Source organism: Giraffa tippelskirchi, chromosome 13 (genome assembly GCF_054371585.1).
Source record: "Giraffa tippelskirchi isolate mGirTip1 chromosome 13, T2T-mGirTip1v1.2.pri, whole genome shotgun sequence".
In the NCBI taxonomy this organism is placed as follows: domain Eukaryota; kingdom Metazoa; phylum Chordata; class Mammalia; order Artiodactyla; family Giraffidae; genus Giraffa; species Giraffa tippelskirchi.
Genome location: NC_137287.1, coordinates 113,602,609 through 113,846,401, shown reverse-complemented (window position 1 = coordinate 113,846,401; position 243,793 = coordinate 113,602,609). Strand labels below are relative to the sequence as shown.

The 243,793-nt window shown below is 46.6% G+C and overlaps 5 protein-coding genes, 5 long non-coding RNA genes and 1 other non-coding gene across 36 annotated transcripts; 5 read left to right on the top strand and 6 right to left on the bottom strand.

Annotated features, from left to right (window-relative positions):
• Nucleotides 1–7,619: 7,619 nt before the first annotated feature.
• On the bottom strand, nt 7,620–34,022 carry MYBL2 (MYB proto-oncogene like 2). 2 transcript variants are annotated; one of them, XM_081557001.1, is made up of 14 exons: nt 33,787–34,022; nt 30,127–30,220; nt 25,905–25,976; nt 24,992–25,084; nt 24,622–24,842; nt 22,224–22,386; nt 17,973–18,260; nt 14,718–15,122; nt 14,188–14,327; nt 12,812–12,911; nt 11,356–11,469; nt 10,074–10,166; nt 8,751–8,900; nt 7,620–8,152 (listed from the first exon to the last, which is right to left on the bottom strand). In XM_081557001.1, the coding sequence occupies exons 1-14, from the start codon at nt 33,804–33,806 to the stop codon at nt 8,024–8,026; spliced, it is 2,082 nt and encodes a 693-aa protein (XP_081413127.1). In that variant the 5' UTR covers nt 33,807–34,022; the 3' UTR covers nt 7,620–8,023. The 2 variants fall into 2 exon arrangements, with proteins under 2 accessions (XP_081413127.1, XP_081413128.1); XM_081557002.1 differs by lacking the exon at nt 25,905–25,976.
• Nucleotides 34,023–41,853: 7,831 nt separating this feature from the next.
• Nucleotides 41,854–52,008, top strand: LOC145532297 (uncharacterized). The gene is made up of 2 exons (XR_014073136.1): nt 41,854–42,846; nt 51,397–52,008. It is a non-coding gene; the product is annotated as an uncharacterized LOC145532297 (long non-coding RNA).
• On the bottom strand, nt 46,360–79,486 carry IFT52 (intraflagellar transport 52). Of its 7 annotated transcripts, none has more exons than XM_081556988.1 (14): nt 79,033–79,486; nt 77,312–77,439; nt 76,568–76,655; nt 75,465–75,594; nt 75,096–75,171; nt 73,952–74,023; nt 70,233–70,359; nt 66,475–66,564; nt 65,256–65,324; nt 57,585–57,739; nt 52,543–52,630; nt 50,450–50,558; nt 48,368–48,513; nt 46,360–46,612 (listed from the first exon to the last, which is right to left on the bottom strand). In XM_081556988.1, the coding sequence occupies exons 2-14, from the start codon at nt 77,434–77,436 to the stop codon at nt 46,559–46,561; spliced, it is 1,329 nt and encodes a 442-aa protein (XP_081413114.1). In that variant the 5' UTR covers nt 77,437–77,439; nt 79,033–79,486; the 3' UTR covers nt 46,360–46,558. The 7 variants fall into 7 exon arrangements, with proteins under 7 accessions (XP_081413114.1, XP_081413116.1, XP_081413115.1 ...); XM_081556990.1 differs by having other exon boundaries at nt 66,475–66,561; XM_081556989.1 differs by having other exon boundaries at nt 79,458–79,486.
• On the top strand, nt 57,521–63,737 carry LOC145532299 (uncharacterized). The gene is made up of 2 exons (XR_014073138.1): nt 57,521–59,559; nt 60,807–63,737. It is a non-coding gene; the product is annotated as an uncharacterized LOC145532299 (long non-coding RNA).
• A 1,111-nt stretch (nt 79,487–80,597) lies between the features above and the next one.
• Nucleotides 80,598–85,344, top strand: LOC145532293 (uncharacterized). Its single transcript, XR_014073132.1, has 3 exons — nt 80,598–80,744; nt 83,006–83,071; nt 84,619–85,344. It is a non-coding gene; the product is annotated as an uncharacterized LOC145532293 (long non-coding RNA).
• Nucleotides 81,848–101,229, bottom strand: SGK2 (serum/glucocorticoid regulated kinase 2). Its single transcript, XM_081556996.1, has 14 exons — nt 100,992–101,229; nt 99,587–99,646; nt 98,984–99,033; nt 98,437–98,494; nt 98,145–98,228; nt 96,921–97,052; nt 95,769–95,881; nt 95,562–95,598; nt 94,470–94,556; nt 90,838–90,933; nt 89,909–90,064; nt 87,019–87,108; nt 84,617–84,823; nt 81,848–82,472 (listed from the first exon to the last, which is right to left on the bottom strand). Exons 2-13 carry the CDS (start codon nt 99,620–99,622, stop codon nt 84,659–84,661), a joined length of 1,104 nt encoding a protein of 367 aa, XP_081413122.1. The 5' UTR covers nt 99,623–99,646; nt 100,992–101,229; the 3' UTR covers nt 81,848–82,472; nt 84,617–84,658.
• On the bottom strand, nt 99,608–147,772 carry L3MBTL1 (L3MBTL histone methyl-lysine binding protein 1). Of its 17 annotated transcripts, none has more exons than XR_014073131.1 (22): nt 147,443–147,772; nt 140,777–140,922; nt 140,378–140,604; nt 139,934–140,075; nt 139,486–139,636; nt 139,196–139,325; nt 138,512–138,596; nt 135,031–135,119; nt 134,439–134,543; nt 133,460–133,595; nt 133,030–133,121; nt 131,493–131,644; nt 130,799–130,875; nt 129,862–129,947; nt 129,567–129,677; nt 128,751–128,865; nt 127,871–127,970; nt 127,360–127,697; nt 123,578–123,735; nt 123,087–123,149; nt 100,992–101,235; nt 99,608–99,646 (listed from the first exon to the last, which is right to left on the bottom strand). XR_014073131.1 is itself a non-coding variant. In XM_081556976.1 (22 exons), exons 2-22 carry the CDS (start codon nt 140,910–140,912, stop codon nt 101,188–101,190), a joined length of 2,451 nt encoding a protein of 816 aa, XP_081413102.1. In that variant the 5' UTR covers nt 140,913–140,922; nt 147,443–147,772; the 3' UTR covers nt 100,992–101,187. The 17 variants fall into 17 exon arrangements, 16 of the variants coding, with proteins under 16 accessions (XP_081413102.1, XP_081413107.1, XP_081413098.1 ...); XM_081556976.1 differs by lacking the exon at nt 99,608–99,646 and having other exon boundaries at nt 127,360–127,409; nt 127,500–127,697; XM_081556981.1 differs by lacking the exon at nt 99,608–99,646 and having other exon boundaries at nt 101,170–101,235; nt 127,360–127,409; nt 127,555–127,697.
• LOC145533659 (U6 spliceosomal RNA) lies at nt 111,195–111,301 on the bottom strand. The gene has a single exon (XR_014074239.1). It is a non-coding gene; the product is annotated as a U6 spliceosomal RNA (small nuclear RNA).
• A 1,636-nt stretch (nt 147,773–149,408) lies between the features above and the next one.
• Nucleotides 149,409–151,368, top strand: LOC145532298 (uncharacterized). The gene is made up of 2 exons (XR_014073137.1): nt 149,409–150,282; nt 150,999–151,368. It is a non-coding gene; the product is annotated as an uncharacterized LOC145532298 (long non-coding RNA).
• Nucleotides 151,369–154,280: 2,912 nt separating this feature from the next.
• SRSF6 (serine and arginine rich splicing factor 6) lies at nt 154,281–159,942 on the bottom strand. Of its 3 annotated transcripts, none has more exons than XM_081556997.1 (6): nt 159,694–159,942; nt 159,318–159,466; nt 157,903–158,027; nt 157,551–157,759; nt 157,194–157,277; nt 154,281–157,089 (listed from the first exon to the last, which is right to left on the bottom strand). In XM_081556997.1, the coding sequence occupies exons 1-6, from the start codon at nt 159,798–159,800 to the stop codon at nt 156,726–156,728; spliced, it is 1,038 nt and encodes a 345-aa protein (XP_081413123.1). In that variant the 5' UTR covers nt 159,801–159,942; the 3' UTR covers nt 154,281–156,725. The 3 variants fall into 3 exon arrangements, with proteins under 3 accessions (XP_081413123.1, XP_081413124.1, XP_081413125.1); XM_081556998.1 differs by having other exon boundaries at nt 157,903–158,018; XM_081556999.1 differs by having other exon boundaries at nt 157,575–157,759; nt 157,903–158,018.
• Nucleotides 159,943–159,972: 30 nt separating this feature from the next.
• Nucleotides 159,973–234,654, top strand: LOC145532294 (uncharacterized). The gene is made up of 7 exons (XR_014073133.1): nt 159,973–160,938; nt 162,910–162,988; nt 204,964–205,061; nt 227,116–227,691; nt 228,221–228,274; nt 228,377–228,486; nt 233,741–234,654. It is a non-coding gene; the product is annotated as an uncharacterized LOC145532294 (long non-coding RNA).
• Nucleotides 234,655–243,793: the final 9,139 nt, after the last annotated feature.

Genomic DNA, 243,793 nt, shown 5'->3' with positions numbered 1-243,793 from the left:
TACATATAAATGTATATTATATATTACATTTTTAATTAAAAAGTTTACATATATAAATATATTTATATGCACTATTTTAAGTATATATTGTGAATATTTCAAATTTGTGTAAAAATAGATAATAAGATCAAGAGATATATATACACACACATTAAATGCAATATAGTATTTTGGGTTGGCTTCTGGAACAGAAAAAGATATTAGTGGAAACATGGTGAAATACAAATCAAGTCTGTAGTTTAGTTAACAGCATTCTGCTGACATGAATTTTCGTTTTATTGGGTGCACCATGGTCTTTCAAGATGTTAACATTAGGGAAAGCTGATTGGAGGGTATAGGGGAACTCTTTGCACCATCCATGCAAACTTTCTGTAAATCTAAAATGATTTCAAAATGATAAAATTTAAACACAGGGCAAAGAGCAGCATAATGAGCACAGCACTGGACTCTCCTCTACCCCGTTGACCTTGGGCCTTGCAAGGGTTGCCTTGTTGTGGCCGTGTTAGTCGCTCAGTCATGTCCAGCTTTTGCCTACCTCTGTGATTGTTTGCTCATCCGCAGAGCAGAGATGATATGCTCACAGGATGTTGTGGGGGACTATAGGACTTAACACATGAAGGATTACTGGACAGTGCCTGGTACAAAGGAAGCCCTGGATTAACGTTAACTGCTAGTACTGGTAATGGTGGAGGTATTCAGCAAAAAGAAAATGTCATGTGGTAAGGGAAAAAATGATGACCAAGTAAATTTATAAAATATATAAACAAATTTAATCAACTTAGAAAAATCATCAGTGTTGCATTTAACATGATAAAAATAAGCTAGGAAGCGGCATTGTTCAGAAGGAAAGACACTGAATAGCAAATATGTATATTAAAAGTGTTTATGTAGCCCCCAAAATAATTTTTTCTATGGTACAAACCAGCCAAGAGGAGAAGAGAGACCAGGATATTACAGAAACTTCACAAATTCAATGAAGAAAAGAAAAGGAAAAAAGGTATACATAGTAAAGAGAAAACACAAATTTAAATGGTAGAAATCAACCCAAATATATCAATATTCATATAAATGTAAAAGGATTTAACTTACCTATTTAAAAATCCTATTTACAGTTCTAAATCAAATATATGTCCATTTTTGATCAATACTAACAGAGATTATAAGAAATACATGCCGCCACCACCTCCCATCCCCTGGAGAAGGAAATGGCAACCCACTCCCGTATCCTTGCCTAGAGAAGCCCATGGACAGAGGAGCCTGGCAGGCTACAGTCCACGGGCTCTCAAAGAGTCGGACATGACTTAGTGACAGAACCACCACCCCTCCATTACCTCCCGTACATGTAACAGACATAACCAATCGATCATAGCCTTCTTTCCTGAGCCTGGACAGTACCTTCGGAATCCTTCTCAACATAAGGCTCCAGGCTGCTATCACGCAGTGGTCAGCTCTTCTTGACAGCGTCTACCCCTAGGCAGGTTCCCCACTTGATCCTCTCTGACCCTCATGTCCCAACTCGTGTTCCAGGAAGAATAAAGAAATACAGGAACCTAAAAAAACATCCTACCTGGAAATCTAGAGGGAAGACCAGGCAAGAGAGGAATGCCTGTTCTAAACTCCAGAGCTACATCTCAGCCAACTTTTCCGTCTTCTCCTCATCCCTTACCTCTGCTGGGCATATCTCCAGGGGAGACATCCAGGCAGGTCAGCGTCTAGCAGAAACCATCATTAAAACTCATGTTAGCAGTGACAGTGACCTCAGCAAGCCAGTGCTGGGCTGGGTGCCAGCAACTGGATCACAGAGCGGAATGGGCTCGGTGTAAAGGCAGCCCCAGGACCCCTGGGCAGCAGGTTAACTTTTGAAGTTCCTGGTGAGGATTCCTGGCAAAGGAGGAGCCTGGCATGTAAAGCCACGTTTGCTCAGGCAGAGGGGGCTCTGGCACAGCAGAGGAAGGAAAAAAGAAAGGGGAGCTAGAGATTTCCCTCGTGGTCCAGTGGTTAACAATCCACCTCCCACTATAGGGAATGTGGGTTCGATCCCTGGTCAGGGAACTAAGATCTCACATGCAGTGAGGCAGCCGAGTTCACACACCACAACTAGAGAAGCCTGTGCGAGGCAACAAGGACCCAGCATAGTTGGAAAAAAAAGTTGGGGGGAGCTACCCTGGGGCCAGTTGTCTTGCAGATATTAAGCCCCAGCCACAATCCTAAGGGGAAAGTATTTTTGTTTCCAATATACAGATATGAAAAGTGAGTCTTAGAGAAGCTAAATAATTTGCCTTGGTTAATAAAGTTAGTAAGTGATGAGTAGCCTAATGAACCCATCCCCAGCAATTCCACTCCTAAATATATAGAAACCAGAAATATGTACCTGAGTTTGCCAAAAGATGAGGACAGCTGTCCTCACCAGCACTGTTTGTAATGTTGTTGTTGTTCAGTCACCAAGTTGTGTCTACTCTTTGTGATCCCATGGTCTACTGCACGCCAGGCTTCCTTGTCCTCCGCTATCTCCTGGATCTCTCTTTGCTCAAGTTCATGTCCATTGATTCAGTGATGCTATCCAACCATCTCATCCTCCGCTGCCCTCTTCTGCTTTGGCCTTTGATCTTTCCCAGCACCAGGGTCTTTTCCAATGAGTCAGCTCTTCTCATCAGGTGGCCAGCATATTGGAGCTTCAGCTTCAGCATCAGTCCTTCCAATGAATATTCAATGAATGTTACTATTAATAAACCTTATTAATTACTATTAATATTCAATGAATATTACTATTTGTAATGCCAGTCCCCAAATACTCCACCTGTCCTTCAGGAGAAACAGGTATAGTACAGAAAAGATCCACGATGGAACATGATACAGTCCTGAGAATGAACTGACTGTAACTACCTGGTCAACAATGGTAAATCTTACGTAAAGTTAAGTTCAGTTTATACAAACTTTTTTAAAAAGCAAGATAAATGGACGGTGTGTGAATTCAGGATGGTGGTTACCTTTGGCGGGGTGGAGGAGAGGTTTCTGAGGTGCTGGTCATGGTCTATTTCTTGACCTGGGTTACCCTAGTGTGTTTACTTTGGGAAAATTCATCCAGCTATTCACTTGGGATCTGTGTATTGTCCTGTAAGTTGGACTTCCATGGAAAGTCCTGAAAAAACTGAACTTATACCTATTGCAGATGCTTTCTCTACTGTTTCTCTCTGATTCCCCAGCTACGAAACAGGCGGGTTACATGGAACAGGGCACTGAAGTACTGGCCTTGACTGGGCTCAAGTCCTGACTTGACTACTTTCTAGTAACTTCCACTCAGAACAGTCAACTGAAACTTGGACACTAACTTCTCCTTTGCAGGGTTCTTGTGCACAAGAAAGAAATGAACAAGCCTGTTGTAATAACATCACAAGCGCCTGTGTCTTCTGAGCCCCCAAGTGTGTGCCAGTGTTCTATTCAACTCCTTCAACAACTCTGGAAGGTTAAAACTTCTCCCATTTTATAGCCAAGGACTCCAAGGCTCAGAACAGGAAAGACCCAGGCTGGGATTCACATCTCGGTCTATCTGATCCAAAGTCAGAGCTTTATTCATGGCTTCCAGGAGAGCCCTGGAAGGTTTGCCAGATGTCCTGGATGACAATCAAGACTCAAGCATCCTCACAATAGCTCTGGACTCCAGAATCCTTCCTCCCACTCATTTCCACAAAGTTCCGAGTCTCCTAAGTTCCTCTTCCACCTTGTCGAGCCCACCATGAATTGCTCATTTTCCTCGGGGTTCTTTAGCAGACCTTCTTATGAGCTAGTTATTGCCACATTAATGCTGTGTAACAAAACATCCCAACATCCAGTGGCTTCAAACAACATTCTTTTTTAAAAATTTTATTTATTTATTTGGCTGCAGTGGGTTTTAGTTGCAGTACTTGGGATTTTTAGTTGTGGCATTCAGGCTCTTATTTGCACATGTGGGATCCAGTTCTCTGACCGGGGATTGAACCTGGGCCCCCTGCATTAGGAGCATGGAGTCTTAGCCACTGGACCACCAGGTAAGACCCAACAACATTCTTATCACATGTCATTTGGGGGTTGGCTAATCTAGGCCCACAAAAAAAAGAACAGACAAAAATAAAATAAAATAAAAGGAACAGTGCTGCCCATGCCAGCAGACTTCACATTTTTTTCCCAATGCATAGGAAACACTGAAAGAATCAATTCCATGCTTGACCAAAAAGATCAATATCAACAAATTTCAAAGATTTGAAGCCACACCGACTATGTTCCCTGACAACAGGAGGATAAAGCTAAGAATTAACACTAAAAAATGATAAAGCCTTCCCTACCCTTCTAGTTCTAGCTACCCTAGGCTTCTCTCTCTGCCACATCACGTCATGGCAGGATGAGATATTAGTTAGCAACTACTGAGTACCAGGCCTGCTACTCTCAGAAGGACATCCCCTAACCTTGCTTTTCTGCAGGGCATTTGAGACTTTCTGCACCTGTCCTTGTCAGACTGTCCCGTTCGTTATGGACTATAACCTAAATATCTATAGGTCAGCCCTAGTTAATATACAAGTAAAACACCTTTATCCTGCCCAGCTGAGACCATGGTCTATATCAGCGAAAAGTTCGATTTTCAACTCATATCAAAATTCAACTTACTTGCTTTCGAGCATATCCAGCCAACGGTGGAAACATAAAATCCATCTTAAAGGGAGTTAAATCACTGCCATCACTGTTCATCCGAGCCTTGGTGATCTCTGGAAATAGCTGTAATATAGAAATGATTCACACTGGCGTCTGCTGAGAAAGTGGCTCATTTAGACAATCTCAGTCCCAAGCTAATATGGCCTATCAATTACCTATTCTGAGAGCCTGATTTCCCCACCAATCACTTTTCTTTCTTTTTTAAAAGAATTAATTTATTTGACTGCATGTGGGATATTTATTATGGCATGCAAGCTCTTAGTTGTGGCCTGTGGGATTGTTTCTTGACCAAGGGTGGAGCCCTGGGCCCCCTGCATTGGGAGCATGGAGTCTTAGCCACTGGACCACCAGGGACGTTCCCCAATCAGCTTTCCTATTGCTTTGGTATTACAAGGGAGAAACTTTTTTCTCTGGATAAAGAATCATTTTCTTCACAACTGCTGTCCACCATGGAACTGGCTGTTGAGTAACAGAGTCACCTCTCCTCATCAGTGGAAGTGTTCAAGCAAAGGCCAGACAAATGCTTGATGTAGATGTTGAAGAAGGGATCTAAAAAATCAGAAAAATGCTTCAAGGACCTATCTAGAAACTCCTGTGGGCGCACTTTGCCTGCTGCCGCAAACACATCAATGGCCACCAGGTGGCGATACAGTCACATCATCGTTGCAAAAGTGTTACTAACCCAGAAGTTTTTTTACAAGTTCCAAAAACCTAATTGGAACAAAACATAATTCAAAATAGGAAAAAAATAGGAATACCATTCTTCCATCATTCCTGCTTCTGCGTATATAGATTAGCAGCTCGGCCCTCTGTTGGCTTGTTCCTTCCTGGCTTGTTACTCTGGCCTGGAAAACACCAGGCTCTGGAGTTGCCGGAATAGTCATGATCCCCAAAGCCGCAGTCCCCCCTGGAGCACTGCAGCCCAAATCTCATGGTCAAACTTCAAGCAGGGCCCTCAGCCTCCTTTCAGCGGCACCCAATACCCCCATTCCCGAGTGGGCTCTTTCCTCCCTGTCCACACGGTGGACAAATGTCTCAATCCTCCCCCTACCTCACAGCGGACAGCCCAGCCCCCACGCTATCACTCCCCTGCTATTCTTCTCCAAAGCCCCTATTGCCTCCAGCATGTTATGTATAGATTTGTCTGCCCTTGGTAGGATCTAAGACCCAGGAGAGTGAGGTTGTTTGAGGGTAGCGTGGGGTGGGGGTACTTTCTTTCTTGCTCAACAGCAGAACCATACCTCACCAGAGGGTGGTGGGAGGCATTGAAAAAACCCTGGATGTGTATTTCATGCAGAGCAAACAGCTCCTGGGCAAGCTATCAGGTCTGCAGTTACTGTGGCCACCTCCTTCAGGGGACAGGGAAGAACCTCAGGATAAGCCAGAGTGGGTGAGTAGGACTGCGGGGAGGAGGTGCTGGGCAGAAGCCCCTGGCAGGTTGCAGGCCAGGTCACTGTGAACCACCCCCCAGGAACTTACGATGAACCTGTGCGTGCGTGTTGTCACTTCAGTTGTGTCCCGACTCTGCGACCCAATGGACTGTAGCCCGCCAGCCTCTTCTGTCCGTAAGATTCTCCAGGAAAGAATACTAGAGTGGGTTGCCATGCCCTCCTCCAGGGGATCTTCCTGACTCGGGGGTCAAACCTGCATCTCTTCCATCCCCTGCACAGGCAGGCGGGTTCTTTACCACTGGCGCCACCTCCATTCCCCCTGTGATGCACCTGGAGTGGGGGATATGGGTGTGCAAATTGTCCCGAGGCACGCAGGGTCTGCTATGGGTGTTCCAGTCATAGTAGAGATAGACACCTCCACCCCCACCTCACTGCAGGGCAGGTTGCCCATCAAAGCCAGCAGCCTGGCGTGGAGCAGTCAGTGACAGTGCTTGGGTCCCGCAGGTCACCAGGGGAAAGAATTTGGAAGTGGGCAGAGGCAGGGTCCAAGTCAAAAATCAGCTAAGTCACAGTGTGGAGAGCAGGCATGGCCCAGCCACTGCACTGGCTGGTGTCCAGCTCGGCCACGTGAGACTGTGGGATGCAGGTGGGAAGTGAAGGCCAGTCCCAGGTCTCAAACAGGGACCAGGGACAGCAGGTCAGGGTTCAAGCCAGGCTCAACTATGTGTGACCACAAGGGGGCCACCTGGGGAAGAATGACAATACTGGGTGACGGTGAGCAGCCTCGACAGAGACGGCGTGTCAGTCAGACTTGAACCCCGGGAACTCCAGTCCCCTTTAGAGGACGGCGACCCCAGGCAAGACGACCTGCCCCCAAGTCTCCCTGGGGAACCAGAAGCACTGAAGCAGGTCATGGATACCAGCCTGCCCCAAACAGGCTGTCCTGTGGTGAACTGAGATCCCAGCCCCCAGGGATGGCCACAAGGCCCCATCCGAGGGATCCCGCTGCTGGAAACATCGCCCCTCCATTTAGACCTTCTCAGACCTGGGACCTGCTCCTTGTCTACCTCGTCTGCCCCACCCAGGACTCTTCCCAGCTTACAAGCCAAGGGCCACAGTCTGTGCACTGGGCCATGACGAGGGAGGGCCACAGCTCAGGCCGGAGCCACGGCCTTGGGAAAGTCAGGACCCCTGTGGCCAGGTTCCACCCAGCAGATGGTTACTCCTGCTTTACCAGCCTGACTTGGGGGTAGGGCTCATCACAGGCCAGTCCAGCCATCTATGGCAAAGGCCCACCACTGTCCCACCTTCCGCCGACCCCACACAACAGCCGAGACCTCGGAGCCTTGAGACACTTGGGTGCAGAGAAAACTGTCTCTTGGCACCTTGGGTTCCCGGGGGCAACTGGGTCCAGAGCCCAGGCCTGGGCTGTGCGCACAAGGTGGCAGTCTGAGGATGGGGGTCAGGTCCCCCCACCCCTCAGAGCCCTAAGGACAGTCACCAGGGAACCACAAGCGGGATCCAGGAGGAAGGTGGAGTCTAGAGCACGGGAGAAAGACAACTTTTATTCTTTCAAGAAAATGCACCAACAAGTTGAAGGAAGGAGCACGCTGGCTAGGTCCCCTGTTCTAACCAGGGGCTGAGATGAGGCCAGGCCTGACCAGGGCTCGGGAGAGGCCGAGGGGCTCCCTGTGGCACTCGGGGAGGGCCAGGCCAGCTCAGAGGTGGGACTTTGTTCTGTTAGCACCAGGAACTGCCCGCAGCTGCAGCCGGGCTTGGAGACAGGACAGTAGGTGGTCCTGCCTGTCCCCACCTGAGCAGTCTGGGAGGGGCTGGTGGCAGAAAGCTCCCTGCAGGCGGTCGTCTGAGTGTGATTCTCAAATTCACAGCCCAGAATCAGTCCCCCAGCCCCCTGTAAACATGAGAATGGGCTCGTGACTGCCAAGCCCCTAAGACAAGATGAGGGTCCGAGACGTGTGGCTGGGCTTCAGGCGACCCAGGAGCTGCCGGGCTTTCTCCTGCATGAACAGCTGGTCCCTGGTGCCCCCGCAGGCCACTGTCTTCCAGGCGGTGGTCATCTGGGAGAAGCAAAGGGGGTTACCATCCAGGCAGTGGCCGGGGCTCCTAGGGAAGCCTGGAGACCCTGGTTGGGGAGGGGTGGGGACATTTCTATCACACTCCCTCCCTCTAGAAGCCACAATCTGTGCTCACTGCACCTTCCTGGTGGACCTAGGGAGTTAGTGCCATCTCTGGGCATCCTCAGGGGTACAGCAAGGAGGCTGGACCAGGACACAAGCCCCCACCCTCCCCCGTGCCTGCCATGTGGCAACAACCCCCACGGGAGTTAAAAAGCTACAGCTCTGCAGGCTGGAGAGCAGCAGAGAAGTGTTGACACCTGTACATGGCTGGGGAAACAAGCAGGGGATCCCTGCCTTCAAGGACAAAGTCACGGAGATATGTCTTAACTGCGAGCAAGACCACATCGTGAAGGAGGGGCTTTGCGGAGGGGGATGTCTGGTACCCAGGTCCCCCGAGGGAGTGGCATCTGGACAGAGATGTGAAGCCCAGGTTCATCAGTCAGCAGAGCCACAGAAGGGCATCAGACAGAGGCAAGGCCGGTGCAAAGGCCCTGGGGTGTGGAGGGCACAGAGTGAGGCCCCGAGGGGAAACACTCACAGGGGCAGGGGTGGGAAAGTGGCCCCGGGACTTCAGGGCTGCCGGCTTCTCGGGCTTGGCCTGCAGGAAGCCCTCGTTGAGCAGGTTGCTGTCCTCTCTGCTGCCCGATGGGGTGAGGCCCAAGGAGCCCGCTGCAGGGATGCTGGTCGACTGAAAGCAAAACCAAGTCAGAGGCTCAGCGTTTTGCCACAAGCCTTCCATGGGAGGGAGAGCACAAAAGAGCAGCCACATCCCAGCGCCACCACCTCGGGGAGATCAGGGCAGGAGATGATAATTCTCTGAGCCTCAGCTTCCGCTTCATTTAAAGATGAAGTAGGGAAACAGCTGGCAAGTTCCTTTTACATGAAGCTGGTTCCTCTCCGTCCCAGGTGGAGACGAAGGTGTTCCGGCTTCTCCGGGGACCAGAAGCACCCACGGGGACACAGATGTCTGAGTCGACCAGCACTCACGGGGGAGCTAGTCAAGGCAGCCCCAGGCCTGGGCAGCCTCCTCAGTGTCCTCATTACAGGCAAGAACCCGAGGCACAGGCAGCTAACAGACGCCAGAGACCAGGCCCCCCACTCCACCTCCTCTGCGCTTAACCACCTGACTTGACTTTTTTTCTTTCCACTAGTTATTTCACTCGCCCAAGGGTCTGGCTGGAGGGTACCAAGTTCCCAGCCTGGTGTGGATGCCTCGTTAGACGGAGCTTTCTCTGCCAGGACTGTGAGAGTGGCAAGCGAACCTGTAAGAGCTGCCAGGCAATTATCTGTCTCATGGGCCTTTCCACAGCCCTCACTGTCTGCTACCGGCCACCAGCGAAAAACAAGCTCATCCCACTGCCTGCTGCAAGGGATCGATTGCCCGGCATGGTTCCTGGGGCCCAGGCTCTGTGGAAGCAGCAGCCCCCTCTGGAGGTTGGCCTGGAAATAGGGCAGCACCCATGCCAGGGCAGAGGTGTCCCGATCACCTGGCAGGGTCCCGAGGCACCTCACTGATCGTCTCCAGGGTCTTCCCTAGCAGTGTAATACAAGGGAAGGTGGTGAGGACTCAGAAAACACGCGTGTCCAACAAGTTCTAGTAATCAGCTCTTGCCAACCGAATCTTCTGTGAAGGACAAGAGCAGGGCTGCCTGGACTGACGCCAGTGGGGGAATGCCCAGTGCCACCTGTCCCCTTCCTCCCCGCTGAGCCTGGCACATGGAAGCCCCGCCGACTCCACCCCCAGGGTCCTCTCCAGGCTAAAGGGCTCCAGAGGCACAGGCCCCCAGGAAGACTCCATACTCTCAGCCTCCTGCAGCTGAGTGGGGAGTAGGATGGCTTCTCTCCCAGACCCCTCACCAACCTTGGGCAGCGTGGACATCATCAGTTTCACGTCCTCGTCCACAATGTCGAGAGCCAGGGACTTGCGGACTTTCTTGATGGGGCTTCGCCGCATCTAGGGGAAGGTGGAGGTTAGGGCACACACTTGGATTCCCGTCACCCCCACGCCTGATGACACTGGCCCTGGCTGCCCTGGTCCAGAACCAGGCCCTGGGGCAGGGAGCCCTGGATCAGGCCAGGCTGGAGAGCATCTTCTGGGGGAGCTGTGGGGGGGCCCGGGACACTTTGGCCCCGTCATAGACTCGGTCCACAGGGCAGACTGTCCTGCCTGATGCTCACCAGGTATGGAGGACACCAATGCCACCTCCACCCAACCTTATCCCCAAGGGGACCAAGCACAGCCCAAGTCTCTACCGCACTAAACACTTCCCCAAACAGCCAAGTTACAACTAAAACACCCACCTGCTGGGGAGCTAGAGACACAAGACCCCATGGGACACAGGCTGTTACAGGGATGCCCAGCCCCCGAGCCCCGTGCCTCCTATAAGCAGATCACAGGGCGGCTCCGACCCCAGGGAGGGCCTCTGAGACCGACACCTACCTCCCAACTCAGCCCTGTGCCCCCAGCAGCTGCTACCCAGGCTCGGAACCACCTTCAGACACAGAGAGGCCAGGGAGGGCCCCAGTCACACTCTGCCCACACACCCGGGGGCCAAGCTGGAGGGTCCCCTCCCAGCCTGGCCGCCCACCTTGGCCGCCCACCTTGCCCACCCACCACCACCCTGGCCCAATCCCGCCTTTCCTTCTCCCTAGAGGAGAGCACCTGGGAAGAAAGGGGCTTCAAAACAGGGGACACAGAGCCACCTGCGGTCAGGAAACCACGTGGGCTGCAGGCGGGACAGGCCTGTCCGGCGCGGCCCGGCCCTCCGCACCCGGGTGTCAGGAGCAGTGTCCCTGGCCACTCCCCACCTCCTCACGCTGCCCCGACAGCTCCGTCTGAAAGACGCCCCTTGAAATCCTCTGAGCCTTTTCTGTCCCTGAACACGTGTACTCACTGGGGGTGTTGGTCATTTCCGCCCACTGAACCCCAGGAGCAACCCACTCTGGGTCTTAATCACCGCTCTACCCACCCAGCCCGGCCCAGAGCCCACTTCAGGAGAGTCCAAACAACAGCGACCAAGTGAGGTACCAGTTCAAGGGGAGAACAAAGGGTCGCAGGCAGCTGCGCCGGCCGGTTTCGTGGACCCCCAGGCTGTAGGAATGGACGGCCAGGCCCCGGCCCCCCCGCCCCGCCAGCCGCTCACCCCGGCCTTCCTCTTCTGCTTCTCGGGCCTCACTTCATCCTCGATGATGAGCTCGATGCCGGCCTCGGAGCGCAGCACCTCCTTCAAGTCCTCCTCCAGGTGGGGGGTCTGGGGCTGCAGGCGGGGATGGCCAGGGTGAGGCTCTGCGCCCAGGCCGGAGGACATGGGCCGAGCCTGCTCATGGGGGCGGCGGGACAGACCGGCCGCACCTCCGCTGCCCTGGGCGATGCCAGAGGCGGCCTGGAGCCGGGACGCTGGCCTCACACACAGTGTCTGTGGCCATTAACCGTCCTGCCTGGGACACTGGCTTCAGCTCCCTGAGGGCCGCGAGCACCCCTACTTCATCAGAGCCACTCACCCAGCCCGAGGAGTCAGCTGGCATCCTCCACTGGGTACAAATGGAGGCTCAGAGAGCGCGAGAACCCGGCTCAGGGCCACACGGCTATCAGGTTAGACCTGGATGCACTCAGAGCCCAAACTCCTCCAGGCCTCCAACCCGTGACAACAGAGGTGTTGGTTCCACATCCCTTTCTTGGGCCTGCGAGGCCAGGGGGTGTAGGGTGAAACCAGAGAAATCACTCTAAAAGCCCCCGTGTACTTGAACTAGCGCTGCCAAGGTCAGACTTGCCCTCTTGGATGTGTCCTGAGAGCAACAGCACACAGACATTTCAGTATCTGGGAGCTGACTCAAAGTCAGGAAAGGGCCGAGCTAACTGCGCCTGGCCTGGGGCCTGTGCAACCCCGCCAGCTCCAAGCCAGGACGGGGAGACCACAACCCCCCACTTGGGCCCCACGTGGTGAGCTGGGAGAGGAGCTTGCTGCAGGGAGGGATTCTTCTCCACGACCTGCCTTTCTCCCACCTGTGGTGGGTTTCTCAGAAACAGCCTGCTTCAGAAAACCCCGGAGTGCCAGCCCTCTCTTTCGCCCTGGGGGAAAGCAAGACCGTTTCATGAACTGGGAGGAGTCGGGGGAGACGGCCATCCTCACACTGCAGGGAAAGCAACCCAAGGGTTGGAGACATGTGCACACTGCCCAGCTGTCTCCATCCCACGGACAGGCAGCCGGTCAACAGGCTTAGGTTTGAAGAGCAATTCGCCACTTTCCTCAACCAGCTTGCAGTGCCCATGCAAGTCCTTCTCCATCCCAACAGCTGCCCACGTTCTGCCTGGCACGGCCATGAGCTGAGTATTTGATAATTTTGGATGTCAGCCTCCACCACCCCCAGCCCCCCGCTCCACCAGGACGCCACCATGGCACCAGCGCCAGCCAGCACCGCCTGCAAGGAGGCTGCTCCAGAGACATTTGGCGAGATGGAACTCATTGTAACAGGGGGCCGTGTTTATCAAACTAGGGAATCATGACTTCTCAGGGCAGTCAGGAGACGCTAATAGGATCTCAGGAGAACAGGGCGAGTGACCATACACGGCTGGAAGACTGGCCCTGCCACACCACCTACCAGGGGCTTTAGTGGCCCGTACTTCTCGAGGGCGTTCTTGAACGGGGTCGGCGTGTGGGGAGTGTTGTCCATGGAGTACTTCTGATCTGGGGTTACGAACCTGCCAGGCACAGAGAAGGAGGCTGGGCGACGGCACTGGGGGGCTCTGCCGTGGGCTGTCCGACTCCCACACCCCGCAACTGACCTCTGGCCTCAGCGGCAGAAAGGCAGCCCCCAGACGTGGTCTCTTCCCATCCCATCTACCCACCCACTCACCTCCCCATCTGCGAGGGGGGTTCCGGGGGCAGACAGGAAGGGCTGTCCTCAAAAACAGCAAAGAAGAGGAAGAGCCTGAGGGAGTCCAGGAGACCCGAATGGATGGAAGAATGGCTGACGACGCCACTAGGGTTTTCCATAAAAGAAGGTGGCCTGTGGCCAGACTGCAGCACCAACGGGAGAAGGGGCGGACTAGGAGGGCAGGGTGGTCCAGGAAGACCACAGCCCTCCCCCACGTCTCTCCAGAGAAGCAGCAACTCCTTTTGTGGTGCCAGCTGTTTGTTTAAGAGCTTAGATTTGCAGACCAAGACTTTGACTTGACAGGAGAATCATTTCTCATGAAACCTATCTATGTTAAATTTTAGATCAGTTGTTGAAAGACTGATCTCTGATCAAGGGATCCATAAAGCTTATCTGAAACTACCTATCATTACAAGAACTAAAATTTCTGAGCGGATCCCTGAATTACAGCTTGACTCCTGAAATATAAATAGCAATGCTTCTCCCCCACCCAGCAAATGTAACAAGCCGAAGACCAGTTAAGCAACTCTACCTGGAATTCAAGGGTCATGATGAGACAAGGAAGAAAACTTATTGTGAAAGCACCTCCACAGAAGCAGGTAAGCAACCTGTACAGGCCTGAAGGTGAAACACAGCCGTCCCTCCTGAGCACCAGAAAGATGGAGAGAACTGGGGGGCCTTGTGTCCTTCCCGTAGAGCTGCTCAAGCACAGTGGATCTGCACTCGAAACTTACAGAAATGATGCAAACATTACATTTTTCGTGGCAAGGTGGACTCTCCACATTTCTAATCTCTGAATTTAGAAAACCATCAAATTAAAAAAATAAAAAAGAGGAATTCCCTGGTGGTCCAGTGGTTAGGACTCTTGCACTTTGCAGAGGGCACAGGTTCAATCCCTGGTCGGGGACTACATTCCCGCAAGCCATGTGGCCAAAAAAACAAAACAAGAAAGAAAAAAAAAGAATTAGAACAAAAGTGAGCACCAGACTACACTGATGAAGGAGGTGTGGTGACCAGGAGGAGGCTGCCGTCATGGTTTCCCAAGGTGTCCCTCGCCCGGAGCCGGTCTCTGCGGGGTGGGGAGCAGGCCCGGCACTCACGCAGCGTGTTTCTGGTGCAGGGGCGTCTTGTCCCGGTGCAGCGGCGTGGTGACCACCACCTTCTGGCTGCACACGGGGGTGGACGTCAGCGAGGGGCTCTCCAGCTCCAGTGTGTCCTGTTTATTCCAGAAGTTCAAAAACTGCCAGGAAGACAAAGGAAACCAGACGAGGCGATGAGCTCAGGGCCGGAGAGCAGAGGCCAGGACAGATAAGCAGGTCCATGCGGACCCTTGGCTTGGCGTCGCCCAATCCTCCCTTTGCCAGCCTGAAGGGAGGTCCGTCTTCCACCCCCATGTGCTGCTGGCCGTGAACTTAAGGCAAAGCAAGCTGGCTGTCTGAGAGCAGCTTCTTTTCAGAAGGAAAAAAAAAGCAGCTCTTAAATGATTTTCCTAAGCTTCACAAGGGCAGGGCCAGACCGGTTTGGGGTCCCACGTCCCCAGCAGACACCCAGAGAACAGCCTGTACTGGGTGGGGCGGAGCGGGGGGCCGTCACCCGCTCCCAGTGAGCAGTCGGGGTGGGGTCTGCGCACCTGGGAGGGCGAGAAGGGCAGGGTCTTGACGGGCGTGCTCTTCGGGGTGAGGCTGTTGCAGGAGTCCAGGAAGGACAGGCTGGCGCTGTTCTCCGTGACAGGGGACAGGGCGACGCGCCTCTTCTTCTGCCGCTTGAGCACAGAGGGCGGCGTGCCCACGCCCGAGCCCCCCACGTCAGTGCTGGGGGAGATGGGGATCAGCTCGCCCCGGCTGCCGCGGCTCAGGTCGGAGATGGTGTGGCCGTCCAGGCGGTACTCGGTCACACTGGGTGCGGGGGCCGCAGCCGGCCGGGGCTGCTGCTGCTGCCAGGCTTGCGGCTGCCCCGGGCTGCCCACAAGGCTGCCCTCGGCCGATGGCTCCTCAGGGAGGTCAAACTTACTCAGGTCACACCACGCGTCAGGGTCCTGCCCAGAGACGGGGGCGGGATTAGGAGTAACTAGCTTTCCCAGCAGCTGATAAACCACAGGGCTCATGTGCTATTGGAAAATACCAGAGCATCAATACCTCCCTGGCGGCCCCGTGGTTGAAACTCCACGCTTCCACCGCAGGGGGCACAGGTTTGATCGCTGGTCAGGGAACCAAGATCCCGCATGCTACGCGGCACAACCAACAACAAAAAGCACACCGAACATCTGCTGATGTTCAATGATCCACAGCCCAGGAACAATCACCTTTAACATTTCCTTGCCTTTCCTCAAAGATTCTTCTATGTCTGTGTATCTGTATTTGTAAACACAACTGAAATCCTATCATGCACACGGCTGCTTGCTGTTATTCAAAAAAAAATGTGCTATGCATTTTTAAGATACACAAAAAACACCGAGAAAAATACAAAGAAAATTCATATGCCCATCAAGAAGCTGAAGAAATAAAACCTTATCATTCATATGCCCATCAAGAAGCCGAAAAAATAAAGCTCCAGGTCTACCTGGCAAACCTCTGCCTGCATGCAGGAAACCACCGCCGAAATTAAGTACTGACCATCTTTATGCATTTATCAATTAACACTTACATGTGTCTCTAAATATTTAGTATTTTCAACGTTCCTAACTTTAGTACAAATCATTTCTATTTCGCTTCTTTTTCCATTTAAAATTTCTGTAGAGCTGAAATAATGCAGGTACCTCATTCTATTACCAAAGTTTAATGTTTACCATCAGTAAACTTTGGTTGCTGTTATAGTAAAAGCAACATTAACTTTTATAATAATTCTTACAGCTGGAAAACGTTCTATCATTTGAATATACGTTACTCAATCCCCTTCTGTTGGACATAGGGTTCTTCCTCCTAATTCTTAAAGACTAAAAATAGATGTTCTTTATGAACATCTTGGACATAAATCTTCTGTGTTTCTTGACAGAGACCTGGAAGTGAAGAGCTGGGCCCAAGGGCATGAGCAGGATGAAGGGTCTTCATTTGCCAGTCACGTTCCCAGACAGCAGGCGGCCCTGGGCTCCATGAGCCTGTACATCACGGCACCTCACTGGGTGCTTCAACTAAATTGTGTCCACCCCCCAGTCACCCTGCTGAGGGAGTATTACTCTCTTCCTCTCAACCTGAGGCAGCCAAGTCAGAGAGGGTGTGATCCTCCCAAGGTCACTAAGTTTCTAAGAGTAATTCTGAGAGGCATGCTCGGGTCCTTTCTGCCTTTGTTCAGTTAATTACAACCTAGCCCTTGGGCTTCTGGAGACAGAAGTCTCCACTTCGGTCTCTGGGCATCTGGCCCTGAATGGACAGGAACCCCAGTGGTGATTTCTGGTCCCTAGGGCTCGCAGGAGCCTGGCAAGTTCATTCCTGAAGGTGGAGGGCGGCTCAGGGCAGTGCTGACTCCAAGGCCACCTCCCAGCACAGAATGCCAACCTTGAGGGGGCCCCGGAATTCACGGCATCTCCCAGACCTGAGCACATGAGCCAAGGATTGGCCCAGGAGATGGATGGCAGTGTTTCTGCAGCTACTGTGACCCCCCCCACCAGTCGCTGGAGGTTATCGTGGAACGGCCCGAGCTCGGCACTCAGCAGCTGGATAAGCCTCCTAACCTCTCTGAGCCTGAACTGAGTCCACCACCCACTTCACAGGCTGTTACAGGACTGAGAGCATACCGGGAGGCAGCAGGTAGCGAGCCTGGCATGTGGCAGGCCCTCAGGGGTTAGAAACTCTCACCACAGAAGGAGCACCAGGACTGGGACATGGCAGGTGCCTAAGGCTGGACCGAGGCAACACGGTGAAGCACCAGCAGGGCGGGACAGCGCTCATCTCAATCCGCCCTCGGTGGCCCCCGGGCGGTTTGCTGAACAGACTGACACACACAGCTAACTCTGAAATCCCTGCTGGTGGAGGGGACACCCGAGTTCCTGCCACTGCGGGCAGGAGGGGAAACCCAGAGCCAGGGGGTCTGAGCAAGCAGCGCCAAGACCAACTTCACAGTCTAAGCCCTCACTGGGCAGGACACTGGGCACGACAGTTAAGACCTCAGCACCTCACTCGCTGTGTGACCTTGGGTACACTGTCTGATCTCTCTGACCCTCACCCTCATCTACAAAAACACAGAAAAGACACCTCCCCAAGATACCATGTGGACTACACGTTGAGCCCACAGCCTGACATTTAGCAGATGTTCAATGAACAGCATGATTATTTTCAGCTAATAAGAGGAAGCCTACGTGGAAAGCTTGTGTGGGTGCTGCCCACTGAACCCCTCTGCCTGCCTAGTCAGCCTCTTGCCCACCACCTCCTGAAATCCACTCCACACCTCAGGCCTGGCGGATACAGCTGTGAAGTCACACCAAGAAGTGCAGCCCCCACCGGAGACCCTCCCCAAGGGGCACAGTCCACAGCCAGTGAGGCCTCAGGGGCGGCTCTCCCTGAGTAACCAGGATGCACTCACCGCCACAGCCCCAAACCCTGGCCCATACAGGGGTCCTCTCCAGGAAACCCGACCGTCAGTGCTACCACGAACACCAGTGCTCTGTGGTGCTGCTATGGACTCCACACCCTCCCCCGAGAACTCTGTCACCCCACTTCCGCTGGGGAGCCTGCCCCACCACCCCGGGCTTTACGGGTCAGTCAGGAGCTCCCTGAAGACAGGGAGGGCACAGCCACTATCTTGGGGTTGCCAGGCCCTGGCCGGGCACTCAGCATCGACTTCGCCACGTCAGTGAGACGATGAGCAGTCGGAAGGATGTCCGTCTAGGGGTACGAGTGCTCCCTGTCAGGGGTGCTCAGGGCCCATTGGGAAGTCTTGTGACCAACATTACCGACTCGATCAAGTCCAGGGCTTCCGAGAGGCCGGACTCCACAGCCGGGATGAGGAGGTTGGCAGCCTCCACCACCCACTTGTAGGGCAGGCTGGTCTCTGGCGAGGAGCCTTCCTGGTCCTCACGCTTGGGGAAGTCCTCCAGGGGCTCTGGGGTCTGCACTCCGTCCAGCTCCGCGGGGACGGGCTCCTGCTCCTGGGTGGGGGCGGCTGCCGTGACCTCCTCCTCGCTGCTCTCCTCTTCCTTCAGGGCAGGGAATGTTGGGGGCCAGCTGGTCACGACACTTCCCTGGGGACACAGGGCATGCAGTTTGGATTTCTCATTGTGAGATACAAACTGTGCCGTGTTTCAGCAAAAATGTACCATCTGAACCTTATCAGAAGCCTGTCAACCTTATCACTTGATAAAGAAACTCAAGTGAACCCAAATTGAAAGACAGTCTATAACATAACTAAGCAGAGACATCACTTTTCTGACAGAGGTCTGTCTAGTCAAAACTATAGTTTTTCCAGTAGTCAGGTATGGATGTGAGAATTGGACCATAAAGAAGGCTGAGTGCTGAAGAATTGATGCTTTTGAACTGTGGAGTTAGAGAAGACTCCTGGGAGCCCTCTGGACAGCAAGGAGATCAAACTAGCCAATCCTAAAGGAAAGCAACCCTGAATTTTCACTGGAAGGACTGACTGATGGTGAAGCGGAAGCTCCAATACTTTCGCCACCTGGTGCGAAGAGACAATTCATTGATGCTGGGGAAGATTGAGGGCGAGAGAAGGGGGCAGCAGAGGATGAGATGGTTGGATGGCATCACCGACTCAACAGACATGAACTTGAGCAAATTCTGGGATAGTGAAGGGCAGGAAGCCTGGTGTGCTACAGTCCATGGGGTCGTAGATTCAGACATGACTTAGCAGCTCAACAACAACAAAGTCTAACCTTATGCTTCAAAAGTATCAGTACCATGAAAGGCTAAAGTGGATGAAAGAGACAGGACAACAAAACAGTGTCTAATCTTGGACTGGATCATGGGTAGGAAAAAAAAGGAATCTGGATGGAAGATTAGTTAAAATTCCTGAACCAATGTTAAATTCCAAGTGTGTACTGAAGGTACACTGATGAATGTCCTTATTCTTAGGAAATACAACTCAAGTATTAAGGGATAAAAGGCATAATGTATGGAACCAACTCTCAAATAGCTCAGGTTAAAAAATATATATATGCATATAGAGAAAGATAAAGCATATCTGACCAATGTTAAAAATTAATGAACCCAGTAAAGGGTATAGGAGAGCACTCTCCTTCCAACTTTTTTTGTATGTTTAGTATTATTTCAAAACGAAGGTTTGAAAAAGGAGTGGATACTAATTTTGTGACAGGAAAAGAAAAAAGAAATAGAGGAAGATCGTTTGTGGCAATAGTTCTCCTGGCAGAATCTGGAAACAAGCTTTGACATGTTAACCTGACTGCCCGAGGAGCCTTGAACACAGTACGTGTGAGATTCCCAGTGGCTGAGACTGCACTCCCAAGGCAGGGGCAAAAGTTCAATCCCTGGTTGGGGAACTAAGATCTTGCAGGCTGCACACTGTGGCTAAAATAGAATAAAATAAAATGTTGATTAAGACATTCTGTAAAACCTGAGCCAGTTGTGACCACAGTGTGGGAAAACAGGCAGCTCCACTTATTGCTACAGCAGAATGACATTGCCCTTTAAGTGGGAATTTGGCAATGCCTTATGAAAATTCGCTTCCCTTGTGGCTCAGCTGGTAAAGAATCTGCCTGCAATGCAGGAGACTTGAGTTTAATCTCTGGGTTGGGAAGATCCTCTGGAGAAGGGAAAGGCTACCCACTCCAGTATTCTGGCCTGGAGAATTCCATGGACTGTATAGTCCATGGGGTCGCGAAGAGTCGGACATGACAGAGTGACTTTCAGTTTTCACTTTATGAAAACTTCACATGTCTACACTGTTCGACTAAGCATTCCACACACATAAGGCGGCACACGTACAAGGAATCTGAACCATGATGTTCACGGAAGCAGACATGGTGACGAGATGTTCATCAACACAACATATGACAGATGACATGACAGATTCAGGAATGAGGTAAAGGTCTGTACACACGTAACGACAGGGGAAGATTTAAGGAGAGAAAGATGTTTGTAAAACTGGTGGTTTAGTCACTAAGTCTGACTCTTGTGACCCCATGGACTGGAGTCCACCAGGCTCCTCTGTTCACTGGATTTCCCAGGCAAGAAGTGGGTTGCCATTTTCTCCTCCAAGAATACTTCCTGGCCCAAGGATCAAACCCACATTTCCTATGTCTTGCAGGCAGATTCTTTATCCACTGAGCCATCAGGGAAGCCCATTTGTAAGACAGCAAGAAGATCAAACCAGTCCATCCTAAAGGAAATCAGTCCTGAATAGTCACTGGAAGGACTGATACTGAAGCTGAAACTCCAATACTTCGGCCACCTGATGCAAAGTACTGACTCATTTGAAAAGACCCTGATGCTGGCAAAGATTGAAGGCGGGAAGAGAAGGGGACAACAGAGGATGAGATGGTTGGATGGCATCACCGACTCAATGGACATGAGTTTGAATAAGCTCCGGGAGCTGGTGATGGACAGGGAAGCCTGGTGTGCTGCAGTCCATGGGGTCGCAAAGAGTTGGACACGACTGAGCAGCTGAACTGAACTGAAGGTCTAATCTTACACAAAACACCGCCTGATGTTTTGTGTCTGGGGGGCTGGCCCTGCTGGCCCAAGGGGGAGCCTAGACCTGGATCTGGACCTCACAGGTTCAGCCTCACCCATTCCTCTCCACTGTCATTTTAAAGATTCTATTGTGCTGGTAATTTATTTAACTAAGGTTAACACCCGATTTTCTGTTGTTAGAAACAGAACTTTAATGACTGTCCTTGTAGCTAAATCACTGCTCATTTGCTCATTTCTTTCTTAAGAAGTTCCTTGAGGTAGGTAGACACATTCTTTAAAAACTTGAATGCATTTTGCTAGATTGCCTGCCAGAAAACACTTGCCTTTTCTGTGTGTGTGGGATTACCTCACTGGTCAATGCTTGCAATTATAACATTTTTTCCGTGCTTCAAAAATAATACAATGATCACTGTAGGGTTAGAAACAAGCCTGTAAAGCTCAAGGCTGAGCCTATAAATCCCAGCTTCCAGAGAGAACGGATATACTGTTTAATGCATATGCCAACATTTACTACCAAGGCAGAAGGGGGCAACAGAGGATGAGATGGTTGGATGGCATCACCGACTCAATGGACATGAGTTTGAATAAGCTCCGGGAGCTGGTGATGGACAGGGAAGCCTGGTGTGCTGCAGTCCATGGGGTCGCAAAGAGTTGGACACGACTGAGCAGCTGAACTGAACTGAAACTTCAATATTTTTAAAAAAGTGTGCCCTAGGGTGTAGGATGTGAAAGTGCAAGTCGCTCAGTTGTGTCTAACTCTTTGCAACCCCATGGGGTTGCAGTCCATGGAATTCTCCAGGCCAGAATACTGGAGTGGGTAGTCTTTCTCCAGGGGATCTTCCAAACCCTGGGATCGAACCCAGTTCTCCTGCATTGCAGGCGGATTCTTTACCAGCTGAGCCACAAGGGATGTAAGATGTTAACAATTATAAATGTGACACCATATGATTTCATTTATATGACGTTTTAGAAAATTACAGAGATAAAAAAACCGATGAAGGGTGCCAGGGACTAAGGATGGGAGAGTCTGGGCTGAAAGGGCACAAGAGCCTGGGGGGTGATGGGGATATTCTGCATCTTGACTGCGGTGGTGGTGACATGACTGTTTTGGTCCTGACCTCCACAGGAAACGATGAATTTTACTGTGACTGCACCTTGACACATCTGATTTTAAAGTACACGTATGCTTTTACTATGAAAAGGCTGGAGAGAGTAATAGGTGGGAAGGAAGCCGTTGATGAGGACAGGAGGAGGCTGAAGACCTCCCGCCTGACCCTCCCTGATGCTGGCTTCTGCATCCTGCATCTGTGGGCAGGTGAGTGCCAAGTGTAGACATGGGTGTCACAGAGAAAGGCCCACATGAGAGACATGTGGCCACAGCGACCCTCCTGCAGAATTAAAGGACAGCCGTGGGAACAGATGAAAAGGGAGGAGCAGGTGCTGATGGGATGGCATCGGATACTAGTGAAAACAAGCCGACCCACCCAAGCGCCCCAAGCGCAGTGGCCAAGCCCTCTGGAGCTCCGCTCCCCGCTGCTCACCTGGCCTTCCGAGGAGGGGGCACTCTGGCGGCCGTCCTTGTCCTCCAGCTCCAGCAGCAAGTACATGGGGGGCTTGCTGTCTCTGGACTCACTCAGGAAGCCTCCTGTGTCCACCTTCCTCTTGATAGTGGAGTTCCAGTGATTCTTCACAGCATTGTCCGTCCTGCAGGGGCCAACCAGACCTTTGACCCCAGCCCTGTGGCCTGCGCCCCACCGGGTGCATCACTAGCCTCCCTGAGCTGAGCTCTGGCTTCTGTCAAGGAGGGTTCAACCTGAGGACCTCGAAGGGCTCTCAGCAATAAGATCGTGTCTGACATGCCCGCAGCCTAGCATGATTTATGGAATATTTCCATACACCTCTGCGAAGTAAGCAAACATCTTATTCAGCCGACAGGGTAAAAATCCTAACATTGAAGTGTTCCGGCAACTCTCAGTCCCTTCCCTGCTCAGTGGGCATCTGCAGAAACTGGAAGCAAGCTGCTGGCCCCTGTCCTGGGGCTCAGGGACCTCAAACGTGAGCCCTGATCACCTCCCATAGACAGAAAACGGCCAGAGAGGGCAGAGCAAGAGGACACAGGGTCCCCTGCTGACTACTCTGCGCCTTGGCTTTTTAATCTGGAGAATCAGATCACTTCCTCCTCCATCACTTGTTAAAGATTAAAGAGGAAACACATATAGTCATACAAATCAGAGTAGTGACATGAAGCAGCCCAGAGAGCAGCACAGAGGTACGGGAGAGAAGCTGACGGGGACGCAGTAGAGCAGGGCGCAGAGCAGAGAAGGAGTGGAGAGCAGCACAAGGCACAGAGACGCACGGATGTGGAAGCACACATCGGCATCGGCGTGAGCAGCCTCAGAGCACACGGGTCACAGCAGTGCAGAAACGTGGACGCCCAGAGACACTGCCTTCTTTGGGGCTCTGAGCTGAGTGCTCTTCCACCAGAGTAACAGCTTGACTGAGCCACCAGTCTCAGAGGAGGGTCTGGGCACTACGGGGAGGTGGCCAGGGCCTGACCACTGTTGGGAAGGACAGACAAGCCTTTCCCAAGGAAATAACGTTCCCCACCAAAAACCAAAGGATGAGAGCGAGCTGGCTACACAGTGGGCACAAGGCAGGGGGCGTCCAGGCTACCGGGAGCAGAACACAGAGGGCGTCCAGGCTCCGCGTCTGCGGGTGGGAGGAGGGCAGAATAGAGCAAAGCGTGACGGGTGAGCGAGGGTGACTGCGGATCAAGGTGAGGCTGGTGGCATCGACCAGGTCAGGCTGGCCACACAGAAGAGGCCCGAGTCTCCAACCCAAGGGTTAGAGGAAGCACCAAAAGGATTAACACACTTGGGTCTGAGTTTGGAAACAGATGATTTCAGACTCCAGGGAAAATAGGCCATCTGGTATTTGATCGCCTTTCCCTCCCAGCACCACAATGCCATGGTAAAGAAAGGATTAAAAATAAAGCAAAATAAAAATGCACATGGACAGGACGCATGTGATTAGGACGCAGCACTCCTAAGGCAGGGGGCATGAATTTAATCCCTGGTCAGGGAACTATGATGATCTCGCATGTTATACAGCGTGGTCAACAAACACACACACAAAAAGTACACAGACAAGGAGAGCAGGGTAGAAGGAAGTAGGGAGTAAGAGATTGTTACAGGTTTCCAGAAGATGGAAAGCAATTATGGGAAGCAACTCAGGAGACTGGAGTTGACCCTGGAGGAAGATCTGGCAAGATTGCAGCCAAGTGCCAAGTTGTTCCAGTTCTCCCTGCAGAACCCCAAGAGGCCCAGTGCTTGGAGAGACCAGGCTCAGTAAGGAATAGGATGAAAACAGAGCAGTGGTTTGGACATCCAGATCCTGGCCCTGATCTCACAGGCAGGAGGAAAGAGACTTATTCTCTTCAAAAAAAAAATGACCAGGCAACCTGGGCCGTGTGGCTTCTCAGTTGTCGCTAGTGGTAAAGAACTTGCCTGCCAATGCAGGAGATCCAAGAGACACGGGTTTGATCCCTGGGTCAGGAAGGTCCCCTGGAGGAGGGCATGGCAACTCACTCCAGTATTCTTGCCTGGAGAACCCCATGGACAGAGAAACCTGGTGGGCTACAGTCCATGGGGTCGCAAAGAGTCAGGACACAACTGAAGTGACTTAGCACGCATGCAACCATGGCCAGGGCAGAGGATAGGGATGGCACGAAACCAAAAGTGGGACCAGATGAGAACCTGCACAGCAAACAGAAGGCCCCCAGGCCCGCCCCACCCATCTCCAGTCCCCCTGTAGCCAGGTCCCTGCACTGCCCGACTCCTCTTCCGGGGAAAGTGAACAACCCCAGAGAGATCAGACTGGGCACTGAACATCCCCACAAAGGCCAGGGCGTGCCCTGACCGACCTCGGCAGGTGGCTCACCTCCCCGGCAGCATCTTGGCAATCTCAGCCCAGCGGTTGCCCAGCACCTTGTGGGCCTCGCAGATGATGCGGTCCTCCTCCTCCGTCCAGCAGGACTTCTTCACCTCAGGGTTGAGGTGGTTGTGCCAGCGCTCACGGCACTGCTTGCCCAGCCGGCCCTTCAGGTGCTTGGCAATCAGCGTCCACTGCTTCGTGCCGTACTTCTTGACCAGCTCGATGACCTTGGGGGAAAGCCACTGTGAAGCCAGTGGGACCCCCCTAATCCCCCATTTCCTCACCAAGCACCCACCACGGGGATGTCATCCTCAGTCCCCTGACCCTCCGGGGTGGGTGAAGGCCACGGTGTGGCAGGCCCAGGCCCAGGCATTACCTTCTGGTCCTCCTCTTTGGTCCATGGCCCTTTGACGAGGTCTGGATTCAAGACCCTCAGCCACCGGTACTGGCACTGCTGGTCAGTGCGGTTCTGGGGAGAGGACAGGCATCTTTGAGAACTCCTGGCCTGTGGCCCTGCCTCGTTCCCTGAACCACCACACGCTACACACCCACGGGCCAGGACATGCATGCTTCCCTTTGCTACAAGCGGGCCTGGATGGAAGCAGGCAAACTCAGAACCCTGTGCGAAGCCACTGCCCACGACCACCCTGTGCCAGCCTGTGGGCTACATCAGGGATTCTCGCTCGCTTCTGAGAGGGGCCATTGCCCTGAAGGTTTCAGACCCCGTAGAGGACAGGGAGTGAGGAACGGGGCTGAAGGGTCTGGTGACCTGGTTCCTGAGCTGCCCGATGAGCCAGGAAAGCTAACAGCAGCTCCTGCCACATCCCCTCCCTGTCGGCCACCTGCAGAGCTGGGGGTGGGGGACCCTAGGGGGACCCACATCACCAGGAGGCTCTAGATGCTGGACAAGGTGGCTCCAGTCAGCTCTGCGGGGGCCTCACCATGAAGCCTGCTCAAGCATTGTTTCCTCTCAGGTTCAGTTTCATGGTTGAGAAATTGAGCAGCAACTTGTCAGTGACTTGCAGGAAGAAATGCAAATATGCCACTGGTATGATGCATGATTGTAGAGCCTAAGGCCCCCAGGCACCCAGAGGCTGCCACGTGGGGACGCTTGCATCAGGGCGCCTCCGATTCCAGTTTGGGTAGAAAGGGCCTCGGGAAGCTGGAAGGTTGCTTTGTTGGGAGAGCTAGGGGGGTGCTTGGTAAGGAACACCCCTTTCTTCTCCCTGACACCAAGTCTCTCCCAGGCCCTCTGTCCGAGGGAGTGGGCGGCAGAGGGCTGCACTCACGGGAAAGTGGCTGGCCAGGAACTTCCAGTCTTGCTGTCCAAACTGCTTCACCAGGGCCCTCAACTGCTCATCCTGCCAAAGCCAGGAAGACAGAGGGCTCAGCTCACACACGTATAGAAAGCGGCTGCTCTGGACCGAGACCCACTCTCCCCCCAACAAAGGTAACAGCCTCATTCATCCATTCACGTCATGAAGTGATCATCTAACTACGCACCAGGCACGCAAGCATCAGAGCTGCTCAACTTTTGGGATTTAAAGTCTAGAGGGAAGCAGATGCTAATCAAAGGCTTCTGCAAACAAAAGGAGGGCCACCCTGTGCTTCGCGGATGGAGAGGCGGACGGTGAGGCCTATGGGGGATTCAAGGGACAGGCTCCAAGGAACTCTACTGGAGCTAGGCTGCAGGAAGCAGGCGAGAGGGAGGCAAGAGGATTTGGGGGGGAGGGGGGAAGGGGGGGTGGCTAGGACCAGACCACACGCAGGGTTGATTCAGGCCTCTGCGTCATGCAAAGCCACTGATGCACTGAAGCATCACCACTGACAGGTGGTCACGGTCCAGCGTGCTTGTTGTGAGCGTCACTTTGGCAGCTGCAGGAGGGCAGAATGGATGAGGGGAGGCCATTACAGGCATCCAGGCCAGAGGCGACAGTGACCCAGCCCTGGAGAAGGGGGAACATGGGCACTTGGAAGGGAAAACAGTACCTGTTAGAACGTTCTCCTGAATATAAACTATTGATTCACGCAACAACATTAAAATCACAGTATCATTAGGATGAGAGAAAGAAGTCAGACATAGGAAGAGTACACATTGCTTAATTCTGTGCAGAGGAACTTCTAGAAAAAGGTAAACTAAGCTATAGGGACAAAAAGATAGTCAGTGGTGTCTGTGATCAGGGTTGGTTGGTGGGTGGGTGGCTGGGAGAAATGAACAGCAGGGAGCAAGAGATGCCTGGGGTGATGGAAACACCCTACAAGGTGGTGTTGCTGTGAGTTTCATGGCAGCACATCCACTGAAACTCACTGGATTGTACTTCAACAGTTGTAGCTGATTGTGTATAAAATATTCCTCCAGCAAACTGACTGTTTTTACCCCCTGCAACTTGTAGGTTCTCAGTTCCCGGATCAGGGATTGAATCGAGGCCCTCACAGTGAAAGCTTGGAGTCCTAACCACTGGAAGGACAGGGAATCCTCCAAACTGGTTTTTTTAAACTTTATATATATAAAGAAAATGTAGTATTATCCATACAATGGAACATTACTCAGCCTTAAAACAAGGAAATTCTGTTACAAGCTACAACATGGATGAACCTTGAGGACATTATGCTAAGCAAAATAAGTCAGACACAAAAGGACAAAGACAGTTCAAGCCCACTCATATGAGAATCTAAAGCAGTCAAAAATAAAAACCAGGGACTTCTCTGGTGGTCCAGTGGCTAAGACTTTGTGCTCCCGATGCAGGGGGCCTGGGTTCAATCCCTGATTGGGAAACTAGAATCGATATACTGCAACTAATGATCCTGCATGTGGCACCTAAAAAATGATCCCATGTGTTACAACGAAGACCAGTGCAGCCAAATAAAAAAAGAAATCAAAATCAGAAAGAAGAAGCCAAGGGCTAGGGGGAGGGGATGGGGAAAATTAGTGTTTAATGATTCAGTTTTTTTTTGCAAGACGACAATTTCAAAGTCCTGCTGCACAGTGAGAATACACTTCATGTACCGAACGTACACTTAAAAACAGTTACAATGGTTTAATATTGGGTGTTTTTTCATACACTCTCTCTCCCGGGCAGGAAAACAAAAAGGCCACCACAGACATCCAGACCCTCAACTGCAGCTTGGCCACAGCCTAGCACCAGCTGGACAAAGTCCCCATAAACCCTGTTGCAGGGCCAGCCCACGTCTGCACAGTCAGCTCTGGATACCATGCCCTCCCTTGCTGCCCATCCCACCTGGTCAGGCCAACCCCTGCCTTCTGCCCATGTCTCCTGTGTCCATCTCCAGCACCACCACCCTCCTTGACAATTGGGGTGGACAATTTCCCCCCTCTCCCAATTCCTCCTGGACCCCATGGGCCCCTCCCACCTGTCAACTCCTACCTGCACTGCCCTAGTCCCTCCACAGCCATCCTCTGTCTGAACAACGCAGCGCCCGTCCCTGCTCGCTCAGCCTCAGGCTGCCCCAGATCTCTTATCCACCCCACATCCAGTAGACCAGCTCCCTGAAGCCGGGCTATGGTCGTATCATTCATCTGCTTTAAAAATCGTGACTGGCTCCTCCCTGTCAGCTGCACAAGCCTCCGTCTCTGAGCCCAACTTTCAAGGCCTTCCTCCTTGGATCTTGTTCAATCTTTCCGTCTAAATCGACCTTTTCAAAAACTCTTCAAGGGCCCTTCCCTCCAGCCACACCAGGGCTCCTCTACTTGCCTTTGCCCACCTACAACCCCTTTCCTGTTCTGACTTACCCACAATTTTGCATACCTCCCTGATCGCTGAATTTGCAAATCCTCACACATGAAGTGTTCCTTAACCTCTCAGACAACACTAAACTCAACTTCTAAAGGCATTTAAGACAATGACAGGCACCTCTTATGTCTAGGAGGCTTAGTGTAAGACAGGAGATACCACGGTGGGCATAAAGAACGTCGGTCCTGCCAGCACCGTGATGGCCACAGCACGTCCACAGGCCTTGTGTGTGGTCTTATTTCTCCATCCCAGGCAGAGAGAGATGCTCTGGGGTAGGGACCCCATCTTGTCTGGTCTCTTAAGACCACAAGAGCAGAATATAGTTCCTGGTCTACAACGGGATGAACAGAAAAGGCTGGCCGAGGACTCCGGTGAGGAAACATCTTTTATGATTTAAGAGTGTTTCACAACTCAAACAGTAAGTTAAGGGAGGGTGGGGGGAAGAGACTCACAACTAAACACATGAAGAGAGAGATAGAATAAAAAGATAAGGCCAATAGGAGTCTAACATGGTACAATCAAGTTACAAAAAGACCTGACAGTTTCTATAGAACTAAATATACCTACCCCATGAGCATCCCTAAATATCCTGTCTAGAGAAATGAAAACATAATCCTCAAAAATACTTAGGCAAGAATTTTCATAGCAGCTCTAGCCACAATAGACAAATACTGTAAATAACCAAAATGCCCATCAACAAGTGAAACATACCATGGTCTATCCATACAATGGAATACTATCCAGCAAGAAAAAATGAACAAGGTACTGAATCATGCAACATTATGCTGAACAAAAGAAGCCAGATAGAAAGAGTATAGCTGTATGAATTCATTTACAATACAGTTGAGAACAGGCAAAAAGATCAAACAGAGACACTGACTGGATGGGCCACTGCCCGGAGCTGGGAACGATGCACCACAAAGGGAACTCCCAGGGATCATCAAGATGGCGCTTATGTAAGTAATACACTCTTATTAAAAGTGCTGGAACTGTCCACTTTAAAAAAAGTGCATTTGACTATGTGTGTGTGTGTATATATATATATATTCCATAAACATGATTAAAAAGAAAATAAATTCAGAGCTCAGTATTGCTGCTGCTAAGTCACTTCAGTCGTGTCCGACTCTGTGCAACCCCATAGACGGCAGCCCACCAGGCTCCGCCGTCCCTGGGATTGTCCAGGCAAGAACACTGGAGTGGGTTGCCATTTCCTTCTCCAATGCGTGAAAGTGAAAAGTGAAAGTGAAGTCGCTCAGTCCTGTCCGACTCTTTGCGACCCCATGGACTGCAGCCTACTAGGCTCCTCCATCCATGGGATTTTCCAGGCAAGAGTACTGGAGTGGGTTGCCATTGCCTTCTCCGACTCAGTATTGCAGACACAATATAATTATTGTTTTTTTTTAATGATAAGAAAGTAGGGGTTTGCAGATTTGGCTAAACTTCCCAGCAGTTACAGGACAAGCAGCACACAATTAAAGTCCAGGATACAGAACACGTCAGCTTCCAAGAGACAGCAATTGTTGGTCCTCAGAGACACATCCCTCCCAGAGTTCTCAATACTGACGGGGTCCAGGAAGGCTCGGAGAAGCATCAGAGAGAAACAGAGGGCCCACTGGCTTCTTCCATCAGCTCCTCCCCTTCATCATACTGGTCAGGGCATCAGGTAGACACACCCCAGGTTCAGTTCTCAGTCTGGCCTCCCCACCCCCCCAGCTGCCATCACCTCCATCCCCTACAACTACCCCTCAGTGTCACTCACCTCCTCCTGGGTCCATTTGACCTTGCACTTGCTGTCTCGCTGCTCCGGCACATCTGAATCTGTATCCTGGTAGTGCAGCTCATCCAGCTCCTCACTGCAGGGAAAACAAGCCAAAGGTCAAGGACATGCATCTCTAAGGGCTGCCACCTGATGGACAGACAGTGTGGACAGAGGCCAGTGACCTCGAGGGAAAGGTTTCAGGGAGGTGGGCTTTTACTGTAGGTACAATGTAGGTACTTCCACCCTCCCTCTTTCTAAAAAGTTTTTGATGAAATGGGGTTATGGGGACATTTCCCTGGTGGTCCAGTGGCTAAGATTCTGAGCTCCCAATGCAGGGGGCCCAGGTTTGATCCCTTGTCAGGGAACTAAATCCCACATGTGGCAACCAAGATCAACCACAGCCAAATAAATAAATAAAAATAAATATTAAAAGAAGAAATAGGGTTATGGTCTTATTTTTTTCTTTATTCTTGTCCTTGCACTAACACTCTTATGACTTCAAAAGCTACAAGGAAAAAGATTTCAACAAGAATATTAGGATATTCAACACCAGACACCCATTTCATATTTCCTTTTCAGTAACGAAACTTTAACTTGCATGGGTATTTTAAGGATTAAAGCCAAAGATGTATATAATCATTAAGCACCAGGATTTTAAGAAATATTGGTTATCTGAGAAAACCACTTAAAATACATTATCTCAGGGACTTCCCAGGTGGTCCAGTGGCTAAGACTCTATGTTCCCAATGCAGCAGTACCCTGGTCAGGGAACTAGATCTCACATCCTGCAAGTGAGAGTTTCTAGAGATTCTGCGTGCCACAACTAAGACCCAGCACAGCCAAATATATATTAAAAAATAAAATATATTACCTCAGTAACTATGTCCATTTTTGCATACCCCTTTCCAATCCTTGCCTTCACACAGGCCTGATTCATGAGGCAAAAAATCAGAGTACAAGCAACTTTGAATTCTGGATGTTTTTATTTTCTAACAAGTAATTTTCCAAGTCACTCCAAAATCTTCCTGTTTACCTGGTTTAATGGTTACAAAAATGAAGATCACACTATCCACCCCCAGGGATGTCTGGGACTCACTGAGCACCCTCCCAACTCAGGTGGACCTGTCAGGGACACTCCTCAGTTATGCATTTTTAAGTAGGAAAAGTCTATGATTCTCCAAGCAGAGGTCAAGTGTCAAAAGAAGGAAGAGGATTTCCTTCTGCAGCCATGCTCCTTTCCCCTTCTCAGCCTCTCCCTAGTCACTCCCCCACTCCCCACGGCACCTCAGAAATCCTCCTGTCTCATAACATAGGCCCTTAGGTTGCAACTGCCTATCTCCTTGACAGCCGGGACAGAAGTCAGCTCCATCTGCCTTTGGAGGATGGCACCAAAATGCCTTAAGAAATGTTTGCTCTGGAAATGGCCAGATACAGGAATGAATGACTAAACATGCAAAGCTACCGCCTCTTAGTTGAAATGCTAACATAAGTCAACTTTTAGAATGAGGTAAGGAAGGGACAGACACTGTCTAAACCCAGCAACACCAGTCACAGGAGCTGGAATTCAACCTTGTCTCGTCATTCCCAACCCAATTGATGGAGTCCTCCACCATCGCAAAATAGGAGAAAAAAATTCTACAAGATACTAATAACAGAAAGAAGCTGGCTTTAACATCAATTGCCCCTGCCCTCTCTTCTAACAGAAACTATCTTTGGTTCTCTGACACCCAGCTTCTAACAGAAGCTCAGCAAATGTTCCTTCAAGGACGAAGTGATTTCTGTGTGAACACTCTCTGGAGCTCCAATACTCTATTTAATGGGGACAGCACTTCAGACGGCTGGGAGAATTTTGTGAGGTTTAATATATTTATATCACCATCACGGTAATGACTGTCTACTTCACATGCGTTCTCATTATCCCCATTTAACAGATGTGAAAACTGAGCTCCCAGGTGGCACTAGCGGTAAAGACACCGCCTGCAAATGCAGAAGACATAAAAGTCACAGGTTCAATTCCCAGGTTGGGCAGATCCCCTGGAGGGCATGGCAACCCACTCCAGTATTCTTGCCTGGAAAATCTCATGGACAGAGGAGTCTGGCAGGCTACTGTCCATAAGGTTGCAAAGAGTCAGACACGACTGAAGCGACTTAGCACGCACACATGAAGCTTGCAGGGGTTAACCTGCACCTGCAGGTCCTCATCTCATAATCCCAGCAGGAAAAGCAGAGGCTAAGTCAGTAGTGGCAACCACATGGAGGTCCCACACACCCTTTCTATGCCCTTCCATGTGCTGGGCTCTGCTCCAGTTGGGGTGAGTCAGAAGCTGAGCAGGAAGTAGGGCAGTGGTGCAGAAGAGAGTTAAACAAGTGGCCAAGAATCAAACTGAATGCTGTGGGGTTCCAGGGTGCAGAACCCATCCCTCACCTAGGAGCTGAGATTCCTCCACCGAGCCCCAGGGCATAGATGGTAGAAGACCTGGGGGTTGTCAGGGGCCTTGGGTTTGCTGCCTGGAGTGAACACTTCCCGAACCAGAAATTCCAGGCCTGACATGTGCCTGCCCAGAAAATTACTCTTGGGAATTGGAGCTGCCCTGAGAAACCAGGGCCCGAGGAAGACACACCCTGTGCCTGATGACTGCCCAGGGATCAGATGTTTCCTTGCTGAGGAAAATTCTAGGGAAAGCGGCCACCATTGCCTCTCAGATCTATCTGCTGAGCCTGTGAAGGCAAACACCATCTGAAATGGGATTTCAGGCTATCTGGGCTGCATTAATCCCGGGAGGAAACAGGTCAGAACCCCTTGTGGTTTAAAAGGTTGAAAAGCCTAGAACTCAGACACTGAAGGAACAGGTGTAAGACAGGGACGTGGAGCCCACAGACCTAATTCCCGGTTTGTCTCTGCCACTCAAACTCTGGGGGCGTAAGTAAAATGGAGACTGCAGTTCTTGCCTCCGCCCCAGGGGTTGCTGGCACAGATCAGTCTCTCTTCCCCTCGCCTTTAACCCCAAGGGCCCCAACCCCCGCATGTCGAACAGGAAGAAGGTCTCCGGAGCGAGACCGACCTACGGCCCGGAGCCCAGGTGTGGGGGACCAAAAAGTCCCTCCCGGCCCCAGCATCCCTCCTAGGTCAGGGGAGAGAGCCGGCAGTGTTCCGTGCTTCCCCGAATGCTAAGAAATGTCCACCGGCAAAACCCGACCCCGCAAAAGGCTCGAAAGACAAGCGTTTTCCAGGCTTTGGCCTCCCACCCGGCGCGACTTCGAAAATCATTTTTCTTTTCCAGGGGTCGCCACCCTCCTCGGTAAAGGCCCTTCCAGCTGACACCGCCGTCCCACCCCCACCCCGCAATTAGGCGGGAGACAAAATGACATCATACAAGGCTTGGCCTGGGTCCCAGGAGACCCGCCTGCCCCAGCTCCGAGGCCCAGCAGGCCTGGGGGTGCCGAGCGAGAGGCCCCCGAGAGCCCCCCGGCTTCGCGCGCACCCCCGGCGACTCCCTGCGTCGGGAGACGCGGGACACCTGAGTTTTCTGCCGACCCCAACCGCGCCCGGCCCGGCTCGCAAGGGCCCCGGCGAGGGTGGCGGTGGGGGCAAGGGTCGGGGCTGAGGAGGATGGCGCCTGGGGAGGGGGGAAGGGCCCTCCGCCGCCCGGCTCCGCTCACCCGCGCGTCCGCCGCGACATCCCCCCGGCCCGGGCCGCGCCGCGCTCGTCCGCCCGCCGGCCGAGCCCGGAGCGGGAGCCGGGCCGGGGTCAGGGTGCGGGCTGCTCTGGCGGCTCCGGGCCCCGGGGCCTTGTGGCGAGGCGTCAGGGTGACCGCAGGTCCGGCCGCTGCTCACGGGGACTGCGGCCGCCGCCGGCGCTCGCAGAAACACTTTTCTATCTCCCGCCAAGCGCGTCGGCGCCGCCCGGGCCTGGCGCGCGGGCGGGCTGGTGCGCGGGGGCGGGGCCAGCGAGCGGCGCGGGGCGGGGCCATCTGAAGGGCGTGTCCGGGGGGGCAGCGAGTTACGCGGGGGCGGGGCCTGAGGGCCCGAGGGCTTCGCACCGAAGCTCCCAGGGCTGGGAGCTTGTAGGCGCGGCTTTGACCCCGCAGCCCGGTGACTGAGGCGTGGCCCGGCCAAGAGCCGTGGGGCAGGCCTGGAGGGGAAGACTGAGAAAAGGGAATGAGCCGCAAGGATGGGAAAGTCAGGCCAGGGGAAACCACCTGTGCACAGAGCCCGGCGCTAGTCCAAGCCCCTCCTATGTCCCTACACACCCCCCACCCCAACCCCGAAGCGGCCTCCTCACCTAGACCTAGACCAGGGCTGAGGCTTGGAACTCACTCCCTTCTTCCTTTCCAGCCTTGAACTCAAGTGGCTCCAGCTCCTCAGCTGGACTCCTGGCAGCCCAGAGCAAGCCTCCTAAAAAGCAAACCTGATGTTGCCTCTCCAGAACTTAAAATCTCTGTCCTCTCCCTCAGGGTAAAATATTCTGCAATCAGGTTTACAGCACTCTGCCAGATCACCACCCTGCCCCTAGCGAGAGGAAACTCTTCAGCATCCCGGCGTTTGCTGGGGCGGATACACTTCCCACCTCTCCCACCGGAACTAGTTCCTGTTGATCCTTAAGAGCCCACACCCCAGTCTACTTGGTGACTTAGGCACGTCCTCATTTGAACTATCGGAGAAGGGAATGGCAACCCACTCCAGTACTCTTGCCTGGAAAATCCCATGGATGGAGGAGCCTGGTAGGCTGCTGTCCATGGGGTCGCGAAGAGTCGGACACGACTGAGCGACTTCACTTTCACTTGTCACTTTAATGCATTGGAGAAGGAAATGGCAACCCACTCCAGTGTTCTTGCCTGGAGAATCCCAGGGACGGCGGAGCCTGGTGGGCTACTGTCTATGGGGTCGCACAGAGTCGGACACCACTGAAGCGACTTAGCAGCAGCAGCAGCAGCATTTGAACTATGGGCTTGCTAAAGTCCAAGGGGCCCCTCCATTCACAGCAGTATCCCCAAGGCCCAGAATTCAGAGGTTGTATTAAATTCAGTTTACCACATGCTTAAACTCCTAGGGTCTTAGCAATGATTTTCCATTTTAAATTGCCATTTTACCATGAGTTTCATGCCACATCCTGGAAGTAAATGAATTATGAGATGGGAGCCCGGGGACACAGGGCTGAACCTCAGCCTCTTAGCCCCTGCTTATGCCTCAGATCACTCTCCAGAAACTTCTGGCCACCTGGGGACAGTCCAGCCAGCTGCTGCAAACTTCACTTACCACAACAGAGGAAACACTGACATATTTCATGCTGGAAGCTTCCCCAGCAATTATCTCAGGGCTTCCCCCACCTACTTCCCTCATAAAGTGATTCATAAGGACACCCCCTCTTTATTGCTAGAGCATAGTATTTAAGAGTCCAGGCTCTGAAGCCAGACTGCCCAGGATTTGATTCCCAACTCCGTGTTTACTAGTTGTGGGATCACAGGCAAGTAGCTTCTCTGTGCCTCTGTTTTCTCATCTACAAAAGTGATATTAAAAAAATTAAAAAAATAAAAATTTAAAAAATTTAAAAAGTGATATTTACCAAGAACTTAGACAGCTTTTACTATGTGCTAACCACTGGTTTGTGCTTCCCTCAGTTCAGTTGGTAAAGAATCCGCCTGCAATGCAGGAGACCCCGATTCAATTCCTGGGTTGGGAAGATCCCCTGGAGAAGGGATAGGCTACCCACTCCAGTATTCTCAGGTTTCCCTTGTGGCTCAGCTGGTAAAGAATCCGCCTGCAATGCAGGAGACCCCGATTCAATTCCTGGGTTGGGAAGATCCCCTGGAGAAGGGATAGGCTACCCACTCCAGTATTCTCAGGTTTCCCTTGTGGCTCAGCTGGTAAAGAATCCGCCTGCAATGCAGGAGACCTGGGTTCGATCCCTGGGTTGGGAAGATCCCCTGGAGAAGGGAAAGGCTACCCACTCCAGTATTCTGGCCTGAAGAATTCCATGGACAACCCACAGGGTCCCAAAGAGTTGGGCATGACTGACTGACTTTCACTTTCACCTTCAGCCACTGGGCTATTGCTTTGTAAGACTCTTTGGACTGCAAGGAGATCAAACCAGTCAATCCTAAAGGAAATCAACTCTGAATATTCAATTGGAAGGACTGATGCTGAAGCCGAAGCTCCAATACTTTTGGCCCACTCACTGGAAAAGACCCTGATGCTGGGAAAGATTGAGGGCAGGAGGAGAAGGGGGTGACAGAGAATGAGATGGTTGAATGGCATCACCAAATCAATGGACATGAGTTTGAATAAACTCTGGGAGATGGTGAAGGACAGGGAAGCCTAGTGTGCTTCAGTCCATGGGGTCGCAAAAGAGTCAGATACGACTTAGCGACTGAACAACAACGAATTTTAATTCATTTATTCCTATGAGCTAGTAATAGTAGTCTTTTCTTTTGGCAAATGGGGACACTGAGACACAGGCCTCCCCCAGGTCACACTGCTAGTAAATGGCAAAGCAGGGAGTCAAACCTGGGCTATCTAGTTCTAGAGTCTATCCTCTTGATCACTTCATTGGGGTTATCTACTTTGTGAGGTGGTTGTAGGATTAAATAAATTGATATATGTAAACCACTGAGAACAATCCCTGGCATGTGATAAGCTCTACATTACTTGTTGTTATTGTATCATTATTACTCTTCAGCTGCTCTCATGCTTGTCCTTTCAGGTCTAGGAAGCTGCACTGCCCACAGCACATACTCTCACATGGCTAATTAGTATCATTTTATGAAAAAGACAGAACCTGGTGTTCTCGGTTAAAGTTCTTTCCTTGTCTCAAAAGAATTTAGAAAGGAAGCAAGGAGATTAGGAAAATAAAGTGAGAATTTATTTAAGCAAGACAGACAGGTGAGGAGCTGCTGCCCTGGATTTCTCTGGCAAGCTGGCTCTGAGGGGGATACAAATTAAAGGGTGGAATATTATCTGGGGAAGGAGGAGTATGGGGGTCATATTCTCTGATTTTCATCACAGCTCCATCCTCCGAAGGGGAAGAGGGATTTTTGTCCTTATTTATCTTAGATCCGAAGAGTCATGGCGTTGGTGCGTGATGGGAACATTTTATCTGCTAACTTAATAAGGCTAATTTTATTGTAATGAGAGCTTAATGAGCAACAGGTTACATTCTGACCCAGGATTCCTGCCTTTAGTCACCTTTCTTTGTCTGCTTCCAGGACACACGTTGCTTAAAATGTGTGGTTTCCTGTCAGTCTGGAGGTTCCTGCTTTTCTTTGTCTGTCCATGGACCCCCGCTGTTTATAAGATGCGCGATTTCCTGCCACTTGGCCCCTGCCCTCATTTCTCTGCACTTACCTAGCTACCTGCCTGCTGTAACACTGGCACCTTGGGCAAGGTATATGCCCAAGGCCAGAGATAGGAAGCACCTATCTCCAGTTGCCAGTTGACCAATACATTTACTGAATGAAAAAAACATGTACAACCTAAAAGTCAAGAATCACATTTTATTCAGCGGGCTTACTGAGGACTTAAGACTGGCATACAGCCTCTCAGATAGCTCCGAGGGGACTGTCCTGAAGAAGTAAGGGAGGAGCCAAGAAATTGTTCGTTTGTGGAATCTTATTTCCCCACCGAGGATTGAACCAGGGCCATGGCAGTGAAGTGCCAAGTTCTAACCGCTGGACTGCCAGGGAATTTCCTATACTGGAGTTTTCATAAAACAAAAAATAAAAACAAGGGGTCAGAACATCAAATGATTATTGCTAATTAAAGAAAACAAGACATCTCAAGTTAATGAATTTAGCACTTTTCTACACATAGGAAGATCCCAGAGTCTAGGTGTATTGAAATTATTCATCTGATTTGCACCTTAACTATCTAGGGCCAGTATCCTATTTTTCTCCACCCTGAATCTTCTCAGGGTACACCATCAGGGGCGGCTGCAGTGGCTGATGGCCACAACATCCTTTGTTTACTGAAGTGACTCAGGTGACGTTCTTTGTCTACACCAGAGCCTAAGAAGCCTGGAGTCAGTGAGCAGGGAGGTCACTCTGGTACCAGATGGAATCTGGTTATCTGCACAAACGTGTCTGCTCCAGTTATCATCATGCCAACAGACACCCCTGGAGAGAGGACTCTGAGTGTCCTGGGTGCAGCCACAGCTGGGAGTGGTCCCTGGGCCCAGGACTGATAACATACAGATTACACTCTACCGGGAAACTTTTTCTGCACGTGCCTCTTTGGACAGGGAGGCTACAGTCATTTGGTCATTCCACAATCTGCCCCACCCCAGGCTCCACACCCAGAGCTTGCCCCTGCTTGGGAAGACAGCATCAAACCTACTTATTAAATGCTCTGGGTGCAGCATCAGGCTGGACACAAATCAAACAGATTGATAACATGTCAATGATAAGTGGGCTTCCCTGGTGGCTTAGATGGTAAAGAATCTGCCTGCAGTGCAGGAGACCCGGGTTCGATCTCTGAGTCAGAAAGACCCTCTGAAAACTCACTCCAGTATTCTTGCCTGGAAAATTCCACGATCAGAGGAACCTGGCGGGCTATAGTCCACAGGGTCACAAATGATAAGTAGGATCACAATCCCTTTGCCAGGCATCTCCCCTCCATCTACTATGTGTGTGCTAAATTGCCTCAGTCGTGTCTGACTCTTTGCGATCCTATGGACTATCCACTGAGCACCTCCTTATCATCCTTGTCCTCCCACCCATAATTCCCCTGCCCATGACTTTACTGCTCTCTGAAGATCAGGGACAACCCCATATTCACGTTCTTCTGGGCTGCACAGCAAAGCATGCCTGTGCGATCTTAGTTCCCAGACCAGGGATCAAATGTGCACCCTCCACAGTGGAAGCTCAGTCTTAACCACCGACCACTGAGGAAGTCTCCGCATTCACTTTCTTAGCTTTGGAGGTTGACCGTAATGTTTGGCTCTTGGCAGGTACTCACAGAAGGGCTTTTACACATTTTTAATTGAATGAATGAATGAAATATTAAAGCTAACATTTGGGCTACAGAGTTGTTAGGAAGGCACAGAACAGAATTGGGGGAACTTGGAATGTTCTTACAAGGATCATCAAAAGAGATTTTGAAACAAAGCTGTTTTTCAGATACTTCTGCTCATGGAATTCCCTAACCGTGTCCAGTGGTTAGGACTCTGCGCTCTCAAGGCCGAGGATCAGTGTTCAAACCCTGGTCAGGAAAGTAAGATCCCGAAAGCCTTGAGGTATGGCTAAAACAGAAAAAAATACTTCTGCCTCACCTCTGAGGGTATCATTGTAGATCATGGCAAAATGTGGCCAGAGGCCAGAGAGGTCCAGGACCAGCACTGGAAATGGGAAACTTTCCCATTTCAATGCAGGGAAGCAATTCAATGATCTGATTCAAGAAATCAAAGGTCAACAGCGAAATTTCCCTATCCATTTTTCAAATGAATGAGATTTTATGGATAACTATTTGCAAAGCATCTATATTTGAGTTCCAACAAAGGACTGGCAAAATATTCTGGTCGGAAAAGAATAGCTAGATTTTACTGGGGAAGACACCATGGGCCAGGCAACATAGTAAAGGTTTTCCATTCATTTTGCATGTAATACTCATCACTATGTGAAGCGGGTACCAATCAACAGGTTCCCATTTTAAAGATGAGGAAACTGAGGCACACAGATGTTAACCTGCCATCATCGCACAGCTAGTGGGCACATAGCTTGAAGCAAAGCACCCATACTTTGAAAGGCAAATTTGAAAAGTACAGTTTGTGAAAATATGCCAAAATGATTGGGCTAGGCTGCACCAGGGGCTAGTCATCTGGAGACAGTCCAGCCATCCATCTTCTCCAGAAGCTCACCAGCTGACAGGGGAGACAATGAGTAAACAGAAAATTAGATCTCTAAGGGTGAAAATAAAGGCAAGGGCTGTGGGTACCAAACAAACATGTCACCGATAGTTCTTCAAAGCTGGGTGATTTAGGAAATTGCAAGGTGGTCTGCAGGAACAGCCAGTGTAAGTTAGGGACAGAACTATTAGGAAGTACTCAGGGAGTGACCAGAGTTGAAGATATTTTTGACTCTTCTCTCACATCACTTATCTGATCTACCTGCAAATCCTATTGGCTTTCCCCTCCAATTCCACCTTCAAAATATATGAAGTGGCAAAGCACATGAAAAGATGCTCAATACTATTTCATTAGGGAAATGCAAATTAAAACTACAATGAGATTTACACACCTAATAGAATCGCTGACTAAAAAGACTAATCACGCCAAATGTTGATGGAGATAGGGAGTCATCAGATGTCTCAAATACTGTTGGTGGAATATGAAATTGTACAATCACTTTAGAAACAGCTCAGCAGTTTCTTAAAAACATACACACCTGTTAATGCCATATGGAGCCAAGAAAAGTTAATGCACATGTCCACACAGAGCCTTTTACATCGTTTTATTTGTAATAGCCCCAAACTGGAGACAACCTCAACGTCCACCAACAGGTAACTGGGTAAACAAAGTACAGATATAAAACAAATATATCCACTCTGACGATAAAAAGGGATTACTTATTCAATATCAATCTCAAAATAATTATGCTGAAAGGAGACAAAGAGTACACACTGTCTGATTCCATTGATGCACAACTCTAGAAATTGCAAACCAATCAGTAGTGACAGAACCAATCTAACGTGACAACGGTTGTAGAGAAGGGATAACAAAGGGACACAAGGAAGTTTGGGGGGAGTGATGGATAATGTTCCTTTGGCATGACTCTAGCGGTCCCTCTTCAATCACTGGGAGAAGTGTGGGGTCGCTACCACAGAACAGAGCAATCAATCCTGCCTAGGTTTGTCCAGGTTCATGCCAGCCCTAGCTGTGTCCTCATTTAAGCAATTGCAAAGGGTGAGAATTTGTTATTTTTTAAAAATTTTTTCTATTGGGGTATGGCTGATCAGCAAACAATGTTGGGGCAATTTCAGGTGAACAGTGGACTCAGCCATACATATGCAGACATCCATTCTCCCCCAAACTCCCCTCCCATCCAAACTGCTACATAACATTGAGCAGAGTTCCAAGTGCTATACAGTAGGTCCAAACGGTGAGAATCTGGTCTCTTAGAAACCATCTACTGCAAATCTCTTGCATGCCTGATGAGGAGGATGAGACTCTGAGACGAGTGCCAGGACCTGGGCTGCTTTTATACACACACCAAGTCCAGCCCACACCTCTGATCTCTTACCCTGCGCCTTCTGGGGCATCAGCTTTCGCAAACACTTAGTTCTTCCTTTTGTAACGTGGCCACTTGCAGTTCAGCAATCAAGCAGGAAGAAGTCACGGACTACGGAGCTAGGGCACACAGTCAGGGAGGGAGCGGACGACGAACACCAAGGCCTAGTCCAGAGGCGGGTGGAAACCACCCACACCGCCTAGCCGTGCCAGCATCCGGGGCCGCACTTGGAGGCAACATCGCTCTTCTCGGTGAAGACAGGGAAAATCAAGCCTTGGAGTCCACCCGGCGGTCTCTGGCCTCCCAGAGTGACAGGGAACCTGAAACGTAACCTGTGTAGAAGCGCCCCACCTAGTAAACAAAGGCGGAAGGCTCCAGGCAGCGGAAACCTCGCATCCGGCGCCTGAGTCGCAGCCCGCCCACTTTCAGGCGCGCGCTCCGGCTCCGGCGCCGCGCGAGGCATGGCGGGAGCGGCGCCGCCTGACGTCATTAAAGGGCGCGGGCGCTCAGGGTCGCAGTCCGGCTGCTGGATTATGGGTCGCCCGCCGATCCCTCCGGTCCTGGCCCTCTAGAGCCGTGCTCGCTGGGAGCTTGCTGTTTCAAATCGTGGGAGGACGATGACAGAAATGCTCAGGAGAGAGAGGGAGCAAGGCAGGTGCTTGTCCCCGACGCCGTGGCGGTCACGGCCGGGAGGCCGGTTGACCCCCTTCTGTGGCTCAGCAGCCCCGGACGAGCCCCTAACGCTGCAGGTTTCCTTCGTGCTGTTTGTCACCCTTTGCCACGTAAGAGATTAATTTCTTTCACCGTTTACATTGTGAGCTACAGAAGCACAGCCCTACGATGGAACGTTAGTAGGCTTCATGTTAAAATTTTGTATGAGCAAGATTTATTATTCTTTTTAAAGTATATACATTTCTTCCTGTATCTTGAAGGCAGCGGAAGAAATTAATAGCATTGGTTGCATAAAGAGGAACTGAACGGCTGAAGAGGGTGAAATTCTCTCCAACATCCTTCAGTTACATTGAGGCATAAGTAGTCTTCTAGGACTTTTTACGGAAGAGTTTGAAAACCTCTCTTACTTGATTTTATACTACTACTACTACTACTACTAAGTAAACAGTAACTTAGCAAAAGCCACATAGTAGATCTATGATCTATCATCTGCTGCTGCTAGGTCGCTTCAGTCGTATCCGACTCTGTGCGACCCCATAGACGTCAGCCCACCAGGCTCCGCCGTCCCCGGGATTCTCCAGGCAAGAACACTGGAGTGGGTTGCCATTTCTTTCTCCAGTGCATGAAAGGGAAAAGTGAAAGTGAAGTCGCTCAGTCGTGTCCGACTCTTAGCAACCCCATGGACTGAAGCCTACCAGGCTCCTCCATCCATGGGATTTTCCAGGCAAGAGTACTGGAGTGGGGTGCCATTGCCTTCTCCGGATCTATCATCAGATAGCACAAATTTTCCTCCTTGCTCTTCGGGAGGGAGAGACCTTTTGTCGCCCACAGGTAACTTTCTCACCATGTTAACGCCTTTTTGTTTTGACAGAAACGTTTCTCTTGTCAGAGATGTATTCGAGTTCATTAAATAAAATCTCGCAACAATTTTTTGCTGTTGCTATTACCTAATAGGCCAAGTTCTATCACTTTTTTTGTGGTTTCTTTGTTTAAGTGTGAAACAACACTTATTCAAGTTAACTTTTTCATCTCAAGTGCCTTATGTGCCAGAAAAAGTTTGTGTACATAGGTGAACAGCAACAGGGATAAAGGGCTCATGTTTGCTGGGTCATATGGTAATTTTATTCCTGTTTTTTAAATGTATCTCCATACTGTTCTCCACAGTGGCTGTAACAATTTGCATTCCCAACAGTGTAAGGGGGTTCCCTTTTCTCCACGTTCTCTCCCGCGTTTGTCGATTTTTTGATGACAGCCATTATAACTGCTGTGAGACTTTACCTCATTGTAGCTTTGGTTTGCATTTTCTCTAATGATGAGCATGTTGAGCCTCTTTGCAAATGTGTTTAAGGGCTCATGTTTGAATTTAAAAACACCCCTACTCACTCTCTTAACCAGTTGATTAAATTCAATTTCACCAATAGTGGACCTATTTTAGCATCACCTGTGAAGTATTCGCACCAAAAATGTTTTGTTCAAAGCTAGCCTCTATGCCTAACTTCCAGCTTGCAGGAAATAAAGGAGATAAAGGGACAATAGACACCATGATGAAAAGCCATCAGATTTCTACAATGTGTGACACCTAGTTTAATCTCTTCAAAAATTCAATGTGGGGGCAACCCTGATGGTCCAGTGCTTAAGACTCTGCACTTCCACTGGTGGGGGAAGTTCTGTATGCTGTGAGGCATGACCAAAAAAACCAATCAATGTCACTTTAAAAAAATAAAAAGGAAAGAAAAAGGAACACGAGGTAGGGAGAGATTTCAAGAGACTAGAGACAATGAAATCCAATATGTGACTGGATCCTAGCTTAAAAAGATACAAAACACATTTTGAGGACAAATGGGGAACATCTGAATAAGTATTAAATACTAGATATGATAATGGTATACTGTAGTTACACAGTGATGTATATTAAGGGGTCAAGTGTTGTAAAAGACTGAAATTTAATTTCAAATATTCAGTAAGAAAAATTAAACACACATGCATTTAGTATATATGGCAACATGTTAACTTTTGAAAAGTAGGTTTATTGTACTTCTCTTTCCACTTTTCTGTATCTCAGATTTTTCATACGAAGTTGGGGAAAAGCATACATCATTGCCACAAGTCATCCATAGATGAAGGGGAAAACCCAATTCATGGCAAGACAGGCCTTGCCCCTTCCAAAGAAACAAGAATTCTTGAGTCGGGAGTGTGATGGGAGAAGCTCCAGGTTAGCAGGTAGGCAGGTAGTCACTGCTTCTCTGCCCCTCAGTCTACAAGGCCCCTGTGTCTCCACTGGAAAGTGAACTTGGATTAGATCCAAAAAGTTCCTTCTAAAACGGTAGATATGAGCATATAGGTACAAAGAACAGAGTCATGGTTACCAGAGAGGAAGGGACTGGGGGCAGGGCGGGGAACACTGTAGGAAATATAGAAGTAGAAATGTACACATGAAACTTACAAACCAAGGTTACCTCAAAAAATAGTAAAATTGTAATAATCTATTGCTGCATAACAAATCACTCCAAATCAGTGGCTTAAACTGCTATTTTATTTCGTTTACAGATTATGTGGGTCAGGAATTCAGAAGGGTCAGAGCAGGGACAGTTTGCTCCATAGCGTCTGGGACCTCAGCTAGGACAACTGCAAGGCTTGAGGTGACTTCATGTCAGGGGCAGGAAGCATTTGGAGGCCTCTTCACTCACGAGTTTAGCAGGCGATGCTCCTACAGGTTGGCTGTTGGCCAGAATATCTATTCATGGCCTATCCACCTAGCCATCCAGGCAACCTCAGACTTCTTGCATGGAGGCTTGTGACTATTAACGGAGTGTCCCAAGAGAACCAGGCAGAAGCTGTATAGCCTTTTGTGACCTAGCCTCAGAAGTCACAATGTCACTTCCATAGTGCCAGATTCAGAGGCACGGATCACGGACCTCACTTCTCAATGGCAGGAGCACCAGACCCAGAGTGTACGAGAAGAGCACATGGGTTGGGAGGTAATTTTTGAGCACAGTTTTGGAATGTATTCCAAATATATTTCCACAACACTCTATGCTGTTCCATAGCTGCTTGTCCCCAGCAGGCCCCCAGATTCTGCCCTTTCATCAAAGTGGTCTCCCCCGTCCCCAACATTCAATGAAGAAACCCTGCACTCGGGCTTGAGTGTGTGAGAGAATGGAAGCCTACAAACACAGCTTTAACATGAATAAATAAGTCTTTGGGAATTCAGGATGTGACTTGAGTCTTTCTTCCCAAGGTTTTAAATTAAAAAAAAAAAAGTTCATTCCTTGACAGCATATTCTGGCTTCAGTGATCAACTCCATGTGAAAAACTAAGGTATTGAGACTGGACATCTTTTCTAAGCCTCATTTAGGGACTTCTAGCTATTGACTGGTTATTACCACTTCCATCAGTTGACACTGTCTCAGTTGGTTCTTACGCTCCAAATGAGCTCACCCTTTAGAATCCTTGTCTTCCATTAGCTTCACCACTGTTCCAGGCAATCAGGCTCAAGATGTTGCCAACCTGACCTTCAACACCCAGACCAAATCTATTTCAGAATGCCAGCTTTCTTACAACAGCATCTTAGGAAACATTTTTTTTTAAATTTTTTGGCCTTACACCACGGCATGTGGGATCTTAGCTTACTGACCAGGGATCAAACCTGCACCCCCTGCATTGGAAGTGCAGTCTTAATCCCTGGACCGCCAGGAAAGTCCCTACAACAGCATCTTAAATCCCTGCCCTGTTATTTCCTCTTGGAGTTACATGACGCCCCCTAAGGGCCTTCCTTCCATGCTTCCTACCTTTACAGAACCCACCAGCTAAGCTACTCCCATTGAACCACATCCCTTACATACATGGTGGTGGATCTGCAATCTTTTGTCTTTCAGGCTTTCCCTAAAGCTGGTTCCTAGTGTATCTAGTACATTGTGCATTTCCATATTGACTGTCATGCTCAAGCATGTACAATCTCTCCCATTGTCCTTGGGACAGATGATCACCTTTTGTTCTACATTCTAACCTAAAATGATAAAACTGAGTGGTTCAGGAGCTCAAAGGAGGGGGACAAACTGTGGGCTAAGACAACAGCCTCCAAATGGTTGAGCCTGTGGGTGGCAGGGAGGTGAAGGAGTGGTCTATGTAAGGAAGATACCTACCAACTATTTTACCTTCCACTAGTGCCACCTGGGAGGCCTATTCATAGGTATAGTGGGGCAGACTGTGGGTTGGTTGTTTTCTATCCTTTTGAACTAGTCCAAAAGCTGTACCGAACTCAAGTTTCAGAGTTATTTATGCTTTTGATAAGAGAATCACATCTAGAACTGGAAAGATTTCAATGAAAGACTGATGCATCAATTATCAAAGTAGAGATTCAAACATTTAATTTAAAAAACAGAACATATCTTACATAAGTTAGAAATGTTGTCTCTCTCTGGGCACTACAGAAGATGCACAAACCTTCCCACAGGTCACAGAGGAAAGACTTTATAGACAGTTTTCATAAAAAAATGAGGGATAATTCAAAAAGTTTACAAAGAATTGGGAGGCAGAAAATGCTTCAAGAGGCTTGGTCCTCAGAAGTTCTGGAATGCCGTGTGTCAATGTCATGTTCCTGGAGGAGGGAATAAGACAGAATGTTAGTATTTCAGTTCAAAACCTAAAATGTGAACTCCTTGTTTTGGACTTTGATGAGTGATTGTAACTAGGATACATAGGTAATCTCTGGCTTTAAGGCTACATCCAGCTCAAGGATCAAGTTTTCATGACCAGAATAGGGCTCTGACCACAGCCCACCACCCACCATGATGAGTGGGGAGCAAATACAGTTGAAGGTACTGATGCAAACAGTACCAGAATTCTTACCTTGGCCCTGGGGGCCTGACCCTGCCTTGCCACTAGCGTTAAGTACTGCTGGGAATTTACTTGGCCCCCCTCCCACATGTCAGTGCTGAGTAGGTTATCAACACCTTGCCTCTGAGATGCCTTCCTGGCACTTACCTGAAGAGCACCGTAAATGCCCATATATTCCTGCCTTGCCCAATGCATGGAGCTCAGACAGACAGCAAGGACTGTGTTAACTGCCATAACGCTGACATCTGGCACCATGCTAGCACACGAGGCCTACAGTATGAATACCCAGCAGTGCCAGTGCCCACCAGCAGTGGCTCGGATCCTAATTAGTCTTTCTATTCAGCATCTAGAATCTGTGTGTGTGTGTGTGTGTGTGTGTGTGAAAAATGGACTTTCTTCATACTGTTTTGTAGCCCTTACCCCCAACCCGACTGCTGTATCATGAATGTCTTCCCAAGTGCTTGAACATCCTTCTAAACATTCTTAATCTTATGCATGCACCCTAGGTACTTAACTAGTTCCCTACTGATGGTTTTCTTCTGTGAAAACAATGCTTCGCTGAGCATTCTGACTGGTAAATCTCACATATTCGGGATTATATTATTTTTTTATTTTTATTTTTTGGCTGTGCGGTGTGGTGCTTGGGATGTTAGTTTCCCGACCAGGGGTTGAACCTGTGCCCCCTGCAGTGGAAATGTGGAGTCTTAACCACTGAACTGCCAGAGAAGTCCCAGGATTATATTATTAAGGCAAATTCTGAGGATTAAAGTTGCTGGGTCAGAGGTATCCATGTAATTCAGGGCTTCTGAATATCCTAAAAAAATCTCCATAAAAATGGAACCAGCTTATTCTCCAATCAGTAGCATATAAATGAATATCTATTTACCAGTAGTGGTTGGACATTTAATTTTAGAAATCCTGTCCAGGGACAGATAAGATGAAGGCCCAGCATAATAAATTTTAAGTCCTCGGTCCTCAGTTCAGGGCAAGATGATTTCTGACCTCACATCCTGCTGCTCTGTCCTTGGCTAAGTTCTCTTCTGCCACAGAGGCATCACTGCTGTCCCTTAAGCCAAGCAGAGTCCAGCCTTAGGGACTCTGCACAGGTCGTCTCTCTGCCCGGGACACTCATCTCCCAGCTATCTCCGTGGTAGGCCCCTAAACGCCTTCAACTCCTGGCTCCCGTGCCAGCTCTGGAGTGTGTGTGTCCCACCCTGACCACCCCTGAATCTCGCCACATGCAGTACACCAATCCCTCTGACCCTGCTCTGTGTTGTTAGGCCACGTTTCATCTGGCATCCTGTGTGATGTAATTTAAGTTACTATGTTGATTGTTTACTGTCTGTCTCCTCCAGCTAGAATACACATTCCATAAGCTCAGGGATCGTCATCTGTCTGTCCACCTAGTAGACAGTGAAATACCGACAGAATGAATGAATGGCACAGAACATGAGAAGTCCAGTTTATGGATGACATCCCCACTTGACCACTTGAGTAGGCCTTCTGGGCTCTGTACCTGGTTCAACTTCTTGAACTCCACCACTTGGAAGAAGATGTGCTCAAGGATATGTTTGGCATCTTGCCGGTCCTTTGGGAGTTTATTGGTGACTCCAAGGATGTCGCCACACTTCCTGACATAGAATTCCAGGTCTTCTTCAGTACCTGAGCACAGTTGGGGTGGTTAGATTCATCCTTGATTCTGCCCTGCCCCAAGTACAGACTTACTGTGGTCTGGGTATCCCTGTCGGGTTCCTACATCTCTCAAGATCACTCACCTCTCCCTTGGGTAATGTGACCAAAGGACTCAAACAGTGACAAACTGTAGAGATCTCTGATGTGCTGTTTTTGTAAATCAGTAGGACAGACCTGTGACACTCCTAGATAGAATAAAGCTGCACTGGTTCTGGCTCACTATTCCCAGATCGGGCATTCCTACATGACAAAGAAGAGGAGCAGCCAGCAGGAAATGAAATGACCATTCTCTGAACGCCGCAGGGACCATTATGAGAAGGACATATGTGTATTTTAAAGAGCATTTATTATAGCAATGTTATAGAAAAGGAATGAAAGAAAAAGTCACCCCTAAGTCTCTGAAATGACTTCCGGCTCTATATCAAGAATGGACAGTCATTACTGCCCTTCTTACACTAGCCTGCAACTTCTTTCTTTTTCCCCTCTGACTTACATTTTTAAAGTTTTAGAAATGATCTCTCAGTCTAACTCCTACCAATACTACCTAGGATAAATACTGCTATGTATGCCTGCATATCTACATGTGTGAAAAAACATCCCTACATGTGTAGGGATCAGACTACAATAGTTCTGTAAGTTGTTGTGATCATTTAGTGGTGTAACATGGACACTCCACGTCAAAGCCTACACTCATCTTTCAACAGATGTATAATATTCTACTTTGTTTCATTTTTATTTTAAACCAGTCTTCCTACTGATAGGCTGTTAGACTGTTGTCAATTTTTTGAGTGATACAGTTAATAGCTCTATAGCTGTACCTTTTTCTACAAGAAATTCTGGAAGACAGACTGCTAGAATCAGAAATGCTGGGTCAAAGCATCTAATCCTTCACAGGTGTATTATTCCTACAGGGTAATTACTTGGTCTTCCTAACATCTGATTGCCCAGCACTTACCATAATATCTGGAACGGAACAGAAATGCAATGTCTGACGTTGAACTGTGTTCATTTTACATACACCTTTCTGGTCTCTGAGCATATAGAGATGCTTGCATAGTTGAGATCCTACTATAAGTATAGTTTTATATTTTGCTTTCTTCATTTAGGAATCGCCAATTCACTCAGTGTCACTGCCCAGGCTTTGTAAAGCTCTTTTATAATGACTACGTTTTATCCCACTGACTGAATATGGCACAGTTTACTACCATTCCCCTATGACGGAACACTAAGGCTATTCCCAACTGTCTTTTATTTTTTAAATAAATAATGTAGTAATCTCATCTGTATACCTTCATTTGTCTCCCTAGGTTAGACTCCCAGGAGTGGGGTTACTGCCTCAAAATGGACGGTTACTTTTCTGTCTCTGAGCACACGTGCAGGCCCACGTGTTGTGCTGGAGGCAGGGCACGTCAGGAGGAGCCCTGGGCTGAGAGTCGGGAGCACCACTCATTGAGCAGCTGTGCAGCCTGGGCCCTTTCCTCACCCATGGGTCAGGGTGGGTACACTGGACTCTCTCGGATCCCTTCCAATCTGAAGTCTCTGTAATTCTCTTGGCCCTAACTGAATCTTCTTATTCAAGTGGTCCTATGACCACTGGCCTAGATTCGCTATGTGGTTGCCAAGGTCAGGATTCATCCTGGGGTCACTGAGCAGGTCAGAGATAAAGACACACAGGAATTAAAGCTGAGATTCTGGCCTCCACTTGGCACCGCCCTCTAACTCACTGAACTAACTGGCTCTTACAGTCAACATCATTTACATGAAATAAACAAAACTGTCATTTTATATACTCCCATTCCTATTTTCTTATCCCTAAACAAACTATAAACTTTCTCTCATGGAAAATCTCAGAAATTCACAATTTAGTAAAACTCACAAAAGGAAACAAAAATTTGACCAAACTCACATTTATTGGTAATCTGAGCAAGCCGGGCCTTCTCAGAGGAGAACGTCTCATCTAAGTCAAATAGCTCCAGCGGAGGAGGTGGTAATTCCCTGAAACTAGGAGGGAAAACCTAAAAGGCAATAAGGTCTTTCATGAAAGAGTGTATCCAGAGCCGTAACTGACAGGAATGAGACATATGGAAAACAAGAGGATGAAACACCCAATGCCCGTCATCCCTGTGCCCTAACCCATGAGGCCATAGCAAGCAAGATGGCGGCCCACTGGAAGCAACCCAGCAGAACCAGCTCTAACCACATCACCGAACTGACCAAGCTGGGGTCCCAGTGCCCATTAACTTGTTCAAGGATACAAAGCTTGGGGCTTCTCAGGCTTTTATTTGTGTTGAACTTTTGACTGTTTCTCATCTAATCATGATAGAAATTGGGGGAACGGATGTAGATTAATATAGAAAGTGCTGAACTTACAGCCAGCGTTCACAGGTATGAACCAGCAGTGCGCTGCTGAATGCTGAGCTATCACTTACAACAACAGGCCTGATCTGTAGCATTTGTCATTTTCTGTTCTATAAACACCTCCACCATGGCCAATTTTCAAGCTACCAAGCTGTAGCCAGTTAACTGCCTTGTAACATTCCAGAATGTAGGAGGATAAGACAAATTTTTAAAATATTCATTCATTTATTTATTTAGCTGCACTGGGTCTTATTTGTGGGATCTTTATTTGCAGCATGTGGGATCTAGTTCCTTGACCACGGATCAAACCTGGGCCCCCTGCATTGGGAGCGTGGAGTCTTAGCCACTAGACCACCAGGGAAAAATCCAGCATAAGACAGTTCTGTGAATTTGGAATTGGCTAATGCCCCTACTAGTCCTTGTAACACCATATTGATGCTGCTTATGATTGTTCCATGAATTATCAATTGTCTAACCTGTTTTGTCTCTGCTCAGGTCAACAAGCTACAGCATGCAGTGCCAGTTCAACTAAGATATAAAACTACAGCCAACCGTGGAAAATATCACTCACCCTTAGATGGACACCACTATGAGGACTCTGAGGCCTGAGACTAGCAAGAGGGGGAGGCCCAATACCCCTTGCCATCCCAGTTCAGCAGGAAGTAGCCAGAAAGACCTCGATGCCCCTATTCCCAAAGAATTGGGCCTCTCATCTCAAGGGGGGAATGTTAGGTAGTTAGAATGGGAAACAGGAGTCCAAAATGGCAGTGGCTAAAAGACAAGGAAGGGAAAAGCCCGCAAAAATAGAACAAAGGAAGGTCAAAGGAAGGTCCGAGGACCTGAGTGAGAACTTCAGGTAGAACAGCACTCCTGGCTAAGCCCAATTTGCACAGGGCAGGCTCACGGGGAGGAAAAAACATATAAAAAGAGGAGCCAAAGCGCTCCCTCAACCAACACTCCCTCTCCGCGTGCATGCGCTCTTTCTCTCTCCCGCGGCTGGTGCGCTCTCCCACTCTCTTCTCTTTGTGTCTTTGGGTGGGCATGCCCTCATGCTTCGAGGATGGATTTTCCGGCTATCTTCTAAATAAAATAGAGCTGTAACACTGATTTGTCTAAGAGCTATAACATGGTCTGTCCAAGACCTGAGAGCTGTGACGTGCCAAGGGCTTTAATGTCCGTCACTCCAAATCTTTGTTGTGATGAGACAGAACCGAGGAGCATACACTCGCCTGACAGTTCCAAAGGCAAATGAAGCTCATGTTGAACTGGAATGTTGAAAAATAACCTATAGACACATGGCTGGCCCCTGGGCTATGAGAGCTGTGCTGTGAATCTCAGTGCCTGCTGCCCGGAAAGCTCAAAGCTTTCTAGCGCAAAGATCTTCCTCCTTTTCACCCAGGAATTCTCACATATGCCCTCCAACCCTACAGGATGGGGAATGTTTAATAGCCAGAGAGGTCCATGCCTTTGATTCCTCAGTTGAGAACCACATCAACTGGAAGTCCCTGTAGAATACTAACAGGCTTGGTCTCTGTGCACATTTAGAGCCAGAGAGGAGGCCTGCTCCACGCAAGGCCAGCTGGCAAGGGAAGGGCAGACAGTAAGGCTCTGTAGCCAGATGCTCCACGCACACCTACTCACTGCTGGCTGAAGGGCTGGCAGTGGCGTCTCAAACTGAGGCTGGATGAGCTGGAGAGGTTCATGTTTCACGTTGAGCTGTTCATAAGCCCTGTGCAAAGAAAAAGATAAAAACGTGGGAATCAGGACGAGACACCAAGGCAAAGCACGTCTAATTGATCACATGGTGCTCTTCTCCACTGAATCAGGCAGTGAATCGTAGCATCTTGGCAAAAAAAATTAAAATCACACAAAATGTGCTGTTACATGCAATGGAATGAGTCTTTCAGATATCTCCTCTATTGTAGTAGACAGCGTGACTTTATTGAGAATTGAAAGGAAAGTTCTATCAAGTTTCCTATCAGGCTTCTCCTGAATAGGCTTCTAATTTTTACCCACCAGACACTGTGAGTTCTGCAACTCATTGTGTTTCCTTTTTTGTTTTCACTGTCAAGAGACAGAAGTCAAACCTGAAGCCTGAACAGAGCCTCAGGATATGCACTTTTGTGCATCCATTCACTCCATAAACGTTTACTGAACACCTACTGTGTGCCAGGCAGTTTTATCTGCCAGGAGTCCAGCAGCAGGGGAAAAAAAAAGAGAGACCAAGGCAGGCCCTCGTGGGACTGACATTCTAGCAGAAGAGAGACACCCAGTAAACAAAACCTATGATGCGAGAGATAATAAGCATTAGGAAGAAAAGCAGATCAGGAGAGAGGGAAGAGACAAGGAAAGGGTGGGAGTGCAGCTGGTCCGAGCCACCCCGGGTGGAGGCAGGGCCAGGGCGTGAGGCCAACCTCAGAGGTGTGCTGGGCAGAGGTCAGTAAGGAGAAGGGGGAGGGGGGCGAGACAATTTTAGAGAACAGCAGGGCAGCCAGCGAGGCTGTGGTGGAAGGAGAGCAGGAGGAAGGGGTTTATGGAGTCACGTGCTGACCCTCCCCCGTGCTTGTTTTTTTCACTGTGCTTCCCCTTTGCCTCCCTTCTCTGGAACATTCAGTTGACCTTTTGCAGTGTGTACAGGTTGCCAACTGGCTGACTTCCTCTGGAAATGAGGCAAATTAAAATATACTCACCCAGCTGAAACTGTATGCTCCTGTGTGGCCTTTCAAAATTCATCTAAACAAGCAAACACCAATGAGTGGACAAAGTTCATGCCTGTTTCTCTGCCTGGGTGCTTGCAGAAAGGACACCACTGATCTGTGACTACAGAAAGGAGCTTAGCTGAGCTTACTGCTGTCACCTCCTCTACTAGTCCTGGGTGTTTGAGGAGCATCTTTCCTAGCAGTGAGCAGAAGAGCCCCATGGAGAGAAGAGAAATAAGGATTCTCGAGCATCTACCGCATACCATGCACTGTGCCTGACCCTGGGTGAGGCACTGATTTCATTGAATCCTCAAAACAATCCTGGGCAGTGGGTGTAATCTCTTATAGGAAGAGGAAACAGGGGTACAGAGAAGAAGTAGCTTCCCAAGGTCACATGATTAAGAAGCGAGATAAGAACTCAGATCTGGCCAATCTCTGCTAATCAGAAGCTCCATGACTCAGTCTACCCAGAAGGCAAAATGAAAGGTAGTTCTAAGATAAAAGTCCTACTAGCCACACACAAAGAACCCTGCTACCAGTCCTCGCCTTGGTCATCCTAGCCATGATATTCTGTTTTCTGTCCCCAGACAGAGCTGACTACTGAAGCCCTATATTACTAACAAAACAAGTTCCACTAAGTCTTCCCTCTCTCCACTAAGCTCACCACCTGCCCAAATCTTCCTCCTACAAGGAGCCAACATGTACCGGCTGGGGGTGTGTGATTGGTGGAGAAGCTCATCTTAAAACCAAGCAAAACCTAATTCAGACAGATGATCAGGGACTTCCCTGGTGGTCCAGTGTCTGAGACTCCAAGCTCCCAATGCAGGGGCCCAGGTTCCATCCTGGTGACTGAACTAGATCCCACAGGCTGCAACTAAAGATCTTGTGTGCCACAACTAAGACCTGGTACCGCCAAATACATTTTTTAAAAAAGAGAAAGATGATCAGTATGGGAAAAGGGGGAAGGGAAGTCGCTCAGTCGTGTCCGACTCTTTGTGACCCCGTGGACTGTAGCCTACCAGGCTCCTCCGTCCATGGGATTCTCCAGGCAAGAATACTGGAGTGGTTTGCCATTTCCTTCTCCAGGGGATCTTCCCGACCCAGGGATCGAACCCAGGTCTCCCGCATTAGAGGCAGATGCTTTAACCTCTGAGCCACCAGGGAAGTAGTATGGGAAAAGGGGAAGAATAAACGCCACCACTAGACACAAATCTGTGAAATGGGGCTGCTCCATATTCCAGAATACTCTGGCCTGACCTGTGGCATTACATTTTCACTGCCCTCATCTCACTCCCCACCCCACCATGAACAGTGAGGGCAGGCAGGCCACACCATCTTGTCTCTTACCTCACAGCCCACAGGCATCAATAAAGACCAGAAGGACATCGACAGATGAATGGATAAAGAAGCTGTGGTACATATATACAATGGAGTACTACTCAGCCACAAAAAGGAACACATTTGAATTCATTCTAATGAGGTGGACGAAACTAGAGCCTATTATACAGAGTGAAGTAAGTCACAAACAGAAATAGAAATATCATATACTGACGCATATATATGCAATCTAAAGAGATGGCACTGATGAATTTGTTTTCAGGGCAGCAACGGAGAAACAGACAGAGAACAGACCTATGGACATGGGAGGAGGAGAGGAGGGAGAAGGGGAGATATATGGACAGAGTAACAGACATTTACTTTACCATACGTAAAATAGATAGCCAATGGGAATCTGCCGTACGACTCAGGGAGCTCGCACAGGCTCTGTGACAGGCTGAAGGTGGGATGGGGAGGAGAGGGGAGGGAGGGGACACGGGGGCACCCATGGCTGATTCTTGTTGATCATGACAGAAAACCACAAAATTCTGTAAAGCAATCATCTTCAATTAAAAAAAAAATTTTTTTTAAGGAATAATCTAAAAAAACAGAGACCAGAAGGACAAATGAAGTCACTTCAGAGCAATACCCACAGTTGACATAAATATTTAACAACTAATGGAACTGTTACTCAAAAAGAGAAGCTGCATTCAAACGTTGTTACATGCAAATGAAAATACGTATGAGCTCCACTGAGAAACCGTAAACCAGGAACGCCTGCCTTCTGTGTGGTATAAAAGACAAATACAATGAAAAGAGCCGTCCCGGCCTCTGAAACATCCACCACCTGACCCTGCAGACACTAAAACTGCAGACAGTTCCAGTGAACCCCTCACTCAGCACTGAAGAGTGGCTGTGATGGCCCAGTCCTCTCCGCATAAGGAGAAAAGCAGGTCAAAACTGCAGAAGCCAGTTGGACTGGAAGCAGCTAGTGAAGCAGGGTGACAAACTTTTCTTCTAAGAGAAGCCCTGAGTGAGAAAGCAAACACTGGAGCTCAAAACCAAGCAAGTAAAGAGCCAGATGTGCAGCCAGAATTTATGGCCTGGCTGTCAGCTACAGGCGGCGGGGGATGCCAGAGATGCCCGGGCAGCTCTGGGAACGTTGGTGCTGGGTTTTGTAGTTGTTGCTGTTTGTTTTAGTTTTGGTCACACTGCATGGCATGTGAGACCTTAGTTCCCTGACCAGGGATTGAACCCGTGCCCTCTACAATGGAAGTGCAGTCTTAACCACTGGACAACCGTTTTGCTTTTTGAGAAACAATCTAATCTCCTAACAAATCCCCAGATAATTTCTTCCCGGGTTCAGTGTTAAGATTGGCTGGATTCAAATTCAGGCCCCACTGAAAACTAGCTGTATGACCTTAGGCGAGCCTCTTAACTTCTCTGTGCCTCAGTGTCCTCACATGTACAACAAGAAGAATGAACCACATTCTGATTTCACATTTAAGCAACATACATAGAAAACTTAACATGGTACTTGTTAGAAGTCAAGGCTAAATGCAGTTCAAACGGCAACTAGGGATAAACTTCCTTGCCTGGACACACCCTGCCTTTGCTCATAGTGACCTCCCTGCAGAAGGCTCTCTTCCAGCACCCCCAACCCTCTCCTGAAATCCTCTCACCCCGTAAAGTGCAGCATCCAGCAGAGGGCCAGGCAGACCCAGGTCACCAAGAAATGTTTTTGGAAATCATCAATGGCTGGCTCAAAGGGCCCCTCTTTCTTAAAGCCTTCCTGGCAACCCCAGTCAGAATGGAATTCTCTTTCCTCATTATGCCATGGCCTCTAGTTTTACATTTCATACTTTGCCTTAGATTGATAACCTTTCATCACAGCTTCTGTCCGTCTCCTCCATAAAACCCTACACTTAAGGTACAATACTCAGCACGGTCAGAGCTCTAGGAGTACTTGGTGACCTTGTACATAAGTACAGGGGACAGGACATTAAACAGTCATCTGTAGCTGTGCCTTCAGCCTTTGGTTTATTATTAGAGACGTATTAATAGATCCTGTGCCAGGCCCAAGATGCTCAAAAATGTTAGTCCCTGCCCCTTGTCCTTAGGGATGCAACAGAGCAGGCAAAACAACAAAGCAAGCAATGATACAGGGTCCAGCACTGGCCTGAAGGTCACTTGGGCCTGGCTTTGAAATCCCTGCTCCCAACGTGGGAGAATCCTTCCCCAAAAAACCTCAGACTCCTCGACCAAAAATGAGGCAGGTAACTCAGAGGACCACTGAAAGCATTAAAAGAAGGCAAAATGCAGCGTGCTTACAGGGTGACTAACCATCTTGATTTACTGAGCAGGTCCCTGGGACGTGGGGCTCTCTGTGCTGAGACCAGGAAAGTCTCAGGAAAACCAGGCCAAGCTGGTTCCTCTAAATGCCTGATACAGAGCCTGGAACACAGCAGAAGCTGATAACTGCTGGCAGTTTCCTCTGCATCAAGCCCCACCCCAATCCCCCGGCTGTCCCGGCCAACCTCTTCACAGGTCTGAGAACACGTTTTGTACACCACAATTATTGTGACCCTATCTCCTGTCCCCAGGCTTCTGTTTGCAGACTGAACACTTAGAATGGAGTGCAGAGCAACGGAGAGCCGCAGTACTGACTTGATGACCTTCGGGAGGGAGGTGGTATCCAGCTGGTAAAGAGATAGGTCGAAGAGGCTGGTGAAGTCCCGCGGGTTCTCATCGCCCTCCTGGAGACACACTCGCAGCCGCTCGGACAGGGCGGCTGTGTCGGGCAGCATCATGTAGTCAGAAATCTGAAAGTGACAAGATGGTTCCTTTCAGCAGAGCAAGGGCTAGGATTTACTGTCTGGTCTCCAACGCCTCAGGTCTGAATCTGCAATATTTCTCTTCTCTTGCTAAGACATCTCACTGATTACGCTCACTGACAACCAAACCTTAAATATGCCAATTTCTGTGGAAAGAAGGACCAAGGTCACCTGGCTAAACCCCAGCGCTGGTGAAATCCATGATGCAGGCTGGTACGCACACAGCTGGACATGGCTAGAGAAATGCATAACCCTGCTGATGGCTCTCCTTCTCCTTTTTGTGATCTTGAAGGCTCAGCCATCAACTCAATTCTCAAGTTCATTCCCTGTTCCCATTCTCCTAGGCTGTTCTGTCTGCCACTTCAACCGACTAAAATGATTTTCCCTTTCTTAATTTTAGTTGGTGACCTTATTTTCAAGTTCAGTGAGAAAACAGAAGCAACCATAAAAGAAAATCCACAAGCTCCCATTTCAAAGTCTATCCTGTCTCCAGCCACCAGCATCTGGGCTGTATACTCTGCTTTCTCTCCTGTCCTATATATGAACCACGTGTGACCCTGGCACAGACAACCCCTTCCTGGATAACAGACTCTAATTCTTCTCGCCTAGCCGAGGACATGCCTGCAGCCCTGCTGAGAACCTTGAATGATGACACCTTGGTTACAGTAAAAGACCAGGAAAACTTATGTCTGTCAATAGGTATACCACAGTCAGTACACCGCAGTACAAACAATGGACAATACAGCTTCCAAAAAACAATCAAAAGAAAGCTTTTTATGAACAATATGGAAAAATCTCCCAGACATAATATTTAAAAAGTGAGGTGCTAGGCACTATATATACACACATATAGCACCATCTGGGTAAAACAAGGGGAAAGCAGAGTATACACACACACACGTTTGTTTGCTTATCTCTGTATAAACTATCTCTGGAATAACACATGAGAAACTGCCAAGATTGTTGTCACTGGGGAGGAGAACCAGGTGGCTGGGCAAAGGCAGAAGGGAGAGCCTTCAGTGTGCCTGCTCTTGAATTCCAAATGATGGGAAGACATTACCTAGCCAGGCAATAAATTTAAGTTTAAATGAATGCATGCTGGCAACTGGAAGTTTGTGTGTTCCTAATTTCCCTCTGAACTGCATTTAACCTGGACTTCTAACAAGGCTAACTTGGTAACAGTTTGAAAAACTGGTCTCTGAATTCACTCACAATAAACGGCTACACATTCTCCACTGCCAGCGCTTGGAGAGCTGTGTCCGAGCTTGATGACAGTGAGACTCTGAGTCAAACAGGCGCACTTTTTTCTACACCCCAAGCATCATAAACTTCTCCAATCTTTAAACAACTTTTTAGACCAGAAACAAGGGAGAAGCATCAACAAATAAATACCCTTCCTAGCGTGATCTGGCTGATGCAGAGGCTTCAACCCTCTAACAGGGAAGAGATGACGGTGAGAGCAGGACGCATACGAGCACACGGCACGGGGATGAGTGCAGGCCGAGCCATCCCAAAGGTCGCTTCAGTCGTGTCCCACTCTTTGCAACCGCATGGACCGTAGCCCGCCAGGCTCCTCTGTCCATGGGATTTTCCAGGCAAGAATACTGGAGTGGGTTGCTGAGCCCTCCTCCAGGGGATCTTCCCAGGGATTGAACCCATGCTTCTTATGACAGGCGAGTTCTTTACCACTAGCGCCACCTGGAAGATTTTCAGTATTTCTCACTGTGCCACGTTACTGCATCCAGTGCCTTACTCTTCAAAGCCTTACAAGACAAAGGACATTTTCCACCAGGTCTCCCACCTGAAAGGTATGTGAAACTGCACTGTTTTAGAGCTAGGAAGGCCTTAACAACACTCCCCTCCTCTGGCTTTGTACTGAGGCTTTGCTTTGGAAGCAGCCCAGTGTCTCACATGGCAGAGAGAGAAGAACAGAGCAGCAGAAAAGGCACAGGCTCTGGAATCAGCCTGAAGTGGGCACTAACAATGGCGTAAGTAAGTGTTAGTCGCTCAGTCTTGTCTGACTCTTTGTGACCCCACGGACTGTAGCCCACCAGGATCCTCTGTCCATGGCATTCTCCAGGCAAGAATACTGGAGTGGGTAGCCATTCCCTTTTCCAGGGGATCTTCCCAACCCAGGAACAATGGCTTGGCCAGGGATTAATCTAAGTGGGAACCTTGAAGAATTTACATACTTCTGTTTCCTCAATTAGAAAACAGGAATGACAGAAACTTAGCAAGAGCAAGGTAGCCAGACAGAACTGGAGGAGACACAACACCTCTTAGCACTACTTCCCTGTTGGGAGCCGCGATAGGCATTACTGACAAAATGGAGGCACGGCCCCAACCCCCTCTCCTCATCCCACAGGCATGGTCCCGGGATGAAGGAGTTAGGTCTTGTGATTCTGACTTGTCCTTTCCTTCCTCCGGTTGAGTTGGCTGGAAAGAATGTTATAATCCATAAAGTTAACTATTGACATTTGTTCAAAGATCTTTACAAAGAATGCTCCAGGATGAGCACATAGGCTGCAGCCTGAGGCCATGGGAAACATTGTTATCTGAAACCTGCCTGTAAGGGGAATGTTTACAGCAAAAGAAGTTTGCTGAGTTTAGGGGTTAGGAATAATTAAGAATAGTTAGAAGCTAAAAGTTTAAGGTATGTTGTAGTGTTGGCATATTTTACTATAGCTTATGGAAACTAGGTATTTTAGAGATACTAATAGCTAAAAGCCTTTTTAGGAGACGATGAGCTTAAGTTACTAGGGGATAGCAGGATTTAAAGAGATAAGAAATAAACTGAGGAATGTAATATACAGCCCAGAGACAAGCTTGAGTTACAATGTTATCACAAGGACACTTCAGAGGGAACTCTGAAGGACAACAATGATTTATGGAGACAGTAAATATGGGTGAGGGGAAACTGAAGATGTCATACCTCTGACCTCATGCTTTTGTAAAAGTATAAAAGAAAACCTGATGCTTAAAATAAACATGCAGCCCAGTGCTTTGAGCAAGAGACTGCATCATTTTCGTTCGCCAACCCCGTTCATCCTTTCAGGGTGATTCCTTGGCTGCCGGAGTCCAGCTCCGGCAAGTGGCGCCCGAACAGAGAACACCTGAAGGACTGATTCGACATGTCCAGCCCCATGAGATCTCCAAGACCACAGAGACCGCTGAGGTCGCTGAGATCCCTGGAGTCCTGGAGTCTGGGACTGAAGGATAATGAGGAGATCAGAAGCTTGTCGAGTCCGGACCTGAGGGAACCAAGGATAAGCTGAAGGGCGGGTGACCCTTCACCTGAGGCTTCACTGCTAGTACATCGCTTCATGCACCTGGCACTTCAAAAGAGACATACTGATAGAGTCCAACCGTATTCTGCTCCACCTCGTCGCTGTCATCGTACTCAAGCAACTACCTCCAGCACGATGCCAACGTGGGGCCAGCTGAAACACCTCGCTCAACAGGCTGAAGAATTAATAGAAAGGGGGAGATATGAGGCCACTCCTATGGTAATGTTTGTGGCTATGCTTGCCATGTTGGCTTGTCAGCCGAGGCCCTCCAGCGCAGAAAAAGTTCATTGGGCCTATTTGCCTAATCCACCTTCTTTCCAGCCTGTAGATTGGATGAATGAGCCCATTCGTGTTTTTGTTAATGATACTCATCTTTTGGGCGGGGCTTCCATCTATCCTAATAATGTTAAAACAGTGGTCAGCGCTCCCTTCAATTTTTCAGGCGTGTCCGTTTATCCACCTATTTGCTTTGTCATACCTTCCTCCTTACTAGGATCAGCTCCGGTTTTGAATGGATGCGTTAGCACTTCCTTGAAAGGCATGCTTACTGATTCTCCGAGAAGCAATGGCAAGAGAGACTTTTGGTTCTTACAGCTGCTGATGCCGGGGGCGCAAGAAAGACAATATGATGCCATAAAACAGGCAACCCCTCATTCAAAGGACTTTCCGAGCTGTGCACTCCCCGCCCTGGATTCTGATGAACAAGGACTACAGGCCTGGGAAAGTATAAGCAAAATTTCCGGCTTTCCACGTTGGAACGAATGCATGTATACCCTAAAGTTATTTATTTCCATTGTTGTCACCAGACATTCTCTGATTAAATGGGGGTGCCTCTATCTTTCAGATCAACGGTTGAATTTAATTTTTGAAGAATCTTATAGATCCATATGGAATGATTCATTTATCCCTTATCCTTTAGCAATTACTAGGTGGCATGTTAATGGATGGGTTCCTCCTTTAGTGAGTTTCGATGAAACAGGTCCCAAACAACCTGAATTATGGAGAGCATTGGCTGCTATGGCACCTGTGATTTTACACAGACCTTTAAACGAACAAAGATATATTGTACGGGCCTGCATACATTCTCCCTATGCCTTTCTGTTAGCCAAAAATCGGAATGATTTGAGAGTTCTTAAAGGAGAAACTGTTTATAATGTTGAATGTGTGAATTGTTTTATATCAAATTGTGTTGATGGGAACGATTATAGTAATTATAAGGCTGTGATGATTGTAAAGCAACCACCATATTTGATGGTTCCTTTAAAATTAGAGGGACAATGGTTTGATGATTATGCATTGAAGTTTTATATGAATTTAATGGCTTAATTTCTCGACCTAAGAGATTCATTGCAGCTCTGATTGTGGGAATAACTGCCTTGATTGCCACAATTGCTTCAGTTACGGTTTCTGCTGTTGCCCTATCAAAACAAGTGCATACTGCCTCGTTTGTCGATCACCTGTCCAAAAAACGTCTCTGTAGCTCTTGCTACACAGGAAATTATAGATAGGAAGATAGAAAATAAGGTCATTGCTTTAGAAGAAGCAGTCCTGCTTGTAGGGCAAGAAATTACAAATTTAAAAATTAAATTGTCTTTAAGGTGCCATGCTGAATTTAAATGGATGTGCGTTACCCCTCTACAAGTGAATGATTCTGTGCATTCTTGGGAATGCATTAGAAATCATATTTTAGGTGTTTGGAATCACTCAGATTTTAGTATTGATATTTCTAAGTTACATCAAGATATCCAGAATATGAACCAGGCAGAGTCTGACTTTTCCTCTCAATGGCTTTCTAATCCCCTTTTTAAAAATCTAGAGGGATATCTTTCCCATGGATCCTTTTTTACAATAATGATTAATGCAGCCATGTGCTTATGCCTGTTGGTTCTGATTTGTCTATTAGCCCCTCGTCTTTTCAGAATACTCAACCGAAGTGTTTCTGCTTTATCTACTGAGTTTCACACTTATGCTCTAAAAAATAAAAAAGGGAGATGTCGGGAGCCGCGATAGGCATTACTGACAAAATGGAGGCACGGCCCCAACCCCCTCTCCTCATCCCGCAGGCACGGTCCTGGGATGAAGGAGTTAGGTCTTGTGATTCTGACTTGTCCTTTCCTTCCTCCGGTTGAGTTGGCTGGAAAGAATGTTATAATCCATAAAGTTAACTATTGACATTTGTTCAAAGATCTTTACAAAGAATGCTCCAGGATGAGCACATAGGCTGCAGCCTGAGGCCATGGGAAACATTGTTATCTGAAACCTGCCTGTAAGGGGAATGTTTATGGCAAAAGAAGTTTGCTGAGTTTAGGGGTTAGGAATAATTAAGAATAGTTAGAAGCTAAAAGTTTAAGGTATGTTGTAGTGTTGGCATATTTTACTATAGCTTATGGAAACTAGGTATTTTAGAGATACTAATAGCTAAAAGCCTTTTTAGGAGACGATGAGCTTAAGTTACTAGGGGATAGCAGGATTTAAAGAGATAAGAAATCAACTGAGGAATGTAATATACAGCCCAGAGACAAGCTTGAGTTACAATGTTATCACAAGGACACTTAAGAGGGAACTCTGAAGGACAACAATGATTTATGGAGATAGTAAATATGGGTGAGGGGAAACTGAAGATGTCATACCTCTGACCTAATGCTTTTGTAAAAGTATAAAAGAAAACCTGATGCTTAAAATAAACATGCAGCCCAGTGCTTTGAGCGAGAGACTGCATCATTTTCATTTTCCTTCGAAGACCCCGTTCATCCCTTCAGGGCGATTCCCTGGCTGCCGGAGCTGGACTCCGGCACTTCCCTCAACAAACAACACTCTAACTAGGGTTGGCGGCTGCCAAATACACCATCCACTCAGAGCTGGGTCCTCTGAAACCTGAAAAGCCAATTCCTGGTTGTACCCCAATTCTTTGGATTGAGGGCTTACATCACTTTTCAGGAGAAATTTAAGCACAGCAGCTCCACACTTCATGTTTCCATGTGAAGGAATATTTTAGACGTGAGGCTCTCATGTTTCCGAACCTGAGTCAGCCCGAGGTTTCCCAGCCCAGTCAGGAGGGCACAGGTCGTCGGTGATGGTCTCTGGCCACCTTGTGCTACCCATAGCCAAAAAATAATTTTCCTGACATGTCAGCAGTTAAGAAACACAGAGGTAAATGAAGAAGGAGTAGACTTTTGAGTCAGGAGCCCTGGGTTTGGTTCCCGGCTCTGTAACTGCTGGCTCTTTGGGCATATTGCAGTCTTGCAGAATTTCAGTTTCATTGATAAAAAGAGAATAAGACCATCTACTTCCCCGGGCTGTAGTGTGGTTTAAGCAGAATGATTTATGTGGAAGTATGTGATATACAGGGCCTGGTATTGATATATAACAAATACAAGAGGTTTTTTAAAAAAGTCTTGATAGATTTGTAGCCCTTTGATACACGTTAGTTTAACAAGTAAATTTATGTTGATTCACTTATTATTATGATTCTCATAATTACCCTGTGAGAAAGGTACTAGTTGCCCCAAAACTAATGAGAAAATGAAGATGAAAAAAGGTCAGAAATAACCTGCTTAAGGTTTCAAGGCTCATGGTGGAGCGGGACCAAGAATGTAGTTACTGGTTCCCAGTCCAGTGCTGGTCTTTTATTTTCTAAAAAAATATTTATTTATTTGGCACCACTGGGTCTTAATTGCCGCATGAGGAAACTTCATTTGCGGCATGTGCGATCTAGTTCCCCGGCCATGGACTGAACCCAGGTCCCCTGCATTAGGAGCAGAGTCTTAGCCGCCAGACTACTAAGCAGTCCCTCCAGTGCTGGTCTTTCCACTCTCCCATGTCTGATGAAGTATTATCATAATGTCTTTAGAATTATTCTTCCTAAGGCAACCAAATTAGAGTTTAAAACTTAAATTCTGATGATCTTTGTTTCTTTATGAAAAAAGTACTTTTATATCCTTCATAGTTGATACTGATTCTGAAAGTTTCAGCCAGAGAGCATATGTTAAGTTTCAGTTATTACATATACAGACAGAGGCTCCCACCCCACTGAATTCTATGACTAATAATTTACTGTTTACAGTATAGGCTTCATCTTGCCAAAAAGCATCATTTCTTGCTATCTGTCTTACAGATAAGGTAAGAGATAGATATGTTTTTGGAACTGTTAGAAGTGGTGCTGAGAAACTGGACCCATTTTTCATTTCAAAGTTTTTAAGTAATTCACAAGCTCCTACCTCTGGGTCCTCGGCATCAATCTGATTTAGGTGTATGTCTTCTGTTGTGAGCCACCGGAAAACAACATCCTAAATTAAAAAAAATCAACACAGAATCACACACTGTGTATTTGAGAAAGCTGTAGGCAGGACTAGAGAATTTAATCAATCAAGAAAAATGATGACAGGAAAGAGACTATACAGCAGTGATTTGAAAAAGGGCAGTTACCCCTGTCTTAGTGAAATCATATAAAAACTTAAAAGTTTCTCACTCTAGTGCCATTTTTATTCTTATTACCATTTATCTTAGGGCACTCAAGCCTTTAACCACAAGCCCAAATTTATTAAAATGTGTTCACAATTCTGAAACAATCCCTGTATAATGTGCTGATGACAGTCTGGACTTAAAAAGTAGAATACAGCAAGATGACCCCAGAATGTGACTAAAGACAATGGAACTTCATGTGGATTCTATAGAAACAAGATCTTCAATCAATCTCTCAATACAACAACAATCCTTAAGGCTGAAGGAACATCTTTCATTAACGAGAAAGCTCAGAGGGACCTTCTCCCTCTAGTGAGTGAGTTACCAGCATCACGCCAAAGTCCAGCTCTGGCCAGCACCCTGCCATCCTTCCCAGGACATGTTCCCTGCACACTTGCCATGCCTTTCCCACATTCCCCACATCAATCAGCAACCAGTCCCATCACAGTCTCCTTGTGCTGGCCAATCCCTCCCCCACTCACCCCTTCACTGCCTTCATTTAGGTCCTTGTCCCTCCTTGCCTAGCTGACCCAGCCAGCCTAATTGGCTATATGTTTCCCTCTCCCTTCCCTCTACCACACCCAAAGACCTGACTATGCTCAAAGCTGCTGGACACTCTACAATGGCTCGCCGTGGCTTTTCAAAGAGAGTTTGAGTTCCAAGGCTCTACACATGAGGCCCTGGCTGGGCTTGCTCCTCCCTGCTTTCCCCCGGAGGCTCCCAGCCTGGGTGGCAAGCTTAGAGACACTCACCACATCCCCCTGCACTGACCTTTCATCTTGCACACTCTCATGTCCTGTACACTCCTTCAGAGCAGAGACTGTGCCTGACTCACCTTTGCGTCCTTAATGCCTGGAATATAATGGGCTCGGAAGAGCTGGTTTTAAATGAACAGATGAACTCAGCAGGACTTTTTTTAAATGACATGAAAATCATATACAATATTCATTAGTAAGACAAAAGAAAAGAACTTACCATAATTTTGCTGTTTTCTTCTTTATCCAAATATTGGTCACTGAACATGTGACATGAGCCAAGCACTGCTAGTTTCCCACCTTGGTTCTGCTGATGACAAAGCAGGGTCAGTGATTCAGATCCCCAAATGGACCATGTGCATCCTAGTCCCCAAACACTTATCATCACAATCATGTGAGCAAATGTCTTCTACACTAACATGTGTCAATCTACATGTGTATTTTAATGGCCTAGAAATGTCAATTATGACAACAACTATATTCCAACCTGCCTCTCAATTTAGACACTTCTTTACCCTTCTGACTTTAACAGAAAGTAAGGTAAATTTGTTCGACAGTATTTTCCCACTGTTAGTGAAATTATAAATGAAAATCATAATCTTAAAGGGAAAAAAAAAAATTGAAAAACAATCTGTAAAGATTTACACATTTTATAAGTACCCAAAAAAGTGTTTAAGAGACAGAAAACTAAGCCACAAGCATGAAAAATGCACAAAATAAATGACTAGCTAATAATAGAATTTAAGATTAGTAATTTAAAAGAAAAAGTATTTTTCTTTATTTTTCCTTATAAGTATTTTCCTTATAAGTATTTTTCCTTATAAGATTAATAAGTAAGAAAACGCGACTATAAACTGTTGGTCAGGTTTCAGTGACCGTCTCTGACATAGTGCTGAAACTGCCAACAAAAGCAACAAAGCAGTATGAAATACACCAAACACTGCACACTTTTACAGTAATAATTACGAATGATTAGAAATAAATCCAAACAGTCACCCATATATACGGCTAAGAACAATGGAACCTCCCCCAGTTGTTAAATTATATATTAGGAAGCATTTTCAGTAACTTGGGAAAATGTTTCTGCCATAACATTAGGTTGAAAAAAAAAAAAGTATACCATCAGTTATAGAGAGTTTAAAGCCTGTGAGGCAAATAAACCAAGATGCAGCACCAGCAGAAGCAGGAGAAAATGACCACAGCGTCCGCCTGGCCCACCTCAGAGCAGTGCGAGAGGAAGCACGTTTTCCCTCCATCTCTGTGTGTATTGTGTGGCTGCGCTGGATCTTCTGGACGGAGCATGAGCTCTAGATCAGGCGGGCTTCATTGCCCCATAGCATGTGGGATCTTAGTTCCCTGACCAGGGATAAAACCCACATCCCTTGCACTGGAAGGCAGATTCTTAACCACTGAACCACCAGGGAAATTCTTCCATAGCTGTATTTTAAAATACTGAGTATATATTATTTTGTCATAAGAAAAAAGGAGTAGAGAATTAAAAATACAAAATGAAATCAGATTTTCTAGCAACGTCACATACAGGGAAGACACAATTGTAATGGTACTGAAAAAGAATGACACCTAAGCCATATATGTTGGGATACAAACACACAAATTCTGTAAATAAAGTAAAATTTGCAAAACAAACTTTAAAAGGTCCCCATGAAAAGCAAATGCTTCATAGGAAAAATAAAATGATTTCTACACCATAACCACTGCAAACAGATCGGTTACTGAGAATAGGAAATTAACTGGGTGGAATTCTACAGAAAGAATGGGGAAATGATTGGATGAACTGGGTTGTGATTTGAATCCCCACAGGCTAAGAAAATACATAAACCTCTATTCACAGATTTATCTTTTCCTTAATATACAGCTGACCTTTGAATGAACACTGGTTTCAACTGCATGGTTTCACTTACAAGTGAATTTTTTCAACAGTAAATACTATTGTACAACACAGTCCATGGTTGATTGAATTCACAGAAGCAGACTGCACAGAGGCCTGGCTGTATTACACACGATTTTCCACTGTATAGACGGTCAGCACCTCTAACCCCTACACTGTTCAATGGTCGACTGTATTTTCTTTTTCCTACTTCATTTATTTCAAATAGACTGTAGATCATCCTTTAATCCTTTTATTCTGTCCCGACAGATTAGCGACCTTTTCCAGCATCTGTCTATAACTTGTTCCAATTAAATAGGCATATGTTTATTCAAGGACCATTTGCTCCTTCAGTGTTAATGAGTCTGTCCCAGTAAACTGAAGACCTAGAAAGGCTCGTGATGAGCCCAGTGAAGGCAAAGGCCCTGGGCAAGGAGGCAGAACCCTCCAGTGCTGGCCTGATCCTGCTCATGGGTCCAGGTGGAGCATCTCTCTGGGATCACTGCCTCATCTCACCAACAAGAGTGACAGGCAGCAACCTCTCTGAAAGGCCATGTTTACAAGGCAGGAGTGAAAGCCTATTAGGAGGAGAAAATGGGCTTTAAATAGCTAGGCAATGAACAGATGATAAACTCATGAGTTCCAGAAGAAATGCCACACTTAGCACAGAATGGCATACCCACCAGACACTCCATACAAGTCCACTGATAAAGCCAGGTAACATCTCTGTGTGTGGTTAAAAAAATCAAAGCTCTGGTATTACATACAATACCAGAGGCCCCTTAAGATGGTGTCTCATTATTTTTGTGTCTCTGAATAGACATTTCATGTAAACTGGCCATTTTCGCATCTTGAATCATTTAATAACACTTTAATTCTAAAACAATATTTCTCTTTGCTTAGGAGAGACTAACTGCCATAATAGCTATACCAATTTTGTCTAAATATCATCTTTCAAGCACAGCATAGATATTTACTTCCTAATAAAATGATGTCAGAAATTTTAAGTATGAGAAAGAAAAGTAATACCTAGGTCCCATAAAGAAAAATAGGATTCTGCTGAACTACAGACATGTGGGTCTCTGGACAAAAACTGGGAGGTCACTGGTGAATTCCACATCTTGGTAGACAGATGAAGGTGGGTTCAACAGACATGAGTGAATTAAAAGGCAGTGGCTACATGGGGTGATGAGGATGATGATGATGCCCTCTCGAGCCACCTGAACCCGTATCTTGCAGGTACTCCAGGATGAGAACTGAACAACTAGTCTTCTGGAATGTTTTCCTGGGATGCACTAAAATACAAGCAGCACAATTCTGTAGTGTAGTTTGCTAAATCAACCTTCCTCTAAATGAATTCTCTTACACTGAGGGTGAGAGCTGGTAGTCAGAGACAGCTGTATTACAGGTAGTCTCATGCTACACTGAAAAGCTTTGGATTTAGAATAAGAGCTAGGTTTAGGTCTTGACTCCATCAATGACCACTGTTTACCCATAAGTAAAATGTAATTCAGTGAAATTCTACTTCAGAGGACTATTGTGAAGACCATGAGAAAATATAGGCATTTCCTGGTGGACCAGCAGTTAGGACTCCATGCTTCTACTGCAGGGGGCACGGGGTCAATCCCTGGTTGGGGAACTCAGATCCTGCATAGTGGTGCTGCTGCTGCTGCTGCTAAGTCACTTCAGTCGTGTCCGACTCTGTGTGACCCCAGAGACGACAGCCCACCAGGCTCCCCCGTCCCTGGGATTCTCCAGGCAAGAACACTGGAGTGGGTTGCCATTTCCTTCTCCAATGCATGAAAGTGAAAAGTGAAAGTGAAAAGTGAAAGTGAAGATGCTCAGTCGTGTCCGACTTTTAGCGACCCCATGGACCACAGCCTACCAGGCTCCTCCATCCATGGGATTTTCCAGGCAACAGTACTGGAGTGGGGTGCCATTGCCTTCTCTGCCAGGCTGCAGCACCCCCCCCCCAAAAAAAAGAGAGAGAGGGACAATATATGAAACCCCTATAATAGAAACAGTAAAGTGGTTCTCACAATTTCAGTAATAAAAATTACATACCCACCCATATCTAAGCAAGGCTGTACCTTCGAGCGATAGAAAGCCAGGATGGGTCTGTTGAGCGGGAAGCAGACAGAACCTGTGGACAGAGCAGCCACGGCGGGTTTCGTGACGCTCAATGTGGCACCAAAAGGGTAGACAAAGGTGAGAGCCCTGAAAGCAAGAAAAGAACCGTTCAAGGTGTTTAATGAGTAAAGAAGTTTTTGAAGATAATCTCAGTGTTTCTTGAGCAAGTTACGATCAAACAGAAAATCTTCTATACGCTTTAGTTTGTAAACTCAAAATCAGTATAACTCTAGCTCTAAGTTTAATGAAGCATTTTAAGAAATGTGAATATAAATGAAAAATGTACAATCGTATGTGTAAATGATTGTAACAGAAAGAAATGAAGTAGTCCCTATGGGAGAAGTGGAAAAAGAGGAGGCTTCATCTAAGAACTGAACCAGAACTACACACGAGCCTGCTCTGTGTAACCATGTCTCAGACATAGTTTTCTCCCCTCATAAACCTGACTGGTGTTATCACTAAGTACGAATGTCTGCCATTGGAAGGGTGTGTGAGCGGCTGAGGGCTTGTATGAATACAGGTGTATATTTATCCCACACTGGACACTTCTACACAGGCCAGCCTTGGAGTACCCCCTCTACTCTACACCGTTCTAGCAAAGACTTTGAGTACCCAGAGTGAATCAGTAGTTGGGCAATGTACTCCTGGAAAAGGTGTGGGACTGAGGGGCTAAGGGTGGGGTGCACACCTGGGTGAGGCCAGGCCCTGCAGGAGGAGCTAGGGTTTCAGTGAAAGAAAAATAGAGGGATTTTTCTGGTGGTCCAGTGGTTAAAATTCTGCATTTCCAATTCAGGGGGTGCGAGTTCCATCCCTGGTTGGGGAACTAGGATCTTACATGCTATGTGGCCAAAAAAACAAAAGGAGCTTAGCAGCCACACACAAAAAAGGAGCTCTCCAAAGTATTTGTTTGAAAGAAGTGTTCTCAGAATGGAGAGAAACAGGAATCTTAAAAGCAAAGCATATAATTAGAAACTGGGGCAGGAGGTGGGAGGAATGGGCAGAGGGAATACCCACGAAGAGCTGCCTGTGAAGATTTTAATTTTTCTTTTAGACCATTCTTTCTAGCTTCATTTTTTTTTTTTAGCTTAAGTTTTCAATTATTTCCTTCCTGTGTCAGTTCCCTGTCCCTTCAGTAAAGTCTCATCTACAGCTATGACTTCTATGTCTCATCGTGGTTGAGAAGAGGTACCTGCCCCACGTTGCCCATTCTCTTCCTTCTACCCCTACCCTAACAGTATCCAGTAAGGGGGCTGCAACCCAGGATTTCCAGAGCAGGAGCAGAAGGAAGTGAGTGGTTGCCAAGGAGGAAGAAAAGGGAGAAACAGGTATGTGTATGTCAGGGCCCTTTCCCACAGTTTCCCAAGTGCACTCAAGGGAGATAATTCTTAAGAAAGAAGAGAGAATGGTCGGTTATAAGATGAAAACTGTCAAGCTATTTATATGCCTCTATTTCTTTCATTATTACTAAGAAATCAAACAGATATTTTGATAAGACTTTAAGTGTTAAAGCTAACATCCACCCCTAAAACTAATACAGGACTTCTAACACGTGTGAATGAGTAAGATTAGCTGGGAAAGTGTATTCCTGGAAGAGGAAGCAGATATGTAAAGGTCCTAAGGTGAGAGAGAGGTTAGCATACTTAAGGAATTCAAACAAAGTCAGTGTGGCTACAACAGAGTAAGAGAAGGAAAAAGAGACGTGATAAAATACACGGGGCTGAAGGAGAGCCTGAGAGTCCAACAGCTAAGATTTCAAAGCACAAAGCAGGGCTGCTTATCCACACCTCAGAGCCTCTCTGCTTCTGAGATAACCCACGGAATGAACAACCTGCCATCTGCCCTTCACTACAACGACTGAGGAAGTGAGACTGTGACAGCAGGTAAGGTACAATGCCTCATACCTTACAAACACTCCCACAAGTACTGCCTCACTGGAGTTTCCCAATAGCTCTCTAAGATTCATATCGTCCCCATTACACAGATATAGCAACTAAAGCTAAGAGTTACTTTGCCCTGGGCCACCCTGTAAGTATGGCATGAAATTGGAAACTTCTAAATCCTTCTAAATCCAAGTCCACAGTTCTTTCACTTCTTTACTGTGGTTTCATACTAAGAGAAGGAAATGGCAACCCACTCCAGTGTTCTTGCCTGGAGAATCCCAGGGATGGGGGAGCCTGGTGGGCTATCGCCTATGGGGTCGCACAGAGTCGGACACGACTGAAGCGACTTAGCAGCAGCAGCAGCATACTAAGAAAGGTGTTTTTTCACTCTAAGATTATAAAACATTCACTTATAGTTTCTTTCAGTACTGTTGTGGTCTGATTTTTAATATTTAAAAATGTAACCCATCTGAAATACATTTTGAGATGTGGCATGAAAATAGAAATGTTCTTCCAAGTGAAAAACATTTTAGCCAAAATTATACCATTCATTCCCCAATAATCTGAAATGTCACTTTTACTATAAAATAACCCTTATCTTCCATATATTTCGGGTCTAATTTTTTATTTTTCACTCGTTTGGCATTAATAACACAGTATTTTAACTACTAGAGATTTGTAATATGCATTAGTAATATAAAAACATTCAACTTTTATGGGGCAAAATATCCCAAAGTAAAATGATAAACTGGGAAAAATACTTGCAACACATGGAGGTCTCGTAAATGAATAAGATACACCAGCAACAGAGAAACAGACCAAAAGCAGTGAACAGGAAACTCACAGAATAAACACAATCAGTTCATAAACTTTAAAAGCCATCCCATTCATAATAATCAAAGAACCGCAACTGAAAATAAAGTGGTATCATTTTTCAACAGAATATTCTGTGCTGGCAAGAGAGGAAAGGGGCGTATTCATAGTGACTGTAAACGTTACACGTGCCTGGAGGGTGACTTGGCAATGCACCACACTTGGCAATGCATCAGCTGGAAGATCTGTGACCCCGAAATTTAAATGCCAAGAATCTGGCCTACAACGATATTAGCATAAGTGCTCAAAAACTGTACCTACAAAGATGTTCACTTTGTGCTTTGTTATTTATGACAATTAATATAAAACTGTGGAGGACTGGGAAGCCTGGCAAGCTGCAGTCCATGGAGTCGCAGAGAGTCGGATACGGCCTGGCGGCTGAACAACACCACCAAACTATGTATAATAAAAATAAGGAAAAGAAGTTAAGAGTACAGGCCTCGGAGCAGACTGCCTAGCACCAAAACCCAGTTCTGACACTAGTCAAGTGAGCCTGGGCAACTACACCCTCTGTTAGCTCATCAATAACCTTAGAGGTTGCTGTGAAGATTAACTAAAGTAATAATACATGCCATGCCTACGACTTAGTAAGTGCTCATTAAAGGTTAGGTGGTATTATTAAAGCAAAATATTATAAAGTTACCTAAATGTTCAGTAAGACGAGACTGGTTACATTAGGATACATCCAACTTAATCCAGTCATTATTAAAAGGATAAAGTACCTACCCCTATTTTTATATATGAAAAAAAGATTTTTAAATCTAAATGTTGCTTAGAAGGATTATCTTGGGGTAGAAGGGCATGGATTTAGAGTGGAGGACTTCTATTTTCTTCCTTTTGAACTGATCAAACTGGTTTTTTGATGAGAACTACTTTTGTAATCATGAACAAAAACTTTTTCACTTTGAAAAAGGGAACACACTCACTGGGCATTGTTTCCACTGCTCTCCTCATCAAGAATCCCAGGCACCGCCTTCCCTGCAGCTCGGCTAATCTCCCTTGAAGAAAAACAAATTAAAATCTAGTAAACAACGACAACAAAATTTAGGGATTTCACACTCCATTCATTAATATAACTATGAATCAGATACAGGACTGCACAGACTTGTTCAAAATACAATTCTTAAAAAAAAATTAAAGGTACTCCTACATACTTCTATCTCTTCTGGGAAGTTTGCAAAAGTTAATATGAAAATGTAAGAGTAGTTGCTCTTTATTGAGTCCTGAGGAAAGGGCTCAAATATGTGTTAGACCCACATTCTCGTCTTGTATTCTAGACTGGATCTTCAGACCCAGTAGAGTACCTGGCAAGGTGAAGTGTAGAATGAATTGCTCTGGATACGAGGACCAGAGGGTCCCTGATGTTGCCCTTCATGCACTCAGTTCCTGCTTCCTCAAAGCTCTTACGGTTAGGATCCAATGGATGAGAAAAAATGAGTTTCATCTTCAGTTCCAGGGGTAAATATGACCCAGGGCCTTCAATGCCCTCTGCCACAGCGACCAGTTCATGATGAACACGTGGCCTAGGTCAGCTCAAAGAGACCACATCTCAGGTCTACTTTTGCTGAACAGGTTGGAACCAAGGCCTGCACTCCTGCCCTGACTCATGTAGCATGAAGATACCAATTTGGGAACTGTTAGAACGATTCAGTCCACACACAGAGGAGAGCAGAGCCACGAGAACTGCACAGAAATGGGGCTGGAGCCCTGATGACATCATGAATCTTTCCGTCAGTCCATATCCAAAGCCCGTCCAACTTCTCGGCTTTTCAATTAACATGAATCAATAAAATCTCCCTGTTGCTTAATCCCATTTGAACAGGGTTTTCTGTTACTTGAAATTGAATATATTCTGTCAAAAGGTGATGTGGAGTCAGATTTCAAAAGATAGGAGTAATATTATTTGATGGATGAGAAGTGATAGAATACAATAAACTATCATTTAATAAAACAAAAAGGCAAGAAAGGAAAAGGGCTGGAGAAAACAATATGTGAGAAGACAGAAGGGAAGAGTCACGGAGGAAAGAGGAGAGTCATTGGCAAAGTCATTTCCACTTCTGATATGCTTACCTATTCAAGACTCCATTGGAAACTAGAGCTTCTTTAGGATGGAAATACTTATAATACACATTTCTAACCACAGCATCTTTAGGGAGAAAAGAGAAGAAGGTGCATCTTAGATTAGAAGTAAGTTTGCTATTACAGACACATACAAATTTTGACCTGAAGGGAATCCTGGAACTGTATTCCAATCGCTCTGATTTTATACATGGAAGAAGCTAAGCACCAAAAAAGTGAGACTGCTGGTAAGGTCAGAATGCATTACCATGCACCCTCACAGCCCAGGGCTTTTTCCATTGTACTATTAGGCCCAGAGGACTATGATATAAATAATAAATAGGAAGTTACTGCCTCTAATAAAATAGTAATAATAATTACCATTATTAACCATGATTCCATATTCTTCTAGGAGAAAGTTAATGTTGGTATCAAATCTGGATTCCCCACCCTCTCCTAGCATCACAAGGATGTCTCCACCACCATCAAGGTATTTCTTTAGGACTTCAAACTACACAAAGAAAAAAAAAACAATCTATAAATTTATGCCAAAGACCTTTGTCAAAAATACTGTGAATAAGATCTTAACTAGCTGAAAAAGAAACACTTCCAAACTGTAAAGGCACTTATAAATTGTTTATATTAAGAAAACATAAAATTTACTCTCTTATGTATCAACAGGATTTCCATATTTATCATTAGCATAAAGCTCCAAAATACTCAAACTGAAATGACATTTTCCCAGTTGACTATCTGAATAGCAAAAGTGGAAAACTACCAGCTAAAGGAAGATCACCAGTCACTGTAATATAGATCCCATATTGTTTATCCATTCAACTGTTGGCGGACACCTGGGTTGCTTCTGCCTTTTGGCCGCTGGGAATGGTGCTCTCGATGAACATGGGTGTACAAACACCTCTTTGAGATCCTGCTTTCAATTCTCTGCATATATCCCAGAAGTGGGATTGCTGAATCAGGGAATTCTGTTTGTCATTTTTTTTAGGAACACCATCGTGTTTTCCATAGTGGCTGTACCACTTTACCTCTCCACCAATGGTACACAAAGGGTCCAATTTCTTCACATCTTCACAAACACTTGTCATTTATGTTTGGGTTTCACATTTCTCATTCTTTGTGTAGCCATGAAACAAGAGTTTTAAAATAGCTTTAAGAAATAGCTTTAATTTTTAAATGGAATTCCCTATTTTTAAAGCAAAAACATGGCAAAGAGGTATGGCCGGTACTGAACTTGCCTGCACTACGTGTCTGGCACTTTTCATGCAATAACTCAGCCACACCACAGCCATACCACACCATAGCTGCTGTGCTGCATGAATCACCCCAACAGCTCCATGATGAAGAGAGAGAGGAAGTGACCACCTTGAGGCCTCATGGTAAGTGGTGAAGAGGACTTTACGTTCAAGATTTCAGAGCCCATTCTCCTAGCTATCTCACTACATGTCTTCTTTATGAATATTTCTTACCTCAGCTGCGGTAAATTTTTCCCTCGGCCCAGCCGTAATCCATAGTTTCACCCCAATGAGCTTCTCAGGTGTGATTTCATCTTTTAAGCTAGAAATATGATTTTAAAAGCAAGTGTTAGATCCTTGATTTAAACCAATTTATGAGCTATTTTAGCATCTAGACTGTATGGAATCAGAGGCTACAGAGGCCCAGAGATGAAGGATTTAGAGGTACTTAGTCTAGCTTTTCTCAAAAGTGAGACTCCTCTCTAATAGGCCTTCCCCAGAGTCATCAGTCCCTGTTCAAATATACCTACCTATAAGCCAAGATGTCCCATTAGACCACACTAGAGCATAAAGAAGCCCCCAACTACTAATTCAATCAGTTCTACCATTAGCTCACATGACTACATATCCTTACCCATTAAGAAAAACCATACATACACACTCAAGAGATATTTTCGGTTTTTCCTTTCCCTAAACTGAAGTACTGACCTGAGTTAAAATATGGAGAAAGACTTTAACCTTTGAAAAACTCATATATGTATAATTAGAATAATTTTTTGACTTGTAATTTGGGGGGGGCAACTTAATAATATGCTAATTGACAATTTTCAAAAGAGATGGTTTAATAATTTACTTCTGAACAATGTTTAGTGGAACTCCTCCCACCTCAACAGCCATTCTTATATAAGATGGATACTTCCCAGTATTACCAGCAAGCTGTTTTTACTGCTTAGAAGCGAAAACAATACACTCGGTCACCTCTGAATTTTCCAATGACTCCGAAGTCTTTTCTGCATGGATTTATAGCTATTGCTGGTGGTAAAGACTTCCTTTTTGTAAGCATTGAAAAGAATGGTGCTCCGAAGCTCTTTTTCCATGGTCATCTCCTTATGGGAAAAAGAAGGGATCAGAAAACGAAACAATAAACAATATTCCAAAAGAAAGACCCTAAAAGGAATAAATAGTCTATTTCCTATAATTCACTAAGAAAAGAAGTACAGCTGCAAATTACCTACAATTCCCAAAGGCTGAAAGTGAAACAAACGTCATGGCTGCAGAAACCCAAGGCAAACCCTGGGTTTCCTACCAGCTCACTCTCATGGCCCTGCCCTGCCATCACCCTGCCACATGGGGAACCATGTTTCCAACCTGATTCCTCACCCTTAACTACTGTTAAATGTGGGGTAAAGTTTTCTAAATTCTTTTTACACATACAATTACTTACAGTTTTATTTACAAAATAGGACCATATGCACTATTCTGCAACACCCTTTCTTCATCTAACCTGTATCTTTCACATCTTTCCATGCCCCTATATACCACTTTTTTAAGTGCTGCACAGTATTCCATTTTATGGATGTACCAAAATGTATGTCATCAGTCATATACCAATGGACATCTGTTTTTCTCCCCAATTTTTTTCTAGTAAAACAGTACTACGAACATCATTGAACATGACATTTTGGTGCACTTTGTATATCTTCAGAATAAATCCCTGTTGAATGGCTAAGTAAATTATTTCTAAATTGCCCTACAAAAAACTGTACTAATTTTTACTTTCACTAACACTAATACATTTCTGTTTCCACACCACTCTTTTAAACTTTCTCATCTTTGCAAATAAGATAGGCAAAAAAAAAAACTTATTGTTTTAATCTGCACTCTGAAATTAGTAAGACGACCATCTTTCACTGTGTATATAACCACTTGTATTTCTTCTGATTTTCTTGTTCACTCGGATCATTTTTCTATTAGGTTTAATACTTTTTAGTTGATCATGAAACAAATATTTTCAGAAGTTTGTTTTTAGACTTAGTTACTGGTAGTTTTTTTGGTTTAGTTTGGATGAATTTTGCAGGCTATAGGGACAGTTTTAAATTTAATAGAATCAAAAGTATTAACGTTTTCCTTTTCGGCTTCTGAATTGCATGGTATATTTACAAGAGTTTTTGCCATGCTCAAGTTATAAATACATCTCATAATGCTTTCTTCTAGTACTTTTATGATGTTATAATTTTTAAGATTTAAACTTTAGTCCATTTGGAATTTATTTTGGTGTTTAAAATTACTTTTATTATTGTTTTAATTACTAGAAAGCTGCCTGACACTAATCTATCTTTTCAATGCTGATTTAAAATACCACCTTGCCTATACAATCCCTAAAAATTGAATTTTATTATATACTCTATATAATCTATCTGCCTGTAAGTTCCTGCTCAGTCTCATCTATTTTAATTACTATAGTTTTATAATAGGTATGTTATAATCTTTGGTGTTGCTGATAAAAGCTAGTCCCTCTATTAGAATTTTTAGAATTTTCCTGGCTAGTCCCACATCTTCATTCTTCAAGCTGAACTTTAAAATGACTTTGACAAGTTAAAAAAAAAAAATCCCCCCATGATCTTTTCACGTTCTATTTATCCACGCCCATGTTTATTTTCAGTATGTACAAACAACGTTATATCCTGCCTTCTGATTACCTTAGTGGTTGCATGGCTGCCATAATAAACTCAATATTCATAAGCATTTTTTCTATTTCTGGCCTACTGCAATTCACATATTTCTGCTTCTGTCACTATTTTTGTCCTAGAACAAATTCCTAAGAGCAGGATTCCTGGGAAAAGGGGATGGGACTCGGACGTTACGTTACGGTTTCATGTCAACGCTCCTTCCCACTTAGTGGGATGACCAAAAACCTTCCAGCAGGAGGCGAGTCAGATTCGAGCCCCGTCTGAGGTCTGGGATCCGGGCCTCTATATGCGCTGCTTGTTTACTTTACCCTAGTGGACCTCAATTTTCCCTAGGATATGCCTAGCATCCTCCAGGACACCTGGCTGAGGCCCTCGCCAACTCCCAGGCCGCCTAAGCGGCCTGGTCGGCCCACCGCAGCAGGAATCCGCCTTACCTGAGGCCGGGTGACCACCGTCTGCAACTGCCGCCGCCCAGCACCGCGCGGCCAGGTAACGGCCGCTTAGCAACGGCGGTTGGGAAACTGCCCGCTGGAAAGGCGTGGACCGGGGCGTGGCCCCACCTCCGGAGCGACGTGCCAACGACCTGGCGGAAGACGCCGCTACGACTAACTCTTCCAGGAGGCGGAGTCCGGGTGGGCAGGGGCGGGGCTTATGCGGGACTGTACCATTATTTTGGATAGGGGGTAAATCCAGACAGAAAGTGGATTAACTTTAGGCCAAAGACAAACTCGTTGGATTTTCTCCTTTCATACCTAGTTTCATTAAGGGCTGATAAAAACGACTAAGATCATGGCATCTGGTTCCATCACTTCATGGCAAATAGATGGGGAAACAGTGGAAACAGTGACAGGCTTTATTTTTGGGGCTCCAAAATCATTGCAGATGGTGACTGCGGCCATGAAATTAAAAGACGCTTGTTCCTTGGAAGAAAAGTTATGATCAACCTAAACAGCATATTAAAAAGCAGAGACATCACTTGGCCAAAAAAAGGTCCGTCTAGTCAAAGCTATGGTTTTTCCAGTAGTCATGTATGGATGTGAGAGTTGGGCCATAAAGGAAGCTGAGCGCCAAAGAATTGATGCTTTTGAACTGTGGTGCTGAAGAAGACTCTTGAGAGTCCCTTGGACTGCATGGAGATCTAAGCAGTCCATCTTAAAGGAGATCAGTCCTGAATGTTCATTGGAAGGACTGATGCTGAAGTTGAAACTCCAATACTTTGGCCACCTGATGCGCAGAACTGACTCATTTGAAAAGACCCTGATGTTGGGAAAGATTGAAGGTTGGGAGGACAAGGGGACGACAGAGGATGAGATGGTTGGATGGCATCACCGACTCAATGGACACGAGTTTGAGTAAACTCCGGGAGGTAGTGATGGACAGGGAGGCCTGGCGTGCTGCAATCCATAGGGGTTGCAAAGAGTTGGACACGACTGAGCAACTGAACTGAACTGAAAAATGAGAGACACCCTCTCCCCCCTCCCCAAAGGCCGAAACTTGGCTCCACCGGGAGGGACGAGTCTAGTGGAGGCTTCCGGCGGGGAGTGCTGAAAGCCTAGCCCGGATCCCGAGGGCGCAGGCGCAAAGCGGCGGCTCGCCGGAGGGCGGAGGTTTGCGCCCGCCAACTTCAGTAAGGGTCGCGGTACTGGGAACGCGGGACTGGAGGGTCGCCGCTGCGTTATAGGAGAGTTTCGGCCTCCTGGGAGACCAGAGAGGACATCCAGGTGCAGGGCGGGCAGGTTTAGTGGTGAGAACGGGAATACGACTTAGTTCTGTTTGATAAGCCCTGCATCTATGAGCGCCACAGTGCCAGGCTCAGGATGGGGCGGTGATCCTTTAGGGACGTTGGACCTTGTCAATCCAACCAAAAAATAAAAAATAGAGGACATCTTTAGTGATCCATTGGTTAAGAATCCTCCTTGCAGGGGAGGGGAGGCAGGTTTGATCCCTGGTAGGGGAGTTAAGCTCGCACATGCCAGGCAGCAACTGAGGCTGCAAGCCGCAGTCAAAGATCCCCACTGGCGGAAACTAAGACCCTCTGCAGCCAAAAAAAATTTAAAAATAAAAAATATAGACCGTTTTGAGGGAGCTGTGAGGGGCTGGAGCTGGGTAGACAGCCATCCTCGTTGAGCACAGAAGAGAAAAAAGAATAGATCGTTAAGGCCAGGGTTGGAGAAGGGCTTTTGAGCAGAAGGAATTGCGTTTGGAAAAAGCCGTCGCGAAAATGAGAAACTAGAGGGCAAACAGGCCACTCTTCTCCCCAGGGGAGCACTTAGTGGCTGCCCTGAGAGAGCATGGATGTGTGTGCAATGCACCTGTCTCGCTGGCTCAAACTGATGAATGCAGAGACTTAAAAAGATTTTTGTTACAGTCTTCAGTAGGTAGAGTTTTAGGGTCTTAAAACACACACACACACACACACAGATACACTTTTGTTGCCTTTTCACAGCTACTGTCCCTGCAAAGTTAAAGAGCAGGGAAGAGGGTGCTTGTGATTTCTCTTCCTAAGGATGCTGTCTTTTGATACAAAATTGCGTGAATTTTGCAGTCAGTGTTTGCTAGAAAACTAAACAAGTACCTGCCCAGAGAACTGCACCCACTTCTGGAGACTGTAGAGAGAGCAAGGGCCTGAGAATCAGCTGCTACCAAGTTCAATTCCTGGCTGTGCCTTGTACAGCTAGGTGACCTTGGGCAAGTCACTTACTATCTCTGAGTAAGTGTTTATCTGTAAAGTGAGATTAATAATTTCTAAATGCTGGCATAATGCATATGGTAGATAATGCATATGAAGCTCTGAATGTGCTCAATAAACAGGTGTGAACAAATCTGATATTAAACAGATATTCATTTTTAATGAATATTCATAATTTTTCATTTTTATTTTCTCTCCTGGTGAACATTTTGTGATTTTACAGTCTTAGATAGAACCTTTGTGTGTTTCACAACTCATAGCAAGTTGTGTACTTTGACAGTACTATTTCCATTTCTGATGATTACCGCTCTCGCTTTTTAGCTCAGTCGGTAAAGAATCTGCCTGCAATGCAGGAGACCTGGGTTCGATTCCTGGGTTGGGAAGATCCCCTGGAGAAGGAAATGGCAATCCACTCCAGTATTCTTGCCTGGAAAATCCCATGGACAGAGGAGCCTGGTGGGCTACAGTCCATGGGGTCACAAGAGTCGGACACGACTTAGTGACTAAACCACTGTTGTTTTTGCTCTGGGAAGTTGGGGGAATTTTGGCCTCTCTCTCATCACGTTCCACACTTGTCTCTTAGCAGACACTATTAAGATGGACATCAAATCAGAATGTTTCTTTCAGAATTCTCAGCACATGTCAAAGGGTAACTAGCTCTCCTTGACCCATATTTGATCCCCAGTAGGTCATTGTGGTGTCATCGATGTGCTTTCCATGGTCTTCCAGCTTCATCCTCCATAATTCCTGGGGCAGGGCGCTGGGCAAACAAAAATGTAAGGCAAAGAGTGGGACTGAGTTAAAAGGAAAAGCCAATAAAATCACTAGCACACACTGATGTTGAAAAGAATGCAAGTTCTCCTCTTGTCCCCAGCTAATAAGACCACCCTGAAGTAGGTGATGAACTACAGTGAAAAGATTTCTTCACTGAAATAAGGCAGTATAAAATCCATCAGACAAGTGCAGGGTGTCCTGGACTCATGTGTGTTATATGCTCACATTCTGTCCCGTCAGAATTGCTTTTAGAAATGGGCCTGTACAGGCCTGTAGAGACCCTGCCTGGGCTCCCTATGGCCCTAGACTTGACAAGCATTCAGAGGTATATGAGGTAGAGGTGTGTAAAAAGTCTTAGGTGCTCCGTCCTGCCTGACTCTTTGCAACCCCATGGACTGTACCCGCTAGGCTCCTCTGTCCATGGAATTCTCCAGGCAAGAATACTGGAGTGGGTAGCCATTCCCTTCTCCAGGGGATCTTCCCAACACAGGGATCAAACCCAGGTTTTCTGCATTGCAGGTGGATTCTTTTCCATCTGAGACAGAAAAAGGAACAGAGAATTAACTTGGCAGCCAGGCTCAGACCGTGAGTATCCAATTGAATGCCTCCTCTTGGAAGATCCCATTTCCCATTACCTGGCTTGTTCCAGCCAGTTCCTGGCTTGGCTCTGCTTAGAGATTTTGAAAGTTACTCTGCTTGGACCTAACAGCCAGGGTGAGAAGCAGACCAGCACAGAGGTTACACGTGAGAGCCCCAGAGTCAGTTTATATGGCTCCAAGTCCCAACTCTGGCCCTTATTAGCTCTGTGACCTCTAGGAAAGGTACAGCTTCTCTGTGTTTCTTCATTGGTAAAAAGGAGATTCCTACCTTACGGTCGTTTGGATGAAAACTGGTAACAGACATGAAAAAGTCTAGCACAGAAACTGGATCAGAGTAGGCAGGTGTTCTGAAGCTGACTTTGACCAGTTAACTCTATTGACCACAGGGTTTTTGCAGAAACTAACACCTGTGGCCAGTGATTTGTTTTGTAACTGATACTGATACAGGAGTGTTAATAACATTCAGGTGACAAAAGACATACTAACACATCTCTGGTCAAAAATGGGTTGAGCAAAAACAGGAGTGGTTAACCATACCAGCAGCTCTCAAAATCATTGGGAAAACTCGAGGGAGAATCCAGGATTTCCAGGGATGACAGTGCAGCGCTGATGTGATAAGGAAACTGTTGCCAATAAGAGCATCGTTGCCACTTCTACACCAGGAACTCAGTTTTGTGGGTTTTGTTACCACAGCAACCACATGAAAGAGAGCTCCCAGTTCCTTTCTTGAGCCAAAAATCTGATAACAGGTGTATCCTGAGGCCACATGCCTGGCCTGAGCTCCAGGGGAGGCTGGGAAAGTTGGTGTTTGGCATTTTCAGCTACAGTTAAGTGGAGGTAGTGAACTACCTCCCATCATGGCTCATAAAATAAGATTCCCTGACTATAGGCTGGGGTTCAGATGCCAGGCAGACAAACCTAATAAATGTGCAATACCACCCACCCAAAGAAAGACATCATTGACATAGGAAAAAAAGTGGATGTTGGGTGATACCTTATAGGCTTGTTACACCTTGGTCATTTTACACATTGAGATCAAAATCCAAACACCAAGAGATCCTCTGGTTAAGAAGTGCTGGTTGCCTACCCAACATTTTCCCTTCTCCCTTAGTGTCAGAACCCCTGCGTTATTGTGGGGAGTCATGTGCCCAGTTAATTAGACATATATCCCATCCACCAATGCAGGCAAGGTGGCTGGCTAGTGAGATGCAAGCAGAAGTCATTGCGTGGGGCTTCTCAGGAAGCTCTGTAAAGATGCCCTTTTGCTCTTTCCTCCTTTTTTTCCTGCCCAGTACCCAGAAACAGTGGCTAGAGCTCCAGTACCATCTTAGGATAATATAATAATCCTAATAGTAGAAGCCATTTGCCAAGAATGACAGAGTGGAAACACAGAAAGCCTCTGATGACCTGTCGTACCAGCCCTGGATCACCTAACACCATCCTTCTTTTATGTGCTGGGGGGGAGGGAAATCTTATTTAGGCCATTGTTATTTTGGGCTTCTGTGACTAGCAGCTGAAGGTGATTCCTTACAGATTTCAAGCTGGCTTTGGTGGTTTCACGGGAGCTTCTCTTCTAGCAATCCAAGATGGCATCATCCTCCGGCGCATAGGAGAATCCCAGGAAGGCACTCGAGGCCCCAGAGCTGCTCGCCATGGTGTCAGGAGTGCAGCCAATGGACTTTGACACAGCTTCCTGCGTGAACTCTGGGTCAAAGTGTTTCAAGTCAGCAGGTCCTGCCTGTGAATATAAGCCAACGATGAGAAGGGAACATTGGGTCAGAGCTGCCAAAGGAGCCCAGAGCCCTGAGAGAGCTGTTAGATCTCCTCTCTGAGTGCCCCGGGGGCATCCTTCCTTAACTGACACTTTTTCATGCATTTACACTAGTCATCATATTCCACAAGGTCCATTAACCATTTACCAATTCCTCTACCTGCCTGCTCTACATCAACCCTCCATATGCTGCTGGTAGATTGTGACATGAAGAAAGTATGAATCAAGAACCTAAAAAATGTGCACAACAGATTCAGAGGACAAATGAGTGGTTACCAGAGGGGAGAGGGGCAGGAGGAAGGGCAAAACAGATGAAGGGGATTAAGACGTACAAACCACTAGGTATAAAATAAGTTACAAGGATGTAATGGACAGCATGGGGAATATAGTCAATAGTTTATAATAACTCTGTATGGAGTATAATCTGTACAAATATCGAATTACTATGCTGTACACCTGAAACTAAAATAATACTGTAAGTCAACTAACTGTGATGGTGGTGGTTTAGTTACTAAGTCGTGTCCGACTCTTGCGACCCCATGGACTGTAGCCTGCCAGGCTCCTCTGTCCATGGGATTCTCCAGGCAAGAATACTGGAGTGGGTTGTCATTTCATCCTCCAGGGGATCTTCCCAACCCAGGAATCGAACCTGCATTGCAGGCAGATTTTTTACCGACCAAGCTATGAGGGAAGCCCCAACTAACCATACCTCAACAATAAAAAATAAAATATATTCACATTCTTTGACTTAATAATTCCCCATCTGGAATCCATCTTAAAATAATCAGAACTCTGGACAATTTGCAGCAACATGGATGGACCTAGAGATTGTCATACTGAGTGAAGTCAGAAAGACAAATATATGATATCACTTATATGTGGAATCTAAAAAAGTGATAGAAATGAACTTATTAACAAAACAGAAATAGACTCACAGACATAGAAAACAAACTTCTGGTTACCAAGGGTAACAGGGGAGGGATAAATTAGGAGACTGGGATTGACACATACACGGTATTATATGAAAGATAACTAATGAGAACCTACTGTATAGCCCAGGGAACTTTATTTGGTGCTCTGTAATGACCTATATGGGAATAGAGTCTAGAAGAGAGTGGCTCTATGTATATGTATGACTGTTTCACTTTGCTATACAGCAGAAACTAGCCCAACGTTGTAAATCAACTATACTCCAATTAAAATTTTAATTAAAAAACAACTGGACAAAGACATGAACTTAAAGATATTCATTAATCCATTATGATAAAGAAAAAAATGGTAATAACCTAAAGTTTTCACCATTAGGAACATGGTGGAATAAATGTTACCAACATAGGGTTGAAATATTATACAATCACTTAAAATCATGGTCTTATGTGACTTAGGAAAATGATGACATAGTTTTAGCAAAAAGAGGGAGGAGATGAGATCTATATATACATGAATTATGACCTATGTTGGGGGAGATGATATCTGTATCTATGTATGAACTATGACCTACATAAAAAACATAGAAAAAAAGATCTGAAAGAAACATGCCAGTGGTACATGCTTTCTCTTGGGTGGTGAGATAATACGCCTTTTCTCCTTGATGCTTTAAATGTATTTCATTTTATTTCTTGGTCGTACTGTGCAGCACACAGGATCTTAAGTTCCCTGACCAGGGATCAGACCTGTGCCTGCCGCAGCAGAAGCTCAAAGTCTTAACCAGGGGACTGCCAAGGAAGTCCCTCTCTGTGATGATTTAAATGTCTCTGTTTTACACACTTTCTACAATAAATACATGTCATTTTTATTACCAGGAAGAAAGCTAAACATAGAAAAAAAAATCGTTACAGGACTCGGCTCTGTCTGAGTGTGCTCCATGACACAGAACACTTTAAAAGCTGTAAAGTGCTTTGTGATGAGGGTTATTGGTATTGAAAGTAAAGGGGAGGCAACCTGGCTCCTCATATAGAGCTGAACTGGCCGTCAGGACTTCCGGGTTCCAGACCCAATTCTGCCTCTAACTTACAGGGTAGCCTTGAACAAATCACTGAGCTTCTTGGACCCTCGGTTCTCCCATCTGTAGGAAGAGGCCAGGCCAGAATACCCTCCCCAGGTACTCTCCAAGCTTCCACCAGTCCTGGGAATCCAGAAGCTAGAACATGATGGCCTCTTACCACATTTGGGTTGAAGGGTGGAGTCAGCCTCTTGTGGTACAAGTCATCCCAGTTTATGGGGCTGAAGAATACATGGCTCTTTATCTCAAGCTGTGGGAAGAAGGTGATCAGTAGCAGTCCTCTCCATTGGATGCTCCCACCCCACCCCACATGCCTTGGAGCTCCAACTCTATTGGCAACCAGTTGTCTAGCCCTAAAATCTTTACTAGGAAGGTAACTTGCCATTATGGCTGGTTTCCTGGAACAAAGGAGTGTCTGCAATAAGGCCTCTCCCCTTAGCCATTATCTCAAACCCAGATCTTTTCCCTGTAACATCTGTTTATTCCACAGCTATTTATTGAGCACCTACTCTGTACTATACTAGGCTGTAGAGGTATGTCAGTGAACAAGACAGCAGAACCTGCTCTTGGAGGGTCCTGGGGAATCTTACTCTACTCTCTCAGTGTATCCTGACTCTTCCAGAATTCTTTTTTTAAAAATACACTCTTTTCTAAAAATCTTTATTGAATTTATTACAATATTACTTCTGTTTTATGTTTTGGTTTTTTGGCTGCAAGGCTTGTGGGATTTCAGCTCCCCAACCAGAGACTGAACTCACATTCCCTGCATTGGAAGAGGAAGTCCCAACCACTGGGCAACTAGGGAGATCCCTCTTCCAGAATTCTAGACAGAGAAATAGACCAAATCAACTCACTAAGGAAGATTTGAGAAATAAAGCCCCAAGAAAAGCTGCAGTTTCGCAAAGATCCAGAATTAAGGATTCAGCCTTGGGCATGATTCATCGCTTCTTTCTTAATCCAAACTAACGTTGACAAAAACTTCTGCCTTTTCCAGCAGAGCCTTCCCTCTCTCTATGTCTCTCAAAGAACGATTCTCTAACTCTGTGTATCTGAACCCCCTGGGGAATTGTTAACAACCCAGATCCAAACTATTTCCAGAAGAATAGCCACAAAACTGGTAACACTTGTTGCCTCCAAATTTAAAAAACTAGGCAGCTCAAGGGACTTTTTCTGAATATCCTTTGAATCTTGATCTATGGGAAAGTATACCTTATTTTAAAAATCACATTTTTTTAAGATGCAAATTTCCTCTGGGAAGGAGGGACCTGTCTTCATGAAAGCCTTTTCTTTAAACTGTCCAGGGATGGGTAGGCAAAAGCCTTAAATATTGTTAAACTTCACAATATCTGGCATATAGGATAGTTTGTACACTTAAAAAGCACTTACTCCATGGCAGGCACTAGCCTAAGTGTTTGCTTATATTATTTGACCTTCATAAGAGCTACAAACTGGGTGCTGTTATTACAGATGGGAAGAAACGTTAAAGCAGGGGCTTCCCGGGGGAGCTCAAACAGTAAAGAATCTGCCTGGCAAGAAGGAGACGTGAGAGATCCCCTGGAGAAGGGAATGGCAACCCACTCCAGTATCCTTGCTCAGGAAATTCCACAGACAGAGGAGCCTGGCAGGCTACATTCTCTGGGGTCACAAGAGACTTGAATGTGACTTACGAACTAAACAACAACAAAGAGAGGTTAAGCCATTTACCCCGCACCTAGTAATTGGTGGAGAAAGGATCTGAATCCAGGCAGTCTGTCGCACAGTTCATGCAATCTCAATTTCTACGCTAGAAGAACAAACTTCTATGGAGAAAAGTACTGTGGATTTCTTATAAATCCAAATGATCTTTTGTTCAGCAGTGAATGTATGATTATTTTTTAAATTTTGCTTTAATTTTTTTTTAAAGCCATGAACTTATTTGGAGAACAGACTGTGAATTCTTCATCTCTCTATTCAGATGTTCAGTCTGGGTCCTGGCAAGGGTGAAGTGCTCAGATATTTGTGAAAAATAGTTTAGTTTGCTCTCTGTACAGAAGCCAGAGGAATTTGTCAAAACTTAATCTGAGGCCTCCACTCTCCTGCTCAACATATGCTAATTAACCAATCATCTAATTATCTCTCTCTCTGCCTTGCTCCTACTGCAGGACTCTTGCACACGCTGTGCCCTGTGTCTGGGATGCCTCCTCCCAGTTCTTTCCTATCCTTCAAATCTCAGCTCAATTGTCACCTCCTCATAGAGGACCTCCCTGACCACGCCAGTGTGAATTTCCCCGATTATTGTCTATCTCTGCTCATTGTTCATGTCTTTCTGAAACCGGCTGGAACCTGGGACCCTTTACCGGAGTGTTTGCACTTGCAGTTAGACAAACACCCAGAGAAATGTCTCCTCCAGTAACAGAATAGGAAGAAACTATAAGGGACGAAAAAGAACTGCACGCATGCGCAGTTGGGGCAAATTCTGAGCCATAAGATACACAAAGGCCAAAAACCAACTGCCACTTCCAGGGTGCTGGGAGAAAAAGCAGGGTACTGTGCGTGAACCCTGCACACGACACCACCAAGGGGGTAGGCAGACCACCTAAGCCACCTCTCCTGCCTGACCCCCAGATCTGCCCTTACCCTCACCCCATATAATGAATCAGTCTGCCCTCCTCGGAGAGCCAACAGGGGCACCTGTTACTTATTTCTGCTCCCTTATCCTACCGCACAAGTCCCAATAAAGCCTTGCCTGAATTCCTGTCTGGTCTCTTAGCATAGTCACACTGTAATAATTTATGTTTGTCTGTCTGCCTTTGCCTCATAAACTTAACGGCAGAGACCCAGCCTAACAAATCCCTAGCATTTAGCTCAAAGCCCAGCACATAGTAGGTGCTCCATAAATATTGGTTGACTAGAAGCATTAGATTGAAGGAAATAAACAGCAGCAGCTGTGAATCTCTGAACGGATGAATTAGCGGTGCCTGGCTTTAGGGAACAGCTGGAAGCGTGACACTGCTTCTGGGCTGCCTCTGCAGGAGGCTGAGAGCCCAGCGCCCCGCTGGCAGGGTACCTACAAAGTCTGTTTTGGAGCCCAGCCGCTGCCTCTGGTCCTTGTGGAGCAGGGCTTGCAGGAGGTCGCAGGCGGCCACCGTCCGGCCCCCAGGAATCCGTAGTGGCTGGTGCAGAATGTTCTCGTACATCTGGGACACGTCTTGGCTGTAGAAGGGCGGCTGGTGAGAGAGGGAGAGAGATGGGAGGATCATCCATGGGCACAGTTCTCAGAGACACTTGGAGTGGGCACAGTTCTAAAGTGGGCATAGTTCTCAGAGACACTTTGAGCAAAGTGGGGCAGCTGGAAGGATTCAGCCATTCCTGTGTCTTGTGCGATGGCTCACATGGAGAAGTGGAGAGAGACAGAGACCTCTGGGCATCCAGCACAGTGGAGAGGCTGCTGAGAAGGCCAAGAAGTCTCTCCCCTCCAGCGTGAGGCTTGTGGACCTCTCCAGATGCCCCCTCTAACCCATGTCTCTTAATCCAGCTTGTGCACCAACTTCACACTTTGCAAAGTTAACAGTTTCCCATCATCATTTTATTCCAGCCTCATATGATGTTATGAGACATGTTGTCATTTTTCAGACAAGAAGCGCAGGCAGTCTAGGATTGGATTCAGGGGCTAGTTCTATCTACCACCTCCCAGGACTGTGACCTTTTTGAGCCTCAATTTCCCTCTTAGTAAAATAAGAACAACCCCATTTCCTGCAGTGCCCCTGTCCAAAGGCTGTTTTGAGGAACCAAAGGAGTAACACATGAGATTGTGTATTATAAAGTGTGGAACTGACTTTATTGAAAAAAATATACCTTATCCTTGTATCCACGTTTACATCACGCTTTTTGAGCTTGTAGAGAAGAGGTGGCTGATTTAATTCCTTGAGGAGCCTGAGGAGGCCACACAAGGGAGAGATACACCCTCCATCTCTTCCAGAATCAGCTCTACCCCACTCACCAGGCCATGTAGCATCTCGTAGAGCACCGCTCCCAAGCACCACCAATCTACTGCCCGATCGTAAGGTTCCTTACGGAGCACTTCTGGAGCCAAGTACTGTTGAGAGAAAACACACTTATTTGAAAGACACTCAGCTTCCACCTCCCCATTTGTAAACAAGGTACTTGGAGGAAAAGATCACCAGAAGCTGATCCTGCTGTGATATTTACTTAGCTGTGTATGTGTTCACTCAGCATCAGTTCATCAAAGACCTGCTTTGTGCAAGACCCTTTGCCAATGTGTTGAGGACATAGAGGAAATCTGGCTGGACTGCCCTTTACAGTTGTATGTGTTGTGCACCACACAAAAGTACCAGCCAAAGGGGTAAAGGGGGCTGCAGGCCTGGCTGTGATCAACTCACCAAACCATAACCCTTGTACAAGACTGTATCTGGCAACTTGTGTGTGTGTGTGTGCTAAGTTGCTTCAGTCGTGTCTGACTCTTTGCGACCCTATGGACTGTGGCCCGCCAGGCTCCTCTGTCCATGGGATTCTCCAGGCAAGAATAGTGGAGTGGGTTGCCATGCCCTCCTCCAGGGGATCTTCCTGACCGAGGGATCAAACCGCATCTCTTATGTCTCCTGCATTGGCAGGCAGGTTCTTTACCACTCAGATGGTAAAGTGTCTGCCTACAATGCGGGAGACCTGGGTTTGATCCCTGGGTTGGGAATATCCCCTGGAGAAGGAAATGGCAACCCAGTCCAGTACTCTCACTTGGAAAATCCCATGGATGGAGGAGCCTGGTGGGCTACAGTCCATGGGGTCGCAAAGAGTCGGACATAACTGAGCCACTTCACTTCTTCGCACTTAGGAATCCTCATCCAGCAACTCACGTATGTTTAAAGGGAAAACTTGGGACTTCCCTGGTGGTCCAGTGGTTAAGAATTCACCTGCCAGTGAAGAGGACACAGGTTCAATCCCTGGTCTAGGAACTAAGATCCTACATGCCGCAGGGCAACTAAGACTGTGTGCCACAACTACTGAGCCCATGTGCCCTAGGGCCAGGGCTCTGCAACAAGAGAAATCACCCCAGTGAGAAGCCCGAGCCCCACGACGAAGAGTAGCCCCTGCTTGCTGCAACTAGAGAAGGCCCATGCGCAGTAATGAGCAGCAGCCAAAAATAAAATACAAAATAAATAAACAGGAAATATTTTCTAATTAGTCTGCCCAAAGGGAGTGCCTTTAATTTGCTCAAAAAGCATCCCAGTGATGTCTTGGAACTAGGAAAGCCCTGGGGATACTCACAGGGCAGTGGGAAGACTCAAAGATGAAGTGTAAGTCAGTGTGGCCCATATTTGCACGGGTAACCTTAGCAACGGAGGGATGGAAAAAAGTCAGGAAAGAGGAGGTGGCTTTTGAGCTCCTACTGACAGTGGAAAGCGTTCTATGTATCTGCACCTCGCACAAGTAGAGAACCTTAGGCAGAATTGTGCTTCCTGCAGACCGGAGGGCTTGGGAACCTCTTAGACTGGGGTCTCTACCACCAAGGAAAGAGGCCTCAGCAACACACCAAGCCACGTTGAGAGACTGCCTGGGTATGGAGAGGGGCAAGGAGTTACCCAGACCTAGTCCCACTGAATGTGTGGTCCCAAGCAGGTCACTGAACCTCCAAGAATTTTGGGGTCCTTATCCCACATAATGGAACTGCAGAATCCTTCCCTAGGGGCTGTGTTAAGGACACAGGCGAGGAACTTTCTTAGTGGTCCGGTGATTAGAGTTTTCCTTCCAATGCAGAGGATGCGAGTTGGATCCCTGGTGGGGAAACTAAGATCCTACATGCTGCAGGACAACTGAGCCTGCACACTGCAGCAAGAGAAGCCCCGTCACTGCAACTAGACAAAGCCCATATGCTGCAACAAAGAACCAGCACAGCCACACACACACAAAAAAGACACATTCTAATATATGTGTTGGCCCTTGAATAACTGTGAACAATTGAGCAACTGTGGTTACTCTTTTCTGTGCTCCCCAGTGCCATGGCAGTGCCCGAGTCATGGAAGAGGTGACCTGTTAGAGCCACGTCTGCTACATGATCCATCTGCTCCTGGCAGTAGTCAAGGAAGGGATGGTTGGGCTGGCAGGGCTTTGGGAGGCCAGCCTTGTCTAGTGAACACCCTCCCAGACCCAAACACAGACAACTCTTGGTTAGAGAGATCATCTGTCCACCAGCTCTCTTAAAACCAAACAGAGGAGGCTCAGCTGAAATCTGAGACCCAGATTCTTAAGCATATGGAAAAAAACAAAAGCTAAAGTCTTGGGCCACGCCAGCTGGAGAGGACTTGCCAGCCCTGCAGCCTCAGAACCCCACACCACCACCCAGACATCCGTCCAAGCAGCTGGAAACCCCTTTGGGTTCAAGGTCCAAGGGTCAATGCTGGTAGAAGTTTAAGGAAAGGTTTTTAACCCCAAAGTTGCAGGGAGGCCTTGGCAGGACAAAGAGATATGTATGAATGATTGCTGAGATTCACAAATTTTAACCCTCCAGGCTCTTAGTGGCTGGAAGAAGGAGAGAGATCGGTATCTTTACACTTGATCTTAACTGTCAGGACAGGGCCTCCTATTGCACACAGACTTCACCCTGCACGGCAGTGCTATCTAACACAGTAACCACTAGCCACATGTGACTACCAAACATTTGAAATGTGGCTGAGCTGAGCTGAGAGGGACAGTAAGTGTAAAATGCACACCAAAGACTTAGTTAGAAAAAATAAAATATTTCAACAATTTTATATTGACTGTACTTTGACATGATACTATTTTATATTGCTGTTGCTTAGTCGCTAATTTTTTTTTACATGCTGCTTGTTTAAAAATTTTTTTTTTTATTTATTTATTTGGCTGCCTTGGGTCTTAGTTGCAGCATGTGAGATCTAGTTCCCTGACCCGGGATCGAACCCATGCCCACTGTGTTGGGAGAGCAGAGTCTTAGCCACAAGACCACTAGGGAAGTCCCACATGCTGTTTTTTTTTTTTTAAATTATCAAAGATTACAATTGTACAATACTGAGAAGTATAGAACAAAATACAATTATTGGAGGACAACTGCTCTACTATATCTTGTCTGGCTCTTGCAACCCCATGGACTGTAGCCCACCAGGCTCCTCTGTCCATGGGATTTCCCAGGCAAGAATACTGGAGTGGGTTTCCATTTCCTCCTCCAGGGGATCTTCCCGACCCAGGGTTCAAACCTGCGTCTCCTGCATTGGCAGGTGGATTCTTTACCACTGAGCCCCCTAGGAAGCCCACTATTTTGCATATGTTGGGTTAAATAAAATATATTATTAAAATTGATTTCATCTTTTTCTTTTTGAGTGTGGATTGCTGGACATTTTAAAGTTGCATACATGATTTGCATTTCTGTTTCTATTTCTGTTGGACAGCACTGCTGCAGAGGGTCGCAAGCCAGGTCCCAGACACCCCCAGAGCTGGTCCGCCCATGACACAGATGAGGAAACCAAGGCTCCACGTGCAGTCAGCTCAGGGGAAGTGCTTGGGTGGAAGGAGTGAGCCCCTCTGCTGTAACCTGGTGGCTTTAGTCAGGAGCCATGGCCTCAATCACTTCCTGCCTCACCCCTCCCAGGAGGTTTAGCTTACCTCGGGGGTACCACAAAACGTGGACGTGGTCTCCTCGGGTTCTACACCTTCCTTGCAGAGGCCAAAGTCTGTCAGCACCACGTGTCCCTGTAGACGAGGGAGGGCAGGCGTGGGAGGGTGATCTGAGCCAAAGGGATGGCCAGGTCTAACCCTAAATCCCAGATGCCACAACCAGGGCATGGCCGTGGGGTACAAGCCCAAGCTGGAGGCTCCACTCACTCTGTGCTTCTAACCTGGATGCCAAGATCAGCACAGTGGTAGGGAGACGGCATCACGCTGTCTGTCCCCAGCTCATCACAGACTCACGTCCACACCCAGCAGTTCCAGAATGTCCTTGCTGGAGGGGCCTGGTAGCAGCAGCCCCCTTAACAGAAGACGGGGGACCCAGAGAGCAAACACACTTTGTGGCTAGGTGAGAGGGTGGCTGGTGGAGGTCGTGATGTGAGGGGATACTGCCAGGCTCTGCCCAGATCCCCTCTTTAGGAGCTGTCCAGCCCATCCCCCATGCCGAACCATCAGCTTCATCCAAAGTCATGCCCCTCTGAAGGGGCAGTCCCCATCTGATGACTGGCCAGTACAGTGGCATGGATGTCCACATCCTTGCCTCAGTTTGGAGGAGCTCTAGAGAGCCATCCCAGCTGGGGTGCCCCCCACCCCTGAAAGATCAGCTGAGATCTCACTTGCAACCACAGGGCAGGTGTGCTTCTTCCTCTGCCCAAACCTGCCCGTCACCCCTTAAATGTGTTCCCCAATAACCTTCGGCACCCTACACTCCATTTCAGAGTCTGTTTCCAGGGAGCTCAGTCTAAGATATGGAAGCACTACAAAATCTTCGAGCCTCTGTGTAACACTACTCCTGCCCCGCCACAGGCCTCATATACACATTCATTCACACACAAGTACATGTACATCCATGTACACACAACAAACATTTACATGCATGTACACAGTCATAGGCACACATGCACACATACACCTGAATGTGTCTCTAGCCATACACATGCATGCAAAATGCATGCACATACACATATACTCAGGGGCACACAGCACACGTGTGCAACTATGTGTGTGCACGCATACACACACACCAACCTGGCAGTCCAAGAGAATGTTTTCTGGTTTCAGGTCCCTGCAGACATTGAAAGAAAAGGGCGCTGTGATGTCGAAGCCACGCTGGCCCTCCTCCTCAGACAGAGGACCAAGTTCACCGGGATTTCATCAGGATCTAGGGATCCACACACCCCCTGGCTGTTGAGGCAGAAGGGCCAGGCCTGGCTCTGAGCCACAGGCAGGCCTCACCTGTAAATGATGTTGAGGGAGTGCAGGTAGCCAATGGCGCTGGCCACCTCGGCGGCGTAGAACCGGGCCCGGGGCTCCAGGAACCGGCGTTCCCGCTGCAGGTGGAAGAAGAGCTGGAGGGGGAGGAGGCGTGTGAGCGGGTTCCTAGGGGACTCCAGCTCCTCAGATGCAGGGTTGGAGGCAGCTGGGCAAGTCACCCCCTCTCTAAAATGCAACACCCTCATACAAGGAAGGGCATGCGGGCCCCCACTCTACAGAGCTGGCAAAGTGTCAGCAGGAGAGGTGAATTAACAAGAATGGAGCCCCTACTGTGTGCCAGGCTCCAGCTGCACCCTAATACATCTCTAGTTTTCTTTTATTTTCCTGACTACCTTCCAGATTTCAAGGAGGAGGCCAGTTTCACGGAAAAGGAAACTGGAGTGTCAGAGTATCCAGGTGACTTGCCCAAGGTCACGAACTATAATTGGCAGAGCCGTGACTTGAACCTGGGTGGGTCAGATATGTGCTTTTCCTCTAACCCATGTGATAAAATGATTTTGATGGTCAAACTGAGCCCAGGTTAGATCTGCCCCTGGGCCAGTTGCTTTGGTCTATTTTACCAGCAAAGAAAAGTTCTTCACTTCCACCAGGGAATTTAGGGATGGAGGATGCAAAACTTCCCTCTTGGCATCAGGCTAAAGAGCATGAGGTCACACAGGTTAAATCTGGGGTCACTGAGAAGGGCCATCTTGCTCGGAGAGACAGAGGAGGGAGCCCAGCTTTTCCCAGCTGTGCTTCTGGGTCACCAGGTGGCCCCACATCACAACCACAGGGACTGCTCACTCCCATGAAGTGGTCTATGGTGTAAAATGGGTAAAATTAGAACTACTGCCCACAAAGCTCCTCTAACTTTGACCTTTCCCAGGTCCACTGAAGGGATTCTGGGCAGCTTTGCATGGGAGTCAAGAAATGAAAATGGCTGGGAGTCAGACAGACCTGCCTTCAAATCCTGGCTCTGCCAAGTGCATGCAGGGTAGCCTTGAGCCAGTGAGTTACCTCCTTGAGCCTCAGTCTTTTCAGCTGCAAAATGGGTCTGTGGTAAGGATGAGGGGAGATCATTCCAGAACTTGGTGCACCTTGGGCACATGGGATGGAAAGCTCCAGATCACCCACCTCTCCCCCGTTGACATAGTCCAGCACGAAGTAGAGCTTCTCGGGTGTCTGGAAGGAGTAGCGCAGGCCCACGAGGAAGGGGTGGCGCACGTTCTTCAGGAGCACGCTGCGCTCTGCCATGATGTGGCTCTGCTGTGGAGTCATGCACACACACGCACGCATGTGCACGCGCACACACACACACACGGGTTGCGTTACCACCCACGTGGCCACACTGCTCAAATCCCCACTGTGGCTCCTCATTGCCCTCAGAGCCAAGCCCGGGAGGCCTTTCCTAGCATTCAGGGCACTGCATGGTCCACCTCATGCCCCGCCAGTACAGCTGGGTGCTGCTCCAGCCCTGGGTCCAAATTCCCTGCCCCCCCCTCACCTCAGTGAAAGTGTTAGTTGCTCAGTCGTGTCTGATTCTTTCGCCAAACCCCATGGACTGTAGCCCCCTCAGGCACCTCTGTCCATGGAATTCTCCAGGCAAGAATACAGGAGTGGGTTGCCATTCCCTTCTCCAAGGGATCTTCCTGATCCAGGGATTGAACCCAGTCTCCTGCATTGCAGGCAGATTCTTTACCATCTGAGCCACCAGGGAAGCCTCAACAAAGCTGTAAGATGACTGAATAGATGAGTTCCAAGGACAAGCTCTCAAAGAAAAGAAGGCAGGCACTATGCACATCCAGGCCTCTCTTCCTGTTCCCTTGCTGGACGCCTCTTTTCAGATCATCAAAAGCCTATCTTCAAGGCTACCTCCTTTAGCAAGACCTGCCGGTGAGCTCTTTTTTAACATTAGTTCCCTCTCCTGAGCCCTCTGACTTGACATTCAGTCCTTTCTCGGGGCCTGCTCTGTCCTTCTTATGGAGGTGGCGTTAGAGAGACTCAAGTCAGTGGAAGCATCTAGAACCCTTGGATGGCTGTGGCATGAAGGGCCTTTGGTGAGCCTGAAGTGTGACCCCCCACATTGCACAGGTGAGGAGGCTGGCACCTGACGGGGCTGAAGACTGGTTCACCATGGAGCCCTGGATCTTTAGGGGAAAGCAGAGAGCCTGGACGGGGTCACCCGCAGGACCTCCAGGTGAGGCAGTTAGCCTGCCTTCCTGGAGAAGGGTCAGCATCCCACCCAGCCCCTCTGCCCTGGACCGCCTCTATGCCCAGAGTTGGACCCATCATTGGAAGCCAGCTGAGGCTGGGAGTCAAGAAGCAGGAGAGGAGATGCCTGGGCCCAAGCCCTGGTACCTCTTTCTTCTTTAAGATGGACTTTTTCTGAAGCACCTTCACTGCATAGAACATCCCGTCGGACTTGTGCTTGGCCAGTAGGACCTGAGCAGAAGGACAAATGCAGAACCCAAAGGTGACTACTCCTCTGAGCTTTGGGTTTCTCGATGGTGGTGCAGACCTCCAGTTCCAGCCCCGCACCCATGATTCTGCAGGTTGTAAGCTCCCACTTTGCACATGCGAGTGACAGCAGGGGATGGAAGGGGCTGGAAAGGGGGGAAACCCAGGTCTCCCATGCTCACAGGTCACTCACCTTCCCATAGTTTCCTTTGCCAATGACTTTGAGGAAGTCAAAGTCCGTGGGCCGGGCACTGGGACAAGAGGAAGGAACACGGGTCAGCATTTGCCAGCTTGGGAAACCTGGTACATTAGTTCAAATCAGGGCTTCTCTTTAACTTTGAAGCTGGAGAAGGCAAGGAGCTTTCTGAGACTGCCATGTGTTTCCAGCCAAGAGGGTCTTCTCAGACCGGTCCCTGCCTCTTGGGATCTCACAATGGAGTAAACAACAGGCAAGAAGGGGAAAAAACCAAACACAACCACACAGAAGGCAAGGAATCTGGCCTCCAAAGACAGAGAAGGGCCTGGAGGGTGGGGGGCTGCTAATAATGCAGCCTTTTGGGGGGATATTCCAGCCACGGGGCTCAGCATGAGAAGAGGCTGGGGAATTAGTGGGAGATAAAGCTGGGGGCTGGTCCTGGGCTCAGATGGCAGAGGGTCTTGATGCTGAATCAGAGAACTTGGGTTGTATTCCCAAGGCAAGGGGAGCCAGGGAAGAAAGGGATTGAGAGGCTGGAACTCACTTTGGGTTGGCAGAAGGCCCCAGGTTGATATTCCCGTTGGCCCTCGGGGGCTAAAGACATTTAAAGAAAGAGGTGATTAAGATCAGAGGGTCCCAACTCCTTGGCCTCCTCCCTTCCCCCCGGCCCAAGACCGGCTCCCTTTTCCAACATCTCTAACTAGCCTGCCTGCCTTCTTTCCTGCGTCCCTTTCTCCCTTCCTTCTTTCCATCCATCTACCAACCCACCCAACCATCCACATCTCACCTGCTTCTCACGATAGCCTTGGGAGGCCGCTGGCTGTTATACCAAATGTGAGGGTGAGAAAACTGAGACCCAGAGAAGAGCTGTCGGAGGACTAACAGGCAGCCCCACCGGCACAAGAATACAGGTGACCTCGGGGCCAATTCCATAATTTTTCCACCTCACTTACTTCTTGAAGCCCTTGCCCGAGTGTCTTTTCTCTTTACCCTGCAAATGGCCCGATTCCATGAGCTCACTGTGATCCCGGTGGGCGCCCCAGTCCTGGGACCGTCCACCTGGCTGACGAGGACCTCCCTGGGTTTCCTCAGCCCTGGGAGGAAGGGAGCCCCCTGGTGGTGGGTGGGGGAACCAAAACCCACCTACCTGCGGACTGGGGGTCCCAGCTGGGCTCGAGTCCATGCTGAAGCGATGATCAGGTACCCTCTGGGGACGCAAGGAGGAGCAGGATGAGGGAGGTGCTGCTGGGGAATTAGTGTCGCCTGTCTAAGATGTTAGGCACAGCTGCTCTGTCCTCCCCTGCCCGACTCCCTGCACCTGCCCTAGGCCAGCAATCCCTGCCTGGGACAAGAAATGATATCCTTTGGGCCCAGCCTCTCCAGTCAGACATCTCATGGGGGAAGGAGGGAGAATGGTCAGGGGTGGCCCTTGCCAGGTTGTCTTTTCAAGCACTGGGGTTGGCCAGGGCAGCTCTGATGTCTGGGAAGGCCAAGGCTGGAAGGACTCTTGCACGGCATCAAGTCTGAACTCTTCCTCCCATGTCAGAGGCAGGGAGCCTGAGGCCTCAAAAGGGACTTGGCTAGGGTCTCACAGCTTGTGAGGGGCAGGCTGGGCTCCCCTGGATCCCATACAGGCATGTTGCCACCCTGGATCCCTATAGACAGCCCTGGGCTGGGTGCTGTGTTGACTATTATGTCTCAGCCACAAGGACTTCCACCTAATGTCCCTGGAGGGGCAGCTGCCCTGGGGACCTTGGGCCAGAATCATGAACAGACCCACAAGCAAGCGAGCTAAGACACTTCAGTTGTGTCTGGCTCTTTGCGACCCTATGGACTGTAGCCCTCCAGGCTCCTCTGTCCATGGAACTCTCCAGGCAACAATACTGGATTGGGTTGCCATGCCCTCCTCCAGGGGATCTTCCTGACCCAGGGATCGAACTCGCATCTGTCACATCTCCTGCATTGGCAGGCGGGTTCTTTACCACTAACGCCAGCTGGGAAGCCCCTGGCTGTGCTGTTTGAGATCAAACAGTAGAGTGTGTGAACAGCGGTCTGTGCGGCCAGGAGTATATGTCTTCCCTGCCCTATAGCCTGCATGGTGGAGGACGCTTATGTGTCCAGGCCCTGGCTCGGCAGGCCCAAGACCCCACAGCCTCACCCTAGACTGGAAGATCAAGTCCAGGAACTGAGATTGCTTCCAGGGACTGCTGGGTACTGCGCCTCCTGAGACCACAGCTCTGGCCTGCAGTGGGGCCCCGGCTGCCATAGAGACCACCCATCTTTACAAGGGGGCCCTGGAGCAACCACTCCCTGGTCTTTTTGGGAGCTGAGAAAGTGACCACAGGGGAAGTGAGGGAATTTTCCCTGTCCAGGCTGCTCCGGGGGGCCCAGCCCCATGGACCCCTGAGAAGGTGAGCCGCAGAGCTGCCCAAATACAGAGCACAGCCTGGCTTCAGCCAGTGCCCCGAGTCCGCGCTCCTGCAGCCCACACCCCTCCTGGCCCGGCCCTGACAGCCCCTCTGCCAGGCCCTTGCCTCCCCGGCCCCATGTACCTGCACAGCCTGCGGAGAGGCCGCTGGGAGAAGCCGCGGTGGGAGCCGGAGGGTGGACAGTGGACAAGAAGCCCTCTCTGTTCTCCCAACAAGGGCCGAAGTGTCTGTGCCTGGCGCCGGCCCGGCCCCGGCACCCAGCTCGGAACTCCCGGCCGCGGCGAGGGAGCTGTTGATGTCACGCGGGAGCCAGCAGGGCTTAAGAAGGGACCGAAGTCCTCTGTTCCCTCGGGGACATCGCCTCCCCCTGGGGGGTGTGGGTAGAAGGGCGTGAGCAACAGCTGCGGGAGAGCTGGGGCGATGCTGGGGCTTGTTGGAATGCACATGAGTGTGTGGGGTAGGGGTGTGTGTGCAGGTGTTTTGTGCAGAGATGTGTATCTGTCTGTCTATCTGGTGTATCACTGTGTCCCTGCATGTCAAGGTATTTGTGCATCATTGTGATCATGTTTGTGTGATTTTGTGCATCTGTACCTCAGTGACTGGTCTGGGTCACGATGTGCTTCAGTGAATCTCTGTGTAGTGTAGTGTGTGGACACAGCAGTGTGTACCTCTATACATGTTAACGTGTTGTATGCATATGTGTGTGTCTATGAATACATATGTGTGACAGTGGTCTTTGTGGGTCTGTGTTCATATCAGTGTTTATCAGTAAATCTGTTTGTGTGTGTGTCTGTGTGTCTGTGTGTGTGTCTGTGTGTCTGTGTGTGTGTGTGTAGGGGGCCTGTCTGGGAGGAGACATGTTGCCCGGGGCCTACCCAGGCCCACTGCAGACCATCTGGGGCTGAAGATGAAGTTCAGAGACCTGGGAGCACTTTGGCTCCCAAGAACCTGAAGGTGTTTCAGGGCCTGAGTGTCTGGTTCAATCAGCCTGGCCTTGGTTCTTGCTGAACACTTGGATTTTGGGGTCCTTCCCGATGGCCCTCCAGGCTCTGACCGCTGTCTCCAGAGTACGATTGGGACATAGCACTCTTTGCTGCAGTGCTGCAATGCTTGCACCTGGACACACCTCTCCTCTAGCAACAAAATACAAAGAAACTGTATGGGGCTAAAAATAACTGCATGCATGGGCAGATGGGGCAAATTCTGAACCTAAAGGATACAAAGAGACCAAAAAATCCAACTGCCACTTTTGAGGAGCCTGGAGCAAAAGCAGGGTACTGTGCATGCCTCCTTCACTCAATACCACTTAAGGGTGGGGGCAAGATACCTAAAGCTAGATACGACCCCTGGACACGCCCCTGTGCTGTGCTTAGCTGCCCTGTTGCATCCGATTCTTTGCGACCCCATGGATTGTAGCCCTCCAGGCTTCTCTGTCCGTGGGGATTCTCCAGGCAAGAACACTGGAGTGGGTTGCCATGCCCTCCTCCAGGGGATCTTCCTAACCCAGGGATCAAATCCTGCATTGCAGGCAGATTCTTTACCAGCTGAGCCACCAGGGAAGCCCAAGAATACTGCAGTGGGTAGCCTATCCCTCTGCAGGGGATCTGGCCAACCCAGGAATTGAATCGGGGTCTCCTGCATTGCAGGCGGATTCTTTACCAGCTGAGCTACCACGGAAGCCCCAGACACACCCCTATTCTCACCCATATAAGGAACAAGCTTGTCCCCCATTCAGGGAGTGAGCAAGCAAGAGGATCTTTTGCTTGTTCTCACTCCTCCTGCTGCAACAGGGGCCCCAATAAAGCCCTGCCTGAATTTCTTGCCTGGTCTCTGGTCAATTTCTATTCATTGTGAAGGTCAAGAACCCTGGTCGGTATCACCAGGAAGCAGGGTCCCAGAGGCACCCTGGTGCATGATGGCCTTGCTGTTTGGTGCAATAATCAGGTACTCACAGGGTATCTTCCTCTCTCCAGGAGGTTATACGGGGTGTTCTGGGGAATGAAGGAGTTGACAGGGCCTGACATGGCCCCTGCTCTTCTGGAACTTTCTGTGTGGCTACCACACACCACACTCAGACCTCTGTAATTCACCAGAGTGTGGGGATCTGCGGAGCTGGGGCCAAGGGTGCTCGTCAGAAAGGGACCTGAGCCCAATGGCCTTTGGGGGTCCTCTGTGGGCTTTGATGTAAGTGGGGGGAGTCATCCAAGGAAAACCCAAGTGAGCAATATCAGAGCCTTTCATTTTTTAAGAAAATGGAAATGTTGAACCAATACACAGATGGGCAGGATATTATGTTGACAAAACATATTGCCCAGAACAAGGTCATTTCTTTTCAATGACAAGACCCTGATGCAGCCTTCATTTAGGAGCACTGCTTAGAACAGGAAAACAATAATGAAAATAATAGTAACTTCAAGGTCCAAGCGTAGGGCACATCAGAATACTCACTGACCGTAATAGTTACCTCTCTGGGACTTACATCCTGAGAGACTGCCCCATTTCTATGTTCCCTTTTCAGTTAAACTCCTTGAAATAGTTGTCTGGACTCAGTTCCTACTCCTTCTTCCTTTCCTTTCTTGGAGCCATTCCAAAGAGGCTGTTATCCCAACAGGCTCCCCCCCGAAATAGACCAGTATCCTCCATGTGCCAGAGCCAGTGATGAATTCTTTGTTCTCATGTCATTCAGCATCTCTGAGGACATGACCCCCTTTTCCCACTTGGCTTTAGGATCTGCTGGGTTTCTTCCTACTTCGCCGACTGCTTTTTCTCCATCTTTTCTACTGGATTCCCTCTTTTTCACCCTGAAACACTGGCTTGGCCTCTCTCTATACTTGTTCCCCAGTTGACAGCAACCATTTTAATGGTTTTAAGTGTCGACTAAACCCCACAGTTCCCAAACTCATCTCTCTAGTTCTGATACACTTCTGACTCTGTATTCTCTGACACTTCACCAGTTAGAGGTCTAGAGGCACCTCACTCTTAACATTTCCAAAACGAAAGTCCTGACTTTTATTCTTTCCACTCTCCCCAGCCTGCTCCTCCATTGACATCTATCTCTGTAATGGTACTACCGCCTACTCAAAAGTTCGAACCAGCAACTAGGAATTCACATCCTAGAAACTTTGCACCTTCACCCTGCATCCACTACACCATGAAATCGCCTTAGACTTTACCTTCAAAATATGTCCAAATATCATATATTAACACATATATGTAGGATCTAGAAAAATGGTACAGATGAGCCTATTTGCAGGGCAAGAATAGAGACGCAGATGTAGAAAATGGACATGTGGACACAATGGGGGAAGGGAAGGGTGGGGTGAATTGGGAGGTTGGGATTGACATATATACACTACCATGTGTAAAACAGAAAACTAGTGGGAACGTGCTATAAAAAAGCACAGGAAGCTCAACTTGCTCTGTGATGACTCAGATGGGTGGGATGGGGGTGGGTAGGAGGGAGGTCCAAGAGGGAGGGGATATATGTACGCATATGGCTGATTCACTTCATCATACAGCAGAAACTAACACAACATTGTAAAGCAATTATATGCTAAATAAATAAACAAAACTAAATATATCTAGACACCACTGCTGCAACCACCCGGCCCTGAGCCACCATCATCACTTGCATGGATTACTGCACTCGCTTTCCCACCATGTTCCTATTTCTTACTTGACCCTCTACAATCTTTCTTCACCAAAAACCAGAGTGACGCTTTAAAACTGGAAGTCAGATCATGTGACTTTGTTGCTCAAAAACTCCAGTGTACTTGCCACCAAATTTAGGATTAAAATCCAGTCTTTGCCACGGCCCACGAGATTCCACGTGACCTGGCTCCCGTCTCCCGCTCCTCCTTGGTCTCCAGGCTCTCCCTTTCACTACGCTCCAGCCTGGCTTCTTTGCTGTCCCTCAAACACAGAGAGCACCCTCCGGCCTCCTGCCCCTCGCCCTTACATTTCCCTGTGCTTAGAATACTCTTCCTCCAGACATCTGTATGATCGCCTTCCACTCACATCACAGAGGTCTCTGCTCAAACGTCACCTCCCAGAGAGGCCCTTTCCACAACCGATTGTCCTGGTTAGGGGTTTTCCAGGATGTGAGACTTTCAGTGTTTCAACCAGTACAATCCTGGGCAAACCAGGATGGTTGAACACTCTGCAATACCAGTCCCATCCGTTCCCCGTCCACATTTGTTTGCTTTATATTTTACTTTATAACACATCACTCTCTGATACCTTATCTTACAACGATTTGATTGTTTATTTTTTGTCTTGAACTTGAACATTGGCTCTGCAAGGGCAAAGACTTCTCTTATTCACTCTGAATCTCTATCATCCAGATCAGAGCCTGGGATAGGGTTGGAGCTCAGTACATATGTAACTAATGAATCAAGGAATGAGTTGATAAGATAAATTAGAGTACATCTATAATTTGGAAAATTACCCAGTTAAAAAATGACATATTGGTCTATGTAAACGGAAATGGGAACATATATGTGATAAAACGTCAAGGCAAAAAAGCAGGTTTCCAAATGGTAGGTGACCAATGGTAGGTGACTTTGTTAAGAAAATAAAGACGTAATGCACGTAACCACCAAAAAAAGGCTGGAGGGACATGACCCAAGGGGACAGTGGGGTTAGGTTATCTTAGTTATCTTTTTATCTTTGTACCATTATGTAAAAATTCTCAAGGTGTTGCTGTTTATATAATACTTGGCTACTAAGTCCTGGTGGGAACTTTGACATGCTCATTGCCCACCACCACATTCTCCCATCACCTTGACTGGGACGCCCACACCTGAGCAGTTCTCAGCATCTTTCTCTCCTGCACCACTGCCTTCTGATTTTCTGGCCAGAGGTTGAATGAGCATCAGCAGTTTCTCCCAGCTCTTTAGACCTACAGAGACCCCTGCAAACTCTCGGGAGGTGATCCAAGTTCCTCTGAGAGCCCTCAAGCCCGTTCCTTCCTCTAACTTGCCCCAGCCTAGACGTGCACCCTTCTGCCCCATCACTCCATGTTCCTGCCCTCATCTCCCTGGACCTGTTGAATGCAGTGGGAATGGTGGGGGTGGGGGGGGGAGTGGTCACACAGTTCCCTGTTTTGGGAACACTCTCTCAACCAACCAATCAGGTCTGCTCCACTAACCCTTTGCATCTGTCCTCAGCAGCCTTTCCCATGAGCGTCACCAGACCACCCCAGTCCCATGAACCCTAGCTCCCTTCCCTACGCCCACCTCTGTTACTACACTGTCTTCACTCTGCTGTCATTTATTCATTTATAAGCCTGCCTGCCCAGTGCCTAGCAATGACATGCCAATGACTTTACGTACCACGTCGGTCTTATTTTGTTCCCGCAGTGCCATGGGTTAAGAACTATCATCGTTCTTGTTTTGAAAAAGAGGAAACAGGGACAGAGAGGTGAAGTGATGTGACTCAGACATCTGGGTAGTAAGTGATATAACTGGGATTTGAATCCAGCCAGTCTGATACCAAAGCCCATGGCCTGGAATTTCAGGGAGAAGTTAGGAATTTAGAAAAGGAAGCAAGGGGGACTTCCCTGGTGGTCCAGTGTTAAGGCTCTGCACTGCCAATGCAGGGGGTGCAGGGTCAAGCTCTGGTTGGGGAACTAAGTTCCCACATGCTGCGTGGCACCGCCAAGAAATTAAAATAAACAAATATTTAAATTTTTTTTAATTAAAAAAAGGAAGGAAGGAAGTTAGTGGGAAGGAAGCAAGGATGAAATGGATTCATTAGGAAGGAAGAAAATTAGGCAGCACAGGTAGAGAATTAGTTGAGAAGGAAGGAAGGAAAGAAGGGAAGAAGGAAGGGAGGGAAGTGATAGGAAGGAAAAAATGAAGGAAAGGAATTAGGGAGGAGGGTGTCGATACAGTAGTTAGGAAGGAAATTAGCTAGGTAACTAGTTTCCTGTTTTGGCAGACACGTTGGCAGGCAGGTGTCCTGCTCACGGCAGAGTCACTCACCTGAAAAAACTAGGTCCCAGCTCAGGTCCTGGGCTCCAGCCCCGTACCCAGCTCTGCCTTCCAGTCTCTCTGCATGGTCCCTCTGACCCACAACCCAATCCTGACTGGCCGAACAACCTTCCCAGGCAGGAGCGACCTGTCACCCACTCCCTCGGGCTCCCAAACCAGCTGAAGTTCAACCTCCAGCCCTGCTGGCTGGGCACTGGCTACCGGGTTTTCCGGTTACTAATTAACCACTGGACCTGGATCACGATGCTGGCGGCACCCACTGGCTCCTCCACTGGGCCCTGCCCTGGGGACCGTCTTTTAAAAGGTACAGCACAACTTACATTGTGTAATCTTGGGCAAGTGATTCTAGCTCCTGGAACCTCGTGTGAATCTGTGATGATGCCCAACAGGGAGGGGCTCTAAAGTTCCTTTAACACTGTCACATTTCATTCTCTGAAATCTTGCCCCCACCAACCCCACCTCCAAGCCCTGCTCAAATGCTGACTCTTCCTACGTAGCCTTCCCTGATTCCATTAGCAGAGTCACTATCCCTTTAGCTTAGAGCTTGAGAAATTGACCAAGGAAGGCGCTTGTTTTGCACCATTCTCACTAATGGGGACCACCAGCCTCTTTGATTAGCCCAATCGTGGATCCTTCTGGGGAGGAGCAGCTCATTCGACTGCTGTGCCAGCCTGACCACCTGATACCCCGGCACTCTCTTGTGTTAAGCCAAATCCTGGGCCTAGAGCTCACCTGCCCCGGCACTGCCTGGGCACTGACCTGGGAGGAGTAACCCGTCTGAATGGAGACCCGTGCCCCACTTTGCCCTTTGGAGAACTGAGACTCAGGAACCAGGGCTCAGCTCGCCCCAGGCTCTGTCCTGTTTGATCTGAAGCTGCCCAGACTGAGGGTTCTAACTCAGCGCAGGGGTGGAGCCTGGATTGCTGGACAGGTGAGCAAAGCTTTGCCCCGTGTCCCTCTTCCTAGCAGGAAACTCAGAATCTGACTGCCATGCTGCCTCCTTTGCTGTCTTTTTTTTTTTTTTTTTTTTTATGTCAACAGGCTTTTCCTGGTGGCAAAGTGGTTAAGAATCCACCTGCCAATGCAGGGGACATTTGTTTGATTCCTGGTCTGGGAAGATCCCACATGCCTTGGTGCAACTAAGTCCTTTGCCACAACTACTGAGCCCAAATGCCTACAGCCTGTGCTTCACAACAAGAGAAACCTGCGCACAGCAACAAAGACCCAGTGCAGCCAAAAATAAATTTTTAAAAAATGTCAACAACTTCCCAGTCATTCCAGTGCCTTAGAAACTGGTGAATGTGCTCTGGACAGCTCTGCATGCCTCACTCCTCCGCCAGCACACACAGCAGCAGTTGCCTGGCTTCGGCCCAGAGAGGGGCAGCGGCTGGCCCCAGGGCACCAAGCAAATCAGGGCAGAGCCCAGGGTCCTGCCCCTTTCCTGGGCTGAGCTGCTCCTCCTCTGCCAACCTCCTCCTCTCTTCCAGCCAGTTTGAAAAAAACCCCACAAGATGGTATTGCGTAAACAGTATGGAAGCATTCCAACACACTGAAGACCTTGAAATAAAAAGTGAAAACCTCCTCCAGCCTATCTTAAGCTCATTTCCAGAGATAACTGCTATTAACTCAAAGGTGACTTTTCTTCCAGACTTTTGTCTACACCTTCATCTACATATCTCATCCAACCCCACCCCCCGAAAAATGGACCATACTGTACATATTGTTCAGCAACTCGCTTTTTTCGCTCACACACAGCTCTCCATGTCAACACGTGTGCATGCTGCATGCTGAGTCACTTCAGTCATGTCCAATTCTGTGCAACCCCATGGACTGCAGCCTGCCAGGCTTCTCTGTCCATGGGATTCCCCAGGAAAGAATACTGGAGTGGGCTGCCATGCCCTTCTCCAGGAGATCTTCACCCACGCAGGGATGGAACTCTCCTAAGACTACCTGCATTGGCAGGCGGGTTCTTTACCACCAGCACCACCTGGGAAGCCTGTGTCAACACATACAGCATCTTAAAAACATCTGTATCAGGGACTCCACACTTGTCCTGCACGGAGCATGGGTTTGTCAGGGAACTAAAGATCCCGCATGCCTCGCTGTATCACATTCCTAAAAGTGTGATTAATTTCCCCACTATTATTTTCCATCCTCTGTCCCTTTGCTGATGGACACTCAGACTGTTAACCAAAATCACAGTAATTCTAAGGAGGCTGCAGAGAATATCTCTGTGTTAATATCGTGTGACCTTGGCAAGTGTTTCTCTCTGGTAAACTCCTGCAAGTGGGAGTTCCGGGTTCATTTTGACCTATCTGCCAAGTTACTATAAACAGTTGTACCAACCGACATGGCTATCAGTGGCGGTGCTTAAACTTGCCCCTTCCCCTCAAAGATGCTGCAGAAAATGGCCAAGGCCACTCCTGCCCTGAGGCCACAGCAGTAAGGCATTCCCCCTTCCCCCCTCATCTTCCTTTTTCTTTTCCCTCCCAATCTCCCTGTATCCTCTCTTTCAGCTGGCTGGCTTCCATAGCTTGGATGTGATGTCAAAGATTTGTTCTCAGGGATGAGAAGGGGAAACAAGACTTTGAACCAGTGGGAATCCACCTCTGTGTGTACTCCCTCCACTTGGCATCCCTCGGCCCACTTTTCCCTGCTTTATCTGTCCCGCTCCATCCCTGTTGCCACTGCTGCTAAGTCACTTCCGACACTGTGCGACCCCATAGATGGCAGCCCACCAGGCTCCCCCGTCCCTGGGATTCTCCAGGCAAGAACACTGGAGTGGGTTGCCATTTCCTTCTCCAATGCATGAAAGTGAAAATTGAAAGTGAAGTCGCTCAGTCGTGTCCGACTCTTAGCGACCCCATGGACTGCAGCCTACCAGGCTCCGCCATCCCTGGGATTTTCCAGGCAAGAGTACTGGAGTGGGGTGCCATTGCCTTCTCCATGCCCCATCCCTACTCCCGCCAATACCCCCACCTACACATATCCTCTCACACCTGCAGATACATCCATAGGCAGAGGGAAATCAGGCTTTGGGTCAGGACTGAGAAGCCTGTTATCCATGTGGATTGAGTGCAAGACCCTTGGGTCAACAGAGTTCACACCCAGGCTAGAGATGAGCACCCCTACCCCTGCCCCACTTACTTTTCTTTTGGAGGAAAAAGATTTTCAGAAAGTGATAAATCTACAGAATTTTTAAAATGGAGCTGGACTGTTAGGTGGATAATGAGAAAGGTCTGTTCCCTGTCTCCTTCCTCATGGACAAGGAATTCGCTTTAGCTGCTTCCTTTGTTTTTTTTTTTTAATGTATTTATTTTTAATTGAAGGATAATTGCTTTACAATATTGTGTTGGTTTCTGCCATACATCAACATGAATCAGCCATAGGTATATATATATCCCCTCCCTCTTGAACCTCCCTCCCTCCCACCTCCCACCCCATCCTACCCCTCTAGGCTGTCACAGAGCTTCCTTTGGTATTTACTAATACTTCCACATGTCTAAATAGCATGGTTATACTGAGATTCCCTCCATCTGTCACTTTTTAGAAATTCTCAAGTGGTTTCCTTACAATATTTCCGTCTCACTCATCCAAACCATTCACCTCTGCTTTTCCTAAAATTAGTCATTGTCTCATTTGATTGTTTGAAATATTCAATGTACACCTCTGTATATATTGTACACCTGTACAAACACACATGTCAATAAGTCTCAAACTCTCTGATAGAGCTGAAAATAGCCTCCTAATACAATAAGATTGGGTTAGCCGAAAAAATTCAATCTAGTTTTTCTGTAGTATCTTAGGGAAAAACCTGAATGAACTTTTTGGCCAACCCAATGAATTAATTTCAGTTTGTTTTGTTGTTGTTTTTTTCTTTTTTTTCCCCCCATATCATTTTTTTTTATTGAATTAGTTTATTTTCTAATTTTACAATATTGTATTTGTGTTTTTTTTGTTTTTTGTTTGTTTTCAATATTGTATTTGTTTTGCCATACATTGACATGAATCCACCATGGGTGTACATGTTTTCCCCTTCCAGAACCCCCGTTCCACCTCTCTCTCCATCCCATCCCTCTGGGTCATCCCAGTGCACCAGCCCCGAGCACCCTGCATCATGCATTGAACCTGGACTGGCGATTCGTTTCACATATGATAATTTACTTGCTTCCATGCCATTCTCCCATATCATCCCGCCCTCGCCCTCTCCCATAGAGTCCATAATACTGTTCTATTTATCTGTGTCTTTTTTGATGTCTCGCATACAGTGTTATCTTTACTGATTGACTAAATACCATATATATGTGTTAGTATACTGTATTGGTGTTTTTCTAAAAATATGGAATGCTTCACGAATTTGCGTGTCATCCTTGCAGAGGGGCCATGCTAATCTTCTCTGTATCGTTCCAATTTTAGTGTATGTGCTGCCGAAGCAAGCATGGTTTTTTTTTCTTATCCTTCCTGGAGATTTTCATCCTTTTCTTTTCATCTGGACAACTGCTCAGCTGTCAGCCTGGCCCTTCTTTTTCCATCACTCTGGAAATTCCCTTTGTCTTTCTCCTTTTTAAAAAACTTTTTAATTTTTTTTTGAGTGTGCCATGTGGCGTACAGAATCTTATTAATACTTCCACGTGTCTAAATAGCATGATTTAGCTGAACCCATGCTCCCTGCAGGGGAAATGTGGAATCCTAACCACTGAACCATCAGAGAAGCCCTTTCTTTGTCCCTCTCCTTGTTGGATGTCCTATTTCCTGGATCCTACGAGTGTCCTCTTTTTTTCTTAACTTTTAAAACTGTGGTTAAATCTATGTAAATAACATGTAAACCCATGGCTGATTCATGTCAATGTATGGCAAAAACTATTACAATATTGTAAAGTAATTAGCCCCCAACTAAAATAAATAAATTTATAAAATAAAAAACAAAACAAAACAAAAAAAATCTATGTAAATAAAATTTGCCATTTTAACCATTAAGAAGTGGACAATTCAGTGTCATTAAGTACTTTCACAGTGTTGTGCAATCATTATCATCATCTCTTTCCAAAACTTTTTCATCACCCTTTAGAACAACTCTGTGGCCATTAAGCAATAACTCTCAATTCCCCCTTCACCCAGCCCCTAGTAACCCTCCACTCTACTTTCTGCCTCTATAAATTTGCCTATTCTAGATATTTCATGTAAGTGGAATCATACAATATTTGTCTTTTTGTGCCTGGTTTATTTCACTTAGTGTAATATTTTCAAGATTCATCCATGTTGCTTAGTCCATTTTATGGTTGAATAATATTCCACTGTATGGATAAATATACCACATTTTTTCTATCTATTCGAGGATTTCCAGGTGGCTCCAATCAATGCAGGAGACATAAGAGACGTGGGTTCAATCCCTGGGCAGGGAAGATCCCCTGGAAGAGGGCATGGCAACCCATTCCAGTATTCTTGCCCGGAGAATCCCCATGGACAGAGGAGCCTGGCGAGCTAGAGTCCATAAGGTCGCCAAGAGTCGGACACGACTAAAGTGACTTAGCACGCACACACATCTATCTATTCATCTATATTTTGTCTACCTATTCATATATTAATGGACTTTTGGGTTGCTTCCACCTTTTGACCATGGTGAATAATGCTTCAATGAACACTGGCATATAAATAATCTGTTTTCAAATCTTTTAGATATATGAAAAGTGAAAGTGAAGTTGCTCAGTCGTGTCCGACTCTTTGCGACCCCATGGACTGTAGCCTACGAGGCTCCTCCATCCATGGAATTTTCCAGGCAAGAGTACTGGAGTGGGTTGCCATTTCCTTTTCCATTTTAGATACATACTTAGGAGTAAAATTGCTGGGTAATATGTGCTGTGTGTGTACTAAGTCTCTTCAGTCATGTCCAACTCTTTGCGACCCCATAAACTGTAGCTGGCCAGAGTCCTCTGTCCATGGGATTCTCCAGGCAAGAATACTGGAGTGAGCTGCCATGCCCTCCTCCAGGGGGTCTTCCTGACCCATGGATCAAACCCCCTGTCTCTCTTGGCTTGTGCATTGGCAGGTGGGTTCTTTACCACTAGCACCACCTGGAAAGTCCACTGGGTAGTATGGTAATTCTATATTTAGCTTTTTGAGGAGCCAAACTGTGCCCAACTTTTCACAGTGGCTGCACCATTTTACATTCCAACCAGCAGATTCTTCACATCCTTTCCAACAATTATTATTTTCCTTTATTATAGTGATCCTGGTAGGTGTGACATGGTAGCTCATTGTGGTTTTGATTTTCATTTTTCTAATACTAATGATGTTGAACATCTCTGTGTGTATTAGCCATTTGTGTATCTTTGGAGAAATGTTTAGTCAAGTCCTCTGCGATTTTTTATTTGGACTGTCTTTTTGTTGTTTAGTTTTAGGAATTATTTATATATTTTAGATATTAAACTCTTGTCAGATAGGTAATTTGCATGCATTCTTTCCCATTCTGTAGGCTGTTGTTTCAACTTTTTCATTCACTGTACAAAAGGTTTTAATTTTGATGAAGTACAACTTGTCTGATGTTTCTTTTGTTGCTTGCACTTTTGGTGTCACATCTAGAATCCACTGTCAGTTCCAAGGTCATAAAGATTTACCTCTATGTTTTCTTTTAAGGGTTTTATGGTTTTAGCTCTGCTATTTGGGTCATCGATCCATTTGGAGTTCATTTTTTATAGAGTGTAAGATAGGCATCCAACCTCACTTTTTCACAAGTGGAAATCTCGGTATCCTGTTCCTTCCCCATTGAATGGGCTTGGCACTCGTATAGTAAGTTTTGAAACCAGGAAGTTTGAGTCCTCCAACTTTGTTCTTTTTCAAGATTTTGCCACTGGCAATTTCATACAAATATGAGAATCAGCTTTTATATTCCTGCAAAAAAGTCCACTAGAATTTTGATAGAGTTTACACTGACTCTATAGATCACGGCGGGCAAATATTGATGTTTTAATAATGTTAAGTCTTCCTACCCATGAATATTGTCTTGCCATTTATTTGTCATGTTGAGGAAGTTTCCTTCTATTTCTAGTTTTCTGACAGTTTTTAGTGTGAAAAGGTGTTGGATTTTTGTCAAATGCCTTTCCTGTTAGTATATCAATTGAGATGATCATATGCTTTCCCATTCATTCCAGTAATGTGGAATATTATATAGATTGATTTTATGTTGAAAAGATGTATCTTCGAATTCCTGGGATTTTTCTTTTTTGATTTACTCTTTTCATTTTGACGAAACACATTCTCCAGTGGCTTTCTGAGGAAAGGTGCATGGGAGGTAAAAGTTTGAAACTTTGAATGTTTGAAAATGTTCTGCTTTCATATTTGATTGACAGCTTGACTGGGTACAGAATTTTTCTTTGAAATTGTGAAGACATTGCTCTTTTCTCTTGCTTCCAGCATAGCTATTGAGAAGGTCAGTGCTATTGTACTTCATGTTCCTTTGGATGTGATCCATTTTATTCCCTCTGGGAGCTTTTAGATCTCCTCTTTGTTCTCATTATTCTGACATCTCACAATAATGTAGCTTGGAGTCATTCCTTTTACATTAACTGGCCTGGGCATGCAGTGGGATCTTTCCATTTGTCTCTCTGTGAAATTTCCTTTTTTAAGTTCCTTTTTATTATAATAATTTATCTGTTCTCTCTTAATGGAATTTCTATTAGTTGTATATTGGATTTCTAGTTAGTCCTCTAATTTTCTTCCGTTCAGTTCAGTTCAGTCTCAGTCATGTCCGACTCTTTGAGACCCCATGGACTGCAGCATGCCAGGCTTCCCTGTCAATCACCAACTCCTGGAGCTTGCTCAAACTCACGCCCATCAAGTCGGTGATGCCATTCAACCATCTCATCCTCTGTCATCCCCTTCTCCTAATTTTCTTACTCTTTCCCATTTTCATCTTTTTTATTCTACTTTGGGGACAATATCAACTTCATCTTTTCAACCCTTGTGCTGAATTATCTCTGCAATTACATTTGAAATTTCCAAAAGTCCTTATTTGTCTCTCAATACCATTTCTTTTCCTTTTATAGCAGCCATGGCTGGTAGATGGTTAACTTCAGACAAAGGGAAGGATCCGTTCTTCCATATTGATAGGTGGGAAAGAAGGAAGGATGGATGCAGGTAGGAGGGGACTGGCATATAAGGTGGCAGGAAGGTGGGGTATTCCTTCTGATGACCTCCATTTTCTCTGTGACATAGATGGTGAGGACATCTACTGAGACAAAGTAAAAGGTAAGGGGGGTAGGAGGTTTGAGGAGCAAGGTAAAGGGAAGTCAAAGTTAACTCACCCTCACCCCAAATTCCAGCTGCTTCTTGGGCAGCCCTAAAGGTTGAAGCCAGAGAACATCAGTCTGCCATGGTTCCAACCTGCTCAGTAAGATAAATTCCTGGTTAAAGTGTGGGAAAGATGAGGGGCTCTTAGGCAGCTCCATGGCTGGTATTCTTCTAGCCAAGCAGTCTGGAAGAGTAGCAGAGCCAAGGAATTAAGGATGTTGCTGGCATTGATGTGATGGACTATTTCTGCCACTTCTGCATCTGCTCACACCATCTCTGGGAACTTTAACAAATTCTAACTGTTCATCTTGACATTTCCCCATCCCTCAATTTGAGATCATCTAAAAAAACTGGAGGCACTTCCCTGGTGCCACAGTGGATGAGAATCTGCCTGCCAGTGCAGGGTACACGCACCCGATCACTCGTCTGAGAGGATTCCACAAGCCGCAGAGCGACTAAATCCGCGAGCCACAACTACAGGAGCCCGTGTGCTCTAGAGCCCGTGGTCTGCAACAGGAGAAACCACTGCAATGGGAACCCCATGCACCACAGCTAGAGAGTAGCCCCTGCTTGCTGCAACTAGAGAAAACCCATGCACAGCAATGAAGACCCAGCGCAGCAAAACAAAAACAAAACAAAAAGCAAAAAAACAAAAAAATACCCAGAAAACCTGGAGGCTTCGTTGAATTTTCCACTCTTGATGGTTTATAAACTGTCAAGGATCAGGTCATTTTCACACTATTCTCAGGGGGTTCCCATTGTTTACATTATGTTGACTAATATAGCCATCTATCTTTATCCTTTGTTTCTTATCTTTAAAATAGAATAAAAATCAGATGCTTTAGGACCTCTAACAGCTTTATTATGTTACAATAAAGAATGCTTTATTCTCTCCATTAATGCAACGGTAATTCATTTTGTGCTTTCTGGATCTCTGACCATGCAAACAGAAACAGACTCTGACAGCAAACCATCCTGTTCTTCAAGTTTATTTATGTTGTTTCAATACACTGACAAAATACACCACATTTTGTTTGTAATTTTTTCTCTTTCAAGAGTCAAGAGTGACTTGATCTTTAACCGGAAGATTCTCTTAAAGAACGCGCACGCGTGCGTGCATGCACGAACACACACACACACATACACACACAGGCACTCTCACGAGGCAAGTACAAAAGAACGTAACTCCACCAAAGTGCGTGTGAATGAAAGTGCAAACAGGCTTCATTTTCCAACTCTAGGATCATTCTCTCTGCTTCAGAAATTAAACAGAAAGCATCTTGCTGTCCTAAGCCAGGGAAAGGGCTGGGAGAGGCTGTCAGGGCCAAAGTATAGCGGTTCTTGCTGCTGGAGAGCAGGTCAGAGGGCACAGGGAAGGGGTGCCAACTCCCTCCCTTCATCCCTCAGTGTGTGCCCAGGTCATGGTGTAATGATCTCATTTGGGGAAGGGAAGGGGTGAAGGGCCAGTGGGGTGGACAGAAGGCAGATTTCTCATCCCCCCCACCCGCCCTTCATTTTTCTGGTTTGGTTTCTTTTCAGAGTTTGACGCTGGTGCAAGACAGTGGTGAGGCTCAAAGTTCGGGGGCCTGGGGACCCTTTTTTCCAAGGCCCTTGGTCCATCTTGTCTTTCCGGTAGACAAGGGTTAGGACAGCGGAGGGCAGACCCATGTGGCTCAGCTGTCCCAGTTGTGCTCCTTAGAAGTGGAGAGGCCCCACAGCACAGCTGTGTGTACTTGCTGTCTTCTCAAGCCAGAGTCAGTGAGATCTCTCTGTAGTCTCACGGAGGAGCAGATGAGGCCATGGAGCTGGTGGGTTTCAGTGCGACCCGAGCAACCAGGACAGAGAGGCTCAGACAGGCTCCTCCTTACTCCTGGGCAAGGGGACGCCACTGCAACCTCGGTAAACCCAGCCCCCTGCCCAGGGCAGGGCCTGGCCAAGCCTTCTCGGGAAGGTGGTGTCTCTGAGGTCCATCTGCAGCCCTGGAGCAGTGCAGCAGGGGGCTGAATGGCTCCCCTGGTCAAGCTACCCAGGCCTCTGTGAGAGAGGGTCCTCTCCTAGGCTGGGGCAGGAATCAACAGAGCTTTGGTTTCCCAAAGATAAAGCTTCATATTTTCACAATAATAGCCCTTGACATTTTCCTAAGCCGAGCCTCACGCCTGCACCCTGACAAGCACATCTGAGAGTGCCCAACACACACCAGCACGTATGCATCACATGGCGGAGATGAGGGGTCCGGGGGAGGCCCCTGGCTCCACAGGAGCCTGGCGGTGGCACCTCACCTCCATGGGTGCAGCCGGGTCCTACCCGGCTGCACCCCAGCTACCCGGCTGCACCCCAGCTACCAGGCTGCCCCCAGCCCCTGTAGGCTGGGAGGCAGGTTTGGCAGTGGCTCAGTGGAGGCCAGGCCCCTACTTGGACAGAAAGGTAGAAATCCCAGAGCCACGGCAGGTACCCGGCTGGCAATGCAAGACAGATGGAGGGTAGTAAGAGAAGCTTAAGGGACATGGAGAATTCAAAGCTATAGGAATTCACCTTCTTCCCAACTCCCACCTTTTAAGTGTCTTTGTAAGACTTCCCAAAACCAAGACATCTAAGAGACAGGTTGAATGTGACGCCATGGCAGGGTAGAGTGCATGCCGGGCAGAGTACATACCAGGCAGGCATTCCCATGGCAAAAGGCCTGGCAGACATGGGGCCCATACCTATTGGGCAACATGCTGGCTGAGACCCACGGCGGCAGGGAAGGATGCTCTGCTCTGCTTTGAGAGCCGCCATGTCTGCCGACCACCCTGCGGGCCCACGGCCTGGAATTATCTGATGTATCCGGGGGTTGGCCTCAGCTACCTAGCCAGCCAGCCTGCCTCCTCTCCACAGTTGACACAGGAAGGGTGTGTGGGAACATCTGGGGGACCATAGCCTCTGCTGCAGAAGCCAAACAGGTTCTAACCACCCACTCTGCTGGAAACAAGACAGGGCACGGGGGACACTCAAATACCGAGTGATCCAGAACTGGGCATGTTGAAGACGGCATCCTGGCTCAAAATTCCCCACTTCTGGGCAAAAGACAGAAAGGCATCCACAGCCCTCAAAGGATGCTATGAAGACATACCTCTGGGAATGTCTGGGAAAACCAGACAGCAGAATGAGGGCAACAAAACCAGCAGACAGAAACAAGGGAAGTGCTTTTTTGAATAAAGGTGTTTGCGGCAGGGTGGCTTCCTGGTAGGAGGAAAGGAGACGGGGGGGGGGGGGGGGGGAGCAAAAGAGAGATGCTGAAGAGATAACGGCCTCAGGTTGAAGGACTCCTGTAAGAGGTGGGGCCGTTCTGGGTGGGGCACCTTCAACCTTCGCCATCAGTAAAGCTCCCGCAGCCCGCTCGCACCCTCACTGATGTGCCTGGTGGTGGATGAGATCCAGGAGTTGGGGAGCTAGGACTCCATTCTCTCCAGGGCTCCTCTGCTCCCCTGTACTTTGCAGGAAGCAGCCCCGGAGAGAAGGACCACCTGGATTAAGGGCCAGAGGGTGGATGGGTGAGGGGCCACAGGTGGGATGGGAGGAACTCAAGTTGGGAAGGAAGCATCAGCTGCAGAGGGAGGGCCCAGCCCTGAGCCAGTCACTTTAAGGTGTCGTCGGCGTTTTTGAACATGAGAATGGCGTTATAGATCTTCAAGGCTGGGCCCAGCTTGACGCTCATGATCTTCACAATGTCCGCCTGTGTCAGCAAAAGGAAGGCCTCGCCGTCAATCATCTGAGGGGTCGCGGGAGGGAGGTGGAAAGCGGAGAGGGGAAGGAGGAGGGTGGGGTATGCGTGGGGGGTGGGAGGGAGAAAGAAGATGGGCGTGAAGGACAGGTGCAGGGAGGGGCGGCGGAAGGCAGGGAGAGGAAGGAAAAAGGAGAAAGGACAAGGAAGGGAGGGAGGAAAAAAGGAAGACAGCAATGGGGACAGAGAAGGAAAGAAAGACATCCACTGGTCTCCCCGTGTCCACACACACACAGTCTCTCTCTCTCTTCCAGCTGGCTGGTCTGGATTTCAGAGTGTGTTTGCAAAACACTCTGCGTCCTCACTGATAGGGGCTTCTAAGAACCTCCTGTTGCTGTCCTCATACAAACCCATGAGTCTATGTCAGTGCTGCGGACAGTAAACCAGCAGACACCACGGGCAATCCCACGTGATGTGGGCTAAGCTCTACCCTGTTACCTGTGAGGTTTTCTTGAGAAGGAAGGGCAGGGTGGGGAAAGAAGAGAGGAAAAGTGAGGTTTAACCTGAATCTAACCAAGCCTCTGCACCCGATGTCCAGTTTGTAAGAAACACAGGGGAGGGTGGAATTAGTTAAATGACACTTCGAGGAAGCAATGAGACAAATCTAGAAGTTCACATTCACCAAGACTGCTTTCCGTGTTGTGAAAAAAGAAACAAACAGAGGGCAACTATTCTAGAACAGAAGATACTTAAAGAGATGTGATGACCCAGATCAACTGTGTGAACCTTGCTTGGGTCCTGGCTCAAAAATACCAACTGCAAAAGATATTCCGGGAACAAGCAGGGAAATCTGAATAAAGAAGAATATAGGTGATATAAAGCAGCTATTGCCTATTTGTTTGGTGGGATAACAAGGTGGTGGTTATGCAGAGAAAGACTTTAGTTTTTAAGAGATGCATGCTGAAGGGCTTAGGGGTGAAAGGTCATGATGTCTATTATTTACTTAAAGCTGCTTCACCTAAAAATAGGTGAAGCAAAAATGAAAGCGGTTGATAATTGTTAATTCTCTGGGATGGGGTTACAAGTAGGGACAGGGAAGGGAGAAGTCTGTTAAGGAGGAGGGGAGGATTTGAAGAGAGCCAGGGAGGGAGGGAGGTGGGGCGAGGCGGGGGGATGGTGAGCACAAGGGCCTTGTCTCCCGGCAGGTGGGCTGGGCTGGGCTAGGGAGCCTCTGGGCAGGAGGGCCACAGGGCTTCTGGTCCCACCACTGGCTTGAAGAACTCCCTCCTCTGATGCTAGGACTCCTTTATCGAAGAGGCACCATCTCTCCCACGGTCCCACCCTAAGCATCACGGCAAATACAACACGACTATGGTGTTCCTTATGAGCCCAGCACTGTTCTTCAACACTTCTGGTGCATTGACTGATTCAATAATCCTCACAGCACCTCTCAGAAGCAGTACCAGTATTACCCCCGTATTACAGATGAGGAAACTAAGGCAGAAAGACTAAGGAATTGGCCCTCAATCATGTTATGCTGGGCCAGGCACATAACAGATATCAATAATTATTTGCGGAACAAATACGCAATAGCTACCATTAAGGTGACAACGAGAGGACCAGGCAGACTCTGCCTGGGACCATCAGTGTGGACCACCAGACTGGACAGGCCACCCATCAGACCACTGATCCGAAACCAGAGCAGATCCAGTTTCTCACTCATGAAGCATTCCTCTAATGACTGGTCGGTCCCGGCTGGAACGAATCCTGACTCATGTCCCACAAAGCATCAGTTCAGCCAGAGAAAGCCCATTCCTTGGAGCAGCGTCCTCCCTGGGGATGACAGATGATGTAGACCAGACCCTGGAGAAGGCAACCCTCAGACCTTGCAAAGGTCCCCCTCTCCCCTGGGTAGACTCTACTGCATGCCGGTGGGCCAGCAGCACACTGTTCCCCCTTTGGCATTGCTTTTCTGTATCACAGATCATGCTGAACTGAAATACACAGCAGATGCTCCAGGGAGAGACTGCCCTTCTCCTAAAAAGGGGAGAAAGCACGAGGACCAAACTCCGGGGTGATTCCGTGGCTGGCTAAGCCACTGAACTCCAAGAGCATTGATTTACAACCTGTCGTCACCCAAAGGAAGATCTCTAATGGGTGCTACATCTTCTGCTCTGTCTCATTAAACACGTGCAGAGAAGACTTGGTGGAAGACAGAAGGCTTAGTACAAGTTGTAAAAGGATGGGAAGCCTTATTAATATTAGACACGCCAGAATCAAGCTTCATAACAATGAGACTATGAAACCAGCAAGAGATCATCTAATAGGGATACATGCAAAGTTTTACATTAAGGCTAATACAAAAAAAAAAAAAAAACCTCCAGCAGTACAAGTAAGACACTGGAAGATTTGGTGAGACTATAGCAGACAATTGATAGAAGGAGCACTTGGGGACTTTCCTGAACTCCAAGCTGGTGTGACGTGGCTATAAGAAAGCTCGTGCGAACTTTTGCCAACAAAAATATAGGGTTCAAATCTGGAAAAGGAGAAAACTACCCAAGTGCCCATTAATAGGAGAACGGTGGGATATTCATAAAACAGAGCACTGCTCAGGATAAAAAGGAGCTAACTACTAGTTACACGTAATGTAGATGAACCTCCAAAACATTACACTGAAAAGAGACAAATGCAAAAGAGTATGTGCTGTATGATTCCACTGACATGAAGTTCAAGAACAGATAAAACTAATCTATGGAGCTAGAAATCAGAATAGCGGTTGTCTATGAGAGCTGACAACACAGGTCAAGAAAGAACTTTCTGGTATGATGGATGTTTCATATCTTGATTGACATATTGGGTTCAGGGTGTACACATTTCACAAAACCTGTAGAATTATACTTTTGAGAAGTATAATTATATATGTGTGTGTACATTTCACTCCATGCCTATTTTACCTCCATGAAAAAAACCTAAGTGTCAGCTTATCAGTTGTAACCACTCTCTTGGGGACCACTCTCATGGGGGATGCTGATAATGGGGCAGGCTGTGCATGGGGGAAGGGGTACATGGGAACTCTCTGTACCTTCCTCTCAATTTTGCTGTGAACCTAAAACCGCTCTAAAAACATATAAAGTCTTAAACAAAAGGTACGAACACCCAGAGGATCAGCAACCCAGTGTGTTCTGTGTTGATCAGAGGGCATCTGAAACACAGGGCACAGCTCTGCACACACACCGTCCGATAAGATCACAAACCAAGAAGGCGACCACCCAGGTGGAGAGGAGCTTGGGAGGGCCACCGCCCAAGGGTCGATGAAGAAACTGGCCGTGCTGGGCCTGGATAAAGAGATGCTTCCTGGGAAAGAGGAGACTTCTTTCTCTCGGCCACCTCATCTGGAGGCAGCATCTTTGGGGAGCTGAGACTACACTCTCTTAGGTGAAGGGGGTACGTGTCGTCTTTGGAAGGAATTTCTAAATAAACTCAAAAGGTCTCTTCTGATTTCAAACCCTACAAATTAGGAGAGTTATGATAAAGCTCTTTATTTCAGGACAACTACACAGTGAAAGCCAGAACCACCATTGACTGAGCCCTCCCTGTATCAGGCCTGTGGCTATATATAGACACTAGTGACACAGTTACACTAGACGTTCTGGTACCAGGATCCACTCATCAATTGTAGTGCTCATGTGGCCCTGCAAGGTAGTCATCATTATACCCATTTTATCTCTATTTTACAGATGAGGAGATGCAGACTCAAAAGACTTCTAACTGGCAGAACCGGGATTCACACCCACCTGCCCACGAAGCTACTGGTCTTTCACCTACAACTCACTGCTTCTCATCTTCGGTAAGCTTTTGGGTCTTAATTTTAAGTGTGTGTTAGCATCCTTGCAGTAAATAGCAATAGTCCTGTCAGTCAAAATACATTTTAATTGGCTGCCATTAGGGAAGCTAAGTTTGGACAGAGAGCAAAGGAGTGAATGGAATCGTGTTTCCAGGTCGGTTTCCCTTCCTGCCGACAGTCTGAACACAGAGGGCTGGGTTCCCAAGCCAGGCCATGGTCATCCGTACTGGAGTTTTCCCAGAGTCGTGGGTCACTGTGACTGGTCCCCACCCCCACCTCAGGTGGGACAACAGAGGTCCTCCCTAGCTGGGGGCAGTGCTGGGGAGGGTGCCCACGTCCTGCCATCTCAACGACCGTGACCCTGCTCTGTCCCCACCCTGCACCGAGCACCTCACCTCATCCTTGAAGAGCCGTGCTTGGTCCTCACAACCTGTCAGGGTCTGAACGAAGCCGAAGACCTTGGAAACCAAAGACAACGTGTTGCCAAGGGGACAGGGCTCGGGAGAGGAAGGAGGAGGTGGCCCTGCATGGCGTTGGTACTTCCTGGGCTCTGACAGTGTAATTTTTCTTAGCAGCCCCAGAGGATCCTGACTATCTGTGCCGCTGGGGGCCCAAGGTGAGGCCCCTTGCTCCCAAGGCCCCAGGCTGAGCCCGTCTCTCCTGCTGGATTAGGGGCACTCCCCTCTCCCCACCCACCAGGACGGGCCTATCAAACGGTGCTCAGGCAGCCCCTCCTGCGCAGCTGGGAGAGGCTGTAGATGGAGGGATGATGAATCAGGAGAAGTATGGGGCTCTGCCTGACGGGGCCCTTTCCTGAGCCCTCCTGCCAGGGCGCGGTGAGGGCAAAGGAGGGGCAGAGGAAGAGGGAGGGGTCCCCGCCCCTCACCTCATCGATGGTCCACTTGGCGACTGTCGAGGCTGAGATGCCCGCCACGCCGGGCAGGAGCTTGCAGTGCTGCTCCCAGCACACGGACAGCGACCGGTCGGGGTGGGCTGACAGGGCTGACATGAAGAGGGACTGGTGTGTGATGTCGGTGGCCAGTGCTGCAAGGCAGAGGCAGAGGCTGGCGGCCAGGGCCGAGGACCAACCTGTTTCCCTCCAAAGCCTGCTTATCCCCAGGCCACCTGGGAGACTGGCTGGCAGAGGGTGCTGGATCGTGGCCCCTTTCAGACAGCCCTGCAGAGCCAAGTGGGTGAGGCAGATCCCCCAACTCCTCACCCAGCATTCATCCCTCACGTTACAGACCATGTAACAAGACCCCACCCTTCCCCAGGCTGCAGCACTTGGGCCCCACAAGGATGCTCTTTTCTCCTGGAGCTGCGGCAGCATCCTGGAAACACCACTCTCTGGAGACTCTGCATTCACACAGCCCCCGATATCCAAGCCACCTCAGTGTGCTGTGTGCTCGGTTGCTTCAGTCGTGTCCGGCTCTTTGCGACCCTATGGACCGGAACCCGCCAGGCTCCTCTGTCCATGGGATTCTCCTGGAAAGTATACTGGAGTGGGTTGCCATACCCTCAACCTGGACATCAAAAGCCTATTCTGTTTGCCCTCCATTTGCTAAGTCCTTTTGGGCCCTGACTGTTGCAGCCTCAGGGGGATTCTGTTTGAGAAGCAGAGTCAGCCTTCCCAGGAGACTTCCCTGGCAGTCCAGTGGCTGAGATGCCACACTTCCACGAGAGGAGGCACAGGTTTGATCCCTGGTCAGGGAACTAAGATTCCCCACATGCTGTGGAGGGGTGGTCGTGGTGGGGGAGAACCAGCCTGCCCTGTCTGAAGCGAACCCCCCAGCTGATGCCACCGCCTTAAAGAGCCTCTCCTCCCATTACGTCCCCAGCCGGGTCTGGTTCATTCCCTGCATGCCAGCCCCCCGCCTACTCTGGCACCTCCAGGGTGATCCCTGACCCACTCGCCCACCCACACTGCCTGTCTCTCTGCTTCATCTGCTCCTGGAACCCCTGGCTCCCAACCTCCAGCCTTCAAGCGGCTCTACCATCTGGTGAGTGACTCTGCTCTACCCAGCTTCCTCCTTGGCCGGGCTTGGCAGCTGTGTGCTTGGACTTCATCTACTTCTGGGGATTCTGGCAAACCTGGCCTCTGCCTACCTTACCTGCCTTGGCTGGCCTTGGGCCATGTGGCCACTGCCCCAGGGGGCTTGCCCTGCCTCTGCCCAGAGCCCAAGAGAGCTGGCTCTATCCTATTCACTTGGTGCTAATTCTAGACTCTCAAGCACGTGGCCCCCTGCTGTCCTCTTCTCCAAGGCCCACCTTGCTCATCACCGTGTCCTTCCATCCCTCCCCTTCACTTCAGCCTTTTGCCCTGACTCCTTGGACCTCACATTCATCCTTAGAGCCTCTGGGATCCTGGTTCCAGCCTCACCGATCGTTCTTCTCTAACTGCCCGCCTGCTGTCTATCTGCTCATTGGCCCAAACCCAAGTCCCATCCACACCCTGAAGAGCCCCAGCCTTCAGTACAACCCTGGAGCTTGTAACCTCTGCACAGCCCAGTCAGCTCTTGCAGGACCTATTTAGGGTACAGCCTGGATCTCCCATGACAGCTGCTGCCACCAGCACTTGGCCTCCTGTCCCCGCAGTGTCCCTCTTTGAAGTCCACTATCTGGTGCTCCATGTATCCTGGCGAGGAGTCTGGGGGCTGAGCTCCTTATCTTTCTTCCCCAGAGCACAGGACAGAAGCATTTGTAGGCAGCCCGTAGTATCTTATCTAACTGCAAAACATCTATTTTGTGTGTGTGTGTGTGTTAGTTGCTCAGTCTTATCTGACTTTCTGAGATCCCGTGGACTGTAGCCCGCCAGACCTCTAGTCCATGGGAGTTTCCAGGCAAGAATACTGGAGTGGGTTGCCATTCCTTTCTCCAGGGATTGAACCTGGGTCTCCTGCATTGCAGGCATATTCTTTACCATTTGAGCCACCAGAGTGGTATCTTATCTAACTGCTAAACATCTATTATAGCTCCTCTCCTTTTTTTTTTTTTTTGCTTAAAAACAACAGAAATGTGTTTCTTGTAGTACTAGAAGCTGGAAGTCTCAGATCAAGGCACCAGCAGGCTGGGTATATAGTGAAGGCCCACTTCCTGACCCCCAGGCTGCTATCTCCTCACTGCATCCTCACATGGCAGAAGTGGCAAGGGGTCTCTTAGGAGGGCACTAATCCCATTCATGAGGGGTCCATCCTCATGACCTAATCACCTCCCAAAGGCCCCACTCCAAATACCCTGACATTGAGGATTAAGTTTCAACATATGCGTTTGGGGGGTTACAAATGTTCAGTCCAGGGCATTATTATCGGAAGTTAGCAACTATGTGCTGAATAGGCACTGTGGAAAGGTGAGGGTGGGGAAGGGGGGAATGCGGTATAACAGAAGACACAAATTGGACTTGGAATCAGTTCCTTACTAACTTGTTTTTTTAATGCTGGGCACCTCACTTAACATGGGCCTCAGTTTCCCAACTTGAAAATGAACTGGTTGAGGGGACTTCCCTGGTGATCCAGTGGTTAAAACTATGAGCTCTCAATGCAGGGGGCCCGAGTTCGAGCCCTGGTCAGGGAACTAGATCCCACATGCCACAACTAAGAGTTCACATGTTGCCACTAAGACCTGGTGCAGCCAAATAAATTTTAAAAAGAAATAAAAAGAAGACAAAGCGGTTGTGTAAGGAAATCACGGTGGTTTCCTCGTTCTTTCTAAGAGCTGATACTCACGGGTCCTGGAGGGTCCCATGAGCACAGCCAAGTCCTGAGCTCTCCAGGCAGGCAGTTTTCCCCAGGGAGCTGTTTTCCAGCAGACCCACACTGAGGAGGCCTACCCACGGATGCGTGAGAAGTCTCCAGACCAAAACCCAGAGAGACCAGTGTCCGCTATGAGAGAGCCAGCCAGCTGATGGAACAGGGGAGCCCTGCCCAGAGGTCAAAGGCCTGGGCGCTGTCCCCCGCCCTGTCCCTGAAGTGTCTCAGGACTCAGGTGAGTCCTTCCCAATCCAATCTGGAATACAGCCTCATCCATGGAAAGGCTTCCCAAGTTCTCAGGATAATTCTGGAATGAGCACAGCAGGCAAGCGCCCTCTGGTAGTCAGAACTCGGCCTTACGATGGAAGCTGACCAGGTGTACCACATCTATGTTACAGACCACTCGTGAGAGTCAGCGAGATGGTGAAGATAAAGCACCTGAAATGGTGCTGAGCCTAGAGCAGGTGCTTGAGAGCATAGTAGCCACTGTTATTTCAGGTAATTGACACCTGAAAGGCAGGTATTATTCATGTTTTCAAATGAGAAAACTGAAGCTCAGAGATGTGACTTGCTCAAGGTCACACAGCTTGAAAGTAACGGCCGTGACTTCCCTCCCAGGAAGCCAAGACTGAGAAAGCAGAGCTGGGAGCATCATCCCACCTCACAGTGGGTGACCAGGAGCCCAGAGAGGCTCTGCATCTTGCTGGCAGACTCACAGCAAGGCCTGAGGTAAAACGGGGCGGCGTGTGAGGTCGTTCAGGGCCCCAGGCTGGGTCTCGCACTGCTCTGTATCTCCAAGTGTGGCGACACCTGCCTCCCAGCCTCTCCCACTCTGTGCACCCCTGGTGACTCCTCCCACCAAACACTAAGCTGTCACGGTGAACACGGTGGAGGACACAGGGAACAAATGACCAGGACTCACTCGGAAAATCTTCCTGTGGGATCTTCCGGTACTTTGGAGGGCGCCCGATCCTGGAGAGAGAGGAGCCGGGCCCGTGGCAGGGACTCAGGGCCTGCTCTGGCCTTGGAGGACTTGAGGCCCCGCACCCTTGCCCTCCGCACCGGCCGTGATGGCGAGGCTTCTTCCTTAGGGAGAAGCCCGAGAGGTTCCTCTTACGGGCCGAGGCCTCCGTGTCGGACAGCTCTGCCTTCAGCCGGCTCTGGTTCCTCTCGGCCAGGGGGCAACCCGAGAGGCAGTGGTGAGCTGTGAACTTGCCAGTGACGTGGCCAGAGCCATCACAACCAGGAGTGGGGCACTTTCTAGAGAAGAAGAAGGTTTGAGATGAAGCTGCTTGGTCCCACTTGGCTCTTCCCAACCCCAGCCCCGCTGGGAGAGCGGTCGGGTGGACCCTGGTTGGCCCCCCATGGTGGGTATAAGACAGACGCCCTCTGAGCAGTGCCTGAGGGTCTCTTAGCAGGAGCCCTTCACTCACCGGTGGTGAAAGCTGTACTTGGAGGCCCTGGTGTGTGGCAGGCTCCGACAGCCGAGAGGGGGACAACCCGAGGCGGAGGCAGCGCTGGGCTCTCTGGGTTCTGGAGGGGCAGGCAGAGAAGGGTCAGTACGGGGTCCTGGGGGTGGAGGTGGGCCTGGGGGAAGGGACACGGAAGCTAGGGAAGGTTAGTGCTAGGAACCGGTTCCCAAGTACAGGGGCCCTGAGCCAGGCTGGGACGCTACTTCCTGCTAATGGACATCAGCCCCTCGGGGGAACAGGGGCTTGGCTCTCATATACACTGTGGACACCTGCAGGCCTCTCTGCCTCTGGGAAGAGGAGCGCCCTCGATCAGCTCGGGGCTGGTGTGGGCACAGCTGCACCCAGAAGCTACATCAGGCAGATTCATATTATTCTTGTTTCTCAGTTTCAATCCCAAGACTTTGGGGACTAATTTTTAGTCTCTGCCTTTGCTTGGACAACAGGTGAGAAGGATCCACGCCCCATGTGAAACAGATGTGGGTGACCTCCAACCCCTGCCAGCAGCGGGGAGCAAGATCTGATGTAGGGAGCCGCATTGCCTTAGCAAGCACTGGGCATGCTCTGGTTGGCTCTGCTGGATGCTGAGAGGACTGCCCAGCGCACAACTATCTCTGAAGCATTTGCTTCCAAGTGAGCTTGGCCCTTCACACCTCCAGGTCCCCCACCCAGCAACTGGGGAGGCCAGAAGCACTGCCCAGTGTGGCAGAGACCCTCCCCAGGGTGGGGAGGATGAGGGAGCCCAGAGTTTAAACTGTGGGCATACTGTAGAGAGGAGTGCCAGAGCTCAGGGGCAGGGTCAGACATCAGGAGGAAAGGGTCAGAGCACCCCTAGGGTACACACGGAGAGGAGGCTGCAGGGGATGTCCCGTCTTGGAGCACCAGCCTGCTGGGTGGATGTCAGGGTGGTCAGCATCAATCCAGAAGTCATAGGCGTGACTCCAGCCATCAAAGTGGAGCTGGGGAGGAAAGGCCCAGGAGGTCAGGTGTTCCTCATGGAGCCCAGCTTGGCTGGGAGGTCCTCCAAGCTCAAGGAGGCTCTCCCCATCCCTGGGGCCTGTCAGAAGCAAGATCCTGAATTGGAAGGACCAAGAGGCCAACCTCACAATAATCCATCTCGACCACCACACTTCCCAAGGGTTCCGCCTATGAAGTTACTGGTTGCTTCAGTTGTGTCCAACTCTTTGGGACCCCATGAACTGTAGCCTACCAACCAGGCTTCTCTGTCTATGGGGATTCTCCAGGCAAGAATACTGGACTGGGTTGCCATGCCCTCCTCCAGGGGATCTTCCCGACCCAGGGATCGAACCCGTGTCTCCTGTGGCTCCTGCACTGCAGGTGAATTCTTTACTGCTGAGCCACCAGGGAAGCCCCGAAGTTACTGGCACCTCCCATCAGTCCTTGGGTAGGACAAGGATTCGTGGGCCCATCTGATAGATTCAGAGAAGGGACGGGACTTGTCCTGACTCACAAAGGTTAAGTCACAGATGAGACCTGACTGAGACCCAAGATCTTCGGCCTCAACTTTAGAGCTCCCTTCCCTGCAACATGCAGCTTCCCTGCAGTCTGGCTCATGCCATGTCCTTGACCTCAGCCCCGTCTACGGAAGTCCTGCCCCATCGGCCTGTCCACTCTCCCAGCCCAAGGGGCCCAGAGCCACCTTTATCCGATGATCCTCCACATCCTCCACGCTGGCCACACGAATTAGGGCTGGGTTCCTGCGGTCCACGGCCTCCAGCTTCATGTTGACCAGGAAGCTGTGTGGGGGTCGCTACAGGGGGAGAGTGGTCTTCAGGCCAAGGCCCTGCTCAGCAGAGCTGAGGCCCCAAGAAGGATGCCCAGGTGCTGTGCTTGGGGAAACGTGGCCAAAGTGGGAGGCTGGGGCCCCATCCTGCCTGACCGAGGGCTCCGTGCTTTCCTGAACTCAGCTCTGGGGGCAGAGAAAGCCAACTCACCACCTTGAAGGCCCAGGAGGGCACAGCAGAGGCCCCGGTTTCTTCCAGATATTTCTCCCAACAGAAGCTGTCAGGGTCTGGGTAGTCTGGAGGAGAGGATGAGAGCAATGTCTAGGCACCCAGGTGAACCGAGGAGCTCCCCCCTCCAAGCGGGACCAGGGGTGTGGAAAGGACAGAGGCCCATGGATGGAAATCCCTCTGTGTCACAGCCTGCTCCTTGCAGGGGGCTCCTGAAGGGGAGGGGTGCCAGACAGAAGCAAGCAGTTTAGTTGGTTATCTGGGAACCCTGGCTTTCAGTCCCCTCCTTGGCTCTGTTGCCTCGCTCCAGCCCCAGTCCCATCTGAACCCCTAATGTATGTTCTGAATGCTAAGTCGCTTCAGTCATGTCCAGCTCTTTGCGATCCTATGGACCGAAGCCCATCAGGCTTCTTTGCCCATGGAATTCTCCAGGCAAGAATACTGGACTGGGTTGCTATGCCTTCCTCCAAGGGATCTTCCTGACCCAGGGATCAAACTTGCATCTCTGATGTCTCCTGCATTGGCAGGCAGGTTATCACTAGTGCCAGTGTAATATCCTGACAGGGAAGGATATGCTTTCTTCACTCTGGATTCCTGTTCCCTTACTGAGAGAGCTCATCTAACTTTTGTTTTGGTTTTTTTTTTGGCTGTGAGATCTTAGTTCCCTGACCAGGGATTGAACCCATGTCCTTGGCAGTGAAAGGGCAGAGTCCTAACCCCTGGACCAGGAATTTCCCTTCAGCCTCAACAGAGTCAGGGTATAACAGGACTCTCCTAAGATCAAAGGGTTCTCAGCTCCCAGGCAAAGAAGCTAAGGCTCCAGGCTACACGTGTGCCCTTGGCCTCCCCTTAGAGACCCAGCTAATGAGCTACTGGTAAGGGATCGGGGAGAGGGGGGTGGCTCAGGCTGCAGGGTCACCTTGTGGAGGGGTGAGGGGCTTTCCTTGCTTCTGGCACCAGCCCACTGGGTGGATGTAGGGGCTGCTGGAATCACACCTGAAACCCAAGAATTCTTCACTGTCTCAAGGTGAGACTTCGAGGCCCGGAGCCCGCTGTCCTGTGACATTGTGGCGACAGGGCCCACCCTCATATTACTTCTGAGGGAGAGTCAGACTGGTGACTGGTGAGGGAGTCAGAAAATTCCAACAGTAACTAAAAACTCTAACACCGCCTTAATGTCTCAGAGAAAATCACGGGTCACAGGGGTCTGCTTATCTTAACCTTCGTACTTTGAGGTGAAACATTTAATTGTCATCATAATTACTAACTGATGCAGATCGGGGTCCCCAACCTCCGGGATCTAACGCCTGGTGATCTGAGGTGGAGCTGATGTAATAATAACAGAAATAAAGTGCACAATAAATGTAATGTGCTTGAATCATCCCAAAACCAACCCCTCACCACCGGTCCTTGAAAACATCGTTTTCCACGAAACTGGTCCCTGGTGCCAAAAAGGCTGGGACCCTGTAGATCAGATCCACAGGGCAATCAATTGTCCCCTGAGCAATATGAATATCAGGGCTGAGCCAGGGCTACCTGGCGCATCCCATGCCCACCATCCCTCCCTTTCCCCTCCCCCCCGCCCCAGGGCCAAGTCTGGGCCCTCCCACTACCAGTAGTCATAAGTGTCATCCCAGTTGTCAAAGTGCACCAGGAAGCGACTGTTCACCACGTCGGTCACACTGGCCACGCAGATGAGGGACGGGTTCATGCGGTCCACAGCCTCCAGCTTCATGCCCACCTGGAAGCCCAGGGGTGGGGGACTCTGGGGGCAAGAAGAGGGGCTGCCACGGCCAGGCCCAGGCTGGCTTGTGCTGGCCCAGGACCCACTGGCAAAGGAAGAGGAATAGGTTCCCTCGGGTTGTGTTTCTGCTGGGTGGGCACGGGGGGAGGGTGGGAGAAAGAGGCTGAGGAAGAGGATCTCTCCAGGGCAGAATCATAACCCCCAGCCCTGAGCCCTCAGGCACTTCTGGCCTCTGAGGGATGCTCAGAGGAAGCCTCACTGTGGAAGCCTCACTGACAGGAGGCCACTCACTCACCCAAAGAGCCTGCCAGGCTGAGCACAAGCCTCCCCTCCCCAGACAAGCCTGGCCCAGCTTGAGCTGAGGGAGCTGGGTCCACCACAGGGTGGCGGGGAAAGACGAGCTGACATGTTGAGGCAGGGAGTGGGGAGAGGCAGCAGGGAGGCACCTGCCATGTGTCGGACATAAACTCCAAAAGCCATCACCTCCCTTAGTCTTCACAACAACCCTAGGGAGATGGGTATCATCATCTCCATTTTTATAAGTTAAGTGACTTGCCCAGGACCACAAAGCTAGTCAATGGTGGGGCCGGTACTTGAACAGTTCAACTTAAAATCTGCATCCCCTGTCACAAGAGCTGGTAGAAGCCCACCAGTCACCTGTAAGTATGGTCTCTGGGACAAGACCAGGGTGGGTGGTACCTGTCCATGCCTGAACAATATGGGGCAGTCCCTGGCCCATGGGGACCAGGGACTTTCCAGATGGCAACATGTTTACTGGGCTTTCCTGGTGGCTCAGTGGTAAAAGAATCCACCTGCCAATGCAGGAGACACAGAAGACTCGGGTTCGATCCCTGGGTCAGGATGGTCCTCTGGAGAAAGAAATGGCAGCCCACCCCAGTATTCTTGCATGGGAAATCCCATGAACAGAGAAGCCTGGTGGGCTACAGTCTATGCAGTCGCAAAGAGTCAGACACGACTTAGAGACAATAACATGTTTACTGGGCGTTCCCTAGATCTCTCAGGCCTCTGGCTTGGGATTAGGAGATGCTTTAACTGTGGGATAAAGTTGCCAGTTGCATCGAACAGAGAGAAGGACAAGAGGTGAGCATTGGGACCACATGGGAGAGCCTCAATGTTGGTCAAAAGGATGGAAAAAGCCGCTCCCAGAATAAAGGTTTGGACCTGACAACAACTGCAGGGAAACCCAAGCAAGAAAGAAGGAAGACACCTCTGTGCCCAGGCTCAGAGGGGATGTGTGGAGGAGAGGATTTCAGTGGTAGGGAAGAGGGGGGAGCCCCTCCCGTTCAGTGAGGACCAGAACTGAGCTGAGAGCACCCGTAGATGAGCACTTGTCTGCTGACTCAGATACCCTGGCCGGCTGCAGTGACTGTCCTGGGGGCACTCACGTGGCTCTGGCTCACAAACAGGTGCTTGGGGGCAGCCTGGGCTCTTGTGCTGCGCAGGTACTGGCTCCAGCTGAACTCTTCCTCCTTGTAACCTAGGCCCCTCGGGGGGGATGAATAGAGCGCCGTGCAGACAGAGGCTGGGCTGTGGCGAGGGTACCCCACATGGAAGCAGCAGAATCAGGCAGGCGTGAGGACCCCACAACCCTCAGGAACCTGCCCAGGGACCCCCCTGCCAAAGCAGGACGCAGCCTGGGTGGACTTCTCTCAAAGGGCAAGGGCAGAGCAGAAGCCCTGAGGCCAAGTCATAGCAGGATGAGACTCAGAAAGGCTGGTTGTGAAGTGGAAACAGAGAAGGGGTAACCACAGGGAAGCGGTGAGGGAGGGTCTGGGGGCTCACTGCCTCACTGGGACCAACCCAGCCAGGCCTTACCTTTGGGGGGCTGCAGCTTGTGCCCCGTCTTCTCGAACCAGCCAGCCGGATGAATGTCAGGGGAATTGGCATTGATCCAGAAGTCATGGCACTCGGAATATCCATCAAAGTGCAGACGTAGGCGGTAGCCACACACCTGACCCCGTAAGGGGGAAGCACAGGGACTCCGATGCCAGCAGACACCCTGTTTCCCTTCCCTCACCACTCCTCGTCCAGCCTGGTAGTCTCAGGGGTCTGTTGCTAGAAGGTTCCCCCTTTCACCCCTCCTGACTCCCAGATTTCCCTGCATCCTGAACTTTGCCATATACCTTCCCATCCTACAAGGAGCACAGCTCATGTGCTAATGAGCCCTGAGCTCTGGGCACAAGACAGGAGATTCTAAGACACCATCTGGCCCCTTTGAGCCCTGGACAGATCCCAAAGGCACTGACCAAAGCACAGGGCCCCCAAGGACCCTTCCTTCCGCTACTTTCTCTCACTGCTCAGACCTCAGCCTGCTAATGGCAGGTCCTTGAACGTGGTGCCCTTGAACGTGTTGTTCCATGGCCCAGTGCCTTTTTCTCACTTTGCCTCATGTGCCTGGGACATCCTACTCACCTCTCGAGACTGAGCAATGGAGGCTCTTTCCCTCTGAAGCCATTCCTGCCCCTTCAGTGCCCTCCTGCACACAACTGTCATCACCCCTGAGGGGTATCACTGTTTATCTGGATGATGCCCACACAACTGTGAGCTCTTAAGAGGATAAGGACCTTGTTGGACTCATGCCACCATCCCTGCCCCTGGGAGTGCTGCTCTTCAGTAACCTCACCATCTCAACCCTTCTCCTGCCTTTTTTTTGTATTTCAGTTTTCTGCATATTCTGCCTCAACACCCTATTAGGTTGGGTGCTGTCTGAATCTAGGCCCTCCGTGCCCTTGGCTGACTCCTTCAGTCTATCCCGAGGGGAGTCATCAGGATGGGGGCGCCAGCCTCACCTTACCTCGGCCACAGTGAGGATGAAGTACATGCTCGGGTGCTGAGGGTCGATGCCTTCCAACTTCATGCCTGGTCTGAAGCCATTCTTGTTTTGAGTGACTGTCTGGTACTGTTAATGCACAGATGGGAGAGGATCCAGCTCCCCTCTGGCATTATCCTAGCCTCGTGGGCTGGGGGAGAAGGAACTATCTTAGGGGCCCACCTGCTCAGCACTACCAAAGAGGTAACTTATTTGGGGAACTTTAGTGCAGGGATCCAAAGCAGGATAGACTAGCCTCCAGGTCCCTTGAAAAGTGGACTTCAGGGCTCCATCTTACCCACGTCAGTGTGTAGAATTAAGTAAAAGGCAACAGAATTCAAAAGTCTGCAGGCCCAGTGATGGGTAAGCCTGGATCCCACCTCCTATTTCTTCCCACCCAGGAAGTCCCTTATAGTGAGCCCTTTTCTATTCTGGGTCCCTAATCAGTCTGTCCCCCTTCCATCCTGCCAGTCCTTTGAGGGATGTCAGACACAGAAATCAGCAGAAGGCCTGAGTTTGGAGGTGAGTCCCTGGACTGGGAGACAAGCTCTTTCTAACACAGAAATATCCAACTCACGTCCTGGAAGAGGCTTATGGGGGCAGCAATGGCCTTCTGCTCCTCAAGGTAGGATTCCCACGACCAGCCTGGTTTCTTCTCCTCTGAGGCTGTGGGGAGGAGACAGACAGGCTGACCCCTCAGGTGGTGGTTGGTGGTTTACTCGCTAAGTCCTATCCTGACTCTTGCAATCTCATGGACTGCAGCCCATCAGGCTCCTCTGTCTCTGGAATTCTCCAGGCAAGAATACTGGAGTGGGTTGCCATTTCCTCCTCCAGGGGATCTTCCCGACCTGGGGATCGAACCCACGTCTCCTGCACTGCAGGCAGATTCTTTACCAACAGAGCCACCAGGAAAATCCTAGGCTGCTTCTTAAATACGACCTTCCTCAGTTCCCCCAACCCAACTCTACCTTAACCTTCAAAACAAACCTCTGTCTGTGATCACACGCTGCCCTCTGATCCCATTCAGCCATGAGGGTGCTGGACACATGGGGCCCAGGCGAGACTCAGTCTCAGGTGAGGCTGCACCAAATTCTGCCCACCCTGCCCGGCCTCCACCCCTAGGCCATTGTCAGCAAAGGCACTCCGGATTATGGGCCCACTAACAGAGGTTACAAAGTCTCAACCACAGAGGGCCAAAGCTGTGTGACAAGTCCTGAGCCAGAGGACTGAATCACAGAACCACCTAAACTCACTAGGAAAGAAGAGGAAAAAGAGAAAGAAAAAAAAGAGAGAGGAAAACATGCAAGGAGGAAGAACAGAACAGACCACACAGAGGGCTTCCCTGGTGGCCCAGTGGTTAAGAATCCAGCTGCCAATGCACGGGACACAGGTTAGATTCCTGATCTGGGGAGATTCCACACTTCCCAGAGCAACTAAGCTCATGGGCCACAACTATTGAAGCCTACACTCTCAAGAGTTAGAAAGCTGCAACTACTAAAGTCTTAGTGCCCAGAGCCTGTGTTCTGAAACAAGAAACCACCGCAATGAGAAGCCCAGGCACTGCAAAGAAGAGTAGCCCCTGCTCACAGCAACCAAAGAAAGCCAACAGACCCAGCACAGCCAAAAAAAACCACCTCAATGAGCTATAACTTCATACCCACTAGGATGGCTATAATAAAAAAGACAGAGGGACTTCTCTGGTGGTCCAGTGGCTAAGACTCTGTGCTCCCAATGCAGGGCACCTGGGTTCGATCCCTGGACAGGGAACTAGATCCCATGTGCTGCAATTAAAAGTCAGGACAGCTAAATAAATCCTTTTTAAAAATAAAAAAGACAAATTATAACAAGCCTTGGTGAGAGTGTGGATAAACTGGAACTTTCATACGCTACTGGTGGGACTATACAGTGGTTTGGCCACTTTGGAAAACATTCTAGCAGTTCCTTAAGAGGCTAAACATATGGTTACCATAGCACCCAGCAATTCCACTCCTATGTATATACCCAAGAGAAATGAACACTTATGTCCAGACACAATTTGTGCACAGACGCTCATATCAGCATTATTCATAACAGACCCAAAGTGGAAAGAACACACATACCCATCAGTTGATAAAGTGTGATATTTCCTACAATGGAATATTATTCAGCAATAAAAATGAATGAAGTACTGATACATGGTACAACATGGATAAACTATGAAAACACTGTGCTAATTGCAAGAAGCCAGTCACAAAGAACCACATGTTATATGATCTCATTTATACGAAATATCTAAAATAGGCAAATACATATATACAGAAAGTAGATTGGTGTTTGACTAAGGCTGGAGGGGAGTTTGTGGTTTGGGGGAAATGTCAGTTAATGGGTACAGGGTTTCTTTTTGGAGTGATGAAAATGTTCTAAAATTGATTGTGGTGATGTTTATACAATTCCATGAATAGACCAAAACCCACTGAATTGTATACCTCAAATGAGTAGATTGTATGTTTTGTGAATTATAACTCAATAAAGCTATTAAAAAGTTATTTCTTACAAAAACATGTATAAAGCACTAACTGTAGAAAAAAGTGGATACGTTAGACACAGAGTCTCTGCACACACAGGACACACAAGCAGCCCTGCCAGGCCCACTCCTACTCCCAGATTCTTCTGCCAAAAGATCCCCAAAATGAGTGGAAAAAGATTTTAGCCATAAGAGCAAACTTCTGTCTACTGACAAGGTTTCTTCCCTTGAAAAAAGGCAGAAAGGAGAAAATATCCAGAAAGTAATGCCACACATTAATGTTCACAGTTGAGATGGTGAAATGTACAAATCAAAAGATAACTTCAACCTGGTCAACAGGACCCAGCAGAAAAAATGCTCGTTTAAGAATGTACTTTCTTAAGAAAGACAGGGCAGTGGAGCCAACAGTAGTTAGATGTATTAACTTCTGTCTCTATTTAAGACTTAAGAGGACATTAAACCAGAACTTTCCTGGTGGCCCAGTGGCTAAGACTCCATGTTCCCAAAGCAGGGGCCCAGGTTCGATCCCTGGGGAGGGAGCTAGATCCCAAATGCCGTAACTAAGAATTCACATGCTGCGACTAAAGAGTGCACATGCCACAGTGAAGAGCAAAGATCCTTCGTGCCACAATGAAGACCTGGTGCAGCCAATTAATTAATTAACTAAAAGAGGACAAAAACTAATGAGAGCTAAGACTTTGGCTTCTGATGTGACAGCCTTGGGTGAGAAAGAGAGCCATGATAATATGGTTTGGCTAAGATAGGCAGAATATAGAAAAGGTACTATAGAGTTTGAAGCCCTGGACACAGATTGGGCTCCTCTGACTGGCATTGGGTTCATCAAGGCACAAAGATGTTCTAAAACTGACCTCACTCTGCCTCTGGAATAGGAAAGACAGTGACTCATGCAACTAAGCCATGGTCCAAGAGGAAGCACCAACATACAACTCATTTATTCATCCACTGAACAAACATTTATTGAGAGTGTACTCCACACCAGCCTTTGGGCTAAGGACCAGGGATATAAGGACTAGTAGAAGAGATTCAGTTTTGCTACACAGTCTCTGGGTGATTCTAAGTGTGATAAACCTGACTTGGCTCCAACTGGCTGCTGTCACGGAAAGTGGAGATGGTAATGCAGAAGGCCTGAGGGCCACAGCTGGCTATTAATGATCTTTGTTCCATTTTTCTTAGAACCAAAGGATTAGAATGGAGGCCCAAATAGCAAGGTCAGACCAATGACCAGTACGGACTTGCCCATACCACGACAGGGAAGCAATACCATGTGGTGCCATTAAAGGCTGCTCAAGTCTGGATATTATGAGGCCTACTCACAACTGGATAACAGAGGATAAACAAACACATGATATAAGTCTCAGGAACATACATATACCAAGGCACAAACCAAAATCACACACTCTCTGTCACACACACACACATGCTAACTTACGGTTATCTATATACGTACAATACACCATCACAATGGTAACCTGCACTCCCAGCTTCACACCTCCAAAGGTGTCTACACACGGCTCATGAATATATATACACATACCAGGCTGGCTGCTGTTCCATTCCTCACTTTCTGGGGTGTTAATGGTAGGTTGTCCCTCTGGATCCTTTCCTTCTTCTTGCTTCTCCTGTAGAAGACAACAGATCCCAGATTCCTGTCTTTGTGAGTTGGTGTGAAGCCCCTATCTCTATTCCTGACCCTGGCCTAGCTCTCTGGTCACACGATGTTCTGCTCCCAACGGGTAGATATTCTTCTAGGCTACCAGCAGGAACACAGCTCCGGCAGACAACACTTTACCACATGGACAGAGTCTCATACCCCCTAGTTTTACACAGGGGGGTAATTACCTGATTACAATTCTCATTCCCAGGTGGGGAAACTGAGGACACGAATACCTGCCCTGTGCTCTGTGGCCTCTAGCCCAGAGATGGGACCCCAGAGAGGAATCTTCCCATCTGCCTGCACACCTACTTGGGTGCTGGTTCATGTCAAAGTGACAGCCCTGAAACTAGACTGAGGTGGGGGCTCTAGAAAAACAGGAAAGTGGTTTATTTATTTCCCTGCAACCAAGTGCAGGATCTGACTCCAGACAGGACCCCAAAATATGATGAGTGAGTTACGTGTCTTCTGTGGCCCAGCCCCACCATCTGGGTTAATGGAGGGGCTGGTGAGAATTGAGGTATAGGCTCCAGCCTCCCCCTGCCCTCCCAGCTGTCCGCTTCCTACCATGGCCTCTGGCTCCGACTCCTCGGATGGGCTCTGATATTCCCTGTGCTTCCTCTTCTTCACGGGTTTGAGGAGCTCAGAAGCGCTGGTGCAGTTGTTCTGGCCTGAGGAGTTCTCCACTATGACTGACCTGAGGGACGGGCAGCCTGAGGGAAGGAACCACCCACTCTGCACCATCCGCCTCCCCTCAAAGCTCCGAACAGGAGCGAGGCCTTGGGGCTGGAGAAGCCCCAGAGGGGCTTTTGGGCCCGAGAAGGCAGAGAAGTGGGGCTTAATTCTCTCCGGCTTACCGCTCCTGGAAGCGCTGAGGGCAGCCATTACTGGAGGAACTAGGATCTGAACCAGCGCCTTGCTGAGGCCCACAAGCCTGGCACGGGCAGGTGCCATCATCCTCTGGTGGGTCCTGAGGAGGACCTTCTGGAGGGCCCTGGGGGAGGTCCGCTGGGGGAGACCAAAGGCACCTCAGGCCGCCCACCCAACACGTCCACACTCAGGCTCCGCCCACCTCGGAGCCCACCCTGGGCCTCTACCTCGGTCCCATTCCCCACTTCCCCCACTGGACAGCCCTGCCTCCCTCGCCAGAGCCTTCTCCGCCCCAAGACCAACCCGCGGGCCCGGGCACACCCGCCGGAACCCGGGCCACGCCCCCTCGGGCCACGCCTCTGGCTTCGGCTCCCCTGCGAGTTCGGGGCTCTCCCAGCCCCCGCGGGGGCCCAGCTCCGGGCCTGGGGCTCCTACCCGGCTGTTGGGGGTCCGCGCCGCCACCCCCCGCCGGGGCCTCGCCATCTTCGTACTCGGCCACGCCTTCTCGCCGCAGCTCTGGGCTCGAGGGTTGCTCTGCTCCCACCATGTTCGGCGGCGCGTACTCGCTTATCCGGAACTGTAGCGCGGAAGAGTCAGAGGGGCACGACTCTTGTACTGGCCCTTGACCTACCCCCAGTCAGCATGGTCCCCTCTCCCGCCGCCTCACTGCAAGCCACGCCTCCAAGGCTCATTCACCGTAAGACAGGCCCTAGAACCCCCCAACTGTCTCGTCTTGGGAACGCAGCACTTCAAGCCCCGCCCCCAGAATCCTCCCTCTCAGCCAGCTTCCCCACCTTCCGCCTCTAGCCCCGCCTCCGGGCCTTCAGGCCCCGCCCCTCAGCGGCGCGCTGGACCCCACCAATCTCCACAGCTACTGACCCGCAGGCCACCCCCCGAAGGCGGGGCCGCGGCCTCGGTCCACTCCAGGAGCCGCACTGTGCTGGCGCTGGGGCTGGTCGCGGGACCCGTGCTCAACTGCGGCAGCACCGTGGCTGTTACAGGTACGCTGCCGGCCGCTCGCTCCGGGGTGCCCACGTGGATCGGCTCCCGCGGAAAGCAGGACACATCCAGGGCACTGCTGGGCAGACCCAGGGCGGTCGAGCTGGCTGCAAACAGATACACGGACAGACACGACACAGGTGAGCCTGACGACCCTGCCCCAACCCTGCCATGCAAGTGTGGAGGCAGGTGAAAAGTATCGTCTCCTCCCCAGGACCCACATCTGCTTGGGCATGGATGTGGATGCTCCTGTTCCCCCAGACCCCTGGCTTGGCCCACCTGGAATGATAAAGGCAGCAGTGGGCAGGTGAGAGCCGGAGCCTGGGCTATCTCTGGCCACCAGGTGCACGCTGACCTCCCCTGTGGAGGGTCCCTTCAGTGTCCTCAGCATCTCCATTTCAGCATGCCCCTCCATCCTGGTAGGCCTACAAATGGAACACAGTCCCCAAGGGGATCAGGGAGGTAGGGGGCCTCCATGAAGAGGAGCTGCCCACCCTCAGAGAAGAGCCTCAGCCATGAGGGGAGTAAGGTGTTTTAGGAGCCCAGCATAAAGTTTGGTTCTTGGCTCTATCCAAGTCATCCAGGTGAGAGCTCTGGCCAGACCCTGCACCACTCCCCCGTCCCTGTAAGATGGGCATCTGTAAAGATGCTTTATAAACTGCTGTGCGCACTCTAGGGAGTCTCAGGGAGTGTGTCTCGGGCCAAGGTTTGATCTGGTCAGCTATCTCATGGCACAGCCCAGGCCAAGTCCAAACTCCCCTCTTTCTCAACCTCCACCTCCATCCCCAATAGAATCACTCCCTTCTCCCTCTGGGGATTCAGAACCCTCAAGTACCAGATTCTCCTTCACTCATACAGGTCATTTTCCTGGGAGATGATCTTTCCTGATGGTGTTCTTTTATGCCTCCTGCCCACCACTCCCTCCAATCCCAAGCAAAGAATGGGCACTCAAACATCTGTTGAGGGGACTTCTCTGGTGGCCCTGTGGTTAGGACTCCAAGTTTCCACCGCAGGGGGCACAGGTTTGATCCTTGGTTGGGGTAACTAAGATCCCACATGCAAAAACAAACAAACAAACAAACAAACAAACAAACACACACATACAAAAACAAAACATAAAACATAAAAACCCCATCATCTGAAGAGCAAAGAGGTAATGTATGAGAATCCAGGCAGTGCAAGATTTTGCTTTAATAAAGCAAAGGCAGTAGAGACATTTAATAAAGGGTCGAACATGTAAATATATGGGAAAAAAGACCTAGTGACATAACAAATATGCTTAATACCTATCATTTACTTAACTCCTTAAATGTGCCAGCATGCAGCAGGTGCTGTGTTGGATTTCACTAATTTGAACTTGTTAATAAAAAGCAGTATAGGGAAGTCCCTGTGCTTCCACTGCTGGGGACCCGTGTTTGATCCCTGGTTGGGGAACTAAGATTCTGCAAGCCGTGAGGCATAGCCAAAAAAAAAAAAAGCAGTGTATGAGTAAGTGATATTTGGTTGCTTTAAGGTGTCAGCAGGGCTTGACAATGGCTTCTGGCATATAGGTTAAAGGTAAGAACAAAGATGCAGGCTTAAGTTAGACTTAAGTCAGTTTGAATGTCAGATCCCGTCCGCCCCCCCCCCCCCGCCAAATGCCTGTGATTCTGAGTAAGTAGTTTCTTTCCTTGAGCCTCAGTTTCCTCATGTGTAAAATGAAGGGGATAATGGTATTTATCTCAAAGGGCTCTGATGAAGATTAAATGGAAAAAATATGTAAAGTCTTGATACTAGCAGGCCTTCAACAAAAACCAACTCACTCCCTCTGAACAGAAATTGTGAGGAGCTTGGCAGCTCTAGTGAAAATGGGAAAATCAGCTTGTAATGGTTGCTGTCTTTACCACCCTCCACTCCTCCCTCCTCCCGTTCTTGTACACTGATATATCTTCCAGCTTTTCCTCCCTAAAATACACAGGACACCCCATATAGTATATATAGAGTGAATATTCAAGTAGGCAAAGGCTTAGAGATATAACCTGATTAATTAAGGCAACATTCAAACCAAAGTTTGAGGACTTCCATGGCGGTCCAGCGGTTAGAACTTGGTGCTTTCACTGCCATGGGCCCAGGTTCAATCTCTGGTCGTGAAACTAGATCCACAAGCTGCTCAGCGTGGCAAAAACAAACAAACAAACAAATAAACAAAAACCCAAGGTTTGTTCCCCCTTCTCAAGTGGCTCAAGTGGTAAAGTATCTGCTTGCCAATGCAGGAGAAACAGGCAGAAGACATGGGTTCAATTCCTGGGTCAGGAAGATCCCCTGGAGGAGGAAATGGCAACCCACTTCAGTAGTTTTGCCTGGGAAATCCCATGGACAGAGGAGCCTGGTGAGCTGCAGTCTGTGGGGTCCCAAAGAGTTGGACACCATTGAGTGCATGTGCATGCATGCATGCACACACACACACACACACGCACACACACGCACACACAGTTTGTTCTCCCTACTACTCCCCCTTTAAAAAAAATTATAAAATAGCATTCTCTAAATTCAAATTATTTTGCTTTGCACAGCTGACATAGTTGTACCATTTTAAGTCTTTTTAAATAATCTTTTTATTCAAAACATTGGCAGTCATTAGGAGTGAATGTGGTTACTCCTGAAAGAATTCCATTCTGTCTCAAGGTCTATTAAGGGGAGAGTGGTTGAGAGAACTTCCCTTCTGTTCAGGTTTCTGTCCTTTTTTCAGCAGACACTGGTGGACCAACTGGGAGTCAGCATTCTCCTTTTGTGCCCTGGGAATAGTCTCAAACAAGAGAAAGTCCTCTTATGAAGCCTACATTCTAGAAGTAAGGGATAAAGTGGAGCCTGGAGATGTAAATTAAAAAACCATCCTGTACAGATGGCAGGGAAAAATCATAGAACTGAGTATAAAGAAAAAGGTGGGAGCCTTGGAGCTCATCAAAATAGGTTGGGAAGAGGAAGAAGATCTAGCCAGAGACTGAGAAAGAGCCTGCAATGAGATGAAAGAATATCCAGAAGCATCTGAGCTTCTGGAGGAAAGTTTCTAGAAAGTGGGACTGCTCAATGGTGTTAATACCACTAGCAGATCAAGTCAGATGAGGGCTGAGAGCTGACCATTTTAGCAATAAGGAAAGGAAAGTCGCTCAGTCGTGTCCGACTCTTTGCGACCCTGTGGACTGTAGCCTGCCAGGCTCCTCCGTCCATGGGATTCTCCAGGCAAGAACACTGGAGTGGTTTGCCATTTCCTTCTCCAGGGGATATTCCCGACCCAGGGATTGAACCCAGGTCTCCCGCATTGGAGGCAGACGCTTTAACCTCTGAGCCACCAGGGAAGTCCAATAAGGAGATCATGAGAAATCCTGACAAGCACCATTTCAGAGGAGCTGTGGACATAAAAACCTGATCAGAGTGGGTTCCAGAGAGAAATCATCAATTAGTTCAGTATTTATTGAGCATCTAGTATGTATCAGGCACTTTTCTATGCAATTTGTAGTGAACAGAAGACACAAAGGCCTCTGTTATAGAGTCTGCATGCTAGTGGGGAAACTGACAGTAAGAACTGGACCATCGGGGGATGGGAGAAAAGGAAGTGGAGACTTAACAACTCTTTCAAGGAGTTGTGATACAAAGAACATTGATGTGGGGGATAATATTTGGAGAGTGATGAGTTCTCAAGGAAGGGATGTTGGTTTTGCTTTTTATTTATTTATTTTAAAATTTTATTTACTTATTTATTGCTGGGCTTGGTCTTTGTTGCTGCGGACTTTTCTCTAGTTATGGCGAGTGGGAGCTACTCTAGGTGTGGTGTTCGGGCTTCTCATTGCAGTGTTGGGGGTCTGCACTACCAGTTCCCTTCTCTTCCTGCAGAGCACAGACTCTAGTTCTGGGAGCTTCAGCAGTTGTGGCTTTGGGGCTCCAGAGCACAGGCTCAGTAGTTGTGGTGCACAGGTTTAGTTGCCCTGCGGCATGTGGGATCTTTCCAGACCAGGGATCAAACCCTTGTCTTCTGCAATGGCAGGCAGATTCTTTACCACTGAGCCACCAGGGAAGCCCTGTTTTGCTTTTTAATATTTATTTATTTAGTTGCAGCATGTGGGGTCTAGTTCCCTGACCAGAGATAGAACCCAGGTCCACTGCATTGGGACCCCAGGGAAGTCTCCATTTTGCTTTTTTAAGACTATTTTTTAAAATTTTAATTAATTCATTTATTTGACTCTGCCAGGTCTAAGTTGCGGCATGCGGGATCTTCAGTCTTAGTTGCAGCATGTGGGATCTAGTTCCCTGACCAGGAATCAAACCCAGGTCACCTGCATTGGGAGCTCGGAGTCTTACCCACTGGACTACCAGGGAAATCCCCCATTTTGCTTTTTTAGATAGAAGATGCTATACAGCCTGTTTGTAACTGATGGAAATAAGCCTATAGAGGGAGAAACTGACAAAGCAGGGGAAAAAGAATAATTCTAGAAGACAAGTCCTTGACAACGCAGGAGGGGAGAGGCTCCAGGGCACCTGTGATGTTTGAGACCCACTGCATGTGGCTGTGGGTTCCTGGCTAGCAGCACCAACTGTGTTTTTTACCCAGCTAGACCGTTAGCTTTTTCTGAGACCTGGGAACTACTTTCTCTGTGATTTGAATGCACTTCTCCTCTACCACGGCTACTGCTGCTAAGTTGCTTCAGTCGTGTCTGACTCTGTGTGACCCCATAGACGGCAGCCTACCAGGCTCCGCCGTCCCTGGGATTATCCAGGCAGGAACACTGGAGTGGGTTGCCATTTCCTTCTCCAATGCATGAAAGTGAAAAGTGAAAGTGAAGTTGCTCAGTCGTGTCTGACTCTTCAAGACCCCATGGACTGCAGCCTACCGGGCTCCTCCATCCATGGGATTTTCCAGGCAAGAGTACTGGAGTGGGTTGCCATTGCCTCTACCACTACCAACCCCCAAATTTGCAGCTCACACAGCATTTTCATAAGCTTTGTCCCACTAGGTCCGCAAAGCAGCACCACCAATCTGACATGGCTCCCAGGCCTGAGCCAGATACCAGGAATCCAGCTACTCCACCGCTGCAATCTGCTTATACTTTCAGAGTACCAGTTTTGTGGCCTCTGCACATGCTGATTCTTCTGCTTGGTCCATTTCCACATCCCTTATGTCTGGAAAATTCTTGATCATCCTTCAAGATCTAGCTTGAGTGATACCTCTTTTCTGAAAGGCCCAGAATCCACGTCCCCCCCAAACAAAGTTAACACACAGCTCTCTCTGCTGTGCTCTACTCCACCAGTCTATCTATGCATTAACTTGTCTCTCTTCCACGAGACAGAACAAAGCATTAAAGAGCCTGATCCAGAGACTGCACTCACAAATAGTCAATGAATGAATGAATGAGAGATGGGGGGACTTCTCTGGTGGCCCAGTGGCTAAGACCTCCATGCTCCCAATTCAGGAGGCCCGGGTTTGAGCCCTGGTCAGGGAACTAGATCCCACACAAATGCAACTAAATAGTTCACATGCCCCAGCTAAAGACCCTGCGTGCCATAACTAAAACCTAGTGCAACCAAAAAAATAAATATTTTTAAAAAGAAAGAAAAAGAGGTGGGAGTAAAGAGTGGTCAATAACATAAGAAACACAGATTTCTGAAACCCATAAATGGCTTAGACATTCTTGCCCTAAGGGCTAGAATACTATTTCCTCCTTCTGTGTCTCTCAGAGTCTGGAAGAGGAGGGGATACAGTGAAGGTTGTCACTGGCAGCCCTCAGCTGTCAACTCCTCTGAATTGCCCTCAGCTAGGAGCTGCCTAGCCCAAGTGACCTCTCCTGGACCCGAGGTATAAAGGCCTCGCCCCCTTGCCTCTGTCTGGGGCATTTCAGCAGAGCCAACTCCCCTCCAGAACTTCCTTTGGGACAGGCGGAGGCCTCTGTTAAGACTACATCAGCAGTTCAACGTTCTCCGCCCAACTGCCCTGCCCAGGTGATAACACCAAGGGTATCCTAATACATCTACACTCAAACCTTCTCAGAGTCTTTTTTCCAGGGAACCCGGCCTAAAACAATCGTTGGATCCCCAACCCAACTTGGTATCTGGCACATAGCAGATGCTCAATAAATATTTACTTAGTGAATATGTCCGTGTTTATTTTCTCTTGGTCTATCTGCCAAGACTTCTCCTACCCTTTCCCCATCAAGGCCTCGTATACAACAGACGCTCAATAAACGCTCTCACTCTAGGTGTGGAAGGTGGGGCGCTATCGCCCCAGACAGATAACCCCCGACACACAGAGCTCCTGCAAGACTCAGCGCCTCAAACTTGGGGCGTCGCCCCCCCCCCCCCCCCCCCCCCCCGCTGCAGCTGCGGCTGGAACGCAGGAGAGATAGATGCGGGCTCCAAGATTGGGACCGCTGCCCGCCTTCAGAGTCCTCCAGGGACTGGTGTAGACGGCGGCGGGCGGTGCGGTCACTGATCCGCCAGCACCGCAGAACGGTTACTTTTTAAAACGCCAAAATGGCGGAATTCTTTTTTTATTCTTTCCCTTTATGGCAAACAAATAACAATAATGCAATTTTCCGTTATAAAAATTGGAAATTAACAGTAGGAAAGAGAAAGTTTGCCAAATGACCCATTTCCTAAGAAAACCAAACCCCCGCCCTCCACGCCCTCTCTTTTATTAATGAACAACTCTTAATTGATTGCCTTTCTCTAAAAACCAAGCCGCCACCCTCCCCACCCTCTGGATCGCCTCCAGCAGCAGCACGGCAGACGCGCTCGCCTCTCCCTCGAGCCCCGCGACCGCCCAGATCCCCTTGCACGCCGGCTCCCCGAGCGTCCTCCCGGGCCCGTGCACCCCGCCTCGCGCTCGGGAGGAGCAACGCCCGGGGCCCTAGGCCCCAGCACAGCCGTGCGGGGCGGGGCCGGACGCCGCGGCGCCTCGTACCCCGGGGTCCTTACCTGCAAGGCCCGCGTGCGGCCGCCCAGCGCCGAGCTTCGGTCCGAGCCCCGCGCGGCGCGCGCCTGCGCGCACAGGGGGGCGGGCCCGCCTTCTTGCAGGACGCGGGGCGCAAACCGCGGGCAGAGCAGGTTTGGGGAGCGCGGGCCGGGAGCCCTCTTGCCAGGCCACGGCTGCGTGGGCCTAGTGTCCTTTAACTCCGGGGCTAGATTGTTGCGCGGGCGAGGCGGGTCGAGGTTCTCCCGGCCCCCAACTCCTTACCTCACAGCTAGCAGCACACAATGGGGACCACGGAGCCGGGAGAGCCTGGTGGGCCCCTGAACTCAGTGGTCAGTGACAAAAAGCGAAGTTGCGCTCCCGGCGCGCACCCCGGCTGGGTCGCTTCGCTGTCCAACGCCTTCCCTCGGAGCCTGCTCCTCACCCGAGATAGGTGAGCCAAGGAACATCTGAAAACCATCTCAGGGAGGGTGAAGGGAGGGCCATGCCACCAGAAGAAAGGAGCCTCCTGCGAGGTGCGGTTCCGTTCCTGGCCCTCATAGCCTAAAGGAAAGCATCAGCGGCGCCCGAGTTTGGATAACCTGACCCCATTGCTATTATTGGCTGGTGGTGTGACCTGGGGCGCGTCACTTAATCCTCCTGGTCCTCCATTTTTCTATTTGTAAAGACTATCACCTACTTCACCGAAAAGGGTTTTTGTTTGTTGTTTTTTGAATGGGTTACTGTGATGGTGTTGTCCTGAGCAAATCGTTGCTTCTCTGTGCTTCAGTTTCCTTAGCTAATCTAACTAATCAAATCTCCGTTATTGGTTCTTATAGCACAGAACACTTCTTAAACATATGGCAGCTATGACTTCACGTACATTTGTGTAATTGAGAGGTTGAGACTGCAAGCTCTAAAACGGAAGGAAACAGGATAATCTAGGAGATTCCCTAGCACCTAGTACAGAGCTGGACACGCAGTGGGTGCTCAATGTCTGTCTGTTGACTGACTGATGGACCGCATGCAGAGGAAAACAAGGATCCTGGTACAGTCTGGAGTTGTGTCCACTCCCTCACAGTGACTTAATCTCTTACAGAACAGGATATTGAAGTCCATCTGGCCTAAGGTCACGGCCAAAGGTCAGGCCACCAGGTTCAACCTCCAGTGCAGAGGAGAAAAGGGTTCCTAATTAATTGTAGGCAAATTCCACAAATTGTTGTGATCCTCAGGTTTAAATTTATGCAGACTGTATTCCGGTTGCTACACCAACGCATTACATGTGTTCTTCCTCACTGCAGTGTCAAATTTTAATTAATACTCGTATTATTGGGAACAGGATTGCATCAGTTGAGGATGCTGGTTGCCATAACAATGGAAGTCTCTTAATACACACCAACATACACCCCCATCCACTCATTTTTTTCTTTCATCTTTACCCAGACTGTGCTTGCTCTGGATTCCAAAAGGTTTTAGGTATTCAGAAGTTTAAAACAAAGTGATGGGACCACACAAACACATAGCTTCTCAATAAGGAATGTACCTTTTGGACTAATGGAATCTGAGCCAGTGGGATGTAGGAGTAAACAAAGAATGCAGGTCTGAGTTGACGATATATTTTCTGCTCCTTAACAGTCTTTTGGTGGTCTTGATACTTCTGGTGGGCTTGCTTCCTTGAACACATTCAGGGATGGAGAGTTCCTCCAAGTAGATGTGTTTGGGGAAGGTTCTACCTCTAATGTAACCATAGCTGGCTCTGCTGGTCCAGTCTGCCCTCAAGAGAAAGTGATGAAGTCCTATTCTTCCCTCAAGTGACAACCCCATCTTCTACAAGTTTTAATAGCCTTCAGTATTTTCAAGTTAACTCCCTACCCAAAAGTGGACTGTTGTTCAGTTGCTAAGTCATCTATGACTCTTTGCAACCTCATAGACTGCAGCACGCCAGGGTTCCCTGTTCTTCACTATCTTCTGGAGTTTGCTCAAACCCATGTCTGTTGCGGAGAAGGCAATGGCACCCCACTCCAGTACTCTTGCCTGGAAAATCCCATGGATGGAGGAGCCTGGTAGGCTACAGTCCATGGGGTCGCTAAGAGTCGGACACGACTGAGCGACTTCACTTTCACCTTTCCCTTTCATGCACTGGAGAAAGAAACGGCAACCCACTCCAGTATTCTTGCCTGGAGAATCCTAGAGACGGCGGAGCCTGGTGAGCTGCCGTCTATGGGGTCGCAGAGTCGGACACGACTGAAGCGACTTAGCATAGCATAGCATAGCATAGCATAGCATGTCTGCTGAGTTGGTGATGCCATCCAACCATCTCATACTCCATTGCCCTCTTCTCCCTCTTGCCCTCAATCTTTCCCAGCATTAGTGTCTTTTTCAATGTTGGCTCTTCGCATCAGATGGCCAAAGTATTGGCGCTTCAGCATCAGTCCTTCCAGTGAATATTTAGAGTTGAAAGTCTACAGTCAAGAGTGGATGGACCTCGAGTTATTTTAAATATTGGTGAACAGAAGCAGAGAGAAAACTATTGCTAGTGAGCAGCCCACACCTTTCTGTTCCTACAGATTTTCATTCACTGTTGGGACAGTCCATGTATTTTAGGAAAATCAAAATGCACCCTTTTTATAAGTAGGAAAACACTTCTAGTTCCAGCGGTATGGCACATTTTGCTAATAGGGAGCACTTTCTAGCATGAACACACCCAAATCCTGGATAAAATATTACAAGCAGGATGCAGGAAAGCCAAGAAGAAAAAAAGAGTAAATTTATGGCTGAATTTGCAAGAAGAGAAATCAGCAGGAGCCAGAAACAAAAGATGGAAACAGAGGAACCAGGGGGTGACCTGACGTCTCTCGTCCTGAAGGTGGTTATTAGACAGGGATTTGGGTTTCATCACACAAAATATTGATGGGAGATGGGACCTTGGGTTCGTGCAGTACTGGGAGTTGAAACTGAACCTGTTGTATAAAGACTGGACACCCTTGATGGCCAGATTATATAGTTGGGGGTCCCACGGTGGAAAAGGCAGAGGAGGTCCAAGTTTCCAAATATAATTAGCTTCAGGTCCTGCTTTCCCCCTGGACATACGTGTATGGGTGTATGCTTTCCAAAGAATTGAGACTGACAAGATTTATATTTAGTTGCAAGCACTAGAAAAATTTGTCTCTGTGTGGGCCAGTCTCAGCTATTTCAGTTACTCCAACCCAGCTAAATATCTGACTTTCGTTCTCAACACATTTGATAGAATTCATGTCTCATGCTGCTGCTGAAAACCCAATGGGGGAAAAGAACCTCTGAATTAAGCTTATTAGTCTTTAACTGTTGCAAAGTGGCTTAAAATACAAATTTATTACCTTTTAGTTCTGGAAGTCAGAAATCCAAAATGGTGATGCTGAACTTTTATCTTTTGGTTATCCCTAAAACTCTTTTATCTTTCCTTCAAATTTACTTTTTAGTTGTAATTTTTGGCTATGCTAGGTCATCACTGCTGCCTGTGGGACTTCTCTAGTTCTACTGAGTGGGGGCTACTCTTCGTTGTGGTGCGCAGGTTTCTTACTGCAGTGGCTTCTCTTGTTGCAGTGCTGGCTTAGCTACCTTACAGCACGTGGAACCTTCCTGGACCAGAGATCGAACCCGTGTCCCTTGCATTGGCAGGCAGATTCTTACCACTGGACAACCAGAAGTCCCTCTCCTTCAAATTTAAGTGATCCCTCGCTGGGTATTCCTGGTTGTAGGATTTTTCACTTGGCAGTGAAAGCACAGAGTCCTAACCACTGTTGGTTGAGCTGGGCCTCTAACTGTGACTTGTGGGTCCCATGGCCTGTGATCCTACTTCCCTGACCAAGGATAAAACCCATGTCCCCGCATTGAAAGATGGATTTTCAATCACTGGACCCCAGGCAAGTCCCTGGGATGTTTTACAATAAAAGCAGCTACTATTTCCAAGTGACTGTGCCAAATGCCCTGAAAATAGCATTTACTGCCTACAGTATTAGAAGGCACCGTTTTATAGCTGAGGACACAGCTTGCTTTCTATTGCATGTTCCTCTCATCTATGTAAAAGTTAACTCCAGCTCCTTTTGGCCCTTGGCCAGAAGAACCACTGTCCTACTTTCACAGCTATTAAGTACAAACTGATGTAGTTTAAGCTCTCTCTTCAGCAACTTTCTCAGACTCCAAAATGACTCCATTTCCCCTTAAAAACCAAACACCCCCTTTCTCCTGACCTTTAAGGCTACCCCATACAGAAAGCACCACCTTAGTTAAATGCCAATGAACAGAACTTAGAAAATCAACAAATGTTAACAGTGGGTGACAGTTTGAAAGGAACTGGATATTTAATAGGCTCTAGTTACCTCCCACAAATTACAGATTATAAAGGGAAAAAGTGACTTTATATAAGTGACTCAGGTTATTATTACAAGGTGCTACTAGATATGATATACTGAAGACAATCGCATTCTTGTGATATTTCTGCCAAAAATGCAATCATGAGGAGACATAAGACAAACCCAAATTGAGAAAACTTCTACGAAATAATCATCCTTTACTCTTCAAAAATGACAAGGTCAAGAAAGGTTGAGGACCTGTTTCAGTTTAAAGGAAACTGCAGTCATGACAACAAAAAGGAGCAAATGATCCTAGGCCAGTGGAAATATATATAAAGGACATTACTGGGACAACTGACAAAACATAGTGGAAAAGACAAGATTATATCAAAGCTAATTTCCTGGTTTTGATAAGTAGACACTGTAGTTAATATGAGAATGTCCCTGGAAATACACAAAGTTTTAAGAATAAAACAGATGTCTCTAACTTACCTTTCAGAGGACTCAGGAACAGTGTAAGTAAAATGAAGTATTATTGGTAAATGGCAAAAGGAATATAACTTTTTGTACTACAGTGCAAATTTTCCCTAGGTTTGAAACTTTGTCAAAAGAAGCCTGCTCATTCAGGCTTCTTCCGTGCTTTTCACTAAGAGGAACTGAATATCTGAAATAGGCGTTTGTTTTTTTAAACACTTTAGGGCTGTTGGGAACTGAACCAGGATTTAAATCCTGCCTATTAACAAATTCCCATACAAATACCATAATTTCCACAGTAATGATCTCAAAAAACTAGTAATCCTAACTTCCTTCAAGGGGTCAAGGATGGAATTTACTGTTTATAACCCATTTGTATTCACTTTCCGATTTCTGAACCATTTCTTTCTATTCACTTTAAGTTAATCACTCTAATTAATTACTACACTGGGGCCCATCTGTGAATTTGCAACAGGCAAATCTAAGCAAGCTACTTAGGATCTAGAAGACCAACTACAAAACACTAGTGTACCTACTCATCCTTTCAATTAATGGAAGCATATATGGTTTCAGGGACACAAAGTTCAAGATGTGGTTGCTGCTTCAAAAAGCTCAGAATTTAGAGAATTCCCAGGCAGTTCAGTGGTTAGGACTCCACACTTTTAGTGCCAAGGGTTTGGGTTTTATCCCTGGCTGGACAACTGAGATCCTCAAGCTGCACAGCTCTACCAAAAAAGAAAAACTTTAGTGTAAACTGGGGATTACTAAGTGCTAAAATGTTTTAAGAGCTCTAAAATACACATTTTCATTTTATGAAGGATCTTATGAACCAAAATATTACTTCTAGTTGGCACGGAAAAAAATTCTTATATATCCACTCCATGGTAGTGCACCATTTAAGACTGGCAGATCTCTGTACTACTCTAAGTAAAAGTGAGCTGCAGAACACACTCATGGTATGAACTGCTTATTGAAGCACATAGGCATTACTGATGGATTAGCCTGGGTAAATACAGTGTGATAGAAGCAGCTACCTTAGTGCATGCATGCTAAGTCCCTTCAGTTGTGTCTGATTCTTTGTGACCCTACAGTCTGTAGCCCGCCAGGCTCCTCTGTTCAAGGGATTCTCCAGGCAAAAATATTGGAGTGGATAGCCATTCCCCACTCCAGGGGATCTTCCTGACCCAGGGATCGAACCCTTGTCTCTCATGTCTCCTGCATTGACAAGCAGGCTCTTTACCACTTGCGCCACTTGGGAGGCTACCTTAGCAAGTGGACGCTAAAAGAGAGATACTTTACAAAACATTCCATTTTCACAAGACTAAAATTGCACACAACCACAAAAACTGAAGTCAGAAAACATTTTCTGAAAGGTAAATAAAAGTGAAATTAGGTTGAGGACTTGGAAAAAGATGACTGAGTTTCCTAGTTTATCTGGGTAATTATCACAGAAAATGTTCAAACTGCTACAAGATAAAAGGAGGTCAATTTTGTGTGAAATCTAAAGACTTAGTTGAATACAAAAGATTTAGCATGTTTAGTCCTTCATAACATCAATTATTTATTATGGTGCTAATCTAAATACTTTTCATGTATTAACCTTTCATCTTCACAACCCATGAGGTTATCCCTACACCACTGTGGATGACACTGAGGCATGAAGGTCAACGGCTTGCCCCAGATATGATGATGCTGATCAAAGTCGCTCAGTCGTGTCCGACTGTGACCTCATGGACTTCTCCAGGCCAGAATACTGGAGTGGGTAGCCTTTCCCTTCTCCAGAGGATCTTCCCAAACCAGGGATTGAACCCAGGTCTCCTGCATTGCAAGCGGATTCTCTACCAGCTGAGCCACAAAGGAAGCCCATGATAAACCATCCATTAATACTATGTTGGTCCTAACCTCATGTTTCTGAGGAGCTGAAAAGTCCTTTTCTCATATTCAAGTCAGGAAAGAAACAAACTTGATAACAGCAACTCCGATTCAAAAAAACCAAGTATCAGATATTTGCCAAATATCTGATACTAAGTGGGAATACACAATAAACTCAAATCAAGCCTTTCCCTCAGTGAACATTTTATTGAGGCAATAAAGCACAAAATAGGTTAACAAGGTCGGAGAAAGAAGATACCAAGAGAAAAGATGGTAACAACACAGGAGTGGAACGTTAAGTCACAGGGCAGGAAAGACTCAAACTGGCCATAAAGGCACTATGGCATGTTAACACACTATCAGGTAAAAGAAAGGGGGTATCCAAGTTATCACACTTCTATTCTGCTCTCTACCAGTTTAACACTCCCATCTAGCCACAGGTAAAGATGTGGCAAGTTGCAGACTCAGATTCTACTTAAGTTAGCAAGGAACTAAACATTTTATTGGTCAACTCAAAGTGGGCCAATATTTATATATAAACAGTGGTTTAGCATGTCCAATGATGGGGGTCCACAGGCGTGGAATAGGAACTAGAGTTTTAATAAACTGGTCTTTGCTATTAAATTCTTATGGGTGCAGGCATTTACCTATACAATTACCCACCTGCGGGGGTGGCAGCTAACAAGGGTAGACAAACCTGCCTGTTACCCTGTGATGTCATAACATAAGAAAGCCCAGTTGAAGGATGCTGCATACTTTTAGAAAGTCTAATTGTATATTGTAGTATTCCCCCCTCCTTCACTTTAAAAGGCTGTGGTTTTAAAAGCTTTTGTTCTTTCCCTGAAAACAAGAGAACTTTGGTCAAAGCCAATCTTAAAAGTAACTTGTCCTTAAACACATTTTGAAAGGCAGTAGAGACTTGCCTCTTTATGCCGCAGTCACAACTTTTGTTCTTTCAAACAGGCAAAACAATGAACTATAATTACAGATACCAGTTTTTTCCTCAAAATCCAAGGTCTCTATGGGGAAACAAAAACAAACTGTATTTCTTATTAATATTTTTAAAAATATCAAAAGCATTGAAGAAAATAAGGCCGTCAAAGAAGCAACAACCTTTTGGGGCACTATGTTCCTAAGATTAGACTCTAAGATTTCATAACAGGAAGCCCAGAAATTTCTCAAAATGACGGTATCCATCACACCCTACCCTAACACTACCCAGCCCTTGACATCTTATACACTGACAGCTCCCAGAAAGATGTTAAAGCTGAGCCAAACAACCCACAGCCCGATTTCAGACTAAGATTAATGAATGGTTTTTAAAATGAAATTACCTTAATGAACCTGAACAGAGATATATAAGGTAATTCATTTCTCAAACTGCAATTTCGACTAACTAGGCTTATGAACATAAGGACTAATTGTAACCTAGTAACTCCTACAAATTTGCAGATTATAATTTGGTTTCCACAGTATTTATTACACTTTATGATGAAGTACTAGGGTTTAACTCATTTAAGTTTTTTCCAAGCCAACCACATAAAGTTCATAAGGATGATCTAACCAATTATTACAGAACCCCACTAACTACAAAAAGGTGACTGTTAGGTAGAATTTTGCTTTAAATGGTAACTGATTCACCAAATGATCTGTTAAGTGCCTGTTAATATTAAGGATTTTCCAGTAGAAAACACAATATTTGCTTTTCCATTTTGAATAACATACTAAATTTCTGATCAAAGAAAGGTTACTTCTGTTTTTACATAACAAACAGTAAAGATCATGGAACCTAACCCTTACAAAACACTAATTACAACGATCACTTTCAGAAAGTGGGATTACCAGGCTAGATGAGATCCCAAGTATTGTAACTACTATTTTGAGTTCAACCAATTTAAAGAACATTTAAAAAAGCTATTAACTTAGGCAAAACTGTATAACAGGTCCACTACAAAATCTTTTATTTTTAACTTAAACCTATTTAAGGGGCCAAATGACTTTGGCAAATTTGATTAACAGCACAAAATAACGTATCCAAACTTATTGCATCTGAGACTTGCCTTGTTTTACACTTAAGTAGAATTTACATCGTTTCCACAGATAGATTATCAGTATCTCAAGAAATTTAAGAGTGACCTATTCAAGTAAGGCAATCATCTTGGTAGCAAACTTTTATTGAAATCTTACATAACTCAAGCTTTATAAAAAGCCAACATAATTGAAAATTGGGTTCTCCCTCTAAAGCCTTAAGTATTCAAAGCCTGAAAAGGTTAATTTAAAATTAAGCAAACAAATATAACAATAACAAAACCCCTCCAGCAGATCCTGCTGAAATACTTAAAAAAAAAAAACAACTAAATGAGCTTAATCTTTACAAAAGTTATTTTAGCTCAAAAGCTATAAAATCAAAGTTATCTTAATTCTACAAAGAAGGGAGAGGATCTTTGACTTCATGCCATTTCTTTAGAACCTCATCTTTTTCATCAAATTTGGCTATAGATCCAATTTCTGTGTGTGCCCGTTTTGGGAGGTTTCTTCTTGCAGAAGAGGCCAAGTAGAAACATGAAAGAGTAACTGACTAAGCAAGTAGGAAAGTGTTCCGTAATAGTGTGCAAGAATGGAGAGTTCTGGGTTAATCTCTGGAACTTGATCTGGATCGTGACCTTGACTTTGAACGAGATCTAGAATGGGATCTTGAAGCTCTTTTTGGTGGAGGGGACACAGAACGGGCCTTTGAGGGTGGAGCAGGTAGGGGTGAATTGGAACGGGATTGGCTCCTTGATCTAGATTTGGACTTTATATCACCTTTTCCATTTTCTTTGGGAGAACGAGATCGAGAACGAGACCTGCTTCGAGATTTCTCATACTCATCCTTCGATCTGCTCCGAGAGCGTGAACGTGAGCCCCGATCAGACTTGGGTTTAGATTTGCTTTTTGATCTCGATTTCCTGCCTTTGGAACGGGACCGTGACCGACCTTTGCTCCGAGACCTGGATCTAGACAAAAAAAGCCAGATTTTTTTTTCAGTACCTTGCCAGAACACACAAGCACTCTATAAACAAAGTAAGTTATTCAGAAAAACACTCAAGAACACACTTACCGGGAGCGACTTTTTGAGATACTTCGAGATCTACTGCGGCTGCTCCTACGACTTCTACTTCGTGACCTTCTTCTAGATCGTGACCTGTAACAAGAAATGTGGTGATAAATTTTCATCTCAAGACACCTCAACACGAACGAACAATTTATACAGACAAGCCAACAATAAAACTCCTTAAGTGCTCACTACAAATTAAATCTAGTATCAAAACATTTAAAAAGGAACCCAACAATGCCAATAACAAAAGAAACTAAAAGCTGACCTAATTTCAATTCATCAATAATTGAAATATCACTGTTTGAATTTTCTTTTGTTTGTGGCAAATATTGTCTCCCCCCACATCCTTCAATAAATTACCTAGATCTGCTTCCAGAATAAGACCGCCTATGGCTTGTTCGTGGCTTATCTTCAATGAGTCTAATATTTCTCCCATTGATTTCTGTACCATCCAGTTTATCCAAAGCACGCTTCATGTCAGAGTAGGAGCGAAACTCAATGACACCTTCATTTGTGCGTTCTTTGTGAGCATCTGCATAGGTTACTTCACCTGCTTGTCTCATGAAATCCTAAAAGAGCAATATGACTGGTCATTCCCAGAAATCTAAAGAAAAAAGGTTTGCTGTATTTGATTCTCAGATATAAAAGAACACAAAAACTTATCTTTTAAACATTAAATCAAATCATTTTTATCCCAAATTATAGCACTTACCTTTAAATCTTGCCAACTGCAACGACTAGAAAGATTTTCTACAATAAGTCTGAATTCTGTGCGTACAGGTGGTCCATATTTGTCTCTGCCAGAGGTTCTCCGACTGCTGTATCCACCTCCACCACCTTTATCATGCGAAGAGAACAATTAGGTGCTTTGCAATGACAGACATGCATAATGTTTTTGAAAGTTAGTACAAACATAACAACTTTTATTTACTGGAGTAGGACTTTGCTATTACACTGCTAAACCTTCGATACAGTTATGATTTGCCATAAATTAAATTAAGGGCAAGTCAAAACAGACTAAAACCAACTAACTTCTCCTACATTCTGTTAGAGAGTGACTGCTCCTTTATTCAATTTACCTCGCTAAGTTTTATTTTACAGAACATTGTAAAATATAAAACTTAACTGATTACATGCATTTCTACATTTTACAAAAATGTTTACTAGTTACACTAAGTACTTACATCACAGTGTGAGGTTTTTGGTGGTGGTTTGGCCACAAAACACGCAAGGTAACAGTCACCTAGTTCAGATTAACCAGTTTTGTCTAACCCTTGGAATCCTCACCATCACCCTGCGTCTAATGGCAAAAGGCTGCTGTCGTCATGGCTTCCGGTAAGGTCAGCCAAAGGGTCATAGGGCAAGGGTCACACAATGTATGGAAAAGCCAAGGCCAATCAGGAAAGGCAGTCATCTTAGCCTCAGTGGACACAGCCTCAGCCCCATTGGTCACTTTCAAATTGAAACATCAAGGACTTGTTAAAAAGTTTGAATTCAACATGCAACAATTTCAACATCAAACATTTAACATAACCAATCCCCCCCTCCTCCCAATAACATGCCCCAACTAGTGCAAATACAGAATAAGGCTCATTTAGATCTCCTCTGTGGTATAAAACCACATTACTTATAAATATATTTTCTTTGGCCCCCGTCAATTTTCGTAAAGCTAAAACCTACGCTTAAAACCCCACCTCATTCCCCGCCCCGCCCCCACCTCCACCCCAATCAGTCCCAAACTTCTACGCTAAGTCATTCACATTTCTAACTAATGCACTGACAGGCAAGTTGAGGGGATACAACAAATACAGCCACCCCTCACTTCCTCCGTAAGTAGAGCCCACGACAGTGCTGACAGGGGCCCAACAAGACACTCCCTCCCGACTTGGCAATCCCCGCCCCCAAACACCCAAACCCTGCCTAGGCAAAACCCACCACCCAGTCCCCGCGCTCCGGCGTCCCGTGTCTTCCCGGGCGGGCGTGAAGGCAGCGAGCCCCGGGAGCACCCGAGTCAAACGGCCGCGGCCACCTCGCCTGCCCGGCTGGGAGGCCCCACCCCGCCCCCCCTAAGCCTGCGCCCACCCCCCGGGGTCCCAAGGAGGCGGAGCGCGCGGGGGTGGAACTCACTGCGGCTTCCGTAGCTGTAGCCGTCGCGATCCCGGCGCGGGCCGCGGGCGTGCTCCACGATCACGCGCTCGCCGCACAGCTCCTTGCCGTTCAGCTCGTAAACGGCGTCGTCGGCGTCGCGGGAGTCCTCGAACTCCACGAAGCCGTACCTAGGGGGCGGCGCGAGGGCCGGAGACCGATGGGCGTCGTTAAGCCGAGGGCGCGCAAGCGCGCGCGGCCCCCGGCCCCCGCGCGCTCCCGCGGCTCCGCGCCGCCGCCATCTTGGCGGCCCTGCCACGCGGCGCCGCGGCCTTGACCGTCTTCTCCCTCAGACGCGCCCTGCCGCCGCAGGCCCGGGGCGCTGCAGGCGGACGCGGGCTCCCGGGGCCCGACTCACCCATTTTTAAGGTCTATTTCGAGAAGGCGGCCATAGCCACTGAAAAAGCGCTGGATGTCCTTCTCCCGGACGTTGTAGCTCAGGCGTCCTATGTAGACGCGCGGCATGTCCACAGCGGGCAAGGGGCCCGAGGGCTGGCGGTCGAACGGCGGACCGCACGGCAGTAGCCGCGGTGCGGGTGCGGTGACGGCGAGAGCCCGGACACGCACCTCACACCACAGCGGCGGCCGAGTCCAGCCACACAATGGTGCGCGCGCGCCTGGGCTACGCTATAAGGGCGGGCGGTAGGGGGGCGGTGCCTGGCGTGTGACGTCAGCGCGCTGCACGTACTCTCCCGCTCTGGAGCGCGGAGCGCGGCGCTCGAGCGTGACTTGCTGTTCCTCAGCCCGCCAAGTTTCGGGGAAGTGAGGTTTTACCCGCTCACCGAATTTTTTCCCACACATTTTTGTCAACGTCACATTCTGTCTCCAGCCGAGGACTTGTTTTCCAATTTGTGCTTTAAAAAAAAAAAAAACTTTCTCCATGCTAGCTCTTGAGGACGGGCGCTGGGGAGGCCGTCCCGGAGAATCCCCTTTTTTCATTGGTTCTGGAGGTTGTCATAATAGGCCTCCCTATCTCTGATTGGTCCCTCAAAACGAGGCTCGAAGTTTCTTCGCGGATCGTTGGGCTCACGCTCCGCTGGTGTGGAAGGCGCCTAGTCAGTGGGTTAAGTGCCCTTTTTCACAGCATAGGAGGTTTCTGCTCCGAGGTCGTGGGGACCCGTACCGGGGTTCACAGCCCTGCTGGCTTCTATTCTTCGTGGCCCCACAGCCGCCATTGAGGGCTCACTTCACTGCCTCACAGTATGTCCAACTCTCCTTCCAGGAGTCTTCTTTTGGAGCTCTGACACCTGGAGTCACCTGTAGATTGAAGTATACATGGCAATCCCACGATCGCTGTGCTTCCTAAGTTGCTTCAGTCGTGTTCGACTCTGTGCGACCCTATGGACTGTAGCCTGCCAGGCTCCTCGGTCCATGGGATTCTCCAGGCAGGAATACGGGGGTGGTTTGCCATGTCCTCCTCCAGGGGATCTTCCCTACCCAGGGATGGAACCCGCGTCTTCTGCGGTTCCTGCATTGGCAGGCGAGTTCTCCACCACTAGCACCACCTGGGAAGCCCGCTTGCTGTAGGCATTGACAAAGGGAGGCAGGGCCAAGACCTCTGGCCCAACACAGTTGAGCAAGACCTGACAGCCCTCCCACAGAGGTACGCTCATTTCCTTCCCTCAGTGGAGCGTCCGTTGTCCCAACGCGATCCCTCCCCAATCCCACACGTTGATTTGAAGGGTATTTTATCTATGTGGCAGAAACGCACATTTTGGAGTTTATCACTAGAAATACTATTTAAACCCCAGAGAAGTAAGTTTAAGGGGAGATGAGAAGACCCTGGAGTTCTCTGAAACTTAAGTGCAGGGAAAGATGCTGGTAAGAAGTGACTAGAAAAGTGGGAAGAAGGGTCGGAGGGCAAGGTGTAATACAAGCTGAGGGAAAAGGGCATCATGGGGTTAATACTGGCTGTTAAGATATCTCCGTGTATTCCAGTGGGGCAGCCTTGATCTTCTACAGTTTCCGTTTAAAGGCAATGATTTTTCTCTCTCCCTCCCCCCACGGGGGCATTTGGCAAAGTCTGAGAGTCTGTCGGTTGTCACGACTTGGGGAGGGGAAGTGTTAATAACTGGCATCTGGTGGTAGAGGTTACACTGTGCTTAAAGTTAGATAAATTATATAGGTGGATCGTAAAAATTTTGTGTGTGTGGAATATAGTAATTGGGGAAAGGAAAATTAATGAGATAACTTTTTTCACTCATTGAATTGTCAGTATTTTGAAGTTTGTTGAAATTCATTGTTGGCTGGGAATCCCCTGGAAGTCGAGTGGTTAGGACTCCACACTTCCACTGCCTTAGGGCCCAGGTTCAATCCCTGGTCCGGGAACTAATATCCCATAAGCCGTCCAAAAGTTCATTATTGGCAAGAGATGACACCTCACTCTGAACTAAGATGCATATGGGACGTAGGGTGTCACCTCTTCTCTCCTTGCAGTTCATTTGTGCAGAGAAAGATGCAGCTGATATGTCCTCCTCTCCCTCACCTCCTTTTCTCCAGAGCCCAGGGACTACTCTTTTTTTTTGTTTTTTTTTTGGCCACACTGGGACCTGCAGGATCTTAGTTCCCTAACCAGGTGATCTCGGTGAGGGGGCAGTGAGCGATGGCATGAAATGAGATCTTAATTCCCTGCCCAGGAATTGAACCTGGGTAGCTGGGATGAAAACCAGAAATCCTAGCCACCAGACCAGTGAGGGCTAGAGGCTAGAAGCTGTTTCCCCCCTGGATCTTTGCCCCAGTGAAAAATGCATTTATCACCCGGAGGCAGAAACTGTAAATGCAGGTACAAAGTTTATTATTAGAGACATAGCACAATGAGTGGAAGATGACCTAGAGAAACGGTTTGTTTAGTTAAGACAGAAGCAAGGCAGAGATGCACACTTGGAGAGAAAAAGTGTGGGTGTCCTCCCTAGTGAGGAGGAGTGCAGTAAAGAGGCAGTTAAGAGATTTATATAGGGCAGTTCTTCTGGGCCTTTGTCTTCCTTCAGGCCAATTACCTGTTTCTTTTTCCACACCTGACCTACCCTGGGACCATCCCTTGGGTGCACACACACCCGTCAGCCAACATGAATCTCGGAAGTAAAGGCTTCTGGGAGCTTGGTTTGTCATTACCTCCTGACTTTTGACCCACAAGGAGCCTTTCTGTGCTGTGTAGTGTCTCCCTTGTCCCAAAAGAAGAGGAGACGGGAGACCTGTTAATCATTTTTTTAAAAAATTTATTTTTCAATTTTTGGCTGTGCTGGATCTGTGTTGCGGAGCAGGCTTTTCTATAGCTGTGGCGAGCAGAGGCTACTCTATTTGCAGTACACAGGCTTCTCATTGCAGTGGCTTCTGTTGACACATGGGCTCAGTTGCTCCCCAGCATGTGGGATCTTCCCAGATCAAGGATCAAACCCCTGTCTCCCACATTGACAGGTGGATTCTTTACCATCAGCTACCAGGGAAGCCTCATCCTTAATCCTTTACTCAAACAGGGTTTTGCCCCTCTTTGTCCTTGCCATGACTATTACTGTAAGGTGTTTACAAGAGCAAACACTGGTTATTTACCCTGTTTCTGTTGTTACTTCCATTTCAGAGGGCAAACAGAAGGCGGATTGTAAATGCCTTAACTGAAGCCCACCTAGCTCTTGTCTGATCATTTTTTCACTGACTCGGTGAGTTGTTGGGAATGGGGGTGGTGGTAAGCCCAAAGGGGTTCTCACTTCTGGCGTCAAGGGACAGTGCCAGGTGGGGAGTTTGATTGGGGCGGTACACCTGTCAAATGGTAACGCAGGTGTCCTAAGGTGAGCTTAGGGAGAACAGAAACCTCCTGTGGAGCAGAAGGGCTAAAGCTCCCTTGATCTTGATTTTCAGTACAAACAGACATTGAAAGGGGGGCCTCACAATCCTTCTGATCTTTGGGGTTTTAAGCAGGAAGTGTCAGAAGAGTTACCACAGGGATAACTGGCTTGTGACAGCCAAGTGTTCATAGCGACATTGCATTTTGATCCTTCAATGTCAGCTCTTCCTATCATTGTGAAGCCGAATTCACCAAGCGTTGAATTGTTCACCCACAAATAGGGAATGTGAGCTCTTGTCTCAGGAAAGGCTGTTGTAGTATCCTGCCTGAAGCCCATGTCTTCCTGCCCTATGAAATGTAAATAGGAGGCCAGCTGTAAATGTCTATAATATGGAGCCCATCTATCTCCTACATAACAGGGATCAATTGCCCCTTGCAATGGAAGTAGAGTCCTAACCACTGGACCACCAGGGAATTCCTCCCCAGTGGTTACTCTTAACAAAAAGTTTAAATTGCCTAAGAGGAAAGGGTCTCAAATATCATTTTTGAAGGGAGTGTTGGGCCAGCAGCATTCTGTGGAGTCTTGCTGATAATCTAACTTACTTCTGTTGATGTTTTGAAAGAACAACTCAAAGGAGAAATGATGGATGTACAGCATTTGGCAGTGTCTGAAGTGTCTATAATCATGGTGGCAGATAAAGATCACTGCTCATTTAAAAGTTGTGGAGTGCCTGTCAGCAAGAGAGGAAATCTGTCAGCAAGAGAGGGAGAGAGGAGCCGCAATCTGATCCAGAAGAGAGTTAATAACTTCAAATCCATGATTGTTGTTGTTCAGTCATCAAGTCGTGTCCCACTCTTCACGACCCTGTGGACTGCAGCATGCCAGGCTTCCCTGTCCATCACCAACTCCAGGAATTTGCCCAAGTTCATGTCCATTGAATTGGTGATGCCATCCAATCATCTCATCTTCTGTCACCCTCTTCTCCTTCTGCCTTCAGTCTTTCCCAGGATCAGGGTCTTTTCCAATGAGTCAGCTGTTCACATCAGGTGGCCAAAGTATTGGAGCTTCAACTTCAGCATCAGTCCTTCCAAAGTGTATTCAGGGTTGATTTCCTTTAGGATTGACTGCTTTGATCTCCTTGCTGTCTAAGGGACTCTCAAGAGTCTTCTCCAACACCACAGTTTGAAAGCATCAATTCTTTGGTCCTTTGCCTTCTTTATGGTCCAACTCTCACATCTGTACATGACTACTGGAAAGACCATGGTGCTTTAGTTGCTAAGTCGTGTCCGGCTCTTGCCACCCCATGGACTGTAGCCTGCCAGACTCCTCTGTCCATTGACTTCTCCTGGCAAGCATACTGGAGTGGGTAGCCATTTCCTTCTCCCCACCCAGGGATTGAACCTGGATCTCCTGCATTGCAGGCAGACTCTTTACTGACTGAGCTACAAGGGAAGTTGGATGGAAAGACCATAGAATTGACTATATGAACCTTTGTCAGCAAAGTGATATCTTTGCTTTTTAACACGCTGTCTAGGTTTGCCATAGTTTTCCTGCCAAGAACCAATGGTCTTCTAATTTCATGGCTGCAGTCGCCATCCACAGTGATTACGGAAATTGTAAAGTACAATCTGGAATAGGGCATAGTTGTCGTGGTTTTAAATCCAATGGGAATTCTTAACATACTTAGCTGGAAACCAAAAGTATTTCCCAAGCATCCATGTGATTCAAAGTGATATAAGCTGGTTTCTGACAGGTTTTGCTGTCTTTTGTTTGAAAATTTTATATACCAGAGGCTGTACTTTTGAATGGATTTTGACAACGCAAGAGGGTGAAGTGGAGTGAATGTGGCAAACTATGGCCCCGGGCCCAAGCAGGCCTGCCTTTGAGTTTTATAAATAAAGTTCTTTTGAAGCACAGCAACACCCACTTACCTATTGTCTGCTCTTAAGTCACAACAGCAGTATTGAATAGCAGAGACTGCCCAGAAAGCCTACTTGCAGGTTCTTCACGTAAAGTCTGCCTACCTCTGACCCTAGTTAGGTATTTGTAAAGATGCCTCAATCCTATATATGAACATACATGTCTATAAGGGTTGGGTTTGTAGTTGTCTTTGGTCATTCTCGGAGATGGGTCCTACCCAATCATTTCCCTCCTAATGCTCTCCTACCATTCCTTACTCCTCCTCCCACTTGCTTCTTCCTGTGCCTTGAATGTGCTAAGTACCCACCTACCACATGAGCCTTTGCATTGACCATCTCCCAGTTTTTAGAGCTGTCTTTTCTGATGGTTTCCTCACTTTCTGTGTGTGCTCAAAATCACAGAGTCACTTCTCTAACCACACATTTTATTTTATTTTTTCCCAGCTTTATTGAGATAGTATTGACATATAACATGTAAATTTAAAATGTACAGTGTGATGATTTGATACATGTATATATTGCAGAATAATTACCACAGTAAGGTTAGTTAACACCCCTCACCTCCATTCCCCTCACATAATAACCATTTTTGGAATGTGTATGTGGTGATGATTTTTAAGATCTACTCTCTTGACAACTTTCAAGTTGTTAATACAATATTATTAATATAGTCACCATGTTGTATATGAGATTCCCAGAGCTTATTCATCTTACAGCTGGGAGTTTGTACCTTTTGACCTACATCTTCCAATTTCTCCCACTCGCCAGCCCCAGGCAACCACTCTTCTATTCTGTTTTTTGAGTTCAACTTTTTTGAATTCTGTGTGTAAGTAAGAACATTGGTCTTTCTCTATCTCACATTTCACTTAGTATAGTGCCCTCAAGGTCCACTGATGTTGTAGCAAAGGCAGGGTTTTCTTCTTTTTCATGACTGAATAACATTTCACTGTGTGTGTATATATATCATATCCCCCAAGTGTTTTTTATCCATTCCTTTGTTGACTTACATTTAAGTTGTTTCCATGTGTCAGCTACTGTGAATAATGCTGCAGTGAACAAGTGAGTACAGATATCCTTTGAAATAGCTTCTCTTTTCTTTTGGATACACGGTATACCTTGAAGTAGAATTGCTGGATTACACAATAGCAATATTTTTAATATTTTGAAGATCCTAGATTGTTTTCCATAGTGGCTGCACCAATTTACACTCCCACCAACAGTGCACAAGGTTTCCCTTTTCCCCACATCTTCACTTTTTGATCATAGCCATTTTAACAGGTGTGGTGTGCTGCAGTCCATGGGGTTGCAAAGTGAGACATGACTTAGCGACCCAGCGGCAGTTTTAACATATGTGAGGTGATGCTGTGATCACCCATTTCAAAACAGCATCCTGGACTTCCCTGCTTGTCCAGTGGTTAAGAATCGCCCCTGCAATGCAGGGGACATGGATTGGAGCCCTGGTGAGGGGAACTGATATTCCCACTGCTGGGAAGCAACTGATTCCACATGCCACCGAGCAACTAAGCCTAAGGGCCACAACTAGAGAGTCCATGAAAGAGAAAGAAAGTGAAGTCGCTTAGTCATGTCCAACTCTTTGCGACCCTGTGGACTGTAGCCTACCAGGTTCCTCTGTCCATGGGATTTTCCAGGCAAGAACAGTGGAGTGGTTGCCCTTTCCTTCTCCAGGAGATCTTCCCAACCTAGGGATTGAACCCTGGTCTCCCGGATTGTAGGCAGATGCTTTACCGTCTGAGGCACCAGGGAAGTCCAGAGAGTCCATGAACTGATAAACAAAAGATCCTGCATTACACAATGAAGATCCTGGTGCCACAACTAAGATTCAACATAGCCAAATAGATGGATAAATAAATATATGTACGTAAAAAAACAGCATCCCTTCCTGCACAGTATATTTTTTTACCTTCTTTTATTTTTCTTTATTAAGCTCAGTGGTAAATAATCCGCCTGCAATGCAGGAGACTCAAGTTCAATCCCTGGTTTGGAAAGATGCCCTGGAGAAGGAAATGGCAACCCCCTCCAGTATTCTTGCCTGGGAAATCCTGTGGACAGAGGAGCCTGGTGGGCTACCGTCTGTGGAGTCACAAAGAATTGGACATGCCTTAGCGATTCAACAACAATATCAAACTTTCACCATGTGACATGTGTTTATTTACTCTCTCCCCACCCCCACTAGAGCATATGTGTCATTAGAGTGGGAATGTTGTCTGTCTCTTTACTGCTCTATCCCCAGCATAAAGGAAAGTGACAGGCCCACAGTAGGTGCTTAGTCTGGTAATTGTTCAGAGCCTGTGAAGTGAGGCTCTTCATTCAGCAGACACCTATGCTCTGAAGGGCTCATCAGGACATCTGATGGGACAGAATCTTCCTCTTCCTGGCTCGTGCTCACCCACTCATGCTGCCCAGATAGTCTCATCTGAGGGTAAAAGGTGTGTTGTTGTCCTTCTTGTTCAGTCACTAAATCGTGTCCAAACTTTTTGTGACCTCACGGACTACAGCACACCAGCCTCCTCTGTCCTCTACTATCTCCCAGAGTTTGCTGAAATTCATGCCCATTGAGTCGATGATGCTATCTAACCATCTCATTCTCTGCCGCCCACTTCTCCTTTTGCCTTCAATTTTTCCCAGCATCAGGGGCTTTGAGTTGGCATTGAGGGGCCAATGAGTCAGCTTTTTGCCTCAGGTGGCCAAATTATTGGAGCTTCAGCAACAATCCTTACAGTGATTATTTAGGGTTGATTTCCTTTAGGATTGACTGATTTGATCTCTTTGCTTTCCAAGGGACTCTCAAGAGTCATCTCCAGCACCACAATTTGAAAGCATCAATTCTTCTGTGCTCAGCCTTATGGTCCAACTCACACATGACTACTAGAAAAACTATAGCTTTGACTTTATGGACCTTTGTCAGCAAAGTGATGTCTCTGCTTTTTAATATGTTGTCTAGGTTTTTTATAGCTATAAGTATCCCACACTTCCTCCACCCAAACTTATCTAGACAGAGAAAGAAGGCTGGGGTGGCTACGGAGCTACCAAAATTCTTACATATTGTCAGTAGGAATGCAAATTAATACTGTTGCTTTAAAAAAACTGGTTGATAGTGTCTACTAAAGGTGAAAGCTGCTAGTGTTTACCCCATGACCTAACAATTATATACTCTACAGAACCATGTACATATGCTCTCCTTAGGGAATGTGCTAGAAATTCATAGTAGCATAACATGTAGTAGCCCCCAAATAAGAAATCACTCAGATACCATTGACTGGAGAATGAACAAATAAATTGTGGTTTATTCACGCTACAGAGCATACTACTACATTCATACTACACAGCAACAAGAAAGGAATCACAACCATACACAGCAAAATTAGTGGCTCTCACAATGATGTAACCCTCTAAGACTCCATGGGAATCCATACTATATAATTCAGCGTACGTGAAACTGAAAAACAAAACTAGATTATGGTGTTAGAAATCGGGTATAGGGTCTGTGGGAGTGACTAGACAGGCTTCTGGGGCTGTAGCCATATTTTTTCTTGATTTAGGTGCTAGTTATAAGGGTGTGCTCTATTGGTGAGAATTCATGACTCTGCATGCTTATGATTTCTGTACCTTGCTTTACGTGTGTGGTACTTCAGTGGAAGAAAAAAAAAAGGTTACCTCTCTCAAAAAAGATTATAACTTCCTTGACCCGGAGCCCCCAGGTCCTGCTGGGGACCAAAGATCTACTGAGGATTTGATTCATAGATTTTGCCCATGAATGTCAATTTGAATGTTTGCTCTCAGTTAGCTTTCTGTGTTGCTCCTTGGCCGGGACGATATGGCTCTGTCGCCACCTGGTGGCTATTTGCTATTACAGTATTAGACAAATTCCACCTGCTGCTTCATCTGTGCCTCACGAAGCTCAGTGATAGATCTTAAAAGGTCTCTGAATCCAAACCTTCTAATTGTCAAACCCTTATTTACCCAGAGGTTTTCTGGCCCTGACTTGAACACCTCTCCTGATGGAGAGTTCACTGCTTAACTAGGCAGCTAAGTCCATTCTAGGGCATCTCACACTGTGATTAAATTCTTTACAGATAGTGAAAAAAAAATCGCTCTCTTGAATTGTCTACCTTCTGGTCCTGAGTGTGCCCCTGTGGCTATTAAGTAACCACACCTGTTTCCCACACGTAGGTCTTTCAAATGTTTGGGGGCAGCATGCAGACCATCTTCCTGTTCACATCCTGTCTTTTGGCTAAATGTCTACAGTTTCCCCCAAAACCTTCCCGGAGCTACTTTCAAGTCCATTTGTCACCTTGGCTGCTGAATGTTCATGTATTGAGACTCATTTGTGACCCTCATTCAGACGCTACCCTCAGATTCAAGCTTGCCCCCCGGGTTTGTCTGAACCTTCCCATTACTGCTGTGGCCACAGTGTTCTCTGGGCCAGTTAAGAGCTGTGGCCCCTATTGGCACAAATGGTGGCTGCTGTCTGATTCCTCACTCAGCCCTGCCTCTCCTTCTGCGTGGAACCAAAGTGGCATCAAGAAGCTCCTGGAACAGCCCACTGTGGCAATCAGTGCTTGCGAATGGAAGCAGGGAAGGTGGTAGGATGGAAATCCAGGGCTTCTGGGCAGGTGGACGCAGAATCAATGCTCCAATTCCTGGGGCAGCCGGGAGACAGAAGTGCTGATGAGGAAGATGCAAGTTGGCCATGTGTCAGGTGAAGAGCACCAGGCTAGGGACGAAATCTGAGGAGAATCACTACAGAACCCACAGTAGACTTCATCCAGTGCCGTGGGCTCCAAGCCTGTCAGAGTCCCCTTGCAGATATTCCCCAAGGCTGCTGCATGAAGGTTTTTGTTCTTCCACCTGGCACTGAGCTCAGTTTGCAGACATTTTCCCCATCATTAGTTCCACTGTTGCTATTATTTGGACAAATTTAAACTGAAGTTTATTCCTGAATGCCTTGTCAGTGCTCATGCTTGTCACTACAGCTCTTATCCTGGCAGCAAAAGCTGCGTCATATGATGGCCCTCTAATGTTGTAGGGCAGAAAAGCTGAGTGAAATCTGTTGGAAAGCATCCAGGGGTGTGCCCAGGGCATGAAACCCACCTCCCAGCAGAGGGAGGGGAAGTAAGTCTTTTAAAAGGCGTTTTGCATGGTCCTGGCATTGTGCAGGGCTCAGGCGACATAAGCAGGGTCAAGACAGATCAGTCAGGCCCTCCAAAAACCAGTCCCAAAGCAGTGATCTTTGGACACTGGTGAGCACGATTTCAACTCAAAGCTATGCAGGCTGTATCCTCAGAGATGGGGTCAGTGGGGGAGGGGCAGGGCCTGGGAATCTGCATTTTAACATCCTCCTGTGTGATTGTAAACCACATGGTCAAGTGACCATGCTTGGGAAATACTGGCCTGGGGTCTTACTACCCAAGGCATGGTCTGTGGATCTCCCTCCCATCAGCATTCCCCGAGAACTTGTTAGACATGCAGAATCTCAGACTCCACTCCAGACCTACTGAATCATAACAGGCATTTTAACAAGATTCCTCAGCATATTTGTGTGCATGTTCAAGGTTGAGCAGCATTGCCAGGGCAAGGTGCAAGGGAGTCCTCCTTTTGACCCTACTTATTATTTCGACGAAAGGAGGAGTGTATTCACGTGTTACTTGGTAATTAAATAAACAAAAATCTTTGCAAAAGCCAGGAAAATCTCGTACTAAATGTAAACAGCAACTCCATCCATAATAGCCCCAGACTAAAGACAGCCCAGGTGAATGGGCAAACGGATTCACAAAATAGAATACTACTCAGCAATAAAAAGGAACAACGTGGATTAATGTGTCATGGTTTATGGAAGGAGCCAGACTCACACATCTGCATGCTGTGTGAGTTCACTTATATGATATTCTGGAAAAGGCAGAACTAAAGGGACAGGAAGCAGATCAGTGGTTTTAGGGGGCTGGTGTTTGAAGTTGAGGACTGACTGCAGAGAGGTAGGAAGGAACTTTTTGGAGTGAGGGAAATGTTCTGTGTCGTGATTGTGGTGGTATGAACATAAATATATACATTTACCAAAACTCATTGAAGTGGATGCTTAAAATGGGTGTATTTGATTGTATATAAATTGTATGTCAATAATAGGGCTTCCCTGGTGGCTCAGATTGTAAAGAATCTTCCTGCAATGCCGGAAACCTGTGTTCAATCCCTGGGTCGGGAAGATTCCCTAGAAAAGAGAATGGCAACCCGCTCCAGTATTCTTGCTTGGAAAATCCCATGGACAGAAGAGCCTGGTGGGCTATAGCCCATGGGGTCACAGAGTCGGACATGACTGAGCAACTAACACACATATACACGCACACACACAAACACACATATATCAATAAAAATGATTTAAAAAAAAAAGACACGCAACAAGACCAAGACCATCAGGTGCTTTCGACCATCTGTATTGTTTCCAGAGAGCCTAGGTTAAGCCTCCCCTCATTGCCCTGCTGCACCTCGCTCCACATACCTGAACTTCCTACTCATCCTGCCAAAAATGAGCCCTGGCCCTCCACGCCTGATGGGGGTGCTGTCTCCTGCGGTGTCTCCCTTTAATAGGCCATTAGGAGAAATCCACTTTCTGCTACAGGCAGAGTGTAGTGAAGAGAGTGTGAAATTAATTAAGCAAGGAACACTGTCAAGCTGAAGCGGCTCTAACTCTTTGGTGCCCTATGTAAGCAAACTAAAACCTAAGCAGGTATATATGTCTTGAGGTTACGAAGTGGAAATGTAAGGATAACCCATCACAACCAACTAGGCTTTAAGCTGCAGCCTCCCCTCCTTCTCTGTATAAGTCTTTCCAATGACCCTGTGGGAGAGAGCATTTGTTGGTTTGTTGCTGCCTAATTCGGATCCATTTTTCTCATATAAACTCTTTAATGTGCTTCCATTTATCTTTCAACAAGTATTAAAAGCATATCTTGGGAGCCAGATTACTTGGTTTATGGTCAGGCCACTCAAGGTGGCTATTTTCTTGCTCTCTGTATTCTCCTGCTGGACCAGTGCTTCATCTATACCCTGCTCACATGACTGACCTTGCTACATACTTGCCCCAGGCCCAGCTAGCAACTGAGTTCTTATGAAAGGGGCAGTGAGGTGTGTGCCAATCTGCTAGTTTCCCTGGTAACCAAGGAGCCAGCCTGATGTGGATCTGTCCCCTACCCCACCCCAAGTACAGACTGCACGCGGTGGGGTGTCACTCCAGGACCTTGCTTCAGACATGTAAGATTCTTCATCCGTAAAACCATTATGTCTCTGTTGCTGACTCTGAGTTCTTTCTCCACTTGTGAAGTTGGGCAAGCACAAGCCTTACATGCCTGTGGAGTGTAGCCCACCACTTGGCTTCTGTTTCTAGCTCTATCATCTGCTGGGATGTGAATTTGGACACATTTCTTAACCTCTTTGTGCCTCAGTTTCCTTGTCTGTAAAATGGAGAAAAGAATAGCACCTGTCACAAACAGTGAAAATTTTAAAAAGTTATTATATGGTAAAGTGTTTGGAACAGTGCCTAGCACATAGTAGGTACTAAATACATGTTGGTTATTATCATTTAGTAAATGCAGATTTCATCCATCTCACTTTTTTCCCTATGGAGATCATTTTTATGGACTTGCTGCAAGCTGAGAACTCTTGGTTCTTCATGGTTTATGACAGACTGATTCTAGAAGTAGTCTCCCATCCCATTCCAGCTGTCTTCACTGGTGGAGGGTTCCAAGGGAATGGCTGCTTGGGAGGTGGGAATAGTAGCTGAAACAGAGTGAGCTCAGCTGGGTCTGGGACAGTTTTGAGCTGGGATAGTTTTGAGCTGTGCTCAAGAAGACAAGCTCCAATCCCATCTCCTTGGAAACCTTTCTTGAGCACTCTCTAGACTTTGCTGATGCCTGTCAGGTTGGAGTTCTGATCACTTAACCTCTCTGAGTTCTTCAGTTTCCATGTCTGGAAAGTGGGATGATTCCAACTCCCAGGACTGTGGTGAGATCAGATGAGATGGCTTGTGACATTCTTGGTGCTTATCTGAGTTTGGAGTCCTCTGGAAGGAGGCCCTGAGACAACACACAAGTGCAAATAGTTTATGTCAGAGGTGATCCCAGAAAACACTAGTAGGAGAGAGAAGATATGGGACAAGGGAGGGAAGAAAGCCATAAGGAGTGTGTTACTGGGCTGATGACATAGTGAACCACTGGGCCCTAATGCCCTTGGGGACTCTGGGAGCCAATGCAGAACACAACTCAAACTAGGGAAGAGAATGTTTTGTTTTTTTTTTTCACAGCTGAGGGGTGGGAAGCTGGGGAATCTGTACATCAGCTGGCTAGCTGTGTTGAGGGAGGGCTACTTCCAGCTGCCCTAGTAGCTGAGTGTCTCTTACAGCCAGAAATCAAGTTCTGGGGCAGAGAGGCACAGGTGTTCCCAGCCCTCTGACCTTGGCTGTGCAGGTGAGTGTTGAGAAGATGACACAGCTGTCTCAGCATCTGCCATGGGCAGGTTGACCAAATTTCCCCCCCTTGCAACTCTGTTTTCAGGGCGTATTCCCCTGATAAGAATGGATTGATGTCGGTTTCTTGTGAACTGATCTAGGGCACTTCTGTCACATAGAACAGTCAAGTCCCCCACCCCCCCAACCCTTGCCTTCACCAGCCCCACCCTGACATGCCAACCCCAGTGATTGTCCCTCTGCCCTTCCCATAAAGATTCAATAATAAAACCAATAGAAGTAATTACTTGGGGCCTCACATTTTGTATTAGCACATAAATGTATATTTATCACATGAAAGACCTTTTGATACCAGCTGGAGAAAAGCATGATACAGGGTTGGTGACCAGATGGACTTCAGCTCTAAGAGCAGCTTGGCAGATGTCTGGAGATGGGGAGGTAGAGACCAGGGCTGACCCCATGGCCCACTCCTGGTGGGGATTGTGGGATGTTTCAAGAGTGAATGTCAGTGTTTCAAAACTTTGGCCATCAATGTTTTGGATGTGACTTGAAGAAGTGCCTGGGAGGGAAGGGTGGAGGGCTTGGGAATTACCCAACTTTTCAACTTTATGCCAGTGTGCCAAGTCCTCTCATGACTCTGAGCCTTATTCCTCATTTGTAAAATGGACATAATTATAGGATAAAGTCATAGAGTTGAGTTGAGAAGTAACTAAGATGGTGCATCTATCTGCAGTACATGGCCCAGTAGACCAGATGTCAGCAAATGTTTTCTGTAAAGGGTAAGGCAGTGCATACTTCGGCTTTGTGGGCTAAATCTCCATTGCATTTACTCCAATCTACCCTTGTAAGGCTCAAGCCCCCATAAAGTATATGTAAACATCTTAAAAACAAGTTCTATACTTTCCTGGTGGTCCAGTGGTTAAGAATCTGCCTGCCATTGCAGAGTTCCATCCCTGGTCCAGGAAGATTCCAGATGCCACTAGGCAACTAAGCCTGTGCGCCACAACTACTGAAGCCTTTGAGCCCTCGAGCCCACGTTCCGCAACAAGAGAAGCCACTTCAATGAGAAGTCTATGCACCACAACTAGAGAGTAGCCCTTGCTCCCAACTTGAGAGAGCCTGCATGCAGCAATGAAGACCCAGCACAGCCACAAACAAAAAAGAGGCAGAATTGAAAATGGGCAGAATGGGGAGGTTTTTATTTCTCTCTTAGAAGGAAGCAATGTTTCCTACTCATCTTTGTCCTCCTTTGGGCTCAGCATAGGGCCTGGTGCATAGTAGGTGCTCAGGAAGTGTTTACTGAAGGAAGAAAAACAGCATATGACACTGGGAAGAGAATGGTCTTTGGAATCAAACAGACTTGGGTCCAAATCCTGTGACCTGTGTTAAAGAAAAAAAATTATTCACCACCCTTGTTAAAAACAAAAACAAAAACCGGGAAAGCAGACTCAATTCGGTGGGAACAATGAGATAGGTATAGGGACTACTGGGCTTCCCAGGTGCCACCAGTGGTAAAGAACTCGCTTGCAAGAGATGAAAGAGATGTGAGTTAGATCCCTGAGTCAGGAAGATCCCCGAGGAGGAGATGGCAACCTACTCCTGTATTCCTGCCTGGAGAATCCCACAGACACAGGAGTCTGGCGGCCTACCATCCATAAGGTCGCAAAGAATCAGACACAACTGGAGTGACTTAGCATGCACACAAGTACATAAGGACTACTGCAATGGGGTTTTGTAGTAGGGAGTGAGATTCAGCTCAACTCAGAATACAGTAAGGAAAACAAGTAATATATAGCCAAAGAGCCTGATGTATCAGGTTGACAAGTGGAAAATTATGTAGTGGTAACATCGGGAGTAAGGGAGAAATTCTGGTTAAACCAACCTAACAGGATTCTTGTTGAAGGCAGGCCAGGGTGATTAGTCATCATGTGGGAGATGGTAGAAGATGAGGGAACCTGAGCAAATATTGAATGTGATCATATATCTAGGGTGGGGAGCTCTAGCTAAACCAACTTGGCAGGATTCTTGCAAAAATTGTATATATTAGCAGAGATGAACACAGAAGCTTCAAAATCAGGCCCTAGCCTGGAAGAGAGTTCAGAGAAACCCGATTCAAGTTTATTCGAAGAGTGTCTCTTTGTTATCTAAGCTAACATGCTTGCCTTCTCTGAGCCTCTTCATCTGTAAAGTGGGCGTGATAATCATACCTAGTGCATATGGTTGTTGCAAGTGTTAATAGAGATCATGGGAAAAGTGTGAACGCGGAAAAATTTTTTCCTAAAAAGGAAGCATAAACTCTCCACCTTCCATGATTTTTGACTCAACTCAGTCTAGTGATTGAGGGCCATTTCTTGCCTTCAGTCTGCACCAACAGCTTTCTCTGGCCCCTCTTGGGCTCTGTGAGTGGGTGGAAGATGGCATCAGGGCAGAGGAGTGGTTGTCTATAAAGAGAGTAAGGGGGAGAGTCACGATTCCTGTTCTGAATTCAGGCCCAGGCTGGCAGTAACAGCAGACAATCAGCTTTTGCCCCAAGGGCTCAGTGTTGGTTGTGAAGAATTAATGGCTGAGAAAGGTATCTGCCAATTATTTTTCCACTCAGGGTGCAGAGATTTCAGAAACACAGCAGAGAGCATTTCAGATCCAGGCCTCTCAGTGTTGGCTGGCAATTACCCTCCTAGTGACTTCCCTCCCAGGAGAGTGCCCGGAGGTCAGGGGTCTCTCAGGGCATGCTCAGAATTCCAAATATGTGGAGAACATTCTGTGTTCCTGTAGAGATGAGGGTAAGGAAAAGGACACATGTGGATCTTGGTTTGGTTGTCCTAGAAGCAGGCTCTGGGACAAGCATGTGAATCCATGGAGTTTAGTGGGGAGGCAATCCTAGGAAACACCAGTAGGAGCTAAGGGAAGCGAGATGGGGAAGGGACAGAGCTTAAAGGTGTATTATCAAGCCAATTACATTGTTTGTGTTGGAGTTTAATCTCACCTGGGGACTCTGGAACATATACACTTTAAAGTTACCCCATTGGAGGTTGAGGGAGTTGGGGGTATTTGTACTCTTGTGGATCATTGGTTGAGGGCTGCTGCAGGGGGAGTTAATTACCCAGTGCTTCTAGCCTATTGCACTTGGTGGCTAAGACAGTCCTCAGGCAGGAAATGCAGATGTTGGAAGCTGACAGGCCCTGAAGTGGTAAGGCCTGGTGAATTTGCGCCAGGTACCCATAGAGACTTGCTCTGGTCGAGGCATGTAACATCTGCCCTTTCATTTAACTCTGTATATATCCAAGACTGCATCTCAGTTTACCTCCTCTTCTCAGTCCTACTTCTTAGAGCTGGGACTAGGGTGAAGTGAGTGAGGCCTTTGTACCAGGTACAACATTTAAAGGGGCATTAAAAAACATGGCCACCAAAAAATATTTTAATGCAATATTTTAAAAAACGGAATGAATGCAAAAAAAAAAATCCACAATGAACAAAATACCAGAATTTTAAATATAGACAGATCAGTAATGGTGCCAAGCCCCATTGAAGCCAGAGGCAAAGAAAAAAAATCAGTAATAGTGATCTTGTTAATCATGGATTTTTGGGGACATTCATTTTGACTAAAAAATATTGCACTGAAACATTATTTGTCTTTATTACTGAGTTTTTGGCATGCTCTTGTATCTGGTGCCCGAGGCAATACCTCACCTGTCTCCCCCTTATTCTGGTCCTGCTGCAGCCTCTTTGTTGTCCCCATCTTGGTGAGTTGCACTCAGTCTGCTCAGGAACTCAAGCCAGAAATCTGGGGTCCTCTGTGGCTCCTCTCCTTCCCTTTACTCATCTTTCACACCCATCTCCAAGCCTCTCTCAAGACTGTCCTCTTTTTTCCATCTTCTTTGCCACAGTGAGGCTCCCTCCGTGGGCTCGCTTTAGCAGACAGGAACGGCTTCTTGGATTTCCCTGCAAGCTCTGCTCTGCACTACAACACATGCCAGTGTGTGCAGCAGACATCATAGCGCCTGTTTCTCTGCCCCCCTTACTTCCTTCCCTTCCCTTTCCCAAGTCCTCCCACATCTGTGTGAATTCTTCCAATATGAAACATTTTGTTCCCATAGCGCTCGCAGAAGCTCCAATTCTGTGATGAAATCCCGATGGCTACTTCATCTTTCTTCACCATCTTATCTGCTCCAGGTGGGCATAGGGGTATCCTGAGGCACGGTCTCCTTTTATTTTGTTTTTAAAGACTTTTTGATGTGGACCATTTTTAAAGTCTTTATTGAATTTATTATAATATTGATTCAGTTTATGTTTTGATTTTTTGGCTGTGAGGCATGTGCGATTTTAGCTCCTTGACCAGGGTTCGAACCTGCACCCCCTGCATTGGAAGGCAGAGTCTTAACCACTGGACTGCCAGGGACATCCCACGGTCTCCTTTTAGAGCCTCAACAAAGCAAAACTCCCTCTGATATGCCCTTATCCCCTTGCCTACTGGAATTGTTATTTTCTTACCTTCTCATTTTGGGCTGAGAGAGGTTGGGGCACCAGATCCTTGAGCCCAGTCAATGTCTTTCTCCTGTTCACATTCTTGCCAAGTCTCCCTCCTTCCTTGGGTCCACCTCCAGATCTGAAAGAGATCACCTGCCTCCAGTGGGGTGGTAACTTTCCTGACTTCTTTTCCTGAATCCCATCTCCCCATCACTTATGATAAACTCCAGCTTTAGACTTTTCCCTTGATATGTAAAAGGAAGATTCTGGAATTAAGTAACTATTTTTTTTTTCCCTCCATAGCCAGGTTTTAAGACTACTGTCTCTAGAAAGACTCAAACTATGACCTTTTTATTTCAGGTGGTGTCTGCACTCCTCTTAAGATAATAAATGTTCTTGTTTCAATGGGCTAGGGAGTGGTGGGGTGAAAGCTTCACATAGCAGCTGGCACAGACTGAGTGTTCCCTTGGTATCTGTTTCCTTTCCTCGTCTACCTCCCTGCCTCCCCAACTTCCTGCTGTCACCTGCCCTCTGAGCTGAACCTCCCTGTTCAGAATTCTGGACTTCCATATACAGAGCTTAGTACTGGATTTTTAACCTGCTCAGCAAAGCTAATCCAGCCCATCCCACTGCTGTTCAACAGTGCAGTGATTAGGCATAAGTGGGCTGCAGCTCCCCAAATGACTAAGTATTAATGCAGCTTTCTAAGGAAAAAGGTGCGTGGGTTGCCCAGATGTGAATGACCTTGGAGCTGAAGATTTCTGCAATACCATTTGCTTATTTGATCATTGTCGTTACTGTACACACACATACACACACTCATGTGTTTGGGGCCTTGGGTGTGGCATCTGGGGATCTTGGTTGAGCAGAAGTGTTGGGTTAAGGGAGGTGGGTAGGGGAGCAGAAGAGGGTTCAGGTGTCCATCAATGTGCCTACAGTCCCTCCCCACCCCTAGGTCTATTCACTTATCTAGTTCCCCCCAGCCTGGAGTTTACTTTGTGTCACACTTGTTCTGTGTGTTGTGCACACAAAGGTGCACAGGACATAGTCTTACAACACCCAGTGTGGAATTGGCCCCCACTGACCTCTTATGTCCTGAATTTCTCCTCTCCTCTGTTCTCCAGTCACAAACTGACCTCCTTTTGATGACTGGAATGTATCCAACTCTTTCTCTCCTTGGACCCCGTCACCCGCCCTGCTAGTCTCTCCTGGTTTTCCTACCCTCTTTTCCCATGACTGGTGTTTCAACCTTCAGGTCTTAGCTCACATGTCACCTCTTTTTTTTTTTAAATGGTAATTGACCACATAGGCCTTTCTTTCTTTTTTTTTTTTTTATAAATTTATTTATTTTAGTTGGGGGCTAATTACTTTACAATATTGTAATAGTTTTTGCCATACATTGACATGAATCAGCCATGGGTTTACATGTGTTCCCCTTCCTGGACCCCCCACCCACCTCCCTCCCCATCCCATCCCTCTGGGTCATCCCATTGCCCCGGCCCTGAGCCCTTGTCTCATGCATCGAACATGGAATGGTGTTCTGTTTCACATATGATAATATACATGTTTCAATGCTATTGTCCCAGAATGTCCCACCCTCACATAGGCCTTTCATTTATTCATTTATTTAGGCTGCACTGGGTCTTCGTTGCAGCATGCGGGCTTTCTAGTGTGCAGCACACAGGTTTAGTTGCTTCTCTTCATGTGAGAGCTTAGTTTCCCAATCAGGGGTCAAACCCAAGTCCTCTGCATTGGAAGGCAGACCACCAATCTTAACTAGTGACTAGTTAAGACCACTAGTCTTAACTACTAGACCACCAGGGAAGTCCCACATGTCACCTCTTTAGGAAAGTCCTCCTTGACCACCCTATCGAAAGAAAGTCCCCCTAAATTTATTTTTCACAGTGCCTCACTTGCTTTCCTCACAGCATCTATTTTAATTATTTTAATCCATTTTTAATTTGCTTTCCTGTCCCCTCTACCAGGTTGTATACTTTATGGGAACCATTTTTGTTTTGTTTCCTACACTATCGCCAGCACCTAGATAGTGTTGACACATAGTAGATGCTTAATAAATATTTGTGGAAGAGCAATCCTCACTTCCCCTTTCCATATTATTTTCTTAAATATATTTTGCAGCCAGCCCCGTGGGCCATCTTGTTGACCCACTCTGGGAATCATTTCTGGGGCCAAGTCTCCTTCTCATTGTTTAGAAGTGGCTGGGGTTGGATTCTCCAAAATGTAATGCCCAAGCTCCATCTCCAGGATTAACCCCAGCAGGCTGCTTTCTTTTCAGTAAGCTCCTTTCCCTATATCTGGTAAGGGAAACTCAGGGAGTAGGAACTAGTCTTCACTGAGAACTTACTGTATGATAGCTCTGTGAACTTGTGCAAATTAATATCTATGGGCTGCAGTTTTCCCATCTCTAAAATGGGACTCAAAGTAATACAGGATTTCTCAACCTCAGCACTATTGATGTCTGTGGCTAGATGATTCTTTGTTGAGTAATGTGTGTGTCCTGTGCATTGTAGGATATTTAGCAGCATCTACCCACTAGATGCCAGTAGCAAACTCAGTTATGAAAACGAAGAATATCTCCAGATATGACTGAATGTATCTAGTGTGTAAAAATCTCCCCTACCCCCACCCCACTGAGAACCATTCCAATAATATCTGCCTTATAAGACCTGAGGAATGGAATATTTCCTGCCATAGCAGTAAACAAATGATGTCTCGGTCATCAGCTATTACAGCCACCATGGAGGGTGAACTGGTGAGCCCTGAGGGAACTCAGGTAGGAAAGAACACCTGCCATCAAGCAGCCATCAGTCTGCAGCCACTCCCCATGGTGAGTCCTGAAGAAACTCAAAGGTGTGAAAACACAGGATACTGGCCCCAGGTAGAGGAAACATATATATCAAAGGAATGATTTCAGTGAACCTAGGTTCTTGCATCTTTCCCAAACATAGAAAAGAGTTACATTCCTTAACTTGACATATCTGGTTTCTTTAATTAACAGTAATCTTTTGATGTTCTTTACTGCCTGCTCTTTGTTGCAAAACTTCCATATATCCTAGCTCCTCCCCCCACCTCCTGGGAGCAGTTTCTCAGAGCTATCTCAGAGCTGTCTCTTGACCTGCAGTCCTCATTTTGCCCCAAACAAAACTTAACTCACATGCAACTTTTACATTGTACAAAGTTTTTCAACAGATCATTGGTAGGTTAAATGATATGTCATGTTAAGTGCTTATGAACATGCCTGGCACAGAGAAAGGATTTAATGTTTAAAATCTATTGTTGTCATTAACATCATACTGTAGGCCACAAGGGGTTTCAGGAAAGAGAGGTGCATACAGGGAGGAAGGCAGGCAGGTCCAGGAAAATCCAATTCTGTGCCAAGGGTGTGCTGAAACCATCTTATTCCTGCTTCTAATTGTTAAATTTTCAGGAAATTTGCAAACCAATCGTTTAACATAGCCATCCTTGAAATTGGCAATGGTGGGAGTGTTTATACCACATGAATCAGCAAATACTGCATAGAGCTTTATTTTGGAGTAGCCACCTGGCTTACCACAGTGCTTCTTTATTAACACATTGAATTACAAGATCTTGTCATAGGCCTGAATAACTGCTGACATTTTGAAATAGTGATGACCATAAATGACATTTTGAGATACAAGCAACAACAATAGGGTATGAAAATATCTATAACTTCTGTTGATGACAGAGTTACTGGTACTGATTTGTTGCCCACATTCAGATTATAAGGAAGTATTAAATTGCAATTAGAAGTAGGAGAAAATAAAGATGTCAGTTTTTTTAATCCATGACCCCCCTCCACCCCACATCCCTGCCCCCAAATTCTATCCGTGGACCTCAGTTAAGAACCTTGCTCTGGTGAACACATTCAGCAGTAAAATAAGAATGAACCTGGGGGGCAGAATTAGACAGACCTGAGCTTGCATCCTAAGCCGGATAGTTATTTAACTGGACTTGTCTTAGCGTCTTCAATCTCTAAATGGGCATTGGACCCGCAGAGGTTGTAGAAATTAAATACAAGGATGTATTAAAGTGCTTTAAGAGGAGCCTGGCACCCAGTAGAGGGTGTGTGTGTATGTGTGTTGGGTAGGGGAGCTTTAAAACATGCCTCACACACCCCGAGGGTCTGCACAGACCTCCAAGTTTGAGCAGCAGAGGAAGTGACACATTTCACCCCAGATGGCGCTCCTGGTTCATCTTTATTTTTAGTTTCTATCTGGGTGAAAAATTTGCGATGTGAACACCGGGCAGAACAAATAGAATTATGACTTGCTTTTCACAAATTGTGTAGTGGAGTTCACATACTTTCATGCTTGATTTTCCACCATGTTTCAAACCGTTACAAAAAAATTTTTTTACCTTCCTTTTGGACAGTGGGACGGGTGTCCCAGTGGGGAGGGGCCGTCACGTTTCCCCCCATCCATCCCTCCTTGGCTTTTCCATGGCACAGAGAGGGGAAGAACCACGCCTTCTTCCTTCCCCAGCCTGGGAGCTTCATTATTCCTCAGCTCAGGACCATTTTTCCAGCTCATTAGAACCTGGAGCTAAGATAAAGGAGGGCAGAGCCATTAGGTAGCAATTTATATGTAAATGTGGAAGTTTCCAAAGAAAGTGGGGTAGCATTCTTTAGGAAGCATTCAAGTTGGGACTTTTCTGGAAAGCGGACACACACAAGCCCTGTAATCTCCACCTCCTCTCTGTCAGGCTCAGGGTATGAGGCCAAGGTCACGTAGCAAGTGCCTGGCAAGGCCAGCTCTAAAAGTGTAGGTGGACGGTGAAGGTAGTGTGTGGCACTTTATGGGGGCACCTCTAAGGGCAGGCTTGTGGCTTCCTTTGTGGCTCAGCTGGTAAAGAATCCACCTGCAATGCGGGAGACCTGGGTTTGATCCCTGGGTTGGGAAGATCCCCTGGAGAAGGGAAAGGCTACCCACTCTAGTACTCTGGCCCAGAGAATTCCATGGGCTGTATAGTCTATGGGATCGCAAAGAGTTGGACACAACTGAATGACTTTCACTTCACTTCAAGGGCAGGAAGCCCCTCTGACCAGCCTGCAGCCTTACTGTTTCCTCACTTCAGGTTTTCCAGCCTATTCAGGCCCATCGTTTGGCTGGGAAGCTTGAGGCTGTCTACTGGCAAAAAAAAAAGTGCAAGAATTATGCTTTATTGGGCGGACAAAACTGAGGAATTAAACCCAGAAGACAGTCTCTCAGGTAGCTCTGAGGGACTGCTCCAAAGAAGCAAGGGAGGAGCCAGGATTTATACGTGTTTTGCAACAAAAACCAGGTAGTTAGAACATCTAAAGATGATTGTTAATTAATGCAAACCAGACATCTCAAGTTAATAAATTTAGAGCTTTTCTGCATATGAGGAGATGCAAGACCCTGGGCTCACTGAAATCATTCCTTTGATGTGCATCTTAACTATCTAGGGCCAGAATCCTGCTTTTCTCCATCCCAAATCCCATCAGGGCACACAGTCAGGGGTGGCTGCAGTGGCTGCTGGCTTGATGGCTACAACATCCTTTGTTTACTGATGTGGCAGGTGACATTTTTCATCCACAGAGCTGAGGGGACAGGTGTACTGGATACTCCACAAATAAGATTTAATTAAACAGTTGTGCCCAGCACTGTGCTGTGTATGTGCAAAGGATGGTCACTAGCAAAGGAGCCCTCTGGGTATGGGTCCAAGCTCTGATATTCCAGTGTTAGGAATTAAAACGGAAGACATTCAGAAGGTCAGAGCAGAAGCTTTTCCTTAAAGCCAGAGAAAAGCGGCTTCATCCCCACTCCAGCTATTCTTCTTGTGGTCAGTAACCTCCAGCCAGCCCATTGCCCAAACTCTTGACAGTGTCAGAGGGACAAGTGAAAGAGGACAAGCCGTTCCTCTAGGAGAAGCAGCTTCCATCCTCTTCCACCTTCATCCACATGACAGGTAGTCACCTCTGCCACGTATTCAGTTCTTCAATCTGTGCCCTAGACTAGCTTAGCATCCTAGACCTTGAGCATGGCCCCCCAGCATATTCTCCCTCCTTAGGTGTGAAGAATATGATGAAGAATGAGAATATGAGATGAGATGAGATGAGATGATATGAATGAGATGAGAATATGATGAAGATGAAGATGGAAGAAAGGGACTGGAGGTGATGTGTGTTGGGGGAGGCTGAGCATATCCTTAAACCAATGGGTCATGATTAAAGAGTTTGATCTTGGTTTTAAGAGCAATGGGAAAGCCTCAAGGAAGTGATGTGATGAGATTTGTGGTTTAGAAAGATCTCTCTGGTTTCCGTGGGAATTGAGTGAGAGGCAGTGGAGAGAAAGATGAATTACCAGGCTGTTTTAGTCATTTAGAAGAGAGATACGCTGCTTGAACCAAGGTAGTGGTAGTGGAGGGGCCGACAAGAGGATGGATTTGATAGAGATGGATTTGATAGAGACCCAGGAGGACATCCCTGGTGGCTCAGATGGTAAAGTATCTGCCTACAATGCAAGAGACCCAGGTTCAATCCCTGGGTCAGGAAGATCTCCTGGAGAAGGAAATGGCAAACCACTCCAGTATTCTTACCTGGAAAATCCCATGGACAGAGGAGCCTAGTAGGCTACAGTCCATGGGGTCACAAAGAGTCGGGCATGACTGAGTAACTTCACTTTCTTTCAGGAGGTAGAATTGACAGCACTGGGTGACTGGATGCGGGGGTGAGAACAAGTGAGGGATGATACTCAAGCTGATGGCCTGAGTAACTGGGTGGGCAGTGATATCTGCAGTGTCCAGAGACTGGACTTGCAGGAGGAGAAGCAGTATGTTTGGGGGGAGATATGATAAAGTTGGTTTTGGCCATGCTGAGTCTGATGAGCTCGTGGGATATCCAAATAGAGATGTCTGGTTGGAGCAACAAGAGAGAAGCTTGGGAGATGGTCGCAGATAGATGGTAATTATTATGAATTGAGAAAAGGAAAGGTCTCGGGACAAAATCCAGAGGGAAATGGTGGGAAGGATGGGGAGAGGAAGATGATTTCACAAAGCTAATGGGAGATGTGAGGGCCAGAAAGGCAGGGGTGGGGACCAAGAGGTTGTGATAGTTGATGGGGAAGAGTATTTCAGGAAGACAGGATCAACAAGTGAAATACTGGAGAGTCAAATAAGATAAGGACTTGGCAAGAATGGGATTGGAGCAGGGTTGAGGGGTGAATTGGGAGGTGAGGATGAGGAAAGTGTGAAAGACTCCTTCCTCCCCTCCCTCCATTCCTTTCAACAAAAGGAAGGAAATAAGAGTTACCTAGGAATTCTACCACCCTGGGATGACTGACCATTATCCACATCTTGGCTCCCATCCTTCTGTGTACTCTTCAGGTACCACTCATGGTACATGTAGACATTTTAACTTAAGTGGGATGATACACATTTTTTTTTTTTTTTGGCCTTGTATCGAGGCACAGAGGTTCTTAGTTCCCCAGTTCCCCTGACCAAGGATCAAACCCATGCTCCCTGCAGTGGAAGTTCCAAGGCCTAACCATTGGACTACCAGGGAACTCCCTAATGCTGTTTTGATAAAAGATTTTCCCCCTTAACCCTGCAGCAGCACTCAACACCTTATCTTAGCTTCTCCCTATAAGCTGTGTTAACAATTTAATACATGTTCTTCAATATTTTTCTGTTTACATATACAATCCCATACAGTGTGTGTGATTGGTTTTTTAAAAAAATAGGATCATATTCACACTTGTTTTTCTTCCTTAACAATATCTCAGTGAAATTCCCTTAAACTGTCCAGAGGAGTTCTGATTCATCTTTTTAATGTCCACATAGTAGCCCATGGCATGGTTATGCCACAATTGATTCAGATGAACTCACTGATGGATATTCACTTTGCTTCTAGTTCTTGGTCACTAAGAACATTGCAATAAATGTTTTTATACATATGTTCTTATAGACTAGTACTTTCACTGCTATGGGATAGATTCCCAGGAGTGAAATTGTTGGGTCAGAGAGGCTATGGCTTTTTTTCACTAAAATTTTATTCTATAAAATGTAAAATATATAGATACATTGAAAGAATTATGTAATTAATGTCGATACACCCATCAACTATATTTGCAGTGAAACTTTTGCTATATTTGCCAATCTACCAGCTACTCATTTGTCTTTTCCTTATCAATCCATCTTATTTTTGGTGTATTTCAAGTTTGTAGACTTCAGTACTCTTCTATACACTTTAGTGTTACATTACTAATTTTAGTTCAATATTTATTTATAGGCTTTTTTCAGATATAATTTATATAAAATGAATCATTTGAATCTCAAGTGTACCTTTCAACAAGTTCTGACAAATGTATGTACTTCTGTATTCCAAATCCCAACTAAGTTATAGGACATTACCATCAACCCCAGAAAGTTCTCTCATGACCCTTCCCAATCAATCCTATCCCACGCCCCCAGAAAAAAAACACTGTTCTGATTTTTTCATGACAATAATTTTTCATGATTTTTTCTGTTCTAGAATTTCATGTAAATGAAATCTAGCATAGACACTTTTTAGTAAAGCTTCTTTCACTCTTCATAATATTTTGAGATTTATTTATATTGTTTGTCCCTTGTCATTGCTCAGTAGTATCCTATTTTTTTTAAATTAAATTTATTTATTTTTGGGTTGTGCTGGGTCCTCATTGCTCTGCTTGAGTTTTCTCTAGTTGAGGGGAGAGGGGACTACTTTTCCTTGTGGTGTTGAAGCTTCTCACTGTGTTGGCTTCTCTTGTTGCAGAGCACAAGGTCTATGCATTTGGGCTTCAGCAGTTTTGTGGTACGTGAGTTCAGCAGTTGCAGCTCACGGGCTCTAGAGCTAGGGCTCAGTAGTTGTGGTGCACTGATGTAGTTGTTTCACGGCATGTGGGATCTTCCCTGACCAGGGATTAAATCCATATCCCCTGCATTGGCAGGCAGATTCTTAACCACTGCACCACTAGGGAAGTCCCAGTAGTATCCTATTTTATGACTGCATCATAGTGTGTTCATCCATTCTTCTGAGCTGTTTTCATTTTCTGTTTATTATGAATTAAGCTGCTATGGAGGAAATGGCAACCCACTCCAGTATTCTTGCCTGGAGAATCCCAGGGATGGGGGAGCCTGGTGGGCTGCCGTCTATGGGGTTGCACAGAGTCGAACACGACTGAAGCAACTTAGCAGCAGCAGCAAGCTGCTATGAACATTTGTGTAAAAGTCTTTTTGTAGACATGTGCTTTCTTTCTCTTGTGTAAATAGCTAGGAGTGAGATGGCTGGTCATAGGGTAGGTACATGTTTAGTTTCATGAAATACTGACGGATCTTCCTCCCAAACATACCATTTTCCACTCCCCTCAACAGGAGGTAAGTCCTGATCATGCCACATTCTTAGCAAGCATCCGTGTTGTTAGTCTTTAAATATATTCATTTTGGTAAATATGCAAAGGGATCTCCTTGTGATTTTAATTTGCTTTTCCCTGATGACTGAAGATGTTGAACGTGTTTTCATGTGCATATGAGCCACTAAAATTTTTTCTTATGAAGTGCTTGTTAAATCATTTAAAAGTTCTTACCATTTTTAAATAGACTTTAAAATTTAGTATTGTTGGTTGCAGGATGGTTTTAAAAAATATACTCTGACTACTCTGGCTGTTTGTCAGCTATATATGTTTTGTGCATTTTTTCCAGTCTGAGAGTTGTGTACTCATTTACTTAAAGTTGTCTTTTGATGAGTGGAAACTTTACATTTTGATAAGTCTAATTTATATTTTTTTCTTTTATGATTATTCTTTTATGATTTTTTTAATGATTATTGCTTTCTAAGTCTTCCCTAAGAAACCTGCCAAAGAAGCCTAGTCCCTAGTTGAGAAGAAGGTTTACATTTTCTTCTAGAAATTTTATAGTTTTAGGTTTTATGTTTAGGTCCGTGAGTCATCTTCATGTAACTTTTGTACAAGGAGTGAGGAGGTAAGGGTTGACGGTCACTGTTTTCCATTCTGGGTATCCAGCTGTCTCAGGAAAATACATTGAAAGCATCTTCCTTTATTTGTTGGATTGTTTGTCAAAAATAAAATGACCCATACTGTTCATGGGGTTCTCATGGAGAAGGGGACGACAGAGGGTGATATGGTTGGATGGCATCACCAATTCGATGGACATGAGTTTGAACAAGCTTCAGGAGTTGGTGATGGACAGGAAAGCCTGGTGTACTGCAGTCCATGGGGTCGCAAAGATCTGGACGTGACTGAGTGACTGAACTGAACTGAAATGACCCATGGACTTCCTAGGCCATTCAGTGGTTAAGGCTCTGAGCTCCCGATGTAGGGGAGAAGAGTTTGATTCCTGGTCAGGGAACTAAGATCCCACATGCCTAGTGGAGTGGCCAAAAATTTAAAAAATTAAAAAATCAAATGACCCTATAAATAAGGATATATTTCTGAACTCTCTACTCTGTTCCATTGAGCTATTTGTCTGTCCTTCTGACATTTATTTTCTTGGACTCCAAAATCACTGCGGACAGTGACTGAAGCCATGAAATTAAAAGATGCTTGCTCCTTGGAAGAAAAGCTGTGACAAACCTAGATAGCGTATTAGAAAGAAGAGACTATTTTGCTGACAAAGGTCTGTGTAGTCAAAGCTATGGATTTCCAGTAATCATGTGCAGATACGAGAGTTGGACCATAAAGAAGGCTAGTGCCGAAGAATTGATGGCTTTGAATTGTGGTAATGGAGAAGACTCTTGAGAGTCCCTTGGACTACAAGGAGATGAAACCAGTCAATCCTAAAGACATCAACCCTGAATATTCACTGGAAGGATTGATGCTGAAGCTGAAGCTCCAATACTTTGGCCACCTGATTCGAAGAGCTGACTCATTAGAAAAGACCCTGATGCTGGGAAGGATTGAAGGCAGGAGGAGAAGGGGATGACAGAGGTTGAGATGGTTGGATGGCATCACCAACTCGATGGACATGAGTTTGAGCAGACTCTGGGAGATAGTGACAAACAGGGAAGCCTGGTGTGCTGCTGTTCATGGGGTTGGAAAGAGTTGGACACTGTGAGTGACTGAAAATCAAAAACAATACAAATGCCATTGATCCAATGTCTTGATTACTGTCACTTCATAGTAATTCTTTAAGTCAAATTGTGTTAGTCTTCTTCCAATTTTTTTTTTTTTTTCTCCCATCCAGTCCCCTGGGGCTGTGCAGCTTGGCATGTGTGATCTTAGTTTCCCACCAGGGATCAAATTCAGGTCCATGGCAATAAAAGGGCCAAGTCCTAACCACTGGATCATCAGCAAATTCCCATCAATTTGCCCTTTTTCAAGATTGCTTTGGATGTTAGTAGGTCCTTTGTATTTCTATATAAATATTATAAATATTATATATTTCTAAATAAATATTAGAATCAGTTTGTCAAATTCTACAAAATGGACTGATTGGATTATGGTTGAGATTGCATTAAATATGGAGATAACTGACACCTTAAAAACACTAAGCATTCCAATTGATATATTTGGTATATATCTCCATTTGCTTAGATCTTCTTTAATGTCTCTCAGTATTTGTAGTATTTAGTGTAATTTTACTCTGTTTTTTAAATAAAATTTTATTGGAATATAATTGCTTTACAGTGTTGTGTTAGTTTCCACTGTAAGCAAATTGAATCAGCTATATGTATACCTATATCCCCTCTTTTTTCAATTTCCTCCTATTTAGGTCACCATAGAGCACTGAGTAGAGTTCCCTGCGCTATATAGTAGGTTCTCATCAGTTGTCTATTTTATACGTAGTAATATGTATGTGCTGTGCTAAGTTGCTTCAGTCATGTCCGACTCTTTGTGGTCCTATGGACCGAAGCCCACCAGGTTTCTCTGTCCACGTAATTCTCTAGGCGAGAACGCTGGAGGGTTGCCATTCCCTCCTCCAAGGGATCTTCCCAACCCAGGGATCAAATCCATGTCTCTTAAGTCTCCTGCATTGGCGGTCAGGTTCTTTGCCACTAGTGCTGCCTGTCAATCCCAGTCTCCCAATTCACTGCCTCCCCTTTCCTCTCTTGGTGTCTATACATTTGTTCTCTACATCTGTGTCTCTATTTCTGCTTTGCAAATAAGTTCATCTGTATCATTTTCTAGATTCCACATATAAACGCTATTATATAGTATTTGTTTTTCTCTTTCTGGCTTACTTTACTCTATACCAGAGTAAAGTACTCTGGACCAGTCTCTAGGTCCACCTAGGTCTCTGCAAATGGCATACTTTCATTACTTTTAATGGATAACATTCTATAGTATATATGTACCACATCTTTCTCCATTCCTCTGTTGATGGACATTTAAGTTGCGTCCATGTCCTGGCTATTGTAAATAGTGCTGCAATGAACATTGGGATGCATGTATTTTTTGAATTATGATTTTCTCTAGGTATATGCTCAGGAATGGGATTGCTGGGTCATATGACAGTCCTGTTTTTAGTTTTCTAAGGAACCTCCATAGTGTTCTCCATAGTGGCTGTATCAACTTACATTCCCACCAATGGTGCAAGAGAGTTCCCTTTTCTCCACACCCTCTCCAGCATTCATTGTAGATTTTTTGATGATGGCTATTCTGACTATGTGAGATACCTTATTGTAGTTTTGATTTGCATTTCTCTAATAATTAGTGATCTTTTCATGTGTTTGTTGGTCATCTGTCTGTCTTCTTTGGAGAAACGTCTGTTTAGTTCTTTCCCCCATTTTTTGATTGAGTTTGGTTTTTTTTTTTTATTAAATTGCGTGAGCTGTTTGTATGAGTGAGTGAGTGAAGTTGCTCAGTTGTGTCCGACTCTTTGCGACCCCATGGACTGTAGCCTACCAGGCTCCTCCATCCATGGGATTTTCCAGGCAAGAGTACTGGAGTGGGTTGCCATTTCCTTCTCCAGGGAATCTTCCCGACCCAGGACTCAAACCCAGGTCTCCTGCATTGGCAGGCAGATTCTTAACCAACTGAGCTGGGAGGGAAGCACACTTGAGTTTTTTTTTTTTTTAATATTAAATTGCATGAGCTGTTTGTATATTTTGGAGATTAATTCCTTGTCAGTTGCAAATATTTTCTCCCATTCTGAGTGTTGGCTTTTTTTCTTGTTTATGGTTTCCTTTGCTTTGCAAAAGCTTCTAAATTTAATTAGTTCCCATTGTTTATTTTTGTTTTTATTTTCATTACTCTAGGAGGTAGGTCAAAAAAGATCTTGCTGTGATTTAAGTCAAAAAGTGTTCTGCTATATTTTCCTCTAAGAGTTTTATAGTGTCTGACCTTACACTTAGGTCTTTAATCCATTTTGTGTTTATTTTTGTCTATGGTGTTAGTGAAGTGAAGTGAAAGTCGCTCAGTCGTGTCCAACTCTTTGTGACCCCATGGACTATAGAGTCCATGCAATTCTCCAGGCCAGAATACTGGAGTGGGTAGCCTTTTCCTTCTCCAGGGTATCTTCCCAATCCAGAGATTGAACCCAGGTCTCCCACATTACAGGCAGATTCTTTACCAGCTGAGCCACAAGGGAAGGTGTTAGGGAGTGTTCTAATTTCATTCTTTTACCTGTAGCTGTCCAGTTTTCACAGCACCACTTATTGAAGAGACTTTCTAGTGTAATTTTAATAAAGTTTTGATGTAGAGGTTTTTAATGTAGAGGTAATGTCCTTTGTTAAATGTATTCCTGAGTATTTAATATTTTTTGACAGAGTAAATGAAATTGCTTTTCTCATTTCACTTTCCAATGTTTCATTGCTAAAATATAAAAAGATAATTGATTTTTGTATATTGTTCTTGTATCTACAAGTTTGTTAATTTATTTATTAGTCCTAGATGTTTTGCAGATTTCTTAAGGTTTCCTATGTAAACAGTCATTCGTTTGTGAACAAAGACAGTTTTACATCTTTCTTCAATTTGTATTGATACATCTTTTACTTCTTTTTCTTGTCTTATTTCACTGGCTAGACCCTCTGATACAGTGTGAAATAGAAGTGGAGAAAATGGATATCCTTGCCTTATACTGAATCTTAGGAGGAATATTCATTCAATATTTAAGTAAAATGTTAACAGAGGGTTTTTGAAGATGCCATTTATCAGATTGAAAGTTCCTTTTAATTCTGGTTGCTGGGAGATTTTTTTCTAAATGAATGGCTGTTGATTAAATTTTTTCAAATGGTTTTCCTGAATCTATTTGAGTAAGTTTTTTTTTCTTTTTATTCTGTTAATATGGTTAATTACATTGATTGGCATTGCATATGTTAAACCAAGCTGAGAGTCCAAGGATACACCCAATAGGTCATGATGCATTTTGTTTTTTATATTGTTGGATTCTATTTGCTAATATTCTGTTGAGAATTTTTGTATCTGTGTTCATAAAGGACATAGATTTGAAATTAAAAGATTTCTTTGCTGGGTTTGTTATCGGGGTTACGTTAGTCTCATAAAATGAGTTGAAAAGTGTTCTTTTCCATTTTCTGATTTTTAGTAAGATGAAAGTTAATTCTTTCTTAATAAAATTCACAATGTGAAATTTTCTTTGTGGGAAGGTTTTCTGTGTGGATGTATCAGAAGGTTTTTAATTATTGATTTGATTTCTTATTAGATATATGGCTATTTAGATTTTCTATTTTATTTTATATCAATTTTGGTACGTTGTATTTTTCAAGATATTTGTGTGTTTGATCTAGATTGTCTACATAATTTTTAGCATAATGTTATCTATAATATTCTATTATTATTTTTTTTACTGTCTGTAGTATTTGTAAGGAGAAGGCAGTGGCACCTCACTCCAGTACTCTTGCTTGGAAAATCCCATGGACAGAGGAGCCTGCTGGGCTGCAGTCCATGGGGTTGCTAAGAGTCGGACATGACTGAGCAACTTCACTTTCACTTTTCACTTTCCTGCATTGGAGAAGGAAATGGCAACCCACTCCAGTGTTCTTGCCTGGAGAATCCCAGGGACGGTGGAGCCTGGTGGGCTGCTGTCTAAGGGTCGCGCAGAGTCGTACACGACTGAAGTGACTTAGCAGCAGCAGCAGCAGCAGCAGCAGTATTTGTAAGACTGTCTCTTCTTTCATTCCTGATATTGGTAATTTGTATTTTATCTCTTCTTTGTCAGTCAAGCTAGGGGACTGTTAATTTTATTGGTCTTTTCAAAGAACCAGCTTTTGGCTTTGTTAATTTTCTTTATAGTCTATCTTGAAAATTTCTGCTCTTAAATAAAAACCATTTCTACTAACTTTGGGTTTGCTTTGCTCTTATTTTTCTGGTTTCTTGAGGTGGAAACTTAATTTATTTTACGTCTATTTGATTTTCTAATATAAATGTTTATATTAAGATGTTCCCACTAAACATTGCTTTAGCTGTATCCCACAAATTTTGATGCATTGTATTTTTTTACTATTCATATAAAAATGTTGAAAAATTTTCCTTATGATTTCTTCATTGACTCAATGATTATAAGTTTATTGCTTAATATTCAAAGATTTATTTTTTCTATATGTCTAAATGCTAGCAGTTTAAAACTTAATTCCATCATGGACAGAAAATGAACTCTGTATTACTTCAATTTAATTTTATTGAGACGTGTTTTATGGCCCAGGATACATTCCATCTTGGTGAATAGTACCATGAGTGTTTGAAAAAAATATGTATTCTGCTATTTTTGGTTATGGTGTTCTATAAATATAAATCAGGTCCAGGTGGTTTATGACATTATTCAAATCTTTTGAATTTTTAATGATTTAAAGATCTAGTTGTTCCATCAATTTCTGAGTGGAGTGATAGATTTTGTCAATTTTTTCCACATATTTTGAAGCTCTATCATTAGATGTAATTATAATTTTTATATCCTGATAAAAATGAGCCATTTTACTCTCATGAAATGTCCCTTTTAAACTCTTATATTACCCTCTGTCTTGAAGTCTCCTCCTTTTTGTGCCCTGATTGTATGCTGTATAATATATCTTTTGTCATTCATTTCCTTTCATCTACCTGTATTATTATATTTAAAGTCTGTCTTGTAGTCAGAATACAGCCTGTTCTTCTGTTTTTCTTTTTTAATCCATTCTGATCTTATCTGCTAACTTTTTTCTAAAGATTTTTTTTTTTTTGATGTGGACTATTTTTAAAGTCTTTATTGAATTTGTTACAATATTGCTTCTATTTTATGTTTTGGTTTTTTGGCCACGAGGCATGTGGGGTCTTATCTTCATGACTAGGGCCTGAACTCACACCTCCTGCATTGGAAGTTGAAGTCTTAACCACTGGACCACCCGGGAAGTCCCCCTTATCTGCTAACTTTTAATTGGAGCATTTAATCTTTTAAGATACTGTAATTATAGATATGATTTGATATATATTTACAGTTTTATTACTTGTTTTTCTTAGCTTCTGTGTTCCACTTTTTCTGTCTTATTTTGGGTTAAGTAAATAATTTTTAAAGCTCCATTGTAATTTATTAGTCAACTTTTTAGCTATACATTTTTCATTTTTAAAGCAGATGCTTAGTGACTACACTATCTGAACTTTGGCCACATTTAGATTTTACACAAGATTTATTTATTTATTTTACCATTTCACACAAAATTAACAGTTTACTGCTCCCTCAACTTTTATGCTATATTTATCACAATATTACATTATAAACCTACAATGCTGCTGCTGCTGCTGCTAAGTCGCTTCAGTCGTGTCTGACTCTGTGTGACCCCATAGACGGCAGCCCACACAGTGGTACAATTTTTACCTTAAATGTTCAGATGCCTTCTTCTAAGAAATTAAGAAGAATATAGTATTTTAACAGTATATTTAATATATTTAATAGTTCCAGGGATTTTCATTCCTTCCTGAAGATATGAAGTTCCATCGATGTCATTTCGTTTCACTTGATGAACTGCATTTAGTAATAGAATTCCTTGTAATGGGCTTCCCTGGTGGCTCAGGCAGTAAGGAACCTGCCTGCAATGCAGGAGACCCGGCTTCCACCCCTGGGTCAGAAAGATCCCCTGAAGAAGGGAGTGGCAACCCTCTACAGTATTCTTGCCTGGAGAATTCCACGGACAGAGGAGCCTAATGGGCTACAGTCCATGAGATTGCAAAGAGTCAGACACAACTGAGCAACTAACACACACATTCCATTCCTTAGCTCAGTTGGTAAAGAATCCACCTGCAATGTGGGAGACCTAGGTTCCATCACTTGGTCAGGAAGATCCCCTGGAAAAGGGGTAGGCTACCCACTCCAGTATTCTTGGGCTTCCCTTGTGGCTCAGCTGGTAAAGAATCCGCCTGCAATGCAGGAGACCTGAGTTCAATCCCTGGGTTGGGAAGATCCCCTGGAGAAGGAAAAGGCTACCCACTCCAGTATTTTGGCCTGGAGAATTCCATGGGCTGTATAGTCTGTGGGGTCACAAAGAGTCTGAGCCACTTTCACTTTCACTTTCCTTGTAAAGCAGGTCTGCTGGCAATGAATTATCTTAGCTTTTTATTTCCCATTCATTGTGGTGGACAGACCCTGAGGTGACTCTCTGGGAGCCCCGTCTTCTGGTGTTCCTGTGTTTATAGACTCCCTTCCTGTGAGTGTGGATGGGACCTGTGATTCGCTTCTAAGCAGAAGAAGGTGGCAAAAGTGACAGGCTGCCACACTCACGATTATGTTACATTATAAAAGACTGTTTTGTTAGCTGACTCTAGACTTTCTCATTCACTTGCTGACTCTGAACAAGCAAGCTGCCAGGGCAAGAAATTGTAGGTGGCATCTAGCTGCTGAGAATGGCCTCATCTTACAGACGCTAAGAAATGAATTTTGCCACCAACCTATATGAGTTTGGAAGAGGATTCATTGTGGTTAGTCAAGCTTCCAGATGAGGACTGAGCCCTGGTTGACACCTTGATGGCACCTTACAGAGGACCCAGCTGAGCCATCCTCTGATTTCCGACCCACTGTGAGGTGGTAAATATGTGTTGTTTTAAAGCCACTAGTTTGCAGTAATGTCTTGTGCAGCAATGTATTTATTTTTGAAGTACATTTTAGTGGGTTTAGGATTCTGGGTTGATAGTTTTTTCTTCATCACTCTACAGGTTATTCTTTTTAAAAATACTTATTTTATTTATTTATTTTTGGCTATGTTGGGTCTTAGTTGTGGTATGTGTAATCTTCACTGTGGATCTTTTATTGCGGTGGGCAGGCTTAGTTGCCCTGCAGCCTGTGGGATCCTAGTTCCTCGATCAGGGCTTGAATTTGCATCTCCTGCATTGGAAGGCAGATTCTTAACCACTGGGCTGCCAGGGAAGTCCCACCAATTCAGTTGTCTTTTGCCCTCCATTACATCTGATGTGAAGTCAGAAGTTATTCAAATCACTGCTGCCATCCGTGTGCAATTTTTCTCTGGCTGCTTTAATGATATTTTCTTTGTCTTTGATTTTCAGCAGTTTGGTGTGAAATATACACATGTGGTGTTTTTTTGTTTTTTTTTTTTCCTTTTTGTATTTTTTCCTGCTTGGGGCTTGAGCTTAACTCTGTAAGTTTAGAACTGTCACCTAAATGGGAAAATTTTAGCCATTCTTTCTTTTTAAAAAGATATTTATTTGACTGCGTCAGGTCTTAGTTGCGTCATGTGGGACCTTTCATTGTGATGCATGGGCTTCCCTCAAGTTGTGACACGTGGACTCCGGAGTTCATGAGCTCTATAGTTGCAGCTCGCTAGCTCTCCAGTTGTGGTGCACAGGCTTGGTTGCCCTGAAGCATGTGAAATCCTAGTTCCTTACCAGGGCTCGAACCTGCATCCCCTGCATTGGAAGGTGGATTCTTAACCACTGGACCACCAGTCAAGTCCCTGGTCATTATTTCTTTAAAAAACTTTTTTTTGGTCCTCTTTTTTCCTTGTCTTCTGGGATCCCACTTATGTTAAACCTTTTAGTATTGCTCCACAGATCCCTGAGGCTCTTAAATTTTTTTTAGCCTTTTTCTTTCTGCTTTTCAGATTGGATAACTTCTACCTAACTTCAAATATATTGACTCTTTGTCACCTTCGCTCTCTTGTTAAAGCCATCCTGTGAACTTAAAAAAAAAAATCTAGCTATGGTAATTTTTAGTTCTAGAATGTTCATTTGGTACTGTTCTGTAATGTCTATTCGTCTGTTGAAATTCTCTATTTGTTCATTTTTTTTCAGAAGCATATTTTCTTTTGAGTCCTTGAGCATAATTATAATAGCTGCTTTAACAGTGTTTTATGTGGGTTGGAATTTCTGAGATGCAGATGCAGAGACAGATTTATGGTGTTGTAACACCGGTGAAAGGAAATGGGAGGAAGCAGGCTTGGGCAGGGGAACCATCGCATTATGATGTACAACTAATACTGTCTCTGGCAGCCTGACAGGGGAGCTCTGAGATAACAGTTGCCCATGAAAGGAGTCGCGCATAGGGCAGAAGTGGCTAAGCCATTGTACCACTGGCTTGCTCAGCTTGACCAGAACCCACTCAGTGAAAATGAAACTAATGATATCGGTTTAGCTCTTTCAGCCTTGGCTGGTTGTAGTGGCTTTGAAATATGTGAACTTGGCTAGGCTAAACTACATTTTACAAATTCTCTTACATGTATATTTCTTGTTACTGTGGGCCACAAGAGAGATTCTTGTGGGATATTTTGAGGGTGGAGGTGACACAGCAGCTATTTTTGTGGCTCATATACATTGTCATATGTCTACTGGCTCACCACAGTGATGGTGAGTTCTTGCATATCCTTACACATCTTTCTTTTACCCTATCATGTGAATAATTTAAAGAATTTATTGCCAATTGGAGGATAATTGCTTTACAGTGTTGTGCTGGTTTCTGCCATATGTCAACATGAATCAGCCATAAGTACACTTATGTCCCCTCCTTCTTGAACCTCCCTCCCACCCCATCCCACCCCTCTAGGTTGTCACAGAGCACTGGGTTGAGCTCTCTGCATCATACAGAAAATTCCTGCTGGCTACCTGTTTTACATGTAGTAATATATATGTTTCAATGCCACTCTCTCAATTCATCCCACCCTCTCTTCCCTCATGCTGCTGCATCCATAAGTCTCTTCTCTATGTCTATGTCTCTATTGCTGCCCTGCAAATAGGTTCATCAATACCATTTTTCTAGATTCGATATATATGGTTAATATATCATATTCATTTTTCTCTTTCTGACTTACTTCATTCTGTATAACAGGCTCTAGGTTCATCCACCTCACTAGAACTGACTCAAATATGTTCCTTTTTATGGCTGAGTAACATTCCATTGTATATATTATATGTACCACAATTTCTTTATCCATTAATCTGTCGATGGACATTTAGGTTGCTTCCATGTCTTGACTATTGTAAATAGTGCAGCAATAAACATTGTGGTAGATGTGTCTTTTAGAATTGTGGTTTTCTCAGGGTATGTGCCCAATAGTGGGATTGCTGGGTCATTTGCTGGGTCATATGGTAGTTTTATTCCTAGTTTTTAAGGAAATCTCCATAGTGTTCTCCCTACTGACTGTTATCAATTTATGTTCTTACCAACAGTGCAAGAGGGTCCCGTGTTCCCCTTTCTCCATATCCTCTCCAGCATATATTGTTTGTAGATTTTTTGATGATGGCCATTCTGACTGGTGTGAGGTGATACCCCATTGTAGTTTTGATTTGCATTTCTCTAAATAATAAGCGATGTTGAGCATTTTTTCATGTGCTTATTAGGCATCTGTATGTCTTCTTTGGAGAAATGTCTGTTTGGGTCTAATGCCCATTTTTTGATTGGGTTGTTTGTTTTTCTGATATTGAGCTGTGTGAGCTGTTGGTTTATTTTGGAGATTAATCCTATGTCAGTGGCTTTATTTGCAATTATCTTCTCCCATCCTAGAATGTGAATAATTTCTTAGCCAGCAGTCCTTTTGCTTCCATGGACTGTACAGGCTATCTAGATCTTTCCTCAGTTCAGGAAAATCTTCTTTTGGTCTGAGTTTGATATTTGCCCCTTTTCCTTCTCCTATTTTGTGTCCATCTGGAACCTGCGTCTTTGCATGTTAGGATTCCTGGATCCTTCCCCTACATCTTTTATCTTTTCCCTCATGACTTTTATCTGGTTTTCTTTTTTCTCTAAGCTTTAAGATGTTTTTATACTTGATCTTCCAGGTTTCAGATTCAGGGCTCAAAAATGACATCCTTTCCTTTAATTCATCTGTGTGTGTGAGCGTGTTTTTTTTTTTAAGCTCAAAGTTTTTGTTTTTAAGTTGTAATTTTGTGTGTGTGTGTGTGTGTGTGACAGGTTCTTATCTCTTCTTACCACCCACTATCACTTTTAAAATTCAGGTGTTAGTTGGTCTCCTGCAGCTGCAGTTCTGCTCAGCGACCATGTGGTCAGATGCTTCTACTCACTCTCCTATGAGGTCCCTCTGTTCTCTTCTGCTGTCTAGTTTAGATCTGGCTGAGATGTGTCTTTAAAGATGGGCAGGGGAAAAGGGTCTCTGGCCCTGAGGACCTGTGGTCCATGGGAGGCTTTTGGCCCCCTCCAAGACATCCAAACCAGGCTTCTCTGTTCCCTGGTCTCTCTGAACTCTCAAACTTGAGGGTGGGTAACTCAATCCACACCAGCAAATTCTGGGTGCTTTAAAGGTCAGGAAGGCTCAGCAGCTCACACAGAGTCTATAGATCCTGAAAGCCCAGCTTTTCCCTGGAGCGGCCACTTTTGGCTGTTGCCCCTGCAGTGCTCTGGGCTTCCTTGATGCGCAGTGGTAAAGAATCTGCCTGTGATGCAGGAGACGCAAAAGACTCTGGTTTGATCTCTGGTTTGGGAAGATCCCCTAGAGGAGGAAATGGCAACCAACTCCAGTATCCTTGCCCGAAAAACCCCATGGGCAGAGGAGTCTGGTGGGCTACGGTTCAAAGGGTCACAAAGAGTCAGACACAAGTAAGTGACTGAGCACACATGGCCTGCACTGCTCACTAGTTAAATGTCCAGGAGGGAGGGAGGCTCATGGAGTCATGGGGAGGTGAGCTCCTTAAGAACCAGCTTGTACTCAGAAAAGGCAACAGCCTGGAGTGGGGTTGGGGAGAAAAAGGAGTCCTTTCAGCCTCCTTTATCTTCAGAATCCCCATTCAAAGTATAATTTCCAAAATTTCCATAACTCGCCATAAAGTGAGCATGTGTCAAAAATTTAATTAACTCCTTGAAATAAGGGGAACCTGCAAGATGGTAAGGAGAGCTCAAAAAAGTATGAGGCAGAAATATTTATAGTCACTTGAAAGAAAGAATGTTGGAATAAGATTGCTAAAGTACATGTAAGAGATCTGTAAACTTTGGGTTATCATCTTTTCATTTACTTCTCTACAGGCTAAAATTCACTGGTCATTGCGGGTTTTCTAGGATTAACATCTATGCTTTCAGAGTGAAGTAGCCTAATCAGTAGTAAATACAGAACTTCCTTGGTCCAGTGGTTGAGAATCTGCCTGCCAATGCAGGGGACACAGGTTTGATCCCTGGTCCAGGGAGATTCCGCATGCCATGGGGTAACTAAACCTGTGTGTAGCAACTACTGAGCTTGTGCTCTAGGGCTCATGAACCACAACTATAAGCCCACTCGCAGGAACTACTGAAGCCCAGGCGCATAGAGCCTGTGTTCTGCAGCCAAAGAAGCCACCACACACCCTCAACTAGAGAGTAGCCCCTGCTTGCTGCAAATAGGGAAGCCTGCATGCAGCAGCGAATACCCAGTGCAGCCAAAAATATAAAATAATAAATAAGTTAAATGAAAAAAATAATAAATACAGTAAACACTGCTAAAACATTGCTGTCCAAAAGAAATACAGTGTGAGCCCCCAAAGCAAGCCACACGTGCAGTTACTCATTTTATTTACTTTAACTCAATGCGTTCACCCTAGCATCATTTGAATGTGCTGTGATTGGATTATGGGCAAAAGAGAAAAGCAAAGCATGGAAAGGTTAGGTCATTTGCTCAAAGGTCACACAGCTAGTAAGTGGCAGAACCAAGATGTGAACCTTGGCCATCTCTCACAGTTTTGTGACAAAGACTCCTTCCTCATCTAAATGTGAGAGGCCTTCCCTTCTACCAGAGGTTTCTTTGGGGTCATGGGGTCAGTCTCAAGGAGATGGGATAAGGTGATTTTTCAAAAGCCCTAAAGATAATTTTTTGTTTTGTTGAGTCAAGCCTAAACTTTCTGATGTCACAATGTCTAAATGTCATGTACTCGCACGGAGGGTCTGGGAGGTTTGCTTTGTGCTCCAGGCTCAGATTCAGACCTGGGTGGCCCAGGGGACTGGAGGGTGAGGTCAGAGAGAGACCCTCATCTTCTTTCATTAGCTGGGGAGGGAAGGGGCTGAGGGAGTTCAGACTATGTGTAGGGCCCTTCATCTGAGAGAAACCCTTTTTCCATTTTCATTATTTTTTAATTTCAGAAACATGCTCCAAACAGCTTTATAATAATCTCAGTATTCGTTTTATAAAACGCAACATTTCCACTGACGCTACCAGCAGAATCACTGCTGTCAGCTACCAGCCTTATGAAAGGAACGAATGTATCTTCTGTGCCCATGATCACCCCTCTATGGGAATGAGGTCTATTTCAATGACTATCTAATAAAGGAATAACTCAGCATTAAAAAAAAAAATCAGAATCCCTAGGCACCCTGGAGGCGAAAAGGCAAAGGAAATTTGATCTGATGAAAACCGGAATCTGTTTTTTAAGGAAAGCTTTATTATTTTTTTTCCAAAAAACTTCATTTTAAAAACAGTAGGTTGGTTTATCAACAAATCTCTATTTAAGGAATTGAATAAGGAACTGATTATACAGCTGGCAAAACCTCACGATTCCAACACATTCTGAGATGGTCTAATTTAGTGAAAGGTCTGAGTCAGTTTGAAGCATGTGGTTTTGTAGCTCTGACAGTCTTAATTACCTTCAACTCAGACTAAGCCTAGAAACTCATTCTTTCAAATCGTGGCCTCCAGAGCCTGGGGAATTTGCAGCAACAAGCTGATAAAGATGGTTCATAATTAGTATCTCAATTGTGCAATATTAATCACCTCCTTCCTGTTGTTGTTGTTCAGTCACTCAGTCGTGTCCTACTCTTTGTGACCCCATGGACTGCAGCACCTTAGGCTTCCCTGTCCTTCACCATCTGCCAGAGTTTGCTCAAACTACTGTCCATTGAATCGGTGATGCCATCCAACCATCTCATCCTCTGTCATTCCCTTCCCTTCCTGCCCTCAGTCTTTCTCAGCGTCAGGGTCTTTTCTAATGAGTTGGCTCTTCACATCGGGTGGCTAAAGTTTTGGAGCTTCAGCTTCAGCAACAGTTCTTCCAGTGAATATTCAGGATTGATTTTCTTTAGGATGGACTGGTTGGATCTCCTCTTGTCCAAGGGACTCTCAAGAGTCTTCTCCAACACCACAGTTCAAAAGCATCAATTCTTTGGCGTTCAGCCTTCTTTATGGTCCAACTCTCACATCCAGTCTTGACTACTAGAGAAACCATAGCTTTGCCTATAGGACCTTTGTTGGCAAAGTAATGTCTCTGCTTTCTAACATGCTGTCTAGGTTTGTCATAGCTTTTCTTTCAAGGAGCAAGCATCTTTTAATTTCATGGCTGCAGTTACCATGAAATTTTGCAGTGATTTTGGAGCCCAAGAAAATAATTCTGTCACCGTTTCCATTGTTTCCCCATCTATTTGTCGTGAAGTGATGGGACCGGATGCCATGATCTTATTTTTTTGAATGTTGAGTTTTAAGCCAGCTTTTTCACTCTCCTCTTCCACCTTCATCCAGAGGCTCTTTAGCTCCTCCTCACTTTCTGTCATAAGGGTAGTGTCATCTGCATATCTGAGGTTATTGATATTTCTTCCAGCAATCTTGATTCCAGCTTTGCACTATTTTTTGTACAGAAAGCAGTATCCCATCCAGGGTCTGGTCCTGTTAGGTGTTTGCACGTGTGAAGAGGGTCTGAGCTCCATCCCCTGCAACTCCAGGGCCAATTGCTCAGTCACTAAGTCATGTGCGACTCTTTGTGACTCCATCGACTGCAGCATGCCAGGCTCCTCTGCCCTCTGCTATCTCTTGGAGTTTGCTCAAATTCATGTCCATTGAGTCCCTGATACTATATGACCATCTCATCCTCTGCTGCACCCTTCTCCTTTTGCCTTCAATCTTTCCCAGCATTAGGATCTTTTCCAACGAGTCGGCTCTTTGCATCAGGTGGCCAAAGTATTAGAGCTTCAGCTTCAGCATCAGTCCTTCCAACGAATATTCAGGGTTAACTTCATTTAGGATTGACTGGTTTGACCTCCTACAGAATGTATATCTCCCTAAATAAATCCACTTCTTATCTACCACTTTGTCTCTCACTGAGTTCTTTTTTACAACTAGACATAGACAACCTGTGCTTCATTAAGTCCTGAGACCAGGTGTGTGATTTCAGTTAAAAGACAGTGGGTTCAGGTCCTAACCTGGATTTAGGCTGGATTCTAGCCCCGGCACATGGATTCAAGTTCCATCCTGAGGTACCATTCAAGGTACCTCAGTTAATCTTATCAACAACCTTATGTTTATTATTCTTACCTCTCAGTTTATATTTAGGGAAACTGAGGTTCAGAGAAGTGATGTTAAAATGCCTAAAACAGATTCCCATATTTTCCAATAATCCTTAGTATCTCAATATTTTTTTCATGATATCCAAAGGCCAAAAGAAATACCTAGTAGTTCTGTTTATTAAGTTGTTAGGTCCAAACAACTACTTATAAATATTTATGTCAAATAGCTTAGTAGTTATTGGAAAACATAATTCACACAAGTTGAAAGAAAAAAATTATTCCATCTTAAATAAGCTGAATCACATAGTAATGGGATATGTGTGCCTGCTGGGTGCTACACATCTAAAAACTTAGAATCAGGTGGGATGTTGCCATTTTCTTTTCTTGTTCTACATTGGTTTTCACATGATATTTGCTTTTTATTACTATAACCACTGTAAACCCAGCTTTTCAGGGATCTGATGTCATCAGAATAAATGTAGCACAAATTAATGTCAAAACTATGACTACTATGAGCTGTAGTTTGTGGATGTCTGGTAGATATGATTGTGTTCCTCTTGAACATTTCAGATAACCAGTGGGGAACTTCCCTGGGGGTCCAGTGGTTAAGACTTCCTGCTTCCAGTCCAGAGGGTGTGGGTTCAATCCCTGAATGGGGGAAATTCTCCCAATTTGCACTGCAGCCAAAAAAAAAAACAAAAACTTTTAAGGAATTCTCTGCCAGTCCAGTGGTTAGAACTCTGCACTCTCACAGCCAAGGGCCCAGGTTTTCAATCCCTGGTCAGGGAACTAAGATCCCATAAGTCATGTGGTATGGTCAAAAAGTGGCAGCGGTAGCCTTGTGTTTGCTGAAGTGCCCAGGGGTACCTTGGAACATAGTTTGAGAACTGTGGGTCTGTGAAGGCGGGGCTGGTGAAAACAGGGCCTTGAACCTAAGCAGTCTTGTTCCTGAGCCCATATGTTCTGTGCTAGGCTGTTTTGTTTAGTGTGTCCCATTCCACAGCCTGTACTCATAAAGGAAACAGACATTCATTCAACAGATGCTTTATGAGCTGCTACCCTATCCCAGACCTTGGGCTGGGGTTGGGGAGGGGACAAAGATTCATTGGCTCTAGGGCTTGTTTTTTCAATCATTTTGTCATGTCGGAAAAGAATTGCAATTCAGCTACAATGGAAGGATGTACAAAATACCACCTTATTGAGAGAGGGGATCCTGGAGGTGATGGGGGGTGGGACTGATGTAACTGTCACGACAGCTTATTTAGGCTACACTGATAGAGATTTGGATTTGGGAATGAAGAAAGTGCTGCCCTTTTCATTCTGTGCAGATCACTCCAGAATTATGTTCAGGCTGGAGAAGAGACAAATCAAGGGTTTCAGTAGGCATCTTGTCACCTCTGCAGGCTGCTATGGACTGAAGCAGGAGGCCCAAACCAATAGTACACCTGTGATGAAGAACTTTGAGCAGAGAAGATGCTGAGCACCCTGTCACTGGAGCTAGGTAAGGAAGGGTATGTGGTAGAGTCCTACTTCAAAGGGGACTGGGCCAGCTGGCCTTTGAGGTCCTCTCCAACTCTGAAAAAGGCTGATTTTGTGAAGCTGTCTTCTCACTGTCCACACTTGTCCCCTTTTTTTCACTGACTCTGAGAAGCCAACACTCCTATCACTGACCTTGAAACAAAGCATTGCTGTTGTCTCAGACATGAAAACTGGCATTGGAAATTGACTTCTCTTGGTTCATTTGAAGTGCATTTGTCTTGGAATCCCAGCAGCACCTCCTGCCTGAGGTTGGGGTGAGGGGAGGAGAGTGGAAGGACTGCTTCCTGACATCTCTTAGAGGCTGGTGGCACTGATTGCTTGCTGGAGATGGAGGGTGGGCACCTGATTCCTCTCAATGCTGCCAACATGACCTTGAAAAACACACAACTCACCTTGGCTCCCTCCTGCTCAGGTTTCTGCAGGGGCTTCCCACCGTTGTCTGGATAAAAAGTCCAAACTTCCATATTCGGCACTGAGGTCCCCTATGGCAAGGCCTCTGCCGAACTCACCAGCCTCATCTTTCCCAGAAGCCCTGTGATCTAGTCCTACTGGGTGACTCATAATTCTCTGGAAAGAGTTCCCTGTTCCTTTGCTTATGCTGTTCCCTCTGCCTGATTTACTCTTCCTGGTTTGTCTACTTGGTAAATTCTACTCATCCTTGTAGGTCTGGCTCAGTCCCTCCTTTGCTATGGATAATTTAAAATACTTTAATTTCCAATTCTATGGTTTGGCATTCTGGGCTGGGCTCAGCTGGATGGTTCTTCTGGACCAGCCTGGGATCACTAGTTGGTCTGCAGTGTGCCAGTGGGTTGACTGGGACTGGCTGGATTATGATGGCCTCACTGGGATTTCTGAGATGATAAGCAGTGGGGCGGGGGGTCTCTCTCTGCATAACCCCATGTGGTCCTCATCCTCTAGGAGGGTAGCCCACATTTCTTCACATTGAGAATTCCAAGAACTGCAAAAGAGGACAAGCCCCACTTCCCAAGAACTTTTCAAATCTTTGCTTGCATCATGTTTGCTAGCATCCTCTTGGCCAAAACAAGTCACCTGACTGAACCCAGCATCAGAGTGGAAGGCCACGCAAAGTAACATAGCAATACGGTGCACATACGGGGTGTGGAGGAGATTTGGTACCATTTTTGCAAACTTCCACAGCTAGACAGCTTGCAGGCCAAGAGGATTTGTTTGAACTCACTGGGCTGTGAGCTCCTGGAGGCCTCAGTTTGAGATGCCTTAAATCCCCCAGAGACTGGCACAGAGCAGGTATTTGGTAATTACTGACTTCTGCTTCAATATCCACATGGCCAACTTGAGCCTTTGACTCAAAGGACTGGTCAGAGAGCCTAAGGTGAAGCTAGTTTCAGGAAGAGGGAAGGAAAGACAGACAATCTTTTACACAATTTTCTCAGCAGCTCAGTGTTGTAATTTGTCCCAGAGAATGATTTGATCTGATTCAGCCACAGTCTGGTCTTCACCTTTAAATGTTGGGAACTGCATAAATCAGCACATTTCCCCCAAAGCAGAGTCTATATACAGCACTAACAGGCTGCTCGCCATAATTAGGCCTCCAGCAATGATTGTTTTTGCTCCCTGTGTTTTATCACCAGCTTCCTCTGGGAAGGAAAGGAGTATGATCAGTGTTATGATGTTTATGTGCACCTTCAGTGCTTGAGAGGTCTAGGGTAGGTGTACAAATTGAGGCTCTGGTCTGCAGTCCATCCTCTCCTCCTCTAGCCTCAGCTTTTTTATCCAGCACCATCCTCATGGGGTCTTCCTACGTGCATGTGGTCACCCCACTCTGCATTTCCCATTCCTTTCACCTCCTTCATCCCCATTCAGTTAACCTCCTCTTGGCCCTTTGAGGCTAGGAATGCATATACTGGGGATGGTCCACTCTTGGAAGGAAAGACCCAGAGAAGAATTAATGCAGGTCCTGGAAGCAGGCTCACAACATTTAGGCACAGAATTCTGGGGATTTGGGGAACTGCAGTGTGGTCTAGGAATGTGAAGGGGCTATAGGTGAGTACATCCTCTTGGACCTCCAGATTCCTTGCCCTGTGGGCAGGAGCACTGGCTATTGGAAGGTCAGAGAAGGACCCTTCAAAGTAGGGTCCTCAAGGCATCTCAAACCAAGTGACAAGGCAGGAGGCCCTGGTCATTGGAGTCTAATAGTGATTCTCTGGGTGTGTGCAAAGCTAGAGAGGGTTGGGGGGGGTCCCAAAATCTGATGCAATCCCACTGCTATCAGGACTGGGACTCCCAGAGTTCTAGGTATCACTTGAGTGGAACCTGGCCTATTTGAACTTCTGGAAGCAGCAGCCATGACCCCTCTAATTTGCACAGTCCTCCACTGAAATGAAAAGCTTTAGCATCTGTTTCTATTTGGCTCTCACTAAAGACCTGTGGGGTCACAGGAAAGGGAGTCTTTCCCCCACTGAACAGATGGGGAAGCTGAAGCTCAGGGAAGTAATGTGATTTGCCACAGGTCACACAAATGTCATGGTGGAGCTAAGCTTGAGTCCCAATGGTGGGCTCATGTACAGAGCCCCTGGTACCATATCTATTGCATCAACTGAATTTTAAAATAGATCCTTTTTTTTCCCCTTTAGAATAGATCCTTTTTTTTGGCTGTGCTGGGTAGTCATTGTGGCATGTGGGCTCAGTATTTGCAGGGCGAAGGCTTAGTTGCCCCTTGGCATGTGGGATCTTAGGTCCACAACCAGGGACTGAGTCCATGTCCCCTGCACTGGAAGGCAAATTCTTAACCACTGGACAACTAGGAAAGTCCCTGGAATAGATCTTAAATGTCTGTTTATATCACTCATACCTATAATTGTATGAACACTCCCTTTAATGATGGCAACTTACGCTGTGCCCAGGCTTTTGCTGTTATGAGTGACGTGGCAGTGAATATCCTTGTACTGTCAATGCAACACTCGAGGTCTGGGATAGAATCCCACCACTGTCCTGTTGTGGACAAAATTACTAAAGCTCCCTTTCCCCTTTGATATATCAGGGGTAATAATGCCATCTGTGTGAGATGTTGAATATATAAATGAATGGATGATGAAAGTGATGGCAATAGTGAAGATAAAGGTGGCAATGATGATGATGGTGACATCTGGTCTACCTGACAATTGTATTCCTTGTTGGGTGTTTTGGTTTACACACCAAGTGAGTGTTATTTGTCTGAGGCAGCATCTCTGTACCTAATATATCCTGGGGCTCCCAACAAGACTTAACCTGTTTAAGTTCAGAATTGAGGCTCTGATGAGTTCACCTAGGTCCTGCACTCTATCTACCCTTGCTTTCTATCACTTTAAATACCACCTATATGCTGATGACTGCCAGGTATATATTTCTAGTGTATACCCTTTCCACTGAGTTCCAGAAATATCCATCCCATTGACTCAGTCTTCAAAAAAATCCCCAAGTTTTCACATTTCCCCTACTTTAGTTCACAATGTCATCATCTCTCTTGCTCTCTTCCAACTTCTTTATTGAAGACTAAAGCTTGTTTGCATTAACTCTCTTGAGTTTTATGATAAATACTTTTGAAACTATATATTTTCCTCCAGGTATTGGTTTACCCTATTGTCCCATATTTTGACAAGTAGTACTTAGTTGCTTAGTTATTATACTGACTTTATTATTTCATAGATTATTTAGTAATATATATTTAGTTTTCCTGTTGATTTCTTCCTTCTAGAATGCAAGCTCCATGAGGACAGGGGCATTGGCTAGTTTGTTCACTACTCTATTCCCTGAACAGTGCTTGACACATAGGTGGAGCTCAATAATCACTGGGAGAGTTCATGAATCACTGAGGCAACTAGATGCTAGACCAGTGCTAGTAGTAGTGTCAGTCACTCAGTCATGTCTGACTCTTTGCGACATCATGGATTGTAGCCCACCAGGCTTTTCTGTCCACGGGGATTCTCCAGGCAATAATACTGGAGCGGGTTGCCATTCCCTTCTCTAGGGGATCTTCCCAACATAGGGATCGAACCTGGGTCTCCTGCATTGCAGGCAGATTCTTTACCATCTGAGCCACAGCACTAGCAACAGAAATAGAATAAGAGCTGCAAATATGAGCTGCATATATAATTTAAAAAATTCTCGTAGCCATATTTCAAAAGTAAAAAGGAACAGGTGTCATTAATTTTAATAATACATTTCATTTAATCACTATATTAAAATATTATCTCAACATGAAAATGATACAAAATTATTAATAAGATATTTCACAGTCCTTTTCCATATCAACTCTTGGAAATTGGAAATGTACTCTATATTTACAGCACATCTCAAATTCCAATTGGCCAATTTTCAGGTGTTAGTGGCCACATGTGGGTATTCTTGTTGGACAACACAGTTCTAGAAAAGGAAGGAGACATTTCAGGGTCCAGAAGAGGCTTTGCTCCCATAGGCCATTTTTGTTGCAGGAAGGAATTCTGAATCAATAATAAATCTTGGGTTTAAAACTAAACAGCTGTGATAGAATATCAGCATTTTGAGATCCCCAATGAAACAGCAGATGTAGGTCGTGATGGTCAGTGGTTGCCGACATCAAAAGAAGGGAGACCAGTTGGCATCACTAGCCCCTGCTAGGACACGGCAGCCCCTCTGAAGTAGACTTGGCCAAAGATCAAAAGGGAATCTGAACAAGCCTCTAGATTCAACCCCAAGTGACAGAATTTACAACTCAGAAATTCAAGGAACGTGTTAAATGATACCATAGGGATGAAACAAGCAAAATTCAGACTGTGGGAAATGTCAGGACGAATGACCAATTTCTTTCAACAAATGAATTGCAAAAAAAAAAAAAAAAAATGAAACCCCAAATGAAAACCCCAAACACAACAGCAAATGAAAACTATAGATTAAAAAAAGACTCAAAAGACATTAAGTCAGTTGTAACTTGTAGACTTTATCAAGATCCTGATTAATAAATTATAGAAAACATGAATTCATGAGACAATTGATGATTTGACACATATTTGATGACATTAAGGAATTCTATTCTTTTTTGCAGAGATAATGGTGTTGTGGTTACCTTGTAAAAATACTTATTTTAGAGATATATACAGAAACATTTAGGTTGAAATGATAATATGCCCGGGATTTCCTTTGAAATAATTTGGAAGGGGACGGTGGGGGTGGGTAAAGAAGAAATAAGATCAGTCGTAAACTAACTCAGTTCAGTTCAGTTCAGTTCAGTGGCTCAGTTGTGTCCGACTGTTTGTGACCCCATGAATTGCAGTACGCCAGGCCTCCCTGTCCATCACCAACTCCCGGAGTCTACCCAAACCCATGTCCATCGAGTTGGTGATGCCATCCAACCATCTCATCCTCTGTCGTCCCCTTCTCCTCCCGCCCCCAATCCTACCCAGCATTAGGGTCTTTTCCAATGAGTCAACCCTTCGCATGAGGTGCCCAAAGTATTGGAGTTTCAGCTTCAACATCAGACCTTCCAATGAACACCCAGGATTGATCTCTTTTAGGAAGGATTGATTGGATCTCCTTGCAGTCCAAGGGACTCTCAAGAGTCTTCTCCAACACCACAGTTCAAAAGCATCAATTCTTCGGCGCTCAGCTTTCTTCACCATCCAACTCTCACATCCATACATGACCACTGGAAAAACCATAGCCTTGACTAGACGGACTTTTGTTGGCAAAGTAATGTCTCTGCTTTTAAATATGTTATCTAGGTTGGCCATAATCTTCCTTCCAAGGAGTAAGTGTCTTTTAATTTCATGGCTGCAGTCACCATCAGCAGTGATTTTGGAGCCCCAAAAAATAAAGTCTGACACTGTTTCCACTGTTTCTCCATCTATTTCCCATGAAGTGATGGGACCAGATGCCATGATCTTAGTTTTCTGAACGTTGAGCTTTAAGCCAACTTTTTCACTCTCCTCTTTCACCTTCATCAAGAGGCTCTTTAGTTCTTCTTCACTTTCTGCCATAAGGGTGGTGTCATCCACATATCTGAGGTTATTGATATTTCTCCCAGCAATCTTGATTCCAGCTTGTGTTTCTTCCAGCCCAGCGTTTCTCATGATGTACTCTGCATATAAGTTAAATAAGCAGGGTGACAATATACAGCCTTGACGTACTCCTTTTCCTATTTGGAACCAGTCTGTTGTTCCATGTCCAGTTCTAACTGTTGCTTCCTGACCTGCATACAGGTTTCTCAAGAGACAGGTCAGATGGTCTGGTATTCCCATCTCTTTCAGAATTTTCCACAGTTTATTGTGATCAACACAGTCAAAGGCTTTGGCATAGACAATAAAGCAGAAATAGATGTTTTTCTGAAACTCTCTTGCTTTTTCGATGATCCAGCGGATATTGGCAATTTGATCTCTGGTTCCTCTGCCTTTTCTAAAACCAGCTTGAACATCTGGAAGTTCATGGTTCACGTATTGCTGAAGCCTGGCTTGGAGAATTTTGAGCATTACTTTACTAGCATGTGAGATGAGTGCAATTGTGCGGTAGTTTGAGCATTCTTTGGCATTGCCTTTCTGTGGGATTGGAACGAAAACTGACCTTTTCCAGTCCTGTGGTCACTGCTGAGTTTTCCAAATTTGCTGGCATGTTGAGTGCAGCACTTTCACAGCATCACCTTTGAGGATTTGAAATAGCTCAACTGGAATTCCATCACCTCCACTAGCTTTGTTCGTAGTGATGCTTTCTAAGGCCCACTTGACTTCAGATTCCAGGATGTCTGGCTCTAGGTGAGTGATCACACCATCATGATTATCTGGGTCGTGAAGATCTTTTCTGTACAGTTCTTCTGTGTATTCTTGCCATCTCTTCTTAATATCTTCTGCTTCTGTTAGGTCCATACCATTTTTGTCCTTTATCGAGCCTATCTTTGCATGAAATGTTCCTTTGGTATCTCTAATTTTCTTGAAGAGATCTCTAGTCTTTCCCAATCTGTTGTTTTCCTCTATTTCTTTGCACTGATCGCTGAGGAAGGCTTTCTTATCTCTCCTTGCTATTCTTTGGAACTCTACATTCAGATGGGAATATTTTTCCTTTTCTCCTTTGCCTTTCCCTTCTCTTCTCTTCCCAGCTATCTGTAAGCCCTCCTCAGACAGCCATTTTGCTTTTTTGCATTTCTTTTCCATGGGGATTTTCTTGATCCCTGTCTCCTGTACAATGTCACGAACCTCTGTCCATAGTTCATCAGGCACTCTGTCTATCAGGTCTAGTCCATTAAATCTATTTGTCACTTCCACTGTATACTCATAAGGGATTTGATCTAGGTCATACCTGAATGGACTAGTGGTTTTCCCTACTTTCTCCAATTTAAGTCTGAATTTGACAATAAGCGGTTCATGATCTGAGCCACAGTCTGCTCCTGGTCTTGTTTTTGCTGACTGTATAGAGCTTCTCCATCTTTGGCTGCAAAGAATATAATCAATCTGATTTCGGTGTTGACCATCTGGTGATGTCCACGTGTAGAGTCTTCTCTTGTGTTGTTGGAAGAGGGTGTTTGCTATGACCAGTGCGTTCTCGTGGCAAAACTCTATTAGCCTTTGCCCTGCTTCATTCTGTACTCCAAGGCCAAACTTGCCTGTTACACCAGGTGTTTCTTGACTTCCTACTTTTGCATTCCAGTCCCCTATAATGAAAAGGACATCTTTTTTGGGTGTTAGTTCTAGAGGGTCTTGTAGGTCTTCATAGAACCGTTCAACTTCAGCTTCTTCAGCGTTACTGGTCGGGGCATAGACTTGGATTACCGTGATATTGAATGGTTTGCCTTGGAAACGAACAGAGATCATTCTATTGTTTTTGAGATTGCATGCAAGTACTGCATTTTGGACTCTTTTGTTGACCATGATGGCTACTCCATTTCTTTTAAGGGATTCTTGCCCACAGTAGTAGATATAATGGTCATCTGAGTTAAATTCACCCATTCCAGTCCATCTTAGTTCGCTGATTCCTAGAATGTCGACGTTCACTCTTGCCATTTCCTGTTTGACCACTTCCAATTTGCCTTGATTCATGGACCTAACATTCCAGGTTCCTATGCAATATTGCTCTTTACAGCATCTGCCTTTGCGTCTATCACCAGTCACATCCACAGTTGGGTATTGTTTTTGCTTTGGCTCCATCCCATCATTCTTTCTGGAGTTATTTCTCCACTGATCTCCATTAGCATATTGGGCACCTACTGACCTGGGGAGTTCATCTTTCAGTGTCCTATCTTTTTGCCTTTTCATACTGTTCATGGGGTTCTCAAGGCAAGAATACTGAAGTGGTTTGCCATGCCCTTCTCCAGTGGACCACATTCTATCAGACCTCTCCACCATGACCCATCCCTCTTGGGTGGCCCCACACGGCATGGCTTAGTTTCATTGAGATAAACAAGGCTGTGGTCTGTGTGATCAGATAAGCTAGTTGTCTGTAATTTTAGTTTCAGTGTGTCTGCCCTCTGATGCCCTCTCGCAACACTTACCGTCTTACTTGGGTTTCTTTTACCTTGGGCCTTGGGTAATTCCTCTCGCCGCCGCCGCCGCCAGCCCCCAGCCCCCGGCCCGGCCTAGCCCCTGTGGGCCGCAGCCCCCAGGCCCCGGCCCGGCCTAGGCCCTGTCGGCCACAGCCCCCGGCCCCCGGGCCCCGGCCCCGCCTAGCCCCTGTCGGCCACAGCCCCCGGCCCCGGCCCGCCCTAGCCCCTGTCGGCCGCCGCCCCCGGCCCCCGGCCCCCGGCCCTGCCTAGCACCTCTCGGCCGCCGCCCCCGGCCCCCGGCCCCCGGCCCGGCCTAGCTCCTCTCGGCCACGCTTCTGTGCCGAGCCGTCGCAGCCGCCTCGCTGGAAGCGGAATAACGGGCATGAGTAAAATTCTCACTGCTTTTGTTTATGTTTGAAGCTTTTCATGATAGCATGTAGAGAAAGGAAAAGTAAACAGCTGATCCGCTCTCCTGAAACCCCAGCCTCCTGATCCCGGACCACCTAAGCGAAGGCTGAGGCCGGCCGGACGTGGGTTGTACTCCCCGAAGGCACCAGGAGATGGCAGCACCACCACTTTTCCGCCAGCTGCGGCCTGAGGCCGGGGCAGAGGTGCTCTGGGGTGGGCGGTGGGCTTCCAGGTGCTGCGAAGTCCCGCAGCCCCCCTCTCCCGAGAGCTGCTGTATTACTACTGTTCCACTCAAGGCGGGCTTCGGGGAGAGGGGACGGGGTCCAGCAGGGATTTACCCTTTCTGGTGTGTGTTCCAGGGACGCTTCTGATCGCCATCCTTCAGGGCTGTGGCCACGCGTGATCCACTAGCGAAGGCTGGGGAGGGGTCTTGTCCCGGTCTTCCGCTGGACTCCCTGATCCCATTCTAGGCTTCTGAGCTCCACCGTGATTTTGGGGTCCCTGTCTCATTTCCTCTGGCCTCCCCATACCTGGATGCTGCACTCCTGGTCAAGGGTAGCCGCTGGCGGTCCCACACGCCTGCTGCTGTCTGTCCCCCATCTCCTCATCCCAAACTCTCCTTTGAGCGCTGGCCAGATGTCCCCTCTTTCTGGACCTCCGGGCACAGGGTGTCTGTTTGGAGGCAGAATCACATCTCTGGGCTTGGCTGTGTTACTGAGCCATGGATAAGCAATGGACCAGGAGTCAGTAAACCTAGGTCCTAGCAAAGCTTCCCTTGAGTAAGTCATGCCCCCTCTAAAAAAATGCTGTGGTTGAGACTGTAGAACAGTGGTTTTCTAGCTTTTTAGGGGCGGAATTCCATTTCCAGAGCCCCAACATGTAAAACCAACTGAGTGGAGAACCCTGGTTCCATGTGGGATAGGTTTAGTCCTCTGGCCCCCACACCCACCCCAGGGTGAAAACCACCAGGGGTCCTCACCTTGGATTCCTTGTCTTCTTCACTGATTGTCAGCCCAAGAGTTCCAAGAGTTGGTCTGAGACTCTAGTAAGTCCCAGAATTTCATTCAGCCATCCATCCATCCATCCATCCATCCATCCATCCATCTATCCATTCATCCATCAAGTATTTACCAACCTTGAACTCTATGCTGAACCTCTAGGGAGAAACACTGACCAGGTTGGGGAGTCTGTCCTTAAGGATCCACAGCCTGGTGAGCAGACCGCACGGTCTGGAGCATATGCCATACAAGCAAGTGGTCCCAAGTTCAGGGAACAGAGAGGAAAGAGTGACTGCCAGGTGAGGGAGCCAAAGCAGATTTCTTGGAGGAGGCGACAGCTGAGTGATTTTGAGGAAAGTCATGTAGAGAATGAGTTGGAAGTGAGCAGGAGAGTCTGGAAGACAGTGAGACTCTTCCTTAATGCAGTCATTTAGAGGGGAGCCCCAAAAATGCCAGAAGAGAGCAATTACTGCAGACTGTGGTTTGGGTGGAGACTGTAGATACCCCATTTGACGATTTGGATGAGCATTTATCCATTGGGCCACCCACAGGGAGGAAGCAGCGAGCCGCCTCTCCTTAAGTGCCACTACAGCATGTCTGGAAGGAAATCCACTTCCCTCACAGAGTGAAATTGCCAATAATTGGTGTTGCTGAGAACACGAATAGCTTCCCGGGCCCCCGATGCAACACTGAATCCCGAGTGTTCCTTCCAAGTGCTGGGGGTGCTTTGGAAAGAAGGTGCCAAGATTTTAAAGCCCTCCCCCCACTTCTTAGGCAGAATGCCTCTCCATCCACAAATAGAAACTTGCTGAGATTTTAATTAAGAACAGTGTACATAAAACTCACTGTTCCTAAGTAAACAAATATTAAGCAAGATGCCTTGCTTTCGTGCTATGGGCTCCTAAGAGATGGGAAAATCAGGACAGAAGAGGTGGGTGGAAGATATTGAGGGGGTAGAGGAAGAAAGACTCTGACTGAGAAGAAAATAGATTCCAGGTCAGGGAGAGAGAGAAGGCAGAATGGCAGACATACAGACTTTGAAAGGAAGAGAGGAGGAGAGGCAGATGGAGGGTTCTAGCTTCTCCTCTGCCCAGAACTTGCTTTTGTCCCACTTCCTGGCTTAGATTTATATTTGGTTCTGATACCTATTAGTTGGAGACAAATGCTTTTGTCAACTTCATTTTCCCTTGGGCTTTGTAGCACTGTTGATTTGCTCACCCCCATCTGGCAGTCACCACCCTTGACTCTGCCAAAGGTCTCCTCCTGCAGGCACTGCTAGTCTCCATTCAAGGGCTAGCCCTCAGCCCTGGGTGTGTGGACAGGCTGGAAATGTGCACCCGTGCATGACAGGTTGCTTCAGTCGTATCTGACTCTATGCAGCTCTATGGACTGTAGCCTTCCAGGCTCCTCTGTCCATGGGATTCTCCAGGCAAGAATACTGGAGTGGGTTGCCATGCCCTTCTCCAAGGGATCTTTCCAACCCAGGAATCAAACCCATATCTCTTACGTCTGCTGCATTGGCAGGTGGTTTCTTTACCACTAGCCCCACCAATGAGTTAATACCTGGGAAGCGTGCTTGGCAGATGGGAGTTGGAGAAAACTGCCCAGCTCCCTTTCCCCCTGGGTGGGTCAATTCAGAGGTGAGTCTACACTGTCTCTGAGAGTCCCTATTAAGATCGAGTTTTAGTTGTCCACAGTGCTAATTGGACTGGTAACACACTGTTAATTGGTTTCTATCTCTTCTCTATCTTTAAAAAAAATATTTACTTTTATTTATCTGATTGCACCAGGTCTTAATTGCAGCTTGTGGGATCTAGTTCCCTGACCAGGGATTGAACCTGGGCCCCCTCTGCATTGGGAACCCAGAGTCTTAACCCCTGGACCACCAGGAAAGTCCCTCTTCTCTTTCTTCCCTCTTTCCCTGCTGATTCTTCCTGGAGTCACCTCCCAAATGAACTGCTTGTACTTGAACCCTTGTCTCAAGGTTTGTTTCTGGCAGAACCTGACACTAAAAAGCCTTTATGTATTAAACATTGATTTTGAGAATCTCATTATCCCTCCAGAATCAAGCCAAGCCTGTGTGCAATGTGGAGTGACTAATGTTCTTTTATTGTCAAAGTTTAAATTGGAGGTTTATTTTCTTATTGCATTTTGAAGTTCTGTTGTCTCAGAAAAATAATCTAAAAAGTTACTTTGAGACTGTTTAGTCCATTTGGGCTGCTGTAACATAGTACCTTAGGCTGAGTGGCTTGTACACAACAGAAATTTATTTCTCAGGGTTCCAGGAAGCTGGGATTCTGAGATTGGGCTGCCAGCACATTGGGTTCTGGTGAGGATCCTTTTCCAGGTGGCAAACTGCCATCTTCTTGTGTCTTCACTTAGTGGACAAAGAACATGCTAGCAATCTGGCTTCGTCTTACAAGGGCACTAATCCTATTGGTGAGAGCTCCACCCTTATGACCTCCTTACCTCTCAAACGTCCCACCTCCTAATACCATCACATTGGGGTTAAGATTTCAGTATTTGAATCTGGGAGCAGGGACACAAACATTCAGTCCATAACAGCAACCTTAGAGTTAATGGTCAATCTACTAGAAAATACTTGATGTTTCCATTTCCCCAGATTATATCTGGAAGCAACCCTCAAGTTCACCTGAGAAGAGGTTCATTAGAAATAAGTGTGTAAATGCCCAGCTGTTTTGCTCATTCACTCATTCTTTAATTCATGAAGTACATTTTTGTTGAGTGAGCATATGCCCCGTGTCAGGCATCCCTGCCCATGAACTTGATGTTTTTGGTAGCTTGAAATTCTATTTCTGATGGGGTTTCAGTTCACTTGACTGTTAATCCATGTGTCTTAGCATTGTGCTAGGTCCTGGGCAAACAGAAATGAGCAAGATAGGGATGGTATTCCTGGAATCCTGGAAGCCAGAAGGCTGAGATGAACATATACACAGTGGTGGGGAAGTTTTTGTGATGGAAACATCTATAGAGTCATTCAGGGTATGAAGGAGAGATGTGCTCATTCTACTTTGGGGCCTGGGAAGGATCAGGAAGTCTTCCTGGAGGAGAAGACCCTTGAGAGCCTGGAGCATTTTGGAGAGAGCAAAGGGTAGAGACGAGTGGCGGAACTGGCTGTGAACTGCTAATGGTGTAGCGAGGCTGTAGCCTGAGTGGGGAGAGCATGGGGCCAGTTTGTCGAAGGTGGAAGAGTCTTTGGGTTTAAGATCTGGGGTGTGCTGGGAAGCAGTGCTTCCCAGTGGTTAGGGCACAAGCTTTCCTGTGGATAGACCAAAACATTCCCATCTCAGCTCAGCCACTTGATTACCCCGGTGGCCTTGGGCACGTGAACTGGCTCTCCGAGCCTCAGTTTACTCCTCAATATTATATTGAGAATAGATGACCTCCTGCATAGAGTCGGTGTGAGGATTAAATGAAACACACTTGGCACAGCACCGGGGAAATAATGAGTGCTAATAAAAGGAGACTTTTTGTTAATGCTTTGCACCAAGATATCCTGGCTGGGTTTAGGAGTTTTTTGTTTGTTTGTTTGTTTTAATTTTTTGGCTGGTTTTCAGTTCCCCACTAAGGGATAGAACCTTGCACTCGGCAGTAGAAGTGTGGAGTCCTAACCACTGGACGGCCAGGAAATTCCCAAGAGGAGTTTGTCTATAGAATTGAGAGCCCCTCATCAGTATATATTTTCGTCAACTGATGACCAGGGACTGAGTAACATCTTTGTAAAAGAGACTTGACGGTGCCCTGGGAAGTGAGGAGCAGGACGTAGAGTAAAAGGGGTGCCCCTGAGACAAAGAGGTACCCCTTAATGTGGCCCTCTATACCCCTATAGGTGGGAGAGTTGCCTCCTTTCTGACATCAGCATCATCCCAGTGGTTCCAAGAATTTATCCTTTGACATCTCTGGTAGAATCCCTGTCACATCATGGAAGGACCCAGGGGGGCCCCCCTCCACTGGGGAGTCATTAGCACTTTGCATTCAGGGGACGGTGTCTGTCTGGTGGGCGTGGGGACAGGCAGGACCAAGTGGCAGCGCTCCAAGCTTCTCACTCGCTGCAAGGCCCACGTCTCACCCTTTTCAGAAGCATCTGCAGAGATGTTCTTGGAGAAGTTGGAGACCTCCCAACTGCCCACCAGTCCTGGTGTTGCTCTGCAAACAAGACTGGCAGATAGTTGGGGAGACCCGCTCTGCAGAGGGCCTGGAACATAGCTCTGCTTTAGCAGCCTGGGGACACCCCAAGCCCATGAATGTTCCTTGTATCTGGGAGATGAAAGGGACTGGAGACGGGGAGAGCTAGGACAGCCGTGATTTGTGTAAACAGGGAAACTGAGGCTCGGAGAGGCAAAGGGAGTAGCTCAGAGTCTCACAGCAGGTCAGTGGAGGGTCAGGCTTTTGTCTCTATGCCCGTCACAGCCGCTTGTCCTCCTCACCTAAGACATCTGCCAGCTGTATTGCCAGGATCAACCAGAAGCCCTGTTACTCACCTCAGCTGTGTGCTTCTAGTTCTGCCTCCAGAGAACAGCTGCCTCACTCAGAATTTGTTTGTCCATCCATCCATCCATCCATTCATCCCTCCATCTAGTGAAAAAGAGCAATGATGCTGTCTCTGCCTTAGCCCTTTTTGTTGTTGGCTATACAAAGGTGAATATCGAGGGGGGCAGTGATTTTGGGCTCCCCATCAAAAGACACTTGCTCCTTGGAAGAAAAGCTATGACAAATCTAGACAGTGGAATAAAAAGCAGAGATGGCACTTTGTTGACAAAGGTCCATATAGTCAAAGCTGTGGTTTTTCCAGTGGTCATGTACAGATGTGAGAGTTGGACCATAAAGAAGGCTGAGTGAGGAAGGCTTGATGCCTTTGAACTGTGGTGTTGGAGAAGACTCTTGAGAGTCCCTTGGACTGCAAGGAGATCAAACCAGTCAATCCAGAGGAAATCAACCCTGAATATTCATTGGAAGGACTGATGCTGAAGCTGAAGCTCCAATACTCTGGCCACCTGATGCGAAGAGCCGACTCGTTGGAAAAGGTTGAAGGCAAAAGGAGAAGGGGGCAGCAAAGGATGAGATGATTTGATAGCATCACTGACTCAATGAACGTGAATATGAGCAAAGTCTGGGAGATGGTGAAGGACAGGGAACTTGGTGTGCTGCAGTCCATGGGGTCTTACTGAGTGACTGAACAACAACAACAATTAAAGCAGGGAGGGTCTGGAGTCACAACTGTTTCAGTAAATATTTCTCTTCTGATCTCTCCACAATTCCTGCATTTCCTCAGTTATTGAATCAACCACCACCCTTTAGTAACTTGCAGTCACTTTGACTCATAATCTTTTAAAAATTTTATTTATTTATTTATTTTTGGTTGCATTGGGTCTTCATTGCTGGGTGCAGGCTTTCTCTAGTTGTGGCGAGTGGGGGCTACTCTTTAGTTGCGGTGCATGGGCCTCTCATTGCAGTGGTTTCTCTTGTTGTGGAGCACAGCCTGTATGCATGGGCTTCAGTAGTTGTGGCTCATGGGCTTAGTTGCCCCAGGGCATGTGGGATCTTCCTGGACCAGGGACTGAACTCATCACCCCTGTCCTGGCAGGCAGATTCTTACTCACAAGACCACCAGGGAAGTCCTGACTCGTAATCTTTTCTCTTTGTGCTTCCCATGTGAAATTTTGCTCTCAGTCTGAGGGATTGTTGCTGGGTATGATGAGGAGATCAAGGATAAGAGGTCTTGCGCAGATCTGGTTTCCCAGGGAAGATCAGAGTCATCTTCAGAGGCCACAGGCCATAGCAAAGATGGGAAGGAACTTCCCAGAATGAACTTCCCTGAGTTATGGGTGAGGGTTACAGTGGTACATTTCCTGCCTGTCTCCTGAATGTTATGACATACCTCACCCTTAGCTGTGGGTTGCTTATGGTGGTGAAAGGGACTTTTTATTTCTTATATAAGTCTTGCTTTTTTGAGTTAGGTGTCTTTGGTTGTAAGTAAAAGAAATTCCTGTGCTGGTAATAGTACTAGTGGAACAACATGGAGCCTGATAGCTCCAGAGTTTGAAATATTACATTTTGTTTATTTGTGGAATAACTTTTTTTTTCTATTTTGACTGCACTGGGTCTTCATTGTGGCACGTGGGCTTCTCTTGTTGTGGGGCGAGGGCTTATTTGCCCTGTGGCATGTGGGATCTAGAAAACCTAGACAGTATTTTAAAAAGCAGAGACATTACTTTGCCAATAAATGTCCATCTAGTCAAAGCTATGGTTTTCCCAGTAGTCATGTATGGATGTGAGAGTTGGACCATAAAGAAGGCTGAATGCCAAAGAATTGATGCTTTTGAACTGTGGTGTTGGGGAAGGCTCTTGAGAGTCCCTTAGACTGCAAGGAGATCCAACCAGTCAATCCTAAAGGTAATCAATCCTGAATATTCATGGGAAGGACTGATGCTGAAGCCAAAGCCCCAATACTTTGGCCACCTGATACAAAGAGCTGACTCATTGGAAAAGACCCTGATGCTGGGAAAGATTGAAGGCAGGAGGAGAAGGGGATGACAGAGGATGAGATGGTTGGATGGCATCACCGACTCGATGGACATGGGTTTGAGCAAGCTCTGGCAGATGGTGAAGGACAGGGAAGACTGTCATGCTGCGGTTCATGGGGTCTCAAAGAGTCGGACACGACTGAGCGACTGAACAACAACAACAAATGTGGGATCTTAGTTCCCCCACCAGGGATCGAACCCATATACCCTACACTGGGAGGCAGATTCTTAACCAGTGAACCACCAGGAAGTCCCGAAATATCACAGTTTCAACTACTAGAGAAGGACAAATTCAATTCTCAGTTTGTCCCAAGTCTAAAATCCCAGGGAAGGGTTCAACTTTGGTCAAGCACCCACTCTAAGCCAACTGGCTGTGGCTGGGGGAGCGAGGTCATGGTATATGACATGACTGCTTCTGTAGTTACCCATGGAGTGGTGGCAGAGGTTCCTAGAAAGAGGGCATCTGGGTTGGTAAAATATTTTTTCAATAAAGGATTGTTCAGAATACTCATTTGGGAGCAAGGTGCCTAGAGTGACCTCAGTGTACCTGGCATTTATTAAGCCTCTCCAGGGTCTTACACTTCTCATCATGACCTCAGCCCCCAAAGGGCCACAGTGACCACACAGAGGCCTGACACTGGTGGCCTGGGCTTTGTGGTGCTGACAGTCTGGGAGAGACAGGCTGTGTCCCAGCCCAGATTTCCCTCATCCCCACTGCCTGTCTTCAAGGAGACAGGGTCGAGCAGAAGGTCTCTGCTGTTGTACTGAGTCAGGTTCAAGTGCTAGCTCTGCTGTTGCTAAATTAGAGTTTGGGCAAAGCATGTGACCTCTTGAGCCTCAGTTTCCTTATCTATGAAATGGGGATAAAAAGTATTCACATGCGAGGCTATGAGACTGTCGACAGCGCTGTTTTCAAACTTGAAGGTATAGCAGGATCACCTGGAGGTTTTATTGTTGGGATTCACCCCTGAGAGTTTCTGATTCAATGGGTCTAGAGTGGGGAGCCCCCCAGATCTGCACTTTTAGCAAGCTTCCAGTGAAGCTGATGCTGCTGGTCTGGGGAATCACACTTTGAGAATCTCAGGTCTGTATTTACAGTGGTTCTCAACTGAAGACAATTCTGTCCTCCTTTTCCCCCATCCTCACCACCACCAGGGGACATTTGGCAATGTCTGGAGATATTTTTTAAATTATTTTATTTTTCTTAGTGTCATTTTGCTTGCTTTTATTTTTTGGCTGTGCTGTGCACTATGTGGGATCTTAGTTCCCTGACCAGGGATCGAGCCCCTTGTATTGGAAGCACGAAGTCCTAACCACTGGACCACCAGGGAAGTCCCTCTGGAGATATTTTTGATTGTCTTGATTGGGTGAGAGGCTACTCTTGACATGTAGTTGGTAGAGAACCAGAGATGCTAAACACCTTACAATGAACAAAAAATTCCCCCACAACAAAGGATTATCTGGTCCCAAATGGTAGTAGTTCAAAGATTGAGAAACTCTGTTTTAGTATAAGGCTCTGGTCCTAGCTGTCCTTTGCAGCTGTGCTACACTGGCAAAGTCACTTCACTTTTCCGTGCCTCAGGGTCATGCAGAATTAGTTCCCAGAACCTTTATAGCTCTAACATTCAACCACTTTGGTCAACAGACATTTATTATGGACCAACTACTTGCAAGACATGGTAGCATTTCCATGCAAAGTATCCCTCCTATGGGAGACGCCACACTTGGCAAACACTTTGAAAATATGGTTGGGTTTTACATTGTAATGTGTAACGATTGCTTTTATATCCTGACATAAATAGTACTGTGTTTCCTTCCCTGCCCTTGGCAGAATTTAGAAAAACTATGCTACAGCACCATAACTTTTAATTTTTATTTATATGTCATACATACACGCACTAATGAGGGCTTTTGAGGCACAAGCTTACTAATTGGCGATGCTAACTCTGGGCTTATGTGCAAACCACAGTAATCAAATTTTTCACACTTCGTTAATTGAAGACAACCTTTTGTTTGAAAATTAATAAAATATTTATTGCAATTAGTTCTGGGCTACAATATAACGTTAATTAACAGTGGCTCTTAGTGACTAGCTGATTGAGGAAGAAAATACTAGTGGAACCTGCAGGAGTAGAACAGGCAAGAGTCTTCTGGGGCAAAAGTTTAGCTGTTTTCCTTGGTTTCTAAGCAGTTTTTAAAATTTTTTCATTGTAGTATATTGACTTATTATTTTTTATGGTGTTTAATTGCTTAACAATGTTGTGTTAGTTTCTTCTGTACAGCAATGTGAACCGGCTACATGTATACATATATCCCCTCTCTCTTGAACCTCCCTCCCACCCCATGCCATCCCGCCCCTCTACGTCATCACAGAGCACTGAACTGAGCTCCCTGTACTATACAGTCACTTCCAAGCAGTTGTTTTGCAAAAATTGTCATCTAAACTGCGATGACCAACTCATACCTGTTTGCTTGGGATTTTCCTGGTTTTAGTGCTGGAAGTTCTGTGTCCCTGGAAGCCTCTCGTCCCTGAGAAGTCCATAACAATTGTCTAAAGACTCAAGTTCCTTGACATGAAGACCACCTGTTTGTAGGACACCTCTCAACAAGGCAGCTGGCCTCTCTCGAAGCCAGCAAGGGAGAAAGAGAGAGAAAGCCAGCAAGTTGGAAGTCTCAGTCACTTTGTTATCTAACTCAGAAGTGATATCCCAGCTCGTGCACTACATTAGGATCGAATCCCTACATTCAACCCACTCTCCAGGGAAGGGCATCCCACAAGGGCATGAGTACCAGGAAATGGGGCCGTCTGGGGCCATCTCGGCTGCCTATCACACCCACCACAGGACAAGGTTGCTAGCTTTCCCCACAAGATCCCATTTCTACTGATTAAAAGCTGCTTCTGGGGGCTGTCCTGGGTTTAGTCCTGAAAATTCTACCTCCTGGGGAAGCCCTGAGTCCCAGGAAAACCAGGACAGTTGGTCACCCCAGCATGAGCAAAGTCTGCTACCTGGGCACAGTAGCACACTACCAAGAAACAGTGATGTGCTAAGACCTCATGAGATGTTATGAGATTGTATTGTGGTGGTTTAGTCGTTAAGTTGTGTCTGACTCTTGCGACCTCATGGACTGTATCCCACCAGGCTCTTCTGTCTTTGGGATTTCCCAGGCAAGAATACTGGAGTGGGATGCCATTTCCTTCTCCAAGGGATCTTCCTGACCCAGGGATCAAACCCACATCTCCTACATTACAGGCGGTCTCCTGCATTGCAAGTGAATTCTTTACTGCTGAGCCACCTGGGTCCAAAATACTGACAGCTGAGATGCAAGATGGGGACGAGGTGACTCAGCATCATTTGTGGGAAATAAATCAGGGGCTTTAGTTTATCCTGAGATCAATTAGTGTCAATGGTTTGATGTGGCCCTTTATAAAAAGAGAATGCAACAGAGGCATTAATGAAAATATTGCTAAGGGAACAAAATTACAAAAGTATATAAAAGCTAGGGCCATCAGATGATCAGTTGTCAAAATCTGGAAGGACTTTGCACTGATCTGAAAGGATAAATCAAGATTAGACCAAAATAAATTCTCAGTATGTGGAAGGAAACAGCAAAGAGATGATACAAGTTGTCACAGGCAGGCGAAAGGACAAAGGACACAGGAGTCTAATTTTACACACAAATTCTTCAGTTTATTAGGAAAAGATGTTCTTGGGGTGAATGTCTGAGACCCCCTAGGAGCATCCATGTTGCTATGGTGATGCAGTTGGTCCCCCAGAGGGAGGATAAAGGCTACTTTCTGCAGTCATCCACTGAAGGGGTTCCTGGGACAGAGGGGGACACAGACCTTTTAGTATTTTGTTTTTTTCTGGTGTGACTTTTTCCAGATTTAGTGCTTTGGGAGTGAAAGTGAAAATCACTTATTCGTGTTTGATGCTTTGCGACCCCATGGACTGTAGCCCACCAGGTTCCTCTGCCCATGTAATTCTACTAGAGTGAGTTGCCATGCCTTCTCCAGGGGATCTTCCCAACCCAGGGATCAAACCCAGGTTTCCCACATTGCAGCAGATTCTTTACCATCTGAGCCATAGGGAAGTGCATCTCAGATCTGAGTGCACGAGAATCTGCTGGAAGACTTGTCAGAACAGATAGCCGGGCTCCACGCCCAGAGTTTCTGATTTAGCAGGTCTAGGATGGGGCCAAAGCATGTGCATTTCTAATGATACTAGGCAATGCTGCTGCTGCTGGTCCAGGAACCACTGCCCTAGGCAATGACGCCCAAAACGAACTTGCAGTTCTTTAAAGGAAACCAAAACTTACCTTGTCAACTCACATTCATAACTTTCTCCTAATCCTGTCTTCTCCGCTGAACAACGAATGGATGTGTCTGTGTGTGGCCCTCTGAGTTTCTCTCTATCCTGACGTAGGGAAGAGGCCCCCTATTAAATTCATCTAACTTGTCAGGCTTCTCTCACCAGCCTTGTATTCTAAAGCTGACGTGGTGATGGTTTAGTCACTAAGTCATGTCCAACTCTTTGTGACCCCATGATCTGTAGCCTGCCAGGCTCCTCTGTCCATGGGATTTCCCAGGCAAGAATACTGGAGTAGGTTGCCATTTCCTTCTCTGGAGGCTCTTTCCTTACCTAGGGATCGAGCCCGCATCTCTTGTATTGCAGTGCTTTCTTTGCCGCTGAGCTACCTGGGAAGCCCAATGTTGACATAATGTAAGATGTTTTTGCTTCCTTATGATGTCTGGCACCTCTTCATCAGAACTCCCTAATAGGAGAAATATGCATTATGAGTCTTTCTTCTCCCTAAACCCTGGCTGCACGCTACGACTCCTTGGGATTTAAAAAGTCCAAAGTTGACCTCCGACTCAAATGAATTAAACCAGGGCCTCTCAGGGGGAAGGGAAGGGTATCACCAATTTAAAAACAGCTTTCTTAGGTGACTATCATGATACTAAAAAACCAGAGCTGTGAATGCAGCCTCAAGCAGAGAGTGCCTTCTTGGGGTGGTAACAAGTGCCATACAGAGATACTTCTAGGCCAGTGGCCCTCAACCTTGCTTACACTTAGAATCACCTGGGGTGCTTTTAAAACTCACAATTCAGGCCTCACTCCAGACCACTTAACTCAGGCTCTCAAGGGAGGGTATCCATTCATCAGTACTTTTTAATATTTCCCAGGTGATTACAATGTGAAGCCAAGGCTGGGAACCGCTGGTCTAGAAGTATCTCTGCATAGGACCTGTCACTGTTCCAGGCTTTTGCAGGGGATGTTACACTTGGCTTAAAGCACAGGAACTGTTAGATCTTGGCCCAGCATCAAGCACAGACAAGCAGTACCTGCTCCTTAGAAGTCTGCTTTTCAGCTTTTTGTAGCCCTTCCTCCAAGCTTCTAAGTTTTATTGGTACCAACTTTGTCCCTTGTTTCTCCAATCCTCGTGATGGTAGCTGCTCCCTGGTGCTGCTACTTCTAGAATATCTTAGTGTTCTCTTTTTGCCTTTTCAGTACCTAGTTAGCACATTTATGCCCAGTTGACAGTTATTCACATTAAATTATTTCTATTAAAATAACTGTTTGTTTGTTTGTTTTTGCTCCTGACCAGAGCCTGACTGATACACTGAGATCTGGAGCAGAAGTAAATCTGGAACTGCTGTAGGGATAATGTGTCCTAGGATAGTAAGAAAGAGGACAAGTATAACAGAAACAATATTCAAAGAGGAACTAGAAGAAAACATTCCCAAAGTGAAGGGAGACAGTCAAATGGGGTTATCAAGTGAATTTAATGGGAATACAAAAAACTAATAGTGAGACAGATGCACTGATGAAGCCATTATATTTCAAGGATAAGGAATAACTCTGATGAAAATTGAGGCAGAAGAATCAGGTTGTCCTCAAAGGAAATAAAAATCAGATGGCTTTAGCTTTTCAACTCTGGCATTAGATTCTAGAAGGAAATGAAGTGATGAAGACAATCAGAAGGAAATGAAATGATGAAGACAACCAAAGGAAAAAGGATGAGATCCAAAATTTCATGCCCGAAGTTGATATGTGACTCCAACATGCAAGGATTCACTAAGTATTTCATATATTCTTCTTGTGGGAAAGGGAGTGGCAAGGAGATACCTGATGTACTTCAGTCAACCAAGAGATGAATCAACACAAAGAATTCATGAGAAAAGTATGTAGCATTTATGGAAAGGAAAGTTGTATGGTGGGCTTCCCAGGTGGTGCTAGTGGTAAAGAATCCACCTGCCAATGCAGGAGATGCCAGAGATGTGGGTTTGACCCTAGATTAGGAAGATCTCTTGCAGTTGGAAATGGCAACCCACTCCAGTATTCTTGCCTGGAAAAGTCCCGTGTAGCCTGGTGGGCTACAGTCCCTGGGGTTTCAAAGAGTTAGACACAACTGAGCACCCGTGCATACAAGTTGTATGGTGGTGTGCTCCGTAACAGTTTATACATAAAATTAAAATTAAATAACCATGAAAATTATAAAACAAAATGGAGCTGTTTTAATTCTTTAAAATATACATAAGAAAATGATCTTATAATTTTATCACAGTATACCACTGGAAACCAGAGGATAGGGGTGAGGAGAGAGTAAGGAAGTATAAGGAAACTGATTTTCTCAAGAGGAGTCAACTGCTACTTTTTAATTTCTGAATTTGATAACTTCAGAGATGTAAATGAAAGCATGCTATTTACAGATGTGGAAATAATCACCAGAACTGAAAATATTTTGTTAACGAAATTTGCAGAAGGTAGGAAAAATTAATGTCTTACTTATTTTTAAATGTCTGCTTTGACTGCTATAACAAAGTATAATACCACAGAGTGAATGACTGTGAAACCGTTTCTCGCAGTTCTGGAGGCTGGAAGTTCAAGACAAGGGTGACAGCAGGGGTGCTGGTGGGGCTCTCTTCTGGGTCACAGGCTGTTTACTTCTCATTGTGTCCTCACTGAGGTGGAAGAGGTGAGTGAGATCTCTGGGGTCTCTTATAAGAGCACTGATCCCACCACGAAAGCTCCACCCTCAGGACCTAAGCACCTCCCAAAGGCACCACCTCCTAATACTATTACTTTAGGCATTAGAATTTCAACCTGTGCATTTTGGGGAAACACAAACATTCATACGGTACCAAACTAAAAACATTCTGTTTATCGAATTAGCAAGGTAGGAAAAATGAGAAAATAAGAGATAGAAGCGTATAAAATGTAATACAAGAAAATGGAATCGAGACCAAAGATATCTGTTATGAAAGTACATATACATTAAAAAAAAACACCTTCTAAAACAAAATGACTTTTTGTCATTTCAAAATGACTTTTCAATTAGGACACCCCCTAAAATAAAATTATTAAGGCAGATACACCAGCCAAACTCAAACAGAAAGAAGGCAGGGATCACAAAGCTGCTGTTAGAGGAAGGGAAATTCAAAGTAGATATTATTAAATGAGACTAAGGTCACTTAACAAACCACTGTCATTTAATCCACTACCTTGATGTAGTAATTGTGAATATAATGTAACTTACAAATATACATAGAAGAAATTGCACGTGCAATGAGAAATCCACAGAAAAGCAATTAGTGATAAACTTGAAAGTATTCTTTTAATTCTTGACAGATCATGTTGACATAAATTAGACTAAAGAGAGAATTTAAATAACAGAATCAGTTGAATGATGTACATGAAGACCAAAGCCCTATCTCCCTCAGGTTTTGGAAGGGTGATTCAAGGGTCTTCCTCCCAGGTTCCTACTTGCCCTTTGTAAACTTAGTCTTGGGCTGAAGTGGGCAGATCAACAGATGGTGGGAAAAGCGGGGTTTGGAATCCCTCATACCTGGACTTCAGACTTAGCCCCATGACTGATGACTGTGCGACCCTAGATCAGATTCTTCACTGCTCTAAGCCTAAGTCCCTTTAGCTAAAAAAATCTGTAATATTTCCCCCTCTTATAGAATTCTGGTATCAGTAAAAATTAAACGAAGCCCCTTCTAGGGAGCAAACAGTGCTTGACCAAATCAGATAAGCAATACATGTGTTTTTGCAGGCTGATCAGCAGAGAGTGTAGAATGAACTTGATTATGTAATTGTCACATCTGTATGTATATGGTTGGGTTCCTTAGCCTCAACATTACTAACACTCGGGCTGGATCATTCTTTGTGGGTGGGGGCTGTCCTATGCCAACTGTAGGATATTATAGCATCTGTATCAAATAGCATTTCTGGCTTTTATCCACTAAATGCCAGTAGCATCCCCTCCCAGTTGTGACAACCAAATATGTCTCTCCAGACATTGCCAAATGTCCCCAGAAGGATAAAGTCACCCCAGTTAAGGATCACTGGAAAAGAGATGTGGAGTGCTCTCAAAAATGGGTGATTTTTGTCCTTGGGTGGTGAGATTTGGAGGAACTGTTTTCATTAGCCTGTTCTGTGTTGCTGAATGCAGAATCTATGGAGTGCGTTCAATAAGGTAGTGAATAAAATGCATGTTCAATGTTTTATTGCTTTTTACTTTGTGAAACCAGAGGCCAAGCAGTACCCAACCCTGTTTTCTCCCATGGTCCCTGGACTACCGGGAGATAGTCAGACCTCTTCTGGGTGTGACCAGTTGGCATGTAGTAAAAGTGCAATCAGTGTGGGTTATCTGTCTTTCCTTCAGCTCTTTGCTCTCGGAGAGAAGAGATGATTAGAGCAAAGTCTCCTTCCTGAGGGCCAACAGAATGGAACGGTCTTTGTGCAGAGCCCTTAACAGCTTCACGATTTTATTTCAAACGAGCAGACATGCCATTTGCTGACAAAAATCAACCAAACAAGCGAGCGTTAGGCAGTAATCCACCTGAGCTACTATGCTTGTGGCAAAAATCTCAAAGACCCCAAAAGCATAGCATCATCATGTTTACATCACAGCCCTGAAATGAACATGAAATGTGCTATTGAGACTGATTTCTCCATTATCCTGTCGCGTTCTGATTTTTAAAAGAGATCAAAATTCCATTTTTCCTGAAGAAAGGGAGCACAAATTCACAGATTTCATTACCAACTTAAAACAAATTGAGCAAAAAATTAGGGGGAATTTTTTTACATACACAGCAAGGCCTCCTTTTAAAGCCAGCAAACATCTGTGCACTTAAGTACCTTCTGTTAGGGTCTAAGGAAGTCAGTTTTTGGAATATGTGTGAGTTCATTGACTTGCCTCACTTACAAAAACTGAATAAGAGATGAAGAAATCATTTTTTATTTTTTAAAAAGGTGGGAAAAATGATACATCTGCCAAGACAGTTTGGATGGGGCATTCAGATCTTATAATAAACAGATGAAGAATGCAGTCCTGAGCTGGAACTGGGCCAGATGCTGGGGCAGCATTTGGGTTTTGTGTTCTGAGTTTTCATTTATTAATTTAAAAATCACATTTTGTGCTCTTTTTCTAAGTATGAAAAATATTTGTTCCTGCTAGAGCTCTGCTCACAAATAGCAGTAGCCACTGGGCACATGAGACTATTTAAATTTAAATTTAAATTAATAAAATCAAATAAAAAATTCAGGTCCTAAGTCATATCATGCATGATGCATTTCAAGTGTCAGTAGCTGTTCACTACCATATTGGACAGTGCTGCTGTAGAGAATTTGGAAAATAAAGACACACATAAAAGAGAAAGGATAAAGGCAACTTATCCTGAAATGTGGTGGATTGCTTCTTGATCTTTATTCTAATATTTCCATATGAAATTTAAAAAGTTGGTTTAATTGGGCTATTATATATATGCATCAGTTCAGCTCAGTTCAGTCACTCAGTCATGTCCAACTCTTTGCGGCCCCATGAACAGCACGGCAGGCCTCCCTGTCCATCACCAACTCCTAGAATTTACCCAAATTCATGTCCATTAGGTCAGTGATGTCATCTAATCATCTCATCCTCTGTCGTCCCCTTCTCCTCCTACCTTCAATCTTTCCCAACATCAGGGTCTTTTCAAATGAGTCAGCTCTTCGCATCAGGTGGCCAAAATATTGGAGCTTCAGCTTCAACATCAGTCCTTCCAATGAACACTCAGGACTGATCTCCTTTAGGATGGACTAGTTGGATCTCCTTGCAGCCCAAGGGACTCTCAAGAGTCTTCTCCAGCACCACAGTTCAAAAGCATCAATTCTTTGGCTCAGCTTTCTTTGTAGTCTAACTCGCACATCCATACATGACCACTGGAAAAACCATAGCCTCGACTAGACAGACCTTTGTTGACAAAGTAATGTCTCTGCTTGTAAATATGCTATCTAGGTTGGTCATAACTTTCCTTCCAAGGAGTAAGTGTCTTTTAATTTCATGGCTGCAGTCACCATCTGCAGTGATTTTGGAGCCCCCAAAAATAAAGTCAGCCACTGTTTCCACTGTTTCCCATCTATTTGCCATGAAGTGATGGGACCAGATGCCATGATCTTAGATTTCTGAATGTTGAGCTTTAAGCCAACTTTCTCACTCTCCTCTTTATATATAAATATATATGTATGGTAGGAAATTCTTTGTGTAGCTCACTTTAACATTTTATCATATGTTGCCCATCGAAAAATACATTCTTTTTAAAAAATTAATTAATTACTTTGGCTGCGTTGGTTCTTGGGGGTTCTTTCTTGCATCATGTGGGATCTTTCCTGGCTGGCATGGGCTTACTCTAGTGGCAGCACAGGCTTCAGTAGTTTTGGCAAGAGGGTTTAGTTGCTCCTCGGCATATAGGATCTTAGTTCCCCAACTAGGGATTGAACCTGAGTCCCCTGCATTGCAAGGAGGATTCTTAACTGCTGGACCACCACAGAGGTCCCTGTTGAAAATATTTTTTGAAAACATGACTTCTAAAACTTTCAGCTTGGAAAGATAATTCTTATTGTAGGAAATCGAAGTAAAAGAGAAAGCAAAATTTCTCCTGAAATTTCCCCACTCTGAGACAAAAATCTTCAACTTTTTGGTGAACACTTCTTTTCAGATATTTCTTTGCACATACATACACAGATGGGTATATAAGCAGTCAGCTTTATTAAGGATATTTCCATGTCAGTGAAAACAGAGATACATTATCCCTTTTATTGGCTACAGATTATATCAAGGCACAGATGTTATGTTTGACCCTTGTTGCTTTATCTGATAAATACCTCCCCCTTTCTGCAGCATTCTCCTCTTTCTTCTGAAAAAAATTTTCCTTCTTTTTTATTCCTTCCTTCCTTTCTTTTCTCCTTTCCGCTCCTTTCTCCCTCCATCTCTGTTTTCTGTCCCAGGTCCCCTGCTTAGTGTAAGGGATAGAACAGTGAAGAAAATAAAGTTCCTGTTTTCATGGAGTTTGTGTCCTAGTAAAGGAGGCAGAAAAGACAGTGGACACAGGAAAGAAACATGAATAAATAACAGTTCAGTTACAGGTTAAGGAAAGTGCTCTGAGGGAAGCAACCTGGCTGATGGAAGCTTGGGCCCAAGTCAGTCTGGATGGATTCAATCCTCTTGCTTCTACCTGGTTCCTGGGTGGCCCTGGGAAGTGGAGATGGTAGGTGACTGCCCCAGGAGAGGCAGGAAGCAGAGTGAAGTGATGGTCACTGGGGCTGGAGTGGTCAAGACCCCTGGACCTTGTTCAGAGGCTGACATTGCTCTAGTGGTTCCCACTTGGAGATGATCTTGGTCCCCTGGAGGACAACGGACAGTGTGGAGACATTTTTGGTTGTCACTACTCAGGGGGAGTGTGCTATTGGCATTTAGTGGGTGGCCGCCTTTACATGCTACAATGTAAAGGCAGTCTTCACAGTGAGAACTACCTGGCTTAAAATGTCGGTGGTGCTGAGGTTGAGAAACTGTTCTAGAAGGTGCCGGTGTTACTGACCCAGACCCTTGAACTCTTTAATCAATAGAAATTGATAGGAGAGGCCAGACAAGAAAGTCAGGCAAGGTTTAATTGGGACTCACACTGCAGCTCGAGGGAGTGAAAACAAGAAACAGGCGCCCTTGCTCGTTCTCTGAGGTGGACGGGCTGGTTGGTCAATGGGATGAGGGTAGGGGCAGATTTGTGGGTTGGGCCAGAGGGGTGGCTTAGGTGGTCTGCTCAACCCCTTAGTATTGCTGTGTGCAGGGCTCATATGCAATACCCTGCTTTTTGCTCCCAGCTCCTCAGAAGTGGCAGTTGGTTTGTGGCCTTTTTGTATCTGATTGTTCATAATTGCCCTGACTGTAGTTCAATTTTGGGTCTTGTTCACAGTATCACTTATGCTGCAGGTTGGCGGGGACTTACATCCAGAGCTGAGCCTGGCTGACATGGATGCATGTATCAGAGATGCTGCACGGTAGGTGCCCTGATGCTGATGTCTGGTTTTGTAGCAAAGTTTGTCCTGGGAGGCCTTGCTCAGGGAGGGGACCTAGAGGAGCTGCTCTGGGCTCCTGGCCCCTCTGGCTGGACTGCATGTCTGTGGGAGGCAAGTGGGTGCCCAAGATTTCAAGCCCTTGTCCAGTGTCTGGTCCAGCTCTTATCTGGTGCAGAGGGCCGAGAGGAATGGTGGTCTTACTTCATTTCTGTTTGCACCACTAATGTTTATATTAAAGGTGAGGCTTCTGAGCCAGGCAGCCGTGGGTTCAAATCCTGACTCTGCCACAAGCCCACTGGGTAACCTTGGGCAGTTGGTTTGACTTTTTGAGGATTTCTTTCCTCCTTGTCAGGATGGCTGGGAGGCTTGCATAAGACTAGACATGTGACAGTTCAGTTAAGTTTAGTCACTCAGTCGTGTCTGACTCTTTGCGGCCCATGGACTGCAGCTTGTCAGACTTCCGTGTCCTTCACCAACTCCCGGAGCTTGCTCAAACTCATGTTGGTCGCGTCGGTGATGCCATCCAACCATCTCATCCTCCATCGTCCCCTTCTCCTCCCGCCTTTAATCTTCCCCAGCATCAAGGTCTTTTCAAATGAGTCAGCTCTTCTCATCAGGTGGCCGAAGAATTGGAGTTTCAGCTTCAGCATCAGTCCTTCCACTGAATATTCAGGACTGATTTCCTTTAGGATTGGCTAGTTGGATCTCCTTGCAGTCCAAGGGACTCTCAAGAGTCTTTTCCAACACCACAGTTTAAAAGCATCGATTCTTTGGTGCTCAGCTTTCTTTATAGTCCAACTCTCACATTCATACATCAATACCGGAAAAACCACAGCTTTGACTAGACAGACCTTTGTTGGCAAAGTAATGTCTCTGCTTTTTAATATGCTATCTAGGTTGGTCATGGCTTTTCTTCCAAGGAGCAAGCGTCTTTTAATTTCATGGCTGCAATCACTATCTGCAGTAATTTTGGAGCCCCCAAAAATAAAGTCTGTCACTGTTTCCATTGTTTCCCCATCTATTTGCATGAAGTGATGGGACTAGATGCCATAATCTTAGTTTTTTGAATGTTGAATTTTAAGCCAACATTTTCACTCTCCTCTTTCACTTTCATCAAGAGGTTCTTTAGTCCTTTTTCACTTTTTGCCATAAGGGTAATGTCATCTGTGTATCTGAGGTTATTGATATTTCTCCCGGCAATCTTGATTCCAGCTTGTACTTCATCCGGCCTGGTGTTTTGCATGATGTACTCTGCATATAAGTTAAATAAGCAGGGTGACAATATACAGCCTTGATGTACTCCTTTCCAGATTTGGAACCAATCTGTTGTTCCATGTGCAGTTCTAACTGTTGCTTTTTGACCTGCATACAGATTTCTCAGGAGGCTGGTCAGGTGGTCTGGTATTCCCATCTCTTGAAGAATTTTCCAGTTTGTTGTGACCCACATAGTCAAAGGCTTTGACGTAGTCAATAAAGCAGAAGTAGATGTTTTTCTGGAACTCTCTTGCTTTTTCGATGATCCAATGGATGTTGGCAATTTGATCTCTGGTTCCGCTGCCTTTTCTAAAACCAGCTTGGACATCTGCAAGTTCATGGTTCACATTCTGTTGAAGCCTGGCTTGGAGAATTTTGAGCATTACTTTGCTAGCGTGAATGCAATTGTGCGGTAGTTTGAACATTCTTTGGCATTGCCTTTCTTTGGGATTGGAATGAAAGCTGACCTTTTCCAGTCCTGTGGCCACTGTTGAGTTTTCCAAATTTGCTGGCATATTGAGTGCAGCACTTTCACAGCATAATCTTTTAGGATTTGAAGTAGCTCAACTGGGATTCCATCACCTCCACTAGCTTTGTTCGTAGTGATGCTTTCTAAGGCCCACTTGACTTTGCATTCCAGGGTGTCTGGCTCTAGGAGAGTGATCATACCATCATGGTTATCTGGGTCATGAAGATCTTTTTTGTACAGTTCTTCTGTGTATTCTTGCCACCTCTTCTTAATATCTTCTGCTTCTGTTAGGTCCATACCATTTCTGTCCTTTATTGTGCCCATCTTTGCATGAAATATTCACTTGGTATCTCTGATTTTCTTGAAGAGATCTCTAGTCTTTTCTATTCTATTGTTTTCCTCTATTTCTTTGCACTAATCACTGAGGAAGGCTTTCTTATCTCTCCTTGCTATTCTTTAGAACTCTGCATTCAGATGGGTGTATCTTTCCTTTTCTCCTTTGTCATTAGCTTCTCTTCTTTTCACAGCTCTTTGTAAGGCCTCCTCAGACAACCATTTTGCCTTTTTGTATTTCTTTTTCTTGGGGATGGTCTTAATCACTGCCTCCTGTCCAATGTCACGAACCTCCGTCCATATTTCTTCAGGCACTCTGTCTATGAGATCTAATCCCTTGAATCTATTTGTCACTTCCACTGAATAATCATACGGGATTTGATTTAGGTCATGCCTGAATGGTCTAATGGTTTTCCCTACTTTCTTCAATTCAATTCAATTCAAATTAAGTGACAAAAAGAGGTCCACTGGAGAAGGGAATGGCAAACCATTTCAGTATTCTTGCCTTGAAAACCCCATGAACAGTATGAAAAAGTGTGTGACGGTGCTTTATAAACTGTAAAATACTATCCCCATGTGAAGTGGAATCAATAAGGACACTTGAAAAGGAGACAGAAATTCCCTAGGAAGTTTCGGAGCCATGGATGCTGACCAGACACAGCCTGGGAGGGGGGTGTGAAAGATGCTCTGGATTTGAAATGTCACCAGAACAGGCTCTGCCTGTGATATTTCCACACTGACTGCCCAAGGACAAGTCACAAAGAGAACAGCTGGCAGGACTCAGGGCCTTCACACTTCTACTTCCAGCGCTCTACAGAAGGGCAGCAAAAATTAGGGGGTGGAATTTGAAGGAAGAGTCCTGCAGAGCAGTTTTCTGTCTCAGAGGTGGTTCCCTCTGTACCACCCAGATCCCAAGGGCTGGAGGGTCTGAAGTGACCCAGTGACCATGAGCTGTCCACCTGGGAGCCAGGCTCTTTACTCATATGATCTCCTTTAATATTCCCCACACTCTTGAGGGTGGGCATGTTTATTCCCATTTCACAGATGACAATGCTGAGACCCACTGGGCGAATTACTGGCCACAGGTCACATGGCTCATAAGTGGTTCTACTTAGATTTAAATTCAGACCATTTAACTCTATCCCAAGAAAGATTCTCTTTCTCTTATATCTCCCAGGCTTCCTCAGAAATTGGCTGCTGGAGGAGGGGTTAGGAGTTTTTTTAGTTAGAAATAACGTAAGAGCTGTTTAGGACCCCGGCCTCTTGCTGCAGATCATAGGCTCTAGGGCGCACGGGTGTCAGTAATTGTGGCACACAGGCTTAGTTGTTCTGTGTCATGTGGAATCTTCCCAGACCAGGAATTGAACCTGTGTCCCCTGCATTGGCAGGTGGATTCTCAATCACTGGACCACCAGGGAAGTCAAGGACCCTGGCCTCAAGAACCAATGATTGTGAAACAGTGGTCCAGAGGTGGCCTATGGGGCAGGTGGTAGCCAGATGGCTGCTGAGCTAGAATCAAAGCACTGATATGAACAGGGGAGCCTCCTCCCTTTGGTTCTGTTTCAACTGGAGAATTTGTAATTTGCACATGGGAAATGATTGCCTGCTTTTCCATCTAAATAAAAATCCATTTGTTTAGGTGTTAGTAGTTTTGTCAGAGCAGGGCAGTCTTTTCAATGTTCCTTTTTGGTTTCTCAGGCCATGGGTCAGACAAGTCATTGTTTCCAGGAGACACTGCATAAACTGGGCCTCCTAAACCAATGACAGTACACTTGCCGTGTGCACAGATCTGTACTCTGAGGGTCGGCACGTGTCCCCAAATCTGAGCTGCTTGCAGGACACTCAGGGAAGTAGGGGATGGACTGCAGAGTTGGTAACCATGCTCCATGCTTTTGCTGGGTTTTACACTGTGCTTTGTCCCTGCATTGACCATGTGCAGGTCAAATGCATTGTTCCATGTCTGTCTACCCACCAGCCTGGGAACAACCATCTCCCCCATCTCTGTAGCCCTAGACTGTTGCACAAGATCTGAATGCAGACGTGTTTAAGGGAATGCATGTACCCTCCCATATAAGGCAGTTTGCCCTCCCATATAAGGCAGATTGGTTATGGCTGGAGGAGCCCAGAGCAAATGAAAGCCTCAAAGATTTGGGAGAAGGGGTTAAGGGGAGCTTTCGGGCAGAGATGGGTTCCAATTGGGGCTTTTAGGAAAACCTGCATTATCTCACTGGATCCACACCGCAATCCTGTGAGGTCAATACTTTTATTTATTTATTTATTTTTGACTGCATTGGGTCTTCGTTGCTGTGCAACCCCAGTTGTGGTTCGCGGGCTCTCGTTGGGTCACTTTCCTTGCTGCGGAGCACCGGCTCTAGGAAACGTGGGCTCAGTGGTTGCAGCTCGAGGGCTCTAGAGTGTGGGCTCAGCAGTTGTGGTGCACAGGATCAATCACTCCTAGGCATGTGGGATCTTCCTGGACCAGGGATCAAACCCGTGTCTCCAGCATTGGCAGGCAGTTTCTTAACCACTGGACCACCAGGGAAGTCCTGGTCAATACTTTTACATCCATTTTACAAATGGGTAAGTTGTGTCTCAGAACGGAAGAAAGATTTGCCTAAACAGCTTCTCCCACTCTGATGCAGAGCCAGAGTAGGAGCCTAGTTCTAGAGCTCCTTCTAGTGCTGGTCATGTATCCATTTAGCAGATATTTGTTGAAAGTCTGACGCAATGGTTCTTAAAGTACAGACCCTGGGTCAGCAGCGTCAACTTTCCTGGGGAACTTGTTAGAAATGCTGATTCTCAGGCCCCACCTGTAGCATCAGCAACCCTGGGAGTGGGGCCCAGACCTCCCACTGTAACAAGTTCTCCAGGTGATTGTGTTGTGGGCTAAGGTTTGACAGCTTCTGATTTTATTAAGGTGACTACATGTTTTGGTGTGTCTGGGGCTTTCCTGGGTTTAGAACTGAACATCCTAGGAAGCCCCTCTGTCCCAGGTAAACTGGGACAGTTGGTCACCCTTGCTAAGCATGTGCTCAGTCTCGGCCCCTTTCTCTGCTTCCCACAACCCAGGGCCTCTAAGAAAAGGTACTCTGGTCCCCCAGTGGCCACTCTCCCTTGGAACTGGTGTTCCTGGTTCACCTGACCCCAATACCATCAGACACCAACGACGCTTGGCTTTTATCTGTAAGGTAGATGCTGAAGCAGAAATCGAAAGTGGCAGCTGACAATGGAGAATGTAGAGACTTGCTACTCAAAGTGTGGTCCACGGACCAGCCCCCACCAACAACATCTGGGATCTTGATAGAAATCCAAGCACTCTCCCCAGACCTACAGAATCAGGATCTGCACTCTAACAGGATCCATGTGATTGGTGTGCACATTAGGGTTTCCTCTCTCCCATTTATGGGGACCACATCCCTCTTAATGTCCTTGAGCTTGGAAGAACCCATCAGCTCAAATTGACCAGCAAGTGGTCATAGAGAGTTGCTGCTTAACTCAGAGCCCATGCCTACGAAAGGTTCTTCATCTCGTCCTGCTAAGCTTCTGATAAATTATTGATCCGGGACGGGGGGGGGCGTTCCCTTCCATCTCTCTAATGTAGATTGGGAGAAGCAGCCAGTGCATTAAACTCTCCCCCTCTTCATTCAAAGCCAAGGTCATCTCTAGTCAGGAAGGAGGGAAGGAGATTTTAGCCTGGACTGGATGCGTTCCTCCCTCCTCCCTTAAGGCTGGAGCCTTTCCCGCGCTCACACCCCCGCTCAGGTGATGAATTATTGAAGCCTGAGGAATGTGTATTTGGTCAGTCACGTAGGCCTGGGGGGACCCTGGAGAGCAGCGCCTCAGAATAGCAGCTTTGTCTTTCTTTGAGAAGTTAGAACAAAAAAAAAATACAAAAGTAATGAATTGGAGTGCTCACCGCTGGGGCGATAACGTTGAACATCTTGTTATATTTACTTCAAGTGTATCGTGAACAAAAGACATTTTATTTTAACATTTTAAACTTTACCCCTTTCCCAGAATCAACCACGATTGTGACTTTTGTGAATAACTGTGTTTCTTTCTGGACAAGCCTTTCAAAATAAATTGTCTTGAAACCTTTGTATTTTTATATACATATGTGATGTATTATAAATAATAGAGACATGATATTGTTTTGTGGGAATGCCTTTTGTTACTTACATAAATTTTCCCTGGGTCCCTTTACACCTTGCTTTTCACACAAGGCCACTTTTGACCTCTATTCTTGTTGGCAAATTTAGCTCTAATCCATTTGTTCTCACTGCTGCAAGGTATTCTGTCATGTGGATAAGGCATGTTTTGTTTCTCATTTGCTTCTTGTTACATATTCAGATTGTTTCCAGTTTTTCACCATAACAAACAAAGCTGCCATAAGCATCCTCGCCCCTGATCTCACTGGGCATGGGTGAGAGTGTTTCCTTGTGGGCAGGCCCCAAGGAGTGGGGTCATTTTGTTGCATAGTACCTGCTCTCTCAATTTTACTAAATATTGCAGGTTTTCTCCAAAGCCACTCAAGTGATTTACATTCTCAACAGCAGCATAGAAGAGTGTGATTTTCTCCACATCCTCTCCAACGGTTGGTATTGTCAGGATTTTCTACTGTTGTTAGTTCCATGGGAGAAAATGGGTATGTCTCTGTGGTTTTCATTTGCCAGTGTAAGTTCCCTTTTGGTTGGAAGAGGTCTTGGCGGAGGGAGGGGGATGAGGTGTGAACTAAGGTCAGTAAATTTAGATTCTTATCCAGATCTACTGTCAACTTGAATTAAAGCTTGGGCCAGTCCCTTCCCCTCTCTGGTTGGGCTGGGTGGTCTCTAAGAGGGACATCGGAAAGCGGGTAGGGCTCTTCTGATGCATAGTAAAATGACAAGACTTGCACAGGAAGGTTCTTTTGTCACTTCGCAATTGTTCTAGATCCTGGGTCACCTCTCAGTAAATGACTCTTGCATTAGTAAAAAGCCTACAGCACAGGAATCAGAGGAAGCAGCTTTAAGTCTGGCTCTAACATTTACCTATGAAATAGGTGTGGATGGATGACCAGGTATTGACAGTCTGGTAGGGCTCGGGCATAAAGAAAGGTCTATCTGCTTCAAGGCAAGGAGGCATACGTCTGAGGAGCCCAGGTGGTAGGTCATCTTCCTAACATCAGCCAAGCCCTGGGCTAGCTTTAAGGCCCAGACTCCAACTGCAAATCTGGCAAGTGTCTTTCCTAAAGCTGATTCTGTTTGTTCTTGGCTTTGACTCGAATGAGGAAGTATTGAGTTGGCCAAAAAGTTCGCTTGGGGTTTCCCCATAGCACCTTCTAGAAATCACTTCACCTGGCTGCTTCAGGATTAGTAGGAATTTGGCTCAAGCACCTGGAGACCTAATGGGTAGGAGTGTAGAGCTGCCAGACTTGTTAAATAAAACTAACTATGCTTGAATGGGACATACTGACTAAAAAGTTATCTGTTGTTTATCAGAAGTTGAGATTTAACTAGATACCCTTTGTTTTATTTGGCAACCATAAGTAGGAGGTGACAAGTCAATCAATATAAGAAATAACTGAAGCTGGGGGAGTCTAACTTGACAAGTATCGGCTGTCTTGTTGCTGGAAATATTTAAGCAGGGGTTAAGGCACCAATGGAGCTGCTGTGTGTGTGATTCATTCTGGTACTCTCAGCCTCCATGCCTCCAAGGTGCTTCGTGCTGCTTGAAACAGCTTGTGGACATCTTGGGTGGTGAGAAAAGGCAGGGTATTGCCCAAGTCTTCCTTGCCTCTCCTGTCTCCATATGCAAGCCATGCTGGTGGCTGGGAATATCCTTCAAGCACTGTGCCACCATGGTTCTCAAAGTGTGGTCCCTGGACCATCCATATCACCTGGAAACTTATTAGAGGTACAAGCTCTTGAGTCCCACCTAACACCCCCTGAATTAGAAACTTTGTCTTTTTTAAAAGTTTTTAAATATTCAGTTCAGTCGCTCTGTCATGTCCAACTCTTTGCGACCCCATGGACTGCAGCATGCCAGGCCTCTCTGTCCATTACCAACTCCTGGAGAATACTCAAACTCATGTCCATCCCGTCAGTGATGCCATCCAACCATCTCATCCTCTGTCATCCCCTTTTCTTCCCACCTTCAATCGTTCCCAGCATCAGGGTCTTTTGCAATGAGTTGATTCTTTGCATCATATGGCCAAAGTATTGAAGTTTCAGCTTTAGCATCAGTCCTTCCAATGAATATTCAGGACTGATTTCCTTTAGGATGGACTGGTTGGATCTCCTTGCAGTCCAAGGGACTCTCAAGAGTCTTCTCCAACACCACAGTTCAAAAGCATCAATTCTTCTGTGGTCAGCTTTCTTTATAGTCCAACTCTCACATCCATACATCAATACTGGAACAACCATGGCCTTGACTAGATGGATCTTTGTTGGTAGAGTAATGTCTCTGCTTTTTAATATGCTGTCTAGGTTGGACATAGCTTTTCTTCCAAGGAGCAAGCGTCTTTTAATTTCATGGCCGCAGTCACCATCTGCAGTGATTTTGGAGCCCCCCAAAATAAAATCTGTCACTGTTTCCATCTTTTCCCCATCTATTTGCATAAAATGATGGGACCAGATGCCATGCCATTTCTGAATGCTGAGTTTTAAGCCAACTTTTTTCACTTTGTTCTTTCACTTTCATCAAGAGGTTCTTTAGTTCTTCTTCGCTTTCTGCCATAAGGGTGGTGTCATCTGCATATCTGAGGTTATTGCTATTTCTCCTGGCAATCTTGATTCCAGCTTGTGCTTCATCCAGCCCAGCGTTTCTCATGATGTACTCTGCAGCAGAATAAGTTAAATAAGCAGGGTGACAATATACAGCCTTGATGTACTCCTTTCCAGATTTGGAACCAATCTGTTGTTCCATGTCCAGTTCTAACTGTTGCTTTTTGACCTGCATACAGATTTCTCAGGAGGCAGGTCAGGTTGCCTGGTCTTCCCACCTCTTGAAGAATTTTCCAGTTTGTTATGATCCACACAGTCAAAAGCTTTGGCGTAGTCGATAAAGCAGAAGTAGATGTTTTTCTGGAACTCTCTTGCTTTTTTGATGATCCAGCGGATGTGCTGGGTCTTTGTTGCTGCACTGACTTTTCTCTAGTTGTGGCAAGTGGGGGCTACTCTCTGGTTGCAACAGTTCCTCATTCCGGTGGCTTCTCTTATTGTGGAGCAGGGGCTTTAGGGTGTGGGGGCTTCAGTAGGTGCAGCATGTGGGCTCAGTAGTTGCAGTTTCTGGGTTGCAGAGCACAGGCTCAATAGTTGCGGTGAACAGGCTTAGTTGCTCTGTGACATAAGGGATCTTCTCGGATCAGGGATCAAACCCATGTCTCCTGCATTGGCAGATGGATTCTTTAGCGGGGATGTCCTGAAACCCTTTGTCTTAACAAGCCCTCCAGAGGATGCTCACACCTGATCAAGCTTGAGAACCATCAGGACAGAAGATTGCACTAGAAAGTTTATCTGAGATCTCTAAACCATTGCTTTGAATTTTCCTTTTTTAGGATTTGGAGTGAAGCTGGGAATTGCATTTAGAGGGTGTGGGAGGAGAGGGGTGGCTGATGATCTAGCCCTGTGTACAGCACAGAAGGGAGGGTCCTCTTTGTGGGGAGGGGGAGGGAGAAAGGGGGAGAGAAAGTGGTGGGGGGAGGGGGAGAGACAGAGGAGGGAGCTTGGCGATTATTGTTAGAGAATTACATTTTTTTTGTGTGTGAAAAAACAAGACCCATTTATTTAAAGAATTGCATTAAAAAAAAAAAACAACCCAACAACTATTTATTTTTTTATGGCCTCACAGCTTGTGGGATCTTAGGTCCCTGACCAGGGGTTGAACCCTAGCCACTGGACTGCCAGGGAATTCCTGA

Coding starts and splice junctions, on each gene's coding strand:
- MYBL2 (XM_081557001.1), bottom strand. CDS start 33,806: ATGTCGCGGCGGACGCGCGG. Junction 30,221..33,786: donor ATGTCGCGGCGGACGCGCGG/GTGAGCGGAGCC, acceptor TTTTCCCTGCAG/TGAGGAGCTGGATGAGCTGC. Junction 25,085..25,904: donor TCCTGGCCAGCCACTTTCCC/GTGAGTGCAGCC, acceptor TCCTCTCCCCAG/AACCGCACTGACCAGCAGTG.
- IFT52 (XM_081556988.1), bottom strand. CDS start 77,436: ATGACCATGGAAAAAGAGCTTCGGAGCACCATTCTTTTCAATGCTTAC. Junction 75,172..75,464: donor TGGAATCATGGTTAATAATG/GTAATTATTATT, acceptor TTCTCCCTAAAG/ATGCTGTGGTTAGAAATGTG. Junction 70,360..73,951: donor AGCAGTGGAAACAATGCCCA/GTGAGTGTGTTC, acceptor TCTTGCTTTCAG/GGCTCTCACCTTTGTCTACC.
- SGK2 (XM_081556996.1), bottom strand. CDS start 99,622: ATGGACTCGAGCCCAGCTGGGACCCCCAGTCCGCAG. Junction 99,034..99,586: donor CTGGGACCCCCAGTCCGCAG/GTAGGTGGGTTT, acceptor AAATGTCTTTAG/CCCCCGAGGGCCAACGGGAA. Junction 90,065..90,837: donor ACGAGATGCTACATGGCCTG/GTGAGTGGGGTA, acceptor CTCTCTCACCAG/CCGCCCTTCTACAGCCAAGA.
- L3MBTL1 (XM_081556969.1), bottom strand. CDS start 140,912: ATGGAGGGGCATGCTGAAATGGAGATGCTGAGGACACTGAAGGGACCC. Junction 127,698..127,870: donor AAGTACAGCTTTCACCACCG/GTGAGTGAAGGG, acceptor CTTCTTCTCTAG/AAAGTGCCCCACTCCTGGTT. Junction 118,896..123,086: donor CACGGCTCTTCAAGGATGAG/GTGAGGTGCTCG, acceptor GCGACCCCTCAG/ATGATTGACGGCGAGGCCTT.
- SRSF6 (XM_081556997.1), bottom strand. CDS start 159,800: ATGCCGCGCGTCTACATAGGACGCCTGAGCTACAACGTCCGGGAGAAG. Junction 159,467..159,693: donor GAAATAGACCTTAAAAATGG/GTGAGTCGGGCC, acceptor GCCGCCCCCTAG/GTACGGCTTCGTGGAGTTCG. Junction 158,028..159,317: donor CTACAGCTACGGAAGCCGCA/GTGAGTTCCACC, acceptor CGCATGATAAAG/GTGGTGGAGGTGGATACAGC.